Here is a 288,358-nt window from a genome sequence, read left to right on the forward strand (position 1 = left end):
GAAGTTATGACGTAGGTGATGATGGATACCAAGTAACGGCAGTCAGGCCACTTAACTATGGGAAAAGACCTCTTGATAAAGATAGAAAGCTATTGTAGAAGGTGCCGTGAGATCCACATGCTTTTGTAGTTCTTAATATTCATGTTAGAGGCGTTGGGCCACTAACCCGTCCTTAAAAAATAACAAAATATTCTAAAGAGGCAAATGAATAATAGAAAATAGATCACAAAAAACGTTTTAAGGGACAATGATTTCCGAATGACGGATGTATTGGAAAATTACAATGGCGACAGGACAGCCTCGACCACAATGAAAACCGAAAGGTGACACGTTATATTATAGCTGTCAAGATACGAGTCATAATTTTGGCTGTGGTGTCGGAGACAAAAAAACTTGTCTCCAGACTAGCATAAAAGCCAAATTCTTCTACATCAGTCTCATATGAGCGTATGCCCCAACTTAAGACAAGGACAAACATTTTTTTAGGAAAGCCTAGAGAGAACATATGAAAGCTGGCCCCACATGACCTTAAAGTTATGCCAGAAGATTATTATGCCGACATAGAAAATAAGAATATTTTTTCAATAGTTGATACCTCCACGAAGGCTAGTCTTATAATGGATTGAGACTAATGGATTTCGCCACGACAAAAAAAACAGTACCAGATTTCCGACATTACCACGTCGAAGCAAGGTTAGATTTAAGTGGCAGTCTACAATCAAACTTAATTAGATGTTCTCGTCCAGTGCGATACCACAGGAACAGGTGAAGGAAGATGCCTTCTAGTTCCTAACGTTGAATCGTCCAGATCCCTTTAAAAATCCCAACGACTTGCGACAATTTAGACAATTTTCCAAGAACCTAAATTGGACGTCTGCCTGCCAGCAAATGTTCTATAGTCTCCTTTTCCTCGGTGTCCTCACAGCTTCTGTAGAAATTGTTACTTGCAAACGTCAATCTGTCAACATGTTTCCGATCAGACAGTGGTCTGTCATGTCAAATTTGCCCATGAAAATTCCATTAATAGAGATGGACGATGGGTAAATACCCAAAACGTATTTACTCGGTAAATTGGGTAAATACCTGGGTATTTACCCATTTATACCCAAAAGCTGGGAATTTAAAATTTTGCAGATATCTTATAAAAATATTTTCCAAACAATTTTTGATGATTTCGTATTCTTTGTATATAAACCTGATCTTCTGATCTCATAAAATCGGATTTTAGTTATATTTAACCGCTATATAGATCGATCTCCAGACTTAAAGACTTAAGGCAATAAATTGGCAATTTTTCATCCGAATTCGATGAAATTTGGCACAGTACCCAAGCGTTGGGTATTTACCCGGCAGAAACCTATCTCTACTTATGAAAGCTGGCCCCACATGACACTAAAATTGTGCCAGAAGATTATCATGCCGACATAGGAAAGAAGAATATTTTTGGTTCAATAGTCGGTGCCTCCATGAAGGCCCGTCTTATAATGGATTTCGCCACGACAAAAAAAAAAAACAGTACCAGATTTCAATCTTCTGATATCCACAGTACTACGTGGTTGTCCTCCAATCAAACAACGAGAAATCAGATAAATTCAGTAGTTTATGATAGAAGCCATTCGTTAAGCTTATCTGTAGTACGATCGAGCCGAGAAATGAAAATTTATTAGGGACATTACCATGTCAGAGCCTGAGTCGCATATCTAGGTTTGCTATCAGACAAATTTAGACATTTTCATCCATTGTGATACCACAGAAACAGGAGAAGAAAGGTGCCTGCCGTTGACTCATCCAGATCCCTTTAAAAAGCCAAACAACTTGCGCTAATTCAGACAATTTCTCAAAGAAATGAGAACCAAAGGTTTGCCTACCAGTGCGCGATACACTCAGCAGATGTTCTATTGTCTCCTCTTTCTCGATCTCCTCACAGCTTCGGCAGTTGTTATTTGCCACCTTAAATCTGTCAGCATGATTTCCGATCGGAAAGTGATGTCAAATTTACCCATGAACATTCATAAGAAACAGCGGAGATACTTCTCTCATATCAATGAGTGCTGTCAGCCACAAGTTTAAGCTCCTGATAAGGGAGCTCCTTTTTATTTGCCAGTTCGAACGTCTTGCCGCAGAGCTACCTCAGGTGTCGTCAGCTCTGGGTGGAGATAACAACCGTTGAAACATTCTTCAGGCATTCAGTGTCAAAGGTGGAGGCCGCAACCATTATATACTACATTGAAAATGCCGCGAATCCTATGCTTGAGTACTAAAAGTCTCCGGGGTCGGAATGACCTTACCCACCTATGCATGCTTGACCCAATTGGATTGCTACCTCCACATATAAATATGGGGTTACAACAACGACCAAGAATGTCAAAACTCTACTGAATCCAAGAATGCATCATACATAGCAAACCTGCAATCAAAAGAAGCGCAAGGCGAAGGATTGCTATCAGCTGAAAAGGAGAGAGAGAGAGAGAGAAACGATGCTTTTTGCAGTTAGAAGAGCGAAATGGAAACACGTGAGCGTTTGAATTTATGGGGTTTCAGACTGAAGTTTACAAGTCTGGGATACTGGAAATTCTAGTAAGGAACTAAAAATCAAACTGAATGCTAGAAAGCAGCTCATCCTTCTTCGGAGGTAAATAATGATATCTGGTAACAGTGTTTAGGTTGTCGAAAGAAGGAATTTCACAACTTTTGGTATGTGATAGTGTCGGCGGCGACAATATCACAGTCATTATAAGGTAAAGAACAATAAGGTGATGGCAGGCCAGCTGATTTTATAACCTCAGGCGACATGCGGATGGCGGTGAAAAGTATACCGCAGCCAATACTCTATAATGTATTAAGCTCCGTCATTATGAAGTCGGCGTAGCATAATCAGGTTGAAGAACAAGGCACCAGTAGCCGAGGGGTTGCCAGCTAAATTCATATTCCACATACATATTCCCAAATACCCATATTGGCTTAAATTGTAAACATGTCCGTTTGAGTGTGTTTTGGGGCGGGGCGATCCCCTCCATTATTTGAACCAAAAATTGCTGGGTTACCATAAGGTTGCAAACAATATTTTTTTTTAAATTGTGCACCCATCTAAAAAAAAACCATTAATTCCCAGATTTAGATATAGCTGCATTATAAGTTTATCGCCCGATTTTCACTTCTATGGCCACTGCAAGCGCATTTATTGACCAATCTTGCCAAAATTATGTACAACGCTTTCCTCGACGACTACCATTTTTGTTTCATATGAAAAGACGAACAGAGTACCAACCATTACATACAAATAAACAAACTATGACCTTTATATAAGAAGAAGATTCTGATTTTCTTAATGCTTCGATATACCTACGATATAAAAAGAAAATTAAATGTCATTCATTATTCAATTCTAACAAAAATGATTGCATAAGACACCAACCAAACTGGAAATGAATAAGCTAATTTATTAAAAATGTGATTTTGTATAACAACAAAAACCATATGCAAATATTTTAAATTCCCAAAAACTCTACCGAGTACGTATGAATCATGCATTGGCAAACAACAATAACAAAAAGAGCCGGTAAACACCATAAGCTGAGATTCATTTCACCTAGTTATTGCTCTTTATACAATCAAGCGATCTGGCAATATAAACTCTAGAGAGAGAGAGAGAGAGAGTATTGAGTGAAAATATCAAAACAAAATATTGCACTCAAAGTAACTTGAACTCTCTCTCTCTCTCTCTTTCTCTTCCTCAATGAAAAACTGTTATTTTTGATTTTGTAAAGATTGCCAGGCAACAGAGTTGATTCGGAAGCAAGCAGACAATCAATTGGAAAATAGGGGAGGGGGGAGGATTGAACAAAAACAGAAGATACAAATGTAATTGGTATGCAAAATTATGAATTTACGAGATACATTGTATAAGTGTCATTTTTTGACCTCAGATTCAATGAATTTAAATAGAAAAGATAAAAGGCAATTGTAGTTTTGGTTATTGTTGGTGATTTGAATGGATTGTTGAGGTAAAAAACAAGTAAAAGCGTGCTAAGTTCGGCCGGGCCGAATCTTATATACCCTCCACCATCGAACGCATTTGACGAGTTCTTTTCCCGGCATCTCTTCTTAGGCAAAAAAGGATATAAGAAAAGAGTTGCTCTGCTATTAAAACGATATCAAGATTTGGTCCGGTTCGGACCACAATTAAATTATATGTTGGAGACCTGTGTAAAATTTCAGCCAATTCGTATAAGAATTGCGCCCAATGGGGCTCACGAAGTAAAATAGAGAGAACGATTTATATGGGATCTGTATCGGGCTATAGACCGATTCAGACCATAATAAACACGTTTGTTGATGGTCATGAGAGGATCCGTCGTACAAAATTTCAGGCATATCGGATAATAATTGCGACTTCTAGGGGTCAAGAAGTCAAGATCCCAGATCGGTTTATATGGCAGCTATATCAGGTTATGAACCTTATTTGACACAGTTGTTGAGAGTAAAAATAAAATACGTCATGCAAAATTTCAGCCAAATCGGATAGGAATTGCGCCCTCTAGAAGCTCAAGAAATCAAATCCCCAGATCTGTTTATATCACAGCTATATCAGGTTAAGGACCGATTTCAACCATACTTGGCACAGTTGTTGGATATCATAACGAAATACTTCGTGCAAAAATTCATTCAAATCGGATAGGAATTGTGCCCTCTAGAGGCTCAAGAAGTCAAGACCCAAGATCGGTTTATATGGCAGCTATATCAGGTTATGGACCGATTTAAACCATACTTGGCATAGTTGTTGGATATCATAACAAAAGACGTCGTGCGAAATTCCATTCCATTCGGATAAGAATTGCGCCCCCTTGAGGCTCAAGAAGTCAAGACCCAAGATCGGTTTATATGACAGCTATATCAGGTTATGGACCGATTTGAGCCATACTTGGCACAGTTGTTGGATATAATAACAAAACACGTCGTGCAAAATTTCATTCCAATCGGATAAGAATTGCGCACTCTAGAGGCTCAAGAAGTCAAGACCCAAGATCGGTTTATATGGCAGCTATATCAAAACATGGAGCGATATGGCCCATTTACAATACCAACCGACCTACACTAATAAGAAGTATTTGTGCAAAATTTCAAGCGGCTAGCTTTACTCCTTCGGAAGTTAGCGTGCTTTCGACAGACAGACGGACGGACGGACGGACGGACAGACGGACGGACATGGCTAGATCGACATAAAATGTCACGACGATCAAGAATATATATACTTTATGGGGTCTCAGACGAATATTTCGAGTAGTTACAAACAGAATGACGAAATTAGTATACCCCCCATCTTATGGTGGAGGGTATAAAAACGTCTTGCGAAATTTCAGCCAAATCGGATAGAAATTGAGCACTCTAGAAGCTCAAGAAGTCAAGTCCCCAGATCTGTTTATATGACAGCTATATCAGTTATGAACCGATTTGAACCATATTTGGCACAGTTGTTGGATATCATAACAAAATACTACGTGCCAAAATTCATTCCAATCGGATAAGAATTGCGCACTCTAGAGGCTCAAGAAGTCAAGACCCAAGATCGGTTTATATGACAGCTATATAAGATTATGGACCGATTTGAACCATACTTGGCACAGTTGTTGGATATCGTAACAAAACACGTCGTGCAAAATTTCATTCCAATCGGATAAGAATTGCGCACTCTAGAGGCTCAAGAAGTCAAGACCCCTGACCGGTTTATATGGCAGCTATATCAGGTTATGAACCGATTTGAACCATATTTGGCACAGTTGTTGGATATAATAACAAAACACGTTGTGCAAAATTACATTCCAATCGGATAAGAATTGCGCACTCTAGAGGCTCAAGAAGTCAAGACCCAAGATCGGTTTATATGGCAGCTATATCAGGTTATGGACCGATGTGAACCATACTTGGCACAGTTCTTGGGTATCATAACAAAACACGTTGTGCAAAATTTCATCCCAATCGGATAAGAATTGCGCACTCTAGAGGCTCAAGAAGTCAAGACCCAAGATCGGTTTATATGGCAGCTATATCAAAACATGGACCGATATGGCCCATTTACAATACCAACCGACCTACACTAATAAGAAGTATGTGTGCAAAATTTCAAGCGGCTAGCTTAACTCCTTCGAAAGTTAGCGTGCTTTCGACAGACAGACGGACGGACGGACGGACGGACGGACGGACGGACGGACAGACGGACGGACATGGCTAGATCGACATAAAATTTCACGACGATCAAGAATATATATACTTTATGGGGTCTCAGACGAATATTTCGAGTAGTTACAATCAGAATGACGAAATTAGTATACCCCCCATCTTATGGTGGAGGGTATAATATATAAATTCAAAGTTAAATGGGACATTCCAATACATTTGTATGCTAGGTATTTACTGAAACAAACAAATAATTCCATGGCTACCATATTGGTTAATATACCCTACCAAAACTAATAAAACCCTTAAAGGGTTTTACAAAACTCAAGCCTTTATATGCTAACATAGGCACATATTAATTTTGTTGCTAACCTGTTTATGATTATTGGTTTTCCCCTGGAGCCATCACTGTTTATACCTATCAATCTAACCGAAAGTCATCTTTGATTTACACAGAACAGCTGACTGACTATGACTTTCTAACGTCACATTATGCAGATATGCTACTGTATCATCTACCTGACAGCTGTCAATGACTTAAGGTTCATTAAGCCACTGTTTTGAATTATTTCAAAAAAAGAAAGGAGGGTTTCTTTTCGGTCGGCTTAGGGGTTTTCGGAGAAATGTATGCTTATAGCTGTTACTTACTTTTAATTTATTTATTTCTTGAGGTCTACATTTCCATATACCATTATTTACATACCTGGAAAGAGAAAGGAGAAAAACAGAAAAATTAATTTTGTTTATATAAAAGGCCTCATTTAATTTAAGGAATATTTTGTGATTGTCCAACATAAATTGTCTTAGTGACCCCCTAGGGGTTAGGTGAAGAAGAGTGTGTAATATTTGGGTAAGGCTATTATTAAATTGGATCAAGGAGTTCCTTAACATACCTATAAACAATATTGAAATAGAAAACGAAATGCAAATTGTTTTGAATAAATTTTCTATTTGAAACGCTTCTCACACAGGAAGGAGGGTTGAAGATGGGCATTCAGCAGAAAGGAAGATTAATAGCGGCTACATGCAAAGTAACATTTATAAACTTCTCAGAATGGCAACTATTAAAAATTGGAGGTCCTAATAAAAGTCCACAAGCAAAAATGTATCATATTCAGATATGATTTGACAATGAAATGATAAGATAATTCTTGACATGGACAATAAGAAGTTGTCAGGGACGCGATAAGAAGCAACACAAAGTTTAAGTCATCAGGGTCTCATGTGAAGTTTGCGTCTTTCACCGAAAATTCCCCAAACGGGCATAAATACCGATCGATAATATGAGACATGAATGAAAGGTATTTGGGTGTAAAGTACGAGAGAAGAGTATAAGGCACCAAATGTCAGGACTTTAATGGAATTTCCAGGCCGTATACAAAGATAAAACCAATAATTAAGGAAAATAAAAGAAGATAGTTATAACATTCCGCATCATACATGAGCTATACTAAATGACTGGTGCGGCTATCTATCTTTCATTCATGACACTTTGAAAGACAGACTCCGAATGTAGTGGTTTCATGAAATATAGGTGGCACCAATTGGATATTAGAATGGAGAAGGTTTTGAGGATATACAAGAAGTAAAAATTCCTAGCATCGATTATTGGATTATGGCGGTGACGAGGTTAGCATGGGTTCGAATCCTGGAGACAACATCAGAAAAAAACTTGGTTATGCTCTCACTCAGCATTGGTTATGATCTCACTTATGCTGGCGACATTTATGACGTTTTCAGCCAGTGCAAAAGTTATACATAAAGCGGTGTCGCTCCAAAGAATGTCGTTCGGACTCGGCAATAAAAAGTTTTCTTATCATTGAGCTGATCCTTGATGAAATGTTTGTCAATATTTAATTTTTGTAATACAAATTTTTTATATACTTTGTATACATTTTATTTCTAATATTTTGTCATAATTATTCTTCTATAGAAAATTTAGTCATAATTTTATTTGAGTTTTTCCAAAATTTAATCTATATATCTTTATTTATTAGTTTGGCTACTAGAGCCGGCCATTCGAATAAATCACTGAATAAACAATGATGATGTGTTTAGGAAGAAGGGAATGGGTTTAATGAATTTAAGAGAAGTTATCATTTTTCATACAATCGGAGGACAGATATCATAGCATTGGTAGACGATTTCTTGGATGGTTAGTCGTTTAACAGTGTATAATGTCCGTCCGTCTGACCGGTCCAAAGTTTTATAGCATGGTAATTGTATTATCTGTGCTTAGATTTTTAGCATTAAGGCTATATGAAATATACGAACCAAAAGAATACCACTAACTGATTGGGCAGAAACTAAAACAATTCCATTTGCCTAATGCACCAAGCTAATTTTTTGGATTTATTTACAGAAAATTTTGTTGACATTTTGTTTTTTTAGTCCATATTTTTTTTCATACAAAATTTTGTTTTAATTTTATTTTTATAAAAATTTAGTCAACATTTTATTTTTACAGGCCCAAAATTTTTTTCCATACAAAATGTTGTCAATTTTCTAAGAAAAATGTTGTCAGCGTTTAATTTTATTAAAAATTTTTTTTCTCCAATCTGTTTTTTTAAATTTTATTTTTATAAAAACTTTTTTCAGCATGTTAGTTTTATACAAAAATTTTGTCATAATTTGTCATGTTTAAATTTTTTTAATTTTATTTTTTTACCAAGAAATTTAGATCAAAAGTTTTACTTAACAATTTTAGAAATTTTGTCAACGTTTTACTTTAATAGAAAAATTTTTTTAATTAAATTTTTGAATTTATTAATAATCTATTTTAGTTAACAATTAATTTTCATCAACAATTTATTTTTAACTTAAATTAGCTTTTAAACCCTTCTTTAAAGTTTCAACCCTTAAAATTTTTGTTTGCGGCAAAAAGTTTGCTAAACTGGGAACTTTCATCCTTGGGCATTTGTAAATTAACCAGCAAACCATGAAAAAACCCCCACATTGCATACAAGCAAATTGCGTGTCAAAATCTATTTATGGTAAGAGAACAATTGCGGACTTGAATGATTTCTGGAATAGATAAACAGAGTAATGGGTGGTGGACAGACAAACGGACTCTAGGGCGTATATGTTAAATTTAAATGCCTCAATAGAAATGAAGGGAGTTTACTTGTAATGGTATGAAAAGGGGTGACTGATGATGAAAAATATCCCTTTACAAAATCGCAGAGTTTTGCTTTTCTAAATTAAAATCAGCGATGCCAGTGACAGATAATTTGCAAAGTATGTGAATTGACACAAATAACCAAAAAAAAAATTAAATAGGAAATAAAAAAACTTGAAATTTATACCAAGTATACAAAAACAAGGAATTTCCAAAGCACAAAAAAAATCTGCGAAAGCTAAGTCCTTATTGAACCAAAACAACCCCATTTCCTTGCTTTTGAATAATTCATGTGGTCTTTGAATAAAGGGGGGAGGTGACAAAACAGAGTTTCTTTCGCTTATTTTGTTTAACATGGACACTATGCCAAAAAAAAATCAAACCTTTCGAAGATGGTGCCCTATTTGAAATGACATGCGTCATTGGTTTAATTGCCAAGAAAAGGTGTAAAGCAATGCTGGCCCAGGGCGCGACTGCGCACAAGTACCCACTGCCGGGTATGCCAGTGCCACCATGCCAACGGTTATGCGTGGCAAGGCAGACAGTTCCTGGAGAAGATGAAATGCAATCATCATAAAACGCAGCACACAATCGCCTTTTATACCACAATTCATCCATAAAGAAACAGAAGAAGGGTCCATCCCATTAACAAATATCAAAGTATGTGGAGTGAAAAAAAGAGGCCAAAAACACCCGTATGCTTTACAGCTGCCTTTAAAATGCCTTGCAGAGAGGAATAAAGAAAGGTCTTCTTTCTTTTTGTTTTGGATTCCTCTGCACACCACACTTAGTCATAATGATTAAAGAGCAGGGTAGCTATAAAATATAAAAAAAATTTACATAAAAAAGAAATTTCAAAGGAAATTCCATTGATAATTGTAAGCGTTCAACTTCAAGGAGAATTAGGTAGCCCAAATTCGGTTAATAAGCGCTACTAATTCGTTTCTAATGTTTAGAAGGTAGTTTTTAAAATAGTGTGCCCTAAGAATATTAGGTATGCATGACTATTTCTTTTACTAATATTAAAAATAAAATATTTGTTGTTTTATTTAGCATAGCACTTGATGTTTTGTTTTTTTGCCTTTATCCTTCCTATTGCCAGCCATTGCATTTCCACTTGAATTGTGTTGCTCGGCAGGAGTTGTTTTTTCCCTATGACATTGCATCCCGTGTCTTTTGCCTTCATTTATTTACGACAGACATGTCCTGAAGGGTTTTTCTCTGTTTTGGTCTTCTTGTTTTGTGTTCTTTTTGTTTTCAAGAGTGAATATGCGCTGATAATATCATCAGCCTGCCCAGCTGTAATTGAAATCTATACCAGTTTTGCTGATGATTTCTAATTCAAATTGTCGTTTTTTTGGGATTTTGTTTGGACTCCACGTGAGACCACTTCAATTCTTTCCTGGTGAGTGCTAATTTATTTCATATTTTCCATAGCCAGAGGCATTGCTTCAATGAGATTTAAATAAATAGTCAGGATTTTGCCTCAAGGCAGTTATTGATATTTTTGTGTGGTTAATATGCCATCTGAGGCATAAAGAGAGTGTTGCACCTGGATATTAAACCAAAACGATTGGTAGGGAACTAAAAAAGCCAACCACAAAAAGAAAGTTAGCAGAAAGAATGACTTTCGTAAGCTTGTTTGATACAAACAACACCTATGTACTAGATTAAGGCGTAGGGGTACCTTCATACCCTTGTAAAACAAAAAAAAAAACACCACGAAGTAATAGAAATATGGACTCTTGTGTTGGTAGTCCTCTGCTGTAATTTCAATTGATCGGTAAAATAGAATTTTATGAAACATCAACAAAATTTTCAAAAAAAAAAGATCTAGGAAATTTTTTAAATCTTTCTCAATAGAGTGATCATGGGCAAATTTGCATTTGCAATATTTTTATATAACCAACTTATAGATAACAAGTAAAAAGGCGTTAAGTTCGGCCGGGCCGAATTTTGGATACCCACCACCTAGAGTATATATGAAAAGCACCTTTCGTCAAAATCCGGTGAAAAATGCATACCTTATGCCCCATAGGAACTAACATAAGACAATGTGTCAAATTTCAGTGAAATCGGATTATAACTGCGCCTTTTATGTGGCCCAGACTTTAAATCGAGATATCGCTCTATATGGGTCAAGCTGTAGAAAAATGTCGAAGAGCCTAATACAACTCACTGTCCCAAATTTCGGCTAAATCGGGTAATAAATGCGCTTTTTATGGGGCCACGACTTTAAATAGAGATATCGGTCTAGATGGCAGCTATATCCTAATCTGGACTGATTTGGGCCAAGTTACAGAAAAATGTCGAAGAGCCTAACACAACGAAATGTCCCAAATTTCGGCGAAATCGGACAATAAATGCACCTTTTAAGGACCCAAACCTTAAATCGAGATATCGGTCTATATGACAGCTATATCCAACTCTGGACTGATCTATGCCATGTTGCAAAAGTATGTGGAGGGGCTTAACTTAACTCACTGTACCAAATTTCGGCTAAATCGGGCGATAAATGCGCCTTTTATGAGGCCAAGTCTTTAAATCGAGAGATCGGTCTATATGACAGCTATATCCAAATCTGGACCGATTTGGGCCAAGTCGCAGAAAAATGTCGAAGAGTCTAACACAACTCACTGTCCCAAATTTCGGCTAAATCGGGCAATCAATGCGCATTTTATGGGGCTAAGACTTTAAATCGAGATATCGGTCTATATGACAGCGATATCCAACTCTGGACTGATCTATGCCATATTGCAAAAGTACGTCGAGGGGCTTAACTTAAAGCACTGTCCCAAATTCCAGCGACATTGAACAATAAAAGCGCCTTTTATGGGCCCAAGACCTTAAATCGAGAGATCGGTCTATATGACAGCTATATCCAAATCTCGACCGATCTGGGCCAAATTGAAGCAGTATGTGAAGGGGTTTAATTTAACTCACTGTCCCAAATTTCGGCGACATCGGACAAAAAATGCGCCTTTAATGGGCCCAAAACCTTAAATCGAGAGATCGGTCTATATGGTAGCTGTATCCAAATCTGGACCAATCTGGGCCAAATTGAAGAAAGATGTCGAAGGTGTTTGGGCCAAATTGAACAAAGATGGACTCACTGCTCCAAATTTCAGCAAAATCGGATAATAAATGTGGCTTTTATGGGCCTAAGACCCTAAATAGGCGGATCGGTCTATATGGGGGCTATATCAAGCTATATTCCGATATAGCCCATCTTCGAACTTAGTCTGCTTATGGAAAAAATAAGAATCTGTGCAAAGTTTCAGCTCAATATAAAGACTGTAGCTGGATTCAACAGACGGCTAGATCGTCTTACGCTGATCAAGAACATATATACTTTATAGGGTCGGAAATGGATATTTCGATGTGTTGAAAACAGAATGACAACATGAATATACCTCCAACCTTCGGTGGTGGGTATACAAAGATCGTATTAAATTTTCTTTCAAAAAAAAATTCTAATAAATTTTCTGTTAAGGCAAAATTTTCGGAAATAGATTCTCTAAAGACAAAGTATTTACCATTTTTTTGAGAATGGCAGCGTGCCAACGAAATTAGCTTTTAACACTACATTTCTATTGAATATGCAAGGCTGCAAGGTAGGAACAATGCTCGATTGCCAGGATTCTCTGGACTAAAGGCAACAACAAAATCAGTAAGGAAAAGCAAAAGTCGGCCGGTGCCGACTGTATAACACCCTATAAATCAAAAGTGGTATCTGTATCCAATTCTGAACCAATTTTGATGGACCGGATGTTTTCAGATGGGTTATTAAACAATCTGTATCACATTTCAAGCAAATATTATTACGCTGTAATAACTATGATTGGCAAATGACAACATTATTGTAAATTACCCAAAATCCCACGAACATATATAAGGGAGCTTTATCTAAATCTGAACCGATATTAACTTAACTTCCTAGATATTCCGGTAGTCGTCGAAGAAAGAGTTGTGCAAAATTTTGGCAATAATGGTCAATAAATGAGCTTGCTATGACTCTAGTAGTTAAAATCGGTCGAAATACATATATGGCAGCTGTATCTAAATCTGAACCAATATCTATGAAATTCATTAGCAATACTAAGAGTCATAAGAAAATCCTTTCTGCCAAATTTCAAGAGAAACGGTAAAAAAATGGCTACTTTATTGCAATATTAGTCCAAATCGGACGAACAAATACATGGGAGCTATATTTAAATCTGAACCGATTCACCAGTAATACTAAAAGTCATAAGAAAATCCTTCATGCCCAATTTCGAGAGAATCGGAACACAAATGAGGACTTTATTGCAATATTTCTCAAAATCGGACGAACATATGTATTGGAGCTATATCTAGATCTGAACCGATTTCGAGAAAACTTCTTAGATACTGTGGTAGTCGATGACGAATGCGTTGTGCAAAATTGTATCTCTGTGGCTCGGCAACCAGAGCATGTGAATTTTGAACTGTTCAGCCATCTCGTTGAGAGATCTGCGACAGTCGAGGGGGGTTTTTGTTCAGAAATACGTTTTCCAGGGATTTAATGGCTGCCTGGCTGTCAGAGAAGATATTTATGTCAATCGTTGTTATGACCTTATATGTTAGCCATTCCACCACTTCCTTAATTGCTAGGATCTCCGCTTGATACACACTGCAGTGGGTAGGTAACCTCTTCGATATGACCAGTTCTAGATCCTTAGAGTACACCCCAAAGCCCACCCGGTCGTCTATTTTGAAACCATCTGTATAATAGTCTATGTAACTTCTGTTACCAGGGTACAGTGGTCGCTGCCACAATGCCCAGAGGCATAAGATGTAGCATTAAATTCAGTGCATCAGATGTCGTCCTCAGTGCGGCTGTGATGTACAAACAAGCCATTCTTTGAATACGGTCAAATATTGAGGAGTAGGTGGACTTTGAAGTGCCGTCCACCAGCCCACAACACCATATAGCATTATAGGTCTGACAACTGCAGTATATACCCAATGAATGGCACGCGGTCTAAACCCCTAACTTTTGTTAATAGCTCTCTTGCAGGTGTATAGAGCAAGAGTTGCCTTTTTTTGCCCTTTCCAAAATTTTGGATTTGAAGTTCAGTTTCCTGTCTAGCTAAACACTCAGGTACTTTGCGCTTTCTGTAAATGGAACGTTCTTCCCTCTCAAGGAGACAGTTGCCACTGTAGGCAACTTGTATATCCTGCTAAAAAGAACAGAAAATAACCGATGGGTTGCAAGGAGAGCTATTTTAGCTTTTTAAGCTTTGGTTCATGGGGAGGCGATTTTGTTTCGATATGCAGGATAGTTTCGCTAAGATCCTCATTTCACGACCATTTATGTGTGGATATTTGAATCAAACGAAATGGAAATCCTAGCACCGACTAGTCCGAATGACCCATCCTTCAAACCTGATTAATATATAATAAAGCAGCGGGAGTCGTAGGTTTGCCATAATGAGTAAAGGAAACGTTGGCCTCCGTTGCGCAAAGGAATTGCTTCTGGCGACATGTAAGCTAAGTCTTCAGGATTATTTCAGAAGGGAAACGAATGACAGATGGCCACAAAGTGTTGACTGTGAATACTCCAAAATTATGTGGCCCAATTTAGACTTGAAGAGGTCTATCGTTTTGCTGTCGCTGGCTAGAACAGGTTACTATCTGATCGAAAAAAATTCTGAAAGACTGAAGACGTGAGGATGTCGAGGAATAAGAGACTATAGAACCTCTGCTACGTACGTGTCTCGCACTGGCAGACAGAAAGAGTTACACTTTTGGTTCTCATTTCTTTGAAAACTTGTCTGAATTAGCGAATGATAATATTCGCGTCTTGTTGCGCTTTTTAAAGCGATCTGGTTGGTTTAACGGTAGGAACTAGAAGGCATTTTCTTTCTGCTGTTCCTGTGGTACCACAATGAATAAAAACTTCTAAGTGAGTCTGCTGACAGACTGCCACATAAACCTTACCTAACCTTCATATTCTGTGCAGCTTTCCCTCTTATTTTTTGTTGTGTTCTACAGTCAGGGATCTTTAGACTTCTTTTAGTAAATGAGACAGATCAAAATGACTGAAAAAAGGTTGAAGTTGATTAAGACATGACCAAACTTCATATCCAATATTGAAAAAAAATACAAAAAAATTTCGGACCCTACGAATCCTTTTACGGTCACCTAATTACTAGTAATTTTCACAAAATTATAGGAAATAAAATGTTCACCTTTGGAAAAATTAACTTTGACAGCTTGCCTAAAACATTTCGCCCATAAATCATTATTGTTGTCCTTACTATTTTTTATGGTCCTTTTCATATTGACAATTTTATATGCCAATCGATGAGTCAATAATGTAATTATGTCAATACATATAGTTGCCAGGATATCCAAGTAATCAACATCAATCATCAAACATTGAATAGTATTAGCACAATGCAATAACACATATGGCTATGATCTCTTAAGGATAATTACGTTTGATACCCCCTACTAATACAACAAGCAAATAATTGTTATAACACATATTGCCATATATATATTGAACAAATGACATAAGTTGATAGCAATCCTGGTGTTTTTTTAGTGGCCTTTGAACAATGTGTTTAAAAAAAAGAACTACATTGTCTCAATATAAGGTTAGTCATTTCGAGGAAAAGAAACAGCTATGAACTGAAATGTAGAAAGACGCCCAGTTGGCAGAATGTGTTATTACAGTTTGTCAACCCGGGTCAGAACAGCAGCAGCTGTTCACAATGTTCCATGCTGATGACTGTGGCCTTACTATTGACTCACTCCAACAAATGGCAGACTTTGCCCTCTGCTAGTTGTTGGATACGTTCTGCTGTTTTGCCACCAAACAATGACAATGTTTTAATCCTTTTTTGCGTTCACTACTAGATTCCTGTTGCAATGCATTGAATTCATTTACGCAGTTTCTCTATATGAATGATGATGGCGATGTGGTGTTTTTTTTATTTTTGCAGCTCCTTAACGTATAATACATTATTGTGTATAATGAGTTTGTAGAACAATACTCAAAGTTATTGGGTATAAAAAATAAATCTATTAAAATGATAAGGTCCTTGAACAGCTGTACAAGGATTTGAAATTCATTGAATACGCAGTTTAACTAGAGATTAACACAGAAAACTGCTGTGATTATGTGCGCCAAGCAGCATGAGTGAGTAGGCAACGAGAAGGGACCATACAAAAAGGTTAAGTATGAAGTTTTGACAACATAAGCATATGAAGCATCATTGTAAAGTTAGAAAAATCATAGGGAATCACCATGGGAGGGATTTAAAGAACAGAAGTATTAAAGAGTTAGTTGGAACTGAATAGTTAAAATGGATATACGATGTTAATAATCCCCTTATTTCGATACTTAGTGCCAAACAGTAGCTAACACAGAGGGTTAGTACTAAAATAGGATAGAATTATTGGAATAAGGTTATTGTTTGATTGATCTTAGAGTAACTGAAAATATATAGAAGTCTTGATCTTGTAATGTGGAAATTATTTAAGGCTAACATAAATTTTAACAAATAATACAGGATCATTATTTGTTCAAAAGTTGTTAATCATAAGTTTCTACTCCTTGAAGATTGTAATAAACTTTACCTTCAACTGTATGTATCTCTGTCTCCCTGAAGAATTGTAATAATCTTACCTCTTGCAAAATAGGAAAGAGGTTTGAAGCTTACGGGATGAAGCCAGTCTAAGATTCATTTCAGAATAGGAGCTCCCCTAAAATGCAAAAATAGGGGTTTTTGTGGCGGAACCAATATTTCAAAAGGAGATCATTGTAGCTTAGAATAGCAGGAATTATCCATCTTCGGATTGGGCCTGCTCGTCATAAGTTTCTACTCCATGAAGATTGTAATAAACTTTACCTACAACTGTACGTATCTTTATCTCCCTGAAGAATTTTAATAATCTTATCTCTTGGAAAGTAGGTAAGAGGTTTGGTTGTTTGAGCGAATGCGTGTGGAATATGAGCCTACAGGATGGAGCCAGGCTAAGATTCATTTCAGAACAGGAGCTCCCCTAAAATGCAAACAATGTGGTTTTGGTGACGGACCCAATATTACAAAAGATATGACTGAGTACTTGAGGATTGCACGCTGCCACCTCCTATGGGGGTGAAAGACCTTGGAGGTTATTGTTAGGAAGGCTAGATAAGATTAGTTTTAAGTGGCAGCCTGTAATCAGATTCATTTAGACGTTTTCGTCCATTAAATGTAGTTTTATTCGGTATTTGCATTGATATTCCTACTATTTAAATGGATCTTCCGATTAGTACTTCTAATTTTCGTTTGAAATATATGTGATTGGAAACTAACGATAGTATCCATACTATCGATATTTATTATTAAAAATATCGAAAATATTGAATCGTTAGTTTGCCAGCTCTACTTTATGCCTTATAAGTCTCCTGGTCCAGATGGCATATACCCCAAGATTTATATATGGGCTTTGGTTATCTGGTTGAAATATGTAACACACTTTTCGAGGTGCTCCCATGTGCCGTTATCGTGGAGTAGAGCGAAGATAGTCTTCATACCGAAAGCGTGGAAGACGAAGAACTTAAGACCGAATGGTCTCACTTCCCTCTTCATGAAGGCCTTGGAGTGAATTCTGGACTTTCATATAATAGACAAGACTGGAGAAGATCACATTAGGGAGGGTTAAATAGGATGGATAAAAAAAAAAATAAAAATTGTATAGCAAAAACGTTATCTACATAAATATACCTGAAAATTCTCCGAAGAAACCATGAACCAAAAATCAAACCCCTTCTCCGCGACTCTCAGCTTGGAAAAATAAATTATTTCTAGCATTTATCTTTTGTTTGGCAAAGGCGGGCGGGCATATACATTTTCAAGTCGAGAGGAGCAGATTATAGATTTATTTTAGATACGTGGTTTCTTCAGAGAATTTTCTTAGAATTTTATGTAGTTTACGTTTTTGCCATACGTTTTTTGTAAAACTTTTTGTATTATTCAATTCCAATATGTGTTGTTTGTTGCCATTTTTTCCTGTACTATAATGTGTTGGTCAACAAAAAGTCAACAAAAGCTACAAGCATTTTTATACCCTCCACCATAGAATGGGGGTATACTAATTTTGCCATTCTGTTTGTAACTCCTCGAAATATTCGTCTAAGACGCCATAAAGTACATATTCTTGATCGATATGACATTTTAGGTCGAACTAGCCATGTCCGTCCGTCTGTCTGTCAAAAGAACGCTAACTTTCGAAGGAGTAAAGCTAGCCACTTAAAATTTTGCAAAAAATGCTTCCAATAAGTGCCTTATTGAGCCTCCAGAGGGCGCAATTCTTATCCGACTTGGCTGAAATATGATATAACGGCTTCTCCCATGACCTTCAACACACGTGCCAAATATGGTCTGATCGGTCATTAGCCTGATACAGCTCTCATATAAACCGATCAACCTATTTTACTTTTTGAGCCTCAAGAGGGCATAATTCCTATCCGATTTGGCGGAAATTTGGCATGGTGTGTTTCGTTATGACTTCCAAGAACTGTATTTAGTATGGTTCAAATCGGTCCATAACCTGATATAGCTGTAAACCGATCTGAGATCTTGATTTCTTGAGCCTCTAGAAGGCATCATTATTATCGGATTGGGCTGAAATTTTGTATAACGGCTTCTCTCATGACCTTCAACATACGTGTCAAATATGGTCTGAATCGGTCTATAGCCTGGTACAGATCCCTTATAAACCGATCTTCCTATTTTACATCTTGAGCTCCTAAAGGGCAATAGAAAACAAATCAAATCTTTCTTCCCTTATTCAATAAGGCAAGTAAGATTTGATTTGTTTTCCATTGCGCTTATGAATCAAGTCGTCTTAAAGAGCCCTGTACAAATTCAGACGTGTGCTTTACAACTTGCTCTAGTTGGAATGGTTGTAAAGCACCATGATCCATTTGACATATCCCGCTGAAGATTTTTCTTGGTCGAAAATGAAATCGCGATACGGAAAACTAGTCAAATGCTTCAACAAACTTTTGCTGACTTTTAAATGTTTTTTGCTATTCTTTGAATAGAAAGCATTAAACAATGGTTTAAAGCCGGACAATACCCTGCAATGGAATCTCAATGAGATTTTAAGACAGAAAAAAGAAAGCGCAAAACAAACATTCACCAGTAATGTCGAGAGTCAAGTGAAAATCCTTCCTATCAAATTTCGAGAGAATCGGTTAACAAATTACCATTTTAATGCATTATTACTGCAAATCGGACGAACATATACATGGGAACTATATCCGAATCTGAACCGATTTTTTCCAATTTCAATAAGCTTCGTCTCTAGGCCGAAAAACATGCCTGTATCAAAATGTTAAGACGATCGGACGAAAACTGGTACCTGTACTTGGTGTGGTGTAGAGTATAAAAATAAGCTCACATGGGCGTATATATATCGATGTTTATCAATAATGCCATGAAATTAATACCGAGGAAGATAGTTAACCTTTTTTCCGTTGGCTATCATGTACGGCCTTTAGTCAAAGTAGAGATAAGATACTAAGATCTTTTTCATTCAGGCATTGGAGGAATTGGGAAAACTGAATTCCGGCTTTCAAGACTACTGCCATTTTTCCTATCATAAATCACATCAATCACCTAAACCACAACCCTTCTTTAAAATATGTAGAACTTCTTACAGAAATCTAAGTAGAAATTGAAGTGTAAACAAGTTATTAACGCTCAAAAACATACAATACCACAAATATTACATCAATTGTAACAGTTTTGCCCATGTATTAGAAAAAGAAATGAAAAATGTGTGTCGAAGTCTTAGAACTGGCTGCAAAGAAAATCAAAACATAAAACGTGTTTTCTGTTGAGCCAAAGACGCCAAAACACCAAAGACAACACCTTTGCTTATCTTTCAAGCCACATCGGCGAGAAATGTCATATCTTTTCTTTTGATGACTTGTAATACAAAGTTACATAGTACATATCGTATGCCAAAGAATGGTCAACTGTGATAAAGGCATATGTTTGGCTGTTCATCCATGTATTTACCCCAAAGGCAAAAGAAAAGAACGGGAACCTTTAAAATGTGTATACATACATAACGAGAAAGATAAGAAGGCAAATCATTGAAGAAAAGAAAGAAAGAACAACAGAAATCTTTTCGGTTATATATTCTTGTCGTAACATTATTGTCTCAACTGACCTCTGACCTCAACCTCAAGGCAAGACAGGAGAAGAGAGCATGCCTGCATATAGCTAGGCAATCATGCCAGCCTGCAACAATAGTTTAGGTAGTAAAAAGACTTTATATTACTGACTGACCATGACATCCATCTATCCATCCATCCTTATTGGGTTGCATTACAAAGAGAACTAAAGGGTGATTTTTTTGAGGTTATGATTTTCATGCATTAGTATTTGACAGATCACGTGGGATTTCAGACATGGTGTCAAAGAGAAAGATGCTCAGTATGCTTTGACATTTCATCATGAATAGACTTACTAACGAGCAACGCTTGCAAATCATTGAATTTTATTACCAAAATCAGTGTTCGGTTCGAAATGTGTTCATTCATGTGTTCAGCGATGAGGCTCATTTCTGGTTGAATGGCTACGTAAATAAGCAAAATTGCCGCATTTGGAGTGAAGAGCAACCAGAAGCCGTTCAAGAACTGCCCATGCATCCCGAAAAATACACTGTTTGGTGTGGTTTGTACGCTGGTGGAATCATTGGACCGTATTTTTTCAAAGATGCTGTTGGACGCAACGTTACGGTGAATGAACACATTTCGAACCGAACACTGATTTTGGTAATAAAATTCAATGATTTGCAAGCGTTGCTCGTTAGTAAGTCTATTCATGATGAAATGTCAAAGCATACTGAGCATGTTTCTCTTTGACACCATGTCTGAAATCCCACGTGATCTGTCAAATACTAATGCATGAAAATCCTAACCTCAAAAAAATCACCCTTTAGAAGGAAGGACAGACAAACATACAGGACAGACACAAAGTGTCTCTCCTATGGCTTTCGCTTTCATTACAGACAATGCCAACACACAGAAAAATACCATAATCTTTTAAATGGTGCTAGTGGTGGACTTGCATTTAAACTAAAACACAGTGTTTGGCTATCTAAGAAGGATATCTACTAAGAAACTATGGAAGAAAAATAGATGTAGTAAAGAAATAAAACCCTTGACAAACACTGTATGTTGTAGCTATGGATTCCCTATCAGACAACAAAGGACGGCTGTTGCTTTTTCCATCCTTTAAAATTGAGTATTAAGTGTCATTTCTCTGTTTCTGTGTGTCTCTCCAAATGCAACGCAGCGGGTTTTTTTCTTGTTGTGGATTAAATCCAAGTTTATTTTTATTGTTTAACAAAAGAAATGCAATGAAATATTTTCCAAGCAATTGACCACATGTTTCCTAAATACTTCTCATATACAGACCGCATTGTGTGCGATGCCAATACAAAGCAGTCGATTTGTTGTTGTGTAGCATAGCATTAAGAAGGAAAAGGTCAAGTAAGCCAAACCCAAGTTGGGTGCCATTTTTAATGTAATATTGCCATAATCCTATTGAAGAAATTATACTAATTTGCTAAAATTATTCACAAGAGCAGAGCCTTTAAAGGGGATTATTTTTGTTAGTTATAATCGTTGTGTGTGGAAGCTAACATTGCAATTTTGAAGAAGAAGGAAATTAGTTTAAATTCTTTAAGTAACAGGCCACTTGAAGAATTTTCGTGTTACCTATAAATGTTGCATTGTTATAGATGGAAAAATAGGTGAAAGAAGATGTTAAGGCGTCTTTTAGTGTAGAAATCTTACTCTTCGATATGCTCTGAACCAAAATTCTCATATTATACGACTTTTTTGGTTGACTCACATGTTCTTGAAAACTTGGCTCAGTAAAAGTTAAGTATTCAGTTGTTTTATCTGTGTATATTGCTACTTTATAGTGCCAGGATTCTTCAATCGTAATATATTTAAGAATATCTTACAGCTGTTCCAAGGTATTCACTAAGGAAATCATACTGCCCTGGGACGCCTTGGTTTAGGTTAGGTTAGGTTGAAAAGAGGGTGCAGATATTAAATCGTCCCATGCCACTATGGACATACACCTAAGCCAGTAATCGGCTTGTTGTGCGCTCTAAAAACTATAAAGTAACCTCTAAAAAGAAAATATAAAGTTAGGAATTCCGTGCTACTTACAAAATACTTAATTGATTTCAATACCACTCTCCTAAGTTGGTTCATATCTGGTATTGTGTCTCCAGCTAAGTACCGGTATCTGTTAGTCGCGAAAGCCGGGCAATGACAAAGGAAATGCTCAAAGTCTCATCATCTTCCCCGCATGCCCTACACATGCTATCACTTTTAAATTAGTGAGCTCGTAGTCCTATGTGTCCCGTTATGATACCAATAGCTATACTGACCTCCTTCTTGTTTCCTTTCAGTAATAACCTCGTCTTCTCATGATCTGGATCCCCCCATAAGATTTTCGCCGTCCTACCGACCGTTTCGCCGTTCCACAATGTTGCATGCGCATTCGTCGCCCACTCCCCTAACTCGGACTGCGTCGACCCGAAAGGCTTCGGGTTAACCAAGTTTATTGACGGCAATCCTCTGACCTTCACTTACTCCGTTACGGCCCGGCAACCAAACGATGCGGATTTTGCCATCCTCAGAGACGGCGTTTATCTCCTTATTACACTGCATGGCTGTTCGTGACCTTACTGTCCTGATTGGTATCGCTAACGAGAGAACCTCAACTATTGGCGGGTACCTCGCAAAGGGACAAGACGGACAATCAGAAACGGGAAGAAAGCTATAAACGCTCATTACGGTATCTGAGGAAGATGGAGGGTCTACAACCATCCACCTTGACGATCCGTGACAAGCGTTTAATGAGCAAACATAGGTTCCACGTCAGGAAGTGTGAGTCACTGATGAACACTACTGTCGTGGAACGTATGTGACCCATATGTGACTACATTGGACGATGCCAAAACAGACACCAACACTTACACTCTAGCGAGAGCTGGTACAAACGCTGCAGACAAAACCTAAACCGCAAATGGAAGCATGGCGCTAATAAGACCAGGCCCAGAGAAGGGCGAATGACTGTTAAGTCGAGGCCTTTCATTGATCCTGTCGCCAGAGCCAGGAAGGGTGGTCAGCTTGGTTCAGAATCCTTGTCACTCCTGAAGTCCTCACTGAGAGAGATCAAGTTCGGCCTAAATAAGGTATGAATGATACTGCACTGCGAAGATGACAACGGCAGCCAGGGAGCTAGGATGCATGGGTGCTGAGAACTATGAACAACAGATGAGCTGCTGAGAACTATGGGAAGAGATGGCACTGATATGGACCTCGCTCAGGAATCGTGGTTATGAGGTAACAAGGTTCGTGGACTCTGATCACGAAATCTGAAGGTAGGCAGCCCTTCATAGTGGTATGGGAGGTCGAGATGTCCCTCCGACAGAAGGAGTACACTATACTGGCCTTCTTGGATATTGAGGGGGCTTTCAATAACGTAGAGTTAGGAACGATAATCGACGAACTGAATCGCACGGGGATCCACCCCAATAATCTCTCTGTGGGCTAATAATATGCTTAACAGCAGGATTATTAATGCGAACCTGGGAGAAAGTGTGTTCAGGAGGCGGGTGGCAAGATGAACGTCCCAGGGTAGGCTGTTCTCGCCGATTCTGTGGAACTTCGTGATAAATGAAATCCTGTTGTATCTCAGCGGAAATGGCACGAAGAAAATCGCTTATGAGGACGACGTCCTCATGGCGATCGGTCATTTGGACCGGAACGTGCTTGGTCACACAGGAGGATCGCCAAAATGTAGCTACAACAACAACAACAAAAACATCATGTTGCTGGTCCCAGTAAGGTTTTCGTAGAGGATCAGCAAGATCATGGAAGGGTTTCTGAGAAGATTGTCGAAATGGGCTACCAGAATTGGGTTGAACACCAATCCAAGGAAGACGGAGCTGGTGCTCTTCACTCGCAAATACAAGATACAGGAGTTCAGACTCCCGTTCTTGGGCGGGATCATCCAGCAGCTGTCGAAGGAGGCGAAGTGATTGAGCATAGTCGTCGATTCAAAACTGTCCCGGAAGAGGAATTACGAGGAAAGAGGGCGTAAGGCATTGTGGGTTTTTGCTGCTGCCGGAGGATGTTAGGTAGGAAGTGGGGGGTAACCTATAAGATGATTTATTGGATGTGGCCTATGGAGTACTGGTATGGTGGAGAGATGGCCAGAGAGGCTTCGGTTGCAAGATGGGACTCGACGGATGGTTGCAGGACTGTTAGGGCGCTATGGCTTGTCATTGACCGGAGGAGCACGTGGGAGATACTGGATAAGAGGTCGATGAGTACATAAAAAGGGTCATAACCGTAGCGCAGAGGTGGGCATTTCCGCCTATGACGCTGAACGCCTGGGTTCGAATCCTGGGGGGAACATCAAAAATTTTTCAGCGTTGGTTATCCCCCTGCTAATGCTGGCGACATTTGTGAGGTACTTTGCCATGTAAAAACTTCTCCCCAAAGAGGTGTCACTCTGCGGCACACCGTTCGGACTTAGCTATAAAAAGGAGGTCCCTTATCATTGAGCTTAAAATTGAATCGGACAGCACTCATTGATTTGTGAGAAGTTTGCCCCAGTTCCTAAATGGAATGTTCATGGGCAAATTGCATTTTGGATGAGCACTTGTATTGTTCATGTCCGGGTCAGCAGGGACGCAGGATCAAGTTTCTGGAGAGGCCGTTCTTCTACGATCTGGGTGATCTTGTGAACATACCTCTGGGAGGTCTTCTGAGATTTGTTGATGGTACGGGATGGTTCCGACGGGAGGTACCATAAGCTCCGGCGAAGGCACATACAGGGTGGCTGATGAAAGCCGCTACCAAAAAAAAATGTAATAACTTTTTTTCTATTTAATAATAATAATTTAATAATTAATTTAATTAATTAATTAATTAATTTAATTAATAATAATTTAATAATTAATTTAATAATTTAATTTAACATGAATAAAAGAAAAATGTATTCCATACACCGAAAAAAAAATGTAGCAATATTCATCATTGTAGCAATATTCATCAGCCACCCTGTACGTTCTTGCGTGAGCGTTTCACACCCAATCTTGTTTTCCTTTGCTCCTTTTTCTTTTATTCGTTCTTTAATCTTCTTTCTCTTCTCATTCTCTCTTTGGGTATCATAATGAGCCAAACTTGTCTCCGAGTGACCTCACCTATGGTGGGCAAACCATTCAACCATTCATCCAGTCTAAATAAAAAGTGCACATCCCATCTCTAGCAAAATATCTCTTGAAAACTACAATTCAAATAACCATCTCAACCATTTTCAGCTGCCTTTATAATCCTTCAACAACCCTTTCTTAATATTTTAATATAAAAATATTTATCTTGTAAATGTCTTAAGAAATATGCGCAGTTTCTGCAATATAACTCTAAGCTGTCGTCTGCAATAAGCAACAAAATCTAAATTAATGCCTTCTTTATGCTAACGAAAGGATAAAACAAATTTGCATTTTCTTCACGATGACAGACAGATATGCAGACAGATTGATGAAAGGAAAGATGGTAGGCTACGGCTATAGAGTTAAAGCAAAAGAAGGGGTTATTATTACAATGGCATTTACAATTTATATGTTTGTTGTCTGAAGGGGGGTTTCTTGAAAAACTTGTTAACACAAATGGGATATGTTTTCCTAAAAGATTGACTGACTTCTTTGTTAGAGGTATATATTTCTTATTGTATAGGTAGTGCTACTCTTTCTGGTTGTTGTTACTCTGTTTTCTGGTGATTGGAAATGCATATATTGTAGCTTTTGCTGTATCTATGGGTAACAAATGCATTGTGGCCTTATTTTTTATGGATAGAATTCAATTCTTTTGTTTTTGGATGACATTTAGTTTTTGCTTATATTTCGTTATACAGAAGAAAAAATAACCGTCAATGGGACGTTTCTTTGTCTTCCGGCTTAAATACTTTATTGAGTGTTGAGTAATTTGTGGGAAAAATTTTTGAGATTGTAACATTCAATGAAAGGGTAAGAAAGAAGTAGTTCAAATCGATAGGAACAATTACAAAGAATATTTGAGGCAACAATTAGGTAAGGCATTAGAAGAAATCATACAATATACCTTGCTATCAATACTTTTTAACTATATAGTCATAAAAAAGGAGTTATACAAAAAAGAGTTGAGAAATTTATAAAATTATTCTGGTTAAGGAAAATTTGGTAAGCAATCATACTGTATTCATCATTCTTCTCATTCTTGTGGATATTGAAAATTTATATAGTTTTTTTCAATACTACAAAAAAAGGATATCTATTTCTCGAGACGCTAAGAAGTCTCCCCGCATATTGGATTGCTGTTTATAATTGCATATTGTAAAGCCATGCTGCTGTCACCTTTCTTCCCCTAACCGGCATATCTAGAATGTAAAAGCTTGATATATAGCCTCATATATAGCTTGAATTTAGGATTTCTCATAATATGTATGTTCCAGGCATTATGCCTTCCTCCTCTTAATGGCATTTCACAATGAACACAAGTAGCACTAATGGTAATGTGTTCATTTTAAGGCCAAAGGAATGAAGTGTTGCTGTATTTTTAAATCTTGAGAAAGCTTTCGACCATGCCCCTTACTATGGTATTTTGACTTAAATCGGTTAGCTTCAATCTTCACATCATACAACTTTTCAAAAGTTTCTGTTTTACGAATAGATAATTTATCGTGCTGTTCAAAAATCAGTTGTCAGAATTTTCAAATGTAAATTTTGGTATCCCTCAGAGATCTGTTTTAACATTTGTATTATAACATTTTTATACGTAATTTTTCCCACATCTTAGAACATTCCTCTGGTAAATTTTATGCGTATAAAATACTGTTTAAATTCAATGTGCATGGTAGGAATCCCCAAAATTAGGCTCAGGGAATTTTTTTATCGTTCCAAAAAATCATGGCAAAAAATTTTTGCCAATAAACAAAATTATTGTTGCAAAAGACAAGTATCGAGCCTGTAATTTTATATGGTTTTCCAGTTAGGTTTAGTATATCTCACATTGTTATGAAGAAGCTTGTGATATTTGAGAGGAAGTTTTGAGGCTTTGCATTGGGAAGAATTGTAAGCATTTTAACAGAATATATTCCGATGTTTGTGATCTTTTAAAAAAATTAAATTTAAGATAGGAGCTTCATAAGAATTCAAATATGATAGCAAACTGTAAACAATCAGACGAACTTTGGTAGGTCTAATACTCAGCATTTGTCCCTCTCGGGATGTATTAACGATCCTAAATCGGGTACTTTCGCTTTTAACGAGAAGGCATTAGCAGGCACCCACCGTGGATAGCTAGCTACAAGTTAACCTACGTCTTTCCGTTTTTATACCCGAAGAACGAGTTTATATTTATTTTGTCATTCCGTGTGCAGTACATTGAAATATCCATTTCCGATCCTAAAAAGTATATATATTCTTGATCCGCGTAAAATTCTAAGACAGACCTAGCAATGTCAGTAAATTCGGATGTTAAAAATTAAGATATTGAGCTGATACCCATAGATTTTTTTTCTCCTTAGGAAGGCTGATTTCGAAGATATGTTCTATCGGACTATAATTTGATATAGCCCCTATAAAGACCGATCTGCCGATTTAAAGTCTTGTTTCCATAAAATACGATTTTTTAACCGATTTCAATGAACTTTAGTAGAGAAAGTTCGAGATTCTTGTCAAGTATAGTCTAGATCGGAACATATTTGGATATAGGTGTTATATAGACCAATCTTCCAAAATAAGGCCTTGACCCCATAAAACGCGTATATATCACTTGATTTCGTTTAAATTTGCCACAGTGAGTTTTTTTAGGCCGTTCGCTATTCTTGCCAAGTATGGTCTCTGTGGGACCATATCCGTATAAAGCTGCCATATAGACCGATCTACCGATTGAAGGTCTTTATCCCATAAATTGACCACAGAGACTTTTGTTAGGCCTCTCGACATCCATGCCGAGTCTGTTACAGATCAGATCATATTTGGATACAGTCCCACATAGACCGATTTAAAGTCCTGGCCCCATAAGTGCACATTTATTACCCGATTTAGTTAGTTTTGTTATGCCTTTCGACATCCCTGCCAAGTATAGCCCAAATTGGACCATATTTGGATATATATTTAAGGCCTTGGCTCTACAGCACGGACATTTATTATTCGATTTCGATGAAATTTAGCAAAGTGAGTTATGCCAGGCCCCTTGATATCCTTGCCAAGTATGTTTCAGATGGGATCATGTTTGAAAATAGCCCCCATATAGGCCTATATTTGGTCTTTAACCCATATAAGGCCCGTTTATTACCATGTTTTGCTCAAGTTTGGAAAAATGCATTTTTTAGACTTCTCGATGTTCTTGCCTAGTTTGGATTGGACTTTATTATTTGGATCGCACTTAAACTGTAACGAGTACATAATATATAATCCATATCCGAAGTGGTAGGTATTCAAAACTCGACCCGGCCGATAGAGCTGGCAAAATATCGATGGCACTATCGATATTTTAGTTTTTGGATGAATATCGATTGATATATTTCCTATCGATACTATCGACCAGATTCCACTATTAGTAAAATTGAACAAAAAATTAGCCATCCGATGATGAATGTATCCCAATTATACATATTTTCAATTGTCCGTCTTTTTGAGTACTTCAAGTATCTTTATCGGGCGATAACCTGATATAGCTTCCTTATTGAACCACCGTTACTACTTCTTGAGCCTATAGAGGGAGCAATTTTCATCCGATTGAGCTATTGTAAAATTTTGTACAATGATTTCTCTAATGATTTCCAACTAACTTTATTAAAATTGATTTGATTAAATCGGTCATGCATTGATATTGCTTTTATATATCCGATATGCTGATTTTTATACCCTCCACCATTGGATGGGGGGTATACTAATTTCGTTATTCCGTTTGTAATACGTCGAAATATGAAACTAAGACCCCATTAAGTATATATATTCTTGATCGTCATGACACTTTAAGTCGATCTAGCCATGTCCGTCCGTCTGTCGAAAGCACGCTAACTTTCGAAGGAGCTTGAAATTTTACACAAATTTTTCTTATAAGTGTAGCTCGGCTGAGATTGTAAATAGGCCATATCGATCCATATTTTGATATAGCTGCCATATAAATCCGGAGGCCACCGTAGCGCAGAGGTTAGCATGCCCGCCTATGACGCCGAACGGCAGGGTTCAAATCCTGGCGAGACCATCAGAAAAAATTTTCAGCGGTGGTTTTCCCCTCCTAATGCTGGCAACATTTGTAAGGTACTATGCCATGTAAAACTTCTCTCCAAAGAGGTGTCGCACTGCAGCACGCTGTTCGCACTCGACTATAAAAAGGAGGTCTCTTAACATTGAGCTTAAAACTTAAATCGGACTGCACTCATTGATATGTGAGAAGTTTGCCCCAGTTCCTTAGTGGAATGTTTATGGGCAAAATTTGCAATCTGTATTGCCATATAAATCGTACTTGGATCTTGACTTCTTGAGCCTTTAGAGGGCGCAATTTTTCTATTTGATAAATGCGATCCATGGTGCAGGGTATATAAGATTCGGCTCAGCCGAACTTATCACGCTTTTACTTGTTAATTCTCATTTCCATTTTGAATATAGGTGATAGGAAATAATCGGGGGTATTTATACTATCGATATTTATGACTAATGTTGCGAAAATCGATAGTTTGCCTGCTCTACCGGACGAACTTAATGCTTGTTCAATTGTTTCGCTTTTTTTGTAATATTGATTTTCTAGTTATTTGTTTGTTCTATTTTTTTAGGTTTAAGATCAAAACCCAGTTTTTTCTATTTATTGCAGTTGTTTCAGGCGCAAGGACGCCTATTATTCAAATATGTATGCATATTACATTTTACCTCTTAATCAAAATCCGATTGCTTTTTACTTTCTCTCACCTTGACATTGTAAGTTTAGCCATGTCGGGATTATAAAAGGGCCCTATCGGCTCAGATTTGAATAAAACTCCATATAAACTGGTTCTTCGACTTGACTTCTTGCGACTCTAGCGGCCACAATTGCTATCCGATTTGGCTGAAATTTAGCAAGTAGTGTCCTGTTACGAATTCCGATACTCGACACGTGGTTTGACATCATGAAACCCTGGAAACTGCAATTGTTGTTCGATAAAGCTGAAACTTTGCACGTAGTGGTTTGATGTGACATCCAACAACTATGCCAAGCACGTGGAACTCGTTTTATTATCTGATGTAGCTCTCGTATAAACCGTTCGCCTGATGAGCTTCGGCTTCTAGACTATATATATATATCAATATATATATATATATATATATATATATATATATATATATATATATATATATATATATATATATATATATATATATATATATATATATATATATATATATCAATAACCATATATATATCAATGTCAATATCCGCAATTATTTTTTGGCAACCCAATATATAAAACTAATCCAATGTCGGTAAGTAGCCCTTTTCTGCAACACATCTTCAAGCTTTTGCATTGTATACAAAATCAGTCAATGATATTTTGATTGCCTTGCGTAGACCCTGATTTCGAATGAACTCAAACTCTTTACATCTGCTGAGCTGCTAAAACACTAATGCAAAAAAATATTTATTTTGGAAACTATTCTTCACATACAAACAAATCTAAACTTTGTTCGCCACCAAAGTATTAAAGTAAATTTTGTCTACAATATAGTTGACTATTTTATAGATTTTTTATTTCTAGTCCATGACTCTAAGCGCACATCTGCTTACAATTACTGGCCTCGTAATTACCTTTAATTTTTATTTTCTTATTGTTTCACTGTTTTATTTTTTTATTTCAATACAATAATCCCCTTTACAAATATCCGCCATTGTGACATTAAATCAATCATTTATGTAGAATAATCTGCCTAGCCATAGTCACTATTGTCACTGTTTGCGAAAATTTGTGCAAATTTTTGACATTTTGTAAAAACCACAAAAGATTCATTAATTGTGGTATTGACAATTGAAACTTTATCTTTGTTTAGGACACGTTGATTATCGATTATCTTGTGATTGTGAATAACAGACAACATTGCAACACCCAAAGTTTCGACAATGAGGGAGCTGTATACAGCTGATATCAATGGTAAACAAAAGATAATTGATGAATAGGAAGAGAACCTTAATTTTAATGTTTGCAAAAAGAGGAAAAAAGTCACGTTGACTATTTTGTATGATCACAAATAGTTTTGGGATGGAGGAAATTTCGCAACTCGGCTTCAGCTACAAATTCTAATATCAATGCCAATTTCCGCGACAATCGTTCATTATTCAAGCATAGCACCCCATAAAAAGTTAACATCCGATCCGACTTCTTGAGCACCTGGAGTAGAAGCATTCAACATTGTATTTATTTGCATTTTAAAATATTTTATTACTTGCCAAAAGTAAACTGGGGCACTGGCCAACAATCCATCAACGCCTTATCTTTATTGAAAAAAAAAAACATTCCCGCCATCTCGAATATCTTTCTCCAAAAGTTATTTAATTAAAATTCAAGATAAGAAATTGCATTCCTAGTAATGTGAATATGGTACTTTGCCACCTCTTCCTCTTGATTTCAATGCAGTTAATGATTCATAATTTTGCAAATTCGCCAAATATTTATAGATCACCATAAAAGTAGTTAACCACTTCTCCTACTGATTCATAGATAACGTCCGTTGTCTGTCTAGCAACGACACAATTATCTTCTTTTGTTTCTGTGTCTAAATGGACGGATTTGGTTATATACCTTCACTATGAATATCAAGAGGAAGGAAGAGCCGAGTTTAAAGACAAAATAGGGAAAAAGTGCATAATAAACCATTTTGTGGCTTGTGCTATAAGCCAAGGGAGCTGGGTCCACAACACTTTTGAGTGATTCAACGGCAGCTTTTAATATGACAATGATAATGATGGTGAGGATCGTCATCATCATCAAGTTTGTGAACATAATAGACGAGACGATACCACTCTATCCTAGCTTATTATTGTATATAAAATTGAATATTTAACCATATTTATAAACCACAATACGAAACGAAACAAACCATAGCCATAGGAGTACTCAATGAGGCAACCAATGACACCGGAAACTCGTGACTAGCATTTGTGACCACCATTCAACAAACGACAGCAACAACAACACTATTGCCACCCGCCTTTACTATCATTAATAATGGGAGTCCCATTACCAGACCCCTAACTTCTTTTCCTTCCTCTTGTTTTTTCTTTCTCTCCATTATAGACCAAGTTATTGGAACATTAGACTTTAAATGGTAGAACTAGTAAACCTAAAAACCGTAAACCTAAATGATGTTCTTCATATGATTGGTTAAGTTAAAGTTTCCTATACCCGTGGAACTTGAAAAAACAATGGTGACATTTCTTCTTTGGTCTTTTTTGCTTTCTTCTACAATTCTGTGGCGACATTATAGGAAATCTCAGAACTAAAGAAACAAAACCTAAATACTTATGAAACCACAATGGCAAAAGAATGTTAGAAATCTAGGAATTCCAGTTAGTTCATTACGTCTGAGGACGGGGATATCTACAGGGTGGCTTCAAATGATCAATAACAGCATAGTGTGGTGTTCAAAAAAATTTATATGCGGAGGAAGTAGGTAAATTATAAGTTGTATGAGTTTAGATTAGACCTGGAAACCTCAAATCCGGGGATCGATTTATATGGGAGCTATATCTGTTTATAGATAGATTCGGATCTTATTAGGCATGGATGTTGGAAGTTATAACACAAGTCTTTGTTCCAAATTTCACCCAATTCAGGTGAAAATTGAGGCTTCTAAGGGCTAAAGAAGTCAAATCCGGGGATCGGTTTATATGAGAGCTATATCTGTTTATAGACCGATTCGGATCAAACTTGGCATGGATGTTGGAAGTCGTAATTCAAGTCTTTGTTTCAAATTTTAGCCAAATCGAATGATCATTAAGGCTTCTAAGAGCTCAAGAAGTCAAATCCGGGGATCGGTTTCTATGGTAGCTATATCTTTTCATAAATAGATTTGGATCATACATGGCGTGGATGTTGGAAGTAATAACGCAAGTCTTTGTTTTCTAGAAGAAGCCAAGAAGTTTGGCTTCTAAGGTCCCAAGAAGTTCGATATATATAGTAATGGATGTATCAGGTAACTTCTTTACTGTAATAATTTTCAAATTAAAATAAACTCTTCCAACAAAATTTGTAAAAAAAAAATTTTAAAACATGCCTAAAATAATCAAAACAAGTAACAGGCAAACATAAAAACAGAATACATTTTTTCAGCAGATTTTTGTACATAATACAGCAGATTTTGTTTGCTGATTTAGCTGACCGAAATGTTTGATTATACAGCAGCCCTATGTTTGCTGAAACAGTAGTAATGCCTGCCTTTCCATTTTCAGCGGACAAAAACTGCAGGTTTAGCAAACATTTCGGTTGAGTGTATAGCTAAGATATAATGTCATAACGACGACTGGCATAAATGTCTTGTCAGACAGCCAGGCAGCAGTCAAATCCCTGGAGAACGTATTTCTTATATCAAAAACTGCTGTCGACAGTGGCAGATTTCTCAACGAGATGGCTGAACAGTTCAAAATTCACCTGTTCTGGATGCCGGGGTACAGAGATAACCCTGGGAATTGTAGAGCAGACGAGCTTGCAAAACTCCCTCGGAAATCTGTAGGTATACCCCTAGCGACATGTAAGCTAAGTCTTTAGGATCAGACAACGAATGACAGATGGTCAGAAAAGGTGGGTTGTGACCATTCCAAAATTATGTGGCCTAATATAAACTTGAAGAAACCTACCGCCCTGATGTCGCTGGCTGGAACAGATGTTGCATTCATTGTGTCCATCATGACAAGTCACTATCTGATCGGAAAACATGCTGACAGACTAAAGGTGGCAAGTAACGACTGCGTCAGGAACTGTGAAGACGTCAAGGAAGAAGAGCCTATAAAACATCCGCACTGGAAGTCAGAAGGAGTTCCACTTTAGGTTTTCATTTATTTGAGAACTTGTTTGATTTAGCGGATGTGAACATTTGCAAGTTGTTTGGCTTTTTTAAGCGATGTGTTTGGTTCAACAGTAGAAATTAAAAGGCATATTTCTTCCCCTATGGTATCACAATGGCCCGAAACATCTAAGTGAGCCCGATTGCAGACTGCCACTTAAACCTAACCTAACCTACTACCAGATCCCTCTAGACGCAACCCAACCAAGTTACAGATTTAGTGGATTTGGATATTTAGTAAACCAATTAGGACGAAGATACAACAACCATATAAGATTATAGATAATCGCTGTATACCGCCAGTATGTACATGACATACGGTGTATTTTTTTTTTTTTTTTTAATGCAGTTTTATTACGACTGAGTTTGCACTCATCTAGTAATTTAATGTTAACAATACATATTCAATACTAGAATAGTTAACCTAGTATATAACATTTTAATGAGAAGTAGTTCAATAACTATACTCTAATTGTGTACAATCAAGGGAGTTTATGTGGCTAAATCTAAGGGTAAAGTTCTTTGAAGTCGCCTTGTGCTGGAATAGTTGCTGACAATATTGTTCAAGTCACTGTTTATATGACTTTGTAGCTTGAGGACATGTTTTTGTGCGTTGATATGAATTTCTTCAGCGATGGTTTTTACTCCCAAGTCCCGATGCAGGTCATTGTTGCGTATGAACCAAGGGGCGTTTACCATAGTACGTAGTATTTTATTTTGGGTCTTCTGTATAATATCCACCTCCTTCTTTGCAGCACAGCCCCACAGCTGTATGCCGTAACACCATATAGGTTTAATTGTTTGATTGTAAATCAGCAGTTTATTTTTAAGTGATATTCTACTATCCACTAATATCCAGTATACTTGACTGAATTTCATTTTAACTTCTTTGTTCTTTATCTTCACATGTTCTTTCCATTTTAGTTTTGTATCTAGGGTCATGCCAAGATATTTTGCCTTATTCACGAAAGGTACCACAGTGCCATTTAGATAAAGTGGAGTTTGAAGTATCTGTTTATTTGTAAACACAATGTGCGTTGATTTACTTTCGTTTAAATGCATTCTCCATTTTTTCATCCAGCTTAAAATACTGGAAAGAATAACTTGGAGCTTGTTTGTGGCTTCTTTTTCAGTGTCCGCAGTGGTGAGGACCGCCGTATCATCAGCAAAGGTTGCAATGGTTGCATCAGGAGATGTTGGAATATCTCTCGTATATAAGAGGTATAGTATTGGGCCTAAGACACTCCCTTGTGGGACACCAGCTCGAATTGGCCTCAGATTTGAGTATTGGGTTTCAATTTTTACTCGAAAGTGGCGATGGGTTAAGTAGGAAGCCAGAATTTGATAATACTCATGTGGTAGATCATTATGTAGTTTGCACAAAAGCCCTTCATGCCAGACCTTATCAAATGCTTGCCCAACATCCAAAAATACTGTTGAACAAACGCGCTTATCTTCAATAGCTTTTTCTGCTACATCTACGATGCGGTGAACCTGTTGAATGGTTGAATGTGCAGTTCGAAATCCAAATTGATGGCTTGGGATGAGACGTCTATTTGTTATTAGTGGTACAAGTCTCTTTAAGAGCAGTTTTTCGAATATTTTCGACATAACAGGTAGCAGAGATATAGGCCGATATGAGGTTATTTGATGGTCTGGTTTGCCAGGTTTCGGGATTATAATAATTTCGGCTACTTTCCATTCTAGTGGAACATACTGCAGTCGGAAACATGCGTTTATAATAAATAATAGATTTTTTAGAGCTGTAGCTGGAAGCTTTTTAAATATCTGTCCTGTTATTAAATCGTAACCAGGCGCTTTTTTAGCACTTATATCTTTTGCTATTACATTCTCCAACTCCCTTAGTGTGGCTGGTTTGATTGTGAGATGGTCCGATTTTTGGGTTTTGCTGGTACCTTCGTTATTAGATCTGTCTTCCAGTGGTTTAAATATATTATAGAAATGATCTGCAAATAATTCAGCTTTTTCATCAGCTTTACGAATCCATGTTCCATCGACGTTTTTGATTGGAGGCATTTTTGGTGAAGCTTGGTTGAATTGCTTCGTTGCTTTCCACAAACTGTAGTTGGTTGCTTTGGTTGAAGACAAGTTTTCTAGGTGCGACGACATAGTTTTATTTTTAGATTCACTTGTTAATTTCTTAAGATCATTAACAAGACGGTTTAAGGCGGCTTTATTTTCTGCCGTCCTTTCTCTTTGCCACTTCTTTCGTGCTTTTCTTTTCTTTGATAATAAAATTCTTATTTCTTTCGGAAACGTAGGCGTATGATATATTTTATTCAAATTTTGGGTAGGAGTACTTTCCCATGCAGAAATTTGAATGGCTTCAATAAATTTCGCTAGCTCTTCATCAATTTGGGCTTCTGTCTTGAGACTGGTATTTAAATGTATTTTCTCCGATAAAGTATATTTGAAAAAGTGCCAGTTTGTTTTTTTGTTTATAAGAAAATTTGGAGGATCCATTTCAATGGCGCTGTCACTTACAGTCAGTATTACAGCAGAATGATCAGATGATGATAACGCTTCTGAGTTTTCAATAAACACATAATTTTTAGGTATATTTTTTATGATGAAAAAATCAATCAAGTCAGGTATAAGATTTCCGTTCGAAGGCCAATACGTTGGTTTGTTTCCCGAATATATCTCGCATTTAAGAGATCTACATGCTTTGTATAGTTCACATCCCTTTGGAGAAGTGAGTCTTGAACCCCAGACTTTATTTTTGGCATTAAAATCGCCACCCATCACGAAATGGTTGTTACATTTTTTCAATATTTCTATATACTGTTCACTTTTAATATTGTGCCTTGGAGGAGAATATAGTGCGCAAATTTTGAAATAGTTGTTGTGTTTAAGTTGAACCGATACGCACGCTATTTGAAACATGACGTCCTCAATCTTTTGCTCCTCTTGATGTTTGATATTTTCTTTTATTATGACCGAAGCTCCTCCCCTGGGTTTTAAGGAAGGATGAAAGGCGTTATAGATCTTATAACCTTTGATAGTTGCAAACGAGTTTTTAATTAAATGGCTCTCTGATATGAGTAGTATATCAATTTTTTCATCATATAGAAAACATTCAATTTCATTTAATCGGCGCAATAAACCATTGCAATTCCATGTAGCGATTCGTAGCATAGCCATTATTGTGGATTAGAATTAATTGAATTAACGACTATAGCGTTTAATTTATCAATCAATTTTTCACTCAGCTTAGCTTGGAAATCTAAGCGTTGATTAATTTTTTCCATGTTTTTCAATATTACACCCAGTATTGTTGGGGTTTCTTCATAAGAAGCATTCAAATTTTTGGCGTCTAATACACCAGAGTAGCTCTTTGTTTGAGAGATTTGGCGACTTGTAGCTTGCACTGACTGCTGCAATGTTTGTTGGTTGGATGTTTGAATTTGTAATTGTATCGGATTTTGGAGTACTTGCTGGTTTGCTCCGTTATTTGAGACGAGAGGTTCCACATTATGTTTATTTGTATGGATATCTTTGACGGATCGAGATTTATTTCTGAGTTTTTGAAGCTCTTTTGCAACTTCACAACCTCTATAACTGGCAGGATGATTACCTTTGCAGTTAATGCATTTAGGAACTATAGATTTTGGCATTTCGCAATTTTCTGTGTCATGTTTTCCTGCACATTTTACACATCTTGCTTCCCTCTGGCAATAGCTTTTGGTGTGATTGAAGCCTTGACAGCGTTTACACTGGGGTATTAGTTTTGTTTGAGGTCTTACTGCTTCAATTTTAACTTTTATTTTAAGGATATTTGTTATTTTAAAGATTTCATCTATATTGTCGTCTTTATGGAAAGTTACTCGGAAAATAGGAAGATTTCTGTATCGATAGGAACTGCTATTTTCTACTCGTTCTTTCTTTAAAAGGTTGACGGCATCTAAAGGTTTAAAGCCCTTTTCTTGAAGATCTTGCATTATATCTTCCTTTGTACAAGTGTGGTGGAGACCACGTATAATGACCTTATTTGGCCTTTCGTTTTTATTTTCGTATGTGAACCATTCAGTTTTCATTGTGTTCAATGTTTGTGACAAGTTTCTGTAATCAGTAGGTGAATTCGTGTTAATCTTCCATACATTATTGTTCAAAGCTGTGATTGTGAAATCATGTACTTGAGCAGATTTAATTAATTTCTTAATCTCTTCAAAACTTGTAATGCCAACAATATTTATAGGGGGCGGTTTATCTGCCCTACCATCTTTTGTTTCGGATCTCTCGATATTATTTTCTTTTTCTATTTGTGTTTGCTGTGATTCGCTGGTGTTATCTTTTTTAGTTTTGGATTTGTTCCTCTTACTTCTTTGAACAATCCAGTTTGTCTCTCTTTCCAATTCTTCTTCATCAGTTACATACTGATGAACTAAACCACGTTCGACTATAGATTCGTCTTGGGCTTGGTTTTGTGGTCTATCAGTATATTGGACAGTATTTACCATATCATTAGCGTCCATGAATTGACTATCTTTTTTATTTAAAAGTTGTTCTTTTAGAACTATATTCTCTTGCTTTATATTTTGCAATTCAGCAAGTATGCAATCAATAGTGTGCTGCATTTCATGTATTTGCTGCTTTAGCATGATATTCTCATTTTGAATTATTTGGATTCGGTTTCCTCTAAAAGGAGTCCCCCCGCCTGGAGGCGGGTTATTTAAATCCATTTAAATTTTCAAATATAAAGACCGTTAATAACAGGGTGACAAGATGATGTAAATAACAAGTAGTAATGAACACCACCACAATTACTGTACCCAATAAATCTGGCAACACCGTTCCACATCACAACGTGTGACGAGATCAGCTGCTGTTTGTTTTGTTTTCTGATCACAAAGGACAGATATAGTTTATTTTGAGTTGTTTTTAAGATAAATTTGTGTAAATTTGTCTATTATAACACTTTATTTTTAAAGTTTTTGGCAAAAATATCGCCTTTTAAGCTCGCCGGGCACAATCCGGACGTTCACAGAATGCCGAATGCACACCACCACGAACGGGCGAATATTTTGGAAATAGTTCCTGAGGCTTTGGTAAGTCCTTTTTATGCATAAACTTGTACACACACGGAGCGGTTTGATATCACGTCCACTTAGTACAATGCACAGTGGTATACGGTGTATGACACGCGGTTTAAACTCCCCAACTTTAACAATGACTGACTTGCAGGTGTAAATGGCAAGGGTTGCATTGTTCGCCCTCTCCAAAATATTGAATTTGATTTTCCATTCTATACTATTTTGTTGCAGAAATTAAAGTTTAATATTTTTAGCGTATAATTGATTTTCATATTCATCTACTAATTTTTTTCTTCTTTATCTATTTCTGACTTTTAATCTTACAAAAAACAGAAAATACTCTGCAAACAATCACAATCCTGACCGCCTGCCTTCCTGCCATTATGACAGCTGATCAATCATTTGTATAGATTAATCTCTGGGGCCTAACCAATGCCACGCTCTTGCAATTGAAGCGATTTTCAACTATATGTGGAACCCTAAAATGATGATTAATTAATTGAATGACAACTGAGGGTTGACATGGTATGTGCATTTATTTAGGACAATGAGTATTTATGGTATTTGTATGGTGGCACGTTTGACAGTAGGTAAATAAACTACTGATGGACACAATTGGTTTCCACTTTTGAAGGAAGGAATATTAAGGTAATACATATTTTCCATAGGTAAAATAGGGAGAATTAACTACCATGGCTTGAAACTCAGCAATTTTGCAAGGGAAAGTACCGTACTATCGGGGCACTTGAATTCAGTTTACCAGTACAGGCATTGATTTCCACCATGAGTTCGATTGCCACCAGAGGCATTGGGGTGTCACTATTGTGGCATCCGAACTAGCAGAGGGTTCGATTCCCAATATGCCTTCGATTTCACCAAGGGCTTTAGTCTGTTGATACTCTTGTATCACTATTGAAAGAAATTTTCGAATTAGGTCTGATTTTAGACTAATACTATGACCTAACACTAAGTAAAGTCAGCATCGGAATACCAAGACTATAAAAAGGCAAAGAAAAATCTACAAACAACTATAAGAAAGAACAGTGGGAAGCACTGAGAAATGATATTAACCGAGATCCTTGGGCTACAAAGTTGTTATGAAAAAGCTCTGCGGAAAGTGCCCAGCAAGCAAGGTCCGCAGACATGACATAAATGCAGGAAAAACGCTAATGAGGGTTCACGAGGCTTTGCCCCTTTTACAGTGAAGGAACTTAATTCGGAAGTTGCAAAGCTGAAAAACAAAAATCACCAGGTCCTGATGGAATACCAACAGAGGTGTTGATGCAAATAGCGGTGGTAAGGCCGGACAAACTCATAAAAATGTGTAATACGTGTCTTGCTCAAGTTGTTTTCCCAGAATGTTGCAAAAAAGTTGGTGTTGATAAGGAAGGGAAATGGAGACGCACCATGCCCTACTGACTTCTGTCCATGCTTGACACAGCCGGTAAACTGCTCGAATGACTAAGAATACCCAGGCTGGAAGGGCTATTCTCAAGGCAGCATGGTTTTGACCCAGAAAAATCAACTGCTGGCGCACTACAAGTTATTGTAGACGAGGTTCTACGTGCTAAAAAAAACCAACATAGCAGACCAATCATACTGTGAAGATGTGAAGAATGCTTTTAATGGTCTTAGGCGGAAGGTCGTGATGGACGGCCTTTAAAGGAAGTTTAAAATACCAGGGTCCCTTTTAAGAATAGTAAAAAACTGCCTTAGAGAGAGAACTTTGGTCTACGACATGAGTACTGGAATAAAGAGATTGCAGATAACATCAGGAGCAGCCCAAGGGTCCATCCTGGGCCCGTACCTATGGAACACCAGCTACGATGACATCCTAAGGATTGAATTGCCTGACGAGATCGAAGAGGAACAGGGTAAGCTAACGCAGGTCATGATCCACACGAGAAATAGGCTACGCGAACGTGGACTAGAGTTCTGCTCAAAAAACCAGCAGAATTCGGCTGCTGCGATGCAGATAATAGTTGGAATGGCACCGCTAGACCTGTAAGCTGAGGAACGCTCTGCACTTTTCAAGACGTGAGTGAACAATTGTGAACCTACGCAGGACTACAGAAATTAAATAAGAGAAGAGACTACAAGAAATTGGCAGATGGAAAGTTAAACTGATCGCAAATATCAAAAAATGTTTATACTCTTATAGGAGACATGGGGATATAAACTATAACATAACGTTAATGATCACGGATATTTTATATATATGGGGAAGTGCAGCACTCCTTTTTGCCTATACAAAGATGAAGAACATCTGGATGACGCTGAACATACTTTCTACCACTGTACCATGTTGTAGACAAAATGATCAGAAGTATTATCAACTGGACCGCAGCAACAAAATACTACGAAGACGTCCCAAGACGATAGGAAACTGATCTCGGCGAGGCATAAGTTGTCTAGACAATGGAAGCATGAATGCAAGCTAAGATGGACGAAGGTGTAGGTGCTATGATGGAAGTAATGCGATAGCGGAGATATGACTCTCAGCGGCGATAAGGTGGGTTTTTAGTCAGTAATGCGGATTGTAAGCCCGACATAACACATTAGTGACGACCTATGTGCATGAAGTAATGCATTTTCACACCTTAACCGAAAAAAAAAATCCCTAGGTAAAGTTGGTATTCATAATCATTATTCGCCCAAAGACAAAAGTTTTTTTATTTGGAGACAGTACCATAATTCAAAATTGTAATGTCAATGAATCATCACGATTCTCTTTTAGTGATTTGGAAAATTTTATACTTAGCACAGCTGGAATACACATTCTAAGGATGCGATTACAAATTAAGTAGTACAGACGTGTCAGTTATTTGGTACAGATAATACAATACAATAGATACAATTTCTACCCTACACAACCACTGTGGTACAGGGTATTATAACTTTGTGTATTTGGTTGTTATACCCTACACCACCACTGTGGTACAGGGTATTAAATACAATTTTTTGCATTTGTTTGCAACGCTACGAAGGAGTAGAGCTAGACCCATTGATAACTACACCGATCGACTCAGAATCACTTTCCCATTCGATGTAGCCATGCCCGTCTGTTAGTCCATGTACTCTTGTGATCAAGGTACAGGTCGTATTTGAAGTTCAATCGTCACGAAATTATGCACACGTCATTTTTGTGGCCCAGTGACGAACGCCAATAATTTTGGTACAAATCGGTTCAGATTTGGATATAGCTCCCATATATATTTATCGCCCTATTTGCACTTATAAGGACCTAGTAGCTAAAATTTTCAACCCATCTGCACAAAATCTGGAATGAATTTTTTTTTATCATCGATCTAACATATGTGCAAAATTGTATCAACATCGGTTCAAAATTGGATATAGCTCTCATATATATGTATCGCCCGATTAAAACTTATAAGGCCGTAGAAGCCACAATTTTGGTCCGATCTTTACAAAATTTTGCTTAAGGTGTTCTATTTGACGCCTCAAAATGCTTGCATCATCATTTCATCAAAATCGTTCCAGATTTTTATGTAGCTCCCATATATATTCGCCTTTAAAACTGCGGTAGCCTAAATTTGGGACCTATTGTAAAAACATCTTGCTGTTTTTTCGATATTTTAGTAAGTATACAGAATTAAAGTCTGACAAGGTGCTCAGTAGGGAGTGCAGAAGGCTTTTAAATAAGGCCAAGAGAGAGAACACGGCAGAGGGCTGGTACGAGTATCGCGACGCCCTTGGCAAGTTCAAGAAGGAAACCAGGAAGGCGAAGAGGAGTTCCTGGGCGAAATTCCGTGGGGAATTGAAAAGCACTAGTGAGGCATCTAGGTTGCACAAAGTGCTCTCGAAGGATCCCATCACGCCAAGCCTCTTTGAGGAGGGAGGACGGGACTTACACCAAGAGTGGGCAAGAGACGGTGGAACCTTTGATGGAGGCTCATATCCAAGGTGGCAAGGAAGAAGTCGGCGATCAAGATATCGCAATACCTACATATGTGGTCTTAACGGATGATCTCATCAGGGACATCGTTGACGAGGGGAAGATAGTGTGGGCAGTCCGCAATTTCCGGCCATTTAAGTCGGCCAGAGCTGACGGAATTATCCCGGCACTGCTACACGAGTTCATTGGAGTCGCCCTGCCCTGGCATCAGTGGATTTTCCGAGCGAGCCTGGCATTGTCCTACATACCAAGGGTATGGAGGGAAGTCAAGGTGGTCTTTATTCCCAAGAAAAGAAGAATAAACCTCCGTACGACGAAGGATTATAGGCCTTTTAGTTTGTCATTGTTTTTGCTGAAAACACTGGAAAGACTGATTGATCTGAAGGTGAAAGGGGACTGACGCCGGAAAATTTCAGTGGGGTACAACACGCATACCTCAAAGGCAGGTCGATGGAGACGGCCCTTCACGAGGTGGTACAGGAGGTCGAGACGTCTCTCCGACAGAAGGAGTACGCTTTGGATATTGAGGGGGTCTTCAATAATGTGGATATAGGATCGATAGTCGCCGCACTAGACCGCACGGGGATTAATGCCAAAATCTTCCAGTGGACCAATAATATGCTTTATGGCAGGATTATTAATGCGAACCTGGGAGAGAGTGTGGTCAGTAGGCGGGTGACCAGAGGAACGCCCCATGGAGGGGTGTTCTCGCCGATTCTATGCAACCTTGTGATAAATGAAATCCTGATGGATCTCTGTGGGGAAGGCACGAGGATTATCGCTTATGCGAACGACGTCGTGCTGCAGGTCCGCGGCAGGTTTTTGTCGACGATCGGCAAGACCATGGAAAGGTCACTGAGGAGGTTGTCGCGATGGGCTACCAGAAATGGGTTGAGTACCAACCCAGGGAAGACGGAGCCGGTGCTCTTTACGCGGGCGAAGTACTTAGGCATAGTCCTCGATTCGAAACTGTCATGGAACAAGAGCATCGAGGAAAGAAGCAGTAAAGCACGTGCGCTTTTTACTTTTGCGGATGTTCGCTAGGAAGTGGGGGGTAACCCCTAAGATGGTTTATTGGATGCATACGGCCATCGTGAAACCAGTATTGACCTATGGACTACTGGTATGGTGCAGTAGAGAAGATGATACGTGCGAGGGAGTTCGAGAAGGTTCAGAAACTGGCCTGCGTAGTAGTCACAGGGGCACTGAGATCCGCACCGAAGGCAGGCCTGTAGGCGATACTGGATATGCCGCCCATTGAGTCCTATATTCGAAACTGCGCGAGATAAGGCTGAGGGAGCTCGGCATGCTAAAGGAATATGGTTGCGGCCACAGTTCGATTCTGGGTGTTATATGAGTGCGGACGGTAGACTGAGGAGGATCTCCGACTACCTTGCACCAGTGCCAACTAAAGTAAGGGTATTCGCGATTTGTTTTCCTGGGAGGAATGTATGGAGGGAGAATGCTGTACTTGAGAAAGATGAGACCTCGATCTACACTGATGGCTCCAAGACGGAGTCAGGGACTGGATTGGACTCTGACGCACTCAATATCGGTATGTCTCTGACACTGCCGGACAAGTGTACGGTCTTTCAGACAGAGGTCTGTGCCATAGCAGTGGGCGCAAGGGAAATTCTGGTAAGGGATTTACTGCCCTCAAAACTCAGAATTTCTGTGTATGCCACACAAGGTCTTGGGGTCGAGGATGGTGAGGTCGAGATGCGTGACTGATGGTTTGGAGCCCCTGGATAGGCGCCGGACCCACCATGTGACGCTGACATGAGTTCCTGGCCATGAGTGGATTCCAGGAAATGAGAGGGCGCACGAGTGCGCCAGGAGGGGTTTGTTTGCACCGGTCTTGCCCACGTACCGTTTGTCTAGCTACCGAACACAGTAGAGGTGATGGCTAGGTTGGCGTCAGTGGCGAGATGGCACTCTGTGGATGGTTGCCAGACTGCAAAGGCGCTCTGATATCGACCGAAGGAGGACGAGGGAGTTGCTGGCGTTCGATAAGTGGTCGATGAGTATCTTAACAGGGGCCATAACCAGGCACTGCGCCACAGGCCGCATGGCGGCGCGCATGGGAATACCGCACAATGACTTTTGTATGAGTTGCCTCGATGAGGATGAGAATATTGAACACATGCTGTGTTAATGTTCGTGTTCACCTAAGTCTGACAAGATTTTAAAATAGGTTCTATTTATTAGAACTATTAGGTAGACTCGGTGGTGTAGGGTATTTCATATCCGCCCGACTTTAGTCTTTCTTTACTGTTTTAATCCATTTTCCTTACATAACAACCATAACCCCGGTATTTATTAAAACACCTTCCCTTAAGGCTTTAAAATTAAAATATAATTTTTGGGGGATATACGTATCCGGTTGTCTGCCACACAGTTAATTCCTCTTCTTCCCCCCAACCTATTGTTACAAGCCATGATCAAAAAGATTAGAACCATTTCGATGATTTATTGAAGGAAAACAATAAATAGAAAGAAATTTTCCATTAACCTGAATCCAAATGTTAACCTTTATAATGCTTTAAAAGGAAAACCATAAATTTTCCTTTCATAATTTTCCTTAAACACAAAGCATAAAATAAATTTTCCAGAAGACCTTTGATATGTTGTTTTCTATGGTGTTTTTTATGTCTTCTTCTTGGTTTGTATGACACTCTTTGGTTATTATTTTTCTTTTTTTTTCTTAATTTGTGAAAACTGTTTTCACTTTCACTTGAGGTAAAAAAGAAATGAAACGAAAAAGTAACAAGAAATTTTCATGCTTGACCTAAGCTAATGTGCAGAAAAGAAAGATGAAAGGCTCGCTCATTGTCATCATTATCAACGCTAGCCTGCCTAGGTTTGTCATCTCAAAAATATGTTTAAACTGAGAAAAATTGCAATTTGTTGGAAATATTTTACGCTTGCTTGAACTTATTTCACCAAAACAAAATGGAAGAAATGCTGACAAATTTTACTAAATGTTTCAAAGTTGCGTGTTGGAAAAAACTAAATTTTCTTAATGTAATATAAGAAAATGAAAAAGATGCTTTAATTTGGGGAATCATATGAAACATCTGGTTATATGCTCAAACTTTCTTCGATAATAATACCCTTCAACACTAAGTATCACCCCCTTTTTATGGATGACCGGAAACCCTTTGTTATTATATAAATAGTTGACAACGTAACCTGATAATTTACACTATACCATGGGTTTGTCAACATATAAGATGCTGCTCTTCAGATCATTTGTATAATGATCTGCTTTAAAAGACATTTCTTTGGGTCACACGTATTTTAATCATTACTCATAACTTGTCTACTTCAAAAGACAGATCTTTTCAACATTATACAAAAATGATAAATATGTTACATTAAAAAACGATAAGTATTATACGTAAATTTCTACAGAAAAAGCGAAAATGAAAGTAAATTGTTGCAACTTTGTATATGAGTGTAAAATGGGAAAATAATCACATTTCTTAATTTGGTTTAATGGCCAGAATGTTGCAATCAACACCAAAATATTTTTTAATTTCGGGTAAAGGTCATCAACTATGATTCGAAAATTTAAGATATACATACGTGAAGAAAAAACCATTTCCTTTAGAATATACAGTATTTCCAATTGGAAACATACCTAAAAAGAGAAAAAAGAAAGTAAAATTAGGAAATAAAGAAACCAAAAAAATAAATCAAGCATCATTTTATTGAGTGACATTGGAGATGGTGGATAACAACCAAAGATTCTATTTGGGTTTGACCCAGACTTTGACATCCGCTTGGAGTCACTTGCAGTAACTGGACTAAAGTATTCGGCGAAGAATTGGGTTCTGTGGATGCTTAAGAAATACTCCTGGTGCACTTCGCTATCCCCTTCAAAGAATCTCTTTTATAACTTCCCACCTCTTAAACATTAATAGAAGCATGCCGTTGGCTAAGTTATAGTGAGCTCAGTTTAGCTGTGCAAGGGTCATGGTTCAATATTCGCCAGACGCGTTGGTCTGTCGTATCTGTGAGCAAAATTGGAAAACTCTACCCTTTTCTGTAAAAAAGTATCGAATAGTACCAATAACAACTCTTCTGTTGGTGTAGTTGGCCAAGACTGGGAAGACTAGGATAGGCAAAGATCTTCACCTGAAATCATCAGGTACCTAGTGAACAGCGAGCCGACAACGAGACCATCGACGGCTCTCAAGAAGTTTGCCGAAGGACCAATGATTAAGGTCATCCAGATCTATATTGCTTTAATAATGAAGCTACACAAAAAAAAAATACTCTTAGAAAAAAAGAGTCGAGGACGCCAAGTGTGAAAATCTTTACGGATAGTAAGTTGGCAAAAGGACAGGTTGCGAACGGTCATGAAGTGAATAAAGGGGATTAACGCCTTCTCTGTGCATGACACAACCTGCATCCGGAGCGGGCTTGAGCATATTAAGAGGCAATTAATCGGCGGACGCCTTGGCTGTAGAGCCAGCGGAAATACATCGACAAACTTGGTGAATACGTAGCTATTGATGACAGTGGCATCCTTTTTAATGACGGGGACAAAAACGATCAGAAAGCACTATGAAACAGTAAAACAGTCGGAAAGACGAAAAACATTTTATGGAAAGATCCGGATCATGCCAAAACCAGGCAATACTGTGGTGAGCAAGAAGACATATAGAACATATATTGGGTTGCCTAAAAAGTAATTGCGGATTTTTTAAAAGAAAGTAAATGCATTTTTAATAAAGCTTAGAATGAACTTTAATCAAATATATAATTGTCATTTTGTTCGATAACCTTTTTCCATCTTCCTGGCAAATTTAGTATTCCACGCTCATAGAACTTCTGGCCTTTATCTGCAAAAAACTGAACCAAGTGCGATTTTATAGCCTCATCATTGCCGAAAGTTTTACCATTTAAGGAGTTCTGCAAAGATCGAAATAAATAGTAGTCTGATGGTGTAAAGTCAGGGCTATATGGTGGATGCATCAAAAGTTTCCAGCCAAGCTCACTCAGTTTTTGGCGAGTGATCAAAGATGTGTGCGGTCTAGCGTTGTCCTGGTGGAATATGACACCTTTACGATTGACCAATTCTGGTCGCTTCTCCTTGATGGCTCTATTCAATTTGTCCAATTGTTGACAGTAAACATCCGAATTAATCGTTTGGTTCCTTGGAAGCAGCTCAAAATATACCACACCTTTCCAATCCCACCAAACAGACAGCATAAACTTCTTTTGGTGGATATCAGCCTTTGAAGTGGTTTGAGCTGGTTCACCATGCTTGGACCATGATCGTTTTCGACTAACGTTGTTGTAAACAATCCATTTTTCATCTCCAGTTATGATTCGTTTTAAAAACGGATCGAATTCATTGCGTTTAAGGTGCATATCACAAGCGTTGATTCGGTTTGTTAAATGAATTTCTTTCAATACATGTGGTACCCATATTAAAATTGACGCCAAACAAACAAATGCACTTTTTTTCTAAAGCAAGCTAAAAGTAACAGCTGATAACTGACAGAAGAAAGAATGCAATTACAGAGTCACAAGCCGTTGACAAAATTTGTCAACGCCGACTATATTACTACTATATTACCGACAATTACTTTTTGGGCAACCCAATAGAAGACATATAGACACATAGAACGCTTGTATGTTGAAAATGATGAGACTATGTAAAGAAATGTTCCAACGCGTTAAAACATTTCCTGTGTCAATGTCCGGCTTTCATGGCTTACAGACTATGGCACTAAGATGCGGATACAATACCAGGGTTGTGGCATCTTAGGGTATAGTATGAAAAACGTTTAAGACTTTTGTGAGCATCACGAAATTGTTGACAGATTTTTTTTTTGGAATTAATTTTCGGATTTAGAACGTACCAATTACTGGCTTAGGTTTATGTCTTCTTTGCAACCTAACATAACGTACACTGAAAAAAAGTTGGTCCAACATTTAAGATTTTTCCTTATTCCTAGGATTTAAGCAATGAAAACGAGCCAAAGAACCAATACTTTAAAATAAAGATGCTATCTTTAAATTAAATTTCCTTTTTTCTAACGAAAATGACCAAATTTTCATCACTGATTGATTCTTATTTAGCATCATAGATGACTGTCCAATAATTATTTTTGGAAAAATTCTTATTTTAAACTTAACAGCTTAAAAATTAAACATTTAAAGACGCTCCTACTTGTAAGACTATTTTGCGTCTTTAACTACGGTTCACTGTTGTATTTCCTTAAGGTAAATTTCCTAATTTCAATGATATTTTGACCTTCATTTTAGGATTTTGTCTTTAATAACAAAACGCTAAGTTAAGGATTTATTACCTAACCATTAAAAAATCCTTAATTTGAAGGAAAATATTTGTCACCAAAGAGAACACCATTACACAACTTTTTAGGGTTCAACTGGTACAAGGTTTGGTTAAGAGGTCGAAGCATGTATTGGGTTGCCCAAAAAGTAATTGCGGATTTTTCATATAGTCGGCGTTGACAAATTTTTTCACAGCTTGTGACTCTGTAATTGCATTCTTTCTTCTGTCAGTTATCAGCCGTTACTTTTAGCTTGTTTTAGGAAAAAAGCGTAAAAAAAGTATATTTGATTAAAGTTCATTCTAATTTTTATTAAAAATGCATTTACTTTCTTTTAAAAAATCCGCAATTACTTTTTGGGCAACCCAATACTTTTATCTGTTACCACAGGAGTTAAGAAGCTCATAAGACAGTGGTTTCCGTCTTACTGTTAGTGAGAACTATGTTTGGTTGTTGTTGTAGTGGACACACGTTGCAAGAGTAGTTTATTCCGATTCTTCCGTGGGGAAGGGGGGCAGCAATTCCTGACCAGCCTCTGAGAAGGTTGGATCATTGGGGTACATAAAACAGATCGCAGCAGGAATCACACTTTTTGTTGAAACATTTATGCAGTTTAAATTCAAAGGCGTAAGGAGGAAGTAAACTTAGTGTGGTGTTGCCTTCTAAACCACATGCTGCAACCAATTACACGGAAAAAGTTAATGATGACCTCTGTTTCTCACCAAGAACTGAATCTTAGTACCCGAAATTTAGAATCTTTGTAACCGAAAATTAGAATCTTAGTACCCACTGGTCTCATTACACCCTACCCTATGCTGTGAAAATTTCCTTTAAATATAATTTTTATACCCACTACCGAAGAATGGGGGTATATTCATTTTATCATTCCGTTTGCAACACTTCGAAATATCCATTTCCGACCATATAAATTATATATGTTCTTGATCAGCGTAAAAATCTAAGACAATCTAGTCAAGTCTAGTCTGTCTGTCCGCCTGTCTGTTGAAATCACGCTACAGCCTTTGAATAGAGATATTCAGCTGAAACTTTGCCCAGATTTTTTTTGTCCATTGGCAGGTTAAGTTCGAAGATGGGCTATATCGGACTATATCTTGATATAGCCCCCATATAGACCGATCCGTCTATTTAAGGTCCTAAGCCCATAAAAGCCAAATTTATTGTTCGATTTCGCCAAAATTTGAGACAGTGAGTTGTGTTAGGCCCTTCGACATCCTTTTTCAATTTGGCCCAGATCGGTCCAGATTTGGATATAGCTGCCATATAGACCGATATCTCGATTTAAGGTTTTGGGCCATAAAAGGTCCATTTATCGTCCGATGTCGCCAAAATTTGGGACAGTGAGTTAAGTTAGGCCCCTTGACACCTTTCTGCAAAATGGCACAGATCGGTCTAGATTTGGATATAGCTGTTATATAGACCGATTTCTCGATTTAAAGTCTTGGGCCCATTATTTGTCCAATTTCCCCGAAATTTGGGACAGTGAGTTAAATTAGGCCTCTCGGCATCTTATCTGCCATATAGACCGATCTCTCGATTTGAGGTCTTGGGTCCATAAAAGGCGGATTTATTGCCCGATTTCGCCGAAATTTGGGACAGTGTGTTGTGTTAGGCCCTTCAACATCTTTCTGCAAAATGGCACAGATCGGTTCAGATTTGGATATAGCTGCCATATAGACCGATCTCTCGATTAAAGGTTTTGGACCCATAAAAGACGTAATTATTGTACGATTTCGACGAAATATGGGCCAGTGAGTTGTGTTAGGCCCTTCGACAACCCTCTTTAATTTGGGCCAGATCGGTTCAGATTTGGATATAGCTGCCATATAGATCGATCTCTCGATTTAAAGTCTTGGCCCCATAAAAAGCACATTTATAATCCAATTTCGCTGTAATTTGACACAGTGACTTATGTTAGGCGACATCCGTGCCGATCGGTCTATATTTGGATATGGCTACCAAAGTGACCAATAATATTAGACCACTCAATGTCCGAGTCGAATTTGGTCCAAATCGGACAATATTTCGATATAGCTGCTATGGGACCATAAATTATGCATTTTTCACTGGATTATGACGAAAGGTGGTTTACATATATACCCGAGGTGGTGGGTATCCAAAGTTCGGCCCGGCCGAACTTAACGCCTTTTTACTTGTTTATTTTCGTTTTCCTAAACCACTGTCTCTAAAAGTGTAACTAGTCTAGTATTGAATGTTCGCTTTGTCATTATTTCATTATAGAGTCATTTGATCCTGCGGTATTTTTGCAATGTTCTTAAAGACAGATTTATATCTCTTTATGAGGAAACCCTCTCCTCAAAACTATTTTCACAAGAGATCCCCATAAAACTGTCAGATTTTCATTAGAAAAATAAACAACGTAGACAATCGCTACGCATATCCTTGAGCCCTTTGCCATTTTCCTTATACAGTTGAAGCAAACAAGAAAACTGTCATTTAATGGTATTTTAATAAGAGAGAGAGAGAGTCTGTCCTTGGCAGGCTGTCTTTTTCTGCAAGATTCTTGGGCACATTTGTGTAGAAACGTAACAAAATGAGCCAGGGCGAGAGCCTAGGGGCATCATCACCATGTCTGCGGGCATTTAACAATAGACACGGGATTAGTTGGTAGAAGTGCAAAATAAAGAGCATCACATTCAAGCATTATGTGAAGTTGATTTATGCATTTCCTTGGGACTCTGCGCCTGCGCTTAGGTCGTGTGACAATGAAATCAGATTTTATTGCTGCTGGTTTTTTGTTGCAACGCCATGCAATGTAGGGTATACTTTGTGAGAATAAAGATTTGTTATGTTTTCAACTTCTTACTATCTCTAGGCTTAGAATCTTGGGATTCAATGCAGTTTTTTTTTGCATCACATTTGCCTCACATACACACGCAATTGACTATGAATGCACTTTTAATTGTGTTTTTATTGTCACTATGATGCATTCAGAAGTATTTTTCTGAATCAAAAGATTCAGGAAAAGAATTCTGCAAGTTCTGTCTGTCATTGGCCTCATAAAAGTGTGGATTTGTTCACAAAAGCAAAACATAAATGTTACCACCTTTGCATATGTGTGAAACTCATAAGTCCGTCCTGAAGTTTCTATGCCATTTATTCTCAGATTTGTGCTCATCAAGAGTTTTATTGCATTTTCTTTAGCCATGATAAGGGTCATATGAGCTATACAACTGCATCTGCAGTGCTGACTGCATTCTCGTCTCTAGAAATTGCATAAGAAATTCAATACCCACATTTTGTGAATTTCGAATGGGAAAGGGGACAAAGAGATGTCTGATAACATTGCCGTAAAAAATGACGATAATAAAATTATTTAATTTACATGAAAGTGCAAAGATGTTTTTTTTTTTTGGTAAAAGTCATAAAATAAGGAAATTGAATAAAATCAATATGAGGAATTGAGAAGATGATGATACTAAGCCCAAAGAATGTCTTAGACATTTGAGAATAAAATGTAAAAGACTTGTGAAAGTGTCTATAAAACAGTAGGGATTCACAAAGGTAATAAATACCTATTGGTATTTATTGCCTTGAACACTTTACGGATATCATTTTTTAAATTCTTCGAAAAGTTATGCTTCCGTGGTATCTAAATCTTATTTTTGAAGTCATCACTTATTCGTTTTATTATTACCCTTAAACAATGATCAAATTTCACGGAAATCGTAAAAATGTTTTTCCTTTCATTTATTTATTTTATAATAAAAGAAATATTAACAAGTAAAAAGGCATTAGGTACGGCCGGGAAGAACTTTGGATACCCACCACCTCGGGTATAAAAATCCCATTTCGTCACAATCCGGTGAAAATTGGATAACTTAAGCAACAAAAATCGGCACGGACATTGGTCTAATATATATGTCACTCTTTAATTTTGTAGAACAAAATATTGGTCTTTTTGGCAGATATATCCAATATAAACCGATCTGAACCATATTAAGATCGGATATCGTGAGGCTCAGAAAAACTCACTGTTTCAAATTTCAGCGAAATCGGATAATAAATAAAGCTTTTATGGGCTTCAGTCCCCTTATCGGCAGATCGGTCTATATGGCAGCTATATCTAAATATAGTCCGATCTGAAATATATTGAGGTCGGATGGTAAGAGGTCTTAACCTACTCGCTGTTTCAAACTTCAGGGAAATCGGGTAGTAAATAAAGATTTTATTGGCTTCAAACCCCTTATCGGCAGATCGGTCTATATGGCAGCTATATCTAAATATAGTCCGATCTGAACCATATTTAGGTCTCGTATCGGGAGGCTAAAAATAACCCACTGTTTCAAATTTTAGCGAAATCGGTTAAAAAATAAAGCTTTTATGAACTTCAGACCCTTTATCGGGAGATCGGTCTATATGGTAGCTATATCTAAATATAGTCCGATCTGAACCATATTTAGGTCGGGTATCAGGAGGCTAAAAATAACTCACTGTTGCAAATTTCAGGGAAATCGGGTAATAAATAAAGCTTTTATGACCTTCAGACCCTTTATCGGGAGATCGGTCTATATGGCAGCTATATCTAAATATAGTCCGATCTGAACCATATTTAGGTCGGGTATCAGGAGGCTAAAAATAACCCACTGTTTCAAATTTTAGCGAAATCGGGTAATAAATAAAGTTTTTATGGTCTTCAGACCCTTTATCGGGAGATCCGTCTATATGGTAGCTATATCTAAATATAGTCCGATCTGAACCATATTTGGGTCAGTTTTCGGGAAACTTAAACTACTCACTGTTTCAAATTTCAGCAAAATCGGATGAAAAATAAAGTTTTTATGAGCATTAGACCCTTTATCAGAAAATCGGTCTATATAGCAGGTATATCCAAATATGGTCCGATTTGGCCCGTTCAAGAACTTAACCAGCGTCCATAAAAAAGACGTATCTATGCCAAATTTCAGCTCAATATGGATTGCCGTTTCCTTTCTAATATTACGGACCTCGTCCAAGGGCGTTGAGGACGGACTTGCCATAAACACCAGAATTACTGAGCTCGTACTTTGCACCAGAAGAAGAAAGATTTATTCAGGCAGCGTGTCAGAGATGGGATAGAGTTGCCGCATTTTCCGGAGTGAAAATATTTGAGCATAATTCGTGACCAGGAACTAAGAGAGCGGATGAACATCGAGGAAAGAGTCAAAAGGGGTATATAATGCGATCAACACCTGTTGCAACTCGATTGAAAGAAATTTGAGGTTTAGGTGGAGGATGATGCACTAGATGTTTACGAAGATTCTTCCGCCGTTTCCCATCTTTGGATGTCTGTCGTGACATCGGGACTGGACAACTGTACCCTTGCAGGATAATCGATAATGTACAAGGTAAAGCAGCAGTGCAGATACCTGAAGCAAGGAGGAGTTCCCCAAAAGAGGCGCTGAATACCAATCTCAATCTTAAGTCTTGGGATCTGTATGTTGGATGTGTGGCAACGGATATCGCCCCTAAGATTGAGGGTGTCAACTACTTGTGTTATTGAAACTTTGATCATTGACTCTGTCCAGCTGGCGGAAGGAGTTGGAATGGGTAAAGCGCCAGTGCAGATAGCTGAAGCAAGGGGGAGTTCCCCAAAAGAGGCGCTGAATACCACTCTCAATCTTAAGACTTGGCACCTGTATGTTGGGTGTATGGCAACGAAGATCGCTCCTTAGACTGAGGGAGTCAAACTTTGGCATTCTTCTGTTCAGCTGGCGGATGAAGATGAACCGGGTAAATCGGCAGTCTAGCCCTCTAAAACAAGGAGGAGTTCCTGCAGAGAGTCGCTGCATACCACTGTCAATCTTAGTTCTTGGCATCTGTATGTTGGGTGTGTGCCAACGCAGATTGCCCTAAGGCAGAGGATGTCAGCTATCTGCGTTCTTCAAATTTGGGTATTATTCTCTTCCCTGGCGAAAGGAGATACACAGGGTACGGCGGCAGTCCAGCTATCTGAAGCAAGGGCGAGTTCCTGGAGAAATATGCTGTATCTAAGGCCTTGAAATCTGTATGCTGAGTGTGTGGCAAAGAAGACCGCCCTGATATCACGAGAGGTGCGAGGTGCATTGTTACCGACAATTGGCTTGTTTTCTATGCCTTAAGCTTGGTTTCATTAGCATTTTTATTTTTCTGGTCATACCATGGGTTCCTTGCAGAAGGCTTGTGGTACTGCCTGGGTTGGGGTACCCCGCCACTTCCTGGGATTATTTGCATACAGGGATGCCAACACCTCAGCTCTTACCAGTCCAAATTTCAAAGATATATCTCTTCCCGTTCTCACATGGCATATTTTTAAGTAATTATTTCCGATTTTCTCCCACTGTGCGTTGCAGTGATAAGTCAGGTTTTTGAAGTGACGCTCGACGAAAGGAGAGGCAGATTTCTGCAGGTTGGAGACCCTTGAGCACCTTGCGTGTCAGCGCTCCCCAATTTCGATAAGAAGGCACAGGGTAAAGGGTTAACGCCTCCTTCCATGCCTTACATCCCTCCAAACACTTTTTCCTTTTGTAATTCTGGAGTTTTCTGAGACTGGTGAGAATTTCTTTCCGGCCACCTGTTTCCCTACCTTATTTGTCTTGTGCGGAAGCTTCATTTTTTTGTCGTTTCTGCTTCTTGCACTTCTTCTCTTCTACCTTCTTCTTTGGTGGAGAAAATTGACCTTAAGACTCCAAATGAAGCGCCTAGTAACCAAGGATGCTAGTCGCGTGGCTTCTTACTTAACCTATTGAATGGTTGGTGGGTTTTTGGGTCGCGGTCCACCAGACCACAATACCATACAGCATTGTAGGTCTTATAACTGCAGAAATCTGCCAATGCATGGCATGCGGTTATGGTCCCAAATTTTATCAATAATGCTTTTCCAGTTTTAGGGCAAAGCGAATGAAGTCAGGAAATTTTACAAAAGAATTAACCATCAAACCGATGGCTTTGGTGCAGGCACATCCACCTGCAGAGACAAAGAAAGAAATCTGGTAACTGACACAGATAACATGCTGAGGATATGGAAAGAACATTTTCCCAACTGCTAGTGTCCGACGTTGGCGGCGAAGAGGATACCCCAGAACCAATCAATGATAATGGTATAGAATGTTAACCTCCTAGTCAGAATGGGGTCTAGGTAGCAGTGACCCGACTAACGAACATCAAAAGCCAAGCAGAAGCCAACGGGTTACCCGCTGAACTATTTCAGACCGGAGACGACACGCTGATAAGACGTATGCTTATAAGCTTATCTGTGCAATCTGGCTAGAAGGACGCATACCCGATGATTAGAAGACGGAATGGGCCAACTACATAGGAATATGTCTCCTCCCCATCACATACAAGATACTCTCGAGCGTACTGTGTGAAAGATTAAAACCTAAAATCACTGAGATATTGGGTTGCCCAAAAAGTAATTGCGGATTTTTTTAAAGAAAGTAAATGCATTTTTAATAAAACTTAGAATGAACTTTAATCAAATATACTTTTTTACACTTTTTTTCTAAAGCAAGCTAAAAGCAACAGCTGATAACTGACAGAAGAAAGAATGCAATTACAGAGTCACAAGCTGTGAAAAAATTGTTTAACGCCGACTATATGAAAAATCCGCAATTACTTTTTGGGCAACCCAATAATTGAGCCCTATCAATGCGGCTTTAGACCTGATAAATCCATCCTGGACCAAGTATTCACACTGCGCAATATCCTGAAAAAGACCCGAGAAGTACAAATCAACACATACCATCTCTCTGTTGACTACAAAGCCGGTTTCGATACTCCTTTACGTTCAAAGGTATTTTAAGCCATGTCTGAGTTTAGTATCCTAGCAAAATTCATAAGACTCTGCAGGATGACACTTGCTGATACGCGTACCTCAGTAAGAATAGGAAAGAGTCTCTTCGAACCATTCAATACCAAACGAGGTTTCAGACAAGGAGATAGCCTATCGTGTGATCTCTTTAATATCCTGCTGGAGAAGATTATACGAGATGCAGATGTGTATGGATATGACACACTGATCACAAGAGAACACATGCTACCTATGCCGACGACATCGATATCATAGTTCGGTCAGCGGAAGTAGAACCTGCAGCCCTTGAAAGAATCGAAAGAGAGTCAGTAAAAATGGTCTGGCAGTAAATGGAGATAAGACGAAATGGATGGTTTCAAATCCCAAAACACCTTGTACAACCGAGCAGATAAAGAAAATGGAGATAGTTGGGAACCACAACTTTGAGATAGTCAGTAACTTCATCTACCTCGGCACCGACGTTACCGAAACGAATGACACCAGTTTTGAGACAAAGCGAAGCATAATACTGGCAAACAGATGCTACTTTGGACTAAGTAAGAAGTTTAGAAACAAGGCCACCTCTCGACAGACGAAGATTACACTATACAAGACACTGTACTAACCGTGCTGGTTTTGAAGCATGGTTACTTATGAAAACAGATGAGGCTGTGCTTGGAGTATTTGAGAGAAAGATTCTTCGTAAAATATATGGACCAGTATTCGTAAATGGAGAATATAGGCGACGTATGAACCACGAGCTGTATGCATCAGAATACAACGGCTGCGTTGGCTAGATCATGTTGTCAGAATGGATGAAGAAGCTCCAGCAAAGAAGTCTTTTGAAGGCAAACACGATGGTACACGCAAACCGGGAAGACCAAAAGCCTGATGGAAAGATCAAGTGGTGGGAGACACCTCGAAACTTGGTGTCAGAGATTTTTGAATGAGCGCCGAAGATCAAGGCACTTGGAACGCTATTCTACGTTCGGCTAGTGAAACAAATGTTCCGTCATAGCCAATTAAAGTAAGTAAGTAAAGTTATAGGGCAAAATTTTCCTATTTTGCCATTTCAAAAATGTTAAAAAGTGGTTGGCTTTTCTAAGTGCCGTCCACCAGAACTCAATACCATATAGCATTATAGGTCAGACAATTTCAGTACACATCCTATGCATGACATGCGACTAAAACTGCCTAAAATTGGCAATAGCCCCTTTGCTAAGTTTAGAAGACAAGATTTCTTATCTAGAAATAGGAGGATTCAAAGTTCAATTTTCTTTTCAGAAAAACGCCCAGTTATTGGGGTTTTCAATAAATAGAACATGCTTCCTCTTCTCAAGAAAATAGTTGCTACCGTGGATTCCTTGTATCTCATACTAAAAACTTCCCATTCAATGTCGTTTTGTCTGCCAATTTTTTTTTTATAAAATTTATATTTCTGTAAAGTTTTTTGCACAGCATACCAATTTTTGAGCAAAAATGAAAGTATTCTTCTTTTTCATTTTCGAAGCAATGATTATCTAAAAACTTTGTAAACCACTTAAAGATTCTATGAAATAGTATGTCAAAGTAATTTGATTCCAATTTAAACTGATCACATAGTACTTAAAAAGCCATTAGCAAGAAATCATTCAAGGTTGTTCATTAAATGGAGAAAAATTTCATTTTCGCTAATCAGCCAAATTAAAGAAAAAAAAAAACAAAAAACCAAAATGAGACTATGACTTATTATCTCTCCCAAGAAAAACCACAAAATGCTTGAATGTGTGTATCGACATGTGCTAGAAGTTCAAAATTGGCGGAAACAACAGCAATAACACTGGCACTTCCCCACAATAATGACAAATATTTTTGCACATGGCAAAACAAAACTGTCTTTGAAAATCCAAAATAACCGAAAACAAAACTGACAAAAAAAAAAGATAACAAATTATCCATGATACTTATAAGAAAAGAAAACAAAATATATTTATGAAGAGCATGCAAGTAAGGACGGCCAAGAAACATATGGTCTCCTTATTGTAAGCAGAGAAGAAGAAGAAGAAAAATAAACAAAACTAAAGTTTGTGGCAAGCAAAAGGAAGAAAGGCAAAAATGTAATTGGAAGTGATAATGCCCAAGCCATTTGCCATGGTATGGACAAACGACCTTCTTCTTTCTAACTTCTTTTCAGTCGGCCAAGTTGCAGCCATCATGGAAAACTCCCAAATGTTATAGTGTCAGAAATATGAGCAAATATACCGTAAATGTCATACAGATGTCATATCAATAAGACTATGACATGCACATCGAGTTCTTAGACTTAAAGAGAAACCTTGTTGGAGAGACAGAGAGAGAGAGAGAGAGCGAGAGAGAGGGAATAAGACAGTGTAATAAAGGGCGTACTTTTTTGAAACGCCTCTCATAGGGAATTTCTTCTTCCTCTCATTATTGATTGTAAATATTCTATAATGATATGGAAGCAATTGTTCTTTACGAAAGCGTACTCTAAGAGCTCTCTTTTATCGCAAAGCAGGCATGTTTCCTATTTAATTTTTGGAGAGGTGGTTTTTTGTTAACAAAGAACATAAGGCGAAAAAGAAACGGATCAAGATAAGATCAATGAAGATAAGACTTTTGTTTTGAGGATAAGTTTTGTAGATTGATAAGAAGCGTTTCAAATGGCATGAAAAATCAACTTTGCTATGGCCTGAGAAGAAATTCAGAGGATGAACTAAGAATGTTTGGTAACATCATGCCATTAATTAAATTTATACAAAAGTTTGGAAACACTTTATTTTTATAGAAAATGTTGCAAATTGAATTCTTTTAGAAAATTTTGTAATCTTTTTTGAAAGAAAATGTTGACAAAAATTTTCTTAAGTTGAAAATTTTTATACAAATGTTGTCAAAATTTTATTTGTAAAGAAAAACTAGTAAAAATTTAATTTTTTAAAGAAAATTTTGAAAAAGGTTTTAAAAATTGTATTATTAATTTTTCAATTTTTTGCCTTTTAGGCCGAGATCATTAAATTTTACAATTTTGTTTGTTTCTCTTTCGAGACGAGCTCAATGATCGGAGATGCAAATGGAAAAGGAAAGCCAAAGATAGCAACACATACCAACCACTATGGGACGCGTTTCGGCTTTGATTAGAGGACTTTTCAACCATATTAGGTGTGATGGCTTCAAGGGCCGTGCGTTGGTTTATTGTATTTGAATCGTATTAAGAGCGAAAACGCATCTATGATACAATTACCACATGAACCAAGCTCGACAGCCCTGCTTATTAGCTATACTTTTCCCAATGCATGTATTTTTGTGTAATGACAGACATTCTATCTGTAACAAATTACACTTCTTCCGTACTACACATGATTTTTATACATCTGTTGGAAGTTGTTTTGTTGGCTTCGAACGCTAAGACAACGGCAATAGCTCTCGCTGTTGCTCCGTGTGCCCAGGTTCGAATCCTGACCGGGCTCTGCCAAATTTTTAATTTTTCAAGTTTTTTGCCTGTTAGGGCGAGATCATTAAATTTTACAATTTTTGTTTGTTTCTCTTTCGAGACGAGCTCAATGATCGAAGATGCCATCACACCTAATATGGTTGAAAAGTCTTCTAACCAAAGACGAAACGCGTCCCATAGTGGTTGGTGTGTGTATTTACTATCTTTTGCTTTCCTTTTCCATTTGCATCTCCGATCATTGAGCTCGTCTCGAAAGAGAAACAAAGAAAAATTTTATTTTTATTAAAAATTTTGTCAAAAATTCTTTTCTATAGAAAATTTTGTCCAAGTTTATTTTTATAAAAAAGTATATAAAAATATAATTTCTAATGAAAATATTATCAAAATTTTATTTTTAATGAAAATTTTGTCAAAATTTATTTTAATGAAAATTTTGTCAAAATTTTATTTTTGTAGAAAATTTTGTCAAAATTTTATTTCTGTAGAAATTTTTGTGAAAATTTTATTTCTATAAAAAATTATGCTAAAATTATAATTCTATAGAATTTTTTTTTTAAATTCGAGTTTTAATGGCAAACAGAATGTTATATAGAAAAGAGAGATTGTATTGAAAGAGTAATGAATCAAGAAATTGCCAGTTTTGTTGACAAATCAGCACACAAACAATCCACCATTGGTGGATACATTTCCATGAGTGGTTAGATCCTCTTCATCACCATTGTGAATAATGTCTGCCCGTCTGACTGACCTCCATCTTTACAGCCTTTTTATTTCTATAGAAAATTTAGTGAAAATTTTATTTCTATAGAAAATTTTGTCAAAAGTTTTTTTACTATAAAAAATTAAAATTTTATTTCGTCTGTTTGCGCTTTCTTTTTTCGGTCTTAAAATCTTATTGAGATTCCATTGCAGGATATTGTCCGGCTCTAGATCATTGTTCAAGATTGGTATAGCAAAACATTTCTAAAAGTCAGCAAAAAAGTCTTGTTGCTAGAAGCATTTGACTGACCATCCGTATCGTGATTTCAATTTCGACTATCATCAGCGGACGATGTCAAATGGTCAAAATTGAAATCGCCATTTGACATCGAGACAAATTTCTACATGACAAAATACCCGAAAAAAGTCGCCAGCATGTGGAGGGGATAACCAACGCTGAAAATTTTTTCTGATGTTCTCGCCAAGATTCGAGCCCAGGCGTTCATCGTCATAAGCGGATATGATGACCTATGCACTAATCTGATAAATCTGATAAAATCTGAAAAAATATTCGGCGGTGGTTACCACTTTCTAATGCTGGCGACATTTTGAGGAACTGTACCATTTGCCATGACATCCATGCATAAACTTCTTTAATAAGAGGTGTCGCACTGCGGCACGTCTCACCAATCATCGAGTTTTGGCGTTTCTGAAAATAGTCCGCCATATTGATACCTAAAAATACCTCGCACGTGATCCCCACACTGTCATGATTAGGGCTGCGGAGTCGAAGTTTTGAGGCCGGAGTCGAAGTCGGATTCGGATCATTAAGCCGGAGTCAGAAATTGAGCACGCTTGGCAGACTTCGAACCGAAATTTTATTTCTATAGAAAATTTTGTCAAAATTTTATTTCTAAAGAAAATTTGGTCAAAATTGACAAAATTTTCTGTAGAAATAAACTACAGAAAATTTTGTCAAAAATTTATTTCTATAGAAAATTTTGTCAAAATTTTATTTCTATAGAAAATTTTGTCAAAATTTTATTTCTATAAAAAATTTTGTCAAAATTTTATTTCTATAAAAAATGTTGTCAAAATTTTATTTCTATAAAAAATTTTGTCAAAATTTTATTTCTATAGAAAATTTTGTCAAAATTTTATTTCTATAGAAAATTTTGTCAAAATTTTATTTCTATAGAAAATTTTGTCAAAATTTTATTTCTATAGAAAATTTTGTCAAAATTTTATTTCTATAGAAAATTTTGTCAAAATTTTATTTCTATAGAAAATTTTGTCAAAATTTTATTTCTATAGAAAATTTTGTCAAAATTTTATTTCTTTAGAAAATTTTGTCAAAATTTTATTTCTTTAGAAAATTTTGTCAAAATTTTATTTCTTTAGAAAATTTTGTCAAAATTTTATTTCTTTAGAAAATTTTGTCAAAATTTTATTTCTATAGAAAATTTTGTCAAAATTTTATTTTTATAGTAAATTTTGTCAAAATTTTATTTCTATAGAAAATTTTGTCAAAATTTTATTTCTATAGAAAATTTTGTCAAAATTTTATTTCTATAGAAAATTTTGTCAAAATTTTGTCAAAATTTTATTTCTATAGAAAATTTTGTCAAAATTTTATTTCTATAGAAAATTTTGTCAAAATTTTATTTCTATAGAAAATTTTGTCAAAATTTTATTTCTATAGAAAATTTTGTCAAAATTTTATTTCTATAGAAAATTTTGTCAAAATTTTATTTCTATAGAAAATTTTGTCAAAATTTTATTTCTATAGAAAATTTTGTCAAAATTTTATTTCTATAGAAAATTTTGTCAAAATTTTATTTCTATAGAAAATTTTGTCAAAATTTTATTTCTATAGAAAATTTTGTCAAAATTTTATTTCTATAGAAAATTTTGTCAAAATTTTATTTCTATAGAAAATTTTGTCAAAATTTTATTTCTATAGAAAATTTTGTCAAAATTTTATTTCTATAGAAAATTTTGTCAAAATTTTATTTCTATAGAAAATTTTGTCAAAATTTTATTTCTATAGAAAATTTTGTCAAAATTTTATTTCTATAGAAAATTTTGTCAAAATTTTATTTCTATAGAAAATGTTGTCAAAATTTTATTTCTATAGAAAATGTTGTCAAAATTTTATTTCTATAGAAAATTTTGTCAAAATTTTATTTCTATAGAAAATTTTGTCAAAATTTTATTTCTATAGAAAATTTTGTCAAAATTTTATTTCTATAGAAAATTTTGTCAAAATTTTATTTCTATAGAAAATTTTGTCAAAATTTTATTTCTATAGAAAATTTTGTCAAAATTTTATTTCTATAGAAAATTTTGTCAAAATTTTATTTCTATAGAAAATTTTGTCAAAATTTTATTTCTATAGAAAATTTTGTCAAAATTTTATTTCTATAGAAAATTTTGTCAAAATTTTATTTCTATAGAAAATTTTGTCAAAATTTTATTTCTATAGAAAATTTTGTCAAAATTTTATTTCTATAGAAAATTTTGTCAAAATTTTATTTCTATAGAAAATTTTGTCAAAATTTTATTTCTATAGAAAATTTTGTCAAAATTTTATTTCTATAGAAAATTTTGTCAAAATTTTATTTCTATAGAAAATTTTGTCAAAATTTTATTTCTATAGAAAATTTTGTCAAAATTTTATTTCTATAGAAAATTTTGTCAAAATTTTATTTCTATAGAAAATTTTGTCAAAATTTTATTTCTATAGAAAATTGTGTCAAAATTTAATTTCTATAGAAAATTGTGTCAAAATTTTATTTCTATAGAAAATTTTGTCAAAATTTTATTTCTATAGAAAATTTTGTCAAAATTTTATTTCTATAGAAAATTTTGTCAAAATTTTATTTCTATAGAAAATTTTGTCAAAATTTTATTTCTATAGAAAATTTTGTCAAAATTGTATTTCTATAGAAAATTTTATCAAATCAGTAGATTTTATTTCCAAAATTTAAAGATATTTTCGCTACTGCTGGAGACATATTTAGGGGTACTGTGCCATTTGGTATAGCAGCCATGTGAAAACTTCTCTACAAAGAGCTGTTGCACTGTGCCACGCCGTTCGGACTTGGCTATAAAAAGGAGGCCCCTTATCATTGAGCTTAAACTTTTATTTTATTTTATATATTATAGTTATATAATTTTATATTATATAATTTTAAACTTAAACTATCACTTTCACTTTAAACTTATCACTTTCAGTAAATAAATATCTGCATGTCTATTCCCCTAGCGATCAATTTTCCAATCGCTAAGTGATCTCAACTCCAATATGGCAATGCCTGACATTACCTTATTGAAGTTTGTATTGGATAATTTGGAATCTTAAGGTGTCTTGACTATACCAGCTACCAGTTAGTTATCAAATTTGTCGCTAGAGTATTTAGCTGCATTACTATAGCATGCTGAAGTACAAACTTCAAAGCATAATTTTAGGAGTCACCAACATAGATGGAGAGCTTGAACTGGACAAAGTGAGTTGTTTCACAGAACTTAGCATACTTTAGGGGTGATATGAAAAACAGTTTAACTATTAAACACAGGATGGATGCTTTACAATTTAATTATTAATATGAGTAGTTGTTATCCCCTTTCTAATGCTGGCTACATTTGTGAGGTATCCTGCAATGTTAAAACTTCTCTACTAAGTTGTGTCGCTTTGCGGCAAGCCGTTCGCACTCGGCATAAAAATGTAGGTCCCTTATAAATGAGCATAAAATGCACTCATTCATATGAAAGAAGTATCCCCTGTTCCTTGAGGGAATGTTCATGGGAAATTTAGTAGTTGTAGTAGTATAATATGAAGAATTTTAATTAATTAAGATTTAAAGTTAATTACTATGGAGAACGCCTATTCATCGCAATGAAGTGAATGTACATATTAGAATAAATTGTACACTGTTTTTGTCTTGAATTCACTTCTCCATATATCATGAAAGTCTCACTTTCACTTAAGGTGCTTGTACTTATCCCTCAAATTTTCCCATTTTGTTAATTAAAATCATCAATAATTTTCATGCATTTATTGCTGCTATTATTTTCAACGCTTCGACACTGTTTTGCATTAAAAACTTGTTTTGTGCTGTTAAATATTCAGTGGATTCTTTCAATCAAAAAGCATTTTTAATGTTCGCACAAATTTGCTGAAGCGTATATAACACTTAGTTGGTAATTAACGTAGAATAGCTGTTAATTTGGAACGTGTTTGACATAAATAATAAATTCAATATTCGTTAAGAAAATAAAATAAATAAATTGGCTAGACCAGATGTTGAAAGCGCCACTTAAAAGTAGCAAACTGAAATCTAATAGTAATAGGTTAAGTGCAGGTGGGAATCGAACTGCGTAATCAGGGACAATTTAATAAAATTGTAAGATTTTATTTAATTTTACCAAGTTGTATATGGAAATCAAATATTGGCAAAATTTAAAAAAAAAACATATCTTGAGATCATTGGCAACTTCTCGACTATTACTAAATTCAAATTTTTGGCAAGATTGGCCAATAAATGCGCTTGCAGTGGCTCTTGGAGTGAAAATCGGGCGATACACATATATGACAGTTATATCCAAATCTGAACCGATGACTATGAAATTCACCAGTCATTTTAAGAGTCATAAGGATATTCTTCCTGCCAAATTTCAAGGGAATCGTGTAACAAATGGGCACTTAATGGCAATATTTCTCAAAATCGGACGAACATATATATAAAGGAGCTATAACTAAATCTGAATCGATTTCGAACAAACTTTTCAGATATTTTGGTAGTTGTCGAGGAAAGCGTTGTACAAAGTTTTGGAAAGATTGGACTATAGATGCGTTTGCAGTGGCTCTTGGATTGAAAATCGTTCGACATACAGCTTTATTCAATCTGAACCGATTTCTATGAAATTCGCCAGTAATATTAAGAGTCATAAGAAAATCTTTCCTGCGAAATTTCAGATAGGATAGCAAATGCGCACTTTATTGCAATATATCAAAATCTGAACCGATTTCAAGCAAACTTCTCAGATATATTGGAAGTCGTCGAGGAAAGCGTTGTGCAACATTTTGGCACGATTGGTCAATAAATGCGCTTGCTGTGACTCTAGAAGTCAAAATCAGGCGATATATATATATATATATATATATATATATACAGGGTGGCTGATGAATATTGCTACAATGATGAATATTGCTACATTTTTTTTTCGGTGTATGGAATACATTTTTCTTTTATTCATGTTAAATTAAATTATTAAATTAATTATTAAATTATTATTAATTAAATTAATTAATTAATTAATTAAATTAATTATTAAATTATTATTATTAAATAGAAAAAAAGTTATTACATTTTTTTTTGGTAGCGGCTTTCATCAGCCACCCTGTATATATATATATATATATATATATGAGCCATACCTAAATCTGAACCTATTTTCATTAAATTCACCAGTAATGTCGAGAGTCAAGAGAAAATACTTCCTGCCAAATTTCGAAAGAATCGGTTGACAAATGACTATTTTACAGCATTATTACCGATTTTTTCCAACTTCAATAGGCATCGTCTCTAGGCTGATGAACATGCTTGTACCAAATTTTAAGACGATCTGACGAAAACTGCGACCTGTAATTTATACACAAATTAACATGAAAAGACGGACAGGCGGACATAGCTAAACCGATCCGAAGTGATTCTGAGTCGATCGGGAGACTTATCAATAGGTCTATTTCGCTTCCTTCTGGGTGTTACAAACAAATGCACTAAGTCATAATAACCTGTACTGTATATATACGCATAGAAGACATCAACATACTCCTCCCGACCGACCCAATTGCTTGAAGGATGAACGACGCCTTATCCCGATGATATGACGGCGCAATGACAAACCATGGCCCATGCTGGAAATGGAAAATGCCGCGAAATCCGTACTTGGGTACCAAAAGCCTCCCAAGAGTATCAAAATGCTACTGAAGCCAATAATGCGCCGACATAGCTATCCTGCAGTCAGTCGCATAGCGCCAGGCGAAGAAGAGTAATACAGAGAAACGGATAGAAATGAAAGTGGGACGTGTGTGAGCGTATCGAGATTTTCAAGAGTCAAAATGAAGTCCGGTATTTCACTAAAGAATTAAACATACTACCTATGGCTTTGGTATATTCTCCTGCAGAGTTGAAGTGGGAAATGTTTAAAAGATAGAATGTGCTAAGGATGTGTAAATAACATTTGTCTTAGCTGTTGGTATGCCATACTGCTCGCCACAGAGATACCCCAGAGCCAATGAAAGTATAGAATGTAATCTACTCCGAATAAAGTCAGAAACACAGCTGGAAACTAACAAGACAGCAGGGGCCGATGGTTTACCAATACATCTATTTAATACTGGTGACGATAATCTGTATAACCTCGTCTGCACAATATGTCTAAAGAAGGTATAGCCGATGAATAGCATACTAAAGGGTGATTTTTCTAGAGCTTCAGGAAATTTTAAAGAAGAAAACACATACAATTCAGAAAAATGCACAAAATCCAAATGATTTCATGCACAAGTTGACCGTGACTGCGCCTAAAATGAAGCGGGCTTGTCTGTATAGATATAAGCTTTAACATAGCCCCAAAAAAAATAGAACTCACCCCTCAATAACTCCATTGTTATTTTTGGCAAAAAAACTTGAATATCATATCACGGTAGCGCTCAATATTCACAATTACGATACGAATCGCATCATCTTTGAAGAAGTACGTTCCAATGATGCCGCCAGCCCATAAACCACACCTAAATGTGACTTTTTCTGGATGCATTGTAAGCTCTTGCAATGCTTCTGGCTGTTCTTCACTTCAACATCGACAAGTCTTCTTATTTACGTAGCATTTGTGCCAAAAATGAGATTCGTCGTAAAATAGAAGAAGCGCGCGATGAACTTTTTTTAACAGAGCATCCATTTTGATAATAAAATTCAAAAATTGCAAGCGTTGTTCTTTTGTAAGATGATTCGTGTTTAAATTATAGACTAAACTGAAGATGTTTGACAGTGAAACAAAACACGAAACGTATGTGAGCGCTTAACACCAGTCCCGCCAAAAAGATAATAGCTAAAAATCACCCTTTAGGTATCGAACATACCTGCCTTTCACTACCACCGAACTAGAAAACGCCGTCACCGCAACCGCCAGCCCGGAGCCTAGAACCGAAGACGATGATCGCGAGGTCTGCCAGCCCATGGCTCAGTTTACACAAGGAGCGTCCGAAAACAAAGCGCCCGCTATCTATTCTAAGCACCATTCGTTGCCCGTACACACAACTAACACCTTCCACTGACGCACAATGGGAGAAAATCGAAAAAAAAATAGTGAAAAATATGCCGCGTGCGAACGAGTAGAGGTATATATTGTACACCTCCAGCAAAAATTTTGATATAGGACCACAAATGAAGATTTGGCAGCCCCAAAAACATATTGGAAATACCGAGGGGACCAACTTTAGGGGCCTACCAAACGACACCCGGACAATCTAGGGCATGAAATTTTGCACACGTTCTTGCTTAGACCGCAGCTCTAAACATTCCAAATTTCAAAGACATATCTCTACCCGTTCTTACACGGCATATTTATACCATACACCACTACTGTGGTACAGGGTAATATAAAGGGTGATTTTTTTGAGGTTAGGATTTTCATGCATTAGTATTTGACAGATCACGTGGGATTTCAGACATGGTGTCAAAGAGAAAGATGCTCAGTATGCTTTGAAATTTCATCATGAATAGACTTACTAACGAGCAACGCTTGCAAATCATTGAATTTTATTACCAAAATCAGTGTTCGGTTCGAAATGTGTTCAAATTTTGACAAATTTTGTTCAGCGATGAGGCTCATTTCTGGTTGAATGGCTACGTAAATAAGCAAAATTGCCGCATTTGGAGTGAAGAGCAACCAGAAGCCGTTCAAGAACTGCCCATGCATCCCGAAAAATGCACTGTTTGGTGTGGTTTGTACGCTGGTGGAATCATTGGACCGTATTTTTTCAAAGATGCTGTTGGACGCAACGTTACGGTGAATGAACACATTTCGAACCGAACACTGATTTTGGTAATAAAATTCAATGGTTTGCAAGCGTTGCTCGTTAGTAAGTCTATTCATGATGAAATGTCAAAGCATACTGAGCATCTTTCTCTTTGACACCATGTCTGAAATCCCACGTGATCTGTCAAATACTAATGCATGAAAATCCTAACCTCAAAAAAATCACCCTTTATGTTTGTTTGTAACACCCAAAAGGAAGAGAAATAGACCCATTGATATATATATATACCAGTCGACTCAGAATCACTTTCTGATTCAATTGAGCTATGTCCGTCTGTCTGTCCGTCTTTCCATGTAAATTTGTGCACAAACTACAGGTCGCAGTTTTCATCCGATCATCTCCAAATTTGGTACACGCATGTTTTTCGGCTTAGAGACAAAACCTATTAAAATTGGGAAAAAATCGGTTCAGATTTAGATATGGCTTCCATATATATATTCGTCCGATTTGCAGTAATAATGCAATAAAATGGTCATTTGTTAACCGATTCTCTCGAAATTCGGTAGGAAGGGTTTTCTTATGATTGCTGGTGAAATTCATAGAAATCGGTTTAGATTTAAATATAGCTCTCATATATATATGTCGCCCGATTTCCACTCCTAGAGCCACTGCAAGCGCATTTATTGACCAAAATTTTCCACAACGCTTTCTTCGACGACAACCACATTAGCTGAGAAATTTGCTTCAAGTCGGTTCAGATTTAGATATAGCTCCCATATAATAAAATGTTCTTTTGTTAACCGATTTTCTAGAAATTCAGCAAGAAAGGTTTTTTGAATCCTGCTCAAATATGGTTCGGATTGAAGTATTTTTAGATATAGCTGCCATATAGACCGATCTGCCGATTTATGGTCTTAAGCCAATAAAAGGCGCAATTATTACCCGAAATCGCTGTAATTTGAAATGGTGATTTGTTTTAAGCCTTCCGACATCCGGATCATACTATATACGATATAGCTGCCATACACTGACAGAAAAATTACGGTACTTTTCCAATGCCGCCTGGTATTATTTTGTTTGCGTCATTGGCAAAGATTTTTAATACCATTTGGTATCAATTCAATACCAGACAAAGGATGCTATTAAAAATTAACGGCGTAGATTAAAATTAATTTAAGCATTGAGCACGTCTCGAAAGTGAAACAAACAAAAATTGTAAAATTTAATGATCTCGCCCTAACAGGCAAAAAACTTGAAAAATCAAAAATTCGGAAGAGCCCGGCCAGCATTTGAACCTGGGCACACGGAGCAACAGCGAGAGCCATTGCTGTTGTCTCAGCGTTCGAAGCCATCAATACAACTTCCAACAGATGAACAAAATCATGTGTAGTACGGAAGAAGTGTAATTTGTTACAGATAGAATGTCTGTCATTATACAAAAATACATGCATTGGAAAAAGTATAGCTAATAAGCAGGGTTGTCGAGCTTGGTTAATGTGGTAATTGGTTCATAGATGCGTTTTCGCCATTAATATGATTCAAATACAACATACAAACGCACGGCCCTTGAAGCCATCACACCTAATATTGTTGAAGAATCTTTTAACCAAAGACGAAACGCGTCCCATAGTGGTTGCTGTGTGTTGCTATCTTTGGCTTTCCTTTTCCATTTGCATCTCCGATCATTGAGTTCGTCTCGAAAGAGAAACAAACAAAAATTGTAAAATTTTATGATCTCGCCATAACAGGCAAAAAACTTGAAAAATTAAAAATTATTTTCGATGGTTTTTTTTGTTCATTTCACCCCCTAATGAACAACAAAAAAAAAAAAAAATAATCAATAACGGTTTGGTACTAAAACCAATAGCGGTCTGTTGCTAGAACCAATCACAAATTGGTATTAAAACCAATACCAGTTCGGTTATAAGACTAAAACCAAACGGTACTAATCATTTAATGTTTCATCCATACCATCCAGTATTTTTTTTGTACCATGCGATGTTGTTTTACTATCAATACCGTATGGTACTGAAATGAGCACGTTTGGTATCAACTTTTCTCTGGGTATATAGACGAATCTGTCGACTAACGGCCTTGAGCCCATAACACATAACACAGCTCATATCACAATGAATATGGTAGTGGAGTTGTTATAAAAGAGGATGGCTAATTTTTCCATGGTGATGGGTATACAAAGTTCGACACGACCGAACTTAACATGTTTTTACTTATTTCTTTATAATTTGCTCACATTTCTAAAAAGCTCCTCGAAATTTGACCAAAAACTCTAGGTCTATATAAATTTCGTAAAATTGGATTTTCAGAAAATTGTCTAAGTATTGAATCGGAGAATAAACATTTTCGGAACACATTTGTCATCAGAAACAATTTCCTGCCCTTGAACTCTTGTTTACTATGTATATATGCTCTTTTAATCTAAAACATTAAGTTTATTGTACTATACCTGCAGTCACTCGTCCAAAGAAAATTGTTTCAAGCTTACCTGTAAATAATAAAAAAATGAGAATTACGATTAGTTTCAATTGAAAAATAAGTTTAGCGTATATACATATATCGAAGTTCTAAAAAGCTGTTTATATTTAATTATTCTTAAATATTTTGTTTAAACTCAACAATTCTCATAATTTTATAAATGATGAATATTATCTTCCAAATCCCCCATTAAATATTGTCCTAATTTGAAAAAAAAAACGCAACATCAAAGCTTGTAGCAATGAATGCCATGTAAACCTCATTTTGAAGGTGAATTATCATCATTCAATTTTGATAGCAATGCAATCGCAGTAACAAGAACAACAACAAAGCAAGAGAAGATGAAAAATAATTACTTTTTGTTCAACAAATATTACAACAAACATAATTAACAAAACAAAGTTACTGGGGGAATACAAAAAAAACATAAAAACGTGGAAAATACTGTAACAAGCGCTCAACACGCACTTGCACACAGAACAATCATTCAGCCAGCCAGCAATCAACAACAATTTATGAATGACTGATCATTTGTTAAGCTAAGTAAGCTGGTTGAGTTGAAGTACATTGAAGTCCATTCGTCCATTCGTCCATCCTTCCATATGTCCATTTGTCAGTCTGAGGGTATTAACTCTCCACCCGTATTCAAATGAAGAATTAACGCACATACTGAATTTATGGCATATAAGTTTAAACAACATTTCGAGTGAAAACAAATAAATAAACAACAACCTAAACATCAACAACAATTAAATGCATTGTTTAAAAAAATATTAACATACACAAGTAAATGGCAGACGGATATAAGTATGCCTTAAAGATGGGTGTATTGGAAGACAAAAAACAAAATTATTCCAAAAATATTCCATGTAAATATTTGAGTAATTTTTTTTTTAATATTTTCAACCAAAATTTGAATTAGTAGACATCGGATACATAGGCAAACAAAAAAAAATTTAAAACACAGAAATTCGATTTATCGCATGTAACGCTTAGAAATTTTTGCATATCTTTTGCAAATTTTTGGCATATTTTGAATTTTTTTACACCCAAAACGCCAGATATAGAAGATGGGTGAACTGATTTTAACGAATTTTTGTTTCCACCGTTAAAGTAACTCAAAACCACGAATCTGGTAAATGAATTTGGTCATATAGACCGATCTCCAGATAAAAGGTTTTGAGCCCATAAATGACACTTTTTTTTATCAATTTCGTTGAAATTTAAACCAGTGAGTAACTATACATCCCTCAATATCGGTTTCAATTTTGACACAGACCGGGCTATGTTTGGATATAGCTGACATATGTATAGGCCGATCTGACGATTTAAGTTTCTGGATCCACAAAAGGCGCATATATTTCAGGATTTCGTTGAAACGTAAAAGTGGTTTCAGATCTCTCAACATTTGTGCTGAATTTGGTCTTAAACTGATCAAGTTTAGATATAGCTGCTTTATAGAACGATCCTCTGATTTAAAGATTTTGGTCCTTAAAGGCTAATTTATTACATGATTTGTGTGAAATTTTAAGCATTAGGTGTTGAGAGGACTAATACAACTCGCTGTTCCAAAACTTCAGCGAAATCGGAAAAAATGCAACTCTATGGGCTCAAAGCTCTAAAATATCTAATTATGGTTCGATATGGATAATATTCGTTTTAGATGTCGAGGGAACTAAAGGGTGATTATTTTTGAGGTTAGGATTTTCATGCATTAGTATTTGACAGATCACGTGGGATTTCAGACATGGTGTCAAAGAGAAAGATGCTCAGTATGCTTTGACATTTCATCATGAATAGACTTACTAACGAGCAACGCTTGCAAATCATTGAATTTTATTACCAAAATCAGTGTTCGGTTCGAAATGTGTTCATTCACCGTAACGTTGCGTCCAACAGCATCTTTGAAAAAATACGGTCCAATGATTCCACCAGCGTACAAACCACACCAAACAGTGCATTTTTCGGGATGCATGGGCAGTTCTTGAACGGCTTCTGGTTGCTCTTCACTCCAAATGCGGCAATTTTGCTTATTTACGTAGCCATTCAACCAGAAATGAGCCTCATCGCTGAACAAAATTTGTCGATAAAAAAGCGGATTTTCTGCCAACTTTTCTAGGGCCCATTCACTGAAAATGATTTGCAAGCGTTGCTCGTTAGTAAGTCTATTCATGATGAAATGTCAAAGCATACTGAGCATCTTTCTCTTTGACACCATGTCTGAAATCCCACGTGATCTGTCAAATACTAATGCATGAAAATCCTAACCTCAAAAAAATCACCCTTTAGTATAGCTCTTTCTTTCAAATTGAAGCGAAATCAATCAATAAACCTTTTATTTATGGACTTAAGACCTTAAATCGGAAGATTGCTTCATATGGGTGTAGTATTAAGACATCGACCGATTTGGACCATATTCGCCACGATCTCAATGCAACTCATTGTGCTAATTTCTGCGAAATCGGATACTATTGGGTTGCCCAAAAAGTAATTGCGGATTTTTTAAAAGAAAGTAAATGCATTTTTAATAAGACTTAGAATGAACTTTAATCAAACATACTTTTTTTTACACTTTTTTTCTAAAGCAAGCTAAAAGTAACAGCTGATAACCGACAGAAGAAAGAATGCAATTACAGAGTCACAAGCTGTGAAAAAATTTGTCAACGCCGACTATATGAAAAATTTGCAATTACTTTTTGGGCAACCCAATAAATGCGCCGTTTAAATGGCCAAGAATTTGAATCTGGAGATTGGTATATATGACAGCTGTATCCAAATATTGTCCGATAAGAACCATATTCGGCACATATATTGAAAAGCTTAGTACAACTCACTGTACCACATTTAAATAAAATCGAGTTAAAAGATTAGGCTTTTATTGGCCTTATACCTCAAACCGGAAGATCGGTCTATATGTGGGCTATGTTAAGATATAGTCCGATCTGAACCATAGTCGTCACATATATCTAGGAACTTATTACCACGGGTTGTGCTAAATTTCAGCGATATCGAATAATAAATGCGTCTTTTATGGGCTTAATACCATTGATCGGAAGATCGGTCTATATGGGGGCTATATTGAGATATAGTCCGATCTGAACCATAGTTGGAATAGATATCAAGCGACTTAATACAACGGAATGAAAAATGTGGATTTTATTGACCTTAAACCTCAAATCAGGAGATCGTTCTATATGGGGGCTATATTAAGATATATACTGAATTGAACCATATTCGGCACAGATATGAAGGAACTTAATACCACGGGTTTTGCAAAATTTCAGCGATATCGAATAATAAATGCGTCTTTTATGAGATTAAAACCATAGATCGGAAGGTCGGTCTATATGGGGGCTATATTAAGATATAAACCGATTTGAACTATTTTCGACACATATATCAATGAACTTTATACATCGGGTTGTGTCACATATCAGCGATATCGGATAATAAATGCGACTTTTGTAGTCTTAAGACCCTTGATCGGAAGATCGATCAATATGGGGGCTATATTAAGATATAAATTGATCTGAGCCATATTCGGCACATATATCAAGGAACTTTATACCACGGATTGTGCCAAGGATATCGGATAAAAACTGCGGCTTTAACTGGCCTTATACCTGAAATCAGGAGATCAGTCTATATGGAGGTTATGTTATGATAAAGACCGATCTGAACGATATTCGGCACAGATATCAAGGAACTTTATGCATAGGGTTGTCACAAATTCCAAGCGAAATCAGGTAATAAATGCGGCTTTTAATAGGCCTAAGACTCTAAATCGGGAGATCGGTACAATTTTGAACGTTGCTAGTCCTCAGGATACAACTACGGGAAAACTGGTTTAAGGAGCACATTTACATCCATAACAAATAAGAGCGGGCTAAGTTCGGCCGGGTCGAATCTTACATACCCTCCACCATGGATCGAAATGTCGAGTTCTTTTCCCGGTATCTCTTTCTAGGCAAACAAAGGATAGAAGAAAATAATTGCAATGCGATTGGACCTATATCAAGTTATGATATATAATTAAATTGAATATTGGAGACCATAGTAGAAGTCATTGTGTAAAATTCCAGCCAATTCGGATAAGAATTGCGTCCTTAAGAGACTCAAGAAGTAAAATAGGTAGATCTACTTATAGGATAGATATATCAGGCTAAAGACCCATTCATACCATATTTGACACGTATATTTAAGGTCATAGGAGAAGTCGTTGTACGAAATTTCCTCCAAATCAGATAATAATTGCGCTCCCTAGAGACTGAAGAAGTCAAGATACCAGATCGGTTTATATGGCAGCAATATCAGGTTATAACCGATTTAAACAATACTTAGCATAGTTATTGGAAGTCATATTAAAATACGTTGTGCCAAATTTCAGCCAAATTGGTTAATAATAACTGGTTTATATGGCAGCTAAATCAAGTTATGGACCGATTTCCACCAAACTTAGCACATAAGAAAACACCTCATGCTAAGTTTCAGTCAAATCGGATAATAATTGCGCCCTCTAGAGGCTCGAGAAGTCAAAGTCCCAGATCGGTTCATATGTCAGCTATAACCTGATATAGATATAGACCGATATGAACGATACTTAGCACAGTTGTTGAAAGTCATAATAAAACACGTTGTGCCAAATTGGATAAAAACTGGGCCCACTAGTGGCTCAAAAAGTCAAGATTCAAGATCGGTTTACATGACAGCTATATCAGGTTATGGACCGATTTCAACCATACTGCACATATGTGGGAAATCATAACAAAACACCTCATGCTAAATTTCAGCCAAATCGGATAATAATGGCGCCCTCTAGAGGGTCAAAAAGTCAAGACCCCAGATCGGTTTATATGATTGTTATTTCAGGTTATGGACCGATTTAAACCTTACTCAGCACAATTTTTGAAAATGATAAAAAACACCTCATGCTAAATTTTAGCCAAATCGGATAAGAATTACGTCCTCTATAGGCGCAAGAAGTCAAGATCCCAGATCGGTTTATATGGTAGCTACATCGTAACATGGACCGTTATGGCCCATTTACAATCCCAATCGCCCTACACTAATATGAAGTATTTGAGCAAAATTTCAAGAGGCTAGCTTTATTCCTTCGAAGCGTGCTTTCGACGGACGGACGGACGGGCGGACATTTTAAGATCGACTTAAAATGTCATGACTTTGAAGAATATATATACTTTATCGTCTTACAAGGATGTTTTTCGGACTGGAGACTAATTGATATTGGAAAAAATCGGTTCAGATTTGGATAAAGCTGTCATATATGTTCGTCCGATTTGCAGTAATAATGCAATAAAATGTTTGTGTCGTTTGTTAGCCAATCCAATATCTAAGAGGTTTGCTCAAAATCGGTTCAGATTAACATATAGCTCCCATACATATGTTCGTCAGATTTCGGGTAATTTGCGAATATTTGCTCGAAATTTGATTCGGCTTGTCTAATAACCCATCTGAAAACATCGGCCGAGGTCCATCAAAATTGGTTCAGAATTAGATATAGCTCCCAATTTGTACTAATAGAGTAGGTTTAGGGTATTATGAAATCGGCGCCGCTGGACTTTTACTGGTTTTTGCATAAATATTTCAGATATGCACTCAAAATTCGTTTTCTTACACCAAATTTTGCCTAAAAACTAATTTTGGTCATAACCAAAAAATTTACTTATATCCGCTCTCTATGCATTGGGAATAATTTTGAGTTTGTTAGAGAGAATACAAATTGTTGTTAAATAAAATAAAAACAATAGATAAAAGTGTGCTAATTTCGGCCGTGGGAACCCACCACCATGAATTCTGATAAAAAATTATACAAAGCAAAAATAAAAGCTTCTAGGAAGGGGACAAGAATGATCGAGAGAAAATTTCAGCCAAATCGGAGAACAATTGCGGCTTCCAGGGGCTCAAGAAGGCTAATCATTAGATCGGTTTATACGGGAGCTATATCAGATTATAGACCGATTTGGACCGTAGTTGACACAGTTGTTGAGAGTTATAATGGAACACTACATGCAAAATTTCAGCCAAATCAGACAAAAATTGCACCTTGTAAGCGCTCAAGAAGTCAAATTGGGCGATCGGTTCATATGGAACAATATCAGGTTATAGACCGATTTGGACAGTTGTTGGAAGTCATAACAAAACAGTACGTGCAAAATGTTAGCCAAATTGGAAAAATGTCGTCTTGCAGGGTCTCAAATTTCAGTCAAATCGGAAAAAATATCGGCTTCTAGGGGCTTATATCGGGAGATCGGTTTATATGGGAGCTATATAAGGTTATAGACCGCTTTGGTCTATGTGCAAAATTTCAGCCAAATTGGAGAAAAATTTCGGCTTGCAGGGGCTCAAGAAGTCAAATCGGGAGATCGGTTTATATGGGAGCTATATTAGGTTATAGACCGATTTGGACCGTAATTGATACAGTTGTTGGAAATTATAACGGAACACTACATGCAAAATTTCACCTAAATCGGATGAAAGTTACGGCTTCCAGGGGCTCAAGAAGTCAAATCTGGAGATCGGTTTATATGTTATAGACCGATTTGGACCGTAGTTGATACAGTTGTTGGAAGTTATAACGGAACGCTACATGCAAAATTTCAGCTAAATCGGATGAAAATTGCGTCTTCCAGGGGCTCAAGAAGTCAAATCTGGAGATCGGTCCATATGGGAGCTAAATCTAAATCTGAGCCGATATGACTTATTTGCAATCCCCAACGGTCTACATCGAAATTAGGTATCTGTGCAAAATTCCAAGCGGCTAGATTTACGCGTTCGACCTCTATCGTGATTTCGACAGATGGACGGACGGACATGGCTAGATCGATTCAGAATGACGAGACGATCAAGAAAGTATATACTTTATGCGGTCTTAGACGAATATTTCGAGGTGTTGGAAACAGATCTATCAACGAGATGGCTGAACAGTTCAAAATTCAGTAATTGTGATATCCCAGGTAATTCTAAAGCGGACGAGCTTGCGAGACTAGGAACTACCTTACACACTCCAGGGATACTGGAATCTGTGGGTATGTCGCTAGGACATGCAAGCTATGTTTTCAGGACCAGACCCGAAGGGCAACGAATGATAGATTGTCACAAAGAGGGGCTGTGAGCATTTCAAAACTATGTGGCCTAATCCAGACTTGAAGAGGTCTACAGCTTTGCTGTCATTGAACAGCTAGAACAGGCGTCTCAGTCATTGTGTCCGTCATGACAGGTCACTGTTTATTCGGAAAACCTGCTGACAGACTGAAGGTTGCCAGCAACGACTTTTGCAGAAGCTGTAGGGACATCGAGGAAAATGAGACTATAGAGCACCTTCTGTGGGTGTGTACCGCACTAGCATTTAGAAGGAGTTCCAGTTTAGGTTCTAATTTCTTTGAGAACCTGTCTGATTTTGCGGATGTGAAGTTATTTTTAAAGTTATTTTTCGTAAGTTATTTTTAAAGCGATCTGGATGGTTCAACGGTAGGAACTAGAAGGCATCTTCCTTCTTCTGTTCCTGTGGTATCACAATGAACGAAAAAGTCTGTGTGAGTCTGATTGCAGACCGCCACTTAAACCTAACCTAATCTGCAAACAGAATGACTAGATTAGTATACTCCCATCCTATGGTGGCGGGTATAAAAATGGGTAGGCAAGGTATTTTATCCAGTGTTTAACCAAAGTTTTGAGTGTTTAAAACAAATAATTGAAATTACAGCACTCTTCTCAACCAAACTGGACATAGCTGAAGAGGGTTAACGTAACACAGTAGCCCAAAAAATTTAGTTTTTAGCCCAATTGTTTTAACAATTGTTATAAGAAATGATAAAGCTTCCATTTGTTTAATTTCCATTTTTTTGGATACAATGTCAATATCATTTATTTGTGACCTCTCCCAGCCATGCATCTTATGCATATGTTTGACTTCTTCATCTGTCAACGTTATGCTTTGTCTTCTGTAATTGTTTTTGTTCTTCTACACAGATGTTCTCACATCATATGTCAATATTAATTAATGCCAATTGTGTGTCAATCTGTCCAAATGTTTCAATAAAGCATGGAAATGGGTTTGTATTGACATCTGTGAGATCGGCACTAATAGTTTAAGTCAATACATACAAATAATGAAAAATAAAATATCAAAGATCAGTTGTTGGGAAAATGACAGGCGAAAGGTAGCATAACATTGATGTAGAAGAAGCGGAAAGAAATAACAATAAGATAAGGTAAATAAATTAAAAATAAGTAAATATTTATTTCTCTATCTTCCAGAAGTTTCTCAAGAAACTTGTCAGGATTTTAAGTTTTGAAATTTTCTTTAACTATACCAGCATATACATTTTTCTAGCCCAGTAGCCCATTCAAATTAACAGGTCATAGACACAATCACCATGAGAAGTGACAAAAGTAGAAAAAGACAAAAATTCCCTGCAATATAAACACTCCTTAGTGTTATGCTTGTCATTTAAAGATAATTTCTTTATGGCTTAGCAAGAAATGCCTCAGCAAATAAATGTCCATGACTAAAGTGTCAGCAACAAGCTGTTGTTGGAGCTATACATAAGACGCACTTAAGCTACTAGCAGAGCATGGCTGACGTCAATATGTCGTAGTAATATGGTTTGTCATTGGTGTTGATTAACAGAGGCAGGGGCTGGGCGTTTATAGCATTTTCCACCATTACTTAATTGATGCATAAATTTCAAATATGCAGTACAACTATGTTCGTACATTCATATCATATGGGGACATATGCATATATTTTCATACTAACAATTGAGTAAAACTGACTAAGACTTGTAGTTAAACGTCAAAAGATCTTGTCTGCTGTTAATAAAAAATTGTAATTTTAAATATGAATTTATGCAAGTTGCCAATTAATTGATTTAAGTTAGACGTACATTATGAAACATTTAATTAAGAACAGCAATTTAATGCAATTGCTATGAAGATATTAGAGATAAAGAGCGGGGAATTATTGAATAAAAAAGTGCTTAATCTATGACACGACCTATTTTTGCAATGAAGGTTTTCAAAACAGTAAATGAGTGGTGCATAATGATAATATTCTCAGGGGAATATGTATAAGTGGGGACTCGCATTTAACCAGTATGATATATAAATGACAAAAAGAACTAAGTAAAGCATTACGTTTTTATATATTAACATGTAAGGACGGTCTAACGTCGGACTAAGCCGACCTTTTGATATCCTACATGCCACAGCAATTTGCGATAAAGTCAATAGTAGAAACTAGATTCACAAGTCACGTGCCGGCAGCACTTGGAGTGCAGACAAAGAACCCTTGTTAACCACGTACAAAGCAATTGGCCGATCTGCGGTAAGATTTGCAGCACCAGTGTGGTCTCATCAGCTCTGTGACACGCAGTAGAATAATATTCAGGTCTTTCAGAATGCCGCCCTCCGAACTGCGACGGGATGTCTCCTCAGTTCTCATGTGGACCAACTCCATTAGGAGACAAAGATCCTACCAGCGTGAAGACATAACTACATACTGTCTTAGCAAATCCTTTTAACGCAAAGACCGTTCAATCATCCTGTGGAGAGATATTCACCGCCCAGAAGCCTTAAGGTAGATCTACATGATCTAGAGCGTGAGGTTCAACGCTACAAGAGAGAACCTCTAGATCATGCGGGTCTAGACAACATTCAAGCAGACACGTTAGCAGATGCGGTAAATAGCTACCGGCTGAATGTTGTCCTTGGAGAACGACCGCCTCCAGTTGCACCTGAAGAAATTGACCTCCCCCGGCAAACCAGATTAGTTCTGGTTCAATTACGTTTCGGCAAAGGCAGCCGCCTCAATTCCTACAGAGCCGATTGTGATTGTGATTTTGTGAAGATCGTTTAACAAATTATTAAATTATTGAGTATTATTCATAATCGGACGAAAATATATATATGGGAGCTATATCTAAATCTGAACCGATTTCTATTAAATTCTACAGCAATAGCGGGAATGATAAGGGAATCCCTTGTGCCAATTTTCGTATGAATCCGTTAACAAATGACGAAATTTTTGTAATACTACTCCAAATCGGACGAATATATGTATGGAAGCTATATCTACATTTGAACCGATTTCTATGAAATTCACCAATAATGTTGATGCTTATAAGAGACTCAATGGCGCAAAATTTCGTGAAAATCAGTTAACAAATGACGATGTATTTACAATTTTAGTCTAAATCGGACGAACAAATATATATGGGAGCTATATCTAAATCAGAGCCGATTTCTATGAAATTCATCAACAATAGGAAGACTTATAAGAGAACCTTTCGTGCACAATTTCATGATATCTAAATCTATGCCGATTTCTATGAAATTCACTTGTAATGTCAAGATTTATAAGAGAATCCCTCGTTCGAAATTTCGTGAGAATCGGTTTACAAATGACGATATAATTGCAATTGTAGTCCAAGTTGGACAAACATATTTATGGGAGCTATATCCAAATCTGAACTGATTTTTATCAATTTCAATAGGCTTTGTTTCTACGCCCAAGAAAATGTTTGTGCAAAATTTGAAGATGATCGGATGAAAATTGCGACCTGTACCTAGCACACAAATTAACAGACAGACGGACATAGCTCAGAAAGTGATCATGAGTCGATCGGTTTACTTACCAATGGGTCTATCTCTCTTCCTTCTGGGTGTTACAAACAAATTCAGTAAGTTATAATACTCTGTACCACAGTAGTGGTGTAGGGCATGAAAAAAATACGTCTTCATTAAATGGCAACCTTCTGGAAACTTATGTTCAAAGTTTCAAGGCGTCACATTGCATAGTTCTTTTAATCATTTCAAGCTTAAATTGTTTAAATAAAATACCGAGAGGGTGCAATTATATTTCAATATAACTGAGATTTTGCATGCAAAGTTCTGATAAGATTTCTAACATCTGAGTCATATACAACTAGAGTCCTAGTTCGTAATAATTGTAAAATTCATCCACATGTTTCAACTAAACCTTAGATATTGGCTAACACTCATTTTCATTCAGTATGGTATGTTATGCCCTGTTTTAGTTAAAACACCTGTGTTTATATTGCCACCCATGGGGTTTTAATTTGGCCAACAGCTACAGCTATGGAAGGCTGTGTCACACTGACCCAATTAAGTTCTACAATGTGTGTTGCACTCTTGCTTACTAAGGTGACCTAAAAGATGTGTGTGCTCGTAAACAAATTAACAAACTTGATTACAATGTAAAGAAATGTTTCCTCCTTTACATGTGGTAAGTGGGCTTTTTTTAAGAAATATATGTGCCACAAGAAGCTAAAATTAGAAAGAGTAATAAACTGAGACATTTGCCATTTAGAGCAAATGGTAGCTGTACTTACTTTACAAGAGCAAATTGCAGAATCGATATCCGTTAGAAAGGTATCCCAAATAGAGCTGGCAAACTATCGATATTCGCAACAATCGATATCGTTAATTTCTTCACCATGGATCGCATCTGTCAAGTTCTTTACCCTATATCTCTTTAGTGGCAAATAAAGGCTAATGGATTAGAATTGCTATTCATATGAGAGATACATTGGAGAATAAGAAATATTACTCTGGAGTGTTTCTAGACGTTCCTCAAGGATTTGACAGAGTGTGGCATGATGGCCTACTGTACAAATTAAGACGAATTGTACGAATTGTATGTATCTTGTTTTAAAATCCTTGACCGGATATCGGAGTACTCAACCATTCATTAAATGAATGCGGGTGTTTCTCAAGGTAGCGTTCTTTATATAGCTGTATACAATATTTACATCGGATATGCCAGTAGTTAATAATGTTTTGTATCGTAACATGGTTAGACAAGTGGAAAACAAAAATAAGCGCATTAAAATCAATGCATATCACATTTACCTTGGAGAGGATTGTCCCAATCTATCAATAAATGGAAATATAATACCTCAAAGCACTTGTGTAAAATACCTCGGAATTCACATTGATAGGAGACTACATATACTACTACTAATAGTAATAAACGAAAGCATCTCGATATAAAAAACTAAACTAAATTATTGGTTGCTTGGTTCTAAATCTCAATTAAAAATGGAAAATAAACTTATATAAAATAAGACCATATTAAAACCTACATGGACGTATGGAATTCAGTTATGGAGTACAGCTAGTAATTATAATCTGGAAATATTGCAGATATATCAGTCAAAAACTCTGTGAATGATTCTCAATGCCCCCTGAACCATCTGTGATGACTTGAATATGCTTACTGTGAAGGAAAAAGTAAGACGATTCACTGAAAACTATCTTCAAAGATCACATCAACCCTTTGGCGATATCATTACTAGATGATACTTTTGAAACAAAAAGACTGAAGCGCTATCATATTCTTGACTTACCATATATAACTTAATGAATTGTAATTAATTAAAATGTATTCCAATATTTTCATGAAAGCAATGTAATTTTTTAATGATGCATACATTTTTAAACCCCTAATTGTATTTTTGTTGTTGTATACATTGGTGTGCAGCAACCTCTGTTATTTCGTTAATTGTTATTGAATTTGCTTATTTTCCTTAAGTGGACAGATTGTAAGTAAAGAAATTAATTTAAAACAAGTTCTTTAAATGACTTTTTCGAATAGAAAAACACCAGTCGTAGAAAAACACCACCTCCAAAATTTCAGGCAAATTGAGTAATAATTGCGCCCTCCAGAGGCTCAAAAAGTCATCAGGTTATAAACCGATTTAGACCATACTTAGAACAGATTTTGGAAGTGGTTACCACAACGACATATGCAAAACTTCAACCATATTGGATAAGAATTTCGCCCTCTATAAGCGCAAGAAGTCTAATCGGACGATCGGTTTATATGGCGGCTATATCAGGATATAGACTGATTTAGACCATACTTAACACAGTTGTTGGAAGTCAAAGTAAAACACTTCCTGCTAAATTAGATAAGAATTGCACCCTCTAGAGGCTCAAGAAGTCTATTCGGGAGATCGGTTTATATGGCGGCTATATCAGGTTATGGACTGATGTAGACTATACTTGGTACAAATGTTGGAAGTCATACCATAACACTTCGCGCAAAATTTCAGTCAAATCGGATAATAATTCCACCCTCTAGAAGCTCTAAAAGTCAAGACCCAAGGTCGATTTATATGACAGCTATATCAAAACATGGACCGATTTGGCCCATTTACAATCCCAACCGACCTACACTAATAAGAAGTATTTGTGCAAAATTTCAAGCGCCTAGCCTGAATTGGGGTCATACTTGGTTTGGCTGTTGGAGTCCAAAGCGGAAGTCATTATACAAAATTTTAGGCAGATCGGATAAGAAACGCGCCCTATTGAGAATCTGTTTGTATGGGAGCTATATCAGATAAAGAATCGATGTGAACCATACACGGAGCATTTATTGGAAGTTTAAACAAAACAATTCATACAAAATTTCAGCCTCTAGCGGCTCAAAAAATCAATATCCGAGATCGGTTTATATGGGAGCTATATCAGATAAAGAATCGATTTGAACCATACATGGAACAAATGTTAGACGTTAAAACAAAACACTACTGCAAAATTTCAGCCAAATCTGATAATAATTGCGCCCTCTAGCGGTTCCGATGAACCGATTTGAACCAACCGATCCAACAGTTATTGGAAGTTAAAACAAAACAATTCATGGAAAATTTCAACCAAATTGGATGATAATTGTGCCCTCTAGCGACTCAAAAAGTCAAGATCCGAAACCGGTTTATATGAGAGCTATATCAGATAAAGAATCATTTGAACCATACATGGAGCATTTTTCGAATGTTAAAACAAAACACTTCGTGCAAAATTTCAGCCAAATTGGATAATAATTGCGCCCTCGAGCGGCTCAAGAATTCAAGATCAAGGGACGGTTTATATGGCAATTATATCAAAACATGGATCGATATAGCCCATTTACAATCCCAACCGACCTACACTAATAAGAAGTATTCATGTAAAATTTCAAGCGACTAGCCTTATTTCTACGAAAGTAATCGTGCTTTCTCTCTGTCATTCCACCATAGAGCGAGTCTTCGAGAGATTGAGGACAAGAGGCGGATTACGGAGTCTGAGCGGGTTCGAATGAATCGAGAAGAATTAATGCACGAAAGACTCATTGCTGTTTGTTGTCAGACAAACGATTTGCTGACCGATTACGATCACCTCTGTCTATCAACGGCATAGATGTTGAGCAATCAGAAGCTCTTGATTCACTCCTGCTCTTCTTAACATCTATACTATTGGTTGACCAAAAAGTAATTGCGGATTTTTCATACAGTCGGCGTTAACAAATTTTTTCACAGCTTGTGATTCTGTAATTGCATTCTTTCTTCTTAGTTATCAGCTGTTACTTTGCTTGCTTTAGAAAAAAGTGTAAAAAAAGTATATATGATTAAAGTTCATTCCAAGTTTTATTAAAAATGCATTTACTTTCTTTTAAAAAATCCGCAATTACTTTTTGGGCAACCCAATACTTTCATAAGGCCGAAAATGGAGTACAACCTACATGTATGGGCTGGAGTTTCAAAATCATCCTTGGAGCTATTGGACCGTGTACAGAGAAGGGGGATTGGCGTTGATTGGGGACCATATTGTTTCCAACTCTATTTCCTCCCTTGAACATCATCGTAACGTGGGTTGTCTGTCGCAGTTCTATCGGTACTTTCATGGTGTGTGTTCATCTAATATTCGTCTTCCTATTCCTGATGTAAGGATGACTTGATACAAATACTTGATTTTCTAGGAATTTACACCCGTTCGTAGTTGATTGGCCGGCGGACCGGACAATGCATTACAGACAAATTTTCTGTTTCGCCCGAACTGTTCGTATATGCCTGAACCGATCGTATATGAAATCGACTTTCGGCTAAAATTTTTCCCACCCCAATAAACCCTACATCCATAGGGGAAATCGCCAGAGCATTCATTGGGGACATGCAATCATAGGGGACATCCCCTGAGCGATGGTTGATGAAAAAATAATATCAACTGAGATCTGCTTATAGTTGGTAAAAACTTGAAAGTTCATCTGAACAGGATCATAAGCATCATTAATAGACACAATAAGTGTAGCAAAAATGTTTTTCAGATAGGCTTCGATATTATGGCAAAATTTTAAAGGACAGTTGGCATAAGGCGTGTTGGTAGTCCTAATATTGCATCCATAACTTATTTTTCATTACTCCTTGTGAAGTTTTGTCATTCAGTTGCATATATTACAAACAATCTGGCAACCCTGATTTTAATTCTATTTTCACCTTTAATGTTTCTTCTTCTTTTTTGCTTTGTTTGTATTTAACCTAATGTTGTTGGCCTTTTAATGTTTCCCTGCTACCATCAGACATTTAACAAATTCTTTTCTCACACTTCATTTCATGTCATTTGCCCATGTTTATATTACACCTTCATATTCCATGTAGCAAAGAACGGAACAGACTTGGAGCCATTTTTATGCGCTAAAGCTGCTGCTCTGCGCTAAACTTAGCCCCCTCATTATAAAAAGTTCAACTTTTGTCATGATAAACTAAATAGCAAAAACAAAACAATAAAAAAACGACCAATGTTGAAAACGAAACACCAACAAAAAAACGAGACTGATTACCCGGCAAACCGGTAAACAAATTGGCAAGAGAACCACCATGAGATACAACGCCAACAGTGACGATAAAAATCAACTCAAAATAAACTTGGCTCAATTAACACAGCCGAGAATATAATGACTTGAGATAATTATAGATCCATATAGCCAAAGAGAGTCAACACATGAAGTAAAAACTGTTGTAGTGGTCTTCATTGGGGGGGCTGGGACTTGCTTAAACTATGTGTAATGTGTGAAATTTCGTTGAACTGAAATGATAGAGTGTGAAGAAAAAATCGTCCACACACAATAGTTTATGCAAATAAATTATGAAAGATCGTAGAGTTAAGCGTTATGTGGCAACATTGGAAACGGAAATGGAAAATTGAAGTAGTCTTGTGTTGTATTGAGTCTTGTGGGGAGAGTGGGTAAACATTTTGCAGACAATTGAAAGTAATGTAGTTCAATTAGTTATGTCAACTTTGAAGTGCTGTAACAAAGATGATGGAGAATTGAATACAAATTTAGAAATCGTTTAACCAAATGGTGTCAGGTTTCATTATAGGAAGCGTTGAGAAGAATTAAAATAAGGCGATGATGTTGTGAAAGTGAAAGAAGCGTATTTTGTTATAGTCTTTATTTATTATTGTTATTTCTTGTATTGAACTTAACTCTTTATCAGATTACTTATAAATTGTACTCTTCTTGTAACATGTTTTCATTTTCCATCCATTGCTTTCCATTTCATTGCTTTAATGGCTTCTTATGGATCACTAGAATATTATTTACGATAAGAATCTTTAAATAAGCCACATACAGCAACTTCAATTACTGGCTTCCGATTTTGCACTAAAAAAGAAAGAAAATTCTTTCATTATGTGTTGTGCTTTATTTTACAGCAACAATTTTGTTGCAAAACTATCTAGTCATAGGTGAATAACCTTTACTTAAAACACAAAAGAGCAAAGGAACTTCATAGGAAAACAGAAGAGAAAAAAATAAACATAGGTAGATGGAAAAAAATTACAAACATTTTTTGTTAGTTTAACACAAAAACGCCAATGACTTTGTTTTCCTAGCCTAATGATAGCATACTAGCAATGTTGGTGATGATGATGAAATTTTTGCCAGAGCAGAGATTTGTTTTCATTACAAAAAACTGATCTTTTTTTGTTGTCTTTTCTTTATTTTTTGGTTAGGGTTGGCTGAGTTTGGCTTTTGTTCTACCTTGGCAATACCAAGTCATATCACTGAAATGAAATCACAAAAAGGCGGGGTATAGTGATGGACTAAGCAGAGATGGACTAAGAGGCCAACCAAACGAAAGGGTGTTTGTAATGGGTTTGTATTGCAAAATGTAAATTATAATGCATTAACATTCTTGAACAATCACAAAAAGAACAACACTATCGACAGAGAAAAACATCAACCGGAAAAGGAAATGAGTTTCAGTATATGAAACTTAGTATGAAGAGTAAAAGAAATCTAAAACTCCATAACGAAATATGCAGTATAAAATGAAAGTTTCATTCATTTGTCTATTGCATTGTTGTTAGGAATTGTTCCACCAACATAAGAGTTAGATAATAGTGAATAACAAAAAAAATGAAATTTTATACACATCGTGGGAAGAATGGGGGTGTAGCTTCATAATAATGCGGATTAAGTTTTGCTTTCAAGCGGAAAATTTAATTTATGCAAGAATTTTTTTTTTGTATTACTGTAAAGTTCTAATGTGAATAGAATGTACTTTCACATATTATTAACAATGATGAAGTAGACTTTGAAGGAAATATCAAATATGACGTATTTGGATATACAAACCTAAACTGAGTTGAATTAGAAAAACATCCATGCCATTATTTATGCCAACATTATGCTAATACATCCATGCCAGCCCCGGCACGGGATAACTATGAGCATCACATAGGCTGGAACTTTGAACTTCAATCTGTGTGGTGTTCTTCGGTATCACCAGAAGCCTAGCTGGCAGCTATCGGGCGCATCCACAAGTTGCGGATAGTGGAATGCTCTATACGAAGTAGCTGCAACTGCAGTCGGGGACAATCAGCAGTATCGAGTGGAGAGTCTCATCGAGAGGCCAGGTGGCACCGGCTCTTGCTTAAATACTGAATACCTATGATGCTCGATACGACAAGGCGAGTTATTGGCGCCTTTAAATAACCAATGGCCACCATGTTCCTGCGGCGATCGGTCGTATAGACCGGAACGAGCTTCCTCACAATGCAAATGTGGCTACAACAACATAATTTACAACTTTGTCTAAATACAAATTCCAGTTGATGTGGTGCTGGTAGTAGACTAAGGGATATACATTTTATACCGGCCCTTTAATGCTTTTTTATGGCATCCTCGCTGCAGCCGCCAGAGGCCCAATTTGTGCAAAGATAGTTTCCACATCGGAATTTTTTAGTAAAATTGCTATGGAAGCATTAAATATAGTTAGGTGCAAACAATTTTTATGAATTAAAAAAACATAAGCCCGAATGGGGAATCTGGGCTTTGGAATTTGACAACTCGAGGGATTTTTCCAATTTGTTAATAAAAATTGCCTATTTTGAAGTACATATAGCACACAAACAAAAAAGAAAAAACTTAAGCAAGTTACCAATGAAAATACTTTTTAGGGCAAAAAATTGTAAAATATACACTTTTCACATTTTTTGACTTCCAGACTGTATAACTTTTAAATAAATCATCAGATATGCAAGTTTTTTGAGGCAAAGTCGTTTTAAATTTTGTCACAAAGTGGCAAAATGCCTTCGTAAATGCCAAAATACGAAGCAGGTTTCGATCAAAATTGCAAAATTAATATTCAAATATCCCCTAAACTAGTGGAGATATTGTAGACCTCAAGTGGACTGTTTTGTAGGGATTTTAGAGCACTATCCACAAAAAAATGAAAAGCGAACCACAAACGAAAATTTGGCAGCCCCAAATAAATTTTCGAAATACCCAAGTGACCAACTTTAGGGTTCTTGCAGAAGTCGCCAGATAATCTAGTGCCTTGAAATTTTGCACCCGATCTTGCTAACACCTCAGCTCTAACCATTCCAAATTTCAAAGAGTTATCTCAACCCGTTCTCACACGGCATATTTTTTACTAGTTTTCTAGGGGATACTTTCTCAGCGAGTAGTTGACTTAGAATGACGTCGGTGTGTTGAAAATTTCGAGTGAGAAGTATTCCTTCGTAGGGGCTGTAGGCGATTGTAATATTGACGTAACGGTAACAAATATGGTGTCATTTATTGTTCTCAATTTAGGTGTAGGTGTGTGAGATTGAGATAATAATAACTTACAGGGCAATCCCTGGTCTTAAGGTATCCAAATTTAACTGGGACCTTTATGGGGAAAGTTTTAGGGCATCTGTGTCAGCATTGTCGTTAGAAGGCTTTAGGGCACTGACAGTAAATGGTCAGGTTGCTAAGATAAACAAAGGAATAAGTGCAGTAAACGATATGGTCCTTGGAAGACATCGAAAGACTAAGACAAGTAAGGTGGGTTGTGGGCTCAAGAGTGAAAACAATGCGGCGGAATGTCAGGCGTCATTAATTATCTACCATCATATAACCAACTATTGATTAGAATTAAGGAAGATCACTTAAAGGAGACGACAGGACACTAACTATAACGTTTCTTTCAGGGACGCTACAAAAGTGAACCGATGGGGACAGCAATCGACGCCATATTTTTGCTGCTGCTTTGAATTTTCTCTTCAGTAAGGTTTGCCATTTCATGATGGAATGATAGACGAGCCCACAACGAATCGAAATTATTAAAATTTTTTCCGAAATTCGGGGTCAAGGGACAGGATGGTGTGTAGTGTCTTTCGGCTCAGAAAGGGTAGATCATTTAGCAAGGATAGTACGTGACAATGTTGCTCAAGCATATATTACTAGGTCGGATGAAGAAGGGAATATTCGGAGATACCGAAATGGTTAAGCGCATTCGGTGAATTGATTGGGGTCTTAGTAGTCGTTTTGTTCGCAGTATGTATGTATGGTGGTTTTTTCGTTGCTTGTGCATTTTATGGATCACCAGTGTATAATGGAAGAGTCACAACTGACTCAGAAAGAAAAAAAATTTTCCCGTCGCTATGCTTGTGTGCTTTCCTGTGTGTAGGACTGTGTCTGCAGATGCACTACAGGATTTTTTTTTGGTGAGCCCGTGCTTAATCTACTCGACTTATGGTTGTTCTTCAGAGAGTGAAAAAGCGAATTACATTAGTGCGTAAATATTGACTACAATTCACTCGCAATGCGACTTTTATACGAAAACTTTTCGACTTTGGTTTTACTCTTAGTCTCTGACGGGGACAAGGCTCCTTTAATGATGTTATGAGTCAGAGAATCTTGACCAGAACTAATTTGTGTGGCAGACCTGAACACTGCAGGCTTGTATTTACGAAGTGCCTGTACCAAGGTGACATTCGAGATTTAAGACTATTGCAAGGTTGGCCACCTTTTGAAAATAAGTATTGAGAAATATAAGGACACACTAGTAACAACTTCGTCCTAAGTCTTTAGAATATACCAGAAAGTCCATTCATACAAGTCTAAGTGCATTCTACAATCGGTATATTGTAGTTATTGACAAAAAAGAAAACGCCAAAAACCTCAAGGAAGTAGAATTTATCTAGCTAGGATTTTGAAAAGGGTGCAAGCTCGGATTACGAATGTAGTCTTTGGCCTGTCGCAACAGTGGTATTCCAATGGACAAAAATTTTCTGAGTCTAATTTAAGATTGCCGCTTTACAGCTCTCTTCGCGGTAGCTTCCCAAAGGATGATGGGAAATTTCCCTTTAACCGTCATGAAGTTATTACAGCTTTGTTTCAATATGGCAACTCTTTACTTTTTGACTTGAAGCAGGTGTAGTGCTTCACAGCCTTACGAAAGCATCTGAAAAATGTTTTTGTTTTGGTTTAGATAAACTTACAATAACTTTGGCACGTTTTTTTCTAGCCTCTAATATGAAGATGTGATTCAAGATAGCTGCTCGTAAACCCCCTTACATTCATTCATCTAACTAATGATGGCAATGATTATGGCATGGTTGATTTGCAAGTTGTCTATCTGGCTGGCTACTTGTCTGTCTGTATGCTTAGCATTTAAGCAAAGCAGCTCCTCTAGTAGATGTTATGTCTCTAATGCTTTGTTGTTTGAGGCTTTCCTTGAGCTTTTTTCTGTTTTCTGGTTTATGGGAAATCATTTTTCCATTATTATGGTGTATTGTGTTTTCATTTCATTTCGTTTGTTTATCTCAATGTTGAATGCAAAAATTGAAATTAAACCACCATCACCGCCACAAAAATTATAATTTATTTTTATAAATGATTATCTGAAGAAATTTTCCCTAGCATTGCATGCAAAAAATATGAAAAATAGCGGCAAATAATAATTTTCCAAAAGTTAATAGTCGTGTGTAAACATTATTTTTCATAGCTTTCAATTCAATTAAACTTTCATTCTAAACATATACTCGTATATTTCCTAGAGACGTTAACGTTAAACTTTCTCTTTTGTTTTGTTATTTCAGCTAGGGGAAAATTGAAAATTATTTTGCGGGTATTTGGCGTTTACCTCCATGTGGTGGATAACACTACAGCTGTTGGGTATGGTTGGGTTTCCTGTAGCGACAATTTAAATAACTCCTCATACGCATTTTTTTTACACTCACAGTTAACCAAAACTTGGATGTTTAATGGAAGGAAGTTACTTTTACTTGATTGGTTTGATTGCAAAAGAAAAGAAACACGAATATGATTTGATTATAAGGGGGTTTGGCAACTCCAAACACTATGCTTTAATGCATTGCCAACATCAATACAAACACTAGTTATCAGCTGATATGCTGACCATAGATTATTATGGGTCATTCTCATATTTAAAACAAAATGTCATGGAAAAAAACTAAATTACCTACTGATGGATACAGAAGGCTAAAGAAAAGCTGGATACTGATGCAATGTATAACTGGCAAGAGTCATATTTGTTTGAAGTTGAGAGTCGGAAATGGTTGAGAGAAGCAATATTTGAGTTGATAATAGGTAACTTTTTTGGTAACAATATACTTTTATGCATTACCAACATCAACACAAACACTAGTCATCAGCTGATATGCTGACCATAGATTATTATGGGTCATTCATACATTAAAATCGCAAAAACTGCATTAACTTTACTTTAATTGGCTATGACAGAACATTTGTCCCATTAGCCGAACATAGTATGTTCGATGCTCTGAGCTCATTCTAAAATTTCTTGCTGCTTTAACTACTGTTGAATATATAAGACTTCAGATCTGTGACATTGTGAAAGTAGTATACATTGGTATCATCCACATATGATAGAACAAACCGTCGTCTATAATTTAGTTCTTGACGATTTTTTAAATCGCACATTACCCGATTAAATTACACATTGACATCAATTAATTGTCCATTAAAAACTTAAAATCTTCACTAATTTAATTATCTTTACATTCCATTAAGATCTTCTTTTACTCACTCTCTCTCTCAAAGTGGCAACACCCCTTTTGTTCTATTAGAAAAGAACACAAATGACTTAGTTACCCTCTTCCCATGACACTCTATTTCTCACCTACATAATTTTATTGCATTACAAGATGTCAACGTCAAAGGTCGTGATCTACATTTGAGCAAACACAATGACAACATATGAAAGTAAAAAGAAATAAAAAGAAAAATTAAGTACTAAAATGTACATACCTACACACTACAAGCAGCACATTATAATAAAAAGGAAAGAAACCACCAAAAATCTAGGTTAACCATGCAAAACAGCACAGGTGAATGTTTAATTTAATAAAAAAAAGAGAAGCAGAACATCATCAGCACAAAACCCAACAGTGGTTGGGTGAAAAATGATGTTGATGATTTGATTTATGTTTTAAAAGCAAATGCTTTGGGCAAAGCATTTTCATTCTTATATTCTTGCTGCTGGTCTCATTTTCATGCCGAAGAATGCATGGCAAGATATATGATATACTCAAGAATTTTTATGAATGTAATTTAGAAAAATATGTGTAGATATTATATCTACATTACTTTAATGCTATAAAATTCATACAAATTTTTTGTGTAGAAATTTATGAATATTGTAAAAGAAATGCAGACAACTTAATACATGATGTTTGGAGTTTAAGAAGGAGATTAACGCCTTCTCTGGTGATGGCACAATCCGCATCATTTGGGTGCCGGGCCATAACGGAGTAAGAGGGAAAGAAAGGAAACACGATTTGGCAGTGAAGGCCAGAGAACTGCCATCGACAAACTTGGCTAACCCGAAGTCTTTCGAGTCGACGCAGTCCGATTTATGGGCGTGGGCGATAAATAATGTGTAACCGCGAAACAGTCGTTAGGATGGCGAAAATCCTATGGGGTGATTCGGATTGTGAGAGGACGAGGCTATTACTGAAAGGAAGTAAGTAGGAGGTCGGTAAGTTTTTGGTGTCATAACGGGACATATAGGACTACGAGCTCACTTATGCAAAATCGGTGCGCCAATAGATAGCATGTGTAGGGCATGTGGAGAAGATGATGAGACGTTGGAGCATTGTCCGGCTTTCGCGGCTCACAGACACCGGAACTTAGGTGGGGACACGATACCAGACATGAACCAACTAAGGGAGTGGTATGCAAAACTATTAAGGATTTCGTACGTAGCACGGTAGTCCTAACTTAAATGTTCTTTTTCGAGGTTACTTTTTAGTTTTAAAAGCGCACAACAAGCTGGTTACTGCCTTAAGTGTATGTCTATAGTGGGATGGGACAGATTAATATCTGCACTCTCTTTTCAACCTAACCTATTACATGATGTTTACTTTAATGGGAGGACTGAGACCTCTATAACGCCGGAAAGAGATAAAATAATTTTGTCTTATTGGTGGGGAATAAGGCAACTGAAAAATTAGTTTAGGAGAACTTGTTTTGATTAGGATTTAATGGCGCTTATTATCCCAAAAAGGGTGGGCTTACTGACCACGAGAGTGTTACAAGCAAGGAGAGAATGGTACCATGATTTAAAAAAAATAATGCTTCTTTCCGAAAATCTTGACACTTATATCACACAACAGAGATTGTCTCAAAAACTTTAAAAATTTTTTGACAGAACTAAAATTGTTGTTGTATATATGCCAAGTTGTACCAAATATATTTTCCTCATTTTAAAAAACCCGGTCTTGTAGCTGAGTTAGCATCGTGCTCGACTTAATGCTTTGTTCTATACATAATGCGGTATCGCTATTGACTGCAAGTACTGCCAATTTCATCTGATCTTGCCTTACCTTAGGCTAAATGTGAAATTGCTTATACATATGTGCAATTGCCTACATGTAGAAGTGGCAAGCTACTGATATTGGAATTACCTGTGCACTTCCCGTTTCAATAGTCGAATTTGACAGCGTTGTTGCTTCAGTCATCGAAGCAATTCATATTCAAAAACGTCATCTTTCCAATAGTCTCTTCAATTATGATAACAGAGAAAGGTCGCGAGGGTAAGATGGCTTAATCGTGATATACTCGTAGGTATACAATTAGATGATGTAAACTCTATGATACTCTCGGCACTCCAATAGCAGCACTAAAGAAAGCTCTATGTATGATGTCGAAGTAGTAGAGCCAGCAAAATATCGATGTCATTATCGATATTTAATTTTTTTTTCTGAATATCAATTGAAATTTTTCCAATCGATACTATTGGCATAGTAACATTTTTGGACAAAATTTAACAAATATAAGCCATCCGACATCATATAAAATACATTGCGCTTATAGAGAGAGCAATTTTCATCTGATTGTGCTAAAATTTTGCACAGTGATCTCTCTCATGACTTCCAACCGACTTTATTGTATTTGGTTTATTCGGTCTGTGCATTGGTATCGCTTCTATAAAAATCGATCTCCTGATATTTACTTCTCACTTTTGTTTAAACTATAGGAAATGGGAAATTAATGGTAGTATCGATATCGATATTGTTATTAGAAATATCGAATGTTGCGATTATCGATAGTTTGCTACCTCTACAAATTAGACGGCCGTAGGGAATTTAGATATTAGTCTATACACGATGGAAGTTGTTGTTTTCAGCATGACATACAATGTAGCTGGTGGCACCTGTCTCCTTGGGGTGAGAGAACATTCCATTTGCTGGACGGGCGAAATACCTGGGTGGACAGGAAATTGAGTTTAACTTCAACTTTATCATTTTCGAAAGGGCGAGAAAGGCAATTTTTTCTTTATACATCTGGGGAATTGGCCCATGTTGGGGGGATTAAACCGCACGTCACATATTGGCTGTGTACTGCTATTTTTAGACCTATAATGCTATATTGTGTTGAGGTCTGGTCTGGTGGACACTGCTCCGCAAATACCCTTACTGTTCACAACTCAGCTGGATTCAATGAATGGTTTGTTTATACACCCCAGCTGCTTTAAGGACGACACCATATGGTGAACTGAGTTCAATGTCTCTGGACAGTGTGGCTAGAAAAAAATACGGGTTGCAAAAATTCCAAAAAAAATGTGGCCTAATCTATACTTTAAGAGGTCTACCAATTTGGTGTCTGATCGGAAAGAATAATGACAGACTGAAGGTTGCAGTAATGACTTCTGCAGAGAATGTGCGGACATCGGGAAAGAACAGATTGTAGAACATCTGCTATGTGGGACACACAAACACAGCAGATGTTCTATAATCTGGGCAGAGAGATTTTAATTTTAGGTTCTCATTTATTCGAGAACTTGTGTAAATTAGCGCATGTAAACATTGTTCTGCGATGATCCCCATGAGATCTAAGGAGGTGCAACTACCTCTGAATGGACCACATGCGCTTTTCACGTCTATGTCCCTAACTTGCATCGTGTTGCCTTCTAACCCATTCTGTCAGACTGTCCGCTCTCCCATTCCTTCTTCCCAGTTCACAAAATTTTCCGATATTTGTCCAACAATCTGATGAATCATCCGATATCGGATACGATGTCTTACCGACATCGTATTTAAAAACGAGAGGAGTGTTTGTCATGTTGTCGAAATGACACGACTGAGGGAAATCTGATATATTTACCGCCATATCGTACCGATGTCGGTCCGATTTCTTGACCGGACCTAATTGTCTGAGGGTCCACACAACCTCTTAAACTCACCAACCACCACCCTGGAGACCTTTCCATTCCCAAAATCCTTATGAGAATATCGAGCTCAAATAAACTTTTTTAAGAATGGAGTGCTTGTAACATCCATACTTATATGATCCTAAACCCTCCGAGCGAATTCTTAGACCAATAAAGATCATATGGGATTTAAATAAAGGCATTTTTATTGTTATACTGTTAGTCAAGCGACATACATATAGCGTTTTCGTAGCGTAGCGTGGTATTTCACTAAAAGCTCTTTAATTGTCAAAAATGCATTTTCCAAGAATAATTTTGCTCCATATATAAGAAATTAAGCACAGCGGTGCGACCCGCTTCAGCTACTAATAAATTTTGGCAAAATAATAAATAAAATAAACTAATAAATTTTGACAAAATCTTATATATAGAAATCAATTTGTGTTTGTTTGTTTGTCGTTTGTTTGGTTGTTCCGTGTAGACTCAAAAACGGCTGAACCGATTACCTTGAAATTTTCGCAGATTGCTATGTAATTTTTTGATATCGGAAAGGGGGCGGACCCTACCCCTTACCTCAAAAGCCCTACCCAGAAATAAAAGTGGACCAATCGGGACAATATGGGACTAAAATGAAAGGTATTCTGGAGTAGAGTACGAATTCCATATTGAAAATTGGAGTCCAAGTAACTAGGGGGAACATTCCCCGTTACTCCAAAAACACTACACAAAATCAAAAGTGGACCGACAAGGACAATATGGGTATCAAATGTAATAAGAGTAGAATATGAATGTTGTAATAAAAAATTGGGTCCAAGTACCCAGGAAGTCTCCTAACCCCAAAAATCCTCCAAGCAGACAAATTAAACGTTTCTATCAATATGGGGCTCAAATGAAAGGTATTGGGGAGTAGATTACGAATCTGGCATATAAAATAAGGTCGAATTCTTTGTTTATTCTTTTCACAGATTGTGTACATCGGTCTGGAAGGAAACAAAGGCTATATAATTTTTCGATATCGGAAGGCGGGCGCATTCTCTTCCATACCCCAAAAACACCATCTAAAAGCGTGACGATCGGAACAGTATGGGTATAAGATGAAAAATATTAGAGATTAGAATATGAATATGGTATTAAAATTTGAGTCTAAGTACCCAGCGTACCGCCCCAACCCCAAAACTACCCCAAATATACATATTGGGTGTTCATGTCAATATGGGACTGAAATTATAGGTTTTTGGGAGTATATTACGGATATGTCCAAAAAAGAAGTCCATGTAATGGTAGGTGTCCCCACCCCTAAAAATCCCCTAAATGGGCATATTAACCGTTCATGGCGTTACGGGACTCAAATGAAAGGAATTTGGGAATAGTTTAGGAAAATGACTACAATTTTTGTTAATGGTATTTAGGAGGCGCTTTTACCCATCATGACAATATGAGACTCAAATGAAAGGTATTTGAGAGTAGAAAAGGAATCTAGTTTTGGCGCCAAGAGTTTTTGGGTAAGCTCCAAAGCTCTTATATCCCGAACATATCAATATGGGGCTTAAAAAAAAGGTTTTTGGTGGATATAACGAATTTGATACCAATTTTTAGGGCAAAGTGGCCAATTCCAAGCCCCAGCCCCAAAAAGGCCTTTAATCCGTACATATTTATCGACCATGGCAATTTTGGATTTAGATGAAAGGTATTTGGGGGTAGAGCACGAATTTGACATACATATTTGGGCGGAATGTCTGAGGTACCATCCCACCTCCAAAATGTACTCCCCGTCAAATGGATATCTATAGACCAATCACGACAATATAGGGCTCAAATGAAAAAGGATTTTTTACCGACTATGGTAATATGGGGCTGATTTAAAAGTATTTGAGAGTACAGCACCAAGCTTATATTTACTATAAGGGTCAAGTGTCTGGGTGGAAACCTCACTCCCAAAATACAAACAAACCGGACACATTTTTTCCCCCTTCAATAAAGAGTCCAAATAAAGGCATTAGAGAGTAAAGCAAAAATTAAACTTCTCACATATCAATGAGTGTTGTCGGATTCATGATTAAGCTCAATGCTAAAGCGCCGCAGTTCGATACCTCTATGGGGAGAAGTTTTCACATGACTTCAATGCATGGCATAGCACCTTACACATATCGCCAACATTAGGCGGGGATAACCTCCACTTAACATTTTTGCAATGTTCTCGCTAGGATTTGAACCCAGGCGTTTAAGGTTCAAGTAAAAGGTATAAAAATAAAATTTTGACAAAATTTTCTATAAAAATAAAAATTTTACAAAATTTTCTATAAAAATAAAATTTTGACAAAATTTGCTATAAAAATAAAATTTTGACAAAATTTTCTATAAAAATAAAATTTTGACAAAATTTTCTATAAAAATAAAATTTTGACAAAATTTTCTATAAAAATAAAATTTTGACAAAATTTTCTATAAAAATAAAATTTTGACAAAATTTTCTATAAAAATAAAATTTTGACAAAATTTTCTATAAAAATAAAATTTTGACAAAATTTTCTATAAAAATAAAATTTGACAAAATTTTCTATAGAAATAAAATTTTGACAAAATTTTCTATAAAAATAAAATTTTGAAAAAATTTTCTATAAAATCAAATTTTGACAAATTTTTCTATAAGAATAAAATATTGACAAATTTTTCTATAAAAAAAAAAATTGACAAAATTTTCTATACAAATAAAATTTTGACAAAATTTTCTATAAAAATAAAATTTTGACAAATTTTTCTATAAAAATAAAATTTTGACAAAATTTTGTATAAAAATAAAATTTTGGCACAATTTTCCATAAAAATAAAACATTAACAAAATTTTCTATAAAAATAAAATTTTGACAAAATTTTCTATAGAAATAAAATTTTGACAAAATTTTCTATAAAAATAAAATTTTGACAAAATTTTCTATAGAAATAAAATTTTGACAAAATTTTCTATAAAAATAAAATTTTGACAAAATTTTCTATAAAAATAAAATTTTGACAAAATTTTCTATAAAAATAAAATTTGGCCAAAATTTTCTTTAAAAATAAAATTTTGACAAAATTTTCTTTAAAAATAAAATTTTGACAAAATTTTCTTTAAAAATAAAATTTTGACAAAATTTTCTATAAAAATAAAATTTTGACAAAATTTTCTATAAAAATTAAATTTTGACAAAATTTTCTAACGATATAAAATTTAGACAAAATTTCTAGAAAAAATAAGATGTTGGGAAATGTCTATAAAAATAATACTTTAACAAAAATAAAAACTTTCTCATGTTTTCTACAAAAATAAAATTTATAAAAATTTTGTATGAAATAATTTTTTTTTATATTTTGTATGAAATTTGTTTTAACCATATAAAAAACAACAAAAAAACTTTAGATTAAAATAAATTTTTGGCCAATTTTTTACAAATATTTAAATTTTTGACAAACTTTTCCAGAATACTAAATTTTGTTAAAGTTTTTTAAAAAATAAAATGTTGCCAAAAAATTCTATAAAAAATAGTCCTATATAATTAATATTTCAATAACATTTCCTATAGAATATTTCACTTTTAGTTTTAAATATTGCTTTGATAACCGTCAAACATGTTTTAAAACTACTTTTTATAACGACAAAGTATTTCATTTCGAATTCGATACTTTCTATATGCGAATACCATTTCCTAGGCTTTTGGGAGTGACATTTATTAACAAATTAGCTTTGTTTTGCCATATACAGTTTTTTCTTTATATTTATTATTAATAAATTAAACATTAAACGCTATATGTGGCTTTTTTATTGTTATCCGCGAAAACAAAGACAAATGCAAACAAAATGAGTTGTATGCAATAAAAATTCCTAAATGACATATATTTTTGTTGGCGTAGCATTCGTTGTTGGAATTGTTCCTTGGTAGCGTTCAATCAACCACAAGGAGTGAGTCTAGAAACTGTTTTGGCAGACGCTTATAATTGTTTAAGCACTTAAAAAGTAATAAATCAAGCGGAAATTGAAGTAAATTAAAACAAGTAATTAGGCTAACCGAAAATGCGATTAAATATTTTGATGACATTCATCATTCACATTCATTCATCGTTGTTGGTCGATGGTCTGGATAGCTAAAACAAAGCAGAACAATTGGAAGTTATATTAGAATATTCGTTATAAGATTTTTTTCCGAAAAAGGCAATGCTGGCTTTGAATATAATTTTTCTTGTCAAAGAAAGGCTGATATCAGCCAGATTGAAATCTGTGGACCTAAAACGATTTATTACTGGAGAACTCTTAACAAAAAATTGTATTGCTCTCTACTTCAAAACTAAATGGAAAAGGACCTTAACATTGATCGTCTGGGGTAAAAGAAAAGGATGTTGCCAAATAATACAGGAATGGTATCAATATTAATAATCAAATATTTTAAAAAATATTCACAACATGAGGTGTCCATTTTGTCAACGGCCGTGCGCACTAACTAACTAAATACTAAATTTACCATGAATAGCCCATTTAGAAACATCGTTTACTTCCCTCATATCAATACGGATAGAAAACGGAAGGTGTTTTACCAATACCGGCTGGTATTATTTTATTCGCGTTATTGGTAAATATTTTTAAAACCATTAGGTATCAATTTAATACCAAACGGAGTAGGCTATTAAGAATTGACGGCGTTACATTTGTATTCTTGCAACCGCAGAAAAACTGTTGTTTAGCTTTTTACTTAAAACATCGACGCCATTAAAAATATTAGTTTTAGTTTAATAAAATACTTTAATACGATTTGTGTGCGTAAAAATGTGTTGAAAAACTCGACAGCGATAAAAATGGAAAAGTACAAGCTATACGGACGGTATCTCTACCGAAAACATGATAAAGTCTCTTGTGTTGTATACGAAGCTGTGCGGTGTAATAATATTGTTTGAAATTATTGAATTGTAATTCTTAGCAATAACAATAGAAGCAAAAAACAAGTAAAAAAATGCTAAGCTCGGCCAGGCCGAATCTTATATACCCTCCACCATAGATCGCATAGTGTTTTAAAAACACTACCTCCAAAATTTCAGCCAATTGGAGAAATAATTGCGCCCTCCAGAGGTTCAAAAAGTCAAACTGGAGGATCGGTTTATATGGCAGCTATATTAGGTTATATACCGATTTAGACCATATTTATAACAGTTGTTGGAAGTCATACGACATATGCAAAATTTCAACCATATTGGATAAGAATTTCGCCCTCTAGAAGCCCAAGAAGTCTAATCGGGACATTTGTTGATATGCCGGCTATATCAGGATATAGACTGATTCAGACCATACTTAATAAAACACTTCAGTTAAAATTTCGGCCAAATCGGATAAGAATTGCGCCCTCTAGAAGCTCAAGAAATCAAGACCCAAGATCGGCTTATGTTATGGACCGATTGGAACTATACTTAGCACAGTTGTTAGAAGTCATAACGAAACACGTCATGCAAAATTTCAGCCAAATCGGATAGGAATTGCACCCTCTAGAGGCTCGAGAAATCTATTCGGGAGATCTGTTTATATGGTGGCTATATAGTAGGCTATGGACTGATATAGACTATACTTTGCACTGTTGTTGGGAGCCAGAACACGTTATGCAAAATTTCAGCCAAATCCAGACCCAAGGTCGGTTTACATGGCAGCTATATCAGGTTATAAACCGATTTTGACCATACCTGGCACAGTTGTCGGATGTGATAACAAAACACCACGTGAAAATTTTCAGCCAAATCAGATAAGAATTGCTCTCTAGAAGCTTAAAAAGTCAAGATCCAAGATCGGTTTATGTGGCAGCTATATCAAAACATGGACGCGATTTGGCCCATTTACAATCCCAACCGACCTAAGTTAAGAAGTATTTGTGAAAAATTTCAAGCGACTACCTCCCCTTCTACTCCTTCGAAAGTTAGCGTGCTTTCGACAGACGGACGGACGAACATGGCTATATCGACTTAAAATCTCATGACGATAAAGAATATATATTATTTATGGGGTCTGAGACACATATTTCGAGGGGCTTCAAAAGGAATGACGAAATTAGTATATCCTATGGTGAAGTGTATAATAAGATTCAAATTTTTTTCAATGGTATTTTATTTTGGTTCATTAGGGGGTAGAATATCCAATAACGGTTTGTTACTAAAACCAATAACGGGTTGGTTCGAAAACCGGTGACAGATTGGTATTAAAAGCAATATCAGTTCGGTATTAAAGCTAGTACTAAAGGGTACTACAAATTTTATATCCATACCATTCGGCATTACTTGATTAACATACGGTGTTGCTTACCATCAGTACCGTATGGTATTGAAATGAGCACGTTTGGTATCAACTTTTCTCAGGGTGAATGAGTGCAGTCCGATAAAGTTTAAGTATTATAACATAGTGTATTTTTCATCCGATCGGACGGGCATATTTTTCGGCCTAGAGACGAAGCCTAATGAAATTGAAAAAAATCGGTTCAGATTCGGGTATGGATCCCATATATATGTTCGTCCGATTTTCAGTAATAATACAATTAAATGGTCAATTGTCCACTGATTCTCTCGAAAATTGAAAGAATTTTATCTTGACTCTCGCTATTACCAGAGAATATCATAGAAATCGGTTCAGATTAAGATATAGCTCCCATATATATGTTCGTCCGATTTTCAATGACAATGAAATAAAATGGTCATTTGTTCACCGATTCTCTCGAAATTCGACAGGAAGGATTTTCTCTTGACTCTCGATATTACTGGAGAATTTCATAAAAATCCGACCAGATTAAGATATAGCTCAGATATATACATATATATATATATATATATATATATATATATATATATATATATATATATATATATATATATATATATATATATATATATATATATATATATATATAAATATATATATATATATATATATATATATATATATATATATATATATATATATATATATATATATATATATATATATCGCCCGATTTTTACTCCTAGACCCAAAATCGATTTAGATGTAGCTCCCATATATATGTTTGTCAGATTTTGGGTAATTTGTTGTCTTTTGTCAACTATAGTTATTGCATTTTAAACATATTTGCTTTGCTCGAATTGTGATACAGGGATTTTAATAACCCATCTGAAAACATCCGCCGAGGTCTATCAAAACTAGTTCAGAAATAGATATAGCTCCCACTTTGTATTTATAGGGTAGGTGTAGGGTATTATAAAGTCGGCACCGCCTTACTTTTGCTTTTCCTTACTGGTTTTATGCTGACTCCAAACGGCGCGCCGCAAAGCGACCAAATTTTAACATAGCAGGATAATTCACAAATGTAGTCAGCATTAGTAAGGGTTATAGGTGGCCTTGTTAGCCTCTGCTATTGATACTCTTTGACATCACATTATCTCCTAAACATCTATTTGCATTCTCTACTAAATGCATCAATCTATTATTCGACTGACCTTACGTATTCAGTGCATATGCTGACTTCACAGTCCATCATCCCATTTCATAGCTCGTGCTATTGCATTTTCAATATATAGAAAAATTTATTCTGCATTCAAATTATTTCTGAACTCGTTGCCCGCCAACGTTAGTGGCGAAACCACATCTAATACATTTTTTTGTTTCTGCTCTAAATAAATATAAATTCATTACTTTACAAATATTGATACGGCTCATCGTTTGATGAAATGCATGAGAAATAAAATAAAAATTGTGGCTGCGTTACGGATTTTCACAACATTTTATCTGCACGGCCGATTTGAATACAAGAAAAGTTGTTATTATTTTGTTTACCTATTTTTTTGATTTTCATTTTGCTTTTGACCCAGCACGCCGCCTTAATGGTGCTGATGTTCCCAATATCATGGGTATAGCATCTGAAACAAAAACTATGTTGCATCTGTATAAATGGGAACGTAAAAGCGCGCGCCAAATTTGCTATTTGAACATGACGAAGAGCAGAGCAAACAAAAATCAAACAAAAGAAGAACTATATGTACTCGTACTTGTAATGTGAAAAAAGAAAGAAAAACTAGTGCATCTAAACATAAAATAAGCAGCTCATTTGTTTGTAGGCAGGCATAGCATACAAAAAGCCTACAACTTTCATATATGAGTATGTATGTAATTATAAATAGACCCAGTACTGTGATGATGCCTATGATGTTATCATTAAACGGCGCCTCATAGGGGGCAGAGGTGTTCGAGGTGCATCTCTAGGCTTATGATAGAGAAATATGTGTTAATACTAATTAAAGATATTTGGCAAAAACGAATAGAACGTTTGTTCCCAAAATTTTTCAAAAAATTGTGTCAACATTTTATTTACATAAATTTTTGAAAAAATGTTTTTTGTTTGAAAAATTTTGTCAAAATTTTTTTTCACAAAATTTTTGTTAAAATTTTATTATCATAAAAAGTTTTGCTAAAATTTATTAAAAAAGAATATTTTTCGAAAGTTTTGTTTTTACTCTAAACTTTGTCAAATTGTATTTTTTTATCAAATTTTGTCACAACTATTACTATTTCTATAGAAATTTTCTAGTAAAATATTATTTTTATTTTGAATTATGTCTAGAAAATGTAGTTAAAATTCTATTTTTATAGCAATTTATTTTTAAAACCAAATTTTTATAGAATTTTAATTATTTTTAAAAAAATTTCAAAATTTTTGCATTTATGAGTACTTATTTTAAATTTTAATTTAAAAATATTTTTTTAATTATATTTCCATTGAATATTATGTCAATATTCTATTTGTACAGAAGTTTTGTGAATACCTGCGTTAAACTGTTAAATATTTTGTTAAAATTTTAAAATTAATTTTTTTAAAAACGCTGTATAAAAAATTATTTTTGGGGCAGAAGTTGGCATGTCCGCCTTTGATGCCGAACGCCTTGGTTAAAATCTCGTCGTGAGCATCAGCAAATATTTCAACGGTGGTTATCCCCTAACTCATGCTGGCTATTCTGCCATGTTAAAACTTCTTTACCAAGTGGCGTATCAGAGAAGGATCCCCTGTTCCTTAATGGAATGCTGGAGGGAAATTTAGTTCGTATTGTTATTTATTACTAGCAATTTTTTTTATTAAATTTATGTTTATAAAAATTTTTCAAAATTTCAAAGTTTCAAAATTTTATTTTATAGAAAATTTTGTCAAAATTTTATTTTTATAGAAAATTTTGTCAAACCCGGCCGGCTTCACTGCGCCTTCTTTAACTGTCTAAAATTTTTTAGGGTGGGGATATTGAGCTCTGAATGTGGATATCGAATTCGTGCCACTGTAACCTATGCCCGCCTATTACGTTGAACGCCTGCGTTCGATTTCTGGAGAGAACACCGGACAAAATTTAAAGCGGTGGTTATCCCCTCTTAATGTTGCGAGGTACATGGTCATGTAAAAAATTCTCCCTCAAAGAGGTGTCGCATTGCGACACGCCGTTCGAAAGGTCCCTAATCATTAAGTTTAAACTTGAATCGGAAATCACTCATTGATGTGTGACAAGTTTGCCCCTGCTCGATTCCTGGGCAATTTTTTACTCTACTCCCACATACCTTTCTTTTGAGTCCTATATTACTGTATTGGTAAATATCTGCGGTTTAGGGGGTGGGGTGGCCACTCAGACACTTGGCATTTAAAGTAAATATAAGCTTCGTGCTATACTTTTAAATACATTTTATATGAGCCTCATATTGGCATGATCAGTCAATAATTTCTGTTTGAGGGTAGGACGGACCCCATAGTCTTTGTCCCGAAAATGAGTATCAAGTTCTCGAAAATCAATCAATTTCCACACCAAATAGCTTTTATATAAGTCAAACATTACCATGGTCGGTAAATACATCCTATTAGGGTGGTATTTTGGGGTGGGGTGGTTTCCCAAACACATGATTCTTTAATTAGATATCAATTTCGTTTTGTTTTTTCTCTCAAGCATCCATCGTTTGAGCTCTATACTGTAGTGATTAGTCTATATATCCCTTTGGCGGGTTTTGAATGGCCTCTGAGACACCCGACCCTAACAATAGTGACCATGTTTTGTTTTTAGTGAACGAATCGTTTTACCAATTTTCGAGATCTGGTGTTTTTGAAAATTAGTGTAATAAGAAGTGCTTTTGAGGGGAGGGATGGCTCTTCAGACATTTCGACTCAAATATGGATATCAAATTCGTTCTCCACTCCATGCCTTTCATTTAAGCCCCATATTGCCATGGTCGTTATAAATTCACCGTTGGAGGGTGGTTTGGGGATGGGGCGGCCATCGAATCTATGCCCTGAAACTAGATACCAAATTTGTTCTTTTCTCTCTCAAATACCGTTGATTGGAGCTTCACATTGCCATAGTCGGAAATGAAGGTTATTTTAGGGTGTTCTTTAGGGCGTACCCTCAAACACTTGGCTCCAAAATTGGATATCAAATTCGTTTTCTACTCTGAAATACCTTTCATTTGAGTCCACATTATCATAATTGGCTAATTTACCTATTTGACGAATTTTTAGGAGGTAAAGCGGCACCTAGACTTGAGCCAATGTTTAATGTTATTTTCGTAATCTACTCCCAAACACCTTTTATTTGAGTCCGATATTGCCATGGTCGGCTTATATGCCCATTTGCGGGTATTTGGGGGTGGGGCGACCTCCCATTACTTGTAACAAAATTTGTATGCCATATTTGTAATCTACTGCCCAATACTTTTCATTTAAGTCCCATATTGGGGCTTCCGCTGGCTACTTGGACCCAAATTCTAATACGATATTCGTATTCTTGTTCCCAATACCTTTCATTTGATACCCATATTGTGCCTATCGGTCCAATTTTTGTTTTGGGTGGCGTTTTTTGGGGAAAGGGGTAGGGTCCGACCCCCATTCGATATTGCTTGCAGACAAACCTACACAATCTGTGAAAATTTTAGGAAAATCGGTTCAGTTGTTTTTGATTCTGTTTTTAGCAATAGCCTTATGCTAGGGCAAATGTTTGCTTTTTCGTCCTTTCCAAAATATTGGATTTGAAATCATCATATCATATATTTTTCATCCAGTTTTTAGCAACTCGAAACCGGATTATGACTTTCTATATAAAGTGTCGATTAGTAATTCAACAAAGAATGAAATGGTCTGAAGTACTTGCCAAATGCGTTATATTTTCTCTTTCCATTTAAGCTTAATGATAGAAAATTTACTTACAACGGAAGAAAAAAAGTCTGACATTATTATACACCCACCATTAAGTGATGATTTTAATCTTTGGCCAAAGGCTCATCAGGCATTGTAGGTGTGAAGGTATAATGTTGTCTTTGTGTGTTGTTACATTTCGGCTACCATTTCAACCTTTTCTAACCTTTGATTAGGTATTTAAAAAATCCCATACTATTAAGGCAAATGTTCATATTCCAAAATGGTTGGTTAACACTTTCAGATTAATGATTAAGGCAAGTGTGAGTTTTAGGCAACTACCAATTAGATGGTAACTTTAAATTGGTAGGTGATTTCAAAACAAATTTTAGAGCGTTAATGGTTGTTAGCCAATGGTTTGAACCCATATGAGGGGTTATTAAAATTTTAAATGTGAAAGGCTAATAACAATAATGAGTTCATTAGATATTAACATAATATAGGTATATGGTTTGAAGAATCTACATTGCCACCAGTCAGTTATTTGAACATAATAATAAATCATGTGAATAAATGGGATTGTGATGACATGCCGGAAAATTTATTGTATTGTATAATGTATAACCATCGATTTTTGAATAGTTTTATACCTTACATATCGTCGAACCATTAAAATGCCATTAAAAAAATATTGCAACTCCTATATCTCATACATATAACCTATATAATCCGCTATGTCGAGGAACCATTTATGCTTCTGTTGTTTGGCAACTCTAATATCTGTTGGAGGCCACCGTAGCGCAAAGGTTGACATGTTCGCCTATGACGCAGAACGCCTGGATTCGAATCCTGGCGTGAACATTAAAATAAATTGTCAGCGGTGGTTACCCTCCCGAAAAGTTGTCGACATTTTTATGGTACCGTACCATTTGGTATGGCAGCCATGTAAAAATTACTCCATAAAGAGGTGTCGCCGTAATACGGTTCGGACTCGGCTATAAAAAGGAGTCCCTTATCATTGACCTTAAACTTGAATCAGATATTATTCATTGATATGTAAGTTTGCCAAATCTAAATCTTATATCTAAAATATTGATGATGTTTATGCGGTTAATGGAAAAAATTGGCAACTCTTCTATCTACTATTTGGCCCATTACGTCAAAAGTCCATTTGTACCGTTATTGAAAAAAGTTTGCCGAGTCCTATACCTTTTATTTGGCCCACTTCTTCGAAAGACCATTTAAGCGTCCATTGAAAAAAAACTTGGCAACTCTAAATATCAGATGTTGCCTTATTCAAAGTTTTGCTTTAAAATCTTTTCCTAAAAGTAGTTCATACAACATATTTAATAAGTGAAATCTCTAATCTTACATATTAACGAACTCTTATTCGGTTATCGAAAAAAAAACGATTGGCAACTCCTATATCCCAAACATATCACCTATTTGATCGACTATGTCGAAGTATCATTTATGTGTCTATTGTTTGGCAACTCGAATATCAGCTGTATTTAAAGCTTTGTTTTAAATGCAATTCCTTAAAATTGTTCATGCATCATTTACAATAAGTTTGGCTACTCTTAATTTAATATATAATATTTTTGCGAACTGTTACATGACTATTGAAAAAATTGGCAACTCTGATATCCAAATATATTTGACCCACTACGCCAACATTTATACGTTTATTGAAACAAGTTTGGCAACAATAATATCAGTTTTAAACTTTATTTAATGTATTTCTTAAAAACCTATTCCTTAAAATTTTTCATGTATCAATTATAATAAGTTTGGCAATTCTAAATCTCAAATTGAAAAAAAAGATTGGTAACCCCTATATTTCAAACATATCCATTATGTCGAATGACCATTTATACGTCTTTTGAAAATAGTTTGTCAAATCTAATATCAGCTGTTTGCCTAATTAAAAGCTTTTAAGCCTTTTCCTTAAAATTCGTCATGCATTATTTATAATAAGTTTGGCAACTCTAAATTTCATATCTAATACATCGTCGAACTCTTAATAATTATGGAATCAAATATGCGACTATTGAAAAAAATGTTTGGCAGCTCTAATATCATCTGTTTGCATTATTCAAAGCTGTTCTTTTAAGCCTATTGCTTAAAATTATTCATGCATTATTTATAATACTTTTGGCAACTCTAAACCTCATATCTAATATATGTCCAACTCTTATATCTTTATTAAAAACAGATAGGCAACTCCTGCATTTTTTATTTTGCTCAACGTCGAAAGACCAATTACACGACCGCCGAAAAAAGTTTGGCAACAGCTTTGCTTTAAACCCTTTTCCTTGAAGTTGTTCATACATAACGTTTAATAAGTTTGGCCACTCTAAATCTAACATGTTGACGAGCACTTATACGCTTTTTGAGAAAAGGTAAGCAACTCCTATATCTCATTCATATCTCTTATTTGATCCACTATGCCGAAGGACCATTTAAACGTCTTTTTACAGCTCTATATCAGCTGAATGAGCTTTGCTTTTAAACCTATTCCTTATCGATCGATCGATCATGCGTCTTTTATAATAATTTTGACAACTCTAAATCACATATCTGATACATCATCGAACTCTTAAATGACTATTAAACAAAATTGCAACTTCTATACCTATTATTTGGCTCACAACGTCGAAAGACGATTTATAAGTCTATTTAAAAAAGTTTGGCAACTCTAATATCATCTGTTTACTTTATTTAAAGTTTTGTTTTAAAGCTTATTCCTCAAAATGATTCATACATCATTTATAATAAGTTTGGCAACTCTAAATCTCATATGTAATATATCGTCGATTATTGATTGATTATTGAAATAATCTCTCTTATATATATATTATTTGGCCCACTTATACGTCCACTGAAACAGAGTTGCCAAACTCTTGAAATAGATGTTTACCTTTTTCGAGGCTTTGGATTAATGCATTTTTTCTTAAAATTGTACATATATCATATATAATTAATTTTCAATTACATTTTATTTTTGCAATTACAACAGGAAACCTCTCCACTTTTCATGACACAAAATTTTCCTGTTTTATTGCAATTGTTAAATTGATTTTAATTGCACTTAATTATTTGCAGATGTCACTGTATTTTTCCCATCTCTCGCATAAAAATTTAAACAATATTATCGACATTCATTCATTTAATCGTTCGAGCAACAAAAACTGAGGAAACCAAAAAAAAAGTTATATACATTCCCGTAAACTCTGTATATGGTCATTTGAGAACTCGCTCTCGATGAATTGCATTATATGTGTTAGTTTGCCTACATGAATAAACAATAATTGTTATTTGTTTATTTACTTTTGTTTTAAAACAAATTCAAATTTGGCCTTCAATTCATTAGTCATGTAGAAGCTGTGCAACGACGAGGCAACGAAACAAAAGCCGATGTCATGAACATCCAATACAATTAAGTTCATTGGATTAATACAAAATGTGGGGATGAGAAAACAACAAGAAAACAATGAAAAACAAATATACTTGGGTAACATTTGCCCTGTCAGCTTAATTGGTCTTAGGTAACCAGCACTAATTTCTAAGTAAGCACTTTAGAAGGGTTGGCAATGCCGAAAAGCCATGTTAAAATTGCATAGCAAGCACAGGTATGGCTTCATCATTGGCATAGAGACAGGGCCAGCATTCTATTAGAAAAACCAAATGTTGACTAAATTTCGCACAAAACTAATCAACTTCAATGGATCTTTATCCGATATATGCGCATAAATGTGGGGCAATATTGAAACATGGTGTTGGTTATAATAAAATACGACATCTGTTTATGTGATTTTTCATATATAAACAAATCTTAGTCCCAGATTTATCTTATGTTGGTAGATTTTTTATAAGTCACAATTTTTAGAAAACAATCCAATCCCAGTTTTGATTTCTTCCCATTTGGAGTTTATTTTGTTTAACTTTCCCCAGTTGAAATTTCAATACTTTTGCCCTTGTACCATAAATTTGAGGTGTTTATTTCATGTCGTCTTCTTCTGAATGCCAACTTCCCCTGAGTGAAATTTTAATAACTTTGTCCTTGTACCATAAGAACCTCCGTTTTCAAACTTCGATTAACATTCTCCTCATTTCCATTTATTTTTCATCATCATTCTCATATCCAATTAAATACTTTGCACTATTAACACAATTAAAATGTAATTAAAACCTAAGTAGGTATGCAATTGAAATCTGAAACATTCATTCACACATATCTTTTTTTGTTTGTTGTTCATGTTTTCAAATCAAATGTGTGCCAAAGCCAAAAACACACAACATTGGCAAAGCGTTTCCCCCCAAACCATAAACAAGCCAATAATAGCAATTACCTGCGTACAAACAAAAAGAAAATGGGTGGTAAAGAAAACCGTTAGGTCTGCGAGTCATGTACATAGAATACAAAGTAAACTAAAGAACTAGAGAAGCAAACAAATCGACAAAGTTCCCCTTCGAAAGTCCAAGACTCAATAGCAATCAAAACAAATCCTACTCCACCTCATTTAGTGAACGAACAGACAAACAGACAGACAGAAGTATAAAAGTAAACGAACTACAATGAAAGTCATGATTTGCAAAAAAATACAAAACTCAAAAAGAGAGGCGAAAAAGTAATCACACACTTGTACCATGTTTACCTATCCATGAAATAATAGCTGAATGCTCGGTGAAAAGTAAATACAATTTGCTTGGGCACAGTGCGCTATGGAAGTTTGAGAAAAAATAGGAAACTCTTATATATGCTGAAGGAAATGACACGCACGTTGCCAATAATTACTAACTAACATTATTTATAGCACTACCAATTCTGCCTAGAGCTCTTTTTCCCGGTCACAGAAAATCCCGCACATTAGAACGTAATTTTGGTAATTGGAATAAGAGATAACCTTATCATTGACAATACTTGTAATAGTACAGAAATGTAGTTAGATTTTTTTTTGCATTCGAAAAATAGATGGGGCTCGGGCCCCATAGCCCCCTCCGTCCTGGCTACGTCCCTATAACAATAGTTACCAAGGATTGGTTATTTTGAATCTCCAACATTGGCAATACTTGAAGTCTTTGCCAAACACTAGTTTTTGAGATCTTCTAACAGATATGGACATGCCAATAACATTGGCAACAAATGTAGTAGTTGCCAATGGTTAGCAAAAGCGTGCAAATTCCTGCTAGAGACTCCTTCCACTACCAGAAATTTCATAGGGCCACCAATCACATAATATCATACATTTGGTACAGAACTATAAAATGAATTACCACCAGAATTGGCAATATTGAAGTTGTTGTCAAGAACATATCGATATTGGCTAAGGTAAATTAAAGAGATGCTGTTATTGGTTATGTTACTAATATTGCCAATAATTCTTGTAGTTGACAAAGGTTAGTTTTAGTGATGCCAATTCTAGCTAGGGCTTTTCTTTTCATTCCTAAAAACTTCTATGGGGTTTGGTATAAAAACTAGCACAAACATTGGCAATACTTGTAGTCGTTGCCAAGGAGTAGTCCGAACCATGGAATATGGTTTTGACAAAATTTTCTATAGAAACAAAATTTTGACAAAATTTATATTGAAATAAAATGTTGACAAAATTTTCTAGAAAAATAAAATTTGTAAAGAGTTTTTTATAGAAATAAAATCTTGAAAAAGTTTTTGATAGAAATAAATGTTGACAAAATTGTATATAGAACTAACATTTTGACAAAATAAAATGTTGATAATATTTTCCATAGAAATAACATTTTGACAATATTTTTTATGAAAATAATAGCTGACAAAATTTTTTGTTAAAATAAAATTTTATCAATATTTCTACAGACAGAAAATGTTAAGTAGGTTAGGTTGAAGTGGCAGTCTATTTCTCAGCAGACTAAATTAAACTATTTTCGTCCATTGTGAATCCAAAGTAGGGACAGACCAAGCATCTAATGGTAATCGAATTCACGACCCTCACAACCTCCACACTGGTAGCCCGAGCACGCTATCAACCTAGAGAAAAGGCATTTTCGCTGATAGATCTCTATCCTAGACCACTGTACCTCGCTCCAAAGGACTAACAGCGTTCATTTGACTGATTTTAATGTAAGTTATAGAGACAGAAGTCGTAAAAAATGTTTTGTTCCATACTCTTAAGTTGTTTGCTCAAAGTCTTTAACATGGAAGCAATTACTGGCTAAATTGGAACATATGGAACTATGGCGTATACGACTGTCAATCATGAATGTATTGACAATTTTTAATCCTGGAGTCCTGCGCATCGTTGTTTTTTTTACAAATAACCAAAAGAATGAATGCCACAGTTTTCCAGAGATTTCGCAATATGCTAACTCCAATGCAAAAAACCATGCCTGTCAAATAATATTTATGAAAATGCTCTATGGCCCTTGATTGTCGTTGGACAGACAATGAGATCAAAACAACGTGGTAAGATCGTTCAACTTGCCGAACATCAATTTCTACGTATATTATTGCACTTGATGAAGTTATTTATATTTGTGAATAAAGAATAAATGGTCAAATTCTAAAAGGACATGTTCCTTCAATATGATGTTTCCTTTTTTGCTTTCTACACAATTCCACACTTTAAAATCGATTTCTACCAATGGTGGTTGACGCTGGCGTCCATGCCTGTCAAAAAGGCATGTGTCACAAGACATATAACTTCTGCAATATGCCGGCATAAACGTTAATGTCAATGTTCGTAAAAACGCTTTCTAACTCCTGAAACTTGCCGGTGCTATATCCCAAATGACAGGCGTCGACACTAAGGTTCCAATTTAGGCCATTTTTTGAAATGTCTTTATGGCCACTCTTTTTGCTTATTATCTTCATACGGGGGTGTTTTTCAAACTAAACATAGATATTTCTTAACATTTTTAATCATTTTGGATATTTTGACAAAATTTACATTTTCTTTTGTAGAATACTTTGTCACAATTTCATTGCAATGGAATTTTTTTTTACAAATTTAAAATTTTTATAAAATTTTTTCAAAATTTTATTTCCATAGAAAAAAATATTTGGAAATTTACCTGCAACAGCAGCCTGTGTATGTATAAGCAAAACTACACCGATTTCCCGCCATTTACGCGACTTCCTCTTTTTTCATTGTTTCCAAGTCATTACGATTACAATATTATTGTTATTATTATTGCCATTATCTAGTTTATTTTTATAATATTTGTATAGGGTTTTAAATACACTCTGTTGTATTGTACACCAATTTCACCAAGGCATTAACTCATTATAAAAGTTACACTCTTAATGCTCAACGATATCATTGCTGCGTGTACATTAGTAGTTCAAACAAAAACACCATGGTGGTCAATTTAACCGGGAATATTGCCAATGAGGTTTTCGATTTAATAGAAGCTCTAGTCTAGGTCCATTTAATTTCTGTACTTTGCCTTGTCTATAGTTTAAAAATATTGTACTTAATAGCACTACAGACCATTTTAGTCCAATGGTTAACCTCATCACCCATAAATTTATTTCATTTTTGTCTGGCAACACTTTTAATGGCAACATTGCCATTGGAACAAACCCAAAAGTCAAGCATGCTCGCACCAAACTGAAGTGTTAATGGCCCATTCAGTTATAACTTCCACCTTCCTTATTTTCTTTGTGGTTTTATGGATTTTCTCCTTTTTTGGGGTATTTTTATGAATTTCCTTTTTCTGTGTATTGTTTATTGTGTTCAATTTTGTAGCACTCTGATTCTTGGAATTTATGATGGCGGTGGGTGCAAATTATTTTAATGACTTGTTTCCATATGTCTATTAAAATCATATAAAGACAAGTGTTGTGTGAAGCTTTTCGTAAATGGATAATTGAAGAATTGCCTTAAATGAAAAGTTTCAATGAAATTATTGTGAATGCCATGACCAACAAGGAAATGGTAGAATTTTCGAAAATTTCTTTGTTTAAGTTGATAAACACCCTTTTAATTGTAAAAACAATAAAGCCATTATGATAAAGTTTCTTATGTAAATGCAAATATTTTTTGTCCACGAACATTCCACTAAGGCACAGGGGCAAACTTCTCACATATCAATGAGTACAGTCCGATTCAATTTTAAGCTCCAGTGCGACACCTCTTGGAGAGAAGTTTTTATCTGGCATAGCTCCTCACAAATGTTTTTATGTATGTATGACAATAAGCGAAGAGAGTGGTAATAAAGTCAGTTTTAAAAACGGCCTAAATTGGAATCTAAAATGTCGACGCCTGTCACATGAAATAAGACAATGGCATGTTTTAGGAGTTAGAGAACATTTCTACGAACTTGGCGTTTAGGCTTTGCCCACATATTGCGGAATATATGTGTTTTTTGATACATACTTTTTTGACAGGCGTGGACGCATGGTTTTAAAGTCAGTCAAAAAAAAGAGTTTTTGAAGGTAATGACGTCTGTAACAACAACGTAATCAAACTACATTACTTAAAACGGCGACGTCTGTCAAACCTAATATGGAAGCATCATATTGAAAGTTCCAGCCCTTTAAGCATTTTACCATTTATTCTTTAAGGGTGGTACTATATTCGCTTTTAACGAAATTTTTTAGAGAATAAATTTTGAAGCAAAAAAAACTTGCTGATTTCATTCTGTAACCATTTCGTCATTACTTATGAAAAACGTTTCTTAAAAGTATTATGTTATCATTGAGATTTTTATAGTGTTTCAAAAAAGAAACATGTGTTTTCATCTGTGATAAACGAATATAGTACCAGCATTTATTCGCAAACGCTCAAGAGCATCATAACGTGCATTTTTTTATAATTTGTAGCATTCAAACAGACTGTCCGATGAAATCGCAGAAATTTTGCACAGCGGTCTAGGATTTAAATGTTTTAATACATTCAATTTTTTTTAGTTGTGGCTGGTCTATAGAGTTTTTGACAGGCGCGGACTTCAGCGCCAAATGTTCTAATTGCATAAATTGATTCCAAAATTGAGTAGATTAAAGCAAATTAATTAAGGGAATGACATAGAAAAAGTTTTTGAGGGCTTCTATCATTTTAACTTACAACCATGTCTGTCAAAACACCATTGGAAGTTGTTCGGAACGTTGTATAATTGTAAATAGTCCATAACATTAGTTTTAGCGCAAATTGCTTAGTTTTACGCCATTTGGATGGCATGGCTGCATGTATTAGTTTTCGACAGGCGTGGACGTCAATATTGTTTTCAAGGCAGCAATGGATTGAAGAATTGAGTCAATTGAAATAAGAAACTATGCCATTGAAGGCTTTGAAATTCAAACTTACATTGGCAAAGTATTTCAAAACGTCGTTGTAAGTTCATTATAACGACACAGAGTCTTCCACAATGGCAAACATCGGCTAAAAGCCTTTAAATTCGATTTGATGAAAGCTATTTATACGGCGCTTATTTTCAGCACTTAGTAGCCAACTTGGTGCTTTGTTATTTTCTTTACCGATTATTATTTTTGCATGGAATTTAGTTTGATGTTTATTCTTGAAGACTCTACAGTTTTTAGGCTCTGCTGTAAGAGGCTAGGAACATTTTTTGAATCAGTAGTAAAAGACTATGAAACGATATCAGAACTAAATTTTGAGCAAGCTAGTTTATCTGTGGGTATGTCTCCAGGGTAAGCTAAGTCCAAGATCAGGCCCGAAAGGCAGCTGACGATAGATGGTCACAAAGGGAAGCAGTGGGCATTCCAAAAGTATATGGCCTGGCTCAGTCTTGAAGAGGTCTACAGCTTTACTGTCGCTGGCTTAGAACGGACGTCACAGTCATGACATGTCACTGTCTGGAAAACAGACTGAAGGTTGACAGCAACAACTTTTGCCGAGGCTTTGAGGACATTGAGGAAGAAGAGACTATGGAACATCTGCTGTGTGTGTCCCACACTGGCAGTCAGAAGGAGTTCCACTTTAGGTTCTCATTTCTTTGAGAACTTGTCTGATTTAGTGGATGTATACATTCGCAAGTTTTTGCGCTTTTTGAAGCGATCTGGATGGTTAACGGTAGGCACTAGAAACCATCTTCCTTGTCCTTTTCCTGTGGTATAACAATGGACGAAAATACCTTTGCGAGTCTCATGGCACTTAAACCTAATTAACCTAACCTAATATTGAAAAATTAATTAATTTTTTAATTAGCAAAGCAACAATTTCCCCGCTCGGATTCTCAATTCCTCCTGTATTTCTTTTATTCGTGTAAAACCTCTAGTCCGAGGTACCACATCTTTTTCTCTTCCCTTTCTTTCTAGGGTACCACAATGGGCCAGGCTGGCCTACGAGTGAACTCATTTTGGTGTGCAATCCACTCAACCTAACCTAACCTAGTAACAACTCTAATTCACCAAAGTTTTTCTTCTGGTAGTTAAAAGTATAAAGTGTTAATGTCATTTACCTTCATTCAGCGACATATCATTTGTGATAGAGTTGTCGAAATGTATGCGTGGCAGGGTTTTCGATTTGTACTCACCTGAAAAGATAAAAAAAAAATTAAATAATTAAAAAATGTAATTCGTATAAATTAAAGTCGTTTTGGAAGGTTTTTATTTAAGTTTAAATACAACTCTGCTAATCATGGCTTCAAATTACCTTGACTAATGGACGACATTATTTTGCGAAATCAAAAAAACCACAGGATTTGTCATTTACTTATGGCTATGACTCAAACTGTAAGTGACAAAAGCTAAGGTAATTGAAATATCAACGCCACACCGACGTGCGGATGTCAGCGAAACCAAATGAAAAACCACATAGAAAAAATTAAATATAATTTTTCTTCTTTTTTTTTCTTAACCATACAGAAAGGCATATTGCCATAGCCACAAGGGAAAATCATTTAACACTAGTTTAAAATATGATGGCAAGATGAAACTATGAATAATATAAATATCTATTGTAAGTACATATAACTGACTGATATATGAGATGTTCGAGATGGTGATGATGATGCCAATGATGTTTATATCTTGATGAAGACAAGTTGACAGACACAATACGGCCAGTATTTCAGATAACATATGCTGGAAAGGCCATTGTTCTTGAGAGAGTGAACAACGACATATAAGTAAAACTTCACTTTCGCACATGAGTGTGTGAATAATAAGAGTGTTTTGTATATACAGTAGCTTAGTTTGAATGAAATGGATGAATACAATACATATTTTATTATGCTTGGCCTATCTAACAACTTGACAATAATATTTCATATTAATAGTCATTAAGGAACTCTTTAAAATGTTGCAGCTGTATAGATAACCATCAAGTTTTATGATGTTATGTAACAACAAACTATACAAAAGAAACCTTAGAAAAGATCAGAGAAAGAAATAAAACGTGGTTAATAGAAGTTTGCATTTTGTAACAAGAGTATTAAAGCAGTGTAGATTGTATCGATATGGCTATGTACAGAATTCGAATCAATTGCAGTGAACTGAATATAAACATCCCACTTTGAAATCAACCTTTTTCCCAGAGTGAGTAAATGATATAAAGTTTCTATTGTACAGCATTGTCAAAAATGATTCAAAAGTACAATTAAACTTTTTGTTTGGCCAAATAGTGAGATGCAGGCTCTTTAAATTAAATTTCCAAATCAAAAGGATATCTTACCAATAGGTGAACGTTTTCATATTCCTTTCAATCGGACAAACAGTTAAGGAGATACAAGCACTTTAAGTTTAATAATATATAAAATTTTTTATTTAAAGGGCGGTAAGCACCTCAAACGAAATTTTCGTTGCCATAAGAAATGCATTGACATATCCTAAGCAAAATGTTTAGATTACTTTGTGTTATAGGGTAACATTGAGAAACTTTTTTTTGATTGATTTGTTTTTACAAAATTATCAGCAAAAAAGTGTGGCATATTGGCCAAACGAAAGCATAGTTTTTTGTAACCATCTGTTTGCTATCGAAAATCTACTGGGCCTTAATTGTGAAATATAGATGCATTTTTATCAACCAACTGAAACATCCAGTTCATTATTAAAACTATTGGGTTGCCCAAAAATAATTGCGGATTTTTTAAAAGAAAGTAAATGCATTTTTAATAAAACTTAGAATGAACTTTAATCAAATATACTTTTTTTACATTTTTTTTTCTAAAGCAAGCTAAAAGTCACAGCTGATAACTGACAGAAGAAAGAATGCAATTACAGAGTCACAAGCTGTGAAAAAATTTGTCAACGCCGACTATATGAAAAATCCGCAATTACTTTTTGGGCAACCCAATACATTGTCTTCTCTTTTGGATTATTTAGTTTTGGTGATGAACTTGTTTCAGTTGTTAAATGAAAATCCATTTTTAATTTGTAGCTTAACTTCAAATTGTTGTATCTCCTTAGATATTGTAACGAACCACCACCTTGGGCCCTACATCTTTTGGGAGTTGTTTCCTTCTTGCCGCCAGACGAGCGCAGTTCTGGACGGTTCTATCCCGTTGAGAGTTAGTTTCTTAGTTTCGTTTCCATAAGAGAAAAATAAGATCGCTTTACAGTATAGAACAAAAGAATTAATAGAAAAGATATAGAAAGTACAAAGAATGAAGCGGATCTCAGTTTGAGCAGTCTAAAATAAAATTTGACTGCCATTTTCTACTCTCCCAACCATGCTGAGGAATCCTTAAGCCCATTTAATCTCCTACTACTGAATGTCCTCCAATTTTCGTGAGCTATTTATTAACTCTTCAAATTTGCTTTGCTCGTACACCAAAGTAAAAAATAGTTTAATTGTGAGGTGAACTAAACTAGTTAACTAAATAATAACTTAAACATGTTTAATGTGGAGAGGCTTGATTTTGGTATGTTTGTTTGTCAAATTCAAGTAGTGGGGTTCAATTCTGGTTTCATCGAGCTTCACTCAAACTATTGATGTGGAGTGTCTTGATTTTGCCAAGTTTGTTTAACAAATTCAGGTATTAGGGCAATTCTGGGTTCATCAAGCTCCAATCAAACTATCGATGGAGACTCTTGATTTTGGTATTTTTATTCGACCAATTCAGGTATTAGGACAATTCTGGGTTCATTGAGCTCCAATCAATCTATCGATGTGGAGATACTCGATTTTGTTATTTTTATTTGACTAGTTATTTCAATTCGTTTTTCGGGACCAAATATTAACGTTTACGGCGACATGGGATCAACGCAGAAAATATAAGATTTTAATTTTTTCCCTCTTTTTGTGGGCAGCACCGATTTACAGGGGAATCGGCAATCTGCGATAAAATAAAGGGAATGTAATTAGAAGGGAGAAGGTCACCGTAACCCAGAGGATAACATATTCGCCTAAAACGCTGAAAGCCTGGGTTCGAATCCTGGCGGGTCCATCAGACCTGCGGTGGTTTTACTATGCCTTGTAAAAACTCCTCGACACGCCTTTCGGATTCCTGTTTGCCCCTGTTTCTTAGTTTTTTACAAAAAAACAGTTTTAAGAAATGAAACAAAAAATCAAAACAATATAGTTTTTTCCCGACAAGAGTATAAAATATTATAAATCGTATATACAGGTCACAATATGAATTCTTGGTTTCAGGAGATGGGCAACATATCTTCTAAATTGGCAATTTAGCTTGTGCTTGCATCTCCTTAACTATATGTCCATTAAAAAAGCCATTTTCTCTTTTCACTTCATTGTCAACGAATATCCTGCTTTCATACAACATTTTTATGCAAAACTAAAACACACATAATGTATGTTTCAGCACATTTCATTGCCTTCCAATTGCATTTTTTCCTACACTCTTATACTTTTGAAAGCACCGAAACATGTGCAGGCATACATCAATGGTCAATAGGGCATTTAAGATAAATAAACTCATCATTTTTTTTTCAGTAGTATCTATCTGTGTATTGGTTTCTCCAAACAATTTTTTTTCTTCTTTAAATTTAAGCTGATGTAAACAAAGTAAAAAGAAATAAAAAGAAAAAATATTGTACAATTCCAAAAAAAAATCAAAACTTTGCAAAAGATGTTGAAATAAGAAACCCATAAAAAATCTACACCAAGAATTAAGGCAACCTCCACTGGCATCAGTAATGACGAAAGGCAAAGCAAGACAAGGAGACTTTGAGCAATGGCGTCATGCTGATGTACGGCATCAATCTTAAAAGTTGATCGTTCAGATGGCGACGCTAAGGAAATGTCTTTTGTTTAAATGTCATTACTTTTATAATCAAGTGTTAAAAGATATGCAGATTATGTTGTAAACATTTAAAGGAAAAGTTTGTATACCGCTGGTGGAGGGGGTTGGTTAATGCGAAGTATTGAGAATAACTTTTTAAGGAGATATATTGGTGAAATGTTTGATTGATAACTAAAGACTTAAAATTTTTTCATTACAGCTTAATTCCGATGAAATATTTATTTTAATATTTCTTTATATTTTTTTCGAGAAAAAGTTAAGTGACCATGAGCGAGCTGATTATTGGAAAACAGCGTTGTTATAATATAATGCGTCCATCAACAGAAATAGAAATGTGGAATAGGGGGTAATTTGGCATTTCTAATATTGTGGAAGGACTTATTATTGGGTTGCCCAAAAAGTAATTGCGGATTTTTCATATACAGCGGTCAAAAAAAGTATTCATCATTCAATGTTTTTTTTTTAATAAGTCTACAAAAGACAATTGGAATAAAAACATATTAAACTAATGATGCAGTAGTGCTTGTGTGATATATATGTACACAATTTCATTGTTTTTAAAGAAAAAAATAGTATTTATTGGAACAAAAAGGGCCATTTTACAGCTGAACACAAAAAATTAAACAAAAAAAGTATTCATCATTGCAAAAAAACAAAAAAATAAATAACATAATTTAAAAAAATTAATACTTTGTTATTCGACCACCGCGTCTTATAACTTCTTTTAAACGGTTTGACATCGATTGGACTAATTTAGCGGTTATATTTTGGTCTATATTAGTCCATTCCTCCATTATCACCTGTTGCATTTGACTCTTGCTCGAAAAATTGCGCGTTCTCAATTTGCGTTCGAGATGTTCCCAAAAATGTTCAATTGGGTTCAAGTCGGGACTTTGAGGAGGAGTTTTAATGACTTTGGGGCAGTTATACAGCATCCACATCTTGGTATTTAAAGCAGAATGTTTGGGGTCATTATCTTGATAATATTGAAAGTTATTACCAAGCCCAAATTTTACAGCACTATCTTTTAAATTCCTCTTTAAAATGTCAATGTAATACTTATGATTCATTACTCCATTAATAATTTCAAGATTTCCCGCTCCTGAAGCCGCCATACACCCCCAAACCATTAAACCACCTCCACCATGTTTTACAGTAGCAACTGTGTTTCGTTCTTCAAGCTCTGTATTTGGTTTTCTGTACACTATGACCTTTCCATCGCACCCAAAAAGATTAAACTTGCTCTCGTCTGCAAAAATGACTGTTTTCCAAAATGATTCGGGCTGTTTTACATACATTTTTGCGAAGTTTAGCCTTTTCACTCGGTTTATTTTATTTATAAAGGGCTTCTTACGTGCAGTTCTTCCTCTGTAACTATGCCTTTTGAGTGTATTTCGAATTGTTTGTGTAGTAACTTCCTTCCCTAAATATTCCATAGTGTTTTTACGAAGAATGGTCGCATTTGTCTTCGGAGTTTTCTGAACTTGCCGCACTAGCCAACGCACATCTCCAACTGAAAGTGCTTTTGGTCGACCAGATCTTGGTTTATTGTCAACAGTTTTCGTTTCTGTCCACTTTCTGATGATGGATTGTATAGTAGATCGTGGTCTATTTAATATTTCACTGATAGTTTTTTGAGTTAAACCATTCCTGTGGTGTTTTATTATCAAAACTTTTACCTCATCAGAAACCTCGTTTTGCTTACGACCCATTTTGACAAAAACTATATTTTCAATGAAATTAAATATTTGCTGTCAAGGGCAAAGCCTCCTTTACTAAATAAAACAGAAAAGGGGGATTCCCAAATAATATTTGAATTTGACTTTGATGATAGCACATCAATGATGAATACTTTTTTTGTTCTGTTTTTGGTGTTATTATATAAAATTGCATTTTTTGCGCTAATTAAATTTATTTTTTAAATTTATTTTAAAACATATTACGAAAAATAAACTATTGCATAAAACTGCATTATTTGTTTACTTTAAATTTTCTTCAATTACCCAAAATAAGTGAATTTATTATCAATTTTGCTAATGATGAATACTTTTTTTGACCGCTGTAGTCGGCGTTGACAAATTTTTTCACAGCTTGTGACTCTGTAACTGCATTCTTTCTTCTGTCAGTTATCAGCTGTTACTTTTAGCTTGCTTTAGAAAAAAAGTGTTAAAATAGTATATTTGATTAAAGTTCATTCTAAGTTTTATTAAAAATGCATTTACTTTCTTTTAAAAAATCAGCAATTACTTTTTGGGCAACCATATATACCAATGTTCCTTCCCACTAAATTGCATTCTTCTACAAATCCCACTAAGAAATATGGGAAACTTCTCCCTAATTACACCATAGCACAAGTCATGCAAATATCCTGCTTAATTTATATATAAAAGAAACTTCGTTTATGTCTCAGGCTATAATGACATTAATATGAACTTTTGGAATTTTTGTAACTATATAAATTAATGCTGATACCTAAGTAGTTAAAGGCTAAACAGTCGGACCATGGACCCATAGTTGAGTAAGCTGCCAACTTAGCTATACTATAAAAGTTTTTAACTAATTTAGCTTTTTTAATTTTAGAGAGATTTTTGTATAAATTACTGGAGAATTTCTGGTATGTCAGCTCGAAGGATCAGCTTCAATGAATCCACAATTCTTTAGTATAAAAATGGAAGTCTCCAAAAATATAGAAAATAGACCAAGCGATCGAACCTGCTGCTGATAGCCGAGTAATTACGATATCGGCTACTGGGCGTTATACAAGTTTTCGAGTCATGATAGGCCTGAATTCGCACTATTAGTATTGAACTGCTGGATAAATCTAGCCTGCGTTAAGTTTTTCGCCTCAGTATCCCTATAAGGAATATGGGAAACTTCTCACATACCACCAAATTTAATTATTGTACAAGTCATTCAAAAGTCCAGCACAATAACAGGAACGGAAAACTTCTGTCATATCTCAGCCATGACATGGTCGAATCCTTCTACCGTATAAAAATGTGATTTCATGATGATACCTAAGCAGTTTCAGACTACGAAATTCACGATTCGACTGATAGCCGAGAAAGCTGCCAACTCGGCTACAGGGGCGCTTATCTATGTGTATTACTGGTTATGGTTTCGAATATTTGAAATATTGATAGCTGTATCCAGTAAATAATACTAGGATTGTGCCTGGTATGTTTGCTCGAAGAACCATTCTTTATAAAACCACGTTTTCTTTGGTGACAGACCAAGAAATCTAACCAGCAAATGATAGTCAAGTAATCAACAAACAAGGATATCCGGCTCACGAGACATCACGAGACATAAATATGTGGATCGAGGACATCGTCTTTTCCCCTAGACGGCACGTAAAATACCTAGGAGGAGTACGACTAGATACCAAACTAACTTATATAATCCAGACGCAGTTCGCGCCAACAAAAGCCGTCAAGATAATTTGGTGCGATTAATTGCCGACATCGGATGACAAGTACCAAGCAGGTTCAAGCTCATCGGATGACATCTACCAAGCTGGTTCAAGCTTATGATGGAAACCTGCAAAAACAATCTACTGTATGGACGAGATATTGGGGTAAATTCCTGCAGGTCAGGTTTAAGGCAAATTGCGGCATTTAGTATAGAGAACGACCGCTCTAAGAGTTAAGTCATTTAACCGAACTGTGACGGAACCCGCAGTTGCCGGTATGATATCAGTAGACCTACAGGCCATGGAACGCATGAAAATATATGAAGAAGTCAATAGGAGGATATTCGACAGAAGAAGCTTAGTATTTGGCAGTCAAGATGAAATAATGACACGCGAGGCAGATGGATCTATACCCGACATACAATAATGAATCAACAGAAAGAAAAGTGAAGTAAACTTCTATATGATGCAGGCAATATCTGGGCACGGATATTTCCGCAAGTAACAAGACTCTACACATACCAGTCTACACTAAGGGGCTATGGCCGACATGCACACTGACTACCTGACTAGGCTGGATTTTGTAGACTGTAGGCTGCGTGTGCTAATACCACTGACTGAGTCGCAGAAGTGACATGGGGGGTTTGGGGACTTTAATATCTTAACCGATGGATCGAAGATTGACTGTGCTTACGGATACGGAATCCACTGTGCAGAACTTGAGATAGGCGTGTCTCATCGCATGGGGGATAATTGCAGTATCTTCCAGGCAGAGGTCTTTGCGGAGTCAGTGCTGTCAAGAAGTATTAAGCGGACTTAGTAATAGTTAGGCGGAAACCACCGTAGCGCAAAAGAGATGGTTATCCCCTCCTAGCTGGAAATATTAGTGAAGTACTTTGCTTTAAGTTATTTTTACATAGTGTTACATAGCGGCACGCCGTTCGGACTCGGCTATAAAAAGGAGGAGGAGATTATTCAGCTAAAATTTTAATCAGTCAGCACTCACTAATATGTGAGAAGTTTCCCCTGTTCTTCAATGGAATGGTCATGGGCAAATTTCCATTTGCAGGCGGCGCCAAAGGCTCTTATATACGAGCATTGGATCTAAAACGCTGTATCGTGGTCAGGAACTTCCGGAGCGACTGCACTCTATGTTGAGCCCCTCTGGAGCACAAAGCGGCTTTATGTTGGGCCCCTGGTCATCAAGATTTGGCAAGTAACAAGAAGGCTGATTTGCTTGCGAGAGAGGGTACAAATATTTCCATAGTCTTGATAACAGAAAATCACATGCCTTCCGATTTAACAGATGGAACTTAACAGCAGTTCCGAGAGGCTGCATCTAGAAAAGTTTATTGGAATTATATTAGGACATACTACTGTAGACCAAAAGGCTATGTACAAATATGACTCGCATAGGCATTACAAATGACGATATCTGCCACTGGTGTCAGAGAGCTGACGGTGGATAGTTGTCATTTCCTTTGCCTACCTGTATCTGAGAGAGAAAGGCTATTGAGGAATCACAATGGGCCACAACATGGCTCCGGCGGATACCTGAATGTCTATATCTGGCATCATCCTAATCCAACCTAACCTAACAAGACTTTTAGACTGATTAAGGAGATACAAACATTTTTAGTTCTCCATAAAAATATCCGGTGAATGCTCTATAAACATAAAAAGTTCGTTACAAAAATTTTTTAGGTGGAAGAGGTACAATTTTGCTATATGGATCTAAGATTATGAATCATTTAAGATATAAGTAATTTTGTTTATCATTTGTTTGCCTGCTCCAAATTATGTTGAGGTATGTTTTAGGCCATACTTAAAAAAATTTTCTAGCAATCCTATAGACGTTAAAAAAATCTTTACAACCTAATATAACTTTGCTAATTTAGTTTCAGTTTACATTACAAATAAATTGATCAGAGGAATAGACACATTTGATTCATGGAGTTAATATATTATTCGGCTTGGCTGAATTTTAATTTCAGCCTTTAGTTAAGGATTTATAAGCATTTCAAGTTCTTCATTTATTTCATTTTTTATTGTTTTTTATTCAATGAACCTATACGCCCTTTTGTTTCTGCCTCTTGTTAAGTAGTTATAAGCATTTTCAGTTATTAAATTTATATCAATACAGATTTGTTAAAGAATGCGTTTAGAAAGTGTAGCTTTTTCCAAGGAATAACAGTGAAATGCAAGTTCTCATACTACTTCTAAGGGAATTTAAGCACTTTCAAACTCACAAAAACTCTCTTTTGCTTAAATCATATACATAATATTTTTTTTTATTCAATTTAATTCAAAATTTTGCCAATTTTCCCACCCACTTAGCTTTTGTTGAAATAATGAATTCAGCATATCTGTTTTGTGTGTTTAAGCTTCCATTAACACTCATTTAGCTACACCCACAAAGAGACTTTACAAAAGAATTCTTAAATGACTATGTCTCAGGAAACCCGCTAATTTGCATTCAAAATGTATTCGCTTTATTGGTCATAATTTCCTAAATCGAATAATCCGTTACACTCGAGTAAAATTGTGAGGTCATTATGTCTAGATGGCCGAGTCTTCATACCATTCAATTTCCCCTAGTTTTTCAATTGGCCACTCAAGTGGGGTATTATTTGCATAAAGATGGTTGGAAGCTTCAACGCTTGTTGTTCAAATTAGATTTGACCGCATTCCATTATTACACATTTACACTTTACTAAGCGATTTGAACATTTAATACTTAAGATTATTTACAAGTTCTTCAAGCCAACAGTGTTTTCTGGGTTCCTTGTACATTTCTTACTTGGTGGTATGTAAACATACGAAAATAAAAACGGCTCATTGAAATCAATTGAAAAAAAAGCTGGAGAAAAAAAAGGCCGACAAATTGCGAGTGCGGCTTTGTAAACAAATAAACAGTTGAGCTAAAAATGTTGAAAAAATGACGCCATACCATGTGAAAAATTTAACTTTGAGTACCCCATTGAATATGGTGTCTGACTTTTCTGTCTTATGAATAATAAAACAGCTTTGATGCATTAGTATGTATTATTATTATTGCTTAGATAAAAAGAATATGTACATATTTCAATTTGTTTGAAGAGAACATTTAAAAGGATAGGTTTTTGAAAAAATTAAGTTGTTATTTTGTCTACGCAGTGGGTGGCACATGCAAGGCTTTGTGGTAATAAAAAAGTGTTCAAATTTAAACACTGCAGATGTTACGCCTTCCAATATTATATATGTTGTACATAATGGTGTTATTTTTAAAGTTTTTTTCAAGGAAAATTTCTATTAAAGAGAATAATTATGTTTTTTCTAGAACAGGAATTTCTATTTTATGGTTGGACTAATTGGAGGCACATGTTTACATGGTAATACGATATAGAGAATGAAGGCATGGATATGTTGTTTCCAATATTTCTTTCGGTTTTCAGAAAGAAAGAAAAAGTGTCTAGGTGGGGTCCACAAACATTTTAAGTTATTTATATTTAATATCAGGTTAAGAAGCTACAAGCATTTTAAGTTAATTGAATAAAATTAGGTTAAGTTGAAAAGAGGGTGCGGATATGTACGGATGGATATATACCAAAGACCCGAATCTTATATACTCTCCGCCATGGAATGCATTTGTCAAGTTCTTTGTCTTGACATGCCAAACCCTTCCACGACAGCTGGAAAGAGAATCAAATCTACAGAAGAGCATATAAGTCTAAACCCAACTCAAGAGTCAGCGTCAATTAGTTTCCGTTCATTTCATATAAGAATCAAAAACCAGTCCCATATGAAATGCTTGTAAAACAACTTGACGCTGACTCTTGACTCTTTGGTTGCGTTTAGACTCTAACACTGCTTAAACGCTGAAAACGACAAAGCTCCCCTCTTTGAAGTACTCTGGGAAGACAAAGCCAGCACTCGCGCAATGAAGACTCCAGACAGTGTCCTGCAGAAGGAGACAAAATCAGAACAGGAAGGAAACGCGTGTCTTCATGGAGGACTGTGACTTACAAAAGGACACCACAGCCATCAGGGAAGGGGAAAATGGTTGCTGAAAAGGAGCCGCCCTCTTATGCCAGAGTAGCAAGAAACCACAACAGAGATGAGCTGACATATGCAGTCATAAATATCGGCAGAACATCTGGTCATCGCTTTTAAGTGGAGAATCTGGTTGACGAGCGAATTTTCGAACATGTGTGGTACTCTGAAGAGGGTCCACCCCCACAAATTATGAGCAGTGAGTATAGAAGGGACATCTTTAGGCTGCGCTTTGGGGCAGCACAATTTATGGATACCGTCAAAAAGGTCATTGGAAGTACCCACATTCCCTTGGGCCTGGTGAGAAAGATAGATATCCTCCAGCTCAGAAAGGCATCAAATTCGTGACGGAACGCATGATGGGTTTCTTTGATTATTACTTTACTTTAATTGGCTATGACAGAACATTTGTTCCACTAACCGAACGTAGAATAGCGTTACAAGCGCCTCGATTTTCTACGCTCATTTTATAATCTCTGACACCAAGATTAAGGGTATCTCCCACCACTTGAACTTTCCATCGGGCTTTTTCTAGTGCCGGTTTGTGAGTACCACCGTGTTTGCCTTCAAAAGACTTCTTTGCTGGAGTTTCTTCATCCATTCTGACAACATGACTTAGCCAACCAAGCGGTTGTATTTTGACACGAGTAACTCATAAAGCTCTCGGTTCATATGACTCCTATATTCTCTATTAACGCCTTTACCTGGTCCATATATTTTACGAAAAATCTTTCTCTCAAACACTCCAAGCGCTGCCTCGTCAGCTTTCACAAGTACCCATGCCTCAGAAGCATGTAACAACATGGGTAGTATCAGTGTCTTGTACTCGTATAGTGTAATCTTCGTGTGTCAAGAAGTGGCCTTGTTTCTAAACTGCTTACTTAATCTAAAGTAGCATCTGTTTGCCAGTATTATTCTTCGCTTTATTTAAAACTAGTGTTATTAGTTTCGGTTACGGCGGTGCCGAGGTAGATAAAGTTGCTGGCTATCTCAAAGTTATGGTTCCCAACTTTCTCCATTTTCTTTATCTGATCGGTTGTACAAGGCGTTTCGGGAGTTGGAACCATCCAATTCGTCTTATCTCCATTTACCGCCAGACCCATTTTCACTGACTCTCTTTCGATTCTTTCCAAGGCTACATCACGTATAATCTTCTCCAGCAGTTTGATGTTTAATTCTTTGGTAGAATTTCCGGACTTCATTCTGACTCCAGTACATCTCAATTCGCTCACACTGACGTCCTTCCATTTCCTTTTTCTTTCTGCGGAATAGACTTTTCTCCTCTCTCCTTTTCCCAGGATACCTCTCTTTCATCCGGGGCGTTGGTATTGATTGCAATGGTGCACTGTTTGCCGCATTCTTGGTTTCGGTAACATCTCGACACTCTTATGGAGTGGGCAATGGTGTGCCATTGCGCCATTATATCATCGGAACAAGGAGTGCTTTGAGCAGTTCGCTGCATGTCCTACTCTTTACCATGGTATCCACAATACGTGCAATGGTTCAAGTAAAAAGGAAGTAAGGCTAATAGGCCTGCAGGCATTTGGTGTCGCATAACTTGTCCCCGATGACTCTGCTCTCCGCCCATGTCTTCTATTAACATTTCGGTTTGGACATGGGTTTTTGAGAGAAACTTTTTCAATTTGGTTGGCGGCATCATTAACGCTATCGACCTGTCTGCAGAAAAGCTTACAGGAGGCACGTTTTGTCGCTCTGATCATTTTATTGTATTCCTTGAGTCATGTGTAATACACATCCAAGTAAACTTCCGCTTTTTTATGATATGCTCTGTTATATAGTCTGCAGACCTCTTTCCCAATTTTGCGAATCTGCCAGGTCATTCTAAATTTTTATACCCTTCACCACCATATTTGTAACTATTCGAAATATTCGTCTGAGACCCCATAAAGTATATATATTCTTGATCGTCGCGACATTTTATGTCGATCTAGTCGTCCGTCCGTCTGTTTGTCGAAAGCACGCTAACTTCCGAAGGAGTAAAGCTAGCCGCTTGAAATTTTGCACAAATACTTTTCATTAGTGTAGGTCGGTTGGTATTGTAAATGGGCCATATCGGTTCATGTTTTGATATAGCTGTCATATAAACCGATCTTGGGTCTTGACTTCTTGAGCCTCTAGAGGGCACAATTCTCATTCAATTTGACTGAAATTTTGCACATAGTGTTTTAGTATCACTTCTAACAACTGTGCTTAGTATGGTTCAAATCAGTCCATAACCTGGTATAGCTGTCATATAAACCGATCTTGGGTCATGACTTCTTGAGTCTCCAGAGTGCGCAATTCTTATCCGATTAGAATGAAATTTTGCACCACGTGTTTTGTTATGATATCCAACAACTGTGCAAAGTATGGTTCAAATCGGTCCATAACCTGATATAGCTGCCATATAAACCGATCTTGGGTCTTGACTTCTTGAGCCTCTAGAGGTCGCAATTATTATCCGATTTGCCCGAAATTTTGTACGACGGATCCTCTCATGACCATCAACATACGTGTTTATTATGGTCTGAATCGGTCTATAGCCCGATACAGCTCCCATATAAATCGATCTGTCTATTTTACTTCTTGAGCCCCCAAAGGGCGAATTGGCTTACACAGGTCTCCAACATATAATTTAATTGTGGTCCAAACCGGATCATATCTTGATATCACTCTAATAGCAGAGCAAATCTTTTCTTATATCATTTTTTGCCTAAGAAGAGATGCCGGGAAAAGAACTCGACAAAGGCGCTCAATGGCGGAGGGTATATAAGATTCGGCCCGGCCGAACTTAGCACGCTTTTACTTGTTCTTTGGCTGATTTCCTCTCTAGAAGAGGACAACTATCCTCGAAAGACCACTGTTTCTGTAGTTATCCTGTTGACATTGTCTTCAATGCTTGGACCAATTTAAATAATCTTGCCCAAGTCTTCTTATGCGTAGTATTGCGAATTTTGTACAGTTGGTTGAATAAAATGAAAAAAATCTACATTCGATGTAGTTTCTTAACGAAATTAGCACTTTTTTTAAAAAATCAATTTAAATAATATCCCATCAATTATGTGCAAACAACAAAACATTTTGCTTGATATACATATAAGTTGTGGTGTCTAAAGTTGATGTGTTTGAGTACTTTGTGCACGACATTTCTCAATTAAGGTCATTTCAATTGAAAAGTTTATGACAACACAATGTCGTGGCATAGTTTATAACACTTTTAAGTGTATAAAGTGAATGTACCTAAAGAACAGCATGAACTAGATGACAAGAAAGTGTAGTAAATTTAAAGACAATTTATCTATGAAAACGCAATAAGAGACTAAAATACTTCAAGTGATGCCTTCAGCAATATTAACTTTTAAAAAAAAAGCAGCCCAAACTAACTGAATCTTGGCGTTACGTATTTTATTACAATCAACATCCTGGTTTAATGACTTTTTTCAAAGATTTTCTCAGTTAAATGTTTCAGTTATACCATATATGATACCTATAATCATAATCTTAGCTGTTAGCTGGGTAGCTGTTAACTTGGTAGCTGTTACTGCTTGGTAACTCATCTTACTGCATTACGTCCTTATTAATCAACTTTTTGTAACAGTTTTCTTTTTTTTTATTATTGTCTCTGACAGCTTATAACAGCTGATGCGTGACTAAATTACGTGTTGTCTTTTTGCTGTGCTGTCAGCTTAAAAGCGCCTCATTTATAGTATTGGGCTTATTATGAGTATGACTCTAATCCCAAGGTTTGAAAAATTGAATCTTCTTTTCTTCCGTTTTGAAAGATTATTTTCATGTTTATACACAAATGAGAATTGATGGATGGTTGAATACATTAGAAATCATAATATAAGCAGCAAAGACCGTATATACAAATAAAACTTAGCATCTTTGATAAGCAGCTTTGAAATGATATACGAGTATAACAATTCCTGGAGATTTTTATTGTTGTATGCTAATTGTCTCTTTAAAATGGCATTAAATTAAAGAATTATTCCTAAAAAAATACAGCTCATGAAGAACTTTTTGGAAAAATTGTCCCCGTCAACAACAATTTATCATAATCTTCAACACATCGCTTGACGCGGACGCTTCAATTGTGCAATATGTACAACTGATGTGTAAATATGTACAAAATACATAAATAACATCAAAATGTACAGAGGGGTAGTATGATAGATGTGGGGTGAAATAAAAATATATCTAAGAAGTTTTCTCTAAATTTCAAATGTTTAAGAGATTTTCTTTGAAGACAACAGTTCTGAGAAACTTTCTCAAAAAATAAGAAACTTACTAAAAAACAATGAAATTTTCTTAAAAACAATGAAAATTTTCCTAAAAACAATGAAATTTTTTTGAAAAACAATGAAATTGAGCTAAAATCTACAAACATTTTTTCTAAAAGCAATGAAAATTTTCCTAAATATATTTTCAAAAACTATCTACTCTAATAGCGCAGAGGTTAGCATGTCCGCCTATGACGCTGAACGCCAGGGTTCGAATACTGGCGAGACCATCAGAAAAAATTTGTGAGGTACTATGCCATGTAAAAATTTCTCTCCAAAGAGGTGTCTCACTGCGGCCCCTGTTCGAATATATTTCCTTAAAAATAATTATATTTCCTGAAATTTTTTCCCAAATGACAGTAATAATCAAGAAGACAGGACGTGTCCATTGTATGCAATGGCGGGGCCATCTTGGATATTTAGCTGGCAATGTGAAGTTAGAGTCGGAACACGCTGCTCTGACCGCACGTGGGTTTATCCGAAAGTCTGCCGGCGGCCGGATAAAATACAACGCTGCAGGATTATCAAAGCGGTCTTGGAAGATAATGTGGTCAGAAGGTGGTTGACAAGGTGAACGCCTTAAGGACGGGTGTTCTGGAACCCTACCTGCGATAAACGAAATCCTGTGGAACTGAAGCTGATCGTATATGTGGACGACTCCATGCTACTGATCCGAGGTAAATTTCTGTCAACGAGACAACGGAAAGGTCATTGGGGAGACTTTAAAGATATGTAACGAGATATGGGTGGTAGACTAACCCAGGGAAGACGGAGCTGGTGCTCTTTACTCGCTGTTCTAGATTCCCGTCTTTGGACATCGACGATCAGCGAGACCACGGAAAGGTCATTGGGGAGACTATCGAGATGTGCTATGAGAAATAGGGAGAGGACTAACTTAGGAAAGACAGAGCTGGTACTCTTCACTGGGTGTTGACGGAACCGTAGTATAGCCATCTGGAAGATCATGTTACACGGATGGATCTAGAGGACAGATACATTTCGACCCTGCGAAAAGTTTAGGCCTAGACCACGATTCGAAACTGTCCTGGAATAGGTGTAGGGAAAAAGAAGCTTTTCTGCTTCTTTCTCCCTACTCCTACTACACTTGCAGAAGGAAGTTAGGTAAGAAGTGGAAAGGATTTGCTGTACACAGCCATTGTGAGAAGGGAAGGCTTTGGAGAAGTGAACTCTTACCAAGGAGAAGAGACTGGCTTGTATCGGAATCACGAGAGCTTTGAGATCGACAGCGCAGGTGGGTTTGGAAGCGATGCTGGATCTATGAGTTCAATGTTCGGAACTGTGCCTCCTAGGTTAAAGGAACTTTGCATGCTGAAGGAGGACGGGGACGGCACGTTTCCACTCTGGGCGCTATGGATGCGTAGGGTAGAACTAGAATGGTGTCAGACAATCTGGCACCGAGATCGATACGAGATGGTATCTAAAGGATTCGCTTCCCGAAAGTGATGAATGGGAGGCAGACGCTATGTTTGAGATGGAAGAAAGGAGTCTGGATTGAGGGCATACTAAGAAATTTTTTCTAAAGACAAAATTTCTATGAAATTTTTACTCAAATCAAAATTTTTAGGAAAATTTTCTAAAGAATTTTTTTGCTAAAACCAATGAAATTTGTCCTAAAACAAAGAAGTTTTTACTAAAAATAATACAATTTTCACTAAAAAGAATGAAATTTCTACAACATGCAAAGAAAAGAGAAACAAACAAAAATTGTGAAATTAAATGATCTTCGCCCTAAAATTGAGAACTGTTAAAACGCACTATAAAAAAATGGTGACGAAGATAATGCGAACATATTCCGTAAAAGTGGTACTGAGTTCTATGAGCAGAATAGTAGCGATATGTCGCAGCATCAGGATAATTTTAGCACAATTTAAATTGCAAATGTACTTAAATGCTCACGAAATGGGCCGAATCAACTTTGCTTCAGTACTGTTGTCCTTATTGTTTGTTGTTGTTTGACTTTTGTTTGCGTTCTGACAAAGAAAAGGATCCGGATTTCGCAATAATTTAATAGGTATTTTCGATGGGAATGAAGTCAATACTAGGCTTAACGGGGAAAAATTAATTATATATTTCCTAAGAACAAGATTTTTAAAAACCTTTTCATTAAAATAAAATTTCTAAAAAATTTCCCTTACGAGAAAATTTGTAAAAAATTTTTCTTTAGACAACATTTCTAAGAAATATTCTCTAAAGATAAAATTTCTACCACATTTTCTATATAGATAAAAAAAAATATTCTATACAGACAACATTTTTTAGAAAATTTCTTTATAGACAGAATTGCTAAGAAAGTTTCTATATAGACATTTCTAAGAAATTTTCTTTAAAGATAAAATTTCTAAGACATTTTTTCTAAATACAAAATTGCTAAGAATTTTCTCTTAAGAAAACATTATTTTGAGTGGATATAGTTGACCTTTTTATATTTATTATTTTTAGGTCATGGGAAAAAAATATTAGAAATAAACTAAGCCAAAAAAACCAAAAACTTTGTTTTTTCCCATGGCCACAGCCGATACTATACACCAACCTTCGTAAAGAAAAAATTTTAAGAATTTTGTTCAAAGTCAAAACTTCTAAGAACTTTTCGCTAAATATAATTTTCCTAAAACCAATGAAATTTTTACTAAAAACAATAAAATTTTTACTAATAACTACGAAATGTTTACTAAACAAAATTTTTGTTGAAAAACAAATTCCTTAAAAATTTTCTCTAAAGACGGAATTTTTAAGAATTTTTTTCTTAAGATGATCTTAAAAAAAAATCAAAAAAATGACAGAATTTCTAAAAAAGTCTCTCTAAAGACGAAATTTTTAGGAAACATTTTCTAAAGCCAAAGTGTTTATGAAATTTTCTAGGAATTCAGTTCGCTTTTTTGTTTCCCAAATTAATACCCTTCTCACCTTTTCCATCTTTATTGCTTCTTATTCCATGTAGCTTCTGTTTAAAGAGGGGGAGCTTTCATGTAGACCCACTTGAAAGAGTTTATTTCATTATTTTTATGCTTTAGCATGAATATGGATATGATATGCTCGATTATAATGATGATCGAGTTTGGAGTTATAAGAAACCCCTTCAACCAACCATTACTGATCATTCATCATTATTATCATCAACCAACAGACATCATAACAGCATGAAGATGAGCTACCACATGATATTAAACGTACTGGAAACAAGGGTTTCTAGAACAAAAACTGAACGATTTTTTACAAAAAAAGGCAACACAAAAGATTGAATGACATGATAATTGGCTAAAAAAAAAAAATAAGGGAATGAAAGGCATGTTTGCGTATAGATTTTTTAGCACAGCTATAGCATGATCTAATTTTATGGTAATTATGATAAATTTAAGTTTTTGTATTGTTGGAAAAAAATTCCAAAAAAAACAGCATTAACTATCATTAAAGGCAACTATATTCTGTCACTTGTAATGTATTAGTTTTCCTGTCCAACTAACAGTGATTTCAATCACAATGAAATGGTTGTTCAAATGTTACCAAGCAACAACTCGGTCATGCAATTGTATATCGGCAATCAGGTTAATTATTTTAGAAAAATTAAGTACAAATCTCACCATAGCAAAATAATTGTCATTGTCTATGTTGTGGTACTACATCCGTTTTGGACACATTTTCAACATCCGCTTTGAAAATATGTTGTATCCAGTCATCTGTGGACACCGCTATTTTTGGTTAATTTGCATCAATAGAAAATTTAAAAATTTTTCCATGACTCCACAGCTATAATGGATAGCAGATATGAGGGAAAACAAATAAAAATCTGGGTCGAGTCTTTTTCTACCCTAAAAGATACAGTGAAAGGTTATGAAGCGATTCGGATAATACTTGGCATGGTTGTAGGAAGTCATAGCAGGACTGAATCAAAATTCGGTCTTGGTGCTTAAAAAGCTTAAATTTGTAGAATGATTTATGTTGGAGCTAAACCAAGTTATGGATTGATTACGAGTACAAAAAAAAGGGAGGACAGAAATTAACATTGAATATAATACAAATAAAAAATATTATACTTTATAGGTTCAAAGCTCATTGAGCTTAAAGTTCAATCGGACTGCACTTACTGACAAGAGAGAAGTATCCCCAGTATTCCTTTGAGGAACTGTTCATGGGAAATTTTGTATTTATAGGTTCTTAGTATAATATTGCGAGGTTTTACTTTTTCATTCAAATTCTTCCATTGTCCATTTCATGCAAATTATGTTTATTGTACTTAAATACTATTTATTAGATTTAAATTTCTTTGATAATCATTTGGTATTCGGCAACACATTGCCTTCAACTCTCTATAAAACAAGTAAGAAGGCATTAAGTTCGGTCTGGCCGAACTTTGAATACCCACCACCTCAGGTATATAAGAAAATCCCATTTCGCCACAATCAGGTGAAAATTGGATAACTTGAGCACCTAAATTCGGCACGGGCATTGAGTGGTCTAATATATATGTCAATATTCAATTTTGTGGAACAAAATATTGGTCTTTTGGCAGATATATGAACCATATTAAGGTCTGATATCGCGAGGCTCAGAGAAACTCACTGTATAAAATTTCAGCAAAATCGGGTAGTAAACAAAGCTTTCATGGCCTTCAGACCTTCTATCGGGAGATCGGTCTATATGGCAGCTATATCTAAATATAGTCCGATCTGAACCATATTTCGGTCAGTTGTCTGGAAGCCTTAACCTACTCACTGTTTAAAATTTCAGCAAAATCGGATGGAAATCAAAGTTTTTATGGGCATTAGACCCATTATCGGAAAATCGGTCTATATAGCAGCTATATCCAAATATGGTGTGATTTAGCCCAGCATGCGTCAAAAAGACGTATCTGTGCCAAATTTTAGCTCAATATCTCAACTCTAGAGTGATTACAACAGATGGACGGACAGACACACGGACATCCTTAAATCGTCTTAAAATTTTACGACGATCCGAATTATATATACTTTGTAGGGTCGGAAATTGATATTTTGATGTGTTGCAAACGGAATGACTAAATGAATATAACCCCTATCCTACGGTGGTGGGTATAAAAACCTTTGCCAACACCAAAAACTAATATTCGATTTATGTCGTCAGCGACATCTCGTGTGAATTTTTTTTTGATGAAATTTTTCAAATTTGTTCACACTCTTTTTCATCAAAAACTTGCATAATAATTTTATTGCCATTAATTGCCTTCAATGAGAAATCCATCAAATAATTTAATAAACTCCATATCATTGGTTGGTGGCGTGTCTACCTACTAAAAGCTATGCATGCGGCTTACGACCCACAAAATCGCCATGAATCATTCATTCATTTCATATGCATGACGACTACATACAAATTGTATGCTTAATTTTTGCATCAATTCCCAATAGCACAAAAAAAAAGCAAACTTTAGCAATAACTTTTATCATATTTAAATTTCCTTAATAACACAAAAAATACTTGTTTTCTTACTACACACTCACAACCATTGACTGCAATGCAGGTGAAAATGCTAGAAAAACAATCCACAGCAATCACGTAGATTTTACAAAAAAAGTTAATAAATGTGCGAAATTTTCCCATCATTGTTTAAAACAAAACAAAAAAAAAACCAACGAAGAGTAAGAGAATAAGATGGACAGCTGGGCCAGACTGGCGAAATAGAAGATGGCAAACATAGGGTTGCCGCCTTTTAATATCATAATCTATTATATCACAAGTAAGAGCGTGCTAAGTTCGGCAGGGACGAATCTTACATACCCTCCACCATGGATCGCATTTGTCGAGCTCTTTACGCGGCATCTGTTTTTAGGCAAACAAAGAATAATGAAAAAGAACTGTTATACTATTGGAGCTATATCAAGTTATAGTCCGATTCGGACCATAAATGAATTGATCGATTTATATGGCAGCTATATCAGGTTATGTACCAATTTGCGCCATACTTAGCACAGTTGTTGGAAGTAATGACAAAACATTTCATGCAAAATTTCAGCCTAATAGGATAAGAATTGCGTCCTCTAGAGGCTCAAGAAGTCAAGACCCCAAATCGGTTTATATGGCAGCTATATCAGGTAATCAACCGATTTGAACTATACTTGGAACAGTTGTTGGAAGTGCTATCAAAACACCTTGTTCAGTCGAATAGGACAAAAATTGCGCCCTCTAGAGGCTCAAGAAGCCAAGACCCAAGATCGGTTTATATGGCTGTTATATCATAACATAGACAGATTTGGCCCATTTACAAGTATTTGTGCAAAATTTCAAGCGCCTAGCTTTACTCCTTCAAAAGCTAGCTAGTCTGACATGACAATCAAGAATATATATACTTTATGAGGTCTTAAACGCATATTTCGAGGTGTTACAAACAAAATGACGAAATTAGTATACCCCCATATAAAAATTAAATTGTTTCACTTTGTTTGTTTGTTTATTTCTTTGTTTGGTAGTTTGTTTGTCTGTTCAGTATAGACTCATAAACTGCCGAACCGATTTCCACCCCCGGGGAGGTTTGAGCCCCCAATGAAATAGGGTACTAAATATTTTGATATCCGAAGGAAGGGGTGGAACCCTCCTCCATACCACCTTTTTCAAAAACGCCAGATCTCGAACATGAGTGCATCGATTTAAGCGAAATTTTGCATGCTACCTTGTGGAACCCCAAAAAAAGGAATTGGTACAAAATTTATGGACCCTCATAAATGTTGTTCCCGCTATGACACTATACAATTGGGGACATAAACTTGAACTTATAGGACACGGTTATCGTTTTTAAGGTCCCCAACATGTGGCGGATTTGCAGCCTTTTTCGTCTAAACCAAAACATTTTTGTTGCTAGACTTTTCCTGAGTACTCTACAATAGATTGTACTAGAGCATAATACTCCTTGTACTGCAGGTCTCAGCTAAGTATGATCTTCCCACTTTTGATATTAAAATTTTTATTTGCAGAATACAGAGAAATTGTGCTGTTTTCACTTAATTCAAATAAAAGATATTTGTTAAAAATTACAGCGTCAAACGAATAAAACAATGGTTCCTCCTGCATTTTCGCAAAAAAAATTTCAAATTTCGTCGCCAATTTTTCATTCTCAAAGAAAGTGTGCCTCAGCGATATGACAGAAAGTTGCAACCATTCACGGCGTCAACAGATGAAACAACAGACTATAAATGAAATTTTTGGGTTTTTGAGAGTTCCTTTAGCGTTTTTCTTTTTAAGGTCTTTTTAAAAGTTTTCGCCAATTCAATGTATAAGTTGATATTTGCAGATGGCACAGAAAGTATGTTTCAGCGATATGACTGATATTTGCAAATATTTCTGCGTCAACAGAATGTTTTTTTCTCAATGGCAACTCTTTGCGAATCACCCTCGTTCGTAGCTACTACTTTTTACCATTCATGGCGTTGTATTAAAGTTTGAATTTGTTGCTTCTTCTTGTTCCTACTGCACGAATGCTATTGTAAAAAAATCACTTTAAACACCAGCTTTGCATGTAAAAGTATCATTTACCAAACACAACATTGAGTGAAGGCAAACACCAAACAAAAAAAGTGCACAAAACAACTAACTTTTTTCATGTTTGTTGCAAAGTTTGCCACATATGAGACTATGAGAAAAATTGCTCGTTAAACAAGTATGGTAATTAGAAAAATAAAATAAACTAAAATAATTTTAAAGTTATATACTATAGACCTAAAAACATGTGGAAAAATAACCATAAGGGCAGAGTTCATAGTCACTAGCAACTTCAAGGCGGCGCTAATAGAGGTTTGGCGTTGCCAACTGTAAATGTCACTGAAGATGTTCTCAATGGGGGTCTGGCGTTTAGATAACTCCTCAGAGTTGATTAGATGTGTCTAGGTGTTTGTGAGGTGTTAAGAAGAGCAAAGCCAGAAGAAAAGAACAATACAACAATAACAGCATGAAAAATAATGTTTATGAGTTATAAATGGTAAGTAGAAAAAGAGTAAACTTTAAGTGAGAGGGTGAAAGAGAGAGAGAGAGAGAGAGAGAAAAATGCAATATTTTCTAAGAGCTTTAACTACTGTAAACTAACGGATTTGGGTTAAGCAAGTGGTAGAAAGAAAGAGGCTTTACAGAAAAGCGTAGAAGACGAACAGAGAGGCCTATATCGGATGCGATAGTATTGTATTGTAGTTAGCAGTAGGTTGCGACGGTATGTCTGAAGCCTTTCAGAAAGAATGCCTAGAACACTGAGCAATGCACGACTAAGCCATTCACGATGGATGCCAGAACTGAAAGTAATACATAAGAAAAACTTTTGCTAAGGCGAAGTTAAGGTTACGAAAGAGCTGAGACGAATTACGCTAAGCCTTGAGCAAGTTCAAGAAAAAAACGAGAAGAGCGAAGAAGATTTGCTGGATTGACGTAGTAAGGCATCTGGATTGCGAAACGTGCTTTCTAAGCGTCCCAGTACGCCAATAGGATTGACAACGGATTTTACACTGAGAGAAACCAGGAGACGGTAAAATTACTGATGGAGCCGAACTATCTAGCCAGCGAGTATAAGTTGATGATCAAGATATTGCAATATAAATAGAAACGGTTACATCGGTGACATTGTCAGCGAGGCGAAGATAGCTTAGGCGATTCGCACTTTCCAATCATTTAAATTGATCGCAACAGAAGGAATCATCCGGGAACTATTGCAGAGATTCCTTGGAATTACTCTACCATTGATGATAAGGAATTTCATGGCAACCTGGCATAGCGCTACATATCGAGCGCGAAAGGTCACTTAGAAGACTGTCGACATAGACTACGAGAAATGGCTTGAGGACTAAAGCAAGGAATATGGAGCTGGTAAGTTTATGCCTCCTTTTTATAGCCGAGTCCGAACGGCGTACCTCAGTGCGACACCTCTTTGGATAGAAGTTTTTACATGGGACAGTACCTCGCAAATGTTGTCAGCATTAGGAGGGGAAAACTACCGCTGAAAATTTTTCTGATGGTCTCGCCAGGATTCGAACCCAGGCGTTCAGCGTCGTAGGCGGACATACTTACCTCTGCGCTACGGTGACCTAAAACTTTGAGGACATTCCTTACGTGTTTAATCCATTTACTATTTCCTCAAAGTATGCGTAAGGCATGTCGTCATAGTGCCTTACGCATACTTCGTGGACATTGCAAACAGGTTTAACTCGCTCACTTTGAGGACACATGTAACACCTACTTTGAGGTCAGGGTGAATGGGTAAAACTCGCTTATTTTAAGGACATGCGTTACACACATAATAGATGTGGTAAATGGGTTAAACTAACACACTTTGGAATCCTGCCTTTCACACACTTTGAGAACATGCTAAATGACATTTACTCCTTCACTTTTAGGGCATGTTATGACTGTCCCCACATTGAGGACCTTTTAAACATTTTTTTCTCAGTCTTTCCGCGTTTTTCCATATTAGTATATTTTTGCTGACACCTTCTGTCTGCACCCTCTTTTTATTTATTTTTTAATTATGTTGTATTTCTTGTTTTCAAATAATTCATATTGTTTGGCATAAAAATGTATAAGTAAACCATTTTAAAATGAATCATCATCTGCCATCATAGAATGTTTCTATTATGTTATTTGATGAAAGAAAAAGAAACAAAAAACTCCCAACAGAATATGTCAATTCATTTGTGTGAACACAAACAAATAAAAAAAAACTAAAATAAACAATGTGGTATTTTGCCTCTGTGACACCCACAATTTGACGAAGCGAAAATCAAGAAAAAAAGAACACCAAAAAGTTTGCATTAAGTTTATGGTGAATGAAATTTGTTTGCCCAAAAGAAAAAAAAGAAAACAATACACAAAAGGAAAATCAACTACCAAATTAAATGGCAATTTTGTTATTTTTTTATGTTTTTTTTTCTCCAACATTTCATGTATAGTTGTTTAATAAAACAAATGAACATCGTCATCACTCCATGCCAACCACAAAACAAAAACATTTATTTAAAAACAGGGAAACTAAATGGCCAGACCCCCTATACTAAAAAACCATTGGCATGACACCACAGCTATAGAACAAGCAAGCAGCTGAGCCCTCTGACTTACTTTTGCATGAATCATTCCGACAAATGTTGTATTTGATCATGAAATAAAAGAGATTTTTCTCTTACAAAAGTATTACCCATGCCTTGTAACGCCCAAAACTCGATGAACAATAAATTTAGCCACTGACGTAGAATGTGTTTAAAAAAAAGACCAAAAATAAAACAGATTTTTATAGATTTTATAGAAAACACTCATGGTATATAGGGATATAGGAACGAATGATGGAACCATAAGTTGTTGCTTGGTGAAGCTTATAATCATGATCCCTTCGAAGGACCTTATTCAAAGAGGTGTTGGTCCGAAAAATTTCTCCAGAGAGTTAAGGTTATGTGATGATAGCCAACTGCAATCACAGTCTTTAAAATAATCTTAAAGATGAAGATCATGATTGTCTAAAGAACTGTGTTTGCAGTTGTCTATCATCGCATAACCCTTCTTATCTAGTCCAATTTTTAAAGACCCAACATTTCTGTAAAAATGATTCGTAAAAGGCACCATGATCATAAGCTTTGCCCAGTAACAAACACAAAGTTCCTCTAATTCCCAATCTTGACTCCAGTTCTTTTATTTCTCCATCACTCCTCTTTTGATACACCCTTTTTTTCCTGTATATGCACATCCCTTGTAGTGCAACAACAATTTATGCTCATTTTAATTAAATGCAATGCATTTCAACAAGAATCCAATAAAACACAAAATAACTCCCAGAGACAATGGGGAATACATACTACACTCAAGCCCAATTCCCAGACACATGGAGCCAAGGCATTGTGCACGGAAGGACGGCCAATGGTCGTCATTTTAAAGTTTGATGAATTCAGACAAAAAAAAAACAACAAAGAAGAAAAAAGTCAAAGGTCTGTAAGTTAAATCCATCACAAAGGCAAAAAATAAAAGAGCAAGTCTTATAAACACTAGAGAAAAAAAAACTCTGGAACGAACAGCTTTATAGAGAGAGGGAGAGATATTGAGGGAGAGAAGGCGAAAACCAGGAAAGAAATGTCGATTTAATTGAAAATTTATTGGAAACCATTTGAAATGCAACAGCAATGAATAAACTTTTCAACCACAACCACACCCTAGAGCAAGGCAATAATTGCTGCTTACAGTACTTGTGTTTGTATGGTGGCAAGGGTCTATAAAAACCACACATAAGACCCCCACCACCAAGAGGTAGTTACTCATAGTTTGTTAGCTTATGTTGCCAAACCATTTGATTATTAGTTTTAATGGGGTGTTTTTGCTTGCCCTGCTCTTTTTGACTTTTCCAATTTTTGTTTTTATGGTTGTCACATTAATTTTTGTTTAATTGTTTTCAATAAAATTGACAAGCAAACAGCCACAATAATGAAAAGAACTTCATAAGGAAGAAGGGGGAGTAGTTGGTGGTGGTTTTGCCTGCAAACCGTAAGAAATCTATCAAACAGGACTGCCAATAAATGACAAACATTTTTATCATCAACATTTTGCTACGGGGTTTCATTAGTTTCCCCGAACGTGTTTGTAAACAAGTGTATTAGATTTCTTATGTTTATCAATTGTTGGCTATCTACGCACCCTAAGTGTTCATAGAAAAACAAATAAACCAAAATTAAGTTAATAAAAATCAATTGAATATCAATCGAAAAGATATCATGTGATTGGATGGTGTTTTGGGGGGACTGAGAAGGCAGTTTGAAACATATAGAATGTTCCGTTAAGGAATTTATTACGATGTGGAAGTTGACTTGTTGTTGTTTTGTTTGTACCAGAAAAAGTTGTCCACATCGGATATGCCATTCATTAATCAGACGCTGTAAAAACACAAATAATTTTAAAAATACAAACGAAGATATACACAAAGGAATAAAAACAAGTTGGTTTGTTTAGCAACGAAACCTCAAAAGTGAAAAAATCCATTACTGGTCAACTTTAAAGAGTAAGAGAATATCTGATTATGACGGAATTTATTTATGGTGATTTCGATTCTGAAAAAAAATGTTGCACTAATGTTGCACTTATACGGGACAACATTTTGGGAATGCTGCCTTATCCCTCTCATAGTTTTACACTTTTTACATTTTCAATCGAACATGTTAATATGCCCGTATATTGGAATTTCAACCAAATAATGCTGTAAAATGTAGCAATGCATCTAATATGCCGTTAGCTAAATAAAACGCGATTACTTTTTCCTTTTTTTATGTATTTCTTTTTAATATTTTGCCAAACATTCTACAAATTGTTTTCTTCTTCTTCTTTTCAACCAAAATTTGCTTGAACGGTGGCATGCACATGAGATGATAGCAGCTGATTTAAAGTGCGGCATTCTCCATCCTAGCCTAGCCACGGTGTAGAAAATGCAGCATTTTTTCACTTTCAGTGGGCAACACCATTACAAACGAACATTTACCCGGTGGTGGGGTTACACTTTTTTGGAGAATCGAACACAAAATTTCGATCTCAGTGCAACATGTCGAAAAAATGCTGCACTTTTTTTCACAATCGAAATCACCATTAGATTCAGCTTGAAGGACCATTTATTTGGCTTACACTAATTTTAAATTGTTGCATATTATTAGGCGCTTACAAAGAAACACTCAAAAGTAAGCATTAGGGAGTTTGCGAAAAAAGTAAAGAGAAAAAGAACAAGTAAAAGGTGTTAAGTTCAGCCGGGTCGAACTTTGGATACCCACCACCTCGGGTATATATGTAAACCACCTTTTGTCATAATCCGGAAAAAAATGCATTATTTATGCCTCCCATAGCAGCTATATCGAAATATGGTCTGACTTGGACCAAATTCGACACGGATATTGAGAGGTCTGATAAGCACAAGTCATTGTTCAATTTTGTAGAGCAAAAAATTTGGTCTTTGTGGTAGCCACATCCAAATATAGACCGATCTGAACCATAAACGAACGGATGTCGAAAAGCCTAACATAATTCACTGTGTCAAATTTCAGTGAAATCGGATTATAAATGTGCCTTTCATGGGGTCAAGACTTTAAATCGAGAGATCGTTCTATATGGCAGCTATATGCAAATCTGAACTAATCTGGGTCAAATTGAAACAAGATGTCAATGGGCCTAACACAACTCACAATCAGGATTTTCGGCGAAATCGCCTTCTATGGGCCCAAGACCTTAAATTTAGCGATCGGTCTATATGACAGCTATATACAAATCTCAACCGATCTGGGCCAAATTAAAAATGGATGTCGAAGGACCTAACGCAGCTTACTGTCCCAAATTTCGGTGACATCGGACAATAAATGCTCCTTTTATGGTCCAAAAACCTTATATCGAGAGATCGTCCTATATGGCAGCTGTATCCAAATCTGAACCGATCTGGGCCAAATTGAAGAAGAATGTAGAAGGGCCTACACAACTCACTGTCTCAAATTTCGGCAAAATTGGACAATAAATGCGCCTTTTATGGGATAAAGACCTTAAATCGAAAGATCGATCTATATGGCAGATATATCCAAATCTGAATCGATCTGTGCCAATTCCAGGAAGATACCAAGGGGCCTAACTGAACTCACTGTACCAAATTTCGGCGAAATCGGATAATAAATTCGCCTTTTATGGCCCCAAAACCCTAAAACGAGAGATCGGTCTATATGGCAGCTATATCCAAATGTGGCCCGATCTGGGCCAAATTGAAGAAGGGTGTTAACTGGCCTAACATAACTCATTGTTCCAAACGTTGGCAAAATCGGACAATAAATGAGCCTTTTATGGGCCCAAGATATAGGTGCCATATCGAAGGACCAAACATAACTCACGGTCTCAAATTTCGGCGAGATCGGATTATAAATGCGCCTTTTACCGCCGAAAAAAAAGGCGTCGAAAACCTTAAATCGAAAGATCGGTCTATATGGCATCTATATCCAAATCTGGACCGATCTAGGCCACATGCAAGAGGGATGTCGACTGGCCTTACACAACTCAATGTGCCAAATTTTAGCAAAATCGGATAATAAGTGTAGCTTTTATAAGCCCAAGATGCTAAATCGGCGGATCGGTCTATATGGGGGCTATATCAAGATATAGTTCGATATAGCCCATTTTCGAACTTAACCTCTCTTGGTCAAAAAAAAGAATTTGCCTACCCTGGGGAAAATTAATTTTCCAAATAATGCTTCAATATTAAAGGAGTAGTCATAGAATGGACTCCAAAGAGGTGGTATCAGGCCATGCAAGTTAGCGCTACGGGAAACTCGACTTATGGAGTGGCATCACAAGACTCCATTAGCCGACAGGCAACTGGTCTGCAAAAATTTCTAACGAAGACGCCTTGTTCAGGTTTTGAGGCGAAAACAGATCCCATATCTTAATCTTTGCATGTCTGCCATTTGCCTAGGACATCAGCCATCTCTGACACCAGTAAGGGCAAAAGTCGGGCGGTGCCGACTGTATAATACCCTACACCTACCCTCTAAGTACAATGTGGAAGCTAGATGCAATTCTGAACCAATTTTGATGGACCTCGGCGGATGTTTTTAGATTAGTTGTTAAACAATCCGTATCAAATTTCGAGCAAATATGCCCAAACTGTAATGACAACGGATGACAAATGACAACATAATTGCAAATTACCCTAAATCTGATGAACATATATATGGGAGCTATATATATATCTGAACCGATTACGAACAAACTTTTCAGATATTGTAGTAGTAGACGATGAAACCGATGTGCAAAACGGATTTTGCAAAATCCTTCCTAACAAATTTCAAGAAAATCGGAAAACAAATACCATTTGATTGCAATATTACTGCTAATCGACGAACATATATATGAGAGCTTTGTCTAAATCTGAACCGATTTCAAGCAATCTTTATAGACATTGTGGAAGTCATCGAGGTAAGTGTTGTACAAAATTTTGGGAAGATTTGTCAATAAATGCGCTTGCAGTGGCTCTAGGAGTGAAAATCGGGCGATATATACATATATATATATATGAGGGCTATATCTAAATCGGCACCGATTTCCATGAAATTCACCAGTAATTTCGAGAGTCAAGAGAAAATCCTTCCTAACAAATTTCATGAGAATCAGTTAACAAATGACCATTTTATTGCAGTATTACTGCAAATCGGACGATCATATTTATCTATATCCAAATCTGAACCGATTTTTTCCAATTTCAATAGGCTTCGTCTCTAGGCTTAAAAACATGCAAATACAAATTTTGCCCATGAACATTCCACTAAGGACCAGGGGCAAACTTCTCACATATCTATGAGGGCAGTCCGATTCAAGTTTAAGATCAATGATAAGGGTCCTCCTTTTAATAGCCGAGTCCGAACGGAGTGCCACAGTGCGACACCTCTTTGGAGAGAAGTTCTACATGGCATAGTACCTCACAAATGTTGCCAGCATTAGGAGGGGAAAACCACCACTGAAATGTTTTCTGATGGTCTCGCCAGGTTTCGAACCCAAGCGTTCAGCGTCATAGGTGGATATGCTAACCTCTGCGCCACGGTGGCCTCCAACATGCCCATACCAAATTTGAAGATGATCGGATGAAAATTGCGACCTGTACACAAATTAACATGGACAGACAGGCAGACGGAAAGACAGACAGAGCGACATAGCTAAATCAGAAAGTGATTCTGAGTCGATCGGTATGCTTATCAATGGGTCTATCTCTTTTCCTTTTGGGTGTTACAAACAAATTCACTAAGTTATAATACCCTGTACCACAATAGTGGCGTAGGGTATAATAAGAGTCAATCGAGGGATGGCAACGAGACTTGTGGTAGGTGTATGAGGCGGTGGAAGCTCGCCACGCACGCACAAGAGAGGCGACAATAAGCCCCAAAAAGTCGAAAAAAAAGCTCAAAAGACGAAAATAGGCGCAGACATATGTTTATTTAGGTTTGGGATGGTATTTATTAAGGCTAAACTTTATACCGCTAAAAATAAAAACCCACCTCGAAGGACCATTTCTTTATTCGTAGCATTGTTTAAATTTGTAGCATATCGTTAAGGGTATGGAACGAGTAGCGACATCTGTACATCGCCATACTTTTATGAGTTTTACAAAAATGGTGATTATTAGAAGCTTTTGTTTACAAAAAAACTTCTATTGTTATATTGCACACTAAAACCACATTTTGTTATTACAAAGTATTGCTATAAATTTGATAAGAAAAATTATAAAAACTAGAATAGAGTCCGTTAGTTGAAATTACTAAGAGCTGTCTGAATGTCATATTAGATTGTCATGACAAATGCAAAGAAGAATGCAATTTAGATAAGAGATTACAATAATCAACTAATGAGAGAATGTCAAGCTTTAGGGGAATGCTGAAACAATACTTAAATTCACTTATAGTTCGGGGATGATAGTGGCTGGCAATGATGGCGATAAGTCTTCTGAAAAGGCGGTTAGATTTACAACCAAAAAAAACAAGATCCTGGTCTGATCTATGATCAAGGAATATACATTCACTGGATATAAAAGAGAGCCGTCGATTTAATTTTTTCATATTTAACCTGCTAGACAGGGGAAGATAAAGATTTACTTGGGGAGAAAAGTATTACTTAGGAATAATTGGATCTCATGATAAGAACCGGTTGTTTGAAATACTTCACTTTAGAACTTTGATTGCTGAGTTGTTGAGAATATTCCCATGAGAGTATTCCTTAAATTACAAAGTTCTGGTCTACCGCAGTTTCTATACGTTTGTTGATTCCGAAGTGTGAACCCCCCTCTTAAAACCGACCAAAAAGAACATATCATGTGAACCCGCTTGTAGAAAAGATACAATTACAAAATCCCCAAAGATTTATATACTATGTATGATTGTTTAATTTATTTTCATTTACTTACTCCTGCCCGTTGTCGTTTCAAAATTACTGCCACTGCCCGTGCTACACATGCTCGTTTGCAGCACCTGTACCGGATGATTTTCATCCATGGCATACTCCTGCTGATAGCATTGTCCCTGATATTTAGCTGCTCGACATTGAGATGCCGCTGCTGCCATATCATATTGTATGGCCCTTTGCTGATAATCCAAGAAGGCATCGTCACGCTCACCCCTTAGGCACGAGGCAAAACCTCTTGAATTTGAGGCACGCCTCTGTTGGGGAGCCGCCAAAGCACTTGCATCCTTCTCCAAAGAACGACAATAAAGATGCGTTGTGGTGGTACGCTGTAATGACTGTGATTTATTGGCTGCCGCCGTCGATGACGAGGACGCGGAGGCAGCTGATGACGCCGATGTGTTGTGTTCAATGAAGGGTGATGTCAGTGTCACCTCACTGTGTATAATGTGCAGTGGGGTAACGGCAAGGGCGGCAGTCGCCGATGATGAAGATGCGTTAGAGGCCGCATGACGCTTATCTTCTGAAGGGGGTATAGCCACGCAATTCATGGTGTAGAAACGTGCGCGCCTTATAAACTAGAGAGATTTTTGAAGGGTAACCAGGGTGGAGAGACTGGTCTGGGGTGTCGGTGAGTTGGTTGTTTGTTTTTTTTTTCTTTTAATTTATTTGTTGAGATTATTTGGCTTGAATTTGAATTTATTTGGTTTTTGTTTAAGGTAGATTATTTTTTATTATGATTTAAATACTATTTAGCTTTTTTCTTCTTTCTTTGTAAACATTTGGTGGCAGTGGTGTTGTAATTTATTTGGATTTTTATTTAAGTTGTTGTTGCTGCGGGGTGGAAAACTGTTGGTGTTGCTGTTGCTTTGTTTTGTAGCTTGAGACATTTATTTACTAGGAAATGCACCTTTAACTTAAATTTTTAACGGCTGAATTCACATTGTGATCATTCCATTTTTTTTGTTTGTTTTGATTTTGATTGTGTTGACAATTATGCTGTAACAAAAATTATTCAGGGTCAAGTTTAGTTTGGATTTTTAGCATGTCAAGGACGGTTGACGTTTTACCAAGTTGATGTTTTTTGCAAAAAGTTGTGATGGGAAGCCATAGATGGTATATCTAAAGCTATAGTTTAGCAACTAATTCTTAAAAATAAGTTTGGCGAAAAAAGTTTGAAAAATAAATTTTATTGAAACAAATTCTAATCAAATTTCTTTTAAACGCTCTCTTTGACATTTTCACAAAAAAATAATTTTGGCAAAATTTTCCACAGACGTAAATTTGAATTTTTTTCTATAAAAATTAAATTTTGAGAAAATATTAGATGCAAATAAGAATAGTACCCAAAAGTTATATTAAAATTTTCTAAAATAGTGTTAGCGCTTTGGATGAAAATAACTTAAATAGCCCCTTTTAGAACTCAAAAGTGTGCTCTACACGGTACTCACTAGTTGTGGGTACCTAAATACATAGTAAAACAAATCTCGTAAAATCTGTTTTGACGGAGAAATCGAAATCCAAAAACCCTGTGAGATGCTTTAAAAACAACTGCACACTTTTGCCTAATCTTTTAAGAGTTTTTTTGCTATGCTATTATTTGAAAAGAAGCATTGAAATTAGTTATCTGCTGCTCTGCAATCAATCAATAACTCCGTCTTATGGGGGAGGGTTTTAAAATGTGGGTTTTAAAACCCTCCACCAAAAGATGGGGTTTTTGATTGATTGCAGAGCAGCATGAAAATCAAAATGATTTCGTAATCATTACCAACAGCTTTCTTCGAAGTTATTAGCAAAGTGTTTTCTCATTTAGGCAATTTTTGACTAAGCTTCTAACATTGATGCTTAACTGGGTAACTCGTCGAAGAATACCTCTGATGTGGGGTGGAATCCTAGAAACTGCAGTCAGGTTAACCTTTCGACAACTTTTTTGAAGCATTTTGATTTAAAACCAAGTGAAGATTTTATTAATAAATAAAACCACCCACCAACTCATAAATAAGTTGAGCAACCATTGGTTTGGTAGTTATCCCTGTGGTAAATGCCAACCAAAAACCAGTAAGGAAAGGCGAAAGTCGGGCGGTGCCGACTGTATGATACTCTACACCTACCCTAAAAGTACAAAGTGGTAGCTATATTTTATTCTGAACCAATTTTAATGGACCTCGCAGGATGTTTTCAGATGAGTTATCAAACAATCCGTATAAAATTTCGAGCAAATATGTTCAAACTGCAATAACTACGGTTGACAAATGGCAACATTATTGCAAATTACCCAAATCTGACAAACATATATATGAGAGCTATATCTAATTCTCAACCGATTTCGACTAAACTTCTTAGATATTGTGGTAGTTGTCGAGGAAAGCATTGCGCACAATTTTGGCAAGATTGATCAATAAATGCGCTTGCAGTGGCTCTAGAAGTGAAAATCAGGCGCTATTCATATATGGCAGATATATCGAAATTTTAACCGATTTCTATGAAATTCACCAGTAATATTAAGAGTCATAAGGATATCTTTCGGGACAAATTTCGAGAGAATCGATTAAGAAATGAGGACTTCATTGCAATATTTCTCAAAATAGGACGAACATATATATGGGAGCTATATATAAATATGAACGGATTTCGAGCAAATTTCTCAGATATTGTGGTAGTCGTCGAGGAAGGCGTTGTACAAAATTTTGGCATGATTGATCAATAAATGCGCTAGCAGCGGCTCTAGAAGTAGACAGATTTCTATGAAATTCACCATTAATATCGAGAGTTAATCCTTATTTTCAAATGTCTAGAGAATCGGTTAACAAATGATCACATTATTGCAATATTAGTCAAAATCGGACGAACATATATATTGCAGCTATATCCAAATCTAACCAAATCTGACCGGGAAGACCAAAAGCCCGTTGTAAAGATCTAGTTGTGGGAGACAGCTTAAAACTTGGTGTCAGAGATTTTAGAATGAACGCAGAAGATCGAGGCGCCAAGAACGTTATTCGACGTTCGGGTGGTGGAACAAATGTTCTGTCAATTAAAGTAAGTAAGTAATATCCAAATCTGAACCTATTTCTTCCAATTTCAATAGGCTTCGTCTCTAGGCCGAAAAACATGCGTGTACCAAATTTAAAGACGATGCGACGAAAATTGCGACCTCTACTATGTACACAAATTAACTTGGACAGGCAGACAGACAGACATAACACATCGAATCAGAAAGTGATTCTGAGTCGATCGGTTACATACCAAAGGATCTATCTCTCTTCCTACTGCGTGTTACAAACAAATGCACTAAGTTATAATACCCTGTACCACAGTGGTGGTTTAGGGTATATGAAAACAATCTAGTCTTTTTATGTGTTTGTATGTATGTTTCGTATAGACGTAAAAGCGTTTGAACCAATTTTCTTGTAACTTTCACATTAAAAATTTTTTGTATGTGAAGGGGGCGCGGACTCTCCCCCTTATATTAATTTTCAGAAACGCCAGATGTCGGAGATGGGTGAACCGATTTAAGGCAAATTTTGTATCTACTCTCACAAATAAAAAGTTCGGGGACAACACGCCAAAGCCCGATAATTGGATATATAAAATAATCATAACAATATGGGGCTCCAATGAAAAGTATTTAAGAGTAGAAAACGAATTTAATATCAAAATGTCGGACCAAGTAGCTCCACCCCAAAACACTCCCTAAAACGGATACATTTACCAACCAAGACAATATGAGGCTAAAATGAGGGTAAAATAAAAGGACTTTCGGAATATAGCACGAATCTTATATCAACTTTCATAATCAAGTGTCTATTGGAGTCGTATGGGCAGAGGTTAACATGTCCGCCTATGACGCTGAACGCTTGGGATCGAATCCTGGCGAGAACAAAAAAATTTCAGCGGTGGTTTTCCACTCCTAATGTGGCATTTATGAGGTACTATGCCATGTAAAAACTTCTCCCCAAAGAGAGTGTCGCACTGCGGCACGCCGTTCAGACTTGGCTTTAAAAAGGAGGCCCCTTACCATTGAGCTTAAAACTTGAATCTGATTGCACTCATTGATATGTGAGAAGTTTGCCCCTGTTCCATGGTGGAATGTTGATGGGCAAAATTTGCAATAGGAATAGGTTTTTAATTTATTGATATCGGAAGGGGGCGGACCCTCCCCAGTTACCCCAAAAACACCAACCAAAATCAAAGTAGACTGATAAGAATAATATGGGTATCAAATGAAAAGTATGCGGGAGCAGATTACGAATATGGCATACAAAATCACGTCGAAGCATAGGGGGTCGGAACAATACATATGGGTATCAAATAAAAGGTATTGGAGAGTATTCTACGAATATTAAAATTTGAGTCTAAGTACCCAACGGGCCGCTCCAAACCCAAAACTCACCCAGACAGACATATAGGACGTTCATGTCAATATGGAACTCAAATGAAAGGTATTCGGGGGTAGATTACGAATATGTCAAAAAATTAAGTCCATGTAACGGGTAGTTTCTCTACCCCCAAATGGGCATAATAGCCGACTATGACTATATGGGACCCAATTGAAAGCAATTTGGGGGTAGATTAGGAAAACGATATTCAAATTTGTGTTAGAGATATATAGGTGGGCCTAACCTACTTAAAATACCTCAAATAGCTTATTTGACCTATCATGAAACCCATTTGAGAGTAGAAAAGGAATCCAGTTTGGGGCCAAGTGTTTGTGGGTAGGCCCTAAAGCTCTTATTTTCCGAACATATCAATATAAGGCTCAAATGATAGGTTTTTGGAAGTAAAAAACGAATTTGATACCTATATTTAGGAAAAAGTGGCGGAGTGCCAGCCCCAGCCCCAAAACGCCCTTCAAACAGTACATATTTTTGTCGACCAGGGTAATTATGGGCTTAAATGAAATGTATTTGGGAGAAGACCCCGAATTTGACATCCACATTTGAGCGAAATGTCTGAGGTACCACTCCATCCCCAAAAAGCACTCCCCTTCAAATGAATATAGAGATCAAACACCACAATATACGGCTCAAATGAAACAGGACTTACGTACCGACTAGGTAATATGGCGCTCATATGAAAAATATTTGAGAGTATAGCACGAAGCTTATGTTTATTTTATGTGGCAAGTGTCTGGCTGACCACCCCACACTCAAACTACACCCCAAACTGGACATATTTACACTACAAGATAGGAGTCCAATGAAAGGTATAAGGGAGTGGAGCAAAAATTTGCCCATGAATATTTCATTAAAGAACAGAGGTATACTCGTCACATATCAATGAAGGCTCTCCGATTCAAGTTTAATCTCAATTATAAAGGACCTGCTTTTTATAGCCAAATCCCAACGGCTTCCCTTAATGCGATACCTGTATGGGGAGAAGTTTTAACAAGACTTCTATGCATGGTATAGCACCTTCCACATGTCGCCAACATCAGGAGGAGCCACATAACATTTTTTCAATGTTCTCGTTAGGATTTGAACCTAGGCGCTTAGCATGATTGGCGGACTTGCTTACCTCTGCGCTTCAATAACACGAATTCGATATCCACATTCGGGGCGAAACGTCCCATCATAAAACTATGCCAAAACATATCTTATATATCGACTATTGCAATATAAGGTTCAAGTAAAGGATATAAGAGCATTAAAGAAGGCGCTGCGGATCGGGCACGATTCGGCTAGTTTTCTATATAATGAAATTTTTTGTAAATTTTTCAAGTTTTTTTTTCAATTTTTTGTTGTAAGAAGAATATAGTTTTTAAAAAAAATTTTCTAAAAAATAAAATTTTGACAAGTTTTATTTGTTGTGACTTGTTACAGTCGGTCATGTAAAATCAAACAAACAAAAACGGATGAAAAAGACAACTCTTGCCCTATACACCTTTAAGAGGGACGCGTGTCATGCATTAGCTTTTTTTGCAGCTTTTCGATCTATATGGTGTTGCGGTCTGGTGGACAGCACTCTACGGATCAATAAACAGCCGTGACTTATTACAGTCGGTCATGTAAATCAAACAAACAAATGAAAAAGGCAACTATTGACCTATACACCTACAAGAGGGACGCGTGTCATGCATTAGCTGTTTATTGCAGCTTTTAGATCTATATGGTGTTGCGGTGTGGTGGACAGCTCTCTACGGATCAATAATCAGCCGGATGGATTGTTTATGCAATGCAGCCGATAACAGCTGATTTACTGGTTTTAATGCTTTACTTTATACCACTGAACATTGTGCTTGAGATAGAATTCGCTTTGGTCAAGCAGCGGCTGCGGACACTGTGTCATCTATGCCCATAACAAAACCGTCTAGCTAACAAAGATGTTAGAAGCATTTGTCCACTTGTCATTACTAACACAATTGTTTATAATGATTTGCCATATAAAAAAGTAATAAAACTTTATAAACTATATAAGAGATTAATTAATATACAGTGTGTGGGACGACTTTATAAGTGCCACACCAAGATAATTAAGTTTTTTTGTTTCAACAAAAAAAATTTTGCCGCTTCTTAGCATTTTTCCTTATTTGCAAGTCCTTATCTTTTTAATCTCAATCTTTAACTTTTATCAATCACATAAAACAGTTCCTCTTGGATGACTAGTACTTTAATGTCATTTTGTCTTTAAATCGCTTTTTTTTTGGATGAAATCATTGATGCTGATTTTAAAGCGGATGCCTTTAAATGTTTTCTGTTTTTGATGTTTGTCAGCCCACCAAACTAAAAAAAGGCCACTCCAGTGTGTAATCTAAGAAAATCAGCATCATCATTTCAATAAAGCCGTAAATGAAGTGAAATGACAACGACAACAACTACGACTAAGACATCACAATAAAAATACTGTAGGCGTTTTTCTTCAGCGCTTTTTTTCGTGTGTTCAGCAGATTCTAAGCATAGATGACATACGACGATTTCTATGAAATCACTATAGAGACCAAAGCAGACCTACAGTTAGTCATTTGGACATAAAGGCAACTATTGCTCACTACAAGCTGTATGCTTTGCTTTGTGAAAATTTCCTAGTGTCGCATTCAAGTGACATCTATGCGTACTACCATGCTTAGAGAGACAGCAAGAATCATACAAAGCACCGAAAGTGAATAGCAAGAAAAATACAAAACTCATTCCTCATTATGATGGATATGAACTATTTCAGTAACGCAACATCATCATCATCGTGCACATAAACATTTGAAGGCAAGAAATAAAAAGAAAAATAAAACACAAAAAGAAAATAAGCCATGCCATGAACCTCTTGGGCAGAATGACAGCATGATTGTCCGTCCTTCTATACAACATTTGGACCATGGTATTGTCCGTCCATCCTTCCCTTCTCCTGTACTTCAAAAGAACCATATTAAATGGCACGTAACTTTAGAGTACTACTTGGTATACTATCAACATCAAGTTCAATACCCCTAGGAAAAGTACCAACATAGACCAAGAAAAAAAACCAGTTGTGGCTTTTTGCCTGCTTTTTTTCGACTAAATTACCATTCAGATTTTTGCTCTACAAATTCAAGTTCATGACATTTTTCATAAAATGAAACGCACTAAAGGGGACTCTTTAGACCATTTTTTTTTTATTTGATTTCTTTTAGCATATCTTGCTTTTGGCACTGTTACAAATCTTCTGGGCGACTTATGAACGACTGATGTGCTGTATAAACTTCCCATTTTTATGTGCGTGCGCTCGTCTTAAACTTAAAAAAATTATGCATGTGAATAGTTTTCGTCGAACTTGTTCATAAGGAAGCTGAAAATTTATTTGGGGTGTTAAATTTAAGCAAGTGTAAAATTAGCCAAAGACGTAGCATACAACATACAACACGAGCACGAAATAGGGATTTCATAAAAATATTAAAAAAAAAAACTTAAAAAAAATAAACATATATAAAGAAATATGCTATAATTGGCATACAATAAGGAAGCATCATCAAAGAGTCGTACATAAAAATATGAAAACTAAAAAGAAACTTTAGAACTTCTAAAGAGTCAGAAAATTTTCAAAAAATTAGACATTACGAATTCATGTAATTGACAACCGAAAAAAATTGGCTTGTGAAATATGTCATTTAAGATTTATAATGACACATGAATTATTAACTAGATACTAGAAAAAAGAAACATTTTTTTTAAATATAATTTAAAAATTTTATGGAAAGTGCAAAAAAGACAACTTTATCAATATAGAAATTTTTTTAAAAAATTTTATTTATTAAATTTATTTATTTAAAAGAAAGTAGATTAGGTTAGGTAGAAAAAGAGGGTGGAGATATTAATCTGCCCCATACCACTATAGACATACAACTAAGCCCGTAATCGGCTTGTTGTGCGCTCTAAAAACTAAAAGTAACCTCGAAAAAGAAAATCTAAGTTAATTCCGTGCTACTTACAAAATCCTTAATTGTTTTCAATGAGTTTTTTGAGGAGTGAGATAGTTCCACAAGCACCTCGCCCCGAAAATATATCAGCATCGTGCTCTACTCTAAAATATCATTTATTTGAACCCCATATTGCCATTGGTCTCATAGTTGGATATCAACTTCGTTTTCTAATCTCAAATACCTTTCATTTAAACCCCTTATTGCAAAAGTCAGCAAATATGTCCGGTTTGGGCTATGGGACCTAAAAACTATCAATATCGAGCTCCACTCTCTTTAAGTCCCAAACTGTCATGGCGAGCAAAGACTTCCTATTTGGGGGTTGTTGCGGGCTGGGACGTCCCAAACAATTGGTCCCGAATATTGATATCAGATTCGTGGTCTACTCCCAATTACCTTTCATTTGAGCTCCATATTTCCATAGGCGGCAAACATGTTCGGTTTGAGGGGTGTTTTAGAGAATGGGCGGCCACCTAGTGACTTGGTCCTAAAAATGCATAGCGGATTCATGTTCTACTCTAGAATACCTCTTATTTGAGCCCCATATTGCAATGGTCAACAAATAAGTCCTTTTTTGGGATGGGTTGTGATGGCCCCATAGGCACTTCTTTCCGAATGTTGATATCAGATTCGTGCTTTACCCCAAAAGCCTTTTTATTTGGACCCATATTGCTATGGACGTAAATTTATCTTTGGGGGGTGTTTTGGGGGAGGGGCGGCCGCCAAATACTTGGTCCTACATTTTGAAATAAGATTCTTATTTTACTCGCAAATACCTTTCATTTGAGTCCCACATTACCATGGTCGGTAAATATTACCGATTTAGGAGTGTTTTGGGGGTTGGGGTGGTCCCCCAAACATTTGGTCCTACAATTGGATATCAGATACGTTTTCTAGTCTTGAATACCTTTTATTTGAGTCCCATATTGTCGTGATTGGTCAATATATATATTGGGTTGCCCAAAAAGTAATTGCGGATTTTTTAAAAGAAAGTAAATGCATTTTTTAAAAAGCCTAAAATGAACGTTAATCAAATATACTTTTTTACACTTTTTTTCTAAAGCAAGCTGAAAGTAACAGCTGATAACTGACAGAAGAAAGAATGCAATGCAGAGTCACAAGCTGTGAAAAAATTTGTCAACGCCGACTATATGAAAAATTTGCAATTACTTTTTGGGCAACCCAATATTTGGTATGTATTGGTGGTGGGGCGGTCACCCTAGGTATCCCTTCCGAAATTTGGATACCAAATTTGTGTTTTTAGGTTCCTATAAAAGAGTACACAAAATTTCGCTAAAATCGTACCACCCATCTCCGTAATATGGCATTTCTGTAGATTGGGGTAAATTAGGTAGGGGAGGGTCCGATGGGGTTCTCCGCTATGCTATTCTTTGAACAGAAACCATATGATCTCCAAGTGGAATATTTTCGAAAAGTCAATCAAACGAATTTAGAGATCAAAATTAAAGAGCGAAAGCAAACAAAATTTTGTTATAAAAACGCTAGCTGAACCCGGCCCGCTCCACAGCGAAGCCTTCTTTTACACCATAGGAAATACAACTTTCTTATCAATTACACTTCTTTGCATTCACTGAGTTAACTTTTTATTTTTGGGTCATCTTTTTATGGAACGACCATAAGTTATTCCCCCAGTTCCTGTTGTGAATAATTTCTTTTTCAAAATTCTTCATTTAATAGAAAACGAACCCGGCCCGATCCACAGCGCCTTCTTTACCTCTCTTATACCTTTTATTTGAGCCCTATATTGTAATGGTCGACATAAAAGTCCTGTTTTGGTAGAGTATTAGGATGAGGACAATTTGTCCCGAATGTGGATATCAAATTCGTGTCTTTGAATCGCATAGGTCTGTTCTACTCCCAAATACATTTCTTTGGACTCCTTTATTGCAGTGGGTAAATATGTCCGGTTTGGCGTGTATTTTGGAAGTAAGCGCCTCTCTTCCAATAACGAAAAATTATATAGCCTATGTTTCCTTACAGACCAATCTACACAATCTGTGCATATTTCGAGAAAATCGATTCTGCCGTTTTTTCGTCTATACGAAAGAAACCAAGTCCCATATAGACCCCCAATTGGGTGATTTTGGGGGTGGGATGACTCCCTATACTTTGATCTAATTTTGTATGCTAGATTCATAATCTACTCCCGAATACCTTTTATTTCAATCCCATATTGAAATGGACGTTCAATTTGTCTGCTTCATGAAGTTTTGGATTCCTACTCTTCAATACCTTTCATTTGATATACATATTGTCCTTATCGCTCCACTTTTGATTATGTGTGATATTTTTTGGGGTAACTGGGAGGCTCCGCCCCCTTCCGTTATGAACAAATTGGAAAGCATATTACTTCTTCCTGACGATATTAGTAATCTTCTCCCGAATACCTTGCATTTCAGTCCCATATTGTCATGCCTGCCAATAAACCTTTATAGGGTTTTGGTGTTGGGCGGCCCCCCAGTTACATGGACCCAATTTTTAGTATGAAATTCGTACTCTACTCCTGAATACCTTTCATTTGAGTCCCATACTGTCCTAATTGGTACACTTTTATTTTTGGGTAGTTCTTTCAGGGTAAAGAGGAGGGTCGGCCCCCCAAAATTATATAGCCAAAATTTTATTTTTATAAAAAATGTTGTCAAAATTTTATTTTTATAGAAAATGTTGTCAAAATTATTTTTTATAGAAAATTTTGTCAACATTTCATTTTTTTAGAAAGTTCTGTCAAAATTTAATTTTTTTGGAAAATTTTGTAAAAATTTTATTTTTCTTGAAAATTTTGTCAACATTTTAATTCTATAGAAAATTTTTTCAAAATTTAATTTTTATAAAATATTTTTTCAAAATTTTATTTTTATAGAAAATTTTGTCAAAATTTTATTCTTTTAGAAAATTTTTGTTTTATAGAAAATTTTGTCAAAATTTTAATTTATTTTTATAAGAAATTTTGTCAAAATTTTATTTCTGTAGAAAGTTTTGTAAAATTTTTAGAAAATTTTGTCACCTATTTGCTACACAAAATTTGATTTGTAAAAAAAAAATTTTTTTTTTGAGAAAAATTTATCAATATTTGTTTTCTATAGAAAGTTTTCTCATTTTTGTTAATTTTTTTATGGCAAATTTTCAAATTCTTAGATTTTTTTAAATAAGGACAATTACTCTTAAATGTTTACACACATTTTTTCAATGCAAGAGTTCAAAACACTTTTAATGGCTCTCTGTTCTTTATACTCTGAGAGCTTTTCAGCAGTCACTTCCAATATACAATAAAAAAAATGTAAACCACAAACTTATAAGCGGATATTGTTGTTTACTTTGTTTAACATAAAATGTGTATTCTATAAAAATAATAAATACTATTTTAAGATATGTTTAATTTTGTATTTAAAATTATGTTTCTTTCTTGTGGCCTGTGTGATCATAGCCTGGCTATAAAATAGCCAAAGTGTTGAAATGGATAAATAAATAATTAGAGATTCTTTTAAGGGGTGCTAAATTCGATGGGTGGACAAGCAAGAAACATATCAATAAATGTATTAAAAGCAGAGGAACATGGAGAGTTGATAAATCACAATGGCACCATTATGGACTAAAATATGGTATATGTGTCAAATTAGTAGGCAATTGGGAACTGTTTTTACTATTTTTTTTCTAAAGATCTTCAAGATATAATAACCAAAGAAGAAACTTTAAATTTAATTTGTATGTCTAAGATTAATCCAAAAATATCGTCCAATACAAATTTTGCAAATTTGCCCATATGTATATCCTTAAGGATCAGTCAAAAGGCGTGCCGGGGTCAGTCAAAAGGCGTGCCATCAATTAGTAGAGAGGTTTTGCAGGGTGAATATCACAAGTTATACCCAACTTTTGTGGGAAGATAACCACTGCTAAAATAGTTGTCTGATGTTCTTCCAGAATTGAAACCCAGGCGCTTAGTGTCATAGGAGGACACGCGAACACAATGGTATCCTACAGATATACTACTCGATATAAGTACATGAGCTCTACCAACTTTCAATGATAGGCCGCCCTATAAAATCTTTATAAAAGTTTGTTAGTGTTTCATTGTATCAACTTTCCTTAACTGAAAATAGCTATGTTGTGTTCCTTTACATGTAACATGTTTAATTTTTCTCACTCATTCATAACTCCCATCACCGGTTTTGGTATATATACAACGCCATAGCCAACTTCAAATTACAATCCTTAATTCCTTATAGTAAATCACGATTTTTCTAAAGACTTGAATGATTTTAGACCATGAATTCTTGCATAAAAACTTAAAACTGGACACGCGAACACAATGGTATCCTACAGATATACTACTCGATATAAGTACATGAGCTCTACCAACTTTCAATGATAGGCCGCCCTATAAAATCTTTATAAAAGTTTGTTAGTGTTTCATTGTATCAACTTTCCTTAACTGAAAATAGCTATGTTGTATTCCTTTACATGTAACATGTTTAATTTTTCTCACTCATTCATAACTCCCATCACCGGTTTTGGTATATATACAACGCCATAGCCAACTTCAAATTACAATCCTTAATTCCTTAATGTAAAACACGATTTTTCTAAAGACTCGAATGATTTTTCTAAAGACCATGAATTCTTGCATAAAAACTTAAAACATTTATAGCCCTAAATGGCTTAAAGAAATCGCCAGCACATGATCAAAGTGAAATTATAAGACACATAAACAAGGTATAGACCTTAGGGTCGGTCGAAAATTAAAAAAAAAAAATAAAAAACAAAATAAATAAAATACAAGAAGTAAATAAAAGAAAAAAAATAAAAAATAAATAAAATGAAAAACAAGTAAGGAAAGGCAAAAGCCAGGCGATGTCGTATTTATAATACCCTACAAAGTGGAAGCTATATCTAATTCTGAATCAATTTTGATGGAATTTAAATTAGCCAAAATCTGACGAACATAAAAATGGGCGCTACATTTAAATCTGAACCAATTTCGACCAAATTTCTTAAATATTGCGGTAGGCATCGAGGAAAGAATTGTGCACAATTTTGGTAATATTGGTCAAAAAATGCGCTTGCAGTGACCCCAGAAGTATCAATCGGGCGAAATACATATATAGCAGCTATATAAATCTGAACCGATTTCTTGAAATTCACCAGTAATATTAAGAGTCATAAGGAAAACCTTCCTGCCAAATTTTAAGGGAATCGGTTAACAAATGACCACTTTATTGCAATATTAGTCCAAATCTGACGAATATATATATGAGAGCTATATCTAAATCTGAACCGATTTCGAGCAAACCTTAAAAATATGGTGGAAGTCGTCGAGGCAAGATTGGTTAATAAATGCGCTTGCAGTGACCATAGAAGTGAAAATCGTACGATATATAAATATAAGAGCTATATATAAATTTGGACCGATTTCAATGAAATTCACCAGTAATGTCGAGAGTCATAAGAAAACCTTTCCTGCCGAATTTCTAGAGAATCGGTTAACAAATGAGCACTTTATTAAAATATTAAATCACATCTGACGAACATATAAATAGGAGCTATATCTAAATCTAATCCGATTTTGACCAAACTTCTTACATATTATGGTAGACATCCAGGAAAGAGTTGTGCACAATTTTGGCAATACTGGTCAATAAATGCGCTTGCATTGACCCTAGAAATGAAAATCCGATTCTGAACCGATTTCTACGAAATTCACCAGTAATATAAAAGAACACATAAGAAAATCCTTCCTGCCAAATGTTGAGTAATTGCAATATTTTTGAGTTAGTTATTGCAATATTTTTCAAAATCGGACAAACATATATATGGGAGCTATATCTAAGTCTGAACAGATTTCGAGCAGACTTTATAGATATTGTGGAAGTCTTCGAATAAAGCGTTGTTTAAAGTTTTGGGAAGATTGGTCAATGAATGCACTTGCAGTGGCTCTAGGAGTGAAAATCGTGTGATATGTATATATGAGAGCTAAATTTAAGCCTGAACCAATTTCTATGAAATGCACCAGTAATGTCGAGAGTCATAAGAAACCCCTTCCTGGCAAATTTCGAAAGAATCGGTTAGCAAATGACCAATTTATTGTAATATAAGTTAAAATCTGACGAACATATATATGGGAGCTATATCTAAATCTGAACCGATTTCTAGCAAACTTCTAAGATATAGTGGTAGTCGTCGAGGGAAGCGTTGTACAAAGTTTTGAGAAATTGGTCCATAGATGCGCTTGCAATGGCTCTAGGAGTAAAAATCGGTCGATACACATATATGACAGCAATATCTAAATCAGAACCGATTTTTATGAAATTCACCAGTAATGTCGAGGGTCATAAGAAAATCCTTCATGCAGAATTACGAGAGAATCGGTATCTTTATTGCACTATATCTCAAAATCGAACGAGCATATATATGTATATATTTATATACCTAAATCTGAACCGATTTCGAGCAACCCTTATAGATATGGTGGAAGTCGTCGAGGAAAGCGTTGTCCAAGGTTTTGGAAAAGCGTCTATGAAATTCCCTAGTAATGTCGAGAGTCATTACAAAATCCTTCACGCCAAATTTTGAGAAAATCGTTTAACAAGTGACCAGATATATATGGGAGCTATATCAAAATCTGAACAGATTTTCTCCTATTTCAATAATATTTGTGTCTAGGCCAAAAAACTTGCCTGTACTAAATTTGAAGACGATCGCGTGAAAACTTCGACCTAAAGTTGTTGTGCAATTTCCGCTAAATCGAATTGCTCCCTCTAGAGACTCAATATGTATAATCAGGAGATTGTTTTATATTTGTATGCAGATGTTGATGGTCAAATCAAATCGTGCAAAATTTCAGCCAAATCGGATAATAATTACGCCCTCTATCGGCTCAAAAAGTTAAGATCCGAAATCGGTTTATGTGGGAGCTATATCAGGTTATGAACCAATTTGAACTATACTTGGCCCATTTGTTAGAAGTTAGAAACACTTCATGCTAAATTTCAGCCAAATCGGATAATAGTTGCTCCCACTAGCGCCTCAAGAAGCCAAGATCTGAGATCGGTTTATATGGCAGTTATATCAGTTTATGAGCCGATTTGAGCCCTACTTGGCACAATTGTTGATGGTCAAACCAAAACACTTCGTTAAAAAATTTCAGCAAAATCTAATAATAATTGCGCCCTCTAGAGGCTGAAAAAGCCGTGATCCGAAATCGGTTTATATGGAAGCTATATTAGGTTATGATCCGATTTGGACCATACTTGGCACAGTTGTTGACGGTCCAACCAAAACACTTCATGTTAAATTTCAGCCAAATCGGATAATAATAACGCCCTCTATCGACCCAAAAAGTTAGGATTGAAATCGGTTTATATGGCAGCTATATGAGGTTATGAACCGATTTGAGGCTTACATGGCACAGTTTTTGATGGTCAAACCAAAACACTTCATGCTAAATTTCAACTAAATCGAATAATAATTACGCCCTCTAATAGCTCAAGAAGTCAAGTTATCAAGTTATAAACCGATTTGAATTATACTTGGCACACTTGTTGATGGTCAAACCAAAACAATTCGTACAAGATTTTAGCAAAAACGAATAATTGCGCGCCCTAGCGGCTCAAAAAGTCAAGATCGGAGATCAGAGAGTTTATATGGGAGCTATATCAGATTATGAGCCGATTTGAGCCTTACTTGTCACAGTTCTTGATAGTCCAACCAAAACTCTTCACACAAATTTTCAACAAAATCTGATGAGAATTGCGCCCTCTAGTGGCTCAAGAAGTCAAGACCCAAGATCGGTTTATATGGCAGCTATATCAAAACATGGACCGATTTGGCCCATTTGCAATCCCAACTGACCTACACTAAAAAGAAGTATTTTTGAAAAATTTCAATCGCCTAGCTTTACTTCTTCGAAAGTTAGCGTGCTTTCGACAAACGGACGGACATGGCTAAATCAACTTAAAATGTCATGACGATCAAGTATATAATTTATAGAGTCTTTCACGCATATTCCGAGGTGTTACAAAAGGAATGTCGAAATAAATATACCCCCATTCTATGGTGGAGGGTATAAAAACTAAAAAATTTTCGGAATGTAAGTCAAAAATAACAGTTTTCTTGAAAAATGCCGCCAAACCTGGAGTGTCAATCTACGATTGCCCTCAAAGAGTATTATATCGTTAGAAAATAGTAATAGGTTATATATACAATCGAAACAACGATAGAAAACCTAAACTGGGATCCAATATTAGTTGTCCCTTTATACCTTACCACCCCAATTCATATTCTTTGCCTCCCATAAGTACCTCCAACTGTTAGCGTGTGTAAATTATTCTGTTAAACTAATCACACGCCAGATAGCCAAAGAAAAAAAATGCGCTCAAAAGCCCGGCAAACGATTATTACACCAAAAAAGGAAACCTCACAAAGACCAGACTCTAAACGATTCTGTGCACAGTTGCCGGTCTCCTCTTTGTGTCAGTCAGTTGGCCAAGAAAGAGTCGCAACATCATCACCAACACCATCATCATCATCAGCGTGTAGTACAGACAAAAGAATACCAAAATGAAAACCGGCGGAAGTTTGTGGTTGAGAAAATAAGCCAAAAAAGGAATGAGCACAGAAAAAAACAAGCGGAAAAAACGCAAACGCATTGAATGTGGAAAAGGCGAAAACGAAAAAAAAACAACGCAGTGAAAAAATCCATCAATGAATGAATGAATGTCCGGTTGTATGAAGAAATGATTGAATGCAATGCGGTCAATTAGAGAATGGATTGGGAAAAAAGCCATGTCTATTAACAAGCAATGCATGTTTGCATGTACTCGAATAATTAAGGAATTTTGTAAAATGGAACAAAAACTAAACTTTAAGTTTAACAACATACTTTAAAAAAAAAAAAAAAAAAAAACATCTTCAACAAGAAATCTTAAAAAACGACGGTAAAGTGGAAGCTTCAGATATATTGAAGAACTAGACTAGATATCAATATTTAAGGTTTTCTTAGGACTAGTTAACTCAAACCCCTTGCCTTTGATAATCAAATAGTGTTAATAAATCTTTCTTTCTTTCATTTATTGTCTAACTCCCTTCAAAATTCTCTCTTTAAGATTCTTCTCATTCTTCTGCATGTACTTGAATAATTAAGCAATTTTGTGAAATGGAACAAAAACTAAAATTTAAGTCAAACAACATCTTCAACAAGAAATCTTAAAAAATGACGGTTAAGTGGAAGCTTCAGATATATTGAAGTACTAGACTAGATATCAATATTTAAGGTTTTCTTAGGACTAGTTAACTCAAGCCCCTTGCCTTTGATAATCAAAAAGTGGTAATAAATCTTTCTTTCTTTCATTCATTGTCTAACTCTCTTCATGACTCTTCTCAATGACCATTGCACGTCATACAAAAAATTTATAGAAATTCTTTCCCAGGCTTTTACATACCTTACTTTTTCTACTCCCTACCACTTTCCCTACCTTTTGAAGTACCTTGCTTCTAGCTGACTACTTAATCTACATTTAGTTTCTAGTACCTCTTTTTTGCTACATCTTTCTGCAAAATACCTTTGGTGTCATTAGCTGTTAGTATATCTTCTCCTTTGTTAACCATATTCAGCAGTTTGCCTTATATTCACTAATTTTCCATATTGCCACCTATTCCAAGCTTTTCTAGCTGCCGGTGTTTTTGCCTACAACATCACAACCAGCATAAGGCATTTTTATGGCCTAGCTGCCTATTTTCCATGTTCTTACCTCATAATCAGTGTTTAGTTAGTACCGTTCATTGTTCATACCATAGTTTGTAGAAGAAGAAGTTACAAAAAATAGTGCGTTGTTAGCCTAGTACTTTTATGGCAGCCATGATGTATATGAAGGAATAAAGACAAAAAAATCCCCAAAAGAATTCAACATGTAAACACCGAGTACCCGGTGAGGCAGGCACCTTAGCATAAATTAGCTCATACTCGTACATTGTCGATGGTATAACCAGCCAATGGCCACTAACCCATCATTCTGCATACATCATACTCTTCTCCATTATTATCATTAGCATATGTTATGCTTTTTCTTCAGTTTCATGCGTCAGCCTTAAAACATTGTAACCATATTGGCCACTTGTCTTTCTCTCTCACTTTCTGATGCTTGAATGCCTGCATTCAGTTTTGACTTTATATGTCTGCCCCCACTTGGCCACCTCATCACCATTGTCTGGTGATGATTGTGCCCTACCAGCAGCACCACTTCGTTGGGATTTTTAATTGTGCCTCCTTACACTTCCTAAAAAGTTCATTAGCTTGTTGCAAAGTGTTCCGCCAGTTGAAACTTTTTTGTTTGTGATTAATTGCCTGTGGAAACATATGCTTTGGTATGCACTCATAGGCATTACCCCAGGTGTTCAGAACATAAAATGTAATTTTTGTGAAAGGCAATTTATTTATAATAAGTAGAAAAAAGGACTTTATTTTCTATAACAACATTTTATTGTCATTGTAAAATAACAAGAGGGGAAAATATAAAATGCCAAAATATACCACAATAAATTATTCCTAATGCCTAATAGGAAATAGGTGTTGCCATATGGCAACGCAATAATTTTGATAATTTTTTCCAGTTTTTGAACTTTCAAATTGCAGTAGTTTCACATAAAGAAGTGAGACGTGTGTCTTTCAAAAAAGTGATCATTTGTGATGTTTGGAATCATTTATTTCGATAAACCAATTCATGAAAAATGGTTAAAATACAAATTTACTAAAAAAAATTAGGGTGATTCGGGTTAAGGGTTAAATATTGAGTTTATTGACATGATATTAACCTAAACAAAATTTTATATAAACTTGAAATGTGTTTAGGGAGACATTTAAATTCAAAGAATTTTCTTTTGTAAAGCATTAAAAATTTGCAAGAAATCGTAAACAACAAAATTTAGGGCGAATTATTGAGTTATATTAGAAATGGCGCCCAACTTGACGCTTTTTTGCTTAAAGTAATTCTCTTCATAAGGCGTTTCTTTGAAAGCATAATAACCGGTAATTATATTCTTAATGTAAGGCCTAATACTTAATGTAAGACGAAAAAAAATATTTTTTATATGGCGCCCAACTTGGGAAAATTAATCTACGATTGGCCTTATAGAATATCAAAAATGGCAAGAGTGACTTTTGAATGGAGTATTTCCATTTATTGAGACAATAAAAAAAAAAGACAAAAAACGAAAAACTAATAAACTTTGGTAATATTTGGGAAAAATTAGAGTTTTACTAAAATCGGCGCCCAACAAAGGACATTTTGTTATGATCAATGGAATTCTTATCACCAAATTAAATTAAAAGAATAAAAAAAAATAAAAAAAAAATAAAAAAAAATAAAAAAAAAATAACAAAAAATATCTACCAAATATTATGCCAAAAGTATGACTTTGTTAAAAATGGCGCCCAACGTGAGAAGTATATTTATAAGTGACACTATATTGTGTCGTGAATGATCAAAGAAAACAATTGCATCGAAGCACAATGTTGGCAATGCCAGCGAGCCTTTTTTCTAAATTCTCTGGCTTCTAAAATAAGGCAAGGCCTAAGAAGATTTTTAAACATCAGGCACATACCGATGAAATTTATGTAACGCCTCTCAACCTTTTTTGTGACAAAAAAATGGCAAACCACTTAAGGTATTAAGCAACAATTATAGCATAGTAAGAAAAAAAAATGATTCCCTTTTGGAGTCCCATAATTTAGCATAATACCGACGATAATTCCGAAATCAGAAAGAGTTGTATTAATCGCAGCACAACACTTCGTGAGTAATATATACTTAACCGCATTTTTTTAAATTAAAGCCAACCAATAAATGGGAATAGGGAATGTACCGTTTTACAAGTACAAAGGTATATAGACATACACCTAAGCAATTAATCGGATTTTTATTTGCTCTGACTAATGCAAGTTGCCTCGAAAGGTCAGTACCAAGAACTTCATGCTCCACAAACAACCCCTTATCGGTTTCCATTCTATGCCCCTAAGTTTTTTCAAGACTGTTATCAACACCTGAATGTGGCAATCTACGTCATTAATTCCAATTCTTATACCCTCCACCACAGGATGGGGGTATTCTAATTTCGTCATTCTGTTTGTAACTCCTCGTAATATTCGTCATAGACCCCATAAAGTATATATATACTTGATCGTCATGATATTTTATGTCGATCTAGCCATGTCCGTCCGTCCGTCTCTGTCTGTCGAAAGCACGTTAACATTCGAAGGAGTAAAGCTAGCCGCTTGAAATTTTGCACAAATACTTCTTATTAGTGTAGGTCGGTTGGGTTTGTAAATGGGCTATATCGGTTCATGTTTTGATATAGCTGCCATATAAACCGATCACGGGTCTTGAATTCTTGAGCCACTAAAGGACACAATTCTTATCCGATATCGCTGAGGTGTTTTATTGTGACTTTCAACAAGTGTGCTGAGTATGGTTGAAATCGGTTCATAACCGGATATAGCTGTCATATAAACCGATCTGGGGTCTTGACTTTTTTAGCGTCTATAGGGCGCTGCCATATAAACCAATCTTGAATCTTGACTTCTTGAGCCACTAGATGGCGCAATCCTTATCCGATTTGGCTAAAATGTCGCATGACGTGTTTTGTTATGAATTTTAATAACTGTCAAATATGGATCAAATCGATCCACAACCTGATATGGCTGCCATATAAACCAATCTGGGATCTTGACTTCTTTTTTCTTTTATACCCTGTTTTCCTTAAAATACATATCGGGAAAAGAACTCGACAAATGCGATCTATGGTGGAGGGTATATAAGGTTCGGTCCGGCCGAACTAAGCACGCTTTTACTTGTTTGATATAGCGTAAATAAAGATAGTTGGTCACTAATAAGTTGGTAGAAGATTATGTGAACTAAAACCTTGTTTGACGTTCTGGCTTTTATCGATGATTATATTATCGTAAAAGATCTTGAGCAGAAGGTAACACGCAACGATTTCAATGGAGTTTACGAGAATGTCGTTGAAGAAGAAACTTAAGACATCCCACATATTACAGGATGCCCTGGATTGGCGTACAGAAGTTGTTTTTTAAATTTAATGCTCTCAATAGTCGGAACATAAGCAACAGGGAAAAAATCATTGCTCAAATTTTGCTACACTATGAGATATACTACTACTCCTGTCGCAAAAACTTGGAAAGATTAACTTCAATTTTAATTTAATTCCAAGACAATGAATAGACATATAGAGTTACATTCCAAAGTCACCCTTCCATACAGATATTATTTAAGAAGTTACAAACATTTTAAGTTATTGTCGTAAATTTTTCCACAAACATTCCATTAAGAAAGTGTGGGCGAACTTCTGACATTTGATTTAATTGTAAAACATTTTAAACGCACCCGATAGAAATGTTTTTTACTAGTGAAAGATTCGGAAATTTGGTTCTAATCGAAGACCACAACTATCCCACTTTGAAAACTATTTACTTATATGTACATTGGAATATTGCTATTCGAAAACTAATTCCCTTCAAAGTCGACTAATATAAAGTTTTTAACAATTAAATCATCCTAGGATAAATAAAGAAACTTCTTTTTTGAAAGACATAGAATAGAATTTGCAAGAATAGAATAGACATGGCGATTCGGCACACCAAAAATAAACATTTCATTTCAGCCTTACGGTGAGGCTCGTTTCAAAGGAGATACGGATATTTTAAGTTATTAAAAAATATCTACGTTAAATATGGAACCCCACTTGCACTCGAAAATGTGTACCTGTAGTAAAACAACTAAAATTCAGTTTCAAGCTATTTTATATACCTTCGACAGATTTGGGAATAAAAAGCTTTAACTTCCCGAATGTATTGAACATCCAGTAAGAAGGTATGGTAAGACTTTGATTTCAAGAGATACAGACATTTTAAATTGTTCATAAATATCTATTTTAAACAAATCTTTCCTTGAAACACCATTAAATTTGAATTAAAGTCTATTTCACTATCCTTCAATATTTCCTTCTTTACTTCACTAACCAACTCTCAAATTTTGTTGGCATTGACAAAACTATGCTTCACTGAAATTTGTCGTAACTTAGGTTCAGGCTCACATTTCATTTTCGTTACGCTTGAATACAATTTGTTCCAACATTTTGTTTATATCAGCAGTTTTTTTTGTCTGGTCGTTGGTTTGCTGGTGAATTCAAGTGTTTTTGATGTCTCATATTCTTGGTTATTTTGAAAACACAGAGACAATGCCACCTGTTCCATACTATGGGAAATTTCGAATGGTCTACAGTATGTTTTTAAGACAAAAAATCTGAAATTTGTATATTTTTATTATTATATGCCATTAACGACTGCTTTATGATAAAACAATAAAACAGCCAGGTTTCTTTTCAACGATGCTGAAGGAATTTGGTATTTACATAATTTAAATATGACATAGTATTTAATAAATATTTATGATAAACATTAATATGGCGCCTTCTTGTGTGTGGTATATGGCCGAGGGTGATAATATTCTAGTTACAAGCGGTATAATAAATGAAATCAATAATAATAATTCTGTGGAAAGTATTTGGAGGTTTTAAATTTCATTTGATATGCTTTCACTATCATTTTTAATACATGTTTGCTCAAATCGAGAGTATATTCGATTTTTTGATGAATCGTTTTGAGTTCTACAAAGACACATTACAACTCATTTTACCCTAAAACCAACAGTAAAAGGAAAAAAGCTGTCACTTTTTTAAGACATTTAAAAGACAGTGGCGTTGCCAATATGAAATTAATAATACGACTTTTTTTCTCTCACAAGTCTCAAAGTTAGGAATATATAGACATTTTAAGTTATTCACAAATAACCCATGTAATCTACATTCACACTGGAATATTTCAATTGAATAAAACTCCCCTTCAAATATAATTCCCTATTGTCAATCTATGTATCATTAACACCCCTTATCAAGTTCAAGTGTTTTTTATGGTGTGAAGTAACATTTAGAGGCTTTCTTGTTTTTAAAACTTTTCACATTTGATTTTAAACAAACATTTCAGTATTCAAATTTAAGGAAAAGCTAATCCCTGACAATCAAACTTCAGTGATCTGCTTTTTATCAATCAAAATTAGTTTGAAAGTTACATTAAACACAAAGGCTATTACAAAATAATATAAGCTCATATGAACATTGCTCAGTGGGAACCTGCAATTTAATAATAAAAGTAATAAAATTGAAAACAAAGGGATTTTTAAGAAGTCGTATGGTTCTCAATCTAAATTAAGGATAATTAGATGGAAAGCAACTTGAAAAACAGGGAATTGCAGTCAACCAACTTGGAGAAAACGAAACCTTTAAAAGTAACGCAATACTAGTTAAGGACATGGACGAATAGTTAAAATAAAATGCTTTGGAGCAGTGAAACCGTTGGTTAAGATCCACAAATTTCTTTGGCGGAATCCAGAATATAATAGAACATAGGTGAAAAATATGAAACTTATTATATATATATATATATATATATATATATATATATATATATATATATATATATATATATATATATATACATACATATATATATATATATATATATATATATATATATAGTCCACAACACTTTTGAGAAAGTGTTGTGGACTCAGGCACTATTCCGATACATTTAGAAGTCAGTCAACATTTGGATCATGTTATGGGGAAACATTAGAACTACTCTTGGAAACAAATTTTCTGAAAAACTCTCTAATGATCAACGTGGCGCCGGAAGAGTTTTCACTGATGTGTTCGTCGGAATTTTTTTAATGAATAGTGCCTGAGTCCACAACAAAAGTTTTGATTTCTTAAAATCGCTAGGACTTAATTATGTATAACCAGTTGAAGCATACATGGCCTGGAGGCCACCGTTACGCAAAAGTTGGCATGTCCACGCATAACGCTGAACGCATGGGTTCGCGTCCGGGCGAGTACTTCAGAACAAATTTGGACTAGGCTAAAAAAGAAGGTCCCTTATTATTGAGCCTAAACTTGAATCGGAGAGAAGTTTGTTCCTGTTCGGTAATAGATTGTTCATGGGCAAATTTGCATTTGCAGTTGAAGCACAAATTTTTTCCGCTATACTTGCTCCCTGGCTTAGGAAACTATGCAATATCAGCAAATTCATTTTTCAATTTTCACTCGAAATTCAGGAAAACCGTATCACACGAAAGCAATTGATTTTCTTTCTATGAGTCTATCATCCTTTATGCAGGAGACTCTGAGGAGATCGATTTATACATATATTAGGACGATGATTCCCAAAGAACGCCTGACTTGACAACAGCATGCCTATAGCAAGGTGCAAGTCCACAAAAAGCGCTTTCCCTATCAAGAAATATACAGTGGTAGTATATCTTGAAATTGAGGATGCCTTCAATGATGCAAATCGGACGTCTGAGAAGAAGGAGACCAAAATTTTATATAATTCGAACAACCCAATAAAGTTAATAATAGCTTACTTTCTAAAATACTCGATCTACACTGATGGGTCAATAAAGCGACAACTAGAGGAAACATACTGGAGACACATTGTTGTTGTATCTGGAAAAAGTGGTATAATGGTCGTCGAGGATGCGGGAAAGTTTCCCGGCACTCTTTAAGACATATATTAGAACATACGTGCAATGTAAAACATGGGCCAACGAAAGTAGTCTTGTAGTTAATCTGTCTAGTACGGTAATTGTTCTTTCCACTTTACCCACGGTGGTACCTGAACCTTACCAATTCGGCTTTCGGCATAAAAAGAGTACTGTGGTCACATGGCTTTATGTGCAGCACAGTGTGAGTGGGGACAGAGCTTTCGGACTAAGACTGCCATGAGTGCTGACCGATTCAAATTTTCATCGCAATGATAAGGGACCACTTTTGTATAGCCGTGTCCTAACGATAATCCACAGAGAGAGAGAGACTACACTAATAAAGATTTTCATTAGTTTAGAATTTCAAATAAGGAAATACTCTTATGTTAAGCTCAGGGATTTGGGAGATACAAACCTTTTAAGTTTAGAGATTGCCATTAGGCAAAACCACAATCAATAAATTATTTTAAACATACGGAGGCGGACAATATCAGATTGTTAAAAAAATATTCAAAAAAAACTAACCCATTTATCATTGAGCCAAACCTGAAATCAGGTACCACTCATTGTTATGAGACAAGGCTACCCAGAACAATATTTCAACACTATCCCATGGACATAGAATATCTGCAATGCACAGATTACTTAGACCATAAGGTAATAACAATCATGTGCTTTTCGATTCAAGACTCATCTCAACGATAAAGCATCTTCCTTTTATATAAAGGCTAAACGACGTGTTGCAGCACGTAGTCATTTAGTAGAGAAAATTTACATCAGATGAGACCTTAAAGTATGGAGACACAAAAATTTGATGATTAGAAAACATTTTAAGTTTTATATATAAGTTTTTTGATTGATTCAGACTGAAATGATTCAAAGCCACCATTGACAAAAACCTTTAAAATTACCTCAAAATCATTAAATTTCACATCATTGAGGTAAAACTTATAACGTTACTTATAGCATTGATGTAAAACAAGCATACCCAGTAAAATATTTTACTATTTTCCTATACAAATTTTTTTACTTCAATAAATGTTTACTGTATTACTTAAAGAAACCTTGCTTTCACCTTTTGCTGAGACTCTTAAGAGATTAATGATCTGTTAAATCTTTTATTACCAATTCATATATTCCTTAAGCCAATGATTAAAGCCTTTACTGAATTAAACTAACATAGAAACAGTTGAAGCAATAGTTAGTCTTTATAGTTTCGCTTAACTAAAGATTATTGAATTTTATAGTTTCATAAAACCATCACGTAATAGACTTTTTAATATTGTAAACTGCATATGTTTAGTGGCTTTTATCAAGTTGAAAACAGCAAGATCAAGTTTACAGCCATAACGTTTGAAACTCAAAGAAAAATATTTATCATACATATTTATAATAAACAAAATGTTAATTTATGTGACTTTTTCCCATTCCAAAATAAATAGTCATCAATGTTTGATGTTCAACAAAAACAAGACAGTACACAAAATGTGCGCCTATAAAAAATTTTTTAGTGCACTGATCTATCTTTAAACTTTCACAGCCATTATGAAAATTATTTTCATATTTTCAATTTACTGCGATTTTGCTTGGAGGACGGACTCCTCTTACTCTCTAATTGTAGCAAGAGGTAACCAATAACAACTCTATGTTATCTTAGCCACCATATCATGCCACATCCCATTTCATTTCATCTCCCATCAACTTCATCATCATCACCATAGCCGCCTTGTAATGATTTTTGAATACTTCGTATGTGGCATAAAAATCCTCACATATGTTTAGCTGTATGTGGTTGAGGAGTTAGTTGTGCCACCTTAAAAGCTAGTTTTCAGCACTTTCACGCATAATTTATTTAAACAAAACACAACATTTTTTACTAAATTTTATTACAATACTCTCTGAGCAGTGTTTGGCACAAGAAAGGAAAAAAGTAAATAAGAAAAAAAAAACAACAAATCCCCTTTAACAATCTAAACATAAACTTTAGCCATTGTAATTACAATGCGTTTGGTTTTTTCTTTCTTTTTTGAGATTTCTGGGGCAAACGCAACAAGCCACTGGCATAGTCAACAAAATCAGTCTATGTACATGTGGCATGAAGCCATGGAGTCTACATTGAAAGCCTTCAAATAATTTCAATGACTAGGCATTTGAAAAATGAAAGCTAAAACAAAACAGTACTAATTGTTGCCTAACCAAAAACCAGTTGTTAAGAATTTTGTTTTACTTTTTCAGTTTAGTTGTAGCCTAAAGAATTTGATTTCATTTTTTTTAATGTTTATAAGTTAATGTGCTGTAAACGGTTGTCGAGTTCAATAATAATTCAAATTATTTTCAAGGCTTACCAGATTTTAAAATATGAAAGTTTAAAGTCCTGAGGGAATGTTTTAGGTATAACAAAAACTTTAATTGAATAATTAAGTCCCAAAAACTCAACAAATAGTACATACAGCTATCTACTCCCATTACAGTTCATTATTCTCTACCATTAATGTATGCTTATATTGTCCATAGAAGAACTAACTTGTTGTCTATTTTGAGGAATTTCTTAACATTTCAACACTAAATGTCATTTTTAATTTTGCAAACTGTAACAACAATGCCTCATTATAACGAAACCGAGACAAAAGTTCACCAAACTAACTGAAATAATGGAGTACAGGTACTCAATGATCAAGCGGTACTGTGACATAGTTGACAACTTTGTATGTTAATTAGAGAAGCCATTGTTGTCTGAAATTGTCATAAGCAATAATAGATGGGTTTTATACAAAAAAGTGGAAGCCTATAAGGTGATAACAAACAGTGTTATTGTTACAGAAGCTTAACAATGCTACTTAATATATTCTGGCTAACATCATTTGGCGAAATAGGTTAAAGAGTTGACAAAGAAGTTCTTTAAAGAAAAGAACTTCAAAAAGAACCAACAATTAACCCATATTTAATCCATAACTCTTTGGAGAAATTCACTATATTTCTATAACATTTATTGAGTGTTAAAGAATTAGCTGATTGATTGAACCGCACTATAAACCAATGCGAAGTTCTAGCATATAAATTAACTTAGTTCCATTTAGTTTGGAATACAAACGAAAAAAAATACTTCCTGAAAAACGAACCAAGAACCATATTTACCACAGAAAGTAGTGATGAATATGGATAATAATTGCGTACTCTAGAGGTTCAAGAAGTCACGTTCCCAGATCGGCTTATATGGCAGCTATATCAGGTTATGAACCGATCAAGATCATACTTGGCACAGTTGTTGGAAGTCACAACAAAACAGCTCACACAAAATTTCAGCCAGCCAAAATTTCAGTCAGATGAGAATTGCGCACAGTAAAGGCTCAAGAAGTCAAGACCAGAGGTCGGTTTATATGGTAGATATAACAGATTATGAACTTATTGTTGTTGTTGGAAGTTATAAAAAAGCTACGTGCAAATGTTTAGCCAAATCGGATAAGAATTACGCCCTCTAGAGGCTAAGAAGTGAAGATCCGAGATCGGCTTATATGCTAGCTGTATCAAAACATAAACCGATTTGTTTCATTTACAATTCCAACTGACCTATGCTAATAAGAAGTGTTGGTGCAAAATTTCAAGCGCCTAGCTTCACTCATTCGAATGTTCACGTGCTTTCGACAGACAGACAGACGGACGGACATAGGCAAATCCACTAAGGACGACAAAACGATCAAGAATTTATATGTGCTTTGTTAGGTCTAAGATCAATATTTCGTTGAGTATACCCCATCCTATGACGGAGGGTATAAAAAGATCTTAGAACCGCTTTTAACAGCACCTTCCAATTGAAGAAATGTAAAGCTCTGTTATAATTTTATATTTCAGTGACAACTTTACAAAATTATTTAATTTTAGCTAGATCCTTCCGATTTTCTCATACTAAAGCAAGATTTTCAACAAGCGGACAGGAATTAAAATGAAAAATATACCATTAAGTTAAGAAGATACAAGCATTTTAAGTTTTAAAAATAAAGTCCTTCCTAATGTCAAAAATTTTTAAGACCATCACCTTAAGAAACATAGCAGAGAACCCTCATTTTAACGAGTGCTGCTCGATTTAAGTTTTAAGCTTAATGATAAACGACCACTAATGTGTTGAACAGTTGGAAAGGTTAGCTGGACAGCTACAGCACTTCTATAGAGAAGTTATGTATTGTTGTATATTTCATAAGTGACATAAATGAAGAATAGTTTAGATCTTCTGATGAGCTGATGAGGTATATAACGAAGTAGTACTTCGAGTGTTTGGGACAATAACTCTTCCAAAAATACATCTATAATACATTAGAGAATAATGTCGGTCGATCTATGAATAATAAATTGTATGAGATATAAGCTTATGAAGATTTTTCGAATGTAATGTAATGCCGATGCACACCCAGGTGGAGCATGTTCTTAATGTCTGTCAAGAAGGAACATTTTTCCCAGTTCGTTCATTGCAACATTTTTAGTTTCAGCATTAAATATAGCTAAAACTCAGCTAATATAGTCCGCAAACGAAAATACAACAACGGTCTATACTGCTAACAGTATGAAGAGGTTAATGCAAGTAATCTGCTGGCTAAATATATGTGTCAGCTGGGATGATGAAGAAAAGGCACAGTGTTCAGAGTTAAAAGTTAGCCCCAGCAAATAAAAACTCCTTAATATGAAAATAAAGGAAGGATTAAAGGATTTCTTCTGCGCATTCTTCCAAACATATGAAAATAGATGTCATATGAGCGACCTGGCCATTATCTTTCAAAATTGAATATGTTTTGCTTTGTTGAACTTATAAGTTGGTTTGACTTCTTTTAACAATAGCTTGTTTGAATTTGCGACCCACTGTTAAAAAAAAGTCATTTGCTTTATGATTTGTCTCATTTCAAATTATACATAAAGCTGTGAAAACAAAGCAATGTTATTCTAAATAATATATTTTAAAAAAAATGTTGGTCTTCCAAAACTACAAAATGGACACACACACATTGCGGCCTCACCTCACAAAGATGCACAACACTGCAGAAAGACACCAAACTAGAGAGACAGCCAGTACAAACAATAAAGCCTATGCTTACAACAACTGTTAGGGGTTTCCACACGTTTGGTTGCATGTAATTATAATAATGATTTATAATAATTTTAGTGCCCTACTCAAGTGGTTTATGTTTTTCATCGTTTCATCGTTTCATTCTTTTTTTTTTTTTGTTTCCCTTAGTTTCAAACATTTTTCGGTTTCAAAATTTTTGCTGTTGAGGCACTCAAGTGTTAATAATGATGATGATGATGGCGTTGACGATGAAGGCAATGAATGATGTTGATGAGCTCTTGGTTATATGTGTAAAGTGATCATGCAAGCTTGACAATGATGATGATAATGATGTTGTATATCAACATCATCATTAGTTTCTTCATTATTTTACACTTGGCTAGCCACTGTATTGCGTTTCATGATCTGTTATAATTTTCATGGTATTTTTTTCAGTAGTTTTTGGCTTTTTTGTTCAATATAAAGCAGGTTGGCCACTAATTGAGCCTCAGTGTTATATGAGCCGTCAAAAGGAATTTGAGAGTTACTTAGGGTATTATTATCCACTCAAGAGTAGATTTTTTTGAAGGGGACATCGCCAATGGCCAATGTAAAGAGGAAGTGGTTATAAATGATGATGGATTTTGGTTAATTTTATAGCAAGTAATCATGTGTGAGGAGGTGTTGTATATTGTAAGAACAAAGAATTTGATAATAGTGACCTAAATATTTTGGAGAATGATCTACCAAAAATACTTTGATACCATAAATTATGTCTATAAGCTATGAAACATATATCTTTCTGGGTTTCAAACGATCACTTTCAATTCTACTATTGCCTAGACAAGTGATTAATTTGGAAACTTATTGGAATTTAGAAAAATTGATCCCAAATATGTTAATTTCAATACCATACGGCATTGGTAGTAAAACAACACCATATGGTGTCAAAGCAATACCACATGGTATGGATGAAATATAAAATATTTAATACCATTACTTTACATTACTAGCCTTGTTAATGAACAGGTTTTTCTGTTAATACCAAACTATTATTGATTTTAGTACCAAACCGTTATTGTTTTAATACCAATCTTATTATCATTTGAATGGAATCATCGTTCATCACACAAGAGACTCTATCAAGTTTTATATAAAAATAACTTCTTTAGAGTTTGTATTACCTCTATTTTCATCGACTTCGAGTATTTCAACACGCTTTTGCGTTCAAAAATCATATTCCAACATTTTATCAATTAAAACAAATATTTTCCAAATGGCGTCAACATTCTAAGTACGAAGCTTAACAAGTTTTTTTTACGTTGAAAGGAATACAAATAGTTGATACCAACTAGTATTAAACAATCTTTCCAATAACGCAAATAAAATTATACCAACCGGTATTGGCAAAGTACTGTCCTTTTTCTATGGGTGTAGGCATAAAATAAATTTTATAGGAGGAAGCGTTTTGTTTTCACACATGTGCATCAAATTTAAGGAGATACAAACATTTTAAGTTATAAAAATCATGCAAGGCAAAGTTAAACAGTACACGACCAGAGGCGACAGAGCCTGAAAATGAGCCGCAAATACAATATGTAACTCATATTTGAGAAGTTGAAATCGAATGGAAGGCAATGCTGCCAGCGGCACAGTCTTGGATTGATAGAACTCTGGCTTCCCCATTTAGAAGTTAATGCTACACGGATGGATCAAAGCTAGAGGATAAAGTGAGCCTAGGTGACTACATTCAGGACCCAGGGACTAAGATCTGTTGTCGACGGTCCGACCATAATATGGACTCGGATGCGGGTCGAATAAATATGAACCTTAACTTTGGGATCTCTGAGGAAAACATATGCAAGCACTTGCGCATCAAATTTAAAGAGATATAAAAATTTTAAGTTATGCAAGGCAAAGTTAAACAGTACACCAACAATGACGACAAAACCTAAAAAGGAGCTACAAAAGCAGTACATAACTCATTTTTAAGAATATATAAGCATTTTATATTGTACAAGTCGTGGTAGTAATAGTATGTAATAATATGAACTCAAATTTATTCAAACAAAGATGTTCTTCCTCTTTAGGATGTCTGGGGAAAACATAATCAAGCATGCTTATCAAGTTGAGGGAGATATAAACATACTAGAATCATGAAAGGCAGAGTTAAACAGTGCACGATCAGAGGCGACACAACCTGAAAATGAGCTACAAATGCAATACATAGCTCATTTTTAAGAAGATATAAGCATTTTAAGTTTTAAAATACCTGAGACGATATTTGAGGTCGAATGCAAGACAATGCTAGCAATGGCGTCAGAAATTTCATTCCACACGGATGGATCAAAGAACTGAGATCTGTTGTCGACTGTCTGACAATAATATGATCCTGCAGGTTTAGATCCTGGCGATCGCGAAATACGTGAGGTGGTATGGTGTTAAGGCGAGGACGTCGAGTGTGAACATATTTACGGATAATAAACTGACCAGCAGGGTTCTTACAACCTGGACTGTAAGTTCGATAACAGTCTAGGAGTGTAAGAAGGGGATAAAAGAAGGTTGGCATGATCCGCATCGTTTGGATGCCAGGCCATAGCGGAGTATGTAAGGGCATTCCTACAAAATTTGTAGGAAATTTTCTTTTCAGAAGAAATTTATAGCAAAGTATTGCAAAATAAACAAAATTTCTTGGAAATTTTATCTAAAGGCAAAATAATTTGGAACTTTTCTCTAAAGACAAAACTTTTTGAAATTCTGGTAATTTGGTAATTTTCTCTTAAGACAAAAATTTTCTCTAAAGAAAAAATTTTCAGAAATTCTCTCCGTAGACAATTTTTTTTTTGGAAATTTTATCTTAAGAAGAAATTTCTGGGAATAATTTCTAAAGACAAAAGGGAATTTTCCTTTGAGACATATAGAGACAAAAATTAAAAAAAAATGTACCCTGTTCTAAGAATTTTTTTTTTTAATTTTTTTAAATTAAACGGAATATAATAGGGATAACATTTCGTGGAAGAAATACATCGAATTCTGACTCAAATTTAATGAGATATAAACAGTTTAAGTTATAAAAATCATGCAAGACATAGTTAAGCGATACACGAACAAAGGCAGCAGAAACCTAAAGTGATTTATATTTATATCCCATATATCTAAAGATATCTAAGCGTTTTAAGTTATACATGTATTCCAGTTAAGTTTTCATTGAAGACAAAATATTGTAGAATTGATTTTCTCTATAGCCAAATATTTTCCATATAATAAGAAACTAATTTTCTCTACAGCCTCAATTTCTAGTAAATTTCTCAAGCGACTAAATTTTTAGATGTAGACAAAATTTCAATTATATCTTACTAAATTATTTTTTAGTTTTATTTAAAGCCCATGCATTGAATTTAAATCGCTTATACTACTAAAAATCTTTTAATTTAATTACACAATATCCCAACGTCAATTTCCATGCTTGCTTAAAAACTAATCTATGAAAACTTCAATCATTTCAATGTGATTATTTGGAAATAACCAACAAAACGGCCTTTTCATAAACGAAAATTTGAATATTATCTGATATCAATAAATCCGTCTTCATTTCCTCTTTCTTTATTAGGAACTCATTTGTCAATATCCCCCCTACTGAGTTAATCCATTTTAGAGATAAAGAAGATGCATACAAAATTTCCTCTATGGAAGATTTGAAGCATAAAAAACCCCTTATAAAGTTGATAAAGCCTTTTGACATATAAAGACTAAGCGATTATAAGATATGTGTTGCTTTAGAAAACCCCATCATAGTCATAAAGCTTTGATTTCTATGCTAATTAGGCCACATCTGACAATGGTTGATATTAAAATAATAAGCAACTTGCCACTTCATAAAAGGCCGTGAGGAAACAGTTGGTGAAATTATTTTTGCAAATTTATGAGCTCTGCATGAGTGAGAGGTGGTAGATAGGATAGGTAACAGTGATTTTTTACGAACAAACACCTAAGCTTTGAAATTATGTTCGAAATTGCCTGTCTTGAATTTTGTCTTGCATTAGTTCAGCTTAATTAAGTTTTAAACAATGTGTGTCGATATTTTGCTTTTATTTTTGGGTTTGCTTTCCTTTGTCTTTCCTCATTATGAAGATGGGTTGGTATATTAGGCAAAAATTAGCCGTGAAGCTTGGTTTGGTTTTTGTTTTTTAAATTAATTTTTAAATCCAAACTCAAAAATTATGACACTAATGGCGCTTTCATTTAATTTATAAAAAAGAAAAGGTGATATTTCAATTTTAATTGATAAGGTCAATAAATGACTTTTTATTACCATTTAATTATAAAATGGGTTAGTCTTTTTATCCGTTTTTTGTTTGTTTTTAGTTTTAAAAGTATCATTTCAACTTTCCTACCAAACATTTTACTAAATCAATTTTGTGTTAAATTTTAATTAGCATATGCTCTAAAAACTTGTTTGAAATATTTATTGATTTTTTTTTTTTTTTTGCTTGAAAGGCTATGGGTAGTAAATTGCGAACACTGAAACTATATGATAAACACACCCATAGGCCATTTAACGCGTGACCTGTTGCTATTTGTGCTAAGACCAAACTAAATGAATATTCAAAGTGTTTTCGTAATGAGTGCGGCTATGTTAAAATATTCCCTAAAATGAAAACTCAATTTAAAGTAAAGGTCTTTATTACAAGGTACACTGGAAAAATAGTCTTAAAATTTAAAGCTCAATAATTTGTTTTACTTCGATTTCCACGACAAGGTTAAAAGTGCGTGAATATCGAATAAGAAGCACACGCTTATCATTCTTACCGTTAATGCTACTAACTCTTGATATGAATGAAGTTTCTGTATTTTATCTCAATAGGTTGGCTTTAGGGAAACACATACGCAAAAGAGACTCATATTTAAGAAGATGTAAGCATTTTAAGTTATATAAATCATACGACGGAGATTTTAACGGTACCGCAAAGGCGAAAGGAAAAAAAAAGACGTCTTACAAGTTTCTAATTACCCATTAAACATTTTCCCAACTGTTTCAAGAAAGGCTAAATACCCTGCTTATACTATTCACCATTAAACGAACAATGCCAATAATATGGGCATCCAATAAAAGTTGTTTCGGAGTAGATTATGCAACTGATATAGAAATATATAGAAAAAATCCGTTCCAAGTTGTTGTTGTTGTAGTAGTGTGTTGTATACTGAGGCAGCAGCTCTTGCTGATGAAGGACTTCATCGGATCAATCCGGTACGTACAACAGGCTGCCATGAGACTGTCCGTTCCAAGTAAGGGGGAAATGCTCCACCCCCAACATTACCCAAATTAACGTGTGACGCTTTGTGTAACATATCGATTCGAAATATAGGGTCGACTCCGGTGCTCCACAACAAAGAAAAAACGACAAACGGACATGTAGGCCCACTCGGACAATATTGGACTCAAATAAAAGTCGTTTGGGACATGAGAACAGAACTGGTATTCAAAGATGGGCTAAGGGTTTGGGGCCCGCGCAGGATGAGACGTTGGCCAATCGATACAAATCTGATTTTTTTCGATAAAGCAGAATCCTTTTAGTTTCGTTCCACAAAAGGAACTAATTCTTAGTTTCTTAGGTCCATTTTCATTTGCGATCCCCTTTTTTAATTCCTTCAAGAGGGGATGCCTTCATGTTTTTAATTGTACATATATATACAAACATTCCGACTGTATATGTAATTGATTTTAAAATTCATTTTTGTACTTTTTTGTTTCGGAGGCCACCGTAGCGCAGAGGTTAGCATGACGCCGAACGCCTGGGTTCGGATTTCGGCGAGACCATCAGAAAAAATTTTCAGCGGTGATTTTCCTCTCCTAATGTTGGCAACGTTTGTGAGGTACTATGCCATGTAAAACTTCTCTCCAAAGAGGTGTCGCACTGCGGAACGCCGTTCGGAGCTTATTCATTGAGCTTAAACAAAATATGGCATGTCAATCAGCTCGTCTACAAATTAACAAAAGTGAGCAAAAGAAAATAGTACATGCAAAAAAAGCAACTATGGAACTAAAAAGAAAAGAGATGGAACTAGTTCCAACAGTTCTTTACTTGGATAAGTTACAAAGAACTAGTTCTATCCGGAACTACCCAACTCTTCCGCTTGCTACAACCCTTATACATCTTGTAGGAAGTGTAAAAAAACCTCATAATTTATTCAAGGACATATTCTTATTCCTCTACACACAAAAAGAACTGTATGATATATTCTGTGAATATATCAAAGATTTCCTATTTCAAAAGTTGCATTTGAAGGTCAAATATAGTCTGCATCATCAGTGTCCTTACGACTTTATTGCAAGCTTCAAACATAACAACATTTTAGTATTCCGTTTGGTGTAGCAGAGTCCTTAGAAGAATTTGTAATTACCACGTTTGCAATGTATTGAAATCTTTTTATTATAAGCTATATTAAACACAAACAAACCGTAAAGTTGGAATTTGGCCTATAGGTTTTATTTAAAATTTACCCATGTCTGACTTAAATGAACTTTGTTCAATGTGATTTTTTTTCAGCGAACTTGTTTCTGCTGTCTTACATGAAACTAATAACAAACTATGTTATGCATATATGTACAAATATTTTGTCATTGTAACATCTTATGAATTAAAATAAATTATTAATAAAAAAAATATAAAAAATTCAAAAATGTATTTTATGGGAGGCCGGTGTGTTTATGTTCGTTGATATTTGCTTGGTCGAAGAAAATGTGTTGATGCATACGTAAATACTTATGAATATGAGAATATGTTTCGATTTTATTTTTAGCTATAAACAAAATCATATACACACGCACACACAAAAACAATAAATTTTTAATACATTTGAATTTATTTTAAAAGTATTTCAAGGTTATCTATAAAGCAAATAATAGAAAAATCCCAGGTTCTTGGGTGAGTTTGAAGGAGAATAATTTGGGGAACATGTAAATGAGTGGTAATATCCACGATCGGAGCTCTTAGAGATGTGGTGGAGATAGTAGAGACAGCAAGGGCAAAGGAACCACTACCATAGCCCGATTGTCCTCTAAGCCACACTGGATGTGAGGAATGTAATAGTCTGACATCCTCCAAGCTCTCAGAGAGGACTTAAATATACCGGCCTATCTGATGAGAATAATGAGAAGTTACTTGCATAACAGGATACTTTTCTATAACTCTCATGATGGAACTAGTGAATATGAGGTCAAATCAGGACCGGATCTTTGGAATGTCAGTTATGATGAAATACTACGCACAGAAATGCCAGACGAAAGCTTTCTAGTAAAATATGTTGACCACATAGCTGCAGTCATAAATGTAAAAGACACGGAAGGTACGGCGTGCAAAGTACGGCAGGTGATGCTAAGGGCATAGGACTGGCTGGACTTCCACGGTTTGCAACTTGCGATGGAGAAGAAGGATGTGCTACTCCTTGCGAAAAAAAAATATCCTAGTGAGAATGGATATGTGCATAGACGACATACTGATGAAGACCAAGAGATCGCTCATATATCTAGGAATCCGACAGGATCCAAAGCAGCCCTATGCAGAGCAAATCCGGCAAGCGACAACAAAGGCCGCGATGATAATGGCGCAACTCAGTCGACTGATAGCAAACATATGTGACTAGGCCTCACCCGAGCAACCGCAAACTCTTAATGGAGACATGGAAAAACATCCTTCTCTATGGGAGCAAAATATGTGGCCTGACACAGTAGATAGCATGCCGAGCGAAATCCCTGCTTTCTGCACAGTACGGCGGCTCTTAGAATCATATCATCTTACCGGACAGTGGAGGAGCCCGCAGCCCTTGTAATAGCCAGAATGGTTCTAATAGACCTACAGGCCATGGAGCGCACCAGACTCTTCACCACGAAGTGCAACACCCAGAGAGGACAGGGTGAGATTTAAACAGATAATACACGGGCCATTCGGGAGGAGACTATTGGGCTATAAATTTGTGCAGATGGTAGATATGCAGCGAATGGCAAGCAATTGTTGTTGACACTTACAACTCTCAACGACCAAAACATAAAATACTCCATTAAATTCGTTGAGCTATTGGGTTGCCCAAAAAGTAATTGCGGATTTTTCATATAGTCGGCGTTGAAAAATTTTTTCACAGCTTGATTAAAGTTCATTCTAAGTTTTATTAAAAATGCATTTACTTTCTTTTAAAAAATCCGCAATTACTTTTTGGGCAACCCAATATTAAAAGTGTTGTTGCTGATGACCATAAAATGATTGCTGGAGCTCTTACATTGAGCGTAGAAGACAGACACACATAGCTACCGTTCAAAGCTTATGAGCTGAAAATAATTTGCGTGCTTTGTAATGGCTTGTGTAAAGAAAAAAGTGCAAGTAAGTCCGCCACTTTTGAACAGACGGAGACAGGCAGTGGGTGCGATAAAAGCAATCCTGATAAAAGAAATACAAAAAGCAATTTCAAAAAAAACAACGGAATATATCTATGCCGATCCACAAAACTTGATGTCCCATTTCTCTGCTTGCTTTGACTTCATATGGCACTCATCTGAGTGGTTTTAATTTGTAAATAACACACGATGTCCGTCGACCAAATTGACAACCACATCCACTGAACGATTACAAAACGTTCCCGCATCTCTCACTCTATTGCATTTGTGCGTGTGTTTTCAGCCAACTTTGTTTTTATGTGACATGTGATACAGACAATTGTTTTGGCCAAAGAAGCTATTGAGTGCCAAATTTTGGGTCTCTCGTCTGGACGCAAACACAACAAAGATGATATGGAAAATCGCCAGATATGGGATCCACTTCAAAGTAATGCGAAAGTGGTTTCGAGGTGAAATTAATTTGCAGGTGTGACACTGGTTGGATTTTTAGCCGGTACCGTTGATTACGGAGTCCGCAATAAGGCTAAAGACGTACCCGTAACACGCGTAAAGCATCCTGACCCGCAAAAAAACAAGTAATAGCGTGTTAAGTTCAGCCGGGCCGAATCTTATCGAGTTATGTGCGCGGTATCTTCTTTTAGGTAAACAAAGAATAATGGATAGGAATTGTTATGCTATTGGAGCTATACCAAGTTATAGTCAGTAGAAGTCATTGAGTAATATTTCAGTTCATTCGGACAAGAATTGCACCTTGTAGGTGATTAGGAAGCATAATCGGGAGATCGGTTTATATGGGAGCTGTATCAGGCTATAGATCGATTCAGACCATATTGAAAACTTATGTTGGGGGTCATGGCAGAAACCGATGTATGTTTCAGCCATATTGGATAAGAATTGCGCCCTCTAGAGGGTTAGGAAGTCAAGATCCCAGATCGATTTATATGGCAACTATATCATGCTATGTACCGATTTGAACCATACTAAGCACAATTTTTGGGAGTCATACCAGAAAATTTCATGTAAAATTTCTGCCTAATCGTAGAAGAATTGCGCCCTCTAGTGGCTCAGAAGTCAATATCCAAGATCGATTTATATGGCAGCTATATCAGTTTATGTCCCAATTTGAACCATACTTAGCACAGTTCTTGGAAATCATAACAAAACACTACATGCATATTTTCAGCCAAATCGGATAAAAATTTCCCCCCTAGAGGCCTAAGATGTCAAGATGCCAGATTGGTTTATATGACAGCTATATCAGGTTATGCACCGATTTGAATAATACTCGGTACAGTTATTGGTAGTAATAACAAACAACTTCATGGTAAATTTCAGCCAATTCAGATAAGTATTGCGGCCTCTAGCGGCTCAAAAAATCAAGACCCAAGATCGGTTTATATGGCCCATTTACAATCCCAACCGACCTACACTGATAGGAAGTATTTGTGCATTACTTCTTCGAAAGTTAGCGTGCTTTCGACAGACGGAAGAACATGGCTAGATCGACTTAAAATGTCCTGCCGATCAATACATACTTTATGGGGTCTTAGACGCATATTTCGAGTTGTTACAAACATAAGGATGAAATTAGTATACCCCCATCCTATGGTGGAGGGTATAAAGAAATCCTTACATTCAGTGTTAACGGTATGGATTTGTTTGCAATATAACGTTTTTGATACTTTGCTATGATCGGAGATAACAGCGTATCTTGCTGCATGTTATCGCGTATTATTCATTGTTATCGAAATGTAACTCACTCTGAGTTGAACGCTTATGAGCTCCATCCTCATAACAACGTAGACAAATTAATGAGCGGTCTTATATTAAAACGCCTACAACACTCATTACATGTGGTACATTTATGCTAAACACACTTCGTCGCTAAATATGAAAATGTAGGACTATGCCCTTTGTGCGCTATGTTGCAAGTCATGGGGTTTCTAAGGTCTCGTCTCATTTACACTTCAAATCCTCAGTGACCATATATCGGGATATCAACTAAACTGGATGGTTACTTCAACAGTTGCTACGTTAAGCCTGTTTATTTTTAGGTATGATTTTAAACTCTGTCCGTCCCAACTAATTTAATTAACTTTTTCATTGTTGGTTGAAGAAAAAGGTAACTAAACCATATACAAGCCATTTGTTTGTCTCATATTAACTAAGCTAATAATACTAAAAGCATTTTCATTTGTCATAAACATTAAGATTAAATTTTTATTGGTCAGTAAACGGTAGTTTTTTTGTAAATGACAACAAAAGCACAAGAACTTGTTGGTATGTAAATTTTTTTAAATAAAGTCGCGTGATTTGTTGTTCCAAGCACAGGTTATTATGCTGTCATTTTTGTCTTCAGGGTGACAAAAAAAAAACTTTGTTTTAGGTCAGCTTCAAATGAAATATGGTTTAACGGATAGTGTCATATGTAGATAGTTCTGGTATTGTAGAATTACTTCATTGTTGGGTTTTTTTTAGGAAATTGAAGATGTTGCGTAAAGGGGTTGGGCTAGAATAAAGTTAACCATATGTTGCAAAGTTGAATTACTAGAAACAAAATGAAGATGTATGAGAATATCTTTATCGATGCAGATTTCTGGACAAACTTGTTTTCTCCAGGATTAAAACTCATGCGTTTAGCGTCAGCATATGCCCCTGCATGCTAACTGTTGTCGCACGCCCCTTAAGAAGCCTGCTGTATGTAGAAAATGAATGAAAAAGGGCACATGTTGTGGTTTAATCATGTTCGTGGAGACAAGCGCATCATCCGTATCAAACGCAGTGGCGCCCAAATAAGTCGGCTTTACAAGAAATCAGTTTTGGAAGCTATAACTACACATGCACCGGTTTGGCTCATTTACAATCCCAAAAAACCTACATATGTATATCACTTTCGAATGCATTCCCTGATCACCTGAGTGACGTATCCTGGCATGCCGTCATTTCTTTGCAACCACCGAACTTCATAACCTCTGAGCGCCGGACGTTTATCAATCGGAAGAAGGCCGATTGGGCTGGCTTCAGAGAGTACACCCATCGCCGCTTCAGTGAACTGACACTCCGCCTCGGATGTTCTACTTGCCGAGAAGAAATTCCGAGACATCATTAACGCAGCAGCCGCTAGTTTTATACCAACCGTTCGAATACCCCAAGTGCGGCCCAATTTCCCGGCACAGGCAGTGGTACTCGCAGACGAGCGTGATGGGATTCTTTGTACGGACCCCACTAACCCCAAAATCAGCGACCTGAATCTGGAAATAAACGCACATAAGCTGAATTTGTGGCTAGAACATTTGAAACAATGTAACTTAGGCACCGGTTTAGGCAAGCTGTGGTATACTGTTAAGTCACTCGCGACCCCCGGCAGACGGGATGACAGGACCTCAGTCACTTTTGGCGAAGTAACCGTGATCGATCCGAAGAAATGCGCCAGGTTGTTCAACCGTCAACTTATTGTGCATCTCTAGAGTGAAAGGGCAAGGAGGACAGCCATTCGCCGTATCCATGGTCTCCAATCCGATGGACAGCCATCACGATATACCGTGGGCGAAAATACGAATGTCATCCGTGCCGCCAAATCATCCAAGGCGTTGGGCCACGACGGAATCTCTACACTGATGCTGAAGAATCTGGTTTAACCTGGAGTTGAGTACCTTACTATTGTCCTCAACCTGCCTTTGAACACTCTTATAGTGAAAATCATCAGTAAATCCAAGCCCAAAATGAGAAAAAATTGTCCCAGTCCTATTATCCTCGATTTTATGATATTGGTCTTGAACTGATTGTAGCTGGAGAGAGTTATAAAAAAGGCCCCAACCGCGGCCAAATGGCAATGTCTGGTTAATGGGCAGAGTGATCTCGTTACTGAAGCCTGCAAAGGTCCCGAGTTTGGGGGAGGCGTACTGACCGGTCTCTATTATCTCACCAGTAGCAAAGACGCTCGAGGCATTACTGCTCTCGAGCCTGGTAGGAGAATTTCCATTCGCCGAGCATCAATATGGATTCTGAAGACTGCATAGCACAACAACTGCTTTGCAGGCCATCACCGCACAAATTTTCCGTGGCTTAAATCAGCCTAGGCCATGTGATAGGACGGTCTTCGTGGCACTGGCCCTATCGAAAGCATTCGATACGGTCAGCCATACCAAACTATCTGAGAACATCGCCAACACGTCCCTTCAGCCAGGGCTAAAACGCGGGGTAGCGAATTTTATGTGTTGTCGCCAGTCATTTGTAAGAAGTCGAAGCGCCGTAGAATTTAACACGGAGTTCCCCAAGGCGGGGTGATATATCCGGCACTGTTTAAACTCTACCTATCCTCCACTCCACACCTTCAGACGGCATAGCGATCATGGCATCAGGCCCCCTACCCATTACTGACATATGCGATAGGTTGAACGTCTGCCTTAACGAACTTGCCTCATATTTCGCTGCAAGAAATCCGAAGATATCTGCCACGCGTGAGGTGAATGCTGAGCTTACTGGGATAGTCGATGGAGAAAAGATTCCGACCATCAAGTGTCTCAAAATACTTTGACGTCACATTTGACAGATCTTACACATTCTCCCCACATGCCACAGCAATTTGCGATAAAGTCTAAAGTAGAAACAAGGTTCTCACGTCACTTGCAGCACTTGAGCTGCAGACAAAGAAACCTTGTTGACCTTGTGGTCTCGTCAGGTCTGTGACACGCAGTGGAATAATATTCAGATCTGTTAGAACGCCGCTCTCGAACTGCGACGGGCCGTCTCCTCAGTTATCATGTGGACCACCTCTATCAGGTGACACAGATGCTACCAGTGTGAAGACATAACTACATGCTGTCTAAGCAATACCTTTTGGGCTGTTATCGCAGAAAACATCCAAATCATCATCTTGTGGATAGATATCCAACGCCAAGAAGCTGAACCTCTAGAGCGTGAGGTTCAGCGCTACAAGAGAGAACTTTTAGATCAAGCGGCATATCATGCGGGTCTAGACAACATTCATGGAGACACGATAGCAGATGCGGTAAATAGCTTCCGGATGAATGTAGTCCTTGGAGAACGCCCGCTCCAGTTGCACCTGAAGAGATTAACCTCCCCCGGCAAACCAGAGTAGTTTTGGCTCAATTACGTTCCGGCAGATGAAGCCATCTCTATTCCTACAGAGCAAGGATTGATGCAAACGTGCAAGTCCCGATTGTGACCAGGGACCACACGTCACCTATTTAACTGGCCAGCCAGACCCACTCGACTCAAACCCAGATCCCTCTGGACGCACTCCATCTTAGTCGTAGAGTTCCTAGATCTGGACACTCAACAGAATCAAGTAGACGAAAGATAGAACACAACAAACTGCTTAAACAACAACAACTTTCGAACGGCCAGCTTAACTTCGTGCTTTCGATAGACATAAGGATGGAGAGGTACTATTTATAGACTCTAAAACCAAAATTATGAGGTACTACAAACGTAATGGCAAAATTTTTATGCCCCCGATACTTTCGTAGAGGGTAAAATTAATAAAAACTTACATTCTGAATAATCTCAGTTCCAAATTATTATCCAAAAAGATATCCAACAACTTTTTTGCAAAGAAAACATCAACTTGGTAGAGTAACGACAACGAAAAAGTTCAAAAACATGAAGAAAATATATGTTCAGCGAATTGCGAGCTTATTCTTAGCTGCTTTGACCTTTATTGCATTTGAAATTTAATCTAGGGTGTTTTCAATAATTCAGAAAACTTAATGTAGATTTGGTATACTAGGTTTATTTGACACATTTCCCTTATATAAATGTAAAATAAACCCATTCTAAGGCTTCATTAAGTTTTGTGAATACGACCGTTAAACTCTAAAAAACACCTATCAAAATCTACATTTTCTCACAGTTTTTAAACTTTTTGTTACAATAAAAACACAATTAAAAAAGAATTGTAAACTTACCTAAAAATATAGAGAAGTGATGTTGTAAATAAATCCTCTGAACTTGAAGAAGGTGTGTAAGCGATAGACCACTTAACCAAAAAAACCAACAACAATAAACAAATGTCAGCATGGCAGCGACAGCAACAACCAGCAACCAACAACAAACAGACGCCAGCCAACTAGCCAGCAGCAGCTTGCTCACACCCCAAAACTGTATCACAACAATTGATTGTAACAAAGATTTATCGATAAAACACAACAACAATACGATAACGAAATGACAGCAGGCAGTTGTTATTGTTTCTCTTGTGTTTTTTTTTTTTTCTTAATAAATAAATAACAATTGAAAATTTACTAAATTAAGTTTATGTTTTGGGTTTTTTTTTCTTTTATTAAAGAAAGGAAAGCATAAAAAATCTAAAAACACAAAGCTAGCTCGTTTAGTGGCTGTCTCAGCGTAGAAAAGCCATAAATTTTTGAAGAAGTGATAGAATAAAAACTGAAACTAAAACCAATACCGTTAAGTGACCGACTGGCAAAAGTTAGTGGAGCTTTGTTTGAAGAGTGTAAGAGATAATGGTAGTGAGGGGAAGTGAGAGAGAGAGGCAGGGTGAGAATGAAAAATACCCACCATAAGCATGTGGTAAATTGAAAGTAATTGTCAAGGAACAATTGAAATTAATACATTTTGATGTATGGGAACTTCTTTATGAAAGTTTGGTGTTGCGAAGTTAAGAAACAGGGATGGTAAAAATAAGATGATGTAAACCAAGTATCAAAATGGGCGGTAAAAAGGAATACATATCTAAAGAAGTAAAATGTTGACAGCACTTTTTATCCAAAAAAATGATACATTTTCTATGGGGAAAAATTAACAAAATTTTTAGAAAATAAGATTGGGACATTTTTTAAAAAATATTGTTTTCTTAAATGATTAATTTTGTAAAGATATAAAATTTTAAATATGTGGCCACCGTAGCGCAGTGGTTAGCATGTCCGCCTATGACGCTGAACACCTTCGTTCGAATCCTGGCGAGAACATAGGAAAAAATTTTCAGCGGTGGTTATACCACCTAACCTACTATTTGGTATGGCAGCCATGTACAAGCTTCTCCACAAAGAGTGAGGTGGGGACGCTATTCGAACTAGGCTATAAAAAGGAGGCCCCCTATCAATGAGCTTAAACTTAAATCGGGCAGCACTCATTGATATGAGAGAATTTTGCCCCCGATTCCTTAATGGAATGTTCATGGGCAATATTTGAATAAATTTTTAAACAAAAATTACATTTTAGCAAAATTTTCTACAGAGATAAAATTTTAAAACAATTTTCCAAAGAAGCAAAGTGCTAACTGGATCAAATTTGAGATAATTTTCAATTATGACAAATTTTTGACGAAGGCAAAAAGGCGAAGGCGAATTGGTACCGTGTTCGAACCGCGGACTACTGGATTCAGTTCCCACCAGTGGCTTTGGTCTGAGTTAAGATTGCTAAACTTAACTTAGACTTACTTAGATAATCTAAGTCCATTGCAATACCACAGTAGCGTCAGACCAAATCCTCTGGTGGGTGGTGGTGGAGTAGCACTCTAACCTAACTTAACCCTAACCTACAAAGAAGTGAAATTAAAAAAAAAATTCTTTAGAAATACAACTTTGAGACAAATATGTTTTTCAAATATTCCTCTATAGAAATAAAATTTTTAGAATATTTTGGGTAGAGTAACATTTTTACCAAAATTTGCAAAAAAAAAAAAAGTTTTTTTTTTTTTTAATTTATAAATATAAAATTTTTGCAAAAATTTCTGCAGGCAATAAATGTTGCAAACTTTTTAGAGAAATAACATATTGACAATATTTTCAGTGGGATAAAAAAAATCTGAAATGTTTTGATATTTTTAATATAAATATTTGACAAAACTTGAGATGAGATATATGAAGAAAGTGGGCAGTTAGTGCCTGACTGACACGTCCACAGGTATGTGTATTCCCTGGAGGATCACCGATCCATACGCGCCTAAAGCCTAGTATTGACTTCATTCGCAGCGAAAGTCCCTATTAAATTATTACGAAATCCGATGGAATCTATTCTTTGCCAGACGCAAACAAAAGTTAAACAACAACTCACAACGAAGACAACATCATTGTAACAGAGTTGATTGGTGCCAGAATTTGTATTGGCGCAGCGACATGTCGCTAATATTTTGCTTATAGAACTCAGTACCACTTCTACAGAATGTGTTCGCATTTTCTTCGTCACCATTTTTTATGTGTTCTGACAGTTGTTCGGTCGAAAAGTCGAACTCAGTACTAGGCTTACGTATCTACTCGATGTGAACCAAACTGTTGTCATACGCGTTCACTCATACATGATAAGACCTGTAGGATTTTGACGCGTCCCCCGTCGAAACTGTCCTGTCTTGTGTACTTACTGAGGCGGCATTCTAGCGAGAAGTCTGAAAAATGACTTGCCATTATGGAAAGCCTTTGCACATTTAGATTCGTACCTTTCTCATTCTTGTCTAGATAGCAACTGCAGTAATTATAATACAGAAATCCTATGTACGCTTCCATAGGGTCTTTCACTCAGAGCATGTAAAGAGAATCAAAAATCTCTTATTAAACGTTCGATTGGGCCTATGCACCGGAAAAACCCAGATCACCAATAGTATTGGGTTGCTCAAAAAGTAATTGCGGATTTTTTAAAAGAAAGTAAATGCATTTTTAATAAAACTTAGAATGAACTTTAATCAAATATACTTTTTTACACTTTTTTCTAAAGCAAGCTAAAAGTAACAGCTGATAACTGGTACAGAAGAAAGAATGCAATTGCAGAGTCACAAGCTGTGAAAAAAATTGTCAACGCCGACTATATGAAAAATCCGCAATTACTTTTTGGGCAACCCAATAGTTCGCCAAGAAGCACTTCACCCACAACAAGATGTGACTACAACAAAAACAATAATCTCTTTTCAAAAATCAGCTGCTACTTCATTCTTCTTCGATTGACGCAAGAACACAGTTTCCCAGCAGTTCGGCATTCATATAAAGATTCCCACCTCGCCACCGACACCACACTGGCTATGACGTCTGCTATGTTCAATAGGCGACTAGTTCGGTCGCCAAAGATGACTCCCTCCTGGCATATTCCCCTACATTCATTAAATGAGTAATACAATGTGCCACTCACTGTCCTAAAATCCAAGGTCCTGGATGCTGCCATACTCGCTACTTAAATCAACAGTTTCTAAGGTTGTAAACCTTCTTTCAGGATTTCATTTGAGGCTATTGTAATGGCACATACTCTATTCAGGCGCTCTAAGCGACATAACGATATCGAGTGTCTTAGAGTAGACCCAAATCGATTCTCTGATTCCACTTTGGAGTCATCAGCGAAGTCTTATCGCCCTTCAGCACAAAATCCGTCTTCCAAACATCCTTTCCGGGAAAGCAAATCCTGTAGATCGTATTTCGATGTTAGTTAGTCTGAGAATTTCCTCAACCTACTCTCCACATCTAAAGTATTTAGAAAGGAACTGTAGCATTCTCTATTTCCTATATTATGCCGAGCTCCTTCAGCTTAAGGGAGAGCTTGGCGGCACAGTTCTGAATGTCGAACTCAATAGGTTGCATATCCAGTAACGATTACAAACAACGATTACCAACTACGTCGTGGATAGTGGACGCTCCAACAGACTGGCTTTCTCAAACTACCTGGTACAAGTCTTCCGATTTAGATATACATAGCTCCCATATATATGTTTGTCAAATTTTGAGAAATATTGAAATAAAGTGCTCATTTGTTAACCGATTCATTAAATAAATTTGCCAAAATTAGATTTTAAATTGTATTTCTATTTTATATAGAAAAATTCATTTCTATAAAAACAAAATCAAATATTTTTACAATACTTTTTATTAAATCTCAATGAAAAAATGATTTTCTAAGATGACATTTTTCAGGAAAAAATTCACTACAATAACAAAAAAAAACTTTTAAAAAAATAAATAAACTGCTTTATGAAATCTACTGCATTTTTCAAAAATTTAATTTTGGTTTACATTTTTTTTTAATTTTAGTTTTGTAATTAAATTTTATTTGAATTCCAATGGGATTTTTAGAAATTTTTTTGTTCAATGTGCTATTTTATCACACATTTTTAAATTTCGTTCTTTTATTTCTCTTAATGTACTGTGAGCAAAAACTTTACTGGGTCTTAAACTCCACACTCTTAGTTACTTTTGTGGCTACCATTAAATATTTCAAACCCATTACCTTATAACATCCCTGTGAAGAACTAAAGAATGAAATGACATACTGTGAAGTGATTTAAAAAAAAAACACTCAAAGTTCTGAGCATCAACACTAATGACAGAAACAAAACCAAATAAAAAAAAGCACTGTAAGCTTCCGTTATTATAGGTTGTGGTGGTGTTTTTGATAATGAGTGAGCTTAAATTGACAGACCACCGGCCGGCCAACAGACAGACGATAGTTAGAGTGGCAGGCCCACCGGCAGGTAGTAGAAGTAGTATGTCATTTATGTGTGATTTCCCGGAAATGCGTTTTTGTTTAGGGCTGCTACTTGCTGCCGGTGGCTAGCAGGCTGGCTGGTGGTAAGGGGCAGCAATGACACTCATTCGGTCCCAATCATACAAACTAAGAAAGTTACCTCAAAAACTTTTTGTAAGCATTTCCCTTTTTTATGGAATGAAAAATAAAAAACTTTAGGGCTATTTTGTTTAATTTACATTTTTTTACAATACTACAATGAGTTTTGTTTGTTGGCAGTTGGTTCTTCCGTCTTTCTTCGGCCACAAAAAGCCTTTACTGAGAGATTCTTTTCTTTGTTTTCTTTTGTTATTAAAGTAGTTGTTGTTTAGAACTGTGGGCTATGATTGTCATTTATTGACGCCCTCGTATGTCACTTCACAGAGTTATGTTGTTTTTGTTGTTGTGTGGTTGCTGAAAGCCGGCCGTTGTTCTCATTGTTATTCCTCTGCCGCCCCCAAATGCAAGCACTAACAGAACAGCTGACGCTTTATGATGGTGTCTGTTGGTTGTTGTTGTTGTTTTTTTCAGTAAGAGGGGTTTGATGCCTTGAGTGTTTCTGTGCTAAATACCGTTTCTTAGACTTAGGTTTCTTCTTTTTAATTTTTTAGGTTTTTCATTGAACCCCTTGGTTTGCTATGCAAATTTTTTTGCTTTTTTAGTTTTTCTATTTGCTTTTCATTAAAGATCTGCCACAAATTCATATAAAAGCCATCAATTTATATTCACACCCACATTTTGTCAAGAGTGATATGAAATTCTTGTTTTATTTTTCTCCAACACAGTTTTGTTGTTGTTGCATTTTATAATATGTAGCAAAAAACCAAAGCAGCTTATTCAATATTCTGAAGAAATAATACAATCATTGTGTAGACAAAATACGTAATTTTAAAAATTCACACTTTCCTCCCACAATTTTTTTCTGTGGTTTTTGTTATTGTTGTTTCATTCACATATTTAGAGGTTTTTCACATTTGTGATTATTTTTCTATATATTTTTGTTTAAATTATTTATTCTTTCATATATACATATAGTAAACCTACGTAGGCATGTAGGCATTTCTTTTCCATATATTTATTTTCTCTTATTTTCTTGGTTTTCAGCAAATTTTCGCATTAGATCAGTGATCTATTTTTGTTTCAAACAAAATTTTCCAAATTGAAAACAAAACACCAAAGAAAATCAACCTACTTCACTTTGTTGTTGCTGTTGTTTGCCTTCTTAGCAAAGCAACAAATCGCAAACGTTTCGCATACAATTCACTCGCAACGCGCGCGCTCTTCCCTTACAATAAACACGTAAACCGCCTAAGTGCAAGGGGTAGGGGTTTTCTCGTTTCCGTTTCTTTGGAGCCGTTCGGGCCGGTAGCTAAATGTAAACTAAGTGTGTTCATGCAACTAAACTTTAAAGCGTCCTCAACCAGCATGGTTCAGGGATGATAAATGTATGTGGTTACGAAAATGGTACAAAAGACGAGTCTAAATGGTACTTTTTACAGCCAAAAAGTACTACTGCTATAACAACAACGAATCCCATTGCAGCCGGTTGTACGTACTGGAATGGCGCGATGAAGTTCTTCATCGACAAGGACTGCCGCCTCAGTGTACAACACACTGCTACAACCATTTTTGCTGAGGGATAGGAATCCACGCTGGAGGCCATTGTTGAAGATACTTTCGAGCATTAAAAGGTATCAAAAAAGTACTAAAGTATTAAGATTATCATCCCTGGCTTGGTTGATGAAGGCTTGTCATCGTGTGCGTGCGGTGTTTGTGCTCAGTGTTTCTTTCCCCCAACACCCCACATGAACACTATTATTGTGTGCTCTCACTTCAAACAAAATAATAAACAGAGAGGAGAATCAGTTATGAGGTGGCCTGATAAGGGGCCTCGTTGTACTCATTCATATGTACATACGTATATCATGAATATAAGCTGCATTTGTTATTAACACAGTAAAAAAACACAAATAATAAGAAAGTCATCCGATTTTATCTACAGAAGTAAAAAGATCAACGACTAATTAAATAATTAAATTGACGAAGTGAGAAGTTTCAGCAAAGCTAATTTAAATGTATATTCGAATGAACGATAAGAATGTCTAGCACCAGTGTGCCAAACTGTGGCCTTCTCGCACCCATCAGAAGAGTTTAATGTTGTACACAGTCAAACTCTTTCAGCCGATCCTCTAGCGCCACAAGAATCTTACTTATAAAAGACAAGTGAAAACGTGCTAAGTTCGGCCAGGCCGACTGGCAGACTATCGATATTCGCTCCATTCGATTGTTTCGATATTCTTCTTCTTAGCTATTGACACTATTGAAAACACGTAAAAATGCAGAAATTCGACCGGGTCCAGCTTTTAATACCCACTATACCTAGAGACCTGTACAACAGCTAATCAATAATACTGGAGCTATATTTAAGAGATTCGTGAACCCGTCTTCGATAACGTTTATATTAAAAGTGCCTTACAAATATTTGGTCTGAGAATCCTTAACCCTTTTTGGGCTTTGCACTCCTCACCTAATACTATCATACAAAGTTGGAATAACCCACAACTAGAATTCTTAACCCTTTTTGGGCCTTGCACTCCTCACCTAATACTATCATACAAAGTTGGAACATCCCACATCTTGTTTACATGAAGATTATTATTAAGAAAGTCAATCTGCCAATGAATAGAGCTTAATGTTCAAGATGTGAAATTGCGATTTTGGGAGATTTTTGTATAAAATTTCAGCATGATTGCCATACCACATTTCAGCGGGCAACAGTTGCGGCTCCCAGAGGCTTGATGATGTCTAATTGGGAGATAGGTTTATATGGGAACTATTTCAAGTTATAGACCGATTTGAACAGTGTTGAGCAACGTTGTTGGAATTTGCATCAGAATACTTCGTGCAAAATTTCAGCTGGTAAAATAATAATTGAGGCATCCAGGAGCTCGAGAAATAAAATCGTAAGATCGTAAGATGCTTTTTTTCACCAAAATTTTCTCATTTTATTGCTATTCATAGGCTTTAAGCTTGTTCCGCTAAAGGTTTAAGACAACTGACTATTTTACACTCTGACGGATAATAAATGAGTCTTTTATGAAACAAAGACCTTAAATTGAGAGACCAGTTTACATGTCGGCTATATCCAAAAAAGTTTGGACCTGTCAAAAAAGAATTAAAATTTGAGATCGATTTTTTATGGCAGAGCAGCAACTTAAGTCCCATAAGTCAATCAAATTGACGTCTAAACAATCGAAGCAATAATATTCGATCTTGAAGCTCTACCATTGTGCGGCAATTCGTACACTGGTTGTAAGTTTCTTGTGTTTTTTTTTTGGTTCCAAAAAAATTTCAACTGTTAAACGTAGATTGTAAGGTATTTCTAATTGTAAAATTTTCTTAAAATTGATGTTAGTACTCTTTAATCTTAACCCAAATTTCACCCTTTTTACAAATTTTGTTTTTTTTTTTTTTGTAACATTTTAACATCACTACATGAAACCAACGTATTCACCTGAAAAAAGGCCCCTGGTTAGGCCTTTAAGGCGTTTTACACGTTTGTTTTCCCCAATTAGACATTATATCTCTCTCCCTCTCTGTCTCTCTTTCGTATTTTGCAATTAATAATTCACTCCAATTGGGAGAGCGGAACACTATGGAATTGAATTTCATTCTTAAAATTTATTCTTGCAATACACAAACACCAATACAACACAATCAAGCCGATATGCGGCTTCTTTCCACTCACCTTACCACTATGTAGCTTAGTGTTGCCAATAAGTATCTGTCTTTCTATCTGTCTGCTGTTGTCCATGTTATTTTATTGTACTTGGAGCGTTTCGTTTAGTGCTAAGCTTGCAATGTAAAAATGTAATGCATCACTGAAGCCAACTGGTTTTGTTTTTTGGCTATACGAATTTGATTTTTAACACGGTACGAGTGAAATAAACAAACAAATGAAGAATATACGAAAAAATTCATGAAGAGGCAAATGAGGCAAAAAGAATGAAGATCACAAAAACAAAATAAACGACAAAACAATTTGAAGACAACAAGGTAAAAGTACGAGGTATGTACATGGCACCAGCCACACGCAGATAAAAACAAAACCGCTGGTCTGGAACGATGGTGAGTTGACATATGAGGGAATATGTAACCAACAGGAGGGGGGTTCAGAAATTTAAAATGTTGTCTATAGAGAAAATTTTTAGGGGAAATTTTGTCTTTGTACAAAATTTGGAAAATTTTGCTTTTTAATGAAAATTTTTGGAAAATTTATCTCTGGAAAATATTGGGTGCAGAGAAAATTTTATCTTTAGAGGAGATTTGTATTTGTCTTTATAGGAAAAATCTAGGAAATTTGCTCTTTAGTGGAAATTTCTAGAAAAATTTATCTCTAAGAAAATTTCTGGTAAATTTTGTCTTTAGAGAGAATTTCTGGGAAATTCTGTATTTAGAGAAAATTTTCGAGAAATTTTGTATTTAAAGAACACCTATTTCTGCAAAATTTAGTTTGGGGAGAAAATGGCTAGAAATTTTTTTATGGGAAAATTTCTCGGAAATTTCTTCTTTAGAGAAAAATCTTGGAAAACTTTGTCTTTACAGAAAATGTTTGTAAATTATTCTGATTAAAGAAAATTTCCCAGAAATTAATACCTTTGGAAAAAATTTCTGGGAAATTGTGTCTGTAGCGAAAATTCCTGGCATATTTTGCCTTTAAAGGAAAATTCTGGGAAAATTCCACTTTTCACTTTTGTCTTTAGAGAAAATTTCTGGGAAATTTTGTCTTTAGAGGGAATTTCTGGGAAATTTTGTCGTTGGAGAAAATTTCCCTGACATTTTTTCTTAATAGAAAATTTCTGGGAAATTTTGTCTTTTGGGAAAATTTTTGGGAAATTTTGTCCTTAGAGAAAATTTCGGAGAAAATTTGACTTTATAGAAAATTTCTGATAAACTTTTCCTTTAGAGAAAAGTTTCGGAAAAATATTGTCCTTAGAAGAATTTTTCTTCAAAATTTTGGTTTTAAAGGTCATTTTTGAGAAATTTTGTCTTTGATTTTCTCCACAAATCAAAAAAATTGTTTTTGTAGAAAATTCTGGGAAATTTTAGGTATAGAGAAAATTTCTGAGTAATTTCAACTTTAGTGAAAATTTTGCTTTGAGGGAAAGTATTTGTGAAATATTCTTCTAAGACTAAAATTCCCAGAAATTGATTTTAGAAAAATTTGTGGGAAACTATATCTACAAAAGAAAATTCTAGAAAATTTTGCTTTTAAAGGTTGGAACATTTTTCCTTTAGTGTAAATTCCTGGGAAATCTTTAGAAAACATTTCTGGAAAATTTTGTCTTTTGAATTAATTCGTGGGAAATTTTGTCTTTAGAATAGATTTTTTACAAAATTTGTCTTTAGAGAAATTTTTCTTTAGAATTTAGTCTTAAGATAGAAATTAAGGATACTTTAGCTTTGCAAAAAATTTAATTGAGTGCATGAGAAGCCCCCTAATGTGGATATTATTTAACTTTTTATTAATGTAGCCAACGAATTTTTAATTCCTATTCAACATTTTTTAACTCCTCATGCATATTTGGTTATAAAGATTACATCTCCTAATGTATGTGTATAAATCTTTAAAGTTTACAACATTCACAAAAAAAACTTGGTTTCCATTCCCCCTTTTTGCCTTTTTCAGCCCAGCACATGTTTTGTATGTAAAGAAACCCCTCAACCAAAAATAATCCACCCCATTTTCTCTGCCCCCTACTCTCCAGCGCTCTTGCTAAGCCGACCATAAAACATGGTTACAGCGCGGGCCACTTTTACAGCTCTTATCATTTAGGCTGGATCGTGAAATAAAATCAAGCCACCATCAACCACCACTTTAAGCCAGACACAAGTAAAGACGGATCTGCCCTAGACAAGCAGCCAGACTGTCAACCATGCAGCAGAGACCAGTCTACAACAACCTACCACCACCATTAATTCCCCCTCAAATAATTGCCGCGCATTACACTCGCTGCGCCTCGTCACATACACATGTTCCAAGCCGCTGCTGATGTCTTTGGTTAGCATGTAACGCTGATGTGCCTTAAAAATACTCTATCCCTGATTCACTCCATTAGTTTTGTTAAAAAGGCTTGAAACTTACTACGCCTCAAGCGGCGGCCCGTCTTAGGTCTAGTGGCAGCGACACAAGACATTGCGAAACTCACATGGGAAGGAGTTGGTTATACGCATGCTCGTTAGTTTCTTATAATGCCACTTTTTCCACCAGACAAGAGATATTTCAATCTAAGACAACAAGATCGTTCGTCATCATATGTTATTCATAATCAAATTATCTCGGAAATCTTTATGCCATGCAAAGGGTAGCCATTGAGGGATGATAGAGATTTTAAACATAAATATGTTAGTCCCAATTATATGCATGAGGGATACAAAGGTCCTTGGGAGCATTTTAGGGGACGATGAAACTTGTAAAAGTTAAGTTGTGAGACGTACAAGCTTTTGGCTGCTATGTCGATTCGGAAATAGTCGGCTATAGCATGCTTACACTTAGGGTCGGTCGGTTGGCAGTGTGTAATTGGCTATTTTGAAGGGAATTTAAAGGGTGAATGACTTCACTTTGGCGGCCTTCTTAGAGATAGAAGCGACTTTCAAAAATGCGAAGTTGAAGTTCATGCAGGGCGCTTTGTTGGACCCAAGGGTTCCCCATCTTTTAGTGAATTCGGTTGATTTGACCGGATTATCAACGCATCACTAGCGGAGAGCTCGATTAGGAAGATTGTGGCCAAAGGAACTACGCATGGAGGGGTTTTTATCTCCTCTTTTGTGGCTTTCGAGAAGGATGACTTCGTCATCATGGTGGGTGGCAGCTTCTCTCCGCTATTAGAGAGGAAGCTGTCTGAATGGGCGAGGGACAACAGGCTTGGTATAAATCCCAGATAAACTCTTGGTATAAATCCCAGATAGGCTGTCACTTTTCACTAGTAGGAGAAAGCTGGGTGTTTTCAAGGGACCTTTCTTGGTAGGGGTGAAGTTGCCACTCTCTCCAGAGGCCACGTACCTTAGCGTTATTCTTGACCACAGACTATGCTGGAGCAGGAATGTCGAGGAAAGGTTTAAAATGAGACTGAATGCTCTCTACTCCCGTCGCAGCACAGTAGGAAGGATCAGGGGCAGTGGTCAATGTGAAACTTTGAGTCACAAATTCTTGACGACAAATGAACGGTAAAATTTGAACGACTAATCTGCGCAAATTCAAATTTTTTGCATCCGCCGCAGAACAGTTTTTTGACCAGGCCACCGAAGAAAAAGCCTCGACTTCGTTCATTGGTTGGGAGCTTAGGCCTGGGATGGTTCGATAGATGTTTAATATGCTTGTTCGCTCAATTCTAACCTCTCATGCATGTCTGGTGTGGCATCGGGCTCGACAACTGTGCCCTCTACAGGATGATCTCTGCAAGAATTCTCCCCCACACATTCTTGATTATAGGCCTTTGCACCTGTATCTTAAGAGTGTAGCAACGAGAATCGCCCTAAGACTAAGGGATTCAGGTACCTGGCGCTCCTCAAACTTTGAGCATTTTTCTGTTGTGCTGGCGGAGGGAGATGCGGCTTGGCGATACAACATGCCTGCAGCTGGAATAATTATATACCGGGGTAGTTCTTACTTGTTGACAGGTTAAACGTCATTTTCCTGAAAAGCGATCTCTGGGCTAGGGAACTGGTGTTTCTCCGATCTCAGCGACCTTGCAGATATGTCTCTGGCAAGTCTCCCTAGACACGTGTATGAAAAGGGATGGTAGCGACTAAGGACGTCATGAAATTCTATAGACGCGTTTACGATTAGGACCATTGTTTGGCACTCACCGAGTAGTGTTCTACACATTCAACCTACACCTAAAACTAGATGGGGCTACCGGGAAGGAATTTTCTTTGAACTTCTTGGAATCTGGGGAGGGCTTCTGGATGGGTGCAGCATCTTTCAGGCGAAGGTATTAGCGGTTCTAAAGGCACTGGAGGCGATCTCGATGTGGGACAAGCAGCCCGATCAGACTGTTCCAAAATACGTGGACAGTCGAGATTGGTTAGAAAATGCAAAGGAGTGGATAATGCCGTCAGGCTTTGTTGGATCCACGGTCATCAAGGGGCATCAGGAAACGTAGCGGTCGAAAAGCTGGCCAGGAATAGATTGCTGATTAGCGCAGATCATGGTGCGGAATAAGTGAGCCCTCCTCTGGGCGAGCTTTTTAGTAGGATATATAGAATGAGACATGAGCTAAAGCAGTAATTTGCAACGTAGCAAATGTCTAGTGGCTGAGTATTTTGCGGATGAGGACGTCGCTTTTCTTGGGGCTAAGGAAGCATGACTTGGAAGAGCTGATAGGAATCCTGACTGGTCATTGTACCATTGGGTCCATCCCGTACCATCAAGGAGTGTCGGGAAACGCAGCGCACGATTAGCTGAACAGGAGTGGATTGCTGATTAGCGTAGATCATTCTACGATGATCGCGCGAATGAGTCGTCGGTAGTGCTGGCAAACTATCGATGTTTGCTCCATTAAATTTTACCGATAGTATTGATTGTGTTACAGATTATCGATAAGAACGCATTAATTAAACTATCGATAGTACCATCGATAATTTGCCAGCTCTAGTCGTGAGCTGCTGCTGTGGGTTGCAGGTTGGCGATGGCCGTATGACAGTATGACCGAATACTTCACGGGAGCATGACTTTTGACTACTAATAGGGGTCCTGACTCAATATTACGTCCTTCACTTTACGCTGGGAGAGGCAGTCTTCTGCAGGGTATCCGATGACCAGGATGATTTGAAGACGGTCGAGCACCTTTTGTGTCACTGCCCCGCAGTTGCGAGGAGAAAACACTGGATTAAGATGTACACCTCTTTCCGTGCCAGGATTCCCTTCACACTTAGTCCCCTTGTCATTCTGGAGTTCTGTGGAGGCCTGAATTGGCTGACTGGGCGGTGTACCTAGTATCCTTTTTTTTGTCTTGTGAATTTGATTAATTTTTCTGTCATTTTGAGGTGTCTTGTACCGTGCTGTTCTTATACGTACCACCATAAGATAAGCGGTATCAGTCGATCTAGCCATGTCTGTCTGGTCTGAGGAAAGCACGCAACTTTCGAAGAAGTAAAGCTAAATACTTTCTATTAGTTTAAGTCAGTTGGAATTGTAAATAGGCCAAATATAGGTGCAACGCTTTCCTCGACTTCTACTACAACATCTGAAAAGTTAGCTCGAAATCGGCTCAGATTTAGATATACCTCCCATATATATGTTCGTCCGATTTTTGCGAAATATAGCATTAAAGTTTTCATTTGTGAACCGATTTTCTTGTAATTTGGCAGAAAGGATGTTCTTATAACTTGCGGCATTACTGGTAAATATCAAAGAAATCGGTTTAGATTTAGATATAGCTGTCATATATGTATATCGTCCGATTTTCACTTCTAGACGCAATGCAAGTTCATTTATTGACCAATTTTGCCAAAATTTTACACAACGCTTTCCACGACGAATTTTGTTCTAAATCTGTTCAGATTTAGATATAGCTCCCATGTATATGTTCGTAAGATTTTAGGTAACTTGCGATAATGTTGTCATTTGCCAACCGTAGTTATTACAGTTTGAACTTATTTGCTCGAAATTTGATACGGATTGTTTAATAACCCATCTGAAAACATCCGCCGAGATCCTTCAGAATTAGATATAGCTTCCAAATTGCACTTATTGGGTAGGTGTAGGGTATTATTCATTTGGCACTGCCCGACTTTTGCCCTTCCTTACTGGTTCTCTTCTACCTTCTTTAAGGGCGATCACAATAGGCTCCGAGTAACTTAACCTAACTCAAAACGTTACTGGTCACACAGAACGTTACTAGTAATCCAAAGTGTTACTGGTTCGGATTGTTCGACCTTAGGAATAAAATGTCATATCCTGCCATCCTTTTTTCTGCTGCTTTTATTACCCTTTAATAGTGAATTTAACGATGTATCATGCCATAAATCTCCCTTTCCATCCGGTGACATCTGTATTAAATGGTCTTACAAAACCTAACAACCACACGTATCCGTCTTTTTACAACAACCCGCCACAAGAAGTAGGAAACTCTGTGAGTATATTACAATGATACAGCTTTTGATGGTTACTCCACTTTGCATGTTTCAATTTTCTGAAGCTACTCGAAGTTAGGTAGGTAGGTAGATAATGTCTGCTACTACAGCTACCACAGTAGAATAAGAGCTGGGCAGGGAAAGAGAAATTCAGGCAAAGCGTAGCTATTCCAAGGGGACAAAACAACCTATGTATATGACGATTACACACTGAACTTAGGTATATGACATACACTCCATGCAGCCGCAGACACTGATGATGACAATAAATGGAAAACGCCACTTGGTCTGGTCTACTAGCTTGGAGACACAGATAACAGAAAATGAAGTGAATATGCATTCCGCCAACACCAGCAGACACAACCTCGTTGCCTCGTCGTCTCACCAGGTAACGAGTCACTTTTTCTTCTTTGACTCTGCATGTGTAGATATGCTGATAGGCTTTTGGGGGAGGTAGTTAAAAGGAAGAAAGTGTTGAAGAGTTTAATTGCATATTGTGTTCGTTCAAACGCGATATGCGATACGAAACGTAGCATATACGTGACGAAGAAATTTCATTTAGTTTATTTTATGAAAAGAAAGATATTTCAATAAGAAAAACAAAAATGCTGACAATAGATAAAATGGCATAGAAAATTCAAAACAATAAAGAATATTGAAAGATAATGACCAAGCTAAGGAAGAACAGGTTGAAGTAAGGGGTTGTGAATTAGGGGATCATGTACTAAATTGATTGAATTAGCAAATGAAAAGAATTGCCATGAATAACTTAGCCAGTAAGGAAGGGCAAAAGTCGGGCGGTGACGACTGTATAATACCCTACACCTACCCTACAGGTACAAAGTGGGAGCTATGTATATCCAATTTTGATGGACCTTGGCGTAGGTTTTCAGATGGGTAATTAAACAATCCCTATCAAATTTCGAGCAAATATGTTCAAACCGTTGTAACTACGGTTGACAAATGACAACATTATTGCAAATTACCCAAAATGTGGGAGCCATAACTAAATCTAAACCGCTTTAAAGCAAACTTCTTAGATATGGTGGTAGTCATCGAGGACAGCGTTGTGCAAAATATTGCCAAGATTGGTCAATAAATGCGCTTGCAGAGGCTCTTGAAGTGAAAATCGGGCGATATACATATATGACAGCTATATCTTAGTCTGAACCGATTTCTTCGAAATTCACCAGTAATGTCGAAATTCATAAGAAAATTCCTCTTGCCAAATTTTGAGAGAATCGGTTAACAAATGAGCACTTTATTCCAAAATTTCTCAAAATCGGACAAACTTATATATGGGAGCTATATCTAAATCTGAACCGATTACGAGCAAACTTCTCACATATTGTGGAAGTCGTCGAGGAAAGCGTTGTTCGAAATTTTTGCAAGATTGGTCAATAAATGCGTTTGCTGTGAATCTAGAAGTTAAAATCGGGCGATAAATATGTATGAGAGCTATATCTAAATCTGAACCGATTTCCATGAAATTCAGCAGTAACTCGAGAGTCAAGAGAAAACCTTTCCTGCCAAATTTCGAGAGAATCGGTTAAGAAATGACCATTTTATTCCATTATTACTGCAAATCGGACGAACATATATATGGCAGCTATATCCAAATCTGAACCGGCTTCGTCTCTTGGCCGAAAAACATGGTTGTGCTAAATTTTAAGATGATCAGAAGAAAACTGCGGCCTGTACTTTGTACACAACTTAACATGGACAGACAGACGGACAGAGCTAAATCGATTCAGAAAGCGATTCTGAGTCTATCGGCATACTTATCAATGGGTCTATCTCTCTTCCTTTTGGGTGTTACAAACAAATTCACTAAGTTATAATATCCCATACCACAATAGTGGTGTAGGGTAAAAAATTAGTAGAACAGCATTATGATCTCGGAGGACCATTTCTGGCTTTTTTCATTCATGTAAACAGAGTAATGATCTCAAAGGACCATTCTCTTTATTCCCACTTTACAACATCAGATTTGGCGTCTCATTTATTAAACAAGTAAAAACGTTCAAAGTTCGGCCGGGCCGAATTTTATATAATCTCCGACATTTATCGCATTTGTCGAGTTCTTTAGGCAAACATATGATAAGAGAAAATAATTGCTATGATATTGGAGCTATAATATCAAGTTATCGCCCGATTTGTACCATAATTGAACTGAATTTTGGAGACCATATGGAAGTCGATGTGTAAAATGTCAGCCAATTCGAATAAAAATTGGGCCCTCCAGGGGCTCAAGAAGTAAAATAGGGAGATCGGTTTATATGTGAGCTGTATTAGGCTATAGACCGAATCAGACCATAATTGACACGTATGTTGAAGTTCACGAGAGAAGTCGTTGTACAAAATTTCCAAATCGGATAATAATTGCGACCTCTACACGCTCAAGATGTCAATATCCCAGATCTGTAAATATAACAGCTATATCAGGTTATGGACCAATTTAAACTATATTTGGCACAGTTGTTGGAAGTCACAAGAAAACACTTCTTGCAAAATTTTATCGGATAATAATCGCGCTCTTTTAGTGGGTCAAGAAGTCAAGATTCAAGATCGGTTTATATGGCAGCTTTATCAAGTTAAGGGACGATTTGAAACATACTTAGCACAGTTGTTGGAAGTCATAATAAAACACCTCATGCAAAAGATCAGCCAAATCGGATAAGAATTGCGCCCAATAGAGGCTGAAGAAGTCAAGACCCCAGATCGGTTTATATGATAGCTATATTAGGTTATGGGCCGATTTGAACCACACTAAGCACACTTGTTGGAAATCATTGCAAAAAAACAACAAGAAGTCAAGATCCAAGATCGGTTTATAGAGCAGCTTTATTAAAACATCAACCGATATGGCCCATTTACAATCCCAACCGGTCTACACTAACAAAAAGTATTCGTGCAAATTTTCAAGCGGCTAGCTTTAAGCGAAAGTATGCGTTCTTTCGACAGACAGACGAACGGACTTCGCTAGATTGACTTAAATGACGAAATTAGTATACACCTATCCTATGGTGTAGGATATAAAAATTGTCAATACATTTTGTAGGATAAATGGAAAAATTTATATATATATGTAGAAACTCTGTTTCTCAGGTTCAAATATGATCTCAAAGGACCAATTTTTTTCATTTTGCATATAATTACAATAGATTTGAAGAATCTTTCCTTTCTTAATACCATGATAGTTGTATTACTAATCAGTTATACGTTTTCCTACATCATTGTGTTTTCTTATTATTTATTATCAATAGTGAGAGCTTACTTGTGTCTTAATTTGTTATTGTCGTCTCGTGAACAAACCATCGAAGCATTGTTTTACTACGCTGTTGTTGTAATTGCTGTCATCATCGTTGCTGCTCTGTGTCTATTCTACATTTGTCAACTCTACTCTACTCACCACACCAAAGGTTGTTGAACACGCTAAGCTTTTTTGTTATTTGTTTGCTGTCTCGAATAGCCAGAGGTGAATAAACTCTGCTGCTTAAACCCCACTAGGGATTGAATCTAATAATAATGAGTTGCTCCAAGTCGAACTGAAAAATTGATAATGAAACCGAATCCATAGTCTCAAATTAGCTTTGTTTATGGTTATATCATTCAAAGTGCAGTGAATGGTAAAGTAATACCATTCGCAAACACAGCCAAATATTTGGGAATAACCCTAGACACAAAAATTAAATGGAAAGTGCACGTAAAGAAAATAAAATAAGGAAATAAAAATAAATTCTCCGAGTTGACAATAGATTATCGATTCAAAATAAACTTCTTTTGTATAATCAAATAATCAAACCAATATGGACCTACGGAATACAGCTTTGGGGTTGCGCTGCCAAGAATGAAGTAGAAAAGATCCAAAAAACTCAAAACTTAATACTTCGTACCATTGCTAATGCACCTTGGTACATACGGAACACCGACCTACATAGAGACTTAGGAGTGAGGACAATATCGGAAGAAATACCAATCCACGCCCTGAAACATGCGAACAAACTACAGAGTCACGTTAACTCTAACTTAAACCATATTGTTCGAAACTATCCAGTCACCAGGAGACTCCAAAGAACTATACCAATGGATATAGTCCCTTAAGAGGCCATAAATCCGAGGAGAAACTAGGAACTATTTCCACAGTTTATATTATATATTATTACGTTATTTTAAAATTACTAGATGAGTGTAACTCAGTCGTTATAAAAATTAATTAAGAAAAAAATCGAAGTGCGTGGGGTTAGCTGTCCGCACTGTAGACAACTTACTTGTGGATAAAGGACTTCGTTGGTGCTGTCCAAAATGTTAAATTTATGATGCCGAATTTTTCACACTTTTTAAGAAATTAATATGGTTGTTGAAAAGTTTGCAAAATATAAAGAAATGTTCACTAATGCCGCTTGTCTTGAGAAATATCTACATTCACCTTCCGACTCTTTAAGGATGTCAATTATATCGTCTCAACTAAATCTACAACTTCAGTTCCTTCTATCAACGTGTTTAATGCAACTGGAGCTGTCGTAAATACAATTTCAGTTTCCTACTGCAAACCTCATCCCAAATGGTAAGGATGCAGTATATTCTTCTGAATGCAATATATTCTATTCTCCTGCTATAATAAATAAATAAGAGTAAATAAAATCTTCCAAACTTACCTATTTCATTATAAAGTGTTGTATTTAATGCTATATCCATGGGACAGGAAGTATCTGAATCTTCAGGTTCCTCTTGTAATGTTGGTGGTCCATCCCATACAATTTTTGTGGGACGGCGAACACGATCTAGACGTACGCGGGGATATTCATTGCACATAATATCGGTTAACTGGATAAAGGAAAGTAAAGAAAAAATGTTTAGTATGTAGAAATATATAAAAAGTATTCTTCATAATAAAAAAGAGATTAAAAAACATTATCAAAATAAGAAACTTCACAAAATATTGTTCTTCTTATATAAAATAAACAAAGAGGAAAAATAAAACTTCGTTTTTTATTTTATTATTAGATTTCTCATTAAGGAACAGGGGTACTTGGTTTTTTTTTATAAAAATAAAGCACAATACTCTGGTTCATAAACAAAAAGTTCGATAAAACGAAACAAAAACATATCGTTAAAGTGCAATAACTTCAAAGTTACTAAACAACTTCCTACATATCTACAACAATATTACTACCCACCTCCTTTCTAGGCGTCGCCGACAATATCTACACAATATTTGGTGAAATGTATTAGTCCAGTTCCAAAAGTTTAGCATATTTTTCATTATGTATACAAAATAGCCAATAAGTAATGGTTTTTGGTTTATGAGTGAGTAAGCGTGTAAGAACAAAAGGTGCATTTACATGGAATATATGAATGATGTTGTCAAATTTCATGATTTTATGTTTTAAAATACATGAACAGTGTTTATAATAATTTGATGAGTGAGTGTGCATTTGTTGTGTAGTATGTGAGTTAGAGTTATTTTGAGAAAAGGTAAGGAGAGAAATACAAAGTTTACATTAGTTTTTTTAGTTAGCTTAGCAGTTTAAAAAAATTACACTTAATAACTGTATAGTCTAGGTTATAAAGTTCAACTTACCGATATTTCCTCACTGCAATATGCGGTGAAAGACTGTTCATCCTGTTGAAGAACACAGTATAGTGGACCCCATGGCAGGGTGATTTTCTGTTTACGTGTTAATTCGCCTTCAGTTTCTGTAAAACAAAAAGGAAGAAAAAAATATTAAAAGGTATTTTCCAGTAATGCGAATTTAAGGAATAAGTTTTAAAAATTTGTTTAAAGAAAATGTTTTGAATAGTTTGTCTATACATTGCAAAAAATTGGTCCTAACTTTAATATTCAAGCCAAAAATTACAAACTTAATTTAAATTTTTTTAATTCTCAAAATTTTTAAAGAAAAAATCTTTTTTGTTTTTAATTGAATATGCATTTTATTTAATTGAAATTTTTTTTTTCATTCACCTCTTCAGAAATGGTGATTGATATTATCATTTTGGTGATTGAAGCAGTTTTAATTAAAAAAATAATTTGATCAATTAATTTCGTGATTGAAACTGATTTGTATTTTTTCTATGTACAATGTAGTATGAAGATAATTTATACAGTACTGAGCTAAAAAGCCGAGTCACCCATTGATTTAAAATAACACTTTGCGCCATCTGGCGCCGATGATAGCCACTTGCTGTTTAAGCCAATCCATAAACCTCAACGGCGGGTTTTTGAAGAAAACTATTCCCAATGCTGTTGTTTAGTTAAATGCTATCTACAACAGAGGGCAGTAAGGGTTGTGAATCACGGTAAAAAGCAATTCACAATAGAAAACCAATGAAATTCAAATACAACCCCCACTTAACTGTGGGGGTTGTGAATCACACTAAAAGACAATTCACAATATAACATGAATGAAATTCTAATAACTGTCATCAGTCATTTAAACTAATGAATTGAATGTTTTTATTTTTGTATGCAGTATTGAGGGCACTCATAACTTGCGGAGGGAAGTCTTCTTCTGTTCTCTATGATTTTTCGTGAACAAATTTTAAATTTGCAAAAAATCGTCCAGATCTTGTAATTTCAAAAATTGTTATAATTTGTTGTTTAGTTGCGTTATGTAATTTTTGGTGCATATTTTTAGAGCTATTAGTGCACTGATAGAAAAAATTGTTCCCGTATTTATTGACGGTAAATTAACACCGGATTTTGTGAAAACAATACCATGGTATGGATAAACGCTTTATATCATTTCTACCGTATTGTATGTATGTTTTCATAAAAACAAACTAATTCATTATAATTACGTAATTTATAAATTTTTGCTTCGGCGAAAGAGTTTAAATATTGGGTTACAGTTAAAGATATTCCTTAGTCCAATTTTGAAGGGAAGTCATTACTTGAGCATTTAAATTTACTTACAAAAATTTAAATTTTTTCTTGCTCTAAGGTGAAGTGATGAAAACCAATAACAAAATTAAATAAAAAAGGTACTAAATTTTATTTTTTTTAAAAGGTTTTTTTTTAAGAAACTAAAAACAATTCCTTACGATTTTAATAAGGCATATTGCCATAAATGTATTTTTGTTTGAATATAGATACCTGGTAGCCGATTTGGTAGCGTGCTTGGATTGCCAGTGCAGGGCCTTCAATTCCCACCATAGGCCTTGGTCAGTCGCTACTACGGTATAATTATGGACTAAAATTGTCTAAGTGCGTCTGAAAGGACTGAAAGGATCGGGCCCCCTGGCTACGTCCCTTATGGCAGCTATATCTAAATCTGGGCCGATTGCTATGAAATTCACCAGCAATGTCGATATTCATAAGAAAATCCCTCCTGCCAAATTACGAGAGAATCGGTAAACAATTGAGCAATTTATTGCAATATTTCATAAAATCGGAGGAACATATATATGGGAGCTATATCTAAATCTAAACCGATTTGAAGCAAATTTCGCAGTTATTGTGGTAGTTATCGAGGCAAGCGTTGTACAAAGTTTTGTAAGATTGTTTAATAAATGCGTTGGCAGTGGCTCTAGAAGTTTAAATCGGGATATATACATATAAAGCACCTATTTAATAGGCTTCGTCTCTAGGCAAAAAAACATGCCTGTAGGAAATTTTAAGACGATCGGATGAAAATTACGACCTGTACTTTGTACACAAATTAACATGGACAGACGGACATACATCTGTCTGTATGTCCGTCTGTCTGGACATAGCTAAATCGGATCAGAAAGTGATTATAAGTCGAACGGTGTACTTATCAATGCGTCCATATTTCTTCTTTCTAGGTGTTACAAACAAATGCACTAAGTTATAATAACCTGTACAACAGTAGTGGTGTGGGGTATAAAAAGTTATGATGAAGCGAATAACTTTTAATAGGAATGGACAATTTGCACAACATCTTTTTAAACTCTTAAAATTTTGTAACCTTTCTAACGATGTCGAAAATTTTTCAATCGGTTCAAAAAAAAAAATGACTATAATTTTCAAAAAAAAAAATTTTTTTGTAAGTCCAATAACTCATAAACCGTTAGAGATGTACTAAACATTTGCATGGTTTTACAAGCTCTATCTTTAAAAAAAGAATCAAGCTCATCGGCCCATAAATGACTGTTGGCCAAGCAATTCAAAATATGGCATGCTCGAGGTGACCAACTTTCAAGCCCCATGGATACGCCTCTGAACCTACGAGGGTCCCCAAATTTTGCATACTTATTGGAAAAAAACCTACATTGACCATGTTACGTTCCGTGTCCATATGTGTATCCGCTCAAAAGTTCCACAATTATTTCCAAGATTTTCGATTTGGCAGCGCAGTGCGACACCTCTTTTGAGAGAAGTTTTTGCATGGCACGCAAATGCAAATTTGTCCATTAACATTCTATTAGGAAACTGGGGCAAACTTCTCACAAATCAATGAGTGCTGTCCGATACAATTTTAAGCTCAATGATAAGGGACCTCCTTTTTATAGCCGAGTCCGAACGGCGTGCCGCAGAGCGACACCTCTTTGAGGAAAAGTTTTTACATGGCATAGTACCTCACAAATGCTGCTAACATTAGGAGGGGATAAGCACCGCTGAAATATTTTTTTTATGTTCTCGTCAGGATTCGAACCCATGCGTTCAGCGTCATAGACGGACATGCTAACTTCTGCGATGCGGTGGTCTCCACTTTTTTTAATTTAAGCACTTTTTTAGTACATATATTTATGTACTTCTTTTAATTTATGATACACCTATAGAACCAACAAAAATGACAATATGTCCCCAAACCATACCCTCTTCGTTAAAATGTCCTCAAACTAGGTCGAAGAATATTTTAAACAAATTTGAACTTTTTAACTAATAGTTAAGAGTAATGTCCTTAATTTCAGATCGGTAAAGTTCAGTCTTTCAAGTTCTTAAAAACAATTTCTTTCTAATATGTCCTCAAACTACTCCTAGTTAATTTTCTACTGGAAGTAATTTAAAAATCCCCATTGACTAGCCTATTTTCAAACTATTAAAATAGAAAATATAATGTTAAGTGGTTGCGTTTATCATATGTGCTACCTTAATACCAAATCATAAAAGTTTATAAAGAAAAACCATACCTTAAACTTATAAACCAGCAAAGTCGTTAAAAGTTGATCCTTTCCCCAAAAGTTCCAGGAACTATAACTTCCACATCAACGCCCCTTAAAAAGCTGTACAAAGAAATGTTTGAAGCTTCCCCTCATGGCTATTTAAATACGAAAATATTGTCAACATTAGTTTTCCCCACTCCGACGCACAATTGTCTGCTATTTATAAATTTATAATCTGCTCATTATTCTTCAATAAAACATAAAAGTTTGGGCTTTGGGAGGTGTGGTATACATAGTTTGCTTGTTCGATATTTATAGTTACTCTAATAGTTTTGGGGAAATAAATGATGTCGAGCCTCCAACTACGCTACACCAAAAACAAACCCACATTTGAATGCTGCCTATACTATATGCTCAAATGCATTTCCATAAAGTTCATTTCCGGCGAACTGTGTCTGTGTGTGTGTGTGCGCGCTTGGGGATTCCATAATCATGTGAGTGTTGTTGTATTCGTCACAAAACGCTAAGAACTAATGACCCGCAGCAAACCCCCCAACAAAACCCACCCCCAAAATATATATAGTATTTTCGAGCATATAAACTGCCTTAAACGGCAATTGCTGCTTTTTCAAACATATTGTCACTGTGGTGAATGAGTTTTGGGGTTAAATAACCTATATTGATAATTTATCAGAAACGGAATATGAAAATTTATGATTAAGCCCAAAAATGGATGAATAAAAAATTACAAATCGATACGATTTATGATAATGGCATGAGGGTGGGGAAAATTGTTAAAGTTGAGGAGTGAAAATTTGAATTGAAAATTGAAAGCGTAAAAATAATAGAAACACTATAATAATATAATATAGTAATCTATAATATTATCTACACATCTTCCTTTTATATTACAGAAATGCATGTATTTTCAACAGTTTAAATCTTTTTATGCAAAAAATGCAAATTTTTTTCATGAACATTCCACTAAGGAACAGGAGCAAACTTCTCACATATCAATGAGTGTAGTCCGATTCTAGTTTATTCTCAATGGTAAGGGCCTCCTTTTTATAGCGGAGCCCGAACGGCGTGCCGCAATGCGACACCTCTTTGGGGAGAAGTTTTACATGGCATAGTACCTCACAAATGTTGCCAGCATTCGGAAGGGAAAACATGTGACATGGGCCACAGTTGCTGCTTTGAGCATGTTTTATTGCATTTCCTTCAAATTCTATTGAAATGGTGATCCGTTATTTGATTTTTCTTACTTTTAAGAACCACAGCATACCATGAAAAAGCACCCCATACCCATTATATTGCCTTCATCAGGTTTTATGGCCTTTCAAATATCCGTACCGAGTATGGTCTAGTTAGGACTAAAATTGGATTTAGCTGCCATATAGACCGATCTCCCCATTTATGGTCTTGGGGCCATTAAGGAATCGTATGATGATTGAGCTTAAACTAGACCACCGCCAATACTTATGCTCATGCGTCACTTGTTTTGCGGTGGTATAATTAGTATTTGTAGACAATAAAAGCAACCATACTTGGCACAGTTTTCGGAAATCATAACAAAACACCTCATTTAAAATTTCGGCCAAATCGGATAGGAATTGCGTCCTCTAGTGGCTCAAGAAGTCAAGATTCAAGTTCGTTTTATATGGCAGATATACAAGGTAATGAACGGATTTCAACCATAGTTAGCACAGTTTTTGGAAGTCATAACAAAACACCTCATGCAAAATTTAAGCCAAATCGGATACGAATTGCGCCCTCTAGTAGTTCAAGAATTGCGCCTTCTAGAGGCTCAAGAAGTCAATCCCCAGATTGGTTTATATGAAAGCTACACCAGTTTATGGACCGATTTCAACCATACTGAGCCCAGTTGTTGGAAATCATAACAACACACCCTATTCAGCCAAATCGTATAAGAATTGCACTCTGTAGTGGCTCAAGAAGTCAAAGTTCAAGATCGGTTTATATGGCAGCTATATTAAAACATGGACCGATTTGAACCATACTAAGAACAGTTGTTGCAAGTCATAACAAATCGGATTGGAATTGCGCCTTCTAGAGGCTCAAGAAGTCAAGATTCAAGATCGGGTATGGCCCATTTACAATGCCTACCGACCTTCATTAATAATAAGTATTTGTGCAAAATTTCGAGCGGCTAGCCTTTCTCCTTCGAAAGTAAGCGTGCTTTCGACAGACAGACGGACGGACATAGGTAGATCGACTTACAATGTCATAACGTTGCCTTTTATATTTCGGGATTGGACAACCCTTGTGTTACAATCTGCCAACTGACAGATCTATCGAAAAGCTTGATATTTCTGAAGTTATACGTACTTAGAACTTTTTGACATACGAGCGCTATTTGTGTTGTTTACAGTAACTTTAAATATTCATCTCGCCCAAAAAATAGAATTAAATCGTGAACATTTTCGTGCGATTTTTTTTACAACTTTCAACGTGGATTAACTCAACAACATTGTATTGATGAACTTAATTCAATTTTTGGCGTTGAAGTTCCATCAAGGACCAGTGTTTGTCGATGGTGTGGTGAATTCAACCGAGGTCGTAGTTCACTTCAAGACGAATTTCGTGAAGGTCGTCCAAAATCTGTTGGTGTTTCAAAAACCATTTATGTTGTGCGCCAACTGATTTTGTAAGATCATCATGTGACCTATCTTGAGATTAGTGGCATTAATGGCACCAGCATACATTCAATATTGCATAAACATTTGACCTTTAAAAAAATATCTCTGCGTTGGATCCCACAAAATTTGTCAATCGCTCAAACAAAGGCTCGTGTCGATTGGTCGAAAGAAATGCTCCTAAAAACGAAACAACTGGATTTTTGAGCACTCAAAACATCGATTTGATGAGTCGTCTGCCGTATAGCCCTGCCTGACTTGGATGAATTTCTTCTCCCGTACTTTATGTACGGGAGGGAGGTCAACGTTTTTCGACGCCTGAAGAAGCGATTGATGCGTTCAGAATGCATGTTTTGGAGATACGGGAATCAGAGTGGCAAAAGTGCTTCGACAATTGGTTTCAAACGCATGCAAAAGTGTGTAGCTCTTAATTAGAAATATTTTGAAAAACAATAAAGCGATTTGGGGAATGCAAATAGGCCATATCGGTTCAGATTTAGATATAGCTCCCATATAAACCTATCTCCCGATTTGACTTCTTGAGCCCCTGGAAGCCACAATCTGAACCGTTTTTTTTCCAATTTCAATAGACTTTTTATCCAGGCCGAAAAACATGCCTGTACCAAATTTTAATACGATCTGACATAACTATGTTCGTCCATCTGTCGAAATCACGATAGCTGTCGAATGCGCAGAGCTAGCCGCTTGAAATTTTGCACATATTCTTAATATTGATGTAGGTTGTTGGAGATTGCAAATGGGTCATATCAGTTCAGATTTAGATATAGCTCCCATATAAACGGATCCCCCGATTTGTTTTCTTGAGCCCATGGAAGCCGCAATTTTTGCCAGATTTGGCTGAAATTTTACACATAGTGTACTATTATGACTACCAACAACTGTGGCAAGAAAGGTCCAAATCGGCCAAGAACCTGACGTAGCCCCCATATAAACCGATCTCTCGATTTTTAATTTTCATCCGATTGGGCTGAAATTTTGAACATTGTGTTCTGTTATGACTTCCAACAACTGTGTCAAGTACCGTCCAAATCGGCCAAGACCCTGATATAGCTCCCATATAAACCGATCTCCCGATTTGACTCCTTGAGCCCCTAGAAGCCTTAATTTCCATCCGATTGAGCTAAAAATTTTGAACATTATGTTCTACTATGACTTCCAACAACTGTGTCAAGTACCGTCCAAATCGGTTTATAAACAGATATAGCTCCCACATTTTAGTAGAATCCATGGTGGTGGGTTCCCAAGATTCGTTCCGGCCGAACTTAGTCCGCTTTTACTTGTTGTTTACTAAATATTGGAAATTTTTTAATACCAAAAATTGTCAAAGGGTATCTTCTTTGTTTAAAAAACAATCTAAATTCAATAATTAACACTTATTTCCTAATTTTGCAAGTGTCTTCATATTTAAAGCAATTTCTCTTCTTTACCTCATCAACATATTTGCCACTTGTTTTTCTTTTTCTTCTCAATCCTTTTTTCTTCTTCACAATACAAACAAATTTAAGTGAAATTTAATGTTCATGTCAATATGTGAAAATAATGATAAACAAGATGCAAATGCAAGAAATCGAATATGGAACAGAAGAAACAATAATTCAAGTCGTTAAAAAAATAATTTATGAAAAACTTGATGTCATTGTATGCGAATGCATTCTACAGCTGACATACATACTCTCGTACATAAGTGGGGAATGACCCATATACATTTATTTGTTTAAACAATTTGTAGAATTTTTAACGGTGCACAGAGGCAGAGGCAGGCAGACACACATTTTCATTACAAGATGTTTAAGATTAACAAGTTTTATGGGATTTGTATGCAGTTTTTGCTTATAAATATAGTTTTTCTAGGCCTAAATGGGGGAGGAAATGGGAAAACTTGAAGGGGAAAAAACAGCTGTTAGCCATAGAAGAAAAAAAAAACAATATTGTGGTGGACTATTGTTATGGTGAAAAAGTTTTGTTAAAGAAAAAAATATAACAATTTGAGTGAAATCTCTTTGAAAGCTATGGCCTTGAACAACATTTAAGGGATTTTCATTTGATTTTAATCCTTTTATGTTTCATTCTTCTTACTTATTAGGTTTCTCTTTGAGCTTACAATTGGGGTTAATTATGTTTCTTTTCATCGATTTGTTTAACCCAATTTTTACAAAGAGCCTTCAATTAAGGCTAATGACCATTAAACCTTCATTTGGATTTTTGTTTTTTTTCTTTCAAACTTATGAAAAAAGCGGCTTCTCCACATTAAAACCCTATTAAAAATGAGTTTAGTCATACATTTGAAAATATTTCTTGAGGGCTTTTGCTGGTGCTTCGTTTTCTCTGAGGGGGCATGTAGCAGCTCAACGCCGCCTCCTACACTTTGTGTGTGGTGAGGTGAATGTGTAAATGGCATCTCATCAAACTTTTGTCTTTCTTTATTACGCTTAAATGCTTTCATTTTGTTCAGCTCTAAACTAAAAGCATTTTTAGCCTTTGGCTTGAAGATTCATATCTAATCAGGTAAAGATGAGCCATCAGTTTTACTAGTCTCCCCCTCAAAAAAACTCAAAAAAAAAAACAAATCAATAAAAATTAATTTAAAAGAAATTGAAGCCCGGAGCCATGCAGCTTCTTAGCTTAACATTTTGACTAACATGATTTTGACAGCTAGAATTTTTGGAACGTTTACCTTATATTGGCTTCAAGGGCTGGGGCGAAACTCTTTAACAATAACAACAACATCCATGACAACTAGTCTCAATTAGTTATGGCTGATGACTTTGGCGTTTTTTAGTGTTTTTCTCATATCATTTCTGTAAAAGATCAGACAACAACGGAATTCAGCTTTAAAGCCAGACAAGAAGTTTGACATGGTAGACAAACGTTAGCTTATACATACAAACCATCTGACAGACGACGTACTCGTACAGCTATATTGGCTATTATCCCAAGAAGCAACGAAAAACAACAGCGCAAGATTACAAACAATTAGTAAATGATGGTGTAGAATGAATATAAGCAATAATTGAGGAAATACACACAGAAAATAAAAAAAAATCTGGTGTGGTCAAGAAACTTTGTAAAATTTAAGTAACCCAGGCAAAAGGTCAAATATCTGAAGAGTAAACTAAACAAAAAAAATAATTATAAGTTTCTGTAACAAATATTTAAAATTTGGTAATTTGTAAAACAAAGTTAATTAGATGGCGCCCTTAAATGGCAATGAGCAGGAAGGCCTAAAATTTAAATTAAGTTAAACATCTGCTACTCTAATTTGACTGAAAAGTGGGCGTAGACTTATGATGATTGCCTATCTTCAAAGAAAAAAACCAATCTAAAAAATTATAGCATACTTTTAGGGGTTTTTATAAAAATTACAGACATTTCCATAGACATGAATTTTTTAACTTTTTTGCCATAGGTTATGTCAATTTTGGTTTGAAAAGAAAGAGTGAGTGCTGTTCTTACCAATATGCCCCTAACCCACTAACACAATGGAACATTTCCAATAACATAATGAAACATTTCCAATAACGCAATGGAACATTTTCAGGGCCATAATCTGGGGGCGGGAGTGAGAAACGGCAAGTTATGGTACAGGTCTATACTCAGAAAAAAGCTGATCGTAAAAATGAGTTGAATACATAAAACACGTTAGTTCATGATCTTTACTCACTTGTAATTAAAAATTTTTAGATGTTTAAAAATTAACTTTGTACAAATAAAACTAACTTTTCCTGAGTATAGATGAAATTCCGGTGGTGTTAACAATTTTACTTAAATTTATTTCTTTGGAATAAGCAAGCTCATTACCATGCATGGGTAAAGGCATATTATCGTCGACGATAGCTTTTCTGAAACTTTAAGTTATGATACAGGTCTAAACTCAGAAAAAAGCTTATCGTAAAAATGAGTTGAATACCTTATACACTTTAGTTCATGATCTTTACTCACGTTTAATTAAAAATTCCTAAGATGTTAGAAAATTAGCTTTGTGCAAATATGAAAATGCGTTTTCACCAATAGCCTTAATATGTCCTCTGTTGTTTCTATTCTCACTGTCATGTCATCTGCTAACGTTTCAGTTGGGACATGGGTTTTTGAAAGAAACTGTTTTACATTGGCGGCATCATTAACGCTATCGCAATGCTACAGAAAAGCTTCCAGGAGCCAGACGTTGCCGTTCTGATCATCTAAATAATCTTTCGCTTTTTCGTGCTCTGTTATAAAGTCTGCGGACCTCTTTCCCAATGTTGCGAACCTTCCCAGGCTGATTTCCTTTCTCAAGAAAGAAGAAAAGACCCCACTATTGCAGTAGTAATCCTGTTGACATTGTCATCAATGTCTTCTATGCTTGGACATACCTTGTTCAAGTGTTCTTCTGAGTAGTCTTCCAATTTTGTTCAGTTACTTATTACGGAAGTTTATCAGATTCCGCGCTGAACGTGCCATTCTAAATCTAATAAAGCGATGATCACAGAATAAGTGCTACAAGGAGACCCTCCAATCCAAATTTGCCCATGAACATTTCATTAAGGAACAGGAGCAAACTTCTCACATATCAATGAGTGTTGTCCGATTCAAGTTTAAGCTCAATGATAAGGAGCCTCGTTTTTATAGGCGAGTCCGAGTTACGTGCCGCAGTGCGACACCTTTTTGTTGAGAAGCTTTTACATGGCTGCCATGCCAAATGGTACAGTACCTCATAAATGTCACCAGCATTAGGAGGGGATAAGCACCGCTGACAAATTTTTGAGATGTCCTTGCCCGAATTCGAACCCAGACGTTCCATGCTAACCTTAGTAAGGAAGTCTACACAGCTGGTTACCTTAAGGAGATACCTCACAAGTGTCGCCAGCACTAGGTGGGGATAACAGCCGACGAACATTTTTTTTCTGATGTTCTCGCCGGGATTTGCAACCTTGTAGTACTTATTAAACACAAACTGGCTATCTACATTTTGGGTGAGGTATCTGGTAGTACAAGATCTGGTACAAGTTGAAAGATCGATTTATAGAGAAAAAATATCAACCAAGCAATATCAACCAATGAAACCAAGATTAAAAAGATCGGTTGGAAGTCATGAGAGAAATTATTGTACAAAATGTTAGCCTTATCGAATGAAAATGGTGCCCTCTATAGGTGAAATGTATATTAAAGAATACATTCAGCGTCGGACTGCTTATTTTTGTTTAGTTTTCAATAAAATTTTACTTTTGCGATAGTATCCATCCATGGAGGCCACAATAGCGCAGAGGTTAGCATGTCCGCCTATGACGCTGAACGGCTGGGTTCGAATCCTGGCGAAACCATAAAACAAAACATTTTTCCTAATGCTGGCAACATTTGTGAGGTACTATTTCATGTAAATCTTCTCTCCAAAGAGGTGTCGCACTGCGGCATGCCGTTCGGACTCGGCTTTAAAAAGGAGGCCCTTTATCATTGAGCTTAAACTTGAATCGGACTGCACTCATTCATATGTGAGAAGTTTGCCCCTGTTCCTTAGTGAAATTTTCAGGGGCAAAATTTGCAATTGGAAAAAATAAAAATTGATATTCTGTCGAAAAATTAAATATTGATAGTGCCATCAATATTTTGTCAGCTCTAGTATCTGAGGGACTCCCCTACCCAAAACCAGCCAAACGATCAGTACAATTTGGAAATCAAATCAAATTTTAGAGTAGAAAACGAATCCGATATTCAATTTATGAGCCAATTTTTCAAATAAAAGGTTTTTAAGAATAGAGTATGCATTTTATATATAGTCTTAGGGCCATGTGCATGGGTGGCCATCCCCAAATCTCACCCCTAATCGGGAATATTTGTTTAAAAGGCAGGTATTTGAGAGAAAAGCACGAACTTGATATCCACATTTTTGGCGAGATTACTTTGAGGAATTTGAATGTTTATCAAATGCCCTCATGTTGGGCGCCATTTAATTTATAGCTGTAATGGTGATAAAACCCCCGTCGAGTTTCATTTAGCATTTATTTAAAAATGAAAATTGTTTTAAATGAAGTCATAAATGTTTCTTAATGGCCACAGGCGAAGTCAATACAAAGAAGTTGGAGATAGTTTTATGAACAGGTAAAGAAAAATGGTGAATGCCCCTTTCTTTTTGATGGTTGATTTTAACTTTGTATAATTTTATTATATTTTTTTTTTTGCATAAAGTCTATAACCACTTGTTTTGTAGCCATTTCGTTTTTTCTCTTTCAAGAGAATCAAATACGAAAAACGAGTTATTTTATTTGGCTGATCATGGTTTTTGGCCAAATAATCATCTTCACAGCCTCTGCTTTATAGCTTGGGGCAGGCTATTGGGTCAAACAATGAATATTCATTATAGCTAAGCCAAACCAAACAAAACAAAATGTGAAGAACGATGCGTTGGAGATAAAGGCTAAAATCGTTAAAAATCATATCTTTTTGACGCAATTTGTAAAAAAAGCGTGCTTAGCTTAAAAAAAAAAAAACAAAAAACTGGCCGAAAATGAACACTTCTTGCAGGCAGTAAAGTGTATAACTCTAATAGCGTCTAGCGCCAAAAAAATGGTTTAAGCGGCATGCTGCTGTTGCTATTGTTATAATTTTCGTTTACATATAAATTGATATTTAAAAACAAAAAGCAATTCATCATTATTTGGAAATAAGGCATGGAAAAATAAATAACAAAATCACATTTTAAGCACTTGATCGCTTAACACAATCGCTAACAAACAAAACATTTGAAAAATTAATCATAAGCATCATCATCACCATCATCATCAACTCCAATGTGTTTTAAATTGTTTGTCAAGGTAAAATAAATTATTAATTTTTTCCTAATTTCAAATAAAGAGGCGCCATCGTATGTAGTAAATTATATTAAAGCTAATGGAAACGTTAAAGACCATTAAAGCTTAAGGTTTTTCTTATGTATTACCAAGAAAGCAATTTTCTGTTACTTTTTCTATGCTTATGAGTTCTTCAGGAACTCTAATTTTTCCATTTTACTTCTTATTCTTTATTGCATTTTCATTTTCTTTTAAAACTTCTATAAAGCAGAAGCAAGTTGTTATAATTTGTTGTTGTTAATAATCACTAATGCAGGGCTGTGGGTATGGGGAATAATTTGACCATTACATGAACATGATTCTTACATCTGGTCTTTTGGCTTCTCTTGAAGTGCAACGAACCCTAGCAAATTTTTTATAGCCATTACCATGGAAACAGCTAAATTTCTAATAAATCATTTTCTTTTATAATTACACACATAAAATCTAAGTTAGATGCATTTTTATACCCTCAACCATAGGATTGGGGGTATACTAATTTCGTCATTCCGTTTGCAACACCTCGAAATATGTGTCTAAGACCCCATAAAGTATATATATTCTCGATCCTCGTGACATTTAAGGACGATCCAGGAACGTCCGTCCGTCTGTCTGTCGCAAGCACGCTAACTTTCCAAGGAGTAAAGCTAGGCACTTGAAATTTTCTTATTAGTGTAGGTCGGTTGGGCAGCTATATCGGTCCATGTTTTGATATAGCTGCCATATAAACCGATCTCGTGTCTTGACTTCTTGAGCCTCTAGAGCGCGCAATTATCGTCCGATTTGGCTGAAATTTTGCACGTGGTGTTTTGGTGTCATATCGGACAACTGTGTCTAAATGTGGTCTAAATCGATTCATAACCTGATAGAGCTGCCATATAAACCGACCTTGGGTTTTGACTTTTAGTGCTTCTAGAGGGCGCAATTCATATAAAATTGCTTGCCAAATCAGATAGATTTGGCAAAAAAATTTGCATGAAGTGTTCTGGTATGACTTCCAACATTTGTGCCAAGTATAGACTACATCAGTCCATAACCTGATATAGCGCTATACAAACCGATCTCCCGAATAGACTTCTTGAGCCTCTAGAGGGCGCAATTCTAATCCGATTTGGCCGAAATTTAGCATGAAGTGTTTTATTTTGACTTCCAACAACTGTGTTAAGTATGGTCTAAATCAGTCTATATCCTGATATAGCCGCCATATAAACCGATCTTCCGATTAGACTTCTTGGGCTTCTAGAGGTCGAAATGCTTATTCAATATGGTTGAAAATTTCCATATGTCGTTTTGGTGTGACTTCCACCAACTGTTCTAAGTATGGTCTAAATCGGTATATAACCTGATATAGCTGCCATATAAACCGATCTCCCAGTTTGGCTTTTTGCCTGAAATTTTGGAGGTGGTATTTTTCTATGACTGGTGTTTTTCTATTCGAAAAAGTCATTTAAAGTATTTGACAAATGTGATCCATGGTGGAGGGTATAAAAGATCCGGCCTGGCCGAACTTAGCACGCTTGTCTTAAGTAATGTGGTACGATAAAAGAACATGGTTTTTGTAATGTTTTTTACTCTGACACAATGTTTCATTCTTGATGTATAGAACATGTTATTCGAGGTTTCAACAAGATTTTCTTTGTTCATAAACTAATTTAACGTCAAATGTTTAAAATGGATTATGTATATCGGAGAGGATGCCAAGTTCAATTTAATGTTGTTACATAATTCAAACTCACATTTTTACGAATTATAAGCAGAGCTCAGTTGGTAAATCAAACTCCCTCAGAGTATAATTGGATTTATTTCGATTTAATGATACGCACTTATATTAAAAATCTTAAATTTTCAAACAACTCCTCTATGGTTTTCTATTACTTACGGGAGTGCTTTGGAAATTCTTGTTGTGTTTTCTTGTACCTGGCAGCCATTTGTGTGTTGGTCTAATGATTTTTGTCATTGGTCATAGCAGCATTTTTGTACCGAATCTTAAAAGGTTTACATTTTCCGAGTTTACTATCCGCACACGTCTGAGCTGCTCAATATTCTGACTGTTCTTTGCTCAGTCAAAACAAAAAAGAAAAAATTTTGTATGTGAGAAAGAGATTTTGCAAGCCTGTGGATCTGCTTGGAATTATTTTCTTGGGTACGTACAAAGTAATGTGCAATAGATTGAGTATTTTTGCCAACCTCTGGTCTATACGGTCAAATACTCACCGTTTTTCTCTAGTAGAAGCAAAATGTTACACGGATATAATAAAAGCAAAAGTTCATGATAAAAGTATTTTGTTTTTCTTAAAAATTTCCCCAAAGTTTTATTTTTTTGCGAGTACTCAGATAAGTTTAAATATAACCATAGAACAAATAATAAGTGAAAACCCCCACAGCAAATAAAACCCAGATAGGTCTATATTTAGTTATACTTGCTGGCAAATGCAAATTTGCCAATGAACATTCCATTAAGGAACAGAGGCAAACTTCTCACATATAAAGTGAGTGCTGTCTGATTCAAGTTTAATCTTTTCATAGCCAAGTCCGAACGGCTTGCGCAGAGGTACATCTCTTTGAGGAGAAGTTTACCTCACAAATGTCGCCAGCATTAGGAGGCGAAAACCACGGCTGAATTTTTCTTTTGGATATTCTCGAGAGGGTTCAGCATCACGGAGGGACAATTTTATCTCTGCGCTAAGTTGGCTTCTTAATATTAACTAAATCTGGTAAAATTTGAGGTTTTCAGGGGCTCAAGAAGTTGAATCTTGGAACCGAGTTGTTATATGGTCATATTATACCCATTACGTGCTACTTACAAAATTACTAATGGAAAACAATTAGAGATTTTGTATGTAGCACGGAATTCTTGACTAAGATTTTCTTTTTCGAAGTTACTTTTTAGTATTTAGAGCGCACAACAAGTCGATTTTTGGCTTAGGTGTATGTCCATAGAGGCATAGGGTGGATTAATGCCCGCACCCTCTTTTCATCCTAACCTAGTCAGGATAGGCTCGAAGATGGCCAATAAAACCCGAATTTATTACCCGATTTTGCTGAAATTATGTAAATAGAGTTGTGTTAGACTCGAAATCTGTTCCAAATATGATAAAATTCAGCTTATATTTGAATATAGCTGCTGTTAAAATTCAATTTTTATTACCCTTTCCCAAGAGAAAAGTAATTTTACATGTATTCTTTTTCCCAAGAAAAAAAGGTGGTTTTTTACCCTTTCCCTTGGGTAAGTTTTATAGCCCTTTCCCTTGGTGAAGGGTAGTTTTATTACACTTACCCTTGGAAAAGAATAGTTTAATTAATCTTTTCCTCGGAGAAGGGTAGTTATATTTACCTTTCTCTTGGGTAAGGGTAGTTTTATTACATTTTTCCTTGGGTTAGGGTAGTTTTATTACCCTTTCCATTGGGTTAGGGTTGTTTTACTATCCTTTCACTTGGATAGAGGTGGTTTTACTACATTTTTCCTTGGGAAGAAGTAGTTGTATTGCCCTTTTCTTTGGGTAGGGTTAGTTTTATAACCCTTTCTCTTGGGCAATGGTAGCTTTTTACATTTTTCCTAGGGTAAGGGTGGTTTTACTACATTTTCCCTTGGGTAGAGGTAGTCTTATTGCCCTTTTTCTTGGGTAGAGGTAGCCTTTTTGCCCTTTTCCTTTGGTAGATGTAGTTTTATTACCCTTTCCCTTGGGTAGAGGTAGTCTTATTACCCTTTTCCTTGGGTAGAAGAAGTCTTATTGCCCTTTCCCTTTGGTAGAGATAGTTTTATTACCTTTTCCCTTGGATTAGGGTAGTTTTGTAACCTTTCCCTTGGGTAAGGGTAGCTTTATTACCATTTCCCTTGGGTAAGGGTTGTTTAACTATCCTTTTCCCTGGGTATAGCTGGTTTTACTACATTTTCGCTTGGGTAGAGGTAGTTGTATTTCCCTTTCTCTTGGACAATGGAAACTTCTTACACTTTCCCTTGGAAAGGAAAGGTTTATAAGAGAAAGGGTTATAAAACTATTATAAGCCAAGGAAAGGGGTTATAAAACTACCCGCACCTAAAGGAAAGTGCAATAAAACCACCTCTACAAAATGGAAAATGTAAAAAACTACCCTTACCCAAGGGAAAGGGTAATAGGAAAGGGAAGCTTTTTAATCCTTTCGCTTGTGGAAGGGTAGTTTTATTACCCTTTCGCTTGTTGAAGAGTAGTTTTGTACCCTCTTCGCTTGTGGAATGGTAGTTTTATTACCCTTTCGCTTGTGGAAGGGTAATTTGTTTACCCTTTCGCTTTTGGAAGGATAGTTTTATTACCCGTTCGCTTGTGGAACGGTAGTTTTATTGCCCGCTGGTGGATGGGTAGTTTTCTTAACCTTTCGCTTGCGGGTGGATATTTTTATTACCCTTTCGCTTATGGAAGGGTAGTTTTATTACCTTTTCGCTTGTGGAAGGGTAGTACTTTTACCCTTTTGCTGTTGGAAAGGTAGTTGTATTACCCTTTCGCTTTTGGAAGAGTAGTTTTATTATACTTACGATTATGGAAAGGTGGTTTTATTACCCTTTCGCTAGTGGAAGGGTAGTTTTATTACCCTACCGCTTGTGGAAGGGTAGTTTTATTACTTTCGCTTGGGGAAGGGTAGTTTTATTATCCCTTCGCTTATGGAAGAGTAGTAAAGGGTAATAACCTTTTTGCTTGTGGAAGGGTAGTTTTATTACCCTTTTGCTTGTAGATGGGTAGTTTTATTACCCATTCGCTTGTGGAAGTGTAGTTTTATTCCAATTTATGGTCTTAAACGCGTATTATATTCGTTTTGTGATTTAGTTATATTACACCCCTTGATATTCAAGTTTGCTCCAAGTCGGACCATATTTTAATATAGCTGCTATAAATTCATTGTTCATTCGATTTTGAAATGTGGTTAATATATAAATATCTAAGGTTTTGGTTATTCAAAGTTCGGCCAAATTGAATGCCTTTTTATTTGCTATCTCATTTCAAAAGGTGTCAATATAACAATTGATCTGGCATAGGCTTATATTTACCTATGGCAATTAAAAAAATCATTCAATGCCAAACAGTCAAAGTACCACCTTATTTATTTAAATTTTATTGAACTTTTAAAACATTCGAATTCATGGCTGGTGCCTCCCAAACCCCTTAAACCTATAACATAACATATTAATTTCCATGCATTGGCATGTAATATAATAAATGACCAATAACCACAACATTGAGTGGTTTTTGATATCCAAATGTTATAGGCCTTTGAAGATAAATATTCAAAATCCCCAACTTAACTACAAATTTATTATCGCACATACGGCTTATGAATGTTGTGTGGATTTTAACATTTTTCATTAATGCTGATGATGATCATATCAAAGACTGCCCAGTAATACGTCATTCAATAACAAAATTATTGAACATTTAAATTTGTTTGTGTTTCCCTTATTTCAAGTCCAAGACCAAAGATTAACTTCGGCTTTTCATTACAAATCAATGACCTTTTCTTCTCTTCTTTCGATGATGGTGAAATGCAATCAAACACTTTATTATAAAACTTTTCATTTCTTTTGAATTTTTTTTACAAGCCTGCTTATTGATAAGCCTTGAACTGATGTGTGATTTATTCCCATATTAAATTTCAGATGGTTTTTTGTTCAGTCCATCAAACCGTCTGTCTGTCTGACTGGCAACATAAGTAAATCATTCTTTGGAAAGAGGGGAACATTTTTTCAATTCCCTTTTAGTTGTTACGTTGACTGTTGACATGAAGAATTATTTATGTATTGATAAAATTTCAATGTCAGTTATGACATATCATTGCCTTTGCGGCCCATGGGCAATGTTGCTCGGTTATTTCCTGGCTATTAACCTGGTGACCAAGTACCGATTATGGGGTTTTGTTTATGTTTAAAGTTAGCAGCGGACCTTAGAGGAAAAAGTAAAGTAAACAATGGGTCATGGGGAGAATTGAAAAGAAGGAAAGTTACAGATTTACAGAGTTGATGCAGAATAAACCAATATATTGCACCTTCAAAAACCTAATGTTTTTCTTTTATTAAACATTCAAAACAAATGGTTGATTATTACAACAACAACATATAATTATCTGAATTGAAAGACTTAGTAAAACGCATTTCATTTGGCTAATTTCTTGCCCAGTAGGAGAAGATGATTTCATTTGGCCAATATTCCGCTTACTACCTGGTTATTAAATCATATTTCACAATTTAAAACAAAGCCTTAGTTTTGCGTAAAATATTTTCTGCTTGAAACCAACGAAAAAAGTAGGAAAAGATCATGGAATCTTGATGAAGTTGTGTTGCATGTTAGACTATGATGTTCTGCACGCACATCGAATGTAAATTTTTTGTTAGTTGTTCAGACATTGTTTGAGCCCTCGATATATTTTTTTTTTTTTTTAATTCTTCAACAAGTCCACATCATGCGAATGGTTCGCATAGAAATTCAAGCCACCATGGCGAAAGAAACACAAACAAATACCATATAATTTAAAGCACAGAATTAAAGGCAACGTTGTGCTAATAAATTAACCAGGGAAAAAAGGAAGAAAAATAACACACGCAACTTTATTTTAATCGTACAGATACTTCCCATGAATTTGTGTATTTTTCCATTTTCACACCCATATTTCATTTGCTTACTCTAAACTCTTAGATATAAAAGGGTTGAGATATTATATGAATTAAAAGTATGATATTATCTAATCTATTATAAAGCACCATTGCGGAAAAGAATGATTCCTTTTCTGTAATAATGAATTAAAATTTCCGGCAACTTTATTTCTTTAGAAAAATATTAAAAAAAACTTGTGAAAAATTTTTCTTTCAATTATTATTAAAAACCAGATGGTTGTCCCCGGACCTGTGCTAGTATGACCCGAGATGCTACTGTGACAAAAATGGGTTATACAGAACAACCATGCAATTAGAAGCAACGAGCCAGACCATGGAGGGGTATCGGTAGAAAACGAGGAACGCCTGTTTCGCAGGAAGAAGATTATCAAGTAAAAGCGTGCTAAGATCGGCCGGCCGAATCCTAAATACCCTCGAACATGGATCACATTTCTCAAATTCTTTTTCCGACATCTCTTATTAGGCAAAACAAGTAAAAGCGTGCTAAGTTCGGCCGGGCCGAATCTTATATACCCTCCACCATGGATCGCATTTGTCGAGTTCTTTTCCTGGCAACTCTTCTTAGGCAAAAAGGATATAAAAAAAGAGTTTCTCTGCTATTAAAACGATATCAAGATATGGTCCGGTTCGGACCACAATTAAATTATATGTTGGAGACCTGTGTAAAATTTCAGCCAATTCGTATAAGAATTGCGCCCATTGGGGCTCACGAAGTAAAATAGAGAGAACGATTTATATGGGATCTGCATCGGGCTATAGACCGATTCAGACCATAATAAACACGTTTGTTGATGGTCATGAGAGGATCCGTCGTACAAAATTTCAGGCATATCGGATAATAATTGCGACCTCTAGGGGTCAAGAAGTCAAGATCCCAGATCGGTTTATATGGCAGCTATATCAGGTTATGAACCGATTTGAACCTTATTTGACACAGTTGTTCAAAGTAAAAATAAAATACGTCATGCAAAATCGGATAAGAATTGTGCCCTCTAGAGGCTCAAGAAGTCAAGACCCAAGATCGGTTTATATGGCAGCTATATCAGGTTATAGACCGATTTAAACCATACTTGGCACAGTTGTTGGGTGTCATAACAAAACACGTCGTGCGAAATTCCATTCCATTCGGATGAGAATTGCGCCCTCTAGAGGCTCAAGAAGTCAAGACCCAAGATCGGTTTATATGGCAGCTATATCAGGTTATGGGCCGATTTGAACCATACTTGGCACAGTTGTTGGATATAATAACAAAACACGTCGTGCAAAATTTCATTTCAATCGGATAAGAATTGCGCACTCTAGAGGCTCAAGAAGTCAAGACCCAAGATCGGTTTATATGGCAGCTATATCAGCTTATGGACCGATTTGAACCATACTTGGCACAGTTGTTGGATGTCATAACAAAACACGTCGTGCAAAATTTCATTCTGATCGGATAAGAATTGCGCACGCTAGAGGCTCAAGAAGTCAAGACCCAAGACCGGTTTATATGGCAGCTATATCAGGTTATGGACCGATTTGAACTATACTTGGCGCAGTTATTGGATATCATAACAAAACACGTCGTGCAAAATTTCATTCCAATCGGATAAGAATTGCGAACTCTAGAGGCTCAAGAAGTCAAAACCCAAGATCGGTTTATATGGCAGCTATATCAAAACATGGACCGATATGGCCCATTTACAATACCAACCGACCTACACTAATAACAAGTATTTGTGCAAAATTTCAAGCGGCTAGCTTTACTCCTTCGGACGTTAGCGTGCTTTCGACAGACAGACGGACGGACGGACATGGCTGGATCGACATAAAATGTCACGACGATCAAGAATATATATACTTTATGGGGTCTCAGACGAATATTTCGAGTAGTTACAAACAGAATGACGAAATCTTATGGTGGAGGGTATAAAAAGATAAAAGAAATAAATTGCTATGCTATTGAAGCCATATCAAATTATGGTCCGATTCGGAGTGTGGGCTAAGCACGCCCAGAAATATTGTAGCCTCCCCCATTCCCCCAATACTTGTGGAAAACTCCATCAAAATCGGTTAAAAATTAGATATAGCTCCCATATATATCTTTCGAACGATGTGGCCTTTTAAGCCTTTAGTATTCACACTTTTGATATCATCTTTACAAAATTCGGCATGAAATGTTTTGTTTAACGTCTTTAAACGTTTCATCAAAATCGGATCTGGTTTAGATATAGCTCCCATATACATCTTTCATCTTCTATTAAGGCTGTAGAAGCCAAAATTTTGGTCTTATCTTACAGCTCTTTTGCATGAGCTGTTCTACTTGACGTCCCAATATGTGTTCAAAATTTCATCGAAATCGGATCAGATTTCGATATAGCTCCCATATATATCTTTCATCCGATATGGCCTTTTAAGGCTCTAGAAGCCACAATTATGGTATGATCTTTACCAAATTTTCCATGAGGTATTTGATCGTGCCATTATGTTTGACGTCTTAATAAGTGTGCAAAATTTCATCGAAATCGGTGCAGATTTAGATGAAGCCCCCATATATTTTTATACCCACCACCGAAGGATGGGAGAATATTCATTTTGCCATTCCGTTTGCAACACATCGAAATATCTATTTCCGACTCTATCAAGTATATGTGTTCTTGATCAGCGTAAAAATCGAAGACGGTCTAGGCATGTACGTCTGTCTGTCTGTCTGTTGAAATCACGGTCTATAAAAATAGAGATATTGAGCTGAAACTTTGCACAGAATCTTTTTTTGTCCATAAGCAGGTTAAGTTCGAAGATGGGCTTGATGTAGTGCCCATATAGACCGATCTGCCGATTTAGGGGCTTAGGTTCATAAAAGCCACATTTATCATCCGATTTTGCTGAAATTTGGGTCAGTGAGATGTGTCAGGCCACTCGACATCCTTCTTAAATTTTGACAGGTCGGTTCATGTTAGGATATAGTTGCTATATAGACCGGTCTCTCGATTTAAGGTTTCGGGCCTATAAATGGCGCATTTGTTGTCTGATGTCGCCGTAGTTTTGGACAGTGAGTTGTGTTAGGCCCTTCGACACCCCACTTCAATTTGGTCCAGATCGGCTCAAGTTTGGATAAAGCTTCTATATAGACCGATCTCTCGATTTAAGGTTTTGGGCCCATGAAAGGCGCATTTATTGTCCGATGTCGCCGAAATTTGGGGCAGTTAGTTGTGTTAGGCCTTTCGACATCCTTCTGCAAGTTGGCCCAGATCGGTTCAGATTTGGATTTAGCTGCCATATAGACCGATCTCTCGATTTAAGGTTTTGGGCCCATAAAAGGCGCATTTATTGCCCGATTTTTCCAAAATTTGGGACAGTGAGTTGTGTTAGGCCCCTCGACATCCTTCTACAATTTGGCCAAGATCGGTTCAGATTTCGATATAGCTGCCATTAGAACGATCTCTAGATTTAAGGTTTGGGCCCATAAAAAGCGCATTAATTATCCGATGTCGCCGAAATTTGGGACAGTAAGTTTTGTAAGGCCCTTCGATATCCCTCTTAAATTTGACCCAGATCGGTTCAGATTTGGATATAGCTGCCAGATAGACCGATCTCTCGATTTAAGGTTTTGGGCCCAGAAAAGGCGCATTTATTGTCCGATTTTGCCGAAATTTGGGACAGCGAGTTATGCTAGGCCCCTCGATATTCTTCTGCATTTTGGCTCAGATCGGTCCAGATTTCGGTATAGCTGCCATTAGAACGATCTCTCGATTAAAAGTTTTGGGCCCATAAAAGGGGCATTTATTGTCCGATTTTGCCGAAATTTGGGGCAGTGTGTTGTGTTAGGCTTTACGACATCCGTGTCGTATATGGTTCAGATCGGTCTATATTTGGATATAGCTACCAAAAAGACGAATATTTTGTGCTACAAAATTGAACAATGACTTGTACCTGTTAGACCACCCAATGTCCGTGCCGAATTCGGTCCAAATCGGACCATTTTTTAATAAAGCTGCTATTGGGGCATAAATTATGCATTTTTCACCGGATTATGATGAAAAGTGGTATACATATATACCAGAGCTGGTTGGTATCCAAAGTTTGGCCGCGCCGAACTTAACGCCTTTTTACTTGTTTTAGCTGATATTCACCTTAAAAACTGCGATAGCCAGACCTTGGGTCCTATTGTAGAAAAATCTTGCTTTTCTATTCGATATTTCAGTTAGTATACAAAATTAAAGTCTGACAAGATATAGACAGAGTTTCTATTTATTGGAAGTAGAAGGTAGAATCGATGGTGTAGAGTATTACATAGTCGGTTATGCCCGTCTTTAAAGTCTTTCCTTACTGGTTTAATATAACGCAAAAAGTAATTGCGGATTTTTTAAAAGAAAGTAAATGCATTTTTAATAAAGCTTAGAATGAACTTAATTCAAATATACTTTTTTTACACTTTTTTTTACAGATCACAATTACAGAGTCACAAGCTGTGAAAAAATTTGTCAACGCCGACTATATGTGAAATCCGCAATTACTTTTTGGGCAACCCAATAATTCATTACTTCAATAAACCAAACGAATCGTGGTTTGAGGTCAAATATAACTCCCTTACCCAAAATCATACCTTCGTGCCTTCCTAAACCTCATATCAATGGCAAGTAAATCCAAAGGGGAATTTATTGAGATGACGTTAAATCAAATTGAACATGCAATTTAAACAAATGTCCATCATTGAAACGATATAAAGCCTCTTCCTTATATAGGGACCTAAAAAGAACGTGCCAGTGTTTATTGACATGCCTCGTCTCCCTCTTCTTCTTTTACAACCTCCTTAGCATGGTGTTTTGTTTTAAAGTGTCGCTAAATCAACAGTTAAATTGTGCTTAATTTTTGTACATTGCCACTGTCGGTCGATAAGTCTATCTGCCCGTTGGTTTTTGTGTCTTCCTGCAAAACGTGCCTCTAATACCAACAGCCACTCAAACGGACAGACTTAGCGGCAGGCAGTTCTTTTGGGGGGATATTTTACTTAGAAATCCGCCACTCACAACGATTGACAGGCGAACTGTTTAAGCCATTGTCAACATTGAGGGGTTTGAGCATTTGTTGTTAATTCCCTATTTGCATAAAAAGACATTTTCCTCAACCAATAGCCAGTTAAAGTGAGAAAAATGTTTTTATGATTGAAAAGCGGCTATACTACAAGTGTGCACAAACAGAAACAGCATAGAAGAGCATGGAAGTGTAAGCAATTGCCCAGTCATTCCCATATATCAAGGCTAGAAATCATAGTTCTTAGGAAAAAGCATAAATTTCCATTGTAATTTATGCCATTGTTGTTATTACTGTTCTGTTTCAGTGCTTGCAATTTATCTTTCTCCTATCCTTATGCTACTCCACTCCTTCACTGTCTCTCTGCCTTACAGCATTTTATTGTTATTCTACAATTAATTTATGTATATGGCTGTAGAAGTTTTTATTTTCTGTGTTTTTTTTTTGTAGCCTGGAAAACAGCACCATTGGAACATGGGAATAGTATGGCAGTGAAGTACATAAAAACTTCAATTAAAATATTAATTGGGGCTAATTAAACTTTGTAGTCGTTGTGTGCATTGTTGTTGTTCTCTGTGGTTTGAGGGTTTGTGTTGTGGTCTCCTCTCTTCAAATGAAAATAATGAAATATACACTCGACCGCAAGTACTAAATGTGCAATTGGAGGCAGAGGCGTCTACTGAGATTATCACAGGGGGAGGGGGCTATGAACTAGAAGACCAGTAACCCCATTTAAACCAATCTTGGGTTTTGGTGGAGTTGGGAAAGTTTTTTGAGAAAATAAGGAGGTTATAAAGGGTGATTTTTTTGAGGTTAGGATTTTCATGCATTAGTATTTGACAGATCACGTGGGATTTCAGACATGGTGTCAAAGAGAAAGATGCTCAGTATGCTTTGACATTTCATCATGAATAGACTTACTAACGAGCAACGCTTGCAAATCATTGAATTTTATTACCAAAATCAGTGTTCGGTTCGAAATGTGTTCAAATTTTGTTCAGCGATGAGGCTCATTTCTGGTTGAATGGCTACGTAAATAAGCAAAATTGCCGCATTTGGAGTGAAGAGCAACCAGAAGCCGTTCAAGAACTGCCCATGCATCCCGAAAAATGCACTGTTTGGTGTGGTTTGTACGCTGGTGGAATCATTGGACCGTATTTTTTCAAAGATGCTGTTGGACGCAACGTTACGGTGAATGAACACATTTCGAACCGAACACTGATTTTGGTAATAAAATTCAATGATTTGCAAGCGTTGCTCGTTAGTAAGTCTATTCATGATGAAATGTCAAAGCATACTGAGCATCTTTCTCTTTGACACCATGTCTGAAATCCCACGTGATCTGTCAAATACTAATGCATGAAAATCCTAACTTCAAAAAAATCACCCTATAGTTACACATCTTGTGCCTGATGACTTCATGTGTGGTCACAGAGACACTGATGATGCAGCACTCATTGGGCGTCAATGTACAGCAATAACATCTGAATTAGGAAAGAAACAGTAAGGAAAGGCAAAAGTCGGGCGGTGTCGACTTTTTAATACCCTACACCTACCCTATAGGTACAAAGTGGAAGCTATATCTAATTCCGAACCAATTTTGATGGACCTCGCCGGATGTTTTCAGATGGGTTATTAAACAATCCGTATCACATTTCGGGCAAATATGTTCGAACCGAATAACTACGGTTAGTATTGCTGTTTTTGGTATGTTCCTACCAAAATTGGTAGGTTTTTATTCTCTTGGTAGGTTAGAAGGCTGACCTGAATTTTTGGTAGGTTTTTCCCAACAAGTAAATAATTGAAAATTATTTGCCTTCCCGTTGTTTCTGTTTGTTTGTTAAGAAGTCAGAATAAAACCATGGATGTCAATGGGCCAAATACTGGTTTCTAGGGGTCTCACTGTTTCAAATTTCAGAAAAATGTTTTGAAGTTTTGATACGAGTATTGACTGTAATTGGTACGAATGTTAAGGGATATCTTCCAAATTCTGGGTGAGAAATGCGTCTTTTCTGCGTTCAATGCCTTCAATCGGAAAACAGGGCTATATGGCAACAGCATACAGATCTAGTCCATACTCGAATGTTGAGGGGTCCATGTAACTCGCTGTAATCGATTGCTTATCGGGAGATCAGTATAAAAGATGCTATTGGGTTGCCCAAAAAGTAGTTGCGGATTTTTTAAAAGAAAGTAAATGCATTTTTAATAAAACCTAGAATGAACTTTATTCAAATATACTTTTTTTACACTTTTTTCTAAAGCAAGCTAAAAGTAACAGCTGATAACTGACAGAAGAAAGAATGCTATTACAGAGTCACAAGCTGTGCAAAAATTTGTCAACGCCGACTATATGGAAAATCCGCAATTACTTTTTGGGCAACAATACATCAAGATAAAGGTCATCTTTGATCTTCAGGCTGTAGAGTGATTTCAACAAACAGACGGACGGACAAGTCTAGATAATTTATGAATGTAACGACGATGTAGTATTTACACTGTATGGAGTTGAAATTGTATAACTTGCTGTGTTTTAAATGGAATTGCAAAATGGCCAGCTCTTCGGTGGTATGCATACAAAAGGTATACCACATGTTTGGCTTGTAGAACTTTTGGTAGCTTTTGTTCGGGTTTGGTAGGATTTTTCTTAAGTTTTGATAGGAAATAATTTGCTTGAGTGGCAACACTGACTACGGTTGACAAATGACAACAATATTGCAAATTACCCAAAATTTAACGAACCTATATATGGGTGCTATATCTAATATTGAACCGCTTTCGAAGAAACTTCTCAGATAATGTGGTAGTCGTTGAGAAAAGTGTTGTGCTAAATTTTGGCGATATTTGTCAAAAAAATGCGCTTGCAGTGGCTGTAGAAGTGAAAATATACGATATACATATATAACAGATGTATCTAAATCTGAGCCGCTTTCTATGAAATTCACCACTTTACTTATTTTAATTGCCTATGACGGAATATTTGTTCCACTAGCCGAACCTAGAATAGCGTTCCATGCGCCTCGATCTTCTGCGCTTATTCTAAAATCTCTGACACCAAGTTTCGAGGTGTCTCCCACCACTTGATCTTTCCATCAGGCTTTTGATCTTCCCGGTTTGCGTGTACCACCGTGTTTGCCTTCGAAAGACTTCTTTGCTGGAGCTTCTTCTTCCATTCTGACAACATGACCTTACCAACGCAGCCGTTGTATTTTGAGGAGTGTAACTATGCTATCGTCGTCATACAACTCATGAAATTCACCAGTAATGTCAAATGTTCTAAGAAGATCCCTCCTGCCAAATTTCGAAAGAGTCGAAGAAGGTTTGTCAATAAATGCGCTTGCTGTGACTCTAGAAGTGGAAATAGGGCGATATATATATATATATGGCCGCTATATCTAAATCTGAACTGATTTCTATTAAATTCACCAGTAATGTCGAGAGTCATAAAAAATTCTTCCTGCCAATTTTCAAGAGAATGGGTTAAAAAATGACCATTTTATTGCATTATTACTGCAAATCGGACGAACATATATATGGAAGCTATATCCATATCTGAGCCGATTTTTTCCAATTGGCTTCGTCTCTAGACCGAAAAGCATGCCTGTACCACATTTTAATACGATCGGATGAAAACTGCGACTTGTACTTTGTACACAAATTAACTTGGGCAGACGGACAGATAGACGGACACATAGACAGACGGATAGACAGACAGACATAGCTAAATCGAATCAGAAGATGATTCTGAGTCGATCGGTATACTTATCAATGGGTCTAATCTCTCTTCCTTCTGGGTGTTACAAATAAAAGCACTAAGTTATAATATCCTGTACCCTGGAGGACACTGTAGCGCAGAGTTTAGCATGCCGCCTATGACGCCGAACGCCTGGGTTCGAATCCTGGCCAGACCATCAGAAAAAATTTTCAGCGGTGGTTTTCCCCTCCTAATGCTGGCAATATTTGTGAGGTTATATGCCATGTAAAACTTTTCTCCAAAGAGGTGTCGCACTGCGGCACGCCGTTCGCACTTGGCTATTAAAAGGAGCCCTTTACCATTGAGCTCAAACTTGAATCGGACTGCACTCATTGATATGTGAGAAGTTTGCCCCTGTTCCTTGGTGGAATGTTCATGGGCAAAATTTGCATTTTTTTCCCTGTAAGAGGGTACAGCAGAAAGTTGCTGACAAAAAATATGGAGGCTCTAGTTTTACATTTTGAAAAATAAGACATCTGACTTCAACTGTGGTTGCGCAGACACTGATAACGCAGATTGCGTAGGTGATGACAAAATAACATAAATTGAAATTCCAACAACTTTCAAACCCATCGTATTATTCAGTTTCTATAGTGAAATATGGGAGGCCACCTTAGCGCAGCGGTTAGCATGTCCGCCTATGACGCTGAACGTCTGGGTTCGAATCCTGGCGATACCATCAGAAAAAATTTTCAATGGTGGTTTTTTCCTCCTAATGCTGGAAACATTAGTGAAGTACTATGCCATGTAAAACTTCTCTCCAAAGAGATGTCGCACTGTGGCACGCCGTTCGCACTTGGCTATAAAAAGGAGGCCCCTTATCATTGAGCTTAAAGCTTGAAACGGACTGCACTCATTGATATGTGAGAAGTTTGCACTCATTGATATGTGAGAAATTTGCAATAGTGAAATATGAAGCCAATAATAATGAGAGAGAGAGAGAGAGAGAGCATGCCAAATAGCATTAGACATATTTCTTGTACGGAGGATGGTTTAGCTGAAATTTTTGGGTCCAAGATACCCATACAGTACTGATATCCCCAATTTCCTCTACCTTCCCTCCTTTGTTCAAACAAAAATCCGCTCTCTGGTTTAGCTGGAAATTTAATATAGCCTTCTGCATCCACGCATCACTCAAGGGTTACAATACTGACATCCTCAACCCAACTCTGTTTAACAGCAATTCCCTCTACCTACCCGCCTTTGTTCATACAAAACTCTCTCTTTCCCCACTTATCTCATACTTTTTCCCCATGAATTCTCATATTATGTCAACAACACTTTGTTGTTATTGTTTCACAGTGTTTTCTGAATTACAACTTAGTCTTCCATGCCATTGAGTAACCCATATGGGGATGAGGATGAAGATGAATTTTTTTCATATTATGATGCCTGGTGATGGTGGTTAAATTGGACCACCACAAAACAAAGCGAACAGAAACCAAAAACAAAAACACAGCTATTGTATAATTTGTGCGGGTGTTGATCTTCAAGAGGTCAATCGTGATGTTAAGTGTACAATAACATTAAAACTTTGTCCATACTCATTGAAGCCCTTCCAACATGGTATGGACAAACAGACGTAAAGACAGACTGACATGCCGTCTTGCCGACAGCCGGCAATCATTGTGGCATCATTTATGTCGAGTGTCTAAATGATGAGAAGTGCTGCCTGCCAGTAGTTGACTAAAGTTTCAATTAAATGAAATTGTAAAGTCATTGCACCGCCATTAATGATGTGACTTATTTTAAATTAGAATAATTTGTCAAGAAGTTGAACATGCTATCAATTGAAATACAAGATAAATTTTACCAAAAATTAACCAATGAATATATATCAGGGAATCTAACAAGCTTTCAGTCTTAGAAATCTATTTTTATTTCTTATTCATATTTGGCCATATGTGGCCAATCAATAAAACCAGCCGCAATCACACAAAATATAGGCTTCAAAATTAGCATAAATTTTGAATACAAATCACATTCAATTTGTCATTCTACTACTACTGCTCAATCACTTTCTAAATGAAACCAAACTATGTTTACCTTTTACCAAACGACCCCATAGTCATAACTTATGAGCTAGCTCCCAAAAACCATATAAGCTGGTTATGTATTGCTCTTAGCCTCAAGCGAATCAAACAATTTCCATAAAAAATTGTTCAGAAAGAAGTGAAGTCATTGTTTTCCAGTATGCGCAAAACCGCCTAGGTTCGAAGCTGTAAAGGCAGGAAAAAACGTCATAGCGCAGCGGCTATTTGGCTTTTGTGGCATAGTTATTGTAATAGTTTTATTTAATGGCACCTTTGTGGTAATTGTGTCATATTTGCCGTTAACAACTCGAAAGAAAGAAAGAAAGAAAGATGATATGTGATATGTTGAGAAAACGCTTACCGAGCGAGAACTTTTAAACAAGCCATTTTAAACAGGCACCAATTACCATTCTTACTTAGCACCTTTTGTTGACTTGAAAGTAGTTTTTGGATTCTTTTTTTCATTGTTTATTTTTCATTTCTTTGTATGCAAAAAAAGTAAAGTTACTGCTAGTAAAGGGGTATGGGATTTGTGATGATAGAATTTCTAAAAAGATTTATTTTTTAATTTTTTTGTACAGGAAATTTTATCCAAATTTCATTTGTAGGGGAAATCTTGTCAAAATTTCATTCGTAGGGGAAATCTTGTCAAAATATTATTTTTAAGTGAAATTGTGTTAAAATTTCATTTGTAAGAAATATTGTCTCAAAATTTCACTTGTAGGGGGAGTTAGGTCAAAATTTCATTGGTAGGGGAATTAGTGTCAAAATTTCATTTGTAGGGGCAATTTTGCAAAATTTAATTTTAAGGGAAAATTTTGTAAAATGTTCCCTTTGTATAGAACATTTAGTCAAAATTTCCCTTCCTTCCTTCCTTTTTCCCTTTGTAAAAATATCATTTCTTTAGCAAAAACCTCATTTCTATTGGCAAATTTAACAAAATTTCCCGTAGAAAGGGAAATTTGACACAATTGTCCATAGAAAAAGAAATTTGACTAAATTTCCTAATGAAAAGTAAATTTTGAATACATTTCCTTTAGTAATGAGATTTCGAAAAAATTCCCTAGAAAAAAATATTTTTGAAAAATTTCCTATATACACATAAACTATATGTTGACAAAAACAAAAAATTTCCCATAAAAATTAAAATTTTCTGATAGCATTTCACTTCCATAGCAACATTTTTCAAAATTTAACTTTCTGCAGAACACGTTAAAAAATTTTCCCACCTATAGGATATTCTGTCAAAATTCCATTTCTTTAAACAATTTTTTCAAAATTTTCCTTCTTATAGAAAATTTGGACGCATTTTCCATTTCACGAAAATGTTGTTACAATTTAATTTCTAAGAATTTTTTTTAAATTTCATTAATATAGGATTTTTTTAAATTTTCCTTTCGTAATTCTTTTTTAATGCGAAATTTTCCTTCCTATGCACATTTTTTCATAAATTAAAAAAAAAATCATTTCTATAAAAAAAATAAGTCAAAATGAAATTTTGTAAAAACTGCGATTTTATAGCAAATTTTATCAAAATTTTTATTCTATTGGAAAATTTTTTATAATTTTCCTTTCTTAGAAAATTTATTTGCAAATGCAAATTTGCTTATTCCATAAGGAACAGGGGCAAACTTCTCTTCACATCAATGAGTGCTGTCCGATTCCTTGTATAGCCGAGTCTGAACAGCGTGTCGCAGAACGACACCACTTTGGGGAGAAGTTTTTACATAGAAAACTACCTCACAAATGTCGTCAGCATTAGAAAGGTATAACCACCGGTGAAATTTTTTTTCTAATATTCTCACCAGGATTCGAGCGCAGGCGTTCAGCATCAAAAGCGGACATGTTAACGTCTGTGCTACGGTGGCCTCCAAAGCAAAAAAAAATTTACTTAAAATTTAATTTTCTGGCTAAAATTTAGTAACATTTGCTTTCTATGGGAAATATTTTCAAATTTCGCTTTACTTGGGAAAATTAGACATACTCAGAGAAATTTTATCAATATTTCATTTCTACAGGAAATTTTACCAAATATCCCTTTCCATAGGAAATTTGGTACAAATTTCCCTTTCTATAGAAAAATATTTTCAACATTCCTCCTTATGCGAAATTTTATTAAAATTTAGTTTTTACAAAAATGGGTTTTCAAAACTTCTCCTCTATAGAAAATGTTATCAGTTTCCCTTTCCTTGGGAAATTTAGTTAAAATTTCATTTCAAGGGAAAAAATGGTTGAAATTTTATTTCTAATCAAAATTTTATCTAAGGAAAATTTTGTAAAATTTCCCTTTATATGAGATATTTGGTCAGAATTTAATTTCTACAGAAAATTTATTCAAAATTTGGTTTTTTAGAATTTTTTTTCTAAATTTTTGCTTTTTATAGGACATTTTGTCAATATTTCCCTTATCATGGGCAATTTTTATCAAATTTCTCTTTTCTTGGAAAATTTTGTAAAAATATCCCTTTCTATAGAAAACGTTGACGAAATTCGAAATTAATGCGAAATTTTATCAAAATTTAATTTTTAGAGAAATTTTTTTTAAAATTTCTCTTTCTATAGAAAAGTTTGCCACTTTCCTCAGAAAAATGTTGTCGAAATTATTTTTTAATGCGAAATTTTATCCAAATTTAATTTTTAAAGGAATTTTTTTCAAAATTTCTCTTTCTATAGAAAAATTTGTCACTTCGTCTATTTTTGGGATATTTAGTAAAAATTTAATTTCTAAGGAAAGTTTTGTTGAAATTTAATTTTTGAATTTTGTCAAAACTTTCTTCTAAGGAAAATTTAGTAAAACTTCCCTTTCCATGGAAAATTTAGTCAAAATTTAATTTCTTAGGAACATTTTGTCAAAATTTCATTTCTAAGGAAAATTTTGTCAAAATTTCATTTCTTATTTTGAAAATTTTGTCAAAAATTTTTTTTCGGAAGAAAATTGAGTCAAATTTTCCTTTCGATTGGATATTTAGCAAAATTTTCCCGTTTTTTTTGTCAAAACTTTCTTCTAAGGAAAATTTAGTAAAACTTCCCTTTCCATGGAAAATTTAGTCAAAATTTAATTTCTTAGGAACATTTTGTCAAAATTTCATTTCTAAGGAAAATTTTGTCAAAATTTCATTTCTTATTTTGAAAATTTTGTCAAAAATTTTTTTTCCGAAGAAAATTGAGTCAAATTTTCCTTTCGATTGGATATTTAGCAAAATTTTCCCGTTTAAACAAAATTTCATTTAGTAAATATTTTTCTATAGGTTTTTTTGTCAATATTTCTCTTGTCATGGGAAATTTTGGTCAAATTTCCTATGGCAAATTTAGTAAAAATTTCCTTTGCTATAGAAACATTTTATCAAAATTCCTTTTTATAGGAAATTATATCAAAATTAAATTTTAAGAGGATTTTTTTTTTAATTTTGTCAAAATATCCCTTCCCATTGAAAAGTTTGTAAAATCTCTCTTTTTAACGAAAACATGCAAACTTTTTTTTCTTCAGAGATTTTTTCCTTTTATTTCCCTTCTTAAATTTTGTCAAAATTCTTCTTTCTCAGAAAATTTTTTACAATTTTTCTTATTTTTGTAGGATATGTTTGAAATAGGTGCCCTACATACCCAAAGACTATTGAGTACGGTGTAGAGCACGCTTGCTCGTGCGTAACCGAAATCATGATACACTAGCCAGTCAAAGTGTTTTGAATAACAACACACACTTGCTCAACATTCAGAATTTCTTTGCTATGATATTCTTTGAATAGAAAGCATTGAATATGATCTCGAGTTGGAATATGTTCGAAAAATCACGAAAAGATTTTAAAGATCAAAATAAAAGAGCGCAAACAGACAATATTTAATTTTTTAGAAATTCTTATCAAAATTCCCCTTTTTATAGGCCATTTTATCAAATTTCCCTTTCTTTAAGAAAATTTCCATAGGAAGTTTTGTGAAACTACTTTTAGCTGAACCGGGCACGCTCCTTCTTCCTTTCTCTAATATATTTTATTAAAGCCCTATGTGCGGTGAAAAAATCCTGTTTGGCGGTATTTAAGGTGTGGGACGGCCGCTCAGTCATTTCGCCCTAAATGTTGATTACAAATTCATGCTCTTCTCTCAAATACCTTACCCTAAAGCCCCAGATTGCCATGGTACGTAAATAAGTCCGGTTTGTGACTAATATCTACTTTCAGCTTGGTGCTGAATATTACATTCGTGCTCTCAAATACCTTTTATTTGAGCCCAGTATTACCATAGTCAGTGAATAAATAGGCCACCGTACCGCGAAGTTTGCCTACTCGCCTATGATGATGAAGGCCTGAGTTCAAATCCTAGGATTTCAACATAAGAAAAAAATGTCTAAATCGGGCGACATTTGTGAGGTACTATGCCATGCATAGAAGCCATGTAAAAACTGCCGTTGGGACTCGTCTGTAAAGAGGAGGTCGTGATATAAGACCTCCACTCATTGAAATGTGAGAAATTTGCTCCTGCACCTTAATGGAATGTTCATGGGCAAATCTGCATTTGCAGTAAATAAGTCCGGTTTTGGGACTGTTTTGGGGGTGAGATGGACTCCCAGTCGACTAGTCCTGAAATTTTGATTGAAAACTTAAATTCTATAGAAGATTTTGTTAAAATCTTATCATCCCTTCCCATGTGAACCCTTTATATAAAGTCTGCTTGTCCTACATATTGAAGATTTTCCTAGCACTAGTTATTGTGTTTGATAAATGCGACATAAGTAAGTGAGGGCTATGTTTTGCCACTAGCTACTACGTTCTTAGTTTTTACTACAATTCATTTGTTCTACCCCCAAAAAGTCCGAAAATGGGAAGGTAGATTTGAATACGTGCCACATGCTGTAGCTACATAAGGTGCTACAAACTTTTAACTCTTGAAAATTTATGCTGGCTATGTGATTGTGGTGAATTGTTCATATATTGTTCTTCCTTATTTTAATAGCAATTTGTGCAGAAGAAAAGCAAAGGAGGACAATGGAAAAGGAACAATAAGAGAAGAAATGAAAAAAAAAAACGGAATAATAAATCAGAGAAAGAGTTCAGACTCTTGTTAACAATGCAAGGAGTAGTAGATGTTGTAAGTAAAATCCTTAGTCAACACTTCCCCTTTACACAGCATACGATATATCACTGCCTGTGTGTTGAAAAAAAAAGAGTTCATCATATTACGTCGTTTTTATAGTATACTACGTACGTTACACTTAAGATTTTACGCCATGACATTACCTTTTACCACCCCATGAAGATGAGGATTTAAGCTACAGAAATTGCGCTATGGGTTTCTTTACAAGCATTTCTGAAATGAGAGCAACAAACATGCAGCATATCAAACTCAGAACGAATGTGAGTATACTCCTTAGTACTCGCTAAGTACTTGAAATGTCTGCAATTCCAATTGCAATGAGACAGCAAGTCAGTGAGTACCAGCAAGCAGACAGAAGCTTGTAATTCTTCTATGAACGCCCTTATTTACAACCAGCATCATGGTAGTACATCTAAAGTAGAAGAATTATAGTACAACTCTTCTTTGGCGTAACGTACTGCGTATTACACCATCACCACCATCTTTGGCACCATCATACAATACACAGTTGTAATTCTCTGTAACCTTTGACTATGTCGACTTACATCCATCTACCTTCCTGCCACCAGTATATATATTTTTTTATTTTATGCTCATAATTACTTAGGTCTCGAAAATTAATTCATGCTATAATGATCCCGACGGCAACATATAAAAATTGTATCAGCAACAGTCTGACATTTCATTCATTCAGTCAGTCAGCAGTTGATGAATTTATGAAATGAAATCAAGCCATCATGAAATTATTCAATCACATTCAGCATCAACAAATGTCTGATGTGTGAATACTTATAAATATGAATGATATACAGTATATAGACAATACATTATGAAGAGAATTTGGATTAAATCCAGTAGTAGTACAAAGTGAAACTCTAACGTTTAATGAATCCTAGACTTATTAATATAGGACAAGCTTACTTTACTGTATATTTGCAGGATAAATCACAATATTGGTCCCAGAAGATATGCTATACACCAGAAGTACCATACAGATCGGACCTCAAAGTTCCAGTCTGTGTTGACGCAGACCGTCTTGGACTTTAAAATAAAACAAGTAAAAGCTTGTTAAGTTCTTATATACCCTCCACCATGGATCGCATTTGTCGAGTCCTTTCCCCGTGTCTCGTTTTAAGCAAACAAAGGAAAATGAAGGAAAAAAGGAAAGAATTGCTATGCTATTGGATTCGAAGCATAATGGAATGTACAATACGTTGGAGACCATAGAAGAAGTCATTGGGTAAAATATTAGCCAAATCCATTAAGAATTGCGCTCTTTAGGGGCTCAAAAAGTAAAATAGGGAGATTGTTTTATAGGAGAGCTGTATTAGGCTATAGACCGATTCAGACCATATTTGACACGTATGTTAAAGGGCAAGATAATAATTGCGCCCTATAAAGGCTCAAGAAGTCAAGATCCCAGATTGCTTTAAATCGCAGCTATATCAGGTTATGAACCGATTTGAACCATACTTTGCACAGTTGTTGAAAGACAAAATTTTAGTGAAATAGGAGCCCTGTAAGGGCTCAAGAAGTCAAGACCCCAGATCGGTTTATATGACAGATATATCAGGTTATGAACCGATTTCACCCATACTTGGTACAGTTCTTGGAAATCATAACAAAACACCTCATGCGAAATTTCAGCCAAATCGGATAAAAATTGTGCCCTTTAGAGGCTCAAGAAGTCAAGATCCAAGATTGGTTTATATGGCAGCTATATTAAAACATATAACGATGTGTCCCATTTCCAATCCCAACCGATCTACACCTATAAGAAGTATTTGTGGAAATTTTTAAGCGGCTAACTTTACTTCTTCGAAAGTTAGCGTGCTTTCGACAGACAGACGGACGGTCGGACGGACATGGTTAAAGTTAAAGTTAAAATGTCATGACGACCAAGAATATATCTACTTTATGGGGTCTGAGACGAATATTTCGAGGAGTTACAAACAGAATGACGAAATTAGTATACTCCCATCCTATGGTGGAGGGTATAAAAAGAAACACCAGGAACTATTAAGCCCATACACAAAATAATGACCTTAACTATTATACAAGTAAAACCGTGTTATCTTTGGCTGGGCCGAATCTTATACATCGTCCACCATGGATCGTATTATTCAAGTTCTTTTCATGGTTTCTCTTTATAGGCAGAAACTAATAGAGGATAATAAAAAGCTTAAGGAGTAATATAGGGAGATGGGTTGATATCACCAGATTATTAAACGATTCAAATCATACTTAGGATAACTATTGGAGGTCATAGGTGATTTCATGGTGTAAAATTTTAACCAAAACGGATAAGAATTTCGCTCTCTAGAGGCTCAAGAAGTATAATCGGAAGATCAGTTTATATGAGAGCTATATCAGATTGTGAACCGTTTCAAATAGTACTTGATGCATTTTAGGTCCTAGAAAAAGTCATCGTACATAATTTCAGCGAAGTCGGATAAGAATTGCACCCTCTAGAGGCTCAATAAGTAAAATCGCAAGATTGCTTCATATGGGAACTATATCAGATTTTGAACCGATTGTAACCAGATTTGGAACAACTGTTGGAGGTCATAGGTAAATTCATCGTGCTGCATTTCAGCAACATAGGATAAGATAGCCTCCTCAAGGAGATTAATGGGAAGATCAGTTTCTATGGCAGCAATATCAGGTTATGAACCGATTCAGATCGTACTTGGTACATATATTGGTAGTCAAAGAAGAGGTCAAAGGGTTTTGTTGTTTTGCTTTTCTGCCCCAAATAGAAACAAAATCCCATAAATTTGTGACCAAAATAAAACTAAGCGAAAAAAATTATATTTTTCGTAAAAAAATTCTAGAAAATTAAAATTTTTACAAAATTTTCTAGAAAAATAAAATTTTTACAAAATTTTCTAGAAAAATAAAATTTTTACAAAATTTTCTATAGATATTAAATTTTGAAAAATTTTCTTAAAAAATAAAATTGTGAGAAGGTTTTCTATAGAAATAAAGTTTTGAGAAAATTTTCTATAGAAAAAAAATTCAGAGAAAATTTTCTAAGAAAAAAAAATTTTTGGAAAAATTTTTCAATTGAAATAAAATTTTGAGAAAATTGTCCCTAGAAACAACATTTAAAAAAAATGTTTCTTATAAAAATTGGCAAACATGAAAGAATATTGACAAATTGCTCAAAATCCTTGCAAATAAGGTTTACATATGCACACTTTTCACATAGATCAACACAGTTCCTGGTTTACAATATGCAAAGATGCTTGGGTGATGGTTTAAGAAAAGTTTAGCCAAGTCACTTCAGTAAGATGAATAATTTTTTTTTATTTTGAGGATGCTAAATATATAGTATGTTGCACATGAGCTCACAATCCAAAGCAACTTGTATTTCTTAATCTTCAGAAGCCATTTTCTTACCCTGAACAATAGATAGGAATACTATGATGATCCAAATGTCAACTTACCTAGAAAAGAAAAAAAAACAGTAAGAATTAGAATAATAATTAAAAGTTTATAAATTAGCTTAGCATTAATTTATTGGTATAAACCGTGTAAGTATTAAAAGCTCTCTCCCTTCTTGAGATTGTAATTTTTTGTTACAACGGCAAACATTTTCTGCTGTTTTCGGATAACCAAATGTTGATTTTAGCCGGAAATTTTCAAAACTTGTGTATTTCATTTTATTTTTTAGTGATAAAGGATTTCAGAATACATTTTACAAAACTTTAACAATTTTGATAATTTTTTAATGATTTCAAAAAAAAAACAGCGAAAAAAATCTACTAAAATCTTATTTAGACTGTTTAACAAAAAATTGTCGCCTTAAATAGTTAAAAATTTACATAAATACATAGAAAATGCCTTAACGATCGTAAAGACGTTCAAAACTTTGAAAGTGTTTCCTTCAAAGGTAAAAAAATGTTTAATCTTAAATCTGCATACCATGGTTGCCGATATCAGCAAACTTATTTTCTTGGGTGTGAGATTTCTGAAGCTGTAAGCTAAGACTGAAATCGGGTTAGAAAAATATTCGATACTCAATAGATCTATCATATTTCTACAAAAATTCTGGTAGAAGAAACAGTTTTTGTTCTTAAGTCCAGATAGAGTGATCTGAACCATGTAAGGATATTTACCCCTTACACTATCTCAAAGCCGTTTGCAGGTTGCTAAAACATTATGTCACTATGTCTAAGTCATTCATGGAGTACGTTCGGAAAATGAATAGTTCCAATGGATCTAGTTTTAATATAACACTTATAACTTTCTATTTTTTAATTAGACGCCCCACGTTGGGCGCCATTCAGTTTCCAATAACATTATCAATTCCAAATGTTGACTTTTTTAACTTCTCTTAATAATTATCTCATCTTAGACTGTCTTACCATATCGATATCAAGTTACACGCAAACATTCATGTCTTCTGTTATGTTCAGAATTGAGAAGAAGTCTTAATTTGGCCCGAAACCATAGCACTTTGTGATGTGGGAAAGATACTTTTGATTCTCATGCAGCAACCAAATTACAAATCACAGATGTATGTAGGTGCACAGCTAAAGGTGTTGAAGAAATATTTTTCTTTGAATTGGTTACACACACGCAGCATAAATTTTCGGGATTCTTTATTTAATTATGTTAGCGGTGATTTTAAATGGCTAAAGGAAACTGGCAATCATACAACAGGTCAAAGAGTCTCGTAGCAGATTTTTTTCAGAATTTTTAGAAATTATGGAAAAAAACGTCTTATGGCTAATGAGCATAGCGTGACTTACTGACTGATTTTTTTTTCAATTTTGTTTGTTGATTAGTTTTCAGTCAAACAACTTTGACATACTTACTTAACACATTGATGAAATCTATTCCCAAATGACTACTTTCTGGTTGCAGGCTCCTTATTAAATGAATGAGATTAAATGCATTACTAATCTTGTATATTTAATTGTCTATTGACTTATTGGATGATTAAATAATCCATTCCAAATTAAAAAAAAAAAAAACAACAACAATTTCGCATTCACATTTCAAGTCTCTTGATAGCATTTTCAATTGAATGCGAAAGTGGCTACCAGGTTAGAGCTTTGAAAACGCAAACACCTTACAATCACATCTTTGCTTTTCTCAGTAGGCAGTTTTGCGTAACGAATTACAAAAATAAAAATGACACAAAAAATCGAACGCATATCTAAAGACTTAAATAGCAAAGTGAGTTATGGATTTATTTTTAATTAATTGGATTAAACAAACCGAGAGTAAGAGGGAGAGCGAAAGATTAATATTGGCGATTTTGTATTGCAGACTTTTAAACAGGTATTCTATCCCTTGGCAGCATTAAATGGTTAAATTAAGAGTCATTGGTTATAACTAGCCTGTATTGGGTTCATGCGATTGTGTTAAAAATATTGTTTAGTGTCAAGCAAACATCCCACACAAGTGTTGTTATGTTGACTTCAAGCATGGTGGTGGAGACACCGATGACGCAGAGCGTCTAAATCGACGGACTGAGAAGTAACACATAGATATATATTAAACATGCTGAAAGTCTATAAAATTTGGCAAATATATTAAAAGTTGGCAAAATTTTCTATATTTTTTTTTTAATTAAAAAAATGTTGATTTTAATAAAAAAAAAATAGATTTTAACAAAAAAAAAATGGTGGCAAAATTTTTTCCAGAACTAAAATGTTTGCAAAAGTTTTTATACAAAAGAATCTTGACTATGTAAAAAAAAATAATAATAATAATATTCTGAAAAAAAACTTTCTAAAAAAATAATTTGAAAAATTCTATACAAAAAAACAAAAATTTACAAAATTTTCTGTAAAAATAAAATTTTGAAAAAATTTTCTAAAAAATAAAATTTTGAAAAAATTTTCTATAAAATAAAATTTTGACAAAATAAAAAAAAAAATAAAACTACTAAAAAATTTTGTGCAAAATCTACAATATATATACAAAAATTTATTTGTGTTTGTTTATTTGTGGGTATGTAAATTTGTTTGTTCCGTATAGAATCAATAACGGCTTAACCGATTTCTTTCAAATTTCCCCAGATTGTGGGGAGTGGTACGGGAGGAGCATTAGGCTATATAGTTTTTTGATACCTCAAGGGGCGGACCCTCCCCCTTACCCTAAAAGTACCACCCATAAATGAAAGTGGACTGATCGGGAAAATATGGGACTCAAATGAAAGGTATTCGGGTGTAGAATACAAATTTGAGTCCAAGTACCTAGGTGGCTGCCCCGACCCCGAAACTCCTTCAAATAACATAATGACAATATGGGACTCGAATGAATGGTATTCGGGAGTAGATTACGAATATGGTCAGGAAGGAGGAATAGTCTATATAATTTTTTTGATATTGGAAGGGGCGGATCCTGCACCGTTATCCAAAAACACCACCCAAAATCAAGGTTGACCGATCGGGACAATATGGGTATCAAATGAAAGGTTTTGGAGAGTAGAATACGAATATGGCATTAACAGTTGAGTCTAAGGAACCCAGGGGTCACACCAACCCAAAAAGTTCCCCAAACAAACATATTAGACGTACATTTCGGGAGAAGATTACGAATATGACATAAAAAATTATGTCTAAGTATTTGCTGGTCGCCCCAAATGGGAATTTTACTCGATCATAACTATATAAGACTCAAATGAAAGGTTTTTGGGAGTTGATCACGAATATGACATTAAACCTTGTGTCCAAGAATCTAGGTGGCGCTTTACCTCCAAAAATCGCCTTCAATAGATTATTTAACCAATTAAAACAATGGGGGATCAAATGAAAGATATTTTTGAGTAGAGTGCGTTATTCCAGTATGTGCTCAAGTGTCAAATGGAGTGTGGCGCACTACCCTCATATGGACACCCTCTACCAAACGGCTGTATACACTTATCATGACAATATGGGGTTAAATTAAAGGTTTCCCGACGGGCCTTAACAATAATTTTCAAAAACACCAGATCTTGAAGATGGGTTGGACGTTTTAAGCGAAATTTTGTTTGCACACTTACATTAACCTAAAATCAAAAATTTGGTATCAGAATGGGAGGGGGTGCCTAAGAGGGCCGCCCACACACAAAACCCGCCAAACGCATTTATAGACCAATCACTACAATATGGGTATCAAATTATAGGTATTTGAAAGTAGAAAACAAATCTGATATCCAATTGTAGGACTAAGTGTTTCGTGCGTCACCCCACCCCCAAAAAATGAGTGCAGTTCGATTCAAGTTTAAGCTCAATGATAAGGGGCCTCCTTTTCATTGCCGAGTCTGAACGGCGTGCCGCAGTGCGACACCTCATTGGAGAGAAGTTTTATATGGCATAGTACCTCACAAATGTTGCCAGCATTAGGAGGGGAAAACCACCGCTGAAAAATTTTTCTGATGGTCTCGCCAGGATTCGAACCCAGATGTTCAGCGTCAAAGGCGGACATACTAACCTCTGCGCTACGGTTGCCTCCAAACACGCCAATATGGGACTCAAATGAAAGATATTTAAGATTAGAAAACTTACCTGATATCCAATTGTCGGTTCAAGTGTGTGGGGGACCATTCCAACCCCCAACACACCCTTTGATCGGACATATGTACTGACTAAAGCAATATGAGACTCAAATGAAAGGTATTTGTGAGTACAATACCAATCTTATATTTAAATGAGGGACCAAGTTTCTGGGGTCCACCCCCTCCCCAAAACACCCCCAAACAGGACTTATTTACTGGCCATGGCAATATAGGGCTCAAATAAAAGATAGTTGAGTGTAGAACACAAATGTGATATACAAATGTGAGACCAAGTGTTTAGGGGGCCAATGGCAATGCGTGGTTCAAATAAATGATAGTTGACAGTATTGCAACATGCTGCTTATTTTCAGGGCTAAGAGCCTGGGGGGCTCAAATGGAAAGTAATTGGGAGTAGAGCGCGAAATTGATACCCACTTTCAGGACCAATTTTTTGGTGGTCTACCCCTTCCCTACAACACCCCACAAACAGCAACTATTTACTGACCACCGCAATATGGGGCTCAAATAAAGGTATTTGGGAGTAGAAAACGAATCAGGGACAACGAATATGGGACCTGTATTGGGGGTACCGCCAAAACACCCCCCAAAGAGTACACATTTACCGACCATGGCAATATGTGGCTTAAATGAAAGGAATTTGAGTTAAGTAAACGGATTTCATAACGAATTGTTGGGTCCAACCCAAATCACCCCTAAATCTGACATATACATTTATCGACCATGACATTATAGAGCTCAAATGAACGGTATTAGAGCACGAAATTGATCCCCATTTTCGGGACCACGTTTTTGGGTTTCACATTACACCCAAACAAACACCAACCTTCCCACTCCCAAAATCCACATGAGAATATCAGGCTCATAAAAGCCTTTTGAGAATGGCCCTAAGCCCTCCGAGCGAGGGTTTAGGGTAGTATAAAGGCAGTAATATTCTTATGCTATTAGTCAAGCGATACCATTTTCGTAGCATGGCATTTCACTAAAAGCTCTTTATTTGTCGAAAATTGATATTCAAAGGATAATTTTGTTCCATATAAAGTAAAAGAAGGCGCAGCGGGGCGGGCCCGGTTCAGCTAGTTTTCTATAAAATTAAAATGTTGACAACATTTTAAAAATAAAATAATATAAAGTTTTCTAAAATTTTTTCTGTAAATAAAATTTAGCAAGAGGTTTCTTTGAAAATAAAATTTTTCCATAAAAATTAAAATTTATTCAAATTACATCAAAAAAAATTTTTTTTTGACAAAACTTTCTATAAAAAATAAAATATTGACAATATTTTCTGTAAAAAATTTTCTATAAATGAAGTTTTGACAAAATTTTTAATCAAAACGAATCGCTGCCAATTTTTAATTTTTTTTTCCAGTATTTTCTCTTAACCTTCCTTGTCTGTAACAACGTTTTAAATCCTTCCATTAACTTAGCTCCCATTAACATTCCATTGAGGTACAGTTGATCTTCTCACATATTAATGAGTGCACTGCGATTAAAGTTTAAGCTCAATAATAAGGGGCGTACTTTTTTATGCGGAGAACGAACGGCGTGCCGCGACACCACTCCTGCCACTTTAACATGGCAGGATACCTCATAAATGTAGCCAGCACTAGTAAGGGGATAACCACCACTGAACATTTTTTTCTGATGTTCACGCCGGGCGTTCGGTGTCATAGGCAAACATGCTAACCTCTGCGTCATGATGGTCTTTAAATCCATAAAACTTCCTGCCAATTTCTAAAAATTTCTTCCTTTGCCAACATTTTAATTTAAATTTGCATTATCCAAAGCCTGCTGATGAGTTTTCTTTTTATCCGTTTTTCCATAGAAATGGAAAACCTTGCACATTGGCATTTTTCATTTTGTGCCCCAACGTCACCCATATGGAAAACGAAATGGATTTTTTTCCAAAAAGGAAATTGCAGTCAAACAACTTTCTTTTTCTACTCCGACCCATGCACGATGCTTATGCACAAACTTTTTATAACAGGCTTTGGTCATATGGATGCATCAGGGACGGATGCATGAATGAATGAATGAACGACGACAATCTCCAAAAAAAAAACAAAAATAGCTACGACAACAATATCCACAACACCATTTCATCCATCCATCTATGTATGTATGCTCATTGGAACTCAAGCATTCAAGACAAGTTTCAAAAGAGGAAAATAGAGTCTCAAGTGAGCCAAACTACAAAGCAGCATCAGAAGCCTTAGCAATAGTCTATGCTAGTCTCCAATGCAAGGAAAAGTGGGGCTGCAAAAATAAATTTCGTTTTCTTAAATTTTCCTTTCAGCTATGACCAGTTTTAATGCTGACAAATTTATATGTGCTCATTGAAATTGCGAAATTAGAGAGGAGGGTAATAAAAGTTTTTGAAACTGGGATTTCATAGGTAATGCATTAAAAGTCTAGAGTTTTTATGGATAATGTGGCATTTTTTGGAAAAATGTGCCAAAAATTGGCGCCCAAACTAAAAGCTGTAAAATTGTTTTTTCCTAAAGGCTGAAATGAAAATGGATTACAATTAGGAGCAAGTTTCTCTTAACAAACGTGGCTATTTATAATGTTGATATAATGCACAACCAGAAAATAACCATGTTCATATATAACGTGGCGCCCAACGTATGGTCCTCTTATAAATGAAACCCATATGCTATCATGCAAATTTCCAAATGGAAAAGGAGAAGTTTCTATGGGAAACGGCAATAGCCAGTGTTATTAAAATGTTAAGCCTATATGTTAAATTTTACTTTGTCTGGCAAATTGAGCTCAAAACTGGCGCCCAAGTTCAAAACTATCGACAAAGGTCATTTCTCTCAGTAATTCCCTTTAGGGAATAAAATAAATCACAATCTGTGGCTTTTTATTAAAAAGATTCATATAGTGCGAAACCAAAAAATTACTATGTAATAGTAAAAAAAAATTACATGTAAAAGTAAAAATTGGCGCCCAACGTTGGGCTCTTTTATAAATGAAATCTATATATTATTTCATTGATGAGAAGGGTTTGATTAAGAAAGTTTAATAGCTAGTGCAAATGTTGAGATTCCGTCTAAATTTTACTTTGTTTCACAAATGGGTTGAAAACTGGCGCCCAACTTAAAAATTAATTTTTTTTAATTATTTTATGCAAATAAATCATATTTTGAAGACTGCTGCTGTTACAAAATATTGCAATTTAGAATATCCACATACTAAGAAACAAGAAATATACGATGTGATAGTAAAAAGTGGCGCCCAACGTATGGACATTTTAGGAATAAAAACTACATGTTAACATGAAAATTGAGAAATTGAAGAGGAGTGGTTTGAACGAAGGATTTTGTATGTAGTTTTATAAAACAATTGAACCCTTATGAACTGTTTGGGTAGTTTTTGCAAATTCAGCTTCAAAACTGGCGCCCAACCAAAAACTGTGATTTTGACAATGATATAGGAAATGCTCCAACGTTTCATCATCTTCCCCGCTTACCCTACATATGCTATCACTTGCCGCACCGATTTTGCATTAGTGAGCTCGTAGTCATATGTGTCCCGTTATGATTGCAAATTTGCCCATGAACATTCCACTAAGGAACAAGGGGAAACTTTTCACATATCAATGAGTGCAGTCCGATTCAAGTTTGAGCTCAATGATAAGGAGCCTCGTTTTTATAGCCGAGTCCGATGTGCGACACCTCTTTGGTGAGAAGTTTTATATGACATAGTACCTCACAAATGTTGCCAGCATCAGAAGGGGATAACCACCGCTGACAATTTCGAACCCAAGCATTCAGTGCCATAGGCAGACATCTAACCTCTGCGCTACGGTGGCCTTTCGTATGTGACGTCCCGTTATGATACCGAAAGCTTTTCAGTAATGGTCTCGTCTTCTCACGATCTGGATCTCCCCATAGGATTTTTGCCGTCATACCTACTTAATCTGTATGTCTATGGGACACAGGGTTACATGCGCATTCGTCGCCCACAACCTTAACTCGGGCTGCGTCGACCCGAAGAGCTTCGGGTTAATGTCGGCAGTTCTCTGGCCTTCACTGCCACATCGTCTGTTTTCTGTTTTCAAACGATACGGATTGTGTCATCCTCAGAGAAGGTGTTAATTTCCTTCTTACACTCCAAGACTCTTCGTGACCTTATCCACCTGGTTGTTATTGCCCTTATGGCCTGTTTACTGTCCGTAAACATGTTCACACTCGACGTCCTCGCGTTAACACTACACCACCTCACGCATTCCGTGATCGCCCGGATTTCCGCCTGTAGGACCGTATTATAGTCAGGCTGTCTAAAACAGATTTCAGTCCCTAGGTTCTCAATGTGGATCCCCAGGCCCACTCTGTCCTCTAGCTTTGATCCATCTGTGTAACATGATCTTCCAGATTGCAAGACTAGGATGCCGTCAATTCAAGACTGCGCCGCTGGCAGCAGTGTCTCGCACTCGACGTCAAGTGTCATTTCACGTATCCGATGGGCAACCTCTTCAATTCCTTCCAGGATTCCTATCGTCGCCTCGATTATACCGCGATGGTATGAGCTGCTCCTATCCTCAATCCTTTCTTCCATCGCCTTAAGTCTCATAGCCGCAGTGGCTGCCTCGCAATATGTCTACGGATCGGATATCTAGAATAGTCTCGAGTGCCGTGATGGGCGTGATCCTCATTATGAGATTGTTGTTATTATTATTTTTTTTTATATCTTACCCAGGGACGCAGCCAGGGGTGGGGGGCTATCGGTCCGAGCCTGCTTCATAAAAAAATACCTATGTTTGGAATGTTAACCCAAATACATACTTATTAATGTTTTGTAGTTCTAATATGACCCCCCCCCCCCCCCCCCCCTATTAAATAATTCCTGACTACGTCTCTGATTTTTTCTACAAATTAAGACGCAAGGCGCCCATATCTCATTCTTTCTTACATTTTACTACAACCAAAAAATCCTAATAACTTTACTTTCTGCTCAACCCTCGTTTTCAACCATCAGCCAGATTAATTACCGTCTCTACATGTCTGACGCCCAACGTATATCGGCATATCGGCATCTTTTTACAATTTACTACAACCAAAAAATGTCTTTAACTTTACTTTCTACTCAACCCTCGTTTGCAACCATCAGCCGGATTAATTACCGTTTCTCTCACTCTTTTCTCTTCCATATATCATTTCAAAAGGTGTCTTTTTTAAACTCTATTTTTATGGCTTGGTTTTTTCATAAGGCAAGTCAGTGAAATCTGCACATCAATTAGCCATTTTCCAATGGAATAATTGAACACTAAAAAACATGGTATCTAAAGTTCGCGGAAATCAATCCAGAGAAACCGGTCCTTTTCTTGCAACTAGTCCAAGCAAGGAAAAAACAAACAAAACACAACTACGCACAATATTTAGCCCAGTTATGAATAATTTTCCCAGTAGTGAGACCAAAACATACTGCCATACTCGCAGTTGGAAGAAAAAAACTGCTAAACTGGAAATTTCTCAAGCGATTGCAAATTTATGACAGAAATGGAGTTATTATGGAAAAACTGGATGTTATTGAATGTCGAAGTGCCGGTAGTAATAGTTTTTGTACTATACATAATCCAACAAAATATTATGGCAAGATAATAAAAAGTCGGGGATTAAGAGTTCGTACAAATAAGGGGTCTATAGCCTAAACCCCCGCTTAGGGGTAAGCAACTCCATACACCCCCTAAAGTAAAGTCAATAGACTTCATTTTCCCGAACACTCATAGATTTACAAGCATTTGGGTTGTTTGTACTCTATCTTTATTCTGATTTTATTTAGCCAAGTTTCCATAGTCACCGTCTGGCGACTAGCAATCAAAAACAAACCAAAACCAGAGGAAAACGCAACCAATGAATTTTTTACCATCTTGAAGAGTTTGGCTTTTAGGTTTTTCCTCTCAAAGATTATATAAAAATGTACATTGACTGACTTAGATTGCATGTAGCAGGTTTTTTTTTTGCATGCCCCAGACAAATTTTTGCATCAGCAGACAGTTGGACCGACAGACAGACATAGCGATAACTTGCAGCAACAATTGCATAAATGCAAATTAGGTTTATGGTGTAAACACATAGTCGACACATTCAAGATTTATTTTACAGGAAAAACATTGCTTTTCTAAGTTAACGGACAGACGGACAGATATTTTGAATTTAGTGAGCCATTAATGAAATGTTTAGGATAAGGAAGATGGAAGTGTAGAATTCAATTGCTGCTGGGAACAAACAAAAAAACGAAAGCCCAAACTAGAGCAATAGTTTGGGGCACAGCTTTTTAATGTTTTCAATAAAAATTGCTTAAAATAGATAAACAAAAAAAAGCGAAAGGGATTGTTACCTAACGTGAAAGGTATTTACCTTTCAACCAATGCTGCGGACCAAGATCTTTGGGTATATGAAGTAAACTAATCTCTTTAGACTTTGCACCACTAAAATCATGGCACTTAAGGCGGCATGACATCCAAATTAGAAAGCTATGGATCGAATAATGCAAACACCTGCAAGGAGAGACTATCGGCAATGGCCATTTCTCACAGCTGTTTCCTTAAGGGACAGCGAAGGTGCTTTTCTCGTATAAGAGAGTGCTCTCCGGCTGAAGTTTAAGCTCAACTTCCGATTTATAGGAGAATATGAACGACATGCTGCTTATCGAATCCCATTCGAAGTAAAGGGAAGTGAAACGCTGCCTAGCAAAATTGGGAAATTTCTCACGTATATACCATTAAGGGACACACGAATGTGTGTTTAACGCAGATGCCTGCCATCATGGCCCAAACCAGCCCACGGTTAGTACAATGCGTCTACCAACGCCCCCACACACAGTGACCAGAACATGAGTAGCAATTTGATCCCACAGCAGCAAAGCATTTCCTAAAACTCCTTCCCATCAATGGATCATGGGAACCCGGTTGAAAATGCAACACTACGCCATGCTTACGCCATATTTGGGTTTGGGTATAAACCACAGCCACCACGTTGCTACCCACTGACACCCGTGGTACCAGATTAAAGTCTTCGGTCGGACTTCGTGGCCTTGAAAGACTACTACCAGCTGAAACCCAAACAGTTCTGGACTGGTCGCCTAGGAAAAAAGAATCACCCTAAGCCGACCGAACAGCTCCAACATAGGAGTACCACGCTGGAGCTGATACGTGTGGCATAAACGCGGCCACCCTCACGGATGACCCAGCTTAACCACAAAGGCAACGAGAATCAACAATAGCCAGAAGCCGCAGGATTAACATGGGCAAGGTAGGTGCCAGTTCATGGCATGCGCAGCTCAAAATCACTTGGTGGCGCCAGTGCAGCAACACGCCTTTAAGGAGGCTAAGTATATATTCACGCCTCCACTATGTCGGGTTCGTCTCCTAATAAATACTTCCAGGGGAAAGCAACAGTCGTCTCGTCTTTAAATGCCCTGATGAAATTTGTGTGGCTTAAACACAAAAGCAAAGGGAATCAACAATAGGCAAAAGCCGCAGCATCAACATGGGCCAGGCAGGTGCCAGGTAATGTCATGCGCAGCTCAAAATCACTCGGTGGCGCCAGTGCAGCAACACCTCCTTATGGAGGCCTAGCATATATTCACGCCTCCACTATGTCGCGTTCGTCTCCTAATAAATACTTTCCGTAAAAAACAACAGTCGTCTCGTCTTGAAGGGCCCTAATGAAATCCCTCACCGCATTGCTATTCCCCATCGCGCCTAAATCTCTAATATCCCCATTTGCCAGTTCAGAAGCAGTGAGCCAATCCACACGCACTTATGGAATTCCCTTTCTCACATTGTGCAGAGCAGCCATGTAACTTACGAGTAATCCAAGCAGGGCCAATTAGTGCAGTCCGATTTAATTTTAAGCTCAACGATAAGGGGCCTCCTTTTTATACCCGTGTCCGAACGGCGTGCCGCAGTGTGACACCTCTTTGGAGAGAAGTTTTACATGACATAGTACCTCACAAATGTTGCCAGCATTAGGAGGGGAAAACCACCGCTGAAAATTTTATCTGATGGTCTCGCCAGGATTCGAACCCAGGCGTTTAGCGTCATAGGCGGACATACTAACCTCTGCGCTACGGTGGCCAAATGTATAAATGGTGTTATATTTTTAATTTTTTGTAAAATTACTTGTTTGTTACATTTATAAAGGGTGATTTTTTTGAGGTTAGGATTTTCATGCATTAGTATTTGACAGATCACGTGGGATTTCAGACATGGTGTCAAAGAGAAAGATGCTCAGTATGCTTTGACATTTCATCATGAATAGACTTACTAACGAGCAACGCTTGCAAATCATTGAATTTTATTACCAAAATCAGTGTTCGGTTCGAAATGTGTTCATTCACCGTAACGTTGCGTCCAACAGCATTTTTGAAAAAATACGGTCCAATGATTCCACCAGCGTACAAACCACACCAAACAGTGCATTTTTCGGGATGCATGGGCAGTTCTTGAACGGCTTCTGGTTGCTCTTCACTCCAAATGCGGCAATTTTGCTTATTTACGTAGCCATTCAACCAGAAATGAGCCTCATCGCTGAACAAAATTTGTCGATAAAAAAGCGGATTTTCTGCCAACTTTTCTAGGGCCCATTCACTGAAAATGATTTGCAAGCGTTGCTCGTTAGTAAGTCTATTCATGATGAAATGTCAAAGCATACTGAGCATCTTTCTCTTTGACACCATGTCTGAAATCCCACGTGATCTGTCAAATACTAATGCATGAAAATCCTAACCTCAAAAAAATCACCCTTTAGTTCAAACCCTGATGAAGATCGGCGGCGGTGGTCGAATTATTGGTAAAAATTACAAATAAAACACCAACAATCGTTTTTGTAAATTATTCGATGACCTCGAGCCAAACCAAGAAGATAAAGTTATAAAATTCCAAAGGTCAACAATAAAGTCACAGAAAAAAAACAAATATATTTAAATAATTCTTTGAACAATGTTTGTTTAAAAAAATTTGTATTGAGCGTATTTTATCCAAACAACGGTTAGTGCACAAAAAATCAGTTGATTTTGATATACAAGGCTAGGGAAAACGCTAGTGTTATTCGTACATCTATTTTCTCACTTTAAATCCACTTATTTATTATATAATAGGTGAAGAAAAGCGGTTGGGGTTATTCCAGCTGTTTGAATAACACTTACTATGAAATCTGTAAATTTTAATATAAGGTGTGCTTGAGTGCTTTTCCAGAAAAGTCATTGCAGGAGATTAAGAAAAACTCTGTATGAATAAAACAGATGATTTTCATTGAACTTCTGTGTACGAATGCAATTTGCTGCTTGAAGAAAACCTACAGTAGAAATATGCAGCTTTCCAATTGCAAAGCTCTTATGCTTTCTTCATCTAGTAATCTTGAAATAGATAATCATACAAGGGTCTAAAGTAGATTCTATGAGCAGCTAGATCCAAGATGAAAAGATGATGATGGAACAAGAATATCAAAAAGTTATAACACCCTATTGTCTCTGATTCGTGTTATTTCTTCTAATACCTGATCATGAAAAGTGTGAAGAAATTGCTTTCAAAAAATATTCTGTGGTGACACAGACATTGAAGATTGTATCTGTTTCTGTGCCACTGCCCAGCATTTGCAGCTCCAAGTTGAAAAAAAAATAATTTGTTAATTATATGATGCATCATGGTGTTACCGCTTCTTTAGGAAGATTATAACGTTTGCATCATCAGTGTCTCCGCGACCACAACAGTTTGTTTATGTTTCTCCCTACCACTGTTTGCATACCAATGCTTTGTAAGAACAATATATTGCTAAGCAATAACAGGTTGAAACATCATCGCATCTGTTAGTTGTAAAGAATCCAAGCTTCTGCTACCTCCAACTTTTATCATTTCTTATTTAAACATTAAACACTAATTACTTTCAAAAAACACTCTGTGGTGACACAGACATTGAAGATTGAATCTATTTCTGTGCCACTGCCAAGCATTTGCAGCTCCAAGATGAAGAAAACCAAATAATTTGTTAATTATTTGATGCATCATGGTGTTACCGCTTCATTAGGAAGATTATAACGTTTGCATCATCAGTGTCTCCGCGACCCCAACAGTTTGTTTATGTTTTTCCCTACCATTGTTTACATACCAATGCTTCACAACAACAATATATTGCTAAGCAATAACAAGTTGCAACATCATCTCATCTGTTTGTTGTAAAGTTTCCAAGCTTCTGCTATGTCCAACTTTTATCTTTTCTTATTTTAACATTAAACACTAATTTCTTTTGACACATTCTAATGACTTAGTTGATTGTTTAAGTGTAGAGTATCAACAGATCGATTAGCGATGACTTAAGGCTATGGGTTTAGAATTTCAAAAACCATAATCAAACATTAAGCTGTATAAATTTGGGAATCTTTAAAATAACTAAAGGGTATTGACTGGGGTCTGCAGATGATTAAAAATTCCCTAGGCTAAGAAAAAACAATAAAAGAATAAAAAACACAAGACAGCCGGAACTTGTTTCTTAATTACCAGCTGGCTATGCTTAAACCATTCCTTGGCTTCTTCTTATAATTGTGTATGGAGTGCTTGCTCACACTCCATCATTGGCATACAGCAGTCACCTTATAACCTTGCCTACATATAAATAGATACTTAGTCAAAGTCTTGTAAAACCAAATATTGAGGGAAAGGCACGTTTCGAAACACCTTTTCCAATACTTTTTGTTTATAAGAAAGCAGTGCTTAGGTGAGATATGTAATAACAAACACCTGAAATAGAACTCTTTCCTCTTGGCATAACATACAACTAAAGCCAATAAATAATTCCCTCCAACCAAAATAATATTTTGATCCCCAAAAGTGTCTTTTACAACTTGAAAGTGTTTTGTCAACAGAATAAAGAAAACTGAGGGGAAAAAAGAAAAACTATGACTTTCTGTCTTTTGGAAGAAGAAGTCATATTTTTCTTTTACTCATAACATTCCATATTCCATTATAGTTGATTGTTATGAAATCATGTAAAGTTCAACATCACCATCATCATCAGCCCCATCCACAACTTGCTCATTGCCAACCCAGGCATTGGCATGTTGGAGCTTTGACTTCGTTGCTGTAGTCATCTTCTTCCATCTCTCTGCAACGTTGGCGTTGTCATTTTTTATTACAATGCCGTATTGTTGCCAACCTTATTCAATTGTTGCTGGTGACACTAATGAAGACAATTTATAGTGTCACTTTTGTACAAAAAAGCTGAAAAGAAAAACATCAGTTCCCTTGGAATGAACGCCCAACAGCAGCAGCAGCACATGACAAACTGACATCTTGGGAGGTACTGCTCCAAATGTACTGCATCAAAAAACAAAAATTCAATATTCTTTTCTTTCTCTCTCTCTCTTTCTGCCTCCCCCAGCTTGTTTTTAACAATTTTGTATGGAAATAAATTTATAGGAATTTTTCCTTTGATTGCCAATATGTTTAGAGGTACTCAATGTCTCCCCCAGTTGAGAACAGCAATGTCGAAGTTGTGTTTTTTTTTCTTTTTGTAAGCAAAGTTTGACATACAAAATTCATAAGGAAGACTTGAGTTTGTTTTTGAAGCAGCCAATTGAATAAATTGGAAAATGAAAAAAAAAATATGAGAAAGAGGAGTTGACAACTAAGTCAATTTTAAAAGACCGAATTTAAAATTGTTCTTAATGTAGTATTGTTCTAAGGGCTCCAGTGAAATCTGCAGAGGATGCAAAATATGACTTGATATTTCAAACACCTATGCGGAAAAAGAAAAAAATCAGATGTTCAGCGTGATAACCCGAAGACCCGGTTAGGTAAGAGTGTCATTCTATGTTCTAAACAGACTCACTCAGCCAATTTTAGTCTATTATTCTACCACAGTAGCGTCAGACCAGTCCTTTATTAGAGCACGCTACCAACTCGGCTACCGGGGCGACCAAAGGAATATAAAATACACCAAAAACTGTTATGAAAGTAGGAATCGTTTTACCGAAGAAGAATGAACAGTCGGTCGTCAAAAATTAACCCCATAATGATCTTAAATAAAGGTTAAAGACTCGACAATGGTTGAAGAAAAGTATGATATCACAGACATAAGATGGCCAGCAGAATATCAAAAGTAGACTTCAGGATGACAAAGGGAAAATTCGAGAGTTTTTGGCTTAAACAAAGATCTTCGTAAGAGAATTCCCAGGAAGAAGGCAAGAAGGAAGACTATAAACTCCCAGAATGTTTATGTCAGGATTCTATTCTTATGAAAATGTCCAATGTGTATCAAGCGAAGATTTTTGTGATTAAAGAAGTGGTGGTATGGCTAAGGACACACATCTTACATGTTGGCATCAATCGTAGATCTGAAGGATTTGAGGCGGCTGCACCCACCGCAAGGCACTTGAAGAAAGCTACTCTCGTTTGCCGGGGGAGTAAGTTTTTTCAAGTGCAATAGGTGGACATCGCTTTCCAAGTACTACATTCATCCTGTAGCTACCACCGTGTCTGCATGAATGTTATTCCAAACATGAAGCAACTTCTATTTCTAATTAATTTTTGTTATTCTCTAAAAATTCCCATTTGTAGAAAAATTTGTGTTTTTTTTTTGCTTGGTAGACAGTCATATGGTAACAATGATGTCAACATACAACTGTTTTCTTCCAAAACAACGCTTTACACGCCAAATAAAAGTGTTAATTACAATTAAACAAATTAGCAATACCGTTGGAGACATTGTGAGATTTCACAAAATTTTAGTGATGTTTACCAACATTTTCCGCACAATCGAAGTCAGTACTAGGCTATTTGCATGAATCGAACTTAAACCAGTAAGGAAGGGCAAAAGTCGGACGGTGCAGACTGCATAATGCCCTACACCTACCTTATAAGAACAATGTGGGAGTTATATCTAATTCTGAACAAATTTTGATGGTCCTCGGCGGATATTTTCAGTTGGGTTATTAAAACATCCGCATCAAATTTAGAGAAAATATGTTTAAATTGTAATACGTAACAACGGTTGACAAATGACAACATTATTGCTATATCTTAATCTGAACCGATTTCTAGCAAACTTCTCAGATATTGTGGTGGACGTCGAGGGAAGCGTCGTGCAAAATTTTAGCAAGATTGGTCAATAAATGCACTTGCTGTGACTCTAAAGATAAAAATCGGGCGATAGATATATCTAAAGCTATATCTAAATCTGAACCGAATTCTATGAAATTCATCATTAATGTTAAAAGTTGAAAAAATCCCTACTGCAAAATTACGAGAGAATCGGTTAACAAATGAGCACAATATATCTCTAAATCGCACCGACATATGTATAGGAGTTATATCTAAATCTGAACCGATTTCGACCAAAAACTTCTTAGTACAATACTGTGGTGATCGTCGAGGAAAGCGTTGTGCAAAAATTTGGCTGTAGAAGTTAAAATCGGGCGATAGATATATATGAGAGCTATATCTAAATTTGAAGCGATTTCCATGAAATTCACCAGTAATGTCGAGAGTCAAGAGAAAATTGTTCCTGCCAAATTGCGAAAGAATTGGTTAACAAATGACCATTTTATTGCGTTATTACTGCAAATCGGAGCAACATCCAAATCTGAACCGATTTTTTCCAATTTCAATAGGCTTCGTCTCTAGGCCGAAAAATATGTCGTCGTTGCCAGTGTTTAGCGTTCGAAGTTTGAAAACAACTACAAAAAATTGCACATATGACAAATCCATCACTAAAACGCAAGACACATGCGATGAAAAAGAACAACTGTATGAAAAGTGTCGAACTTGGTTAGTGTCGTACTTACATCGTAGACACGTTTTCGCGTTATATTCGATATTTGTACGATCTACCTATGTATACCCCTTGAAGCCTCCACAATGTGGTTGAATAAGTCCCCTAAATAAGAAACCCCACAGTGGTTGGTGTGTTTTGATCTCTGGCTTTACTTTACCATTGAAAACCAGTAAGGAAAGGCAAAAATCGGGCGAAACTGGCTATATTATACCCTACACCACCGAGTCTACGAACTACGTTTAATACATGGAACCTATGTTGAAATCTATCATTAGAATTCGCACCCTCTTTTCAACCAAACCTATGTCGTTCGGTGGCACAAAATAATAAACTAATACACCCAGTCAAAATCCCCTCGCCATTATTTCGATGCCTGAATTTTCTACAAAACGCCAAATTTTCAAATTTCACAAAAATAATTTATCTCGAAGGACCATTTTTATTACTTAGAAAATATGTAGCACACTTTCAGGCCCATTCTCATATAAAGAACAATGGTTTATAGAATTAACCCACTCTCTTATCGTTTCCTCTTCAAATTGAACCTCGTTTAACTCTTCTAGCGGCTAATTACATAATATATGTAAATGTAATGCTTAAATCATATTAAAATGCCATATATACTTCCTCTGCGAGTATTTGCACAACACTTTTTTATGTTTTTATAGTCGTGGTTCATTCTATCTTTCGTTATGCCATGCATGCATTCAAGACGCTCTCAGTTTGTCTTTTTTTTAAGATTTCCTCATAATAATTCTTATAACAGGAAATTAAATTGTATAAATTTTCTTTTTAATTCATCTTCTGGTTGGCTTACTTGCTTTCTTTCTTTGTTTCTTTCCTCATCACGTAGTGTGGTACATCAAATCACATGCCGGTCTAACATTTGCCACTATGGGCGACCAAACGGCAGTTTGTTAGAGCCCAGCATAGAAAAGTGCATCCATCCGGAGGCCACTGAAGTTTTAACGCCAAGCTTCAGTTTTGAAGAGAGCGAAAGACAGCAAAAACAAAAATAAAGATCATAGCAAGCCAATTGCATAAAGCGCTGGCACTATAAGCCTGAGTGGGGAAGAAAAACAGCAAAGCGACATCCAGCCAAGGCGATGATGACTGCTATCTATGTACCTGAGGGCAAATAAGCGTAAAAGTGTTACGTGTAAAATGCAACAGCCAAGTCATTCATATATTCGCCATTGCATGAAGTCAATGAGGATATTTGTTGAGGATTAAAACCCGAACAAAGGGGGGGTTCACATGCAAAGAAATTTATAATCAAATGATTTAAAAAAATAAGAAAAAATTTTTAAAAACATTAAAATAATAATAGTAAAAAAGTTTTAAAGGAAATTTGTTTAAAAATAAAAAAATAACTTTAAATATCTTGTCATATGAACTAGACTAGTCTAATCTAAGAAAAACAAAATTCTTTTTAACAAATTTAAAGGATTTTTTAATGAGATGCCATTGCAAGATATTGTCCAGCTATAGACCATTTTGTTTTCAGCTTTCTATTTAAAGAAGAGAATAGCAAATAACTTTTGAGTCAGCAAGGTTAGGTAAGAGTGGCAGTCCTTCACAGACCCACTGAGACAATTTTAAGTCCATTGTGATACCACAGTAGCGACAAACCAAAGCTTCTGGCGGGAATCGAACCCACGACCCCTGCACTGGTAATCCAAGCACGCTACCAACTCAGCTACCGGGGAGCCTTAGGGTCAGCAAAAGTGTGATTATTTTTATACTAATTTCGCCATTCCGTTTGTAACACATCGAAATATTGATCTGAGACCCAACAAAGTATATACATTCTTGATCGTCATGACATTCTTAGTCGATTTAGCCATCCCCGTCCGTCTGTCTGTCGAAGTCACGCTAACTTTCAAAGGAGTAAAGCTAGCTGCTTGAAATTTTGCATAAATACTTTCTATTATTGCAAGTCGATTGGGATTTTATGGGACAAATTGGTCCATGTTTTGGTATAACTGCCATATAAACTGATATCGGAACTTGACTTCTTATGCCGCTAGAGAGCGCAATTATTTTTCCATTTGGCTGAAATTTAACATGAAGTGTTTTGTTTAACTTTTAACAACTGTACTAAGTTAAGTCCATAACCTGATATAGCTTCATATACACCAATATGGGATCTTGATTTCTTCAGCGTCTAGAGGCCACAATTAATTTCCGATTTGCCTAAAATTTTGCATGAAGTGTTTTGATTTGACCATCAACAACTGTTTCAAGTATGGTCTACATCTGTTCTTAACCTGATATAGCTCCCATATAAACCGAAATCGGATCTTGATTTCTTGAGCCGCTAGAGGGCGCATTTCTTATCCGATTTAGCTGAAATTTTGCATGAAGTGTTTTGTTTTGACTTCCAACAACTCAGCTAAATATGGTTCGCATTGGTTCATAACCTGATATAGCTCCCATATAAACGATATCGGATCTTGACTTCCTGAGCCTCTAGAGGGCGCATTTCTTATATGATTTATCTGAAATTTAGCATGGTGTGTTTTGTTTTGACTTCCAAAAACTCTGCAAAGTATGGTCCATACCGGTTCATAACCTAATATAACTTCCATATAATTCGATCTCGGATCTTGACTTCGTGAGCCTCTAGAGGGCGCAATTATTATACAATTTGGGTGAAATTTGCACAATGAATGCCATATTGGTCTCCAACAACCAAACCAAATACGGCCCAATCTCTTCATACCTTGTTGGTATAGCTGAAAGAGCACAGCAATTCTTATCCATTATCCTTTGTTTGTCAATATAGAGAAATCGGGCAAAGAACTTGAAATGCGGTCCATGTTGGAGGGTATATAAGGTTCGGCCCGGCCAAACATAGCGCGCTTTTACTTGTTGTAAATATAAATTATAAAAGATCTCCAAATATCTTGCACTGTGAACTGTTCTAATGTTTAGAGACCATATGTTAGAGTTAACTAAGGAACGGTACAAAGTTCATTGTTAACTCATACCAGGTTGTTGATATTTTTTTCTTTTTATTGCCTTCAAAAGCCCACATCATCTGAACTCAGCCTTAGTTAAACTGAAGTTAAGCTTTTAGCGTTTTAGTTTTTTCCCCTGTACTCTTTCTCTCATAAGTATTTTTTATCACTAAATTTATGCACATTTCTTATTATGCAGTGTAGGTTGTTGGAGAATTAAATTATACCACCTATTATGACAAATGTAAGAATTATCTAAAGAAGATGCTGATAAAAAAGTGGCTTGTTGAAATATTAGAATATTTAAGATTGCGCCAGTAAACAGGAAATTTATTCATTTGATTTATAAAATAAAAACCAGGTAACAACGAGATTTTTCTTATCCCAGGTAGCAATCAAAGCAGAAGAAGTGTGGATTTAAAAGAGAGTTTAAAGCATGTTCTGTATTATTTATAAGAATCTTGGTGAACTGCAAAGGCTAGAGCTTGTAATTGTGGCCCAGAAGTAATTGAAGCCACCATTACTGAGATCCAACTGGTACTAGTTTTCATTAATAGTTCGAATATGAGAGCTGAAATATGGTATCATGGTGTAGGAGCATTTGGCAACGACGCCAATGAACACCACACTCTATGAGACGCCACGGTTGCAACCCACAGAGTTGAGCCACTTTTTGATTGCATTTCGTCCATAGACTTGGTTATCTGCAATAATATAGATAAACGAATGCTCGGAAAACGTATTCGGTCGTATATTATAAACATAACGCTTATCACAATGATCCAGTTAACGCATCAATATGGAACTTCTCCACCCTGTGATCTTTTCGAATAACTACTACAACGAAATTTCCCTAGAACATCCATTTAAAAACAGGAGATACTTCTCTCATATCAATGAGTATAGTCCGATTAAAGTCGAAGTTCAGTGAAAAGGGGTCTAATTTTTTATGACGAGTCCGAATGGCCGCATGGCGACACTACTTTATAGAGCAGCTTTAACATGGCAGGATTCCTCACATCGCTGAAATTTTTTCTGATTTTTACGCCTTGATCTGAAATCAGACTTTCGGCGTCATAGGCCGACCTCTGCCAACCTCTGCACCCCGGTGGCCTCTCTTTTCGAATAACTAGAGGATACATTTCTATGTTGGACACGAAATGGAAATGTGGGCATTTGCAAATTCGATAGAGACCAACTTGAAGAGGTTAATGAACATATGCAGAAGCAGCTGGGGTTCCCTATAGTGAATCTTGTTAGGAACCGAGGCCGTTCTGGCTACCGCCAATCATCGTGGACACCCGAACTGAAGTTACTGAGGAATGAAAGCAAAAAACTTTTCTATAAGGCATAGAGAGAGAACACTACCAAAAGCTGTGATAAATACCATGAAGTCTTAAAGAGGTCACCAGGAACCGAGGAGGGCGAAATAGAGTTCCTGGACGACATTCCGTTGAGAATTGGAAAACACATTAAGACGTTTGGGTGTTAAGTGCTTTCTAAGAATCCCGAACGATTAGCGCCATGCGAAGGAAGAAGGAGAACGAGTGGAGGAGAGCGAAAAGAAGTTACTAGAAGGAGCTTGTGAGGCATCTAGGTTGTGGAAAGTAATTTCTAAGAATTTCTGCATGCCTAGCTGCCTGAGAAGGGAAAATAAGACTTTTAAGAAGTAGACAAGGAACGCCGGAATGAGTTCCTCAACGAAATTCTGTGAAGAATTCGAAAGCACTAGTGAGGCATCTAGGTTGTGCAAAGTGTATTCTAAAAATCAACGCATGCCTAGCTCCCTGAGAAGGGAGAACGAACGAAACTTTTAAGAAGGAGACAATGAGCGAAAAATGGAGTATCTGGCCGAAATTCTGTGTTTAATTGGAAGGCACTAGTGGGGCAATTATTTTGTGCAAAGTATGTTCTAAGAACCCCCGCACATCCACCTCTAACTTTTGAAAAGAGAGCGAAATTGGAATCCTGGACGAAATTCTGTAAAGAATTGGAAAATACTAGTGAGGCATCTAAGTGGTGGAATATGGTGGTGGTGCTATGTAAGACTCTCTTTGAAAAGGGAGGACGGGACTTTTATAGTGAGCTACCCGAAGAAAATTAAGCTTTTGCTAGAAACTAATTTTTCAGGCAGCCAGGAGGTTATCAAGGATTTAAATATCATAGCAATCACAAAAAGGTGGTGCGTAATGTTCGCACTATCCAGGGATTTAAATCGGTCGGCCGGTCAGCAGAAATCCCCTGCCAAGGCTTAAACAACTTTTCAGGTCAATCCTGGCATTTTACTACATACCCAATGCGTGTAGAGAGGTCCGGCCCCATGAGAAAGGATTATAAGCCCATGAGCTTGTCATAGTTTTTATTCAAATCACTGGGAGGACTGTGTGCCTCGAGCTGAAGGTGGGAGAGGTACTGACAGTGAAAAACTTCAGTGCGGCATAACACATATACCCCAAGTATAGATCGGTAGAGAAGGCCCCTCAAGAGGGCCTTCCGCGACTGCTGTTGCAGCTACTCGGTATGGAGCATTCCACTATCCGCAATCTGTGGACGCAAGATTCTATAGCTCGCCGCTAAGATTCTTGTAACAGCAATGAACACCACACAGATCCAACCTCAATGTTCCAGCCTGTGTGGTGCTCGCAGCTATCCCGTGCGGTCGTCAATGGAGTTACCAGAGTAAAGCTGGTTTCTGTATATCGAGGGTGCTTTTCTGATATTGGGTTTGGAGTTTAAACTTGAATCGGACTGCACTCACTGATATGTGAGCAGTTTCCCCCCTGTTCCTTAATGGAATGTATGTGAGAAAAATTAGCAAATATTTACAATTTGTCGTTAGGCTGGAAATACCTGAGCCTAGTTCTCGATTTGAAATTGTCCTGTCAGAGAAATAAGGAAAAAAGAAGCCAAAAAGGCGTCTTGTAATACTAATAGGAGCTGTGAGCATTCCGAGATAAGGTGGCGTAATCTAAGCCTGAAAAGTTCGATGTCTTTGCTGATGTTGGTTAAATTAGAAGTGGCAGCCAATGTGCCAAATATTTTCTGGTTTGGCTCACATTCATTATTTTTGGGAAACGGCCAGTAAAAACAGTTTTTAGTATAAACCTCACTTATTTCTATTCTAGCACTACTGGCCCACTAAAATCTCTATGCAAATTTCTCAAATTTGCCATACGTTTGAGGCGACTTTCAAATTAACAATTCATTTGCTAGCAAGGCTTCACATTCAGATCTTCTCTCTATAATTTGGATACAACAACAACAAAAATTTACAAGAAAAATTATAATGAAGACACATTGTTGTCCATCTGCATTATCAGCTGCACATACATACATTGTTGTCGTTGACGATGGAGGTGGCGGCGTTGCTGCCATATAACCCATATTTGTCTTCACACCGATTGCAGGAAAACCACCGTTAACAAATTAACACCGATTGTTAAGTCATAGCAACAAAGCAAGCAACCGCAAACAAACAAGCAAAACAGCAACAACAATAACATCCTACAATTGCCATTTCTCAGCAAACGTGCATTAACCATCTTTGTTGGGTGGCTAGTGTTGCTGTTGTTTGCGAATCCCCAACACAGCACATTGACAATTGTTGTCGCCGTTGCCAATGCAAAGAGATCGGGACACACCCAGAGCTAATTTTCTCATGCTTATTCTCTGTTGTTGTTCGGTGCAAATCATTTGCGACAACGAATTCTTTTTGGTTTCTTTCTTCAGGGCAGGCAATTTTTATGTCTTGCCCTGTTATTTTCAACTCAACTGGCATTTTATTCATGGTCACACATGAATGAATATGGCAGAATAATAGAGAAAGAGAATGGTTGAATGAATTTTGGAGTTTTGCACCCACCATATAACATCAAAGAAAATAAAAGAATGCAAATAATGAATTTTCCAAACGAGGATCGTAAAGAAGGTGACAGAGAGAAACAGAGAGAGAGAGAGAGAGACAAAGATTGTTAAGAGGGCGATTACATTTTGTTTAAGGCGGCATAAACCATTTCTCATGGTTGTATTACGCCATAAAGATTTGTTGTTCTGATTTGTAAAGACAAGTTCAATAAAATATTCTCTTTAGACAAAATTTCAAAAAAACATTTCATAAATCAGCGAAGCACAAAATGAAAATGTGGCTGTATGTGTGAAATACTCTCTTTAAGTAGTTTTAGTTCTCTGTATGTGTAAAACACATTTTTTGGACAATTCGAATACGTGTGACTTGCCATCGACGCTATTGTAAAGGGCTATGCATTGCTGCTCTAAATACAAAGACAAGAAAGCCATGCTTCTACCACTGCACTGCTCACAAATTAGTGAGTAGGTGGAAGCATGTAATCTTAAAGTGGCAATAGCAATCTGATGAGGCCCTTGGTAGGTAGAAATCGCTATCCTTCAAGCCTACCCAATACATTTATGCACAGCATTTTGGCGAGGCTCTTTAAAGGTTTTTTTCTGGTTTGCTTTTCCATTCGAAATGGAAACAAAACATTGGTATAAGCTGGAAAGAAATCCAATATCAAAATAAAATATAAGATTTCTAAGAAACTACCACAACTTCAAGAACAATTTTTCTTCAAACAATTCTAAGATATTTTTCCATAAAAACTGCAACAACAAAAACGATTTTCTTAATAAAAATTTTTTTAGAGATATTCTTTTAACAAATTCCATAAAAATTTTCCCCAAAGACATAATTAAAAAAAAAATTGTCTGAAAATAAACAAGTTAAATTAAAGAGAAATATTATCTGAAGTAAGAAACTTTTTCTTCAGAATATCTAAAAAATTTTTTCATAAATACAAAATGTTTTTAAGAAACTTTTTTTTGACTTTGATTAAAAAATTTTCCTAGTTTTAATGAAACTTTTCGTAATGCAAAGAAATAATTTCCTAATTTCAAAGATATTTCATTTTATTTTAAAGAAATACTTTCCTATTTCAATGAAATTTTCTTCAGAAACAAAATTTTTAAGAAATTGTCTCCAAAGCCAAAACTGATAAAAAAAATCTTTTGTAAAAACAAAATTTCACTGAAATTTTCCATAAATGAAAATTTTCAGCATATAGTCTTTCAAGACAAATTTTTTAGACATTCGCTTTGAAATTTAGTTCAAAGACATTTTCTCTAAAGACAAGAAGCAAATTTGCCCATGAACATTCCACTAAGGAACAGGGACAAACTTCTCACATATCAATGAGTGCTACACAAATCAAGTTCAAGCTCAATAATAAGGGCAATGAAATTTGTCCTTATTTCAATGAAATACTTTTCCTTATTTTAATGGACATCTCTCAATTTCAATGGAATTTTTTTCCTTATCTTAATGGAAATCTTCTCAATTTCAAGAAATTTTCCCAAAATTCTTTAGTTATTCTTACTTTCAAGATAAATTTTCTTTATAAAATATCGTTGGAATTATTTTTTTTATGAAGAACAAATTTTTTTGGTTTTTCTTTTTAATTTCAATGAAATTCCTCCTAACTTCATAAATGCAATGAAAATGTTCCTAACTTCAATGAATCTTTTTTATTAATTTCAATTAAAATGTTCTCAACTTCGGTGAAATTATCTCAAAACTCTTTGATTTTCTTATTCTTAAGAATAAATATTCATTGCAATTATTTATTTCTATTTTTCTGTGTAGACAAACTTTATGATGAACTTTCTTTAATTTCAAAGAAATTTTTCCTAACTTTAATTAATAGTTTCCTAATGGCAACGACATTTTTCCTGATTTCAAAGAATTTTTTCCCAATTTCATTGAAAATGTTCCCGATTTCAATGAAATTTTCTAAAAATTCTTTAGTTATCTTACTCTTTTGATAAATTTGCGTTAAAACATGCCAATGGAATTATCTCTTAAGAAAAATTTTCATAAAATTAAAAATTTTTTTCTTTGGTTACAGGGAGTGTTGGGGGAGGGTTATTTTTATAACCTCTAAAAATTACACAAATTTCCCTTCCTCATAATTTCAAACCTCGTAAATCTTTAAAAAAAATTCTCCCAATCAATATGTCAATGTAAAAATGAGACACTTTGTAGTGGATAATAAGCAAATTAAGTCGAACATGCCACTTAAGTTTTGTTTTTATGCATTTTTTTCTTACCGCCACTCCACACCAATAACGCTGCCAGTCATCACACATTTGTAAATTTTTGTCATAATTACTATCATTATGAGATGAATGACGACTGTAGACACATTCGAAGTATTGGAATGAACATTTGTAAAAAATATGCACATATGGGGTGTAAAATGGGCCATATAACAATCATCAAAATCATCACCGAATGATTACTGCTGTCAATAGCAATTTTGCTGCTGCTGTTGCTGCTACTGCTGCAGATGATGATTATGGGGTTGCTGTAATTGTTGATGTCTGCTTTTAATGGGGGAAGCAAATTTGTGCCAAAGGCGTCCAAGTATCAATTACAACAGGATAGCCATATAGAGGATGGATGTTCATACAACATGATTCATGCAGATTTTTAGTTAAACACAAAATCTATTCAAGTGTTGGGTGAAAGTTCCTTTTACACTAAATAACACAGGCTGAATTAACAATTTTTTATGTTTAAATTTTAATTTATTTGTTTTAAAAGGCAGTATTTTTGTAGCAGCTATAAGGGGTCCTCGAAATAAAAGTAATAGCCTTTAATAGCTTCAAGCATTTCCCTTATGAGTGTATAAGGTGAATCAAGGGATCAATAAACTTCACGAGTATCTCACTACATATAGCCTATGGTTTAACAAGTGGTTCATAGCTATATTATTTTCAAAAATTTGCTATAAAGTCCCTTAGGCAATTATATTGAAAAATTAGGTTTTTTTTTTTGAAAAATTACTTCGTTGATCTATACCCTTTGCAAAAATTTTAATGATATTTAAATGGAATATTAAAGGCAGTGCTATAGCATACACAGTTAATAGGGAGGCTCAGATGTTAGAGTTAAATGAAATACTGACGATTATAACTTGTTTAAGGAATACAGAAAATTGATTTAAAGTTTTCAAAACTTAAAATGTCATTTGTTCATACTTCCCATATATGAAAACATCCCTAAATAGCTCCCATGTGAACCTCCCTAATATCATTAATCATAAAATATATATTTGCCATGTTTTAAGAATGTTTTTACCCACACCTTCAATAATTCAAAACTTAGAAGCCATTTTTATACCCTCCACCATAGGACGGGGGTATACTAATTTCGTCATTCTGTTTGTAACACCTCGAAATATGCGAGCCTATAAAGTATATATATTCTTCATCGTCATGAAATTTTAAGTCGATTTAGCCATGTCCGTCCGTCCATCTGTCTAGCGAAAGCACGATAACTTTCCAAAGAGTAAAGATAGGCGCTTGAAATTTTGCACAAATACTTTTTGTTACTGTAGGTCAGTTGGGATTGTAAATGAGCCAAATCGGTCCATGTAAAGGGTGATTTTTTTGAGGTTAGGATTTTCATGCATTAGTATTTGACAGATCACGTGGGATTTCAGACATGGTGTCAAAGAGAAAGATGCTCAGTATGCTTTGACATTTCTTCATGAATAGACTTACTTACGAGCAACGCTTGCAAATCATTGAATTTTATTACCAAAATCAGTGTTCGGTTCGAAATGTGTTCATTCACCGTAACGTTGCGTCCAACAGCATCTTTGAAAAAATACGGTCCAATGATTCCACCAGCGTACAAACCACACCAAACAGTGCATTTTTCGGGATGCATGGGCAGTTCTTGAACGGCTTCTGGTTGCTCTTCACTCCAAATGCGGCAATTTTGCTTATTTACGTAGCCATTCAACCAGAAATGAGCCTCATCGCTGAACGGTGAATGAACACATTTCGAACCGAACACTGATTTTGGTAATAAAATTCAATGATTTGCAAGCGTTGCTCGTTAGTAAGTCTATTCATGATGAAATGTCAAAGCTTACTGAGCATCTTTCTCTTTGACACCATGTCTGAAATCCCACGTGATCTGTCAAATACTAATGCATGAAAATCCTAACCTCAAAAAAATCACCCTTTATTTATATAGCTGCCATATAAACCGATCTTGGGTCTTGACTTCTTGAGCCTCTAGAGGGCTCAATTCTCGCCCTATTTGACTGAAATTTTGCACGTGGTGTTTTAGTATCAATTCCAACAACTGTGCTAAGTATGGTTGAAATCGGTTTATATCCTGATGAAGCTGCCATACAAACCGATCTGGGGTCTTGACTTCTTGAGCCTCTAGAGGGCGCAATTCTCATCCGATTTTACCGAAATTTTGCACGTGGTGTTTTAGTATTACCTCCAATAACTGTGCTAAGTATGATTCAAATCGGTTCATAACCTGGTATAGCTGTCATATAAACCGATCTTGGATCTTGACTTCTTGAGCCACTGGAGGCCGCAATTCTCATCCGATTTGGCTGAAATTTTGCACGAGGTGTTTTGGTATTACTTCCAATAACTGAGCTAAGTGTGATCAAATCGGTTCATAGCCTGGTATAGCTGTCATATAAACCGATCTTGGATCTTGACTTCTTGAGCCACTGAGCAATTCTCATCTGATTTGGCTGAAATTTTGCAGTTTTCCAAAAACTGTGCTAAGTAAGGCTCAAATCGGTTCATATCCTAATAAAGCAGCCATACAAACCGATCTGGGGTCTTGACTTCTTCAGCTTTTAGAGGGCGCAATTCTCATCCGATTTGGCTGAAATTTTGTACAACGGCTTCTCCCATGACCTTCAACATACATGTCCAATATGGTCTGAATCAATCTATAGCTTGATACAGCTCCCATGTAAACATATCTCCCGATTATGCTTCTTGAGCCCCTACAAGGCGCATTTCCTATCCAAATGGACTGAAATATTACACAATGACTTCTACAATGTTCAGCATTCAATTCATTTATGGTCCGAATCGAAGTATAACTTGACATAGCTGCAATAGCATAACAGTTCTTATTCATTTTTTGCCTAAAAAGAGATACCGCGTAAAGAACTCGACAAATGCGATCCATGGTGGAGGGTATATAAGATTCGGCCCGGCCGAACTTAGCACGCTCTTACTTGTTAATACCAATTTATAGCACTGTGCCCTTTGAAACCTTCTCCTGTGAACCCCCTCATACTTTCCCTAATAATCTATTTTTCTTAAATGTAATTGACTCTTATAAATGTGTTATATATCTGGTGATGCAATTTTCTCTAGACTCTAGACAAGCTGGCATAAAATAGAAAATAACGAAAATCTCTGCCTAAATAAAGTCTCACTAAAAATTGGATGTCAATTATAAGAGGTGACAGTTATGTGCAGAGGAGTAATGCTAATACTAGAGGGGAGTTGACAGTAATATACCTCCTCGCAATGCTAATACATGGAATATTCAAATTCGGCAAAGATGCTGACATATGCACCAGTCTGTCTGTTTGCCTGCCTGCCTGCTTGCACTTATGGAAATGTCAACATATGTGGTGTTTACAGCTGGCACATTAAAGCACTCAGCCAAGCATGCGATGATGTATGCCACCTCTCTTAAATTAGAAGAGGTGAGGTGAGCATGATGATGATGAATACTATGATGCTTGTCATCATCATCGTTGTCCAACACCCCCAATTTCATTTGGTAATTGCTCATGTTTTACGTTTTTTTTTTTGTTTTGTAAATTGCATGTTAAACATGGAATATTACCATGATGTGGAGGTGTGTGCCGTATACAATATTTTTGATGAAGCCAGTGCCACATGCTAATGATGACTCACAGAGGTGTCTAGAACCATTAGGCATTATGTTGAAAATAAAAAAAGTTTAATTTTTTGTTTAATTTAAAATTTCTTCTCAAAACAAAAACAAGTATAAATTTTATCTCTTTAAAGAAAACTTGCCGAAATATAAATTATATCTCTGCACCCACATGGCCTTTGTGGAAAGGCCATGTGAATGAATATAAAGTCTTGTCCATGTTGTTATCTTGAATTAACTCGAGATAAAGTGTCAAGCAGAAGCGTAAAGGGTGCACTTGAAAAAGACCGACCAAAAAAAAACAAAGGAACTAATCGGGGGAATGATGGAAAATTAAAAAAAAGCTGATTGACAACACCACAGCATGTTAGAATGTCAGTCTCTCCACGACCAATTTGTAGTCAGCTTACCAATGTAAGCTGAGGTTGTCTTACCAGCATCATTTTAACGAGTTACCGTTAAAATAAATTTTTTGTTTAATAAGTCTGCCCGATTTCAAATGGAAGCACATCCTCCTGAAGATACAATGAGGGAAATTTGCCTATAGATACACATAGTGTGCTGAGGACATTTTTCCAGCAGGACCTGAGTTAAAAGTTTCCAATTCCCCCAAGTGGGAATCCAAAGGGTAAAATAGAATAGCACTTGGCCCGCATTTCACTTGCTCTACGAAAGTGTGTTCAGGCGGTGTAGCCAGTAGCATGATGCACCGCGATAGGGGTACAAAAAGGAAATGCTATATTACTGGCCCAGAACAAGAGTCTCAACTTTAACTCTGCGAAAACAATTCACTAGGAAGAAGATGGGTAGACCGAGGAGTCACACTCACTAAATAAAACGATTTCAATATCGAACACAGTTTAACCGCTGGGCGTGATCTTGGATAGAAAATTGTAATGGAAGTATCATATTCAAGAGTGTAAGGATTTATGGTCACATTGTAAAAGAGCTATAGGCTTGATATGGAGATTGGATTCCTTGAGGGTCTACTTGCTCTACAAAAGCGTGGTAAGACTAATTCCGACATACACAATAGCGGTACGTATGGTGGACGGCATTGGAGACAAAGGTTCTGCCGTTTTTGAAACTATGCGGAACAAACAATCATAACGATTTCCATATAGTCATGATTGGCTAAAATACCCATTTGGAGCATTTTTGGGGAAGTGGAGTGACCCCCTATACATCGACCTGATTTTTAATGCCATATTCGTAACCTACTCCCGAATACCTTTCATTTGAGCCCCATATTTATAAGAACGTTCAATTTGTCTAATTGAAGGACATTTGGGGTTACGGTGACTTTCTGGGTACTAGGAACCAATTTTAAACACCATATTCGTATTCTACTCTTCAGTACCTTTCATTTGATACCCAAATTGTCCCGATTGGTTCAATTTCGATTTTTGGTAGTGTTTTTGGGGTAAGGGGGAGGGTCCGTCCCCATTCCGATATCAAAAAGCTATATGTTTCCTTCCTTCAATATACACAATCTGCAAAAATTCAGCCGTTTTTGAGTCTATACGTAACAAACAAACAAACACAACTTGATTTTTATATATAAGAAGAAGGTTATGTCAAAATTACATATTTATAGAATATTTTATAAAATTTTTTATAAAAAATCCAAAATTTTTATTTGTACATAAAATTTTGTCAAAATATTTTTTTATTAGTTATTTTTCAATATTTTATTTTTATGAACATTTTGTCAAAATTTTATTTTTTTGAAAATATTACAAAATTTTCAATATTTGTCAACTTTTTTAGAGATAGTTTTGCCAAAATAATTTTTTTTTAATTTCTTTACAACATTTTTTTCTATTTTTTCTTTCTTTCTGTTTTTGGCAACATTTTATTGCTAGTGATTTTTGTAAAATCCATCATCTCACCACCTGTTCCCTATTTATTTTTTAGCAATTTACATCCACAATTATGGCTAATAATGCAAAAATGAAGCGAACGAACATTCATACAAAAATTAAATGAACATTTTTCATTTCTGTCACTCCATGTTTTGTTTTTGTATGTCATTAGCCTAAATTGTCAAAGAGTAGTAAACACTGCTGTTTCTGAAGTGACTACATAGCCATTTCGCAGGTTGATGACATCAATTAAAGAAATTATTTTCATTTATACAGCCGCCGCAGTTGCCCTCTCTCTCTCTCTCTATATCTCCCTCTGGTACTTCATTAGCAAATTGTATCTTTAATTCTAGGGACTTCATGTCTTGTCCACTAGGCTATTTTCTGATGAAAAGAAAACATTGCGACTTACATAGATCACAAGTACATGGCCAAGACATTCAAAGAAATTAGCCAAAATTAGAACTCTTGGGAGTTTGTTCTGACATTTAATTTGAGGGCAAAAAATGGCGATAACAACAAAGAAGA

The 288,358-nt window shown here is 35.9% G+C and overlaps 1 protein-coding gene across 2 annotated transcripts; it reads right to left on the bottom strand.

Moving 5' to 3' along the window:
- Positions 1-6,441: 6,441 nt before the first annotated feature.
- On the bottom strand, positions 6,442-202,126 carry LOC106086552 (uncharacterized). Of its 2 annotated transcripts, XM_059367510.1 has the most exons (5): positions 201,941-202,126; positions 151,857-152,851; positions 119,480-119,554; positions 46,991-47,045; positions 6,442-6,877 (listed from the first exon to the last, which is right to left on the bottom strand). In XM_059367510.1, exons 2-5 carry the CDS (start codon positions 152,401-152,403, stop codon positions 6,745-6,747), a joined length of 810 nt encoding a protein of 269 aa, XP_059223493.1. In that variant the 5' UTR covers positions 152,404-152,851; positions 201,941-202,126; the 3' UTR covers positions 6,442-6,744. The 2 variants fall into 2 exon arrangements, with proteins under 2 accessions (XP_059223493.1, XP_059223494.1); XM_059367511.1 differs by lacking the exons at positions 6,442-6,877; positions 46,991-47,045 and adding an exon at positions 72,066-72,196.
- Positions 202,127-288,358: the final 86,232 nt, after the last annotated feature.

This window comes from Stomoxys calcitrans, chromosome 4, assembly GCF_963082655.1.
Source record: "Stomoxys calcitrans chromosome 4, idStoCalc2.1, whole genome shotgun sequence".
Taxonomy (NCBI): Eukaryota; Metazoa; Arthropoda; class Insecta; order Diptera; family Muscidae; genus Stomoxys; species Stomoxys calcitrans.

Excerpts from the sequence above, each read along its gene's own strand:
- LOC106086552 (XM_059367510.1), bottom strand. The coding sequence starts at position 152,403 with ATGAATTGCGTGGCTATACCCCCTTCAGAAGATAAGCGTCATGCGGCC. Across the intron at positions 119,555-151,856 it reads TGAAACGACAACGGGCAGGA|GTGAGTACAAATCGAAAACC; the intron begins GTAAGTAAATGA and ends TTATCTTTTCAG. Across the intron at positions 6,878-46,990 it reads GGAAATGGTTTTTTCTTCAC|GTATGTAAATAATGGTATAT; the intron begins GTATGTATATCT and ends TTCTCTTTCCAG.